Source organism: Drosophila simulans, chromosome 2L, assembly GCF_016746395.2.
Source record: "Drosophila simulans strain w501 chromosome 2L, Prin_Dsim_3.1, whole genome shotgun sequence".
In the NCBI taxonomy this organism is placed as follows: domain Eukaryota; kingdom Metazoa; phylum Arthropoda; class Insecta; order Diptera; family Drosophilidae; genus Drosophila; species Drosophila simulans.
The window spans coordinates 23,449,289-23,737,646 of NC_052520.2; the positions used below are offsets into that span (position 1 = coordinate 23,449,289).

The following is a 288,358-nucleotide window of genomic DNA, read 5'->3' on the forward strand; positions in this document are numbered from 1 at the left end:
GCCCAAAATCTTTAGATAGCGCCCTTTTGTTGCATTCTTATTACAAAAACTTAAACAACTCCGAATAGAACATTACTTCTTATATATATTATTTTATACTATTAGTTCTTAATATTTGATTACTTTTTTTCTTTATAAATGTATAATTTTTATTTTTAAAATATTAAAAAAAGAAACAAGAAAACAATTAAGTACACGTATTATTTAATAATATATAAGATTGTTATTTGTTAAGACATTAGATGCAAAGGTTGCAAAATCCTAAAAATGTGAGAAAAAGTAAGTTTATTTGTAATGCGTTTAAAAATATTTAATATACTTTTTAAGCCCACTTTGTTTTTATTATATAGATTAAGACATTAAAAAACCTAAAAAATCAACAAATGCCGTTTTTAATTTCAAATACTTTTTGTGCTCGAAATGGGTGGCACCCATTAAGTACATCAAAAAGCAAAAACATCTGCCAGACTTTTTTTTTGGGTGTTCCCTTTCACCCTTTATTTTTATGCGTACAAAAAATGACCTCCGGCGGATCGTTGCTTGTCACCCACCCAAAAACGTTATTGCGCAGCAGGACCCGAGTGTTTTTTTACTTGTACCAAAAAAACCACGTAGGCAAAACACTCGGATTTTTTATTGCCGCAAGTACAGGAACAGCGTTCCTTCGTCGACTGTTTCAACCTTTGCATCTTTAAGATAATACTCGACCAAGGTCTCAACCCACCTATTTGCCAAGGTACCGGCTTCATGAGCGATTTCCTCTATTAGTTGTCGCATTTTTCCGCGGACAACGACGTGAACCATTTTGAAGACTCCATTGATCCTCCAGATATCGCTGTGCTGAAGCGGGAATATGGGTCCTTCGTACTTGTAGATATGGACGGCTCCCACTAGGCAAGTGAGAACGAAGACTAAAAAAAAAATAAGGTTTTCCAAATCATTGCTATGCTATTGTAGTTGCTTATATCTAATGACAACTGTACTCCAATATGCCTTTACAGAATAGCAGCCAAAACATTGTAAAACTTTGTTGCAAACGCTGGACTTTAATCCAAGTGTTATATGATCCTCGATTTCTGAATGGTCTGCATTCTTACGCTGCCTAGCTAAAGCCACATACATTAATACATAAGCATATGTACGTTAACACAAGCCAACGGACTACACTAGTTGGCTCAGTGTATGAAACACAATATCAAAGTGCTGACCCAGCATTGGGCCGGAAACCCGTGCGCAGCCGGCAAACACAGCATATTTGCGTGGCCGCTGCGAGTCTTTGTTAGCTTGAAGAATCATTTTAAGTTCAGTTTGTATTGGCATTTACCAGAATAAAGAGCGGCAGCTCGTGAACTCCGACTAAGCGTCGTAAAATATATTTTTATTAATTACTCTGCCAGACCACACGCCTTGTGGCGGTTAAAAGAGGAAAGTTCCTCTCAACGTAAATAATAATCTCCTGCTCCCCGGACTCCCCGGAGTAGTCAGCGAAGGAAGCCCTTCACCTCTGGAGGAGGCATCGCAAGGCGGTGCGATCAATCTTTAAATAATTTGTACACACAACATGCCTTCCTTAGCATATTCAAAAACCATATATATAAGTAATAATAATAATAATATCGCAGACGCTCTGGTGCTGCCCTCAGCAGAAGCGCAGCTCTTTTATTTAAGTCTTTGCTTTGACAAAATTCATTCAAAAGAATCCAGGGCAGTGACCAGTAGAGTCATTATGTACAAAAAAAGGCATAGTTGTAACTTAAAGGCGGATCTACTCTCGTGGGCACCAGTTAAGGCAGTTAATAATACTGCATTGAAATAACTCCCTGCATTCTATAAGTTTTCGATTGTTCGGTTCGGTTTTTTTTGCTCTTGGATTGCTCTTTGCTCTTGTAACGGGTATCTGATAGTCGGGGAACTAGAACATTCTCTCTTATTTTTAATTCACTTTTTAATTCAACTTAAACCTAACAAAAAGAATGTCGCGAGGCCGCACAGTGGGGAACTTTGCCAACTCTAACGCTTACAAACCGACCAAAACTACCACACCCACACTTTTGAAACATGAAACATTGAATTCATGTTGAATTCATTCTCTTCGTTTTGCCAACTTCTATCGGTACTCCAAAACCACCTCTTCGTACACCTACAATTCGCCTGAAACGGTCACATCCACAGCTATAGACAATTTTTAAATTATTCCCTATTATAATTTTATATAATTCCCTATTATCACTGATACCCAGAAAAATCATTCTTCTTAGATTCGTTTTAGATTTGTTTCGACGCAAGAACTCTCTACCGTTTCTTAATACATTCATGTATACTATACTGTACAACTACTTGAATATATGCAAAAAATATTATGGATAATTAGATTGACATGAATTTTATTTATCTGAAATCTGAACGTCCAATTAAGTCGAGTATAACACGGCAACTGTTAAAAGATGGTTAATAGAATCCTTCTCTAATGAACGATTTCGTCGACGACAAAATGGACGTAGAAACCGATTTGTATTTCGTACAGAACCAACCATTCATTTCCAAACAAAATTGCACTATTTGCAAGCCTTGTTCAGGGCCTGTTTATGATGAAGTGCCAAACCAAACTGAGAATATATCACTTGACAGCTGTTAAATCGGTGGACATGTTGAAAAGTAATGCCAACTTAAAGTTCTGAAACACCCTTTATATATACGGTAATAAAAAATAAACTGGCACTTTTCGGGGAATAATATAGTTGTATTCATTCTTTTATTGAAAACAGAAAAAATTTTTCACCCAGAAATGGGCCATATTTCTAAAGTTCAAACTTTTAAAACTAGATTTATTTAAATTATGTATGAATCCTCAAAAATATCTTTTTTTTTGGTTTGACAATTCTATAAAATTAATTGCGATTAGAATCTGCACGTCCAATTATAATTTTTATTTATAATACTAATTATTAACAATTTTCTTTTATTTCACGATAATCTTTGAGATCTCAACGTATGTACACATACAGGCAGATTGGTATGCAATTTTTCAAAATTTTAATAAATTTAAATCAATTTTTCAAGTTTAAATGTATTGGAAAGTCTTAATCTACCCAAAATCTAGAAGACAACAGCCGTATCTGTTTTGAAATTAGTTTCTACTTAACTTACATGTCTAAAGTTACTAGTCCTAATCACATTCCACAACCACGTGGTGGTAACTATTATAGCTCTTATAAACCAAAATCATCACTGTATACTTGCTCCAACCCCTATCCGTAAAATAAGCCAATGGAAGATTTTCATACACTCTCCCAAGGCGAGGCGGCGCATCAGAGCATCGTGTTTACAAATTGCAGTGCACGAGGCCCACCCTTTTTTAAGACTTTCAACGACGACTTACAGTATCTGTGTAACATCGTTTCAGTCGCAATCAAAGCTTTAAACGTGACGGTCGAATTAAACAAGGAAGATAAATAAACGGAATCACATTCACCCCTGTAAAATTACCACAAGTTGATTCGTAATATTAAGTTGTTTCGGATAAAACCCATATAATTAAACGCAAATGCATAAAGTCATGCTTTACGGTTAATGAATACTATCTTAAGCCGGTTAGTTTTTTTTTAAACAAAATGAAATCAATCAAATATAATCGTATATTGTTAAGTAATCAATGTTTTTTAAATTATATTTTTTACCAATATTATTTTCTATTTTAATTATAATCAAACCGATTTATATTTTTTTGGTAAAAAATTTGTTTTATTTAAAATAAGTGGTGTCATATAAACAATAATTAAGTTTATAGAAAAATCTAGTTTTAATACTAGTTTTATTTGAATAATATCTTTTATGTTGTTGATTAACTTTTTGGGCGATATTAAGAATGAAGAAAGGTTATGAATTATATTTCAAAGGATAGGCCCGGATTTGACATCAGCGAAAACTTAGTATCTTGAGGATAGCGTGAGGATAATGTAGGAGAACTTGTAGAGGTAAGCAAATAATAAAATTACTGGTGGAGTTTGTGGGGAGAGACTCCACCCAAAAAAGAAATGCATAAATCCGATTTATGATATGCTCTTATTGTAAATTAAAAATGTCACCTTGCTTGTCTGCAATTAAACGACTTAGTGTCATAATGATCCTAGATCATAAAGATCACGTAGATCCAGAGCTCCTGAAGCCACACACAATATACTACATGTCGTCGGAAGCTTAATGAATTTAAGTTGTCAAATTACCACAGATTATCAACTATCAGATACGTGTTATTTCGCTAAGAGTGCAAACAAGAAATTTCAAATTTTTTTTATTAATAAAATAATATAAAATGTTTACACAAATATAAAATATTTAAAAAGTTTGGGCGTGAGTTTTGGACGTCTTGTGGGAGATAAAGTGGTATATCTTTAGAAATTGGTAAGTCGAATAATAACAAAAGAAAACATTTCTAAAAAAATAAGGGCGTCGCAGTTTTAATCAGTTTGTGAGTATTTGAGTGGGCGTGGTAAAAACTTTTTTAGCATATGGATAAAAGTGGGCAATACAAATAATACATGTGAAAAAAGTTAAAGCTATTTTTAATAATGGGCATTGTATCCACCTAATATAAATTAGCTCAGTGCAGAGTTACTTGAATCTGCTCGCTTCATCTGAACTCTGTATAGTTATAGTTCCCAAAATCAGACAGATAGACGGACTGACCCGGCCAGATCGACTTGGCTGCAGAAACTGATTAAAATTATATATAAGCTATATGTAAATAGCTTTTATTTTTAATGTGCTCGAAACTTAAATTTAGAGTTATAATCAGTTTTCAAACCATTTCGATATGGACATTGTTGCAAGATAGTCCTGCAAAGCATTTTCAACATTTATTTTCTTTTTAATTTTGCGAAATATATAACATTTTGGCGCGCAAATAAATAAATGCAAGCAATGCGGAATCGTTTGCTCTGCGTTCAAAACCAATTCAGCTATTTGTGTTCTGCACGGTTTTGACAGCACCCCTGATACACCACTCAATGATATCTAGTCATTGATAACTAGTGATGATCTGTGCTTCATGAAAAGTTGTTTTATAAAAGTATGTAACAGGCAAGAAAAAGTCCTTCCGACTATATAAAGTATATATATTCTCGATCATGATCAATAGCCGAGTCGTTCTGGCCATGTCCGTCTGTCCGTATGAAAGTCGAGATCTCAGGAACTATGCCAGCTAGAAGGTTAAGATTTAGCAGACCGATTTAGAGACATATACGCTAGACATAGAAGCTTGTTGACCCATGTTGCCACGCCCACAAGCCGCACAAAACTGTCACGCCCATACTTTAGTAGAAAGTGTGTTGATATTTTTCACATTTTTTTTAGACTTGTAAATTTCTATCGATTTGCAAAAAAACGTTTTGCACCGCCCACTCTAACGCCCTAAAGCCGCCCAAAACTGCCACACCCAATCTTTTCAAAATGTTTTGATATATTTTTATAATTTTATTAGTCGTGTATATTCCGATCGATTGCCAAAAAAATTTTGGCCACGCCCACTTCAACGACCTAAAGCCGCCAAGCCGGTCACGCCCACACATTGGAACAATTTTTAAACTTTTTCTCATTTAATCCCCAATATCTATGGATATCCCAGAAAAATTATGAAATTTTATAATAATATAATAGAAATCAGAATCGGCTTTAATCTGGTCGAAGCCGGATGACTATCCCTCTTTAATTTTTTGGTTGTGTTTCGTTTGCTTTCGTAGCACAATGCTTAACTGAAATATTGCTCACAAATTTGCTAAGAACCGAAGTTTTTTGAAAATTGTCACAATAGATGACCACTCCTTTTTCTAGATGAGTTTCTTGCAGGCATATCATTAAATTTTCATGTTTATATTTGTTTTAATTAAATGTGTCTTTCTCGTACAGTTTATTGATGGGTTTTATAACTTTTATGCTGCCATAGATTAGGTGAGGGTGAAGCTGTGAAGAAAGAGTCGGTTTCGGGGACTTCTAAGCATTAGAGGCATTCCCCTCACAATGCGTCTCGCCACAATGCGGTTTTTGTCTTCGTCTGCCTAACTAAAGATCCCTGCCAGATGGGTTTTGGTGTTCGAAAATGTACACCAGGCAATCGAACCGTGGGTATGAATCCTGTGGGCGATTCTATCTCTGTGTCAGTCCGGAGTCAGCAAATGTAGAATGCAACGTGGGTGAATTCATTTTAGATAACATGTATGTCATCACTAGTAAGTCCCTGGCCATGTTTGCGCGTTTAGTTGACTGTGGAAAATAGGTAGGATTCTCAGCTTAAAAATTGCCGAAATATTTCAATATTAACAACAATAACAATTTTGAATCCCGGGTGTCAGAGATGGGACTCAAGCGCTCTGAGCTCAGCCAGCAACTCCAAATGGTATTTTTCGAGTCAAGTCAAAAAGAATGCTTAAAAAAAGTTTTAATATTTTTAAAGGTCAGTATTTAAATGGTAGTCGTCTGCGGTAGCTTTCTGTTTTCTATGTTTGCTTTTTGGAAAATAATAAATTGGTCTACGGACAGGGGGACCACTACGTGATTTCCTTGTGAATTATGACTTTTAATTGTTTGGAGTCCGACTTTATCGAATGCTTCTTTATCAGATACACCCGGCAAATCGAAAAAAAACATATAACATATACAAAAATAAAAAAATAATTTTTTTAACATTTTCAGAAGTGTATAAACGGACATGGCAAGATCGACTCGGCGTGATCTATTGTTGATGGGTGATAGATTTTTTTAGTTTTACCGAATAATAATTTTATATTCTTTTATATTTTTTGAAGTTGTATATTTTATATTTCTTATTTTCAAAGTGCATTTGCCTATTTTTTTTCTTTTTATTATTTTGAAATCTTATTTAAATGTATTTTATAGATACATTTTCTGTTAGCATTTCCGTTGTTGATTGCTAGGGATTTAAGAAAGACATTGAACAAGGATTAAAAATTATTGGTCTATTATGTTTGCTAATGAATTTAGACAACTTGATTATCAACAATCTAAACGGCGCCACTTTCTCAACATATCTTTATATAACGTTTGCGAGTGACGTATTAAGCCAAAACATAACGGAACCACGCATAGCAGTGCTACTTAACATGGCTGTTCCGATGCATTTCCTAACCTTAATGCAATGCAGTTGGTTTTAATGGTCCTAGCAGAAGAACCAAACACTATTTTCTTCAACTCCTCTGATCACCGAATGACTTAAGAAATCAATTTAAACAGAATCTCCGAAAATTTGAGTATTTTGCGACAAGCCTACACAATCAATAAATTTTTTGAAGAATATTCCAGAATTTATTGCAGTATCCTTGAAAAACAAGATGAGAAATTTACAATATTCAACGCAGGCTTCGACGCAAGCACCATCATTGCACTAGCGCCCACCTCAAACATTAAAACTCTCATTAACTCAAACTCTCCATTAACTCTCAGGCGTGTTATCAACTTAGCTTACGTCTGCTTTAGCGACTTAAGCCATTGCAGCAGCTTTCGCCGTTCTCCTAGCCTAAGGCATTCAGACCGTAGTTGACTTAGGGTGGCACTCCACCAATACACAGGTGGTTTGCGCTGTACCTTTTTCTTCCTTGGCATAGTTGCCTCGCAAATTCTACAAAGCATATTTCGGAGAGAGGCTGAAGGAAATCAGAGCGTGGTTACTCAGCCGTACGACGTCATGGTCCCTCTAGTTAGTGCTATCCACTATCCCTCTGCTAATACAGGCAACGTCAATAAATTATTGACGTTATTACCCCTATCGTTGATAAAGGTCGGCTTCCGTCCGTCGTTCAGCAGTATCAGGTCCTGCATTCCCACGGCTCGGCATGAGGTATTGCCATGAGGTGGCTTTCAAGTTAGGCTGTTGCTTAGTTTAGATTCGAATGGGTTGGGCCAACCTCCTTTGAGGTTGCAAAACGGCGGTTTTTGTCGCTTGAGCGAAGGTGGTTTCGAGATTCTAACATGACGATCATGTGCCGTGTGTCATGTGTTGCCTACAGACTAAAAAACCCCTTACACTCCATATTGTGTCACTCCCCATCAATTCGTGTTAACTGGTTCTGCTTGCGTTGATGAGCTAAAAAAAATTAAGTCTGAAGTCTGAGGTTCTTCAAATAGCAGGCTTTGAATTGACTAAATGGTTTTTAAACTCACCTGAGGTCACAGCATCTGAGAGCAGAGATAAGTCGATACTCATCTCGGATTCATCTAAGGCGTTAGAAGTACCGTGGTTGTGGATGCCTTCAACTTCAAAATTGACACTTCTGTCATAGGTCTCCGATCGACAAAACGAAAAATTCTATCAGTGAAATCGAACCTGTTTGCCCCGTCAACTTATTAAGTCTCATCGTGATTGAAGGAAAGATCATATTGCAGGAACTTTGGCTTAATAAGTTAGATTGGGATGAGTTGACTCCGATGCATTTGGGAGCCGCTTGGAATATGGTAAAAAGCACGCTTTCGTGCATACGGACCCGATGTCACCGGTACAGTTACATGCCTTTGCCGACGCACCCATGAGAGCTTATGAAGCTTGCGTATATATTCGTAGACAAACGATAAAAATTATATTAAAGTTTTTTAGGGGTAGACAAACTACAAAAACTAATAATAATGGTTCGGCAAACGTTTTTTATTGATAATATTTAGTTATAAGAGATGGTCAAAGATGAGTAGACTGAGATTAACTTGAATGTCTTATATTGTCTAAAGTATAGATTATTTCAAAACTCTAAAGGGTAATAACATTGAGATTTAAAATTTTGAAAACAGTAAACTTTTTGATTTTCGAAAATTTAAGAACTTTTTCGAAAATTCAGATCTCAAAACCATGACGAAACCTGCCGAAGGCTATAAATTATTGTTGTTGACTTCAAGTAGTGACGAAACTAGCGCCGCTCAAGACCAAAACGCTCCCAAGGCGATCGCCAAAATCTCTGCCATAGCCTGAGTACAAGTCTCTATCGAACGAATTGTATACCGTTCGGATTCTGAAAATACTCTGCACTGGATTTGATCTCATCCATCTTTGATTTCGACATTTGTATCGTACTGGGTAAGGGAGATTCAAGAAAGATTTGGAGAAGCTACATAGTGGGATGTTTGCACAAAGCCTATTCCAACAGAAATCGGTTCTTAGGGTTATGACGTCGTTGAAGTAGGACAGTCAACCTGGTTCACTGGAGAAAATGCTACCACAGTTAGATGTTGCTTGTCGTAAGAGGCGACTAATACGATAATAGGTTCCTCTAACCATTCTTGTCGGAGGCCAACCGAGGCTCTTATTTTGCTGCCACGGGTTAAGCAGCTTTCCAAGACTGCTCATTGTGGTAGGCCAGATGGTGGGAGTAACGTGGTGGCTGTGGTTGACACTCATATCACGGGTAGACCCTTCGTGTTCAACGTTTAAGTTACGGTGCTGGTTGCGCAAAACTCGGGTGCTGTGACCCAGAGATCAGCAGAGATTTTAGGTCAGATTTTGCGTTTGTTAGTAAGGAAGATTGCTTTGATTGATTGAAGTCCGCTGCTGGGCAAGCTTCCAATTTCCTGGAGGGATTCCAATTTGTCATCAAGGGATTCTAGTCACACCTCAAACTGCTTAAAATTTTCGCTTATTTGTTCCGTTTTATAAGAAAGACAAGAGTATAGTTTTTAAAGAAACTCTGTCACTGACTGAATATGAATGAGCTTTTCATAAAATTATCAAAATAGTTCAATACCACGAGTATCAAATAGAAATTGAAAAGGTTCGTAAGGTTCCAAGTTTTCCCACGTCTCCAAAGATTGAACCCATTCATTCATATTTAGACGCTGGTACTTCCGTTACAACGCGTTGTTGCGAGTTGGCGGGCTACTTACTAGCTAACGCTCCTGTATCATACGATGCCAAGTTATATAGACCAAGACCATCCTCCGACAACGTATTTAGATCGTACAGGCGCCGGAACTGTGCAGCCAGACACTTCGATCATGTGTGCCCACGCCCACTCGAACGCCCTACAACCGCCCAAAACTGCAACGCCCACATTTGTTAACCATTTTTCGATATTTTTCATATTTTTATTAGTCTATATTTTTATGGAACATTTTTATCGATTTGTCAAACACTTTTTTCCACGCCCACTCTAATGCCCTAAGTCCGCCAAACCGGTCACGCTGAGAAACGGGAATCTAAAAGTCGGGGAATTTGACTATAACATTCTCTCTTGTTTTATCCAAAAAAAAAGCTTAAATACATCCTGAGTAAAGGGATTCTGGTAGTTGAGGAAATTCTCTTTAATTTTAGTACTGATTTTATTCTAAGAAAGATCATTTATTACAGTTGCTGAAAAATTGCTTGGCCGAATTACTAATAATACTTTTTGATCTTAGACTCTATTTTAGGATGCCAGAAACAAAAATGAAATCCTGGGATCACATTTAATTTCTATGACCTTTTTTGAAGTTGAAGCTTGGTACCTGAATATTTTGAATCTATCGATATTCATATGTTGACAAAAAAGACTGCTGGGATAAAAATGTGCAACGGAGTTATAGCTTGCAGCATAGCATTAATTCTAATCAAGGCGATAACTATTACTAAATGCCACGCTGTGGCTCATATGCATGGTAAATATATACATGTATATTTATATAATTTCAAAACATATATTATCTTGCTGTTTTAACCTACAATATTTAGAATAAAAGGGTATTCTAGATTACATGAAGAGTGTGTAACAGCTACACGGATGCGTTTTCGACTCTATTAAGTAGTCGATCTGGCCAAAGACACTAGAATAACGTAACGCCATACGATACTGCTGATAGTACCCTGTTGAAGTTTTGCATCGAAATTGGCCAAAACTCCAAAATGTAAATTCGTTTCTTAGACGAAATTGATTTTGGACCGAAAATCGTCGGCACACATATACACGTTCACGTTTCTTGCTTTTACTCACACAAGCAAGCCAATTCTATTTTTAGATTAATTACGCTCTCAATTTCACGCGAGCGAAGAAAGGGCAATTCTGGCCGTCACCAAAAAAGTGGCTGCATAGTGCAAAACCAATGTATGACATCTTGTAATTTTTATTTCCTAAGCCCATTAAAATATTTTCTAAGTCTGTGTTTAGCATTCCATTTTTTGCCAGAATAATTTCTAAAGGATGGGTATTGAAATTTGATATTTAGTTCCCTTTATTCTTCTTCGGTTCTTATTAACTATTCGTTATTTCATTTTATTTGATCCCAATCGTTGAAGTCAGTGGTACCGGCGTTATTTAGCGCTGCCGCGATTAACTTAATATGTACTCCTAGCAGCCCTATTGTGGAACTCTAAGGTTGCTACCAATTTGCGAATATGAGTAATGTCCGTCTTTATAATCGGTGTCCTGTGATCGTCCGTAAATGTCTTCGTCATTGTTTCCGTCTGGTTAGCGTAGTCCTCGTAAGTCGTCATGTTCGTAGAGTACTGTAGGTATCCGTACGACTCCCAGATGACCATTTCGTTGTCTTCTATCGTAATGTAGTACGCGTACGCATTTACTAACAGCCGTAAGCATAAGAACTAGGATGTTAATTCGTAACCTAGGAAAATATAAAAAGATATAGAACGGGGTCAGGAATCTCGCGAAGATGGCAAGCGTAGATTGTCATTGTGGACCACCCTCACCTTTATTAAAACCGTGATCCCCAGGTCTGTTTCAATGGTTGCTTTCGAACATAATGGAGAAAGAAAAGAGTCATCCCAGCAACGGTGAAAGCCTTGAGATATATGCTAGTCGCATGGTGACGTCACTAGTTAGCTAATCTTTGTGGTAAGATCGGGCACTGGTGTGCCGGGGCACGTTCAAAGAGGAAGCCAATCATTTCAACAACATATTAAGGGCAGTATGACACCTGGTGGAGCTGGACTGCGTAAAGAAAAGAGGGCTGAGACAAGTTCGCCGTTCCGAGGTGGGAAGATTCCAATTATTTTCGATTCTGGAGCGAATGAATATAGTGTAAGTGTAATATTTCATGTAGTACCAGATGATAGTATGTCAAATAATACTAGGACGAGAAAGGTTAGCTGAGGGATACGCTGCAGTGGTGTCTTGTGAGGGAGTTGAAATGATTAAATCGATCAACTGTAAAACAAAAACTGTAAATACGTTCTCTACACTTATAAATAACTAATTTGATACAATTTAAAGCGATGTTTATGGTAATGATGAAAATGAAGTAATAACATTGTTAGAATTCTACACTGTTTTATTGGTAAAGAAGAAAAATGGATCAGCCGGGATTTGTGTGAACTACAGAGAATTAAATTCAAATACAGTTGCCGACAAGTTTCCGTTACCGATAAGAGCTGAACAGATAGCCAGGTTGCGAGGCGTAAAGTTCTTTTCCTGTTAGAACATGGCAAGCGGGTATTACCAGGTCCCTATGCATCAACTTTGTTGAATATACGGCTTTCGTCACACCTGACGGACAGTACAAGTTTCTATCTCAAGAATGCACAGTCAGTCTTCCAAGGAGCAGTCATTAAACTTATTCGCTTATTCGTATGTCATTGTGTACATGGATGACAAAATAATTGCAGCTCCACCCAAGGTATCTGCACTTCAAAGGTTACATTGTTTTATATATTCTACGAAAGGCTGGGTTTTCATTCAATGCTGAAAAATGTTTCTTCTTAAGGTCTTTTATAGAATATTTAGAATTTGCTGTGCGAGCGGGTGAGATAAGCCCAAATCCGCGTAAAATAGAATCATTGAATGCTTTGCCTAGATCCTTAACAACATTAATACAGCTTATAGGCTTAGCATCGTACTTCCTAAAGTTCGCTCCTGGATTTTCACAGCTAATGAAGTCCCTATATTTTCTCACTTCAGAGTAAAATAAGTTCAAGTCGGAATATAAAACATGAGGAGATACGAAAGAAAATTATTCACATTCTTACAAATAGGACGGTATTGATTATCTTCGACCCGCAGCATCCGATTGAATTTGACGCCGATGCAAGTGCCACGAGTTGCAGCGGCTAGCTCACAGAGTTTGTATGTTCGTCCCACCAAATTTATGATTTGTGTGATTGCCTGACCAAGGAGAAGACAGAGTTTCAGATTAAAGTCGCTTTATTGTAGTATTTCACAGCTGACTCCTCCGGTGATCGCCGTATGCTGCGCGTCGTTTCTCCAGCGACGCCTGGCCTTCTATGTCCTGTGTGTCCTTGACAACGGACCACGTGTCGGCTCGAATGGGATTAGGATGTCATGGGGGCCGGGTGTATAGTCCGCGGGTTAACGCAATGGTCGGCCTGAACCCACCATTGCCGACCGCTGCAGTGCACTGACCCACTGTCGCTTTCAAACACGCCAAGTCCTTGTCGTCTCCTCCGAAGGACCACCTGCCGGCTGGAATGGGTTTAGGATGCTATGGGGCAATGCTCGGCCTGTGACCACTGGTATTGCTCGTCCTTCCTTCTGCGACCTGCGCCTTTCTCACAGCTTGTCACTTTCACAGTTCGTTCTTCACTGACATCTCCGCGCGTTCGAACTCACTGTCTCCTTCGGTCATTCTGAATCCGCCGTCAGACTCCGTTCCGACTGTCCGACTGTGCGGCCGCGTCCTGACCGTGCGACTTGAGCCTGCACTATCCTTGACTATCATCGCGTACGTATGGTTCCTTGCTTGTTGTGACTGACTGTCCCGAGCTGCACTTGCACCGATCCCTTTATAGGCCGCGGGGATCCCGTTATTTCCCCTTTTGCGCACGGCGGGTACAAAGTCCAACTAATTTACCGTTAGTTTACGGTGCGTCCTCTTTGGGCGTGTTCAAAGTCCGCACCGTGACCGTTTGACCTCTGTGCCCTCGAGTCCAAGGTCCAGCGCGGTACCATTAGTTCACAGTCTCCAAATTTGTGGGGAGTTTTACGACTCCTCACAACGGTTGTCGATTGCTACGTGGCTGCACATGAGTGCTAGAGTGGTATTTTGACAATGTTGTTATTTGATAAAAAAAGATAATTTATACAAGAGAGATATAAAATAATGATTTGTTGTGAATATGATAATGAGAATGATTATTTGTTAAGATTATAGGAAAAACGATGGGCTATGAACATTTTGCTTTAAGATGCTTTTACGAAAACTAAAATGGTTATTTGCAGAAGTTTAAAGTTGAAGAATAAATGTACTTAAATTTGCAGAAGTTTAAAGTTGAAGAATAAATGTACTTAAATTAAAAAAAAAAACTTATAAAAGAGTTTTGAGAATGATTTATGTTGAAATTAGATAAATTGTATTAAGATGAATATGAATGAATAAGCAATTTCTAAGATGATTGTTACATCAAATTTAGTACTAGTGGTTAAATGTGGAGTGTAGCACATACACGAGGTCGTGAATTCGAAGAATGCTATGTTGTTTTAAAATGGGCGCCTTATGCAATTGTTAGTTAGACTTATAGATGGGAGAGCCTGGGTTGTGTTTGATTGAGTGTAGCCCAGTTCCCACAGTTTTTGCGTCGGGCGAGTGTAAAGAGAGACGAGAATAACACGCCAAAAGAATAAGAAAAAGTCAAAAAGGGTGGATTCACTACACAAATCTAAAGACAATATAAAGTTTAAAAAAAGAAGAGAATAACAAGTCTCCGTCGTATATATAGTGACATATCCATAAGTCCCTAAGACTTAAGCACATGCCTACACAGCATTCCCAAATACCCCCTACACTACTCCGGATGTACCTAATGGATTCCAGATAAGAATAATATGATCCTCAAGATTGGGTTGAGTGGAAAATTCCCAACTCCAAATAAGTCACCCACTGGTAGACTAAACATCCGTCCCATAATTTAAACATTCCTTGCCTAAGCCCTCACCCCATCGTCATGTCCCCACGTTCAAAGCTCGGACTCGCAATCCCGAAAACAAAAGTATTCGATTTCAATAAACAAAACTTTAAGAATCTAAGAGCACTTGTATCCAAGAGCGAATGCACTTGAATCCAAGAGAAATCCAAAGACAATTAAAGTCAGCAACTCCAAAGCTCTTTCTCTTCACTTGATCAGATCCCTTAAGTCCAAAGTCCATATCAGAAAAGCTCGATACTGAGGCTTGAACGTCAATCAAATCAGAATAATTAGATGAGTTCAGTTTGAGACCTAATTGTAATCGGTCGGTGTTCTTCAACAAAAATAAAAAGTTGTAATCATTCAGTGAAATAAAAAATAAATATTTTTTTAAAAAAGGGTATTGCAAGCATTTAATTATATATATATTCTTGATAGTTCTATGTTTTTCTCTGAAGTCAAATTGATGGGATGGGATAATGTTGTGTGGTATTATGCGCGGTAGAGGGAAATTTTCGATAAATTTAGACAGGCATGATAATAAACTTATTGGTTAGTAAGATGACGGAATCGTGTGATCTTAATGCTTCGGTGCCATTATGATAATAGTTTTTTTCTATTCACTTGGGTTTATGCCGAGACTTTCGAATTCCCTTGAAGAGTTTGCAGATTACCTCAATAGCGCAGTACGGAAGTTCCATTATCACTTTGTAGTGTTTTTTCACCGCCTGCTAATAGTTTTGATTACTGGCACTCGCGTTCTTTGCCTCCCTCTTGTCCAAAGGTCTCCTGGATGAAGCCTCTTCACTCTAAGCTTGGTCGTCGGGTTAGTCAGTTAGTTAGTCAGTGAAGGCACTAGGTGGTTGGTGTGGGCGTGAAGCCGATTGTTGTAGTGACTTCAATGATGATTGATTTGCTATCTAACTATGGGGATGTTTAGGTCGTTTGCGATGTCAGCATTTCTCGCGTACCAAGGCGCGTTAGTAATTGTGCGCAACGCTCGATTTTGGAAAAAATTTTGGGTTTTCCTAGACGCTTCAAATTAACCCCGAAAGTTCGAGATAAAGGCTGTGCCGTCAGCATACGTTGCCAGGAGGGTACCCGGTTCTTTGAGATTTGGCAGGTAAGGGGTGTATAATACGGAACCCAACACACTACCCTGAGGAACGCGAGCTCGACTGCATCTGATGGCTGATCATTCCCATGTCACGTCGAACATGAATTTTCGCTCTAGCAGATAAGACTTTAAGAGAACAAATTGCGTAGCTGGAAACCCCTCCTTTAGCTTAAAAAGCAGACCGTCGTGCCACACTCGATCACAGGCTTCTTTTACGTCTAGAAAGATTGGTGAGCTTTATTGACCATTTTCTTAGGCATCTAGGATATGCTGTGCTACTCGATGAACTTGTTCTGAACTTGTTTCCACATTTTCGTTCGGCCTCTTCTAAAAATTGTTAAATGTTACCTCGATATAGTTTTTTCTTTAAAAGTTGGCCGTTTGGTACCAAGGGTTTCTAGGTAAGTACCATGCCAAAATAAAGTCGCGGGTGACGAAAGTATACAATGGGCTGGAATACAATGGGTGGAATAATAATACAATATATTTCAAGTGAAAAGTGAATAGTTACAAATAAATTACGACAAAAAAATTTGCGAAAATACGCTCTATGCGATGTAAAATCGCTTATTAAAATAGGTGTACATTTCTACTTCAAAGCAAACTAACACAACGACATATAATTACATTTGCACTTAGGGACAACGAGAGCAGGACGAGTGTCGTCTCTCTTCGATATTAAACAACGCGTATATCTCATTTTTAATAAAATAAAATAAATGTATAAGTCGGTAGGTAACAGTCAACCACGCCCAACCCGATACAATAAAACCAATTCAATAAAATCTTTTGTCTGATAAATTTCCACTCCCTAGAATTGATAATATTTTGGATCACCTAGACCGAGCTAATGACTTTTCATGTCTAAGCTTGATGTCAGTTTATAACCAAATTGAACTAAAGGAGAGTTCAAGAAATATAACTTTGTTTTCAACAACGGTTCATATCGTTTTAAACGATTACAATTCGGTTTAAAAATAGCGCCCAATTATTTTCAAAGAATAATGACTATTGCATTTTCTGGTTTTGAGAATTCGTCTATTTGGATGATCTGATAGTTACACGTTGTTTCGAAAAGCATTTGATTAAGAACTTATCAGAGGTTTTTGACAAATGCAGGAATTACAATCTAAAATTACATTCTTATAAATGTTCATTTTTCATGAATGCGTGAAGTCACGTTTCTGGTTTTAGTATATGTGGCTCAGTACAGTTGCCATCGCAAGAACCTCGTCCTGTCTTTTGTTTTCGACGAGGAAAAAGCGTGGAAAGGCAATCCGATATCAGACGTTCATCATCAGACACTCTGTGAGTGCCCTAACGAAGCTAAGTGCTTCTTGTGCGCAAGCAGTGGAAGCCAAGAGACCAACCACGAAATAGGCACCCGAAAGTGCCCATTGGCGGGCAAAGGAGCACCAAAGGCACTGCGATGATGCGTCTGATTCAGCTAAACCTGAAACCTGAAGCTGCTAGTGCAGACGGTGCGTGAACGCAGAGTGGAGCTTGCGTTACTCAGCGAGCCCTACCGGACGGCGGCTAGCCCAGACTGGGATTTGGACCGCACCAAGAAAGCTGCGATCTGGAGGTGCAGCAGATGAGCCCAGCAATTAACCGATGTTCTTTCGGACATCGGATTTGTTAGGGCTAGGGTAGGCAGATGGTTGGTGTACAGCGTATACCTAGCTCCCAGCCTGACCTTAATCGCATTCAGCCGGGCACTGGTTAGACTGGCAGCGGATGCTAGAGGCCATAGCCTCTAGTTCTCATAGCGGGCGACTTCGACGCATGGTTAGAGAGCTGGGGCAGCTCAACCACCAACGCGAGAGGCAGAATGGTGCTGGAGGCATTCGCGACGTTGGACCTGGCTCTTCTTAACCATGGAAACCGGCACACGTTCAGGCGCGCCGGACTGTGCTCTGTGGTGGACCTTACCTTCACTAGCGGCTCGTCGTACAGGCTAACGAGGTGGAGACTCAGCGATGATCACTTGGCCATCATCTGCGACTGGGATGCCCTCCCTCGTCCCAAGCCCAGATAACAGCCCAAGCCAAGCCAAGCCCAAGATACAATACAAGACGGACACTCTGGACACGCAGGTATTTCGAGAGCAGTTCCTACCCACGGCGATCAGACAAGGAGCCGAGCTGACGGCAGTGGAGCTGATGAGGCGGCTGAACGCCGCGTGGACGCCAGCATGCAAACGAGCAGGACGCCGACAAAGAGCCCCTGTCTACTGGTGGAACCAGGAGATAGAGACGGCTCGTCGAGAGTGCCTCTCCGCCAGACGTCGCTATCAACGCGCTAGAGGTGCGGAGTCCTTTGCCGAACGCCAATCCGAGTACAGAGCCCGCAGAAAAGTTCTCAAGATAGCCATAAGGGAGAGCAAGCGGAAATGCTTCCTCGACCTATGCGATTTTGCCGACAGCGACACATGGGGTAGTGCCTACAAGGTGGTGGTCAAGAAGGCGTACACAAGGACTCCGAAGCTACTGGACCCAGCGATGCTCCGCAGTGTAGCGGAACATCTGTTCCCTCTAATGGATGGGTTACACCCCGCCGACCCAGCTACAGGGGACCACGTCGAAACCGACGCCACGATCAGCAGTGAAGAGATCCTGGAGCTGGCAAAACTGCTGAAGGACGGCAAGGCCCCCGGGTCCGACGGCATTCCGATCAGGGCGCTTCGGCTTGCTCTCTACCTCCAGCCAGACTCGTTTGCGAAGGCATTCACCAAGTGCCTGACGAAGGAAGGAGTCTTCCCGAGTTGCTGGAAAATACAAAAGCTGTTGCTCCTCTCAAAACCAGGGAAGCCACCCGAGGAGCCTTCATCGTTCCGGCCAATATGCCTCATCGATGGAACTGGCAAGCTCCTGGAGAAACTGGTGTGCATTCGGCTAGACAGGGCTATCGCCGACGCGGGTGACCTCTCACGGTCCCAGTTTGGATTCAGGAAAGCACGGTCCACCGTCGACGCTGTCAACAGAGTGGTCAAAGTAGCGGCCCAAGCAATCGAGGGCACCAGATGGAAGGGGGGTAGCAAAGTGTAGCATATTGGACTAATCTACCCTAAAAATACAATAAATGATTGGGTATAACTTAGCGTCAATACATTGTGACACTTTGTCATAATAAAAATAAATTTCAAATATACAAAAAGACCACCAAAAACTACGTAAGCTCTCCAGCGCCCCAGTAATACGATCTAACGCTTATACATAAGCCGATCGCGGAGCGTGGGAATGCTGAGCATGCACTTTGCAGCTCAAGTGGTCAATGCCTTCTGCATACATGTGTATATGTATAAATGTAAGTAAGAATACATAGATATAAGCAATGTATGTGCGGGTTAGCTGAACCCAACTTCAGCACACTTTGATTATTCAAATAAAGAACCTCGAACAGAGCAGAAGCCAAGCTCTTCTTTTATTGAACATCAAAATAGCACCTTTTAAAAGAGCACCTTCCATAAAAGAGTACTGCCTCATGGTCACACTAGACATCAGGAACGCATTCAACACAGCAAGGTGGGACCGGATCCTAGAAGCACTTTTTTTTATTTATTTTTTATGCTATAAGCACTAATTGGCTTCAGCGTCCCAGCCTACCTAGTCAGGATCATCCGCAGCTATTTTTCTGATCGGGTCCTGTGCGAGTCGTCGGAAGGAGTCTTCAGGCACCAGGACACCGGTGGAGTCTCGCAAGGCTCGGGCCTCGGCCCGCTTCTGTGGAACACCATGTACGACGGGATACTTCGCCTACCGCTGGTCGGGAGGAGCGAGAACGTAGGCTTCGCGGACGACGTGGCCTTGCTCGTTGTTGATAAGCATCCCGGCAAGGCCGAGGAGAAGTGTAACCAAAACATCAGGGCCATTGAACATTGGCTCAGTTCAATGGGGCTAGAGCTGGCGCCGGAGAAGACTGAGGCTGTTCTGATTAGCTCAAGGAAGGCAGTGGAGAAGGCCACTGTCGAAGTAGGCAGTACTACGGTGTCCTCCTCTCAGGCAATTAAGTACCTGGGAGTCATGATAGACACCAGGATATCGTTCCGGGAACACCTAGACTACGCTAGCTCGAAAGAAGCAGGAGTAAATCGGGTGCTATCAACCATAATGTTGAGCACCCGAGGCCCAAAACAGGCGAGTAGAAGGTTGCAGACGAGCGTCACATGAGCGACCATGCTATATGCCGCCCCGGTGTGGGCAAAAGCGCTTGGAACCGAAAGCTACGTCCAGGGCCTAAATGCTACCCACAGACTATCGGCCCTACGTATTTGCTGCGCCGTCAGAACAGTGATCGCAGGAATACCGCCTCTAGACCTGTTAACGCAGGAAAACAAAGTGGTCTTCAACCAAACCCACGGTCGAAGCCTCTCCCCCTGCGTCAAGAGTGCAATACGAGCAGAAGCAGCACAGGAGACATGGCAGCAACCCGTGGCTAGAACGGAAGCATGGCGAAATAACGTTCCACTTAACGCAGCTGATCAGCGGGCACGGTTGCTTTCGCAGCTATCTGAAGCGCTTTGGACATGAGGAGGCGGATGATTGCCCATGGTGCGGAAGTAGACGGAGCGAAACAGCTGAGCACGTTCCCTTCCCGTGCGATAAATACGCTAGGCAACGGAGCTCTCTGGAAACCGTACTTGGCAGCAGACTGAATGCGGATAACCTAGTCCCATTCATGCTGCAGGGGGAGGCGGAATGGCAAGCGGTCAACAGCTTTGCCGCAGCGATAACCACCGAGCTCAGAAGAGCCGAGAGAGCTAGGAGGGTCCACGAGTGAGCAAATCCTGATCGTCCTCGCGAAGCAATACTACACGCGGGGAGTCCTGGATTTGCCCTCCTTAATGTTATATTGTAAATAGTTAAATAGTGAGATCCACACGGTGAGTGTGCTATAGGATAAGACGATAAAGCTCTGGCATGAATAGAAAGGGATTGTAGAGTCTGTTGGGTCATGCAGCCGCCAAAACTGTGCAGTAGACTAATTTCATACTTGTTAATATTTAAGCCAAATTATCAGTAGCATGCCCATAGTGCAAACCGCTGCTCTCGCGTGCATTTATCTGTACGGCGCTCATTCCTTTGTTGTTGTTAGCTACCTACGCTAAGCTTGGGCGCAGCGTTGTCGGCTGCCTGCCCGCCAGTTGCAATTTCTTCGCGTTTCGGAAAAGACCAACCTTACCATTGTCGCTATCGTAAATTATCGCTATTTCGCAAAATAAAACTGTCGTAATAAAACAAACTTTCTTCGATTTTATTATTCGCAACAGCTATTGAAAAAGCTCAATAGCTAAACATTTGGTGACCCCGACGTGATTGTGTTAATTTGCATGCATTAATTAATGCACTTATCCCGTTAATAAATAAATATAAATACTATATATTAAATCGCAATCGGTTGGACAAGTGAGCGGAGATTTCGGTGATAGTGGCTGTGTTTAAGCGAGCTAGCATTGCATATATACATACATTGCTACATATATCGTTGCGTGCATTGACCCCGCTTGCATTTTCGGCATCTATTTTGTGCTCATCTTCCCGCTGAACCGAATCAAAGGCGATTTGTTGCTATGCCCGCTGAAGGTGAAAAAAACAGGGTGACCTTTTTAAAGCGCAAAACCAATGCGCTGTTCAGCAGGTTGCAGAGGCTACAAACGTCGCTGTCTATAGAGACGCTAAGCGGATACGACGAATTCACTCTTACGGTGAGGCTGGAGCAGATTGATGAGCTGCAAAGTGCCTTCAATGTTCTGCATACAGAACTGGAGGAATTGGACTTCGACGAAATTGGCAGTGAAATGAGCGAGTCTTTCTATGAATTCATCGTTGAATTCAAGGCTAGGGTGCGCGCGGAAATAGCCAAACGCAATGTGCATTTCGCGCCGCACTCAACGCTTGCGGAAGGTATTGTGCCCCACCAGTGTAGTGGTCCTCAAACGCAGCCGCGGCCGAGGCCGATGCCGTTGCCGCCTGTGCAGCTGCCAACGTTTGGCGGCGGCTACGCAAACTGGGCGGATTTTCACTCCGTGTTCACGAGCATAATCGACAGCCATCCGGACCTCTCCAACGTTGAGAAATTCCAACATCTGCGGTTGGTGCAGCGCGCGCATTTATGGGAGGACCTGCAGTCCCTAAAAACGCTGGGAAGAGTTTCCTCGTCTAGTCCCATATCATCGCTCTCGTCGTTCCTGGATCAATTCGGACTTCTTAGAGTTGGCGGTCGCCTCCGGAATTCGTCGTTGGACTTTGATGGCCGCCACCCGAATAACTGCCACATCTCGGCAGTTATTAACTCCAGACCTTTAGTTCCCATTTCAGAGAACCCTGCCGATCTAGATGTCCTCACTCCGGCGCATTTTCTCAATGGTGGTCCGCCTTCGTCGTTTGACGAGCCAGATATAACGGGCCTAAACTATAATCGGCTTGACTCTTGGCAGCGCATCTCCTTTCTTCAGCATATATTTTGGTCGCGATGGAAGGAAGAGTACTTGACGTTGCTCCAGCAGCGTTCCAAGTGGCGCACCCCAAAGCCTGGCGCAGCCGTGGACAACGTCGTTCTTGTTAAGGACGAGAATCTACCCCCAATGAGATGGCCTTTGGCGAGAGCCATGCAGTTGATTCCTGGCAGAGACGGCGTCGCTCGAGTTGCAGAATTGAGGACCGCGTCTGGAGTAATAAGACGGGCAGTGAACAAGCTGTGTCTGCTCCCCCTTGAGGACTCTGTTGGAACACAAGCTTCCAACGGGGGGAGGATGTTGGGTCATGCAGCCGCCAAAACTGTGCAGTAGACTAATTTCATACTTGTTAATATTTAAGCCAAATTATCAGTAGCATGCCCATAGTGCAAACCGCTGCTCTCGCGTGCATTTATCTGTACGGCGCTCATTCCTTTGTTGTTGTTAGCTACCTACGCTAAGCTTGGGCGCAGCATTGTCGGCTGCCTGCCCGCCAGTTGCAATTTCTTCGCGTTTCGGAAAAGACCAACCTTACCATTGTCGCTATCGTAAATTATCGCTATTTCGCAAAATAAAACTGTCGTAATAAAACAAACTTTCTTCGATTTTATTATTCGCAACAGCTATTGAAAAAGCTCAATAGCTAAACAGAGTCCTTAGCTTATGTCCTGTGAAGGCTAATAGGGTAATAGGTTAATATCATGCGTCAGTAGATCTCTGTATAGGTCGACAAAGATTTGTTCTTCAACAGAGAAGGAGTCTTAAGCAATCTCTGGAAATTAAGATCATTATTCTTTTAGACTTCCAAGCGAACGTGAATAACTGATCTGTCTCTCCTTCTAAGGTCGACAACTTTGACCATGCCGTCCTTTGCGATAACTTTTCCCAGTGAATTCGAGGCGGCGAAATTGGTTGGATCCTGGGTCCACTTGGTTTGATCCTGGGTCGCTGTGGCGAAGTTGTATGGTCGGTGGCTGTTGTTTTTCTGCTAGAAATCCGGAAAAAAAGAAGACGGCTGGGTACTTTCACTTCACTTCACTTTTGTTTCACTTTATCGGCGCTCGGGGGGATCAAGACTAACTTAAACCTAACAAAAAGAATGCCGCGGGACTGAGCAGGGGTGAACTTGCCGGATGGAAGGAGGAAGAGCCAGAAGGCGAATAGAGCAGAGCGAAAGCTCGTTCAATGCTGCTCACCAGCATGCATGGGTCGATCATGGCGCCAGCCTCGAAGGTACTCGAGACCGTGTCCAGCACGACGTTTGTGAAGTTCTTTAAGACACTTCTCTTCCCACCGTGCACCAAACTGCTGATGTTGAGCCTTGAGATGTTGCCATCGATTTAAAGCAACAGTCCTCCCATAAGGATATGGTGTGAGGGCCAGCAAATGTGAGTGATATTCTGACATCGAAGAGAGGGGTCTGGAATTGAGGCAAGACTCGATATTAGCGAGAAGTGTCGCCAGCTCCTCAAACGTGTACTTGCAGGCGGACGTAGATTGCTTTGAAACTTTTCACTCCCGCTACCCACAGACCCCTAATATATGGAGCCCGGGGTGGGAAGAACCGCCACACGAGCCCCTGATGGCTATATGCAACTGTCACAGACTCTATCTGTCGGAAAATCGCCATCAGCTGGGGTTGAGAGTTGCTATCGAACACTCACGTGCCTGCGGATCGACAGCAAAGTCAAATTTCAAGTCCCGTTACTCGGGTAACGGTGCGTAACGGTTGTAAGCACAAATACCTGCGCACAGCCGAGTGTACGTGTACGTCAAAATAGCAGTACTACAGCGAAGCAGCAGCCTCATGCTGCACTTGGCACACCTATCGGTGCCCAGCTTCCCCCCGCCCCTCCTTACTCCTTGTTACCCTGGAGAATGGCAACAACGTTCGCGACATGATGCCGGACAAGGAGTCCTACACAGCACTGCGTCTCCAGCTCGTGGCCGAAAACAAAAGGCATCGGACTTTCCAACCGAAGGACTGTGGGCTCTTTACCATAGAATAGTTATCAAAGGACTCCACCACTCCACTGACCTTTAAAAATTACTGATAATCCCCTTGGCAGAAGAACAAAGGAACCTCTCTCGCCAACCTTGAGCCCTCCAGCAACAACAAGGATGTCTATCAGGCAAGCAGATTTACAGGTCGGTGCACACCATCGAACCGCCACAAATGCTTAGCGATGTGCCACAATGCTACAGATGCCAAGGATTCGGTCATACACAGCGGAACTGTTTCATGTTATACCGTTGTGAAAAATGTGGAGGCCCTCACGACTCTAGGCAATGTGAGAAGAAGGAGGAAGACAAACCGTGCTGTTTCCACTGCCAAGCTGACCACCCCGCGTCCTTTAAGGGATGCGCTGCTATAAAAAGGCCAAGGCACTAGCAGCTCCCAAAGCTAGGGAAGGCACTCTTTAAGTACCTGCAGCGTAACAGCCTGGACCGCCACTTCACTGGCGAGCATACCAAACCGATCCCCTCAATACTCCAGATCTGCTAGATTTTGCCGTGTCGAAAGGCATAGGACATGCCAAGGACATACTTCCGCCCTCAACCCGAATGAGATCGCCCTACTCAAAAACAGCAAATCCCCAGGCCTGGATCTCTAAGAGAAGGAAGCCCTGAAAATTTTACCTCTCCGCTGCTCTCAAATGCTGACCAGCATTTACAATGGCTGCTTTCGTCTAGGGTACTTTCCGAAGGAGTAGAAACGAGCAGAGGTTATAGTCCTCCTCAAGGTAAGCCTGAAGCCAATCTAGCCTCCTATCGTCCGATTAGTTTACTGGAAATCCTCATCTTAGAACGATTGCCACCTCTGATTCATTTCGTTGGTAAGCTTATTGTCGCAGCCTAAGTCCCATCATTATGGATGGTAAAATGTCAGCCCCGATCTATATATTTTAATTTAATAGCTCTTAAAAAAGGTAGGATCTGCCCAGCGGAGAACGGGCAGGTCGGGTGTTGTCCATAGTACAGGACAGTGTTTTTTAGGTCAGTTGCATCTGTGCAACTATTTACAAATTTGGACATAACATCATCCAGAGTGTTGAATTTGCCAGCCTCCATAATAAGTTTAACGAAAGACACTCGAATAACAAGATGCTTAACGGCCATACCAAAGACACTTGAATTATTCTAGAAGAAGAAATTTTCCACCCCGGCAATAATAATAGCAATAACCTACTAGTAACGTTACTACTAGAAGAAGATTTTCGGACCGAAATCAATTCTAATCTAAGAAACGAAGTTACATATTTGGAGTTTTGACCAATTTCGTAGCAATATGGTGAAATAAAATAATAATTAAAAATTCACGCCGTGCCTATTATCATTTTAAAGTTTTTTTTACTACCGTTTACATATTTATATTTATGTTGATTATTAATTATATGTAATATATGTAATAATCGGTACCAAGAGTACACCACGTGAAGGCCATTACAATTGTAACAGGGTCCTATATTTATATGACCTTCGAGTCGACTTGAAATATTTTAATGTTGCATGTTCTCCAGTTAAGTTCTTTTTCTAACTATTGCTATTTATTATATTATGCCTCGATTTGAATAATTATTTTCAGTCGCTAATTATTTAAATATCACTAATTTTCTCTGAATCTTATTGGAATTTTATGGATCATTTGCATACATTTTTATTAAGTTAAATGACTTAATAAACATATAAATTATTAAAGCAAATACAAAGGAAATTATTATAACTACTGTAATTTAAAAAATAAATTTTCCAAAAGGATGTCATTACATTGAGAAAAAAATATTTCATAAAAATAATACGTACTAGAAAATAAAAATGTATAAAATAAATTGTTGAATATATAATGAACATATATGTATAAAAACAACGATGTATGTGTATAAGAAACTTGTGTACTCAAACACTCAAGTTGCCTGCGAGCAACGGTTAATTCCTTTTTGAGTGTTTTCGCCACTAATCGGCGATCACTCTTTGTTCGCATATTTTGACGCTGCCTGTGTGCAGCAAGTATACATAATTTGAATTCAGTTACCAATAAACCTCTGCCCTGTAAACACGTTTAATAGGTTATGGGCCCAGACACAAGTTTGGTGCGGTAACTCGAGTGGATTTGTCTTTACGAAAAAGAAGATTCGGAAAGTGACTATTAAAAGTGAATTTGTCTTTACGAAAAAAGAAAATTTAAAATGAGTATTACGGTTAACATTGATAAGCTCGATGAGAGCAATTATGACATTTGGTCAATGTCCATGCGTAGTGTTCTGATAGCTTCAGATTTATGGGACGCGGTATGTGGTAGTGTGAAGGAACCCGATGATGCGCCAGAGCCTACGAAATGGAACACTAAAGACGCGAAAGATCTGTCGAGCATTATTTTGCATCTAAAACCGTCCCAAATGATGCACATTAAGTCGTGTGTGACTGCAAAGGAAGCGTGGAACATTTTAGAAAAAATACATAAGCCGGTCGGACCGTTAATTCAAATGCAGCTCTATCAAAAACTCATTCGCTTAAAAATGAAGCAAGGTGATAATGTGACAGACTATGTGAATTCATTTGTAGAAATTTGTGGAAAATTGGAAGAACTCGATATTTTACTAGGTGATAACCTAAAAGTGATTATGCTGCTAACTGGACTTCCAAAAAGTTTTGAAAATTTCGTAGTTGCTATGCAAACACGCGATAATTCGCCCCCGTTTTCAACTGTAAAATTGAAGCTTCTCGAAGAAGCTGAACGACTTAGGGTGAACGAAGAGTGCGAAGAAGTTTTCGAGAAAAGGGCATACGTGACTCGGGTTGAACAGTCTACCTCGAAGAGCAATACGAAAAATAACGGTTCCTACGAACGACGTCAAAAGCAAAGTGTAAAATCGTTTGAGTGCTGGTCGTGTGGGCAGCGCGGCCACAAAGCTGTTAATTGTAGAGAAAGAAAAACTGAAAATAATAAAAAGCAGAGATCATATTCTGCAGTGTGTTATGGCTCAAGTGTGAGTGAAATGTCGCGAGGTACATGGTGTCTCGATAGTGGAGCCACTGCTCATTTGTGTTGTAAGCGAGACATTTTTTCGGAATTTAAAGAACATAAAGAGCGTATTCTATTGGCGGGAAATAACTGTATTGAGTCCGTTGGCCGTGGCACAGTGATTGTGAAATGGCGCGAATTCGAAATAAAGCTGGTTGATGTTCTTTATGTACAGGAACTTCAATATAATTTTATGTCAGTGTCGAAGGCGATCGAAAAAGGTTTTTGCGTGAAATTCTCAGAAAAAGGCGCGAGTGTAATTGAGAATGACGGAACTGTAATACTAAAGGCAGAGAAACGTGAAAATTTGTTTCTGCTTGAGAATGCCAAGAATAAATGTTACAATGCGCAAAACAAAAATTCATCGCAATTATGGCATAATAGATTCGGACATCTAAATTTCAGAAGCCTTAATAAAATGATAAAAGAAAATATGGTGAAAGGCATGAAGTTAAATTTTAACGAAAACATTGCCTGTGAGTCGTGTGCAAAAGGCAAAATTAGTGTAAAGCATTTTCCAAAGGCCAGTGAAAATCGCGCAAAAGAAATTCTGGGTCTAGTGCATACCGATATTTGTGGCCCGATTAATAAAAAATCAAATGGTGGTGCACGTTACTTTGTGACCTTTATTGATGACAAATCCAGATACGTAACGGTGTATTTTATGAAAACGCGAGATGAAGTTTTTGAAAAATTTAAGGAATACAAATCATTTGTTGAAAATCAAACGGGTAAAAAATTGAAAATCTTGAGAAATGACAATGGTCGTGAATATTTAAGTGGCTTGTTTGAACAGTTTCTTATTAATCATGGCATTAAAAGGCAGCTAACAGTGCCGCACACCCCCCAACAAAATGGTGTAGCGGAGAGAGCAAACAGAACATTAGTGGAAATGGCCCGTACTATGTTACTGTGTGCTGGCCTTGATGAAAGTTTTTGGGCTGAAGCGATCAAGACAGCATCCTACTTGAGGAACCGTGCAGAAACAACCGCGTTGCCTGGTTTAACTCCTTTTGAGGTATGGACAGGAAGAAAGCCATACGTTGGGCACCTCCGTGTCTTTGGTGCCAAAGCCATCGTGTTGAACAAGACACATAAGACGAAGTTTGCTCCGAAGGGTGAGGAGCATATGCTGGTTGGCTACTCCGAAACGGCAAAGGCGTATCGACTGTATAGCCATGAGAAGAGGAAGATGATCGAAGCGCGGGACGTCATGTTTTTCGAAGATGACTTGGGCAGAAGTGGTTTGCCTGGTGAAACGGAGTTAAAATTGGTTGAACTCCAAGGCAAATCTACGCTTGTGGTTGGTGAGTTGTCTAATAATCCTCCTAATGTGGAGCCTGAGGTAGGCGATGACGAACTAGCAAGTATTGAAGAAGAGCCAGAAGACATGGATCCGAAAAACGAGCAGCTTGAAGAAAAAGAAGCAGAAAGAGCTCCGGGACGACCGAAGCTAGTGCGATCTGGTCTCCCAGGACGACCTCGCAAAGAATACCAGATGCTGAATGTCCTGACGACTGAGGACATTGCTGTACCTGGAAGTTTTGAAGAAGCTATGAACGGTGATCACAGCGATAAATGGAAAGCTTCTGTTCAGAAGGAGATGGATGGCCTGCGAGCAAACAAAACTTGGTCACTGGTTGACCTACCGGAAGGCGAGAAGACTATTGGTTGCAGATGGGTCTTTGCGTTAAAACGAGACAAGGATGGCCACATCGAACGCTTCAAATCGAGACTGGTGGCCAAAGGGTGCGCACAGCGCCAGGGTATTAATTATTTCGAAACTTTTTCTCCCGTTGCCAGGTACTCCACAATAAGATTGGTCATCGCATCGGCAGTTGAACATGGCATGTTCATGCACCAGATGGACGTTTCTTCAGCGTACCTAAATAGCGAATTACATGATGTGGTGTACATGAGGCAACCTGAAGGTTTTATAGATGAGCAGTTTCCGAGACGCGTTCTGAGACTCCACAAATCACTGTACGGCCTTAAACAGAGTGGACGCGAATGGAACGAGAGACTGAATGCCGTGCTATTGGAGATTGGTTTCACTCCTTGTCCTAGTGAACCTTGTTTGTACGTGCGCAAAGTTGATGACAATCTGGCTCTAATTGTGGTGTACGTGGATGACTTGATCATAGCGAGCTCCAACAAAGATGACCTAAACGAGATCAAGTTGCTTATCTCCAAGAAGTTTGACGTGGTCGACGGTGGCGATCTTAAACATTTCCTTGGCATGGAAATTGAGAGAGAGAGGGAAACTGGAAGTATCAAAATTGGGCACAAGCAGTATGTGGAGACACTCCTTAACGATTACGGAATGCAAAATTGTAAGCCAAGCAGTATTCCATTGGAGGCTGGCCATCAGATAAAATGCGACGACGAGGGATGTGATCGTGTGAATAAGGAATCTTATCAGTCATTGATTGGGTCCCTTCTGTATCTGGCGATGACGACTCGACCAGACATATTGCATTCTACTGTGAAGTTGGCACAGCGAAATGCAGATCCTCATAAGGAGCACGAGGCGGCTGCCAAGCGTATCTTACGCTACCTGAGGGGCACTTCCGAGAAGAAACTACACTACAGAAGAACTGGGCAGAGCATTCACTGCTACGTGGATGCAGACTGGGCTGGCGATTCTTCAGATCGCAAATCATATACTGGATGGGCGTTTTTTGCTGCTGGTGCTGCCTTTAGTTGGGAATCCAAGAAGCAAAGTATTGTAGCTCTGAGCAGCACAGAGGCCGAATATATAGCTCTCTCCTCGGCTGCCAAAGAGGCGGTCTATATCAGGAAGCTGGTTGCCGAAATGGGTTTCGGAGATGTCAAGATGGTGCAGATCTATAGCGATAACCAAAGTTCGCAATGCTTAGTTAAAAATCCTAGGTTCCATGCAAGAAGCAAACACATTGACATTAAGTATCATCATGTTAGAGATATATATAAGGATAAAATTGTAAGTATTAGTTATGTTCCCACTGAAGACATGATAGCGGATGTGTTAACAAAGAACTTAAGTAGAATTAAGCATAATAGATTTATTAAGCTAATGGGAATGTTTTGAGTGAATATGTAAACATACAACGTTGAGAAGGAGTGTTGAATATATAATGAACATATATGTATAAAAACAACGATGTATGTGTATAAGAAACTTGTGTACTCAAACACTCAAGTTGCCTGCGAGCAACGGTTAATTCCTTTTTGAGTGTTTTCGCCACTAATCGGCGATCACTCTTTGTTCGCATATTTTGACGCTGCCTGTGTGCAGCAAGTATACATAATTTGAATTCAGTTACCAATAAACCTCTGCCCTGTAAACACGTTTAATATAAATAAAAAAAATATTTTTTTTAGCGAGTATTTACGTATGTACAAATTAACCAGTTTCCTGGCATGTTATGTTTATATTATTTAAAGTCTACTTCTGCAAGCCGGTGGCTTCACAATAAATACACGACGGAGTAACTTTTAAAAAACTCTTTATTGAGCACAACAAGTGCTGCTGATTATGAGGGTATAAAAGAACTGAATACACAAATGCAAGAATTAAATTTAAGAGCTAAAATAAAAACGAAACACATTGTTGCGGTTTTATATTCGTAGCGGCCGCGTAAATAAGCAGTGTTTGGAGGCTACGTTACGTGCTCTATTTTGGACCCCGTTCTGATTGACTTAACCATACCATGCGTACCATGCACCCAGATTTCAGAGCCGTTGTCTACTTGCACCTTGGCGGCCCTGTCGTTGATGATGACGATCCCTTCATCTATATAGGTGATGTGATCCAGGCTGTTGGGTTGTATTTTGCAGTGCGCCGCGCCGCCTGTATGAAGTTCTCTCGCGCATGAGCTGCCTGGTGATGGCTGGCAGAAGGTGGTGCTGGTTGATGTGGTGCAAGCTTTGACGGTGTAGATCTTATTGTTGCACTTTGCGATAACGCCTTCATCTAAACGTAGCATGGCTCCTTCGTGACTGACGGGGAAAATAGTAATTTTCTTACAGGCGAACTTAATTACCGGAAATTCGATGATAAAGTGTAATTCGTTATTGGATTGCAGAACCTTTACGGAAGATACGGACATTAGGTCCCCTATGGGGGTTTTGGTGGGCTCCTCCAGCCAAACTGATCTTAAATCTGAGTGATCAAGAATATTTTGGCTAACAATGTTCATTTTTGCAAGTGTCACAGCCAACATTAAATTTTGAAGCTCCATCATGACCATTCTATTTCTCGCGAGCAATGAGGTTTCATACAAATGACCGGTGTCAATTTGATACTCCATTGCTCTCTTGAGGATCTAGTTGACGGGGGCACTTAGTTTATTGATTAGAATCTGGATTTTCGTATTGATTTCTATTTACATATTGTTCGCGTCAATCAACTGCTCCTCTAAAACCCTACCATTCTCCAAATCACCGGAAGGATAAGATTGGTCCTGTGCGTGAAACTTTAAATGGTTGATTTTTCTGTTATCTAGTCAAGGGGGAACCCAACACCAATAATAAGAAATATGCTTAAGAATATGATATGGCGCGGACAACACCTTTTGGCCAACCTCGAATACCTTATTCTGCCGCGAGGCGTTTTCTCTGGCCCTTAGCGCGGCTTGAGCTTTCTGGATCCTATTGTGGATCTCTACCTGTGCCTCATCAGGGTGCGTTAGGACGATGTCAGCCGGTCTCCTGTAGATGTCCGAGTGAAGCGGGTAGTGGCCAACATTACTATTTCGATTTCACTTATTCACTTATTTCGTATAACTTATGCTTTTGTCTATCTTTATGCACTTGGCTAACTCCAGCAACGTCCTTTGGAAACGATCCACCTGTCCGTTGGAGGTACTGTGCAGTGGTGGTGCGTTTGTAATGCTTACACCAAAGTTGTTACAAAGCATGGACACGATCGTGTGCGACTTCAACGACGGTTCATTGTCGCAATAAATGGTCGTTGCCCTTGGAAAAAAGTTCATGTGTTGAAGCAGCGCTGGCTTCAGGTCTTCAATAGTTCTCGAGGAGATCGAGGAGGTTGATGGCAAATTTAAAGAACTGGTCGACGCAAGTAAGGAAAAACTTTTTGTCAGTAAAGAATATGTCTATGTGCAACATTTCCCCTGTGTGTGACGGTATTGGCGTTTCACATATTTTTTGCTTTTTTGGGTGCCTGTCATACTTGGTCCTCGCACAAGTCCTGCAGTTCTGCACGATCTCATTGGCCATTTTGGAAAAATATTATTCCGACATTACCTGATTTACATTTGTTTGCGATGCTCTGTGCGCCCTTTTGTGTTCAGCAGTTAGGATTTCCCTTCTTTCTTCAAATCTGATTAAGTCCACAACGCGGTTCCTGCAAGGCCAGAACTGTGTGGCAGGGAACCTCCGGATTACCTCGTCTTGTATCATTGCGAGCGTGTGCAAATCGCAATGGATAGCGTTTACACTCCTTGGGACGATTATGTCTACCAGTTCGTCTAATAAAGACTCCCTGCAGAAGAAGTTAACCGTGTGGCGCCTTTTATTCTCGAATAGAATAAAGGTATCTGTAGATGAGAAACGTGCTTCCTCCAGTATTATCTGTTTCTGGAAGCAGTTCAACAGCTTGTCTGTCGACTCGATTGTGAGGGTGAGAGACATCTCTCTGTGAATCGTTGCTGCACAAGATTCGGGCTCTTCTTGTTCCAGCACAATAAGCTGTCTGGACAAGGCGTTCGCTACCAGGTTCTCTTTACCGGGCTTGTAAAATAGTCGAGCATTAAACTCGTCTATGCGGCCCTTCCACCTATTAATATTAGCGTTCGGCCATGATTCCGACACAGAAAATGTTAAAGGCTGATGGTCAGTGAAGATATTTACATCTTTCACTCCATACAAGTAGTGCCGCAGTTTAGCCAGGGCCGAAATGATGGCCAATAACTCCCGCTCGTTAGTCGCATAGTTGGCTTCACTGTGCCCTTATGGGGCGGCCCTCTTGGGACAACACCGCACCTATACCGTAGGCCGAAGCATCTGTTGTTAGATCAAATGGCTTCTTATAGTCCGGGTAGCTGAGCATGACGTCTTCTGACGCCAATATATTTCGAAGCTTTTGGAACGCCTCTCGCTGGAACTCAGAGAAACGCACCTGAATGTTCCTCGATCTATGCCTATTAACTGTTCCATTTTCGCACTTTAATATGTTCGAAATTGGCCTTGCCATAGCAGCGAAGTCTTTGATGAAACATTTATGGTAGCTCGCGAGGCGCAGAAACGACCTGACCTCGAATACCGTCCTGGGCTCTGGGAATTCTTTTATGGCCTTGACTTTTTCTGGGTCCGTTGTTGCACCGTTACTGGTGACTATGAACCCAGGAAAGCTCACTCTTTTCTTAAGAAAACGCGGCTCTTTAACACCCATCGGTGCCCGTTTTATCTACTACCCATATGGAGTTGTTGTAGGGGGATGCCGATTTTTGAATAATGTTGTTACTTAGATCTTGGATCTCCTTATGGACGAAGTCGGCTACGCCCATGGAATCTGGGTAGAGCTTGGCATAGATGGGCTCTTTGCTCACTTTTCTGGAGGTGTCAGCCACCGAAGTATTATATGGCAGGGCCTCGTTTGGGTCTGCATAGGCCTTTTTTCTGGTCTTTAGTTATTTTCGGTACAAAGCCTCCAGCACTGCAGCGGGCACTTCTGAGCAATCCACATTGGTGAAGTCGACATCAGCGCATTTGTGGAAAGAGATTTTCTCTACTTCCGTACCCCATTTTAACTGACTGAAGGTCAAAAAGAGTGACGCCCCAGCCTGAGCTAACAAATCAAGGCCGATTATCCCATGAAAGGTTGACAAGTCTGGTAGAATGAAAAATGTTGCTTTTACGTTGAACAACGCAAGAAAGCATTTTTGTGTGACGGTGGTTGAGCCATGGATCGAACGCAATTTGAATTGCGAGTTAACCGGACGGACGTCCCGTGCGTTGCGTGGCGCAACTCCTTGTGTGGTCTGATGTAATTTTTCAACGTACCGGTATCGAAAAGATACGGGGTAGCAGGGATTTTCACCTAAAAAATTGAGGGCGTCAGAATCGCTTTCAGCGTCGTCTTCGATCTGTGCCACAGCGCCGTTGGCGGCTTTCGCGTACGAGTTCTGTTTGAGCGATCGGACATGGCCGACCGCCTGTTGACGCCAACGGAGGCCTGATTTGGCTGTCCAAACTTGGACAGCGAAGGGTCCACCTCCATTGGTTCTGGAGCACTGGCGCGAGTTTGCTGCTCGGCATTTCGTTGGCCGGATTGGCCCTGCTGCTTGTGCTGCCTACTAAAGTTTGGGTTCTTTGACCCGTTGCTGGGCACTTGCCTTGTATTCTTTTTCCTCCACGCTCCTCGCGAAGCTGGCAGCGAACGCATATCTTTCATGGTTCGATTCTACCTCTATCTGCTTGGCATATCTGTAGGGTGAATGCGCTGGAGCCTCCTTCTCGCCCTAAGTCCCATTACACGTCTTCTCGTCAGGAGTTTTCGAGTCAACTGGTTCAGGTATTTTCGCAATTTACTTACTTACGCGGTTGCTTGTTTGTTTATGACATCGCCAGTCCTGGGTACTTTCAGCTCTTGTTCAATGTCTTTGTTGTGGATGTACCAAGCCGCGCCAGATAGTTTACGCAAGATTTGCGACAGCGCCACACGAATTTTGTTGAGGTAAGACCTTGCGGGGAAGCCATACACTTGGATGCCATATTTCCATATAGGAGCCAAGACAACCTTATAAATTTTGGCCTTGTTGGATGTTGAAAGCTTGTTTCAGGCCTAAGGAGGCAAGCCATGCTGTTCGCCTTTGTTTTGAGCCGCAGAATTCCATCTGTTACATGGCGTTGAAACGTTAGTCGCTTATCCAGAGTGACACCGAGGTATTCGTGGGCGTTTGATTATGGGAGGAACATTTTTCTCAGGGTGTACGTCACGGAAACACACTTTTCCGGATTGACTGCGATGTTCCAGCGACAGGCCAAGTTCTCAAATTTTTTTAAATAAAGCTGAAGCGTATGAGTGGCTATATAGACGCAAGTATCTCTGGCCAGGACTGCAGTGTCATCAGTAAGGGCGGCAACTAGCAGGTCATTGGGATCTGTAAGCGACATGTTGTAAAACTAAACTGAAACTTTGGGATAGCTCTACCTCTCGGTACTCGAGCAATTTTCTCAGGATGCACCTCTCAAGTAATTTGCCAAATGCTGGAAGCAGGCTTATTGGGCGATAGGAGTCTTATTCCTTTTTCTATCTTTTTCCAGGCGCTAGGGAAGTGTCCCAGTCGAAGAGCAGAGTTGAAAATTAGTACTAGGAATAACAAAGCTCTGTGGGGCATCAGCTTAATAGAGCGGTTGTCGATGTGATCCTCATCGGGAGCCTTGTTGTTGCGAAGGGATTTGATATCGTCTTTCGGTTCCGGGAATTTAATAGGCTTTACAGGAAGAGCCATCTGTAATGGGGTTTCTAGGTATTCAGCAACCAGTTGTACTCGTCTTGGATGCTGTCTCGAACGGCCGGAATGCTGTCTCGAACGGCCGGAATCTTTTCTCAAGGTTTCTGGCAAACGCTTTAGCTCTGTCCTGAGGTGATTTTGCGCAAGGGCCATCTGGGCTACGAACTGGAAACCTAGGAGCAACTTGCCTCTTGAATCTCTTCGTGAACTTTCAGAGCACAAATTTTGAGTTTTCATCGGCACCAGCTTTCCCCAGGAACGCGTCAGTTGCTAATATCTTCGTGTGAAGGTGATCAGCCTGTTGGAATATGCAAACGTTGGAGCCCAAAAGAAAGAGCTTACATTGATATTTCCAGGCCAGCTATTGTTGCTTCATACAATAAAGGTATGGGTGGAGTAGATTTGGCAGATATGCTAATGGAGCTCTACAAAATTAACCACCGATCAAAAAAGTGGTACATAAGAATTTTTTATTAGTGCCTGGGAACATCCGTTACAAATGCTTGGCTACTGTATAGGAAACAATTGAACTTGGTAAACCCAAACCAAAAACATATTCTCCTTATAAAATTTCAATCGAAAATTGCCCATGAACTTTTACATTCCACTGACGCTACTTCATTCCAAAAAAGGAGAGGTCGACCAACAAATGCAGAAAGAGAAAGCTTAGTGGTATCATTGGGATCCCCAAGCAGTGTTTCTTCGCATCAATCAAAGAAGTAAAAATTTCAGACAAATCCTTCAGTGTCACAACGTTATGATAATGTTGAACATTGGGTAGTTTTTGGAGAAAGAGGACGTTGCAGACTGCAAAACTGCAACACCGATGACCAAATGCATTAAAAGCAAAGTCCATCTGTGCTGCAATAACAATAAAAACTGTTTTTGTCATACCACACGTAAATTGTCATTATAAACAAAAATATTTCATATTCTGTGAATTAAAAAAAAAAAAATACTTACACACCACTACTGCCCACGTTGCTCACAAGCAACTTTCGCTACCGCCAAAACTAATGGGCTCCCTGGCATACTAAAATTTGTTGCTAAATTTTTCTAAAAATAAATGTAAAAACATTATTGATAAAAAAAAATTTTAATTTCTCGGGGAAAAAGTTGGGCGCGAAAGCGTTAGCATTTGGGATAATGCTACTAGCGTTCCAGGTTCTGAGGAGCAGTATACAAGCCCTTACTTTCAATTAACGCACTCCAGGTCGTCATAGGCCTTTGCCTGGCATTGACTGGAACCAGTCCAATGAGGCAAACTGCATCTACCATATCTGGGCTCCTTGGTGCAATAATAAAAATAAGAAAACTGTTTACTGAAAAGTCATATCTTGAGGTACGAAGTGCGGACACAAGCACTCAACAATCATTGCCTTATTAATTTTTCACACTTCGCAAGCTGAATACTCTAATGACAAATATTCTAATATAAAGTCATTTTTTAAATTTAGTTTGTGAAATGATGTACATATATTCGGCTAGTACTATTTTTTAGCTATATATAAATAATAATAACGGTAAGGCAATTGAAAAAAAATATTATAGATTTAAAGTCAAAAAACTTCTAAGGTGAAGGGCATATTTTGTCAAATTTACTATGCATGAGAATGCGTGTGCACACATACAGTTGTCGGCTATCACTTTTTCCGTAGAACAGAGCTGTTCGCTATAAAGCTCTCCGCTCTGTCGCGTTTTGAACAAAAATTCGTGAGAGCCTCGAAAAAATCGTGTGCAAAAAATTCATATGGCGTTACTCATCTTGTTATTCCAGTGTCTTTGGTTTAACCTTATCGATTGTACAGTTCTTCGTCATTACTTTGATGGAAAGCGGCCAAGTCAGAGAACAATCCATCATATATAAATTAATTATTTTCCAATGCTGTAAGGTGGGGGAAATCTCTCGCCGCCGTCACTGGTAATTTGCCGGTTGGCCGATGATCTTCTGATGCCTTCGTCCGAAGGCGGGGGTGGTGGTTTCCACTTGAAGATTTATGACGATTATGTTGGGAAGATGACTGTCTTCCTTTTGGCTACTGGCCTAGGGACTCAGATAGCTATGGTAGGTTAAAATGATAACGACAGATTGCCGGAGTTAGTTTTATGAGCTAGTGCTCTTTATTCATTGAATGTCCAAAACGAACTGCTACTTAAAAGCTAACAAAGAAGAGCTTCATAGCGGCCTCCGCCAATGTGCAGAGCTTTTGCCGGCTATGCATGGGCTTCCGGCCAAATACTTGGTCAGCAATTTGACCGGAGCTGGGGTGCGGACGATCGGTCCGGTTAACTTAGTTAACGATTCCCCCCTCAAGATTAAGGCCGCCCTCGGCCGACCCTATTTGGGTGAGGATTTCTTTAAGTTGGGCTGCGGATCTTCTAGCCCTTGTGGCACGCAGGCAGTATAAACCAAAGCAGATAAGAGCGCATAAAATTGCTCCTGCAATTAGCGCTATCTGACTTAGTCGGAATCCGTCGACTTTTTCCTCGAATCTTATGATTTGCTCCAAATTCCTTTCACTCAAGCGGTGAAGATATGGGAGGCTCAGGATGTCATGTTTCATTGATATATTCAGGACAGGGGAGTTAGCTACTCCCGGTGCCCGTTTCTGGACCGTGTCGTGGTTTATGAAGACGGTCTCATTGACCATAGCACTCTCAATGAATGTTATTAAGTACGTGCCTTTAATGTGGATGTTGGTTCCATTGTCCACGCGCACTAGTGCTGGTCTATCGTTGATGACAATCATCCCTTCGTCGACGTAAGTGATCGGATGCAGGTCGCTCTGCTGCGCAGTGCAATGCGCCATGACTCCAGCGTGGAGTTCTTGGGCACACGAGCTCACCATGGATAACTGGCAGAACATCGCCCCAGGTGATATGGAGCAGTTCTTCACGGTGCGGACTTCTCCATTGCATTCTGCCACCACATTATCCTCTAACCTCAACACCGTATCGCGGTGTGCCACCGGAAGGATGGTGATCTTGTTGCAGGCCATCTTAATCTTGGGGAACTTAATAATGAAGTGTAATATGTTAGGAGATTGTAAAATTTTAACGGACGCAACGGACAAAATTTCCCTTATGGGGGTGTCGGTGGGCTCCTCGATCCAAACTTGTTCCAGATCTGCATGATCCAAAATGCTTGGGTTGACTACGTTAATTTTGGCGAGTGTGACAGTTAGCATCAAATTCTGCAATTCCATAACAATCATCCTATTACGAGTTAATAACATCTCGAATAGGTGACCTGAATCAATTTGCGCATTTTTAGAGAAATCCAAGATTTTATTGACGGTGGTCGTGAGTTCATTAATGCGAACTTGTGTTTTAGTGTTAATTTCAATTTGGCTATTGTGCGCATCGACTAAACGTGCTTCTGTGAACTTTATTTTTTCAAAATCTTCGGCGTCAGGTGTCCCAGCGACAACCTTTAACGCAGTTCCCAAGAAGTCCAGGCTCCTGGCAACTCTGTGATGGATGCTCAACGAATTAAGCATATCACGGAGATGAGCGATATCAATGCTCAGAAGCTTTCTCATGTGAGACTGGGGGAACATATCGAGCATGTTTCCAGTGTCATCAACTACCCGCCTATACTCAGAGATGTTAGCTGAGTGTTTAACGTAGGCATATTCTTCCCAGACCAAGACTTGACCGTCGACGACGGGAATATAATTAGCCTGGGAATAGTCTGTTATATGGGCAGATGTCACGGCCAGGAAACAGAGTAAAAGCGTTGGAAACGACCTGTAAAATGTGTGGTTGATTAATACATGTCCGAATTAGGGTTGCCCACCGCCAATAGATATAAAAAAAACGTATGCCGAGCGGCTATGAATAATAAAAAATAATGAAAACTTATGCCAAGTGGCTACGAATGAAAAAATGAAAACCTCGAGTGACTCGCTTCTAGGTCTTGCTCGTTTTACCTGAGGTTGTCCTTGTGAACCACCCTCCCTTTAATTAGGACTGTGGTCCCCAAGTCCGCCTCGATGGTCCTCTCCTCACATAAGGGAGTGAGTTTGTTGCCTAGACGTCTGTTTGACTTTACTAGGACTTTGTCACCGACCTGGAATACTTTGTTCTGCCGAGAAACGTTTTCTCGGCTTCTGGTCGCATTTTGGGCGTTCCTAATTTTTTCTTGGACATCCTTTTGCGTTTCGTCCGGACTTGCCCGCATAACCTCGGCCGGTTTCTTGTCAATGACAGAATGGATGGACTTGTTGTATCTGGTAGTTGCCAGCAAGATCAGCTCCACCGTGTCATCTATGCCTTTGTCGATTTTTAGGCATCTAGCGATCTCAATCAACGTGCTGTGGAAGCGTTCCACCTGTCCGTTGGAGACACTATGGAGGGGCGGTGCATTCGAGATGCTGACGCCGAAATGGTTTTCCAACATGGCCATTATTGTGTGCGATTTCAATGAGGGTTCATTGTCGCAGTATACGGCTTTGGCTTTAGGGAAAACATTCATAAGTTGTAACAGGGGTGGTTTTAGGTCCTCAATTGTTCTAGATTGTATCGGTTGAACCATGGCGAATTTCGAAAACTTGTCCACGCAGGTGAGGAAGTATTTCTTATCCGTTGAGAAAATATCAATGTGTAAGGTAATGTAAGGCCGGGATTGGTGTTTCACCGAGCTCCTGTTTTTTCGGATGTCTATCATATTTCGCCTTGGCGCAAGTTTTGCAATTGGCTGCTATTTCGCTAGCCAATTTGGCCATTTTCGGGAAGTAGTACTCGGAGAGTACCTGCTTCACGTTTTCTTGTGCCGACCTGTGAGCTCTGTTTTGCTCGGCGGTAAGGATTTCTTTTCTCTCTTGAACCGCGAAAATGTCGGTGACCCTATTTTTGCAGTACCAGAATTTTGTGGCCGGAAATTGTCGAACCACTTCATTCTGGATTTGTGCCAGCGTGTGGAGATCACAGTGGAAGGCGTTCACACCATTAGGGATAATGGTGTTGGAAAGTTCCTCTAGCAAGGCTTGTTTGCAGGAGAAATTTATCGAGTGACGCTTCTTATTCCCAAATAATATAAAAGTGCGTTTCCAAGGGGAGCGCGCCTCTTCTAAAATTATCGGGTTCTGGAAGCAATTTACGGGTTTGTCCGTTGACTCGATAGTGTGGGTGAGCGAAAGTTCGCTGTGAACCGTGGCTGCGCACGACTGTGGTCGTCAAAAACGTTGAGTTGTTGTCTGGAGAGTGCATCTGCAACGAGGTTACTTTTTCCGGGCTTGTAAAACATTCGAGCGCCGGATTCGTCGATGCGTGCTTTCCACCTCTTGATCTTGGCGTTAGGATTGGATTCCGATACCGCAAACGTCAAGGGTTGGTGGTCGGTAAAGATGTTTATTTCTTTGACCGCATAAAGGTAGTGTCGCAATTTGGCTAGTGCCCAGACTATGGCTAACAGCTCCCTTTCGTTGGTAGCATAGTTAACCTCTCTGTCGCTCAATGTCCTAGAGATCATTGTAATTGGACGTCCCTCTTGGGACAGCACTGCGCCAATGCCGTAGGCAGAAGCATCTGTCGTTAGATCAAATGCTTTCTTGTAATCAGGGTATCTAAGGATGACGTCCTCAGATGCCAGGATCTTGCGTAGCTTTTCGAAGGCACGTCGCTGCGCTTCGGAAAATTCCACCTGGATACTCCTGGACCTGTGTCGGCTAACACTCCCGTTCTCACCCTTCAGTATGTCTGAAATGGGCCTCGCTATTGATGCGAAGTCTTTAATGAAGCAACGATAATAGCTGGTCAGGCCCAAGAATGACCTTACCTCAAATACGTTTTTGGGTTCTGGAAATTCCTTTATGGCCTTAACTTTTTCTGGGTCAGTCGCCGCGCCATTGTTGGTGACGATGAACCCCAGGAAGCTCACGCTTTTCTTAAAAAAACGCGACTTTTCTGCCGATATTCTCATGTTAGCATCGTACAGGCTCTTCAGAACCCAATCTACGTGTTTGACATGGGCGTTTTCATCTTCTGAAAAGATGATGACGTCATCGACGTAAACGTAGCAGAACTTTCCGATCTGTTCTCGCAGAATATCGTCAATTGTTCTCTGGAAGATGCTTGCAGCATTCCTGAGTCCGAACGGTAATCTTCGGAACTCATACTTCCCTCCGTTCACTGAGAATGACGTCTTTTCACGGTCGCGTTCAGCGAGCGTGATTTGGTGGTAGCCAGACTTCAGGTCGAGTGTCGTGAAGTACTTGGCCTTTCCAAGATTCCCCAATATCATTGAGATATTTGGCATGGGGTATCTGTCTGGTACTGTTCTTTCCTTCAGTTTGCGAAAGTCCAGTACCAAACGCATTTTTCTCCTGCCCGTCTCGTCGGTGCCCTTCTTGTCTACGACCCATATTGGGTTATTGTAGGGGGACTTCGACCTCTGGATAATGCCATTTTTAAGTGGTTCCTGGATTTCGCCGTTGACGAAATCAGCTGCTCCCATGAGATATGGGTACAATTTGGCATAAATGGGCTCTTCATCAATCGTCCGGATGGTGGCTACCACCGACGTATTGTAAGGAAGAGCCTCATTAGGATTAGCAAAAGCTTTTTTCCTATTCGTGAGCATTTTTAAAAAAGCACCCTTAATTAAGGGCGGTGCGTCCGAGCAATCTACGTTGGTAAAATTGACATCGGGGCAGGTGTGAAAATCAATTTGCTCCGCTTCGGAGCCCCATTTGAGCTGTCCGGAAGCTAGGCAAAGCGACGCGCCGGCTTGCTTTAAGAGGTCTAGGCCAACGATCGCGTCGAAGGAGGTCAAATCCGGTAGTAGAAAGAAGGTAGCTTTAAGGTTAAAAATGGACACAAAACATTTTTTTGTGATTGTAGTCACACCATGAATCGAATGGATTGCAAATGGGGACTCCACTGGGCGGATGCCTTTCAACCCCTTAAATGGTCGGATGAAATTTTTTGACGCACCCGTGTCAACCAAGAGTTTCATGTCGATCCCTGCTACTCTTCGTCTGATGACGGGTAGCAGGGATTTTCCCCTAAAAAATTAACGGTATCCGAGTCGTACTCTAAGATGGCATTGCCATCGATCTTATCCGCTGCACTGGAGGATGCGGTGGCGTAAGCCGTGTTGGAATTATCTAAGGCCGGAGCAACATGGTTGACCCTTTGCCTTTTAGGGGGGGCCGAGCGGCCGGACGCGGCCGGCTTGAATTTTGGGAAAGCCGGGGCGTGGGATGGTTGTACTCTGGACGATGAGGGATCCACGTCCATAGGCTCTGGTGTGCCTTCTCGGGCCGTTCTGCCGCTTCGCGGAGCAGAGTGCACTTGTGTTCTGTGTTGCCTGGTAAAGTGCGGGTTCTTCCCGGCACTTCCCTGCGCGTTGGACTGTGGAGGGGCTTGTTGGCGCTCCTGCACTTTGGGGTACTGCCTGTGGTCCCTATCTTCCTGGCTTCTTGCAAACGAAGTTGCGAAGGTGTATCTCTCATGATTGGATTCCACCTCTTGCGCCAGAGCAAGCGCTGATGGCATGTCCTTCGGCTTTGCCGCAAATAGCACATCTGTGAGGTTGCGCCTGAGTCCTGAGACGAAAACTCGCAAGGCGTCATCTCGGAATTTTTCACACAGAACTGCCGCTGCCGGCGGTTCATATGACATATTCGCCTTGTTAGTAAGTAAGGTAAGTTTTTTCTCTACCTCATCATAGTATTGGAGTAGCGTGAGGCTACCCTGTCTAAGGGTGCCCAGCTCTTGTTCGATCACATGAATCGGCCGTTTGTCACTGTACGTGAAATCGAGCCGGTTTATAATCGCATCGAAGTTCAAGACAGTTCCGAAGGATGATATCACTGCGTCAGCAGGGCCTTTGATCTTGCTCCTAATAATAACAACCGCTTGATAGTGGCATGAACTATCTTCATATTTCCTGAACATGTGGTAAGCGGCATTTGCCGCTTGCCGCCAGGAGACGTATGTCTCCTGTGCCCCCAAAAATTCTGGAAGAAATTTAACGGCATCTAATGATTCGTTGCAAGGGACCAGTCCGGAGATATCCACTGGCTTATAAACTTTAATCAGTGGGGTCTCTTTTTGTACGGGGGCAACCCGTAGAGCTGCGACTTGTCCGGCAAGTTCCTGAATTGTTGTACGCAACTCAGCCTCCTTGCGCTGACTCTCTAAGGCCTGTTCCTCAAACGCCCTTATGAGAGCTTTAATTTGTTCCGCTTCGAGAGACATTTCACTTGAAGAAAATGTACTCGCTCGGATATTTTTTCGTGCAGAGTTTCCTGTAGAATCGTCGCTTTCGGACTCTGAGTCGCTAGCGTATTTTTTAGAAGTTCTATACCGCCGAAACGGCTCGCACATGGGGAGCTGTGTATGGGAAACTCAAGCCGTTGGGCCCATGGGGCCAAACCGTACTGCGAGGGGGACGCGGGGGCTGAGTCGCCGCTTTGAAGGCCCTGGCCGAAGACTCAGTGAGCAGAGCCGCTGCCCAGCTAAGTAACAACAAGGAGAAGGGCCTGTAGGGGGCGGGTTTCCATCAAGAGAAACAAATATACAAAGATAAAATTTGCCACCGCGAAGACAAAGAGAAAAAAATACAAAATTGCCACAGCAATGCATGCGCCGGTGTCGGTTGGCGAAGTGGAGTGGGGTAACAACAACAAAGCTCGAGAGGGCTGCAGAGCTAGTGTAGCGAATTCACATAAAAAACCAAGTGTAACGAAATGCACACAATAGAATAAAAATTGCAAAGTCAATAATCTTTGCGACTAGTGTGGAATAAAATAACCCGCACAGTCAATCAAAATTTAAAATTCAACATTTAATTTAATGCACGACGTTTACAATGTTATGGAAGTGCAGACTTTGTTATTCTAACTTCGTTAGTCGCACAAATGTTTTTTTTAAATATTAAAAATTCTAAGTGCAGTTTGGATCAGGAGCTCACTTACATAATTTGTGTGTAGTTTTGTGGGTTCGATTTCCTGTAGTTGGGTGCCAATTAATTATTTTCCAATGCTGTAAGGTGGGGGGAATCTCTCGCCGCCGTCACTGGTAATTTGCCGGTTGGCCGATGATCTTCTGATGCCTTCGTCCGAAGGCGGGGGTGGTGGTTTCCACTTGAAGATTTATGACGATTATGTTGGGAAGATGACTGTCTTCCTTTTGGCTACTGGCCTAGGGACTCAGATAGCTATGGTAGGTTAAAATGATAACGACAGATTGCCGGAGTTAGTTTTATGAGCTAGTGCTCTTTATTCATTGAATGTCCAAAACGAACTGCTACTTAAAAGCTAACAAAGAAGAGCTTCATAGCGGCCTCCGCCAATGTGCAGAGCTTTTGCCGGCTATGCATGGGCTTCCGGCCAAATGCTTGGTCAGCAATTTGACCGGAGCTGGGGTGCGGACGATCGGTCCGATTAACTTAGTTAACTTATATATCCCCCTTCTAGGACCTCAGCCAAATTGTTCTACTTCTTTAATGTACTGTTTGGCTGTTTTCGTCTTTGTTTAAGATTTAGAAGTTTGGCTCAACTTAGATCTATTTATTCTCCCTTGATTTTAATTTTAGTTTGAGTACTATTTCGTGGACTGAATTCTCGTTTTCCGTTAGATTCTTGGCATTACCGGGTTGATGCTTATCTCGTATATATATTTTGTTGTGTTAGATATAATTTTTTCTTATTTTGGGTATATTTATTCATTTATTTATTCACTCTTCTTGTGGTCAGTCGTATCATAGTTTTCTAAGCAAACCTAAATTAAACAATCTACCCATGCCAACAAAAATTCTCAATATCTACCGTTACAACCAGCGCTAGTGAATTGTAACATCCGAGAATTACCATAAGCGACATATAACCAGCAACACCAAGATGGGAGATCCGCGCGATCGAGGCCCGCGAATTCCTACCAACAATATCCGTTCTTCTAAATTCCCTGGGACCCAAATACATTATTATATCAAGTTTCGACCCAGTTCTCGACCTTGCTAACGTTTTTCATTTCTAATGGGAGCCGCGATCCAAAGAATAAGCGTAAAAGCTTCTGGTCAACAAAATAGTTGCGCGAGTCGGGGACGAAAATTTCCATGTTGTTCCTCAGTATCTGCCAGGAGTATGGACACACCAAGACATACTGCACACTTCGGTCACTCTGCGTAGTGTGCGCAGATTTCCACAACTTCTTTAATTGCCCCCGCGACGAGCGTCATCTACGCGCCAACAAAATACGGAAATACGAAGTACGGAATTGGCAAAGCAGCCAGATTTTCATTTGGTCTGGTATGCTTCTCATACTCCGAAGCTTTACGAACAGGCATGGAAAAACTCGAGTGCTCACACATTAAAAATGCTCAGAATGTCCCAGGGCCACCACAAAGCAATTTAAAAACTATGATATTTACCATGCAACAAAATATGATGGAAATCATGTCATTTATGCAAACCCTTGTTCAGAACCAGAATATGGTGATTCGGTTGATTGTAGCACAACAGTCCAAATAATAACTAAATAACCTACATATATCCTAGTGGAATGCTTACGCATTTCCCGGCATAAACTTAAAATTCCTAAATGCCAACCTCACAGGGAGGTATAACTTCCACATAAGGGGTTATACCTTTTACCGCACAGATCACCCGGATGGCAAAGCCCACGGCAGAACCGGCATCTTATTCAGCGAACGCATGAAACACCACTTTTACACCATTTTAATCACTCTTGTGATTATCACGCTTATTAAATACTCCAAACCATATTCTGTTAATTCCAATCAGAGTAGTTTTTTCGTTACGTCAGTCGAGACAAGTCTTCTGTAAGAGACGCCGGAAAATTCCTAATCTAGTTTTAACAACTCACTCTTCAATTTTCTTTTATCCAACAACGAAGATCGATCTTCCGATGGCATAATCTGAAAGAAAAAAGAGATCATGCTAGCCATTTGCTCGGCACGAAAAGGTATTTTAAAGGAATTTTCCGATCGACTCTCTTATTAGCCATAGCTTGGGAGCTCTTGCCTTGACCTCCGCAATTAATTGAATTACTTAGACAAAATAGCTTAAATGGTAGTAACTAGAACGTAAGCTTATCAAATTTTAAATTAATATATACATGAATTTAAGTAACGACAGGCTTTACGTGGGCAATAGTGGCGACCTGGCGACCGAATTGATCGGGTCTGAACTGGGCACGTAAATCAGCAAATCATTGAAGAAGAATAAGAATTAAGATAGGATAAGAATTACTGTATTTCAGCTGGATGAAGACATTTAATGGCTGCCGAGGCTCCTGATCTAGTGAGGACCAGCGAACCAAACTGAGGCAAACAGGTATCTCCTGGCCAAACATTGTAGGCATGCGCACAGTTCTATGGTGGTGACATGGGGTGCTCCCCGATGGCTTGCAGCGAGAAGACACAGCGAGGTTAAAACCGGCTCTGAAGCTGAAGAAAACAAGTGCAAACGAAAGACAAAGCAAAACCGAAAATCGAATTGGCGGACAGAATACAAGCAAATGAGTGCAAAAGAAAAAGAAAAAGATTCCAACATGACCGAATCAGCATCTCTTCAAAAATTCTGCCAAATGATCCGCATTCCTGAATTCAATCCAGAAAGTGAACCATTTTCGATATGGAAAGAAAAATTTTATATCCATTTGTGCGAATTAAATATCAGTGAAGAAAACAATCAAAAGGCATCGTTACTAAAATCTATTGGATCAGTGCCGTAGCTTGTGCAGTCCACACTCACCGTTATCTAAAACATACAAAGAACTTTGTGAAATATTGATTATGCAAGTTAAAGTAAACGTTTGTTTATTTTTACAAGAAGGTAGTTCGGACCGGTGGTTCGTCTTTATTTTGACTAAAATCGGAACTAAATTTAAAGTACAAAATTGAATGGTATATATACCCCCCAGCACCGTCACTGCTTTTGCTAGCGTCAGTGCCATCTCCGTTGCTGTCTCTGACATCGTCGCTCCCACGGATGCATTGAGAAAAGCAATGATAAGGGTGGCGAAGATTACCGCTAAGAGAGCTGAAGAGAACGTGAACTATATACATAGAAGCAACAACGATAACATCGAGGGCAAATCTAAGGCGAAACACAACGAAGGCAAAGGCAAACGCAAACGCAACGAGACGGAAGGCAAAGGTAAAGGCATGCAGAAAAAGGCATGTACGCATTGTGGCTGGCGAAACCATAACTCTAATGAAAGCAAAAACAAAGGCTATGACTGTCGTAATTGTGGCAAAAGAAGGCATCTGGCAATTGTTTGTAAATTTAAATCTGTAGACCATGTATCAAAGTTAAATAATTTTAATGTTAATATATGTACGTTACCTGAAATTATTGATGGATGTCACATGAATGTTGTTTGCGACAATGGTGAACCTTGCACATTGATTCCAAAAGCAACGTATGAAAAAGCAATTATGAAGCGGACACTAAAAAAAAAAGGAAAACAACGAGTCCAGATTTGCTTGGTAGGGCATTTTTAAGAGCCTTTTACTTTGATTTAATACTCGTAAACAGCATAAATGTGAACGAACAATACTATTCACACTATAAACTTGTGCGTACACTTAATGAGTTCAATTCGGGTGTTTGAATCTAACTGACTCGCTGCTGCGAGGGCTTCGCCTTTTATTCATTCTTATATAGGTCCTTATCATCTAATTAAATCATGCAGCGCTTGTAAGACGCCGCAGTCTGCGTTTGTAAATGCAGCTGAGTTTTATACTTAAATCTATGTTTGAGGCCTATGACCGCGCTAATTATCTCCCGCGTGGTCATATCTCTTGACACTCCGGCAATGGGCCGCTGCAATCGTACTTGTCTGTAGTTGCCACTTATACTGTCCCGTGACATGTTTATTGCAGCCCATAAATAGAACATATTTATAGTTTGCCTACTAATCATGTCTAAACACATATTTTGACAATACTCTTTAGTTACAGAATAAATTAAAAATGAATTTTGGAAAGTATTTAAAACCGATTTAGGTTTATTCAACGCAAGTAAAGTAACAGCATTTAAACCAATATTTTTCAAGCCAAGGCAGCTACCACTAGCCTGGAAAGATACAATTGAACAAAAGCTAAGAGATTTAATTGACTTAGGTGTTTTAGGACACGTTGACATATCTGATTGGGGAACTCCATTGGTTCCAATTTTAAAACCCGGTGGTGATATTAGAATATGTGGTGATTAGAAAGTTACTTTAAAAAAATGTTTAATTGATGTTAGATACCCATTACCGAGAATAGACGACATATTTGCAGCACTTCAAGGAGGCACATTATATACAAAGCTTGATTTAAGCAACGCATGTAATCAACTACACTTAGATGAAGAATCTCAACTAATATGTGGAGCATCATAAATTGGTATTTTAAAAGTAAAGCAATTACATTTGGTATAAAGACAGCAGCAACTATTTTCCAAAAGACAATGGAATGTTTGTTTCAAGGCATGCAAAGAATAGTAGTTTATCAAGATGACTGACTGACTGGTGCTAGTTTGCAGGAACATATAATAAATTTAAAAAATGTGCCTAGAAGGTTGAAGTCAGTAGAACGTAAATTAAATGTCAATAAATGTGAATTTTTCATGTCCAAAATCCGTTATTTGGGATTTTTAATCGCTCGGTCTGAGCAAAAACAAAGACAGGGTATCCTGTGTGTTATCAGCACCTACACCTAAAAATATTTCACAGCTTCGACTTTCGTAGGAATGGCTAATTACTATTCAAATTTTGTAAATAATTTTTCACAGAAAATGAGTCCGTTGTATAAATTATTGCAAAAAGTCGTAAAGTTTCAATGGTCAGATAGTTGTGAAAACTCGTAAAACGAAATAAAAGTACAGATAACTTCTGATCACGTGTTAGTTCACTATAATCCTGATTTACCAATTTTACTTACGACAGATGCTAGTTCTTATTCTGTTTCAGGTATTTTAGCACATCAATTCTCAGATGGTCTTAAACCAGTTGCATTCATTTCAAGTGAAATCAATCATAGCACACTTGATAAAGAAGCTCTTGCTATTGTATATAGCGTAATGAAATTGAAACAATATCATTTTGAAAACTGATCACAAACATGTGTTAGTTATATTTGGAGATAAGAAAGGATTGCCACTTATGGCATCTGCACGATTGCCAAAATGGGCATTAATCTTTTCAGATTTTCAATTCACAATTGAACACATTAAAGGTTAATCGAATGAAGCAGATAGCTTGTCAAGAATTCCGCAAATCGGAGTGATTAATAAGAATGATGATTTTAATTATGTCAACTTTATACAATCAAACAGTCCAGCATATTGAATTTCGTGAGTATTGCTCGTGAAACACGACATGTTTCGATCTTGTCAAAAGCTTGTGAATCTTTAAAATTTGGATCACTACAAAAATTTAATAAAAATATATTTTGTAGCTTCATCAACAAGGCCAATGAATTGTCTGTAGAATATGACTCTATAATGTGGGGTCATCGTGTCATTATCCCAACTTAACTTAGGCAACAAATTCTACAAGAATTTCATAAGTCACATCTTGGTATGGTGAAAACCAAAATGTTAGCTCGCTCATACGTATGGTGGCCAAATATAGATTTAAAAAATTAAAAAGTTGATTAGAAAATGTATTCCGTGCCAGGAGCAACAACCAAGAATTTCGACAAAAACTGTGATTTTGACATCACATTAAATAGATTTCTTATGGATTATAGGAACCCAATTCATTGTACAACTGGGGAATCACCTGCTAAATTATTTCTAGGTCGAATGTTGAAAACACGATTTTCGTTGTTGAAACCACCTCTGGTGACAGAACACATAAAACAACAACAAGACAAAAGTATTCGAAATTATAAAGGTAATAGAAATGTTCGTTTTTCGAAAGGTCAACAACAAGTTATGGTCAGGGACTATAAACATCCTAACAAGGCAGTTGTAAGGGAAAGACTTGGATCTCTATCATATTATTGCATCTTAAGGCACAACAACCGAGAAATAAAACGCCATCTAAATAAAATAAGAAATCAAGAAAATGTAAAATGAAATGAAACTGAAAAGCAAAACATCGGTGTCGATAGTAACATTCATGGAAACATATCAAATGAAAACTGTAATAAAAACATTAAACAATCGTCACCAGTAAGAAAGTTGAGACCACGTCAGGAGGGAAAGGTAGTGAAGTCTATTGACAATGTCTAATTAGAAAATTTAATTTAAATATATAAATGAAATGAAAATGTAAAACAAAATGAACAGAAAAACTATTGAAATTTAAATTAAAATTAAAAAAATGTGTATAAAGCGTATTTTATTAATAACTTAAGTTACGATACTTGTTTTATACAAATATGAATATGTTATATAGATTACTAATAAGCAAAACTAAGAAGGGGCATGTTAGGTATTTAAAGGTTATCATAAGACGGTCACACATAGGCCCGTTCATGTCGTGTAAATACTTATTAATAAAACAGTTGGAACTAAAGCTTATACAGATACACAACACAATAATAAAACTCGAGGAGGAGACTCCGAATGTAAAGAAACTGGTCACAATTTATTCGTCTATGCTGATCCTCCTGGGACTCCTTAGAGGGGTTCTACACTTTCAACATTAACCTCCCTTCAGACTCTTGCCAAGTAATTTTGTTACTTTAGTAGTCAAAGCTAGCACAAAATCTGCGCTGGAAACGCCGGGCTGGTGGAGCTAGTATTTTCGCAGTAGTCCACGCGACGCTATCAATTCCTGTCCCTTCAGTTCCGGGATTTCGGAGATGACACGTCTGGATTTCGCCAAGAAAAGAATAGGCCGAGATCGGCAAATGGCCGCCGGAACTTCGTGGTAACTTAGACGGTGGCAGAAGCCATGTTTAGCAACACTGATTACCGAATATCGATAGCTCTATCGATACATATATATCTCTATTAATATTTCTATACCGGTAACAATATTAGATGACAACGCCATTTCCGGTTGAAAGTTGCCTAGGATACGACCTTGCATGTCTTCTAACTCGTAGTATGAAATACCGATCTTCTTCCTCACTTGAGCTTTCACAAACATCGGTCCAAGTATAGCATTTAAGCCCGAATAGAACCAGCTTTGATTGCTTTGATCCCTTCGCAAATGTGACTTCTCGAGTGCGTAAGTTATACCTCTTCTCGTGACATCGTGAGCCTTTTACTCTGGTAGCCTTCTCTCGCACTATGTCAAAAAAATCTCGCCTGTCCTACAATAAAAAACGATCATCTAGCATGTTCCACTTTATCAATAAGGAATATGTAGACCCAGACGTTATCATATGCTTCCCAAAAGCAATGTAGTATGGACTGGTTCCTATGCTAGAATGATGCGAAGCTCGCAACCCACAACATCATCCCAATTCTTCTGATCAGGACGTAAATGCGCTTGAATCCCAGCTATTACGGAGCGATTCCGACGTATTAGCTTGCGGAGAATATAGAGCGTCAAAGTGTGTGAAATTCTTACGTCTCCTTCAACTTTCGGAACATCTTCTTCCCCAAAGGTGGTCGTAAAGCGTGATTTGGTGCCCTCGTCGTTTTTCAGGTCTTAAATGCATTGACATGAGCTTTTACGTCAGACTCTACCATTTTATGGATTACTCCATGACAAGCCAAAGGGCTGTTGTGAGCCTGGAAAAGAGTTTCCGGGATCATCTCAGTTGGTAACCATCTAAGCATACTCGTCATGTACCGCTAAGTGTTCGGATTTCGATACACGTGTCCGTCCCCGATTTCCAATCAGGAAAACTCGTCTTCATTCACACGAGACAACGCGTGTGCTACCAAGAATTAAGATACTGATTCGACATGAGCCAACGCAAAGAGGAGTGATCCGTAACAATTGTAAATTCGCGACCCTCCTCATAAGCTCAAAAGTTCTTTACTGCAACTAAAGCTGCCAAAAAATCTTTTTCGGTTACCGTGTAATTACGCTGAGCATGATTCAGTTTCTTCGAAATAAGTGCTATCGGACGTTCGTCTCATTTCTTTGATACCTATGAAGTCCTGAAGTCTGGACTACACAAGATGGGAATTTTACAGAGACAACCTTTTATCGACTCGAAAGCCTTTAACGCCCCAGGAGTTTCGCGAAGCGAAATTAGACAGGCATTTCCGATACCACACTCACAATCCCATAAAACTATGTAAAGTTTGTTGCATCATGGGTACTGAAATGGCTGTGACGTCCCTCACCTTATCGGGAGTAGTTCTGATTCAACCATTACCGATTAGGCCTAAAAGCCTAAAGACTTCACTCGTTTCATTCACTCGAGACTTAACGTGTAGCGGCAACTGCCAACAATCGTCTTTTAGATCGATACTGCTTATAGATTTCGCCTTTGGCAGTCGGCTGCTAGTTTGAGGCAAGGGGTAAGCGTCCTTTTCGGTAAAGCTATTGACTTTCCGACAATCTAGACAAATCCCTAACATCCGAGGCTTAGTCACGAGAACTATGGGAAATAAGATGAGATCCACTCTCTGACTCTTCAACGACTCCTTACTGCAACTTTCTATCTATCTCTGCATATATTACAGCGGGGGAAATAGGAAAATGGCGGTGTTTGATTGATTTGACCATTCCTACTTCGATTGAATGCGAAATTAGGTTTGCTTTCCCGAGCCCTTCTTCCGACGGAAAACGATTGACTACATTGGTCAACTTCGCTTTCTCTTCAACGGACAAGTCATGTCGGTTAACATCAATATCGGTGCTGTCTTGACTCAGTCCATGAAGCTCTAGTTCAGGAACTTCCAAAATCTATGCCTAAGTATAGATTCTGCTTCTGTCGTTTTCATCACGCTATCGTATTATTCCTACACCTTTATCTGTAGGTAAAGTCCATATTCAGGAACTTTTTGGCTAATTTTCCTCCCAAGCAACTTATTAAAGATCCCGAGTCCACCAATCCTTACACTAATCGATACAATACTCTAATAGGCAAAAAATTAGGATCCTTAGTTCCAACAGGGATCGTACCTTTGTATTGGAACCCTAGCCTGCAGTTCTTAACTTTTTGCCAAAACGACTTAATTCTTTTCGAATTTCGAGAATTTTTTCCCTGATTCAGGCCCATATTTCCATATGTTTTCAGGATTTGACATCCCTAAGACCTTTTTACTTTTGCTATGTAATAGGGGGATTAAAATTGAGGCGGATGATGTTTCTCCCCTCTTAGTCGGTCATTGTAGACTGGTGACTTCGGGATGCAGAATTTCATGCTCTACGTTCAAATAATACACTAGCATATCCCCATAAAAGTACAAAATTTTCTTCTAGCGTTAAATGAGTTAAAGATTCGACCCTATAAAAGAAATCGTCTATTGGCACTCCAGTTCCGGTGTACTTGATCTTCCACCCGTTCAGGATGTGCACGACCTTTTCTGGTCTTTCTCCGCTGTCTCTCGCTGTGCATCTATGTGAAAGAGGCGAACCTACATTCGTCCGGTTTAGGGGTACCCTTAAAAATTCTTCGACATCCAGACGCCGTACATCCCTTTCTTTTCCTTACGGTGGAGAAGTAGACCTTTCCTTAAAATTGTTGTTAATATTTAAAAGAGTTCACGTTCTTTGATGCACACTTTCACTGACAAAGCGGTGAATTTCCTAGGTGAATAGGGATGACATCTGTATAGATATTACTATCAGTCTGACGACTTTTCAATTTCGACCGAGTTGTAGCACCTTTTACTCTGCCCCTGTTCTGCTTTACACACCGGGCAGAAATCGCTCTTTCTAAACTGCACCCCTTTCTAAAAACCTCTTGGTTTTCACACGGCTTCAAGCTTTTCTTCTAATTCCTCGATTTCAAGTTTGCATATTGCACAAAGAATCTTCCACTTTCTGTGAAGCTCTGTCTGGCGATCGGTCTTACCCCATCTTGCCGATTAAGAAAGAATTAAAATATACGATATGAAATATCTAAACGAAATAATTCACGAACTGAATTCGTAATTCATTTTGCGTAATTGGTGTTTGAACTGAACTCTATGCTGGATGTTTCCGAACGGACGACGGCTGTTCGAAAAATTGTGAAAATTATCGCCCTGAAATGAAAAGATAGTGCAGTCTTTTTGGTTGACTTGAATCTCTATATTCCTACGCTTCAGTAAGCATAGAATGTTTTAATTTCGGCAGTGAAGTTAAGGCAAAAAGGTGATAGTTCACAAAAAAGGCCAGAAATTCCTCCTGAGATGGGTGCTTCATGTATTTTTCCTCCAAATGATAAACGGGGACCCAAGAGGCAAGCTAAAGTCATGTCTTCTCGGTTTCCAACCGATTAGAGAATTTTTGAAACGAAATTGAAATTTGAAGAATGGTACAGAAAATATGTTTGAATTTATCTATCGATGAGACTTATCTTGGGCGACACTTACTATTTAATTGATAAAAAAATTATTATTTTAACGTGTAAGGACAGGTGCTGTGCTGAGACGCCGAGAATCGGTCCTTGCGAGGGCACGCTTTACGATCCGAGCCTATTCAAGCACGGCCTACCTATTATATTATTTAATAGTTTGAAAATTGAACTTGCTTCGGCAATAGAAAGGGAATACATTACTGGTAAAGAGAATAAACATTTTGCGTAAGCAAATTAAGAATTAGGGACGATGACGAAATATTCAAAAATGCGAACCCACAGCTGTTATTAGGATCGCGTTGTGCCCTCCCATCCATATGAGCACCCGCCTTAAAGCTATGCTCTGATGACCCCTTTGAATCCACCTACTCACACGTATACACCAGCTGGGCAATTTGTCTGCCTGTCTGGCAAATGTTGCCACGCCCACTTTGAAAAATCTTTTGCTATCTTTTGATTTTTGTATTAGTTTTGTAAGTTTTGTAAAACTGCCACGCCCGCATTTTTGGAAATTTTTTAGATATTTTTTCATAATTTTATTAGTCTTGTAAAATTTTATCGATTTGCCAACATAAAAGATTGCCACGCCCACTCTAACACAGACAAGCCGGCCAATAACAAGCCAGCTCAGGTACAAATGAGCGATGATCATGCAACGAAATGACCGTATAGTGGCACAAGCTGGTTTACAGGGCCAAAGCGGCAAAAAGTTAACCATCTAGATCATGAGGTGGATCCAGCTGAGACAGTCGGATATGATTATGAAGAAGAAGCAGAAGCAGCATTTGAGGATGCAGAATACGAACGTACAGATTATGATCATATAAATTTTTTAGCCAAAGGTCCCTACTACCGTTCATAAAAAGAAAGATAGCAGGAAGAACCATAAAACTTTTGATCGTTACCGGGTCTTCAAAAAACTACATACAGCTTCTTTTAGAAATAATGTACATAACGCCGGTACAAAAAGAATTTGCAGTAAAATCGCTTTAGGGCTATAAGACAGTGAAATATAAATGCTTGCTTAAGTTGTTAAACAAGGACGTGCCGGTCTTTATTCTCCCAGACCTCTGAAGCTTTGACGCCATAATAGGACTCGACACACTGACACAGACAAACGCGATATTGGACTTAAAAAAAAAATGTTAAGGGTTGATAATACAGTTTACGTGATACGCGATACAACTCTTGAACAGGGAATCTTTAGTCGACAGTAAGGGAAATAGTAACAATCGAACATAACAGAGAGCATAACAGAGGGCATCACAAGAGAATGTTAAACAAATTTTCCAAGATTACTTTTTCCCTAAAATGTGGTAGTGTTGTGGGTAACTGCTCGGTCTGTAAAAAAGCCAAATATGATCGTCACCCGCAAAAACAAATCCTTGGGATAAATGAACGTTTACCCACATTCGAAGACAATATATTGCGACATTGAGCCATCTATAAACTCCGAGTCAATTAGGTCTCCATAGTATTTCGAACGGGCAGGTGGAACCTATCCCGATAATTTGAATTTAAAAAAAAAACCGGATTTAACCAATTAGCGTTCTACGTAAGCCACAGTAACGAATCAAATTTTATCACGACTTATAAATTTCGTTATTCTAGCTTATATTTTTGTACTTTATATACAAGCCAATACTATTATCACTGTATACATAAATTTATCAGAGGTAAATATTTTATAATTAAATAAGCAAATAATCAGCATAGAAGAAAGATCTTAAATCTCGCTTGGCATTACGGCGTATCCTATTATTGCAACTAATTTTAATTCATCAACAACTGCACAATCAAACTATCACCTAATACCCCCCACTAGCTGCTTTATTCATCGTTCATCGTGAGGACCAAGACTACACCACTGGCGTGAATTGTCCGATAACTTTAAAGCCTTATGAAGTCTGGGGACAGCCTTCGTCTTAGTAAGGGAAGAGTTAAGATGCGTGGTAGTCTTAACTCTTCCCTTACTAAGATCTGCGAGATAAATGTATGCGCCCAAAGCTTTCAAGATAAAAGTAAAGCTTTGACTAAAATGTAGGGATAGCTTAAGAGATAATGATTGTATTAGTCTGTTGATTCCTGGATATTAAACACGTTGACCATCGCCACGCAAATCGAAACTTGAATACTCATTTAGCGTAGACTGCGCTTGTCAACAAAATTATTGACATTAAAATCGTCACGAAAATAAATAACAATAATAGCATTTCATAAATTGTACAACTAGTTTGTTTCTGCATGATTATTTTCGTCAGTTCAAAATTCAGCAAAAACAAATGTTTTCTTTCTGTCCCAGAATGTTTGATTTTTTTCAAACAGCGTTGCATTATGACTTTTCAGCATGGCCTTAGGCGGTGCCTAAGTAGAGCGATGGAATAGTGAATGTGAGAGAAGCAAAGTGCATGTTTGACACTATTTGAGTTGGGGCATGATATGGTTAGGTCTGTTGTTACTTTCCTTCATATTCTTTGATCTTCCTACAATCAAATACACCGATAATATATTTTGTATATTTTATATTACCATGAACCGCAAGCTCATTGTGCTTTTATTAAACGTTCAAAGAGAATCTTCTATATTTTTTTTATGAGTATGATATAAAGTCAATTTATTTATTTCGACATTTTTATTATTTACTATTTAAGGAAAAGGCGAGTCCGATGAAATTGGTCCACAGTTTCTGGCGAAGTTAAGTAACACAACGGTTCCCTTAGGACGTGACATATCATTCACTTGTGTTGTTGACAATTTGGGTCATTATCGGGTAAGTAAAAAAAATTTTCACAAAAAAAAGATAAATTTTAGGAACCAACCATAAGATTTTATAATTTTCTGTTTCAAGCTTGTGGCATAGCTTAAATAGAATCCGCCCAAAAGTATGCATATAAATATGGTCATGTTAAGTATAAGATAAATATAATTTGTTTAGGTATTCAAACTTTTGGGACCGAACCCGTTATTACATTTGACTGCGCCTCTGAATCATTTGTCCAAACACAAGCAGACTAAAGTTAAGTCAGAGGAAAGCAGAAAAGTGCGAAACAACATCAATCTACTACCACATAAAATTTACTCGCAAATTAACTCTGCAGACAATATATTTTAGTTAGAAAAAAAGTTCACAAATACAGATATCAAAAGGAGGATCTGCCTATCCCCCGTTACGCAACAAATCATGGTGTAGTAAAGGCAGTGCAAAACGTAGTCTGTAGAAAGAGAGTTTGGAGAGACAGAGTCCGTAGGAAGAGAGTTTGGAGAGACGGAGTCTCTGTAAAGAGAAAGAGTGGGACAACAGGAGAACCGAGAGCCCGGCGTGCCGACTTAAGGAAAGTATCAGGCTGTACTTTAGACTGTGATAACGGCAAAGCAGTTGACCTTGGCTGTGGAGACTGGAGATATCCTGGAATAATGGTTAATTTAGGCTTATATAAGCGGGCCTTGCGCTGAAAGCGGAACAATCAATGTTAGCGAGGCTACGAGTCAACAACGCAAGGCAACGAATCTGCAAGGAAGTTGTAGTCGTGAGAGTCAATAAGGAGCAAGATCGCTACGTCGAGACGTTCTTTCGCCCGGCGATAGACTGGATGGTTCAGCCGTTGAGTCCGCGGACGACAGCAATTCCCAACAAGTCTAGTACCCAGCAGCGCAGCCCACATCGTTTTGGACAACGCAAACCGCAGGACAGCAGAAACGATGCCGTCGAGCTCACCCGTCCATGTCCGCCGCACCAGCTTGAGGAAGGTGTGGGGGTGGAACGTTCGTCTTTCACTAGACGAATCGGTACAGAGACTGCGGCGTAAGACGGGCGATGGCACGGAGCGTCTGTAGGAACTGGACATGCGTCTGGCGGGACCGGTCGGGAGAGAGCAAGGGACAGAAGGTTGCGAAGAGCAAGCCGTTCGCCTTGAGAGCCCATCACCTGGAAACCCTAGTCTGAGAACGGTGACATTAGCCCACAGTCCATCTGTTCGCCACCAAGCACCCGTTTTAGCGTCAGGACCAGGGCGAGAGTCAACGGGAACATGCCGCGAGCGAACCAGATCACTACCACATTACAAAACCAGAGACAAGAAGATTGAGAAAGTAGGAATGGTTGTGAGGAGAAGTTGTCCCCGTGGAAAGGGGAGAGTCGGTACGGACCAGCCGGGCAGTACTTTTATAATGGGCGACTGTAGTAAGAGACAGACCGAGGCAGACTGAAGAAGACGCAGAATAACGGAAAGGCCCAAAAAGGAGACTTGAAAACCAAGGTCGAGCACAGACGATCAAAAGCATTATGAGCACTCGCCAACAAGCGCGAAAACTGGCCGTCCTAGGTCAGGGTCCAGAGGTGCCTACCAAGGAGCAAGGACGGTCGGCGGATAGGCCCGAAATCCGAGGAGTGGCGCTGGAATCGAGCAAGGCGAGGACCAGGAGCCAGCTGTCACGTCCGATGGGAGCAACGTGGAGTTAGAGGAGATGGAGGCTGGACAGGGCCGGGGACCCACCCGACTGCAGACCGGATCATTCCGGGGACCGTACCAGTGTTCTAAGAGGCGAAGCAGTGCGAAACAAAGAGAACTTTGGAGAAATGGAATCTGTAGAGAATTAGGAGAAACGTAATCTGTAGAGTGAGAGTTTGTAGAAAATGAAACGGGGTCTGTACAGAGAGAGTTTAGAGAGACAGAGTCCGTAGGCAGATGTTGTTCAGGTGGGGTCTTGTCTGTTCCCATGGTTGATTTTTTTTGTTTTTGTTTTAACAGAGTTCACATTATTAACATGGTTTGACCACTGCGCTTGCAAGACGCAGCTGCGCAATGAGTTTGGTATATTGTGAGGTCATTCTTAGAATTTGACTACAACGTAGAATATGACTGGCGCCAAAGTACCGTTACGAGTGAGGCGACAGCGTTGTCGCGCTGTCGCCAAGTGTAGTGCAGCTAGGGTGTGTAAAGGATAGATCGATGCGTAGAAAATGCGAGCAGTTGCATACAGACGATCGCGCACGCCGGTTGGAATTCGCTTTTTCTTTTCACTCGAAAAGTTTATTTGCCAACATGGGAGATCAGGCGCAAGAAAATGCCAACGCTGCGACATGTATATTGATCAATAAATACTACATAGTAGTTTTTATTATCAATAGTTGAGGGCGTAATCGGACCGCATACATCCGAATGAATTACAAATAGTGGGTGTTCAATATTTTTTTTTATTTATGTGTCTTTCAAATTTTAGTCTTGATTGCTTTCCGTTAATACACGCCTCACATAATTTACTACTATTTACTTGTACGTTTTTTTATAAGTTCACTATCTTCAAACAAGCCATCTCGTTTAATTTCTAAGAATTTTCCAACACTTATATGTCCCAACCTCTCATGCCACAAGCGATACTCTGCATCATTTGATATTGCAGATGTATATACTTTACTATTTAAAGTAAATTTAACAGTCGGTACATTATACTCACATACTGCTTCAAATACCAAGTTACCGTTCTTGATTACTTTAATGCCATACTTATTAAACTCGACGGACATTCCAGCATCTATCATCTTTTTTACGGATAGCAAATTGTGCGGGATTTCCTTATAATACAACACGTTGTGTAATGTAATGTTGCTTCCAGAATTGTTAAGTTTAACTTTTCCTTTTGCAGTAGCATAAACAAATTCTCCACGCTTTGCAATCTCAATAGCTACGTTAAAATTTAAATTTTCATACTCAGAAAATAAATTAATATTAATCTTATTAATAATATTATAATAATAATAATAATATTATTATTATTAATAATATAAATAAATTTATATGAATCTAATATAAAATTTACTTCGTCTGGCTTTTCAGTGTATTTTACTAATTTCACCATAAATGCAAATACGCATTTTTGCTGCGTTTCTACCTTCTGAGCAAAGACACTAGAATAACAAGATGCGTAACGGCCATACATTCGTTTGGCACTATGCAGCCACTTTTTTGGTGAAGGCCAAATTTGCTCTCTTTCCGCTCGCTTACGGTGAGAGCATGAGAAATCTAAAAATAGAATTTGCTTGCTTGTGTGAGTAAAAACAAGAGACGAGATCGCGTATATGTGTGCGTGTTGTGCTAGAAGACGATTTTCGGGCCGAAATCAATTCTGATCGAAGAAACGAATTTACATATTTGGAGTTGTGGCCAATTTCCTAGCAATATGATGATATAAAATAATAATTAAAAATTCACGCCCTGACTTTTATAATTTTAAAGTTTTTTAAATTCGTTTGTTAAAATCGCCGCTCGAATTAGCTACCGCTTACAAATTTATATTTATTTATTTTTATTTTATTTATATTAGGTTATGTTAATTAATTATGTGTAATTTATGTAATAATCGGTACCCAGGGAACACCACGGCGAGGCCATTACAATTGTAATGGGGTCCTATATTTATTAGACCTTTTTCTTCCCACCCAAAAGTGCGCGCTTTTTTCGATAGACCAAAAAAAAAATATAAAACTGAAAAACAACTGTATATAATGCGCATTTTAAATAATAAAAATGAATAATTTACATCCATCATATTAAGTCATATGACTTAATAAATATATTAAATAATTAAAGCAAATACAAAGGAAATTATTATAGCTACTGTAATTTGAAACATAAATTTTCCAAAAAGAAGACATTACATTGATAAATAAATATTTCATAAAAATAATAATTATTTTTTAATTTCATTAAAAAATAATAATTTTATTAAAAATATAAAAAAATAATATTTCATAATAATAATTCATAAAAAATAATAATACGTAGTAGAAAATAAAAATTATTAAAATAAATAAAAATAAAATACTATTTATTGCAAAAGTCATATCTGGAGGCACGAAGTGCGGACACAAGCACTCAACAATCACTGCCTTATTAACTTTTCTCACGTCGCACGCTGAATACTCTAATAACAAATATTCTACCATAAAGTCATTTTTAAAATTTATTTTGTTATATTATGATTCTGCTATTACTATTTCTAAGCTTTATTTAAATATTAATAACGTTAAGACAATGCAAAACAAGAATTTTTCGCATGGTGCCAATTGATAAAAAATAATATAGATTTAAAGTCAACGAACTTTTAAGGTGAAGGGCATATTTTGTCAAATTTACAATACATGAGCATACGTGTGCACACATACAGTTGTCTGCTATCACTGTATGCGTAGAAAAGAGCTGTTTGCTGTAGCGCTCTCCGCTCTTTCTCTCTCGAACAAAAACTCAAGTGAGCCTGGAGCCACCTCTAGAGCCACGGCCAAAAAATCGCGTGCCAAAAATTTGTATGGCCGTTACGCATTTTGTTATTCTAGTGTCTTTGATAAAACTAACTCTTCTTCTCCGTTTGCCTTGCGTTTCTTAGAATCACTTTTCGTTGCTGTACTGCTTTACACTTATGTATATACAACCAAACGTTTTTGTGTATCGTTTTACATACATATGTATGTATTTCGTAAAGCCGATATGTATTTGTGTTCAATAAAGAAAAAAAAAATTAAATAAGAAAATTCATTTTTATTTATTTTAATTATTCTTATTTGCACAATTCAAATATTTCACCACTTGGTCGAAAATGTGACTGGGCCCATAACCTATTGAATTTAATATAATATAATACGTTTAAGTATGTACATATATTATAAGCCAGCCCATCAACCAAATAGTAAAACACTATTATTGTTCTAACTATTCAATAATAATTTTATTTAAACAACCGATAGAACTGCACTGTCTCGTTGTCTGCAAGCGAATGGGATCGATTACCCTCTAACTGCATGTGACAGGCAACAATGACAGAGTACAAAGAGAACAATAATAGAGCGCGTATGTGTAAAGTATTTTTTCAAATTTTGTGAATTGGTTTTCAGGTTCTTTTACGATTGTTATTATTCTTAATTTTTCATTAACGGTTTTATGAAATCGCTCAATGTCAGAGATTCCATTTTTACTTGTTGTTATGTTTAGAGTTACTCCTTCTGATTCTTACCAAAGTTTAAGTGCAATGCACATGAAGGCGGAGTCTTTGTCGGGTTTTTATTTCTATGGGTTTACCCATATCGTTGAATATGCGTAAAGTAGCTCTTTTAGTTTCAAGCCAATCTCTACTGTTTACTTATATCAGGGAGGCATATTTAGAATAAATGTCAATACATGATAGGAATTGTTTATTGTTTACTAAGTAAAAATCCATGACATACTTGTCTCTGGGACTAAAGGTTTCTGGGGTTGTTTCAAGGGTTAATTTTGTGTTTCTATGTTCAGTTTTAGCGATGTTACAGATTTCACATTCGTTTATGATGTTTTCGATAAGTTTTTGATAATCAAGGTAATAGTAAAGTTCTTTGAACTGAAGGGTGAGCTTTTCTATACCAGCGTGTAATAATTCTTTATGTGTTTCGAGAATGATTTCTTTGAATTGGGCGTATGTTTGAATGTCTATTAATTTACTACTAGTTTTCATAGTTTTAGTGAAACTATCGGGACTTATGATTTGAATATACGCATTTTGAAATATTTGAAAGTCGATTTTATCAGGGAAGTAAATAACACTTTTCTTAGTGCAGAAGTATTCTTTAATTGGATCCTTAGCAATGGTATCAGTCACTTCTTTATAACTGATTTTTGTTCTGGTTTTATAGAAATATTTTATTATTTGCACGCCGTCAAAATTGTCTTTTATGAATTCGAATTGTCTGTTATAATAATTAAGAGGTCTTTCTGTTATTGAAATGTGTATTTGGTTGTCTTTTTGTGCACTATGCACAGTAGCTGCTGTGGGAAGGGAAGCTGGGTCATCTTCTCCAAGGAAGTTTTCCTGAATTGGAACTCTAGATAGAGCGTCAGCTACATGATTTTCTTTACCGGGTAGATATTGAATATTATAATCGTATTCGTTAAGTTTTATCTTCCATCTCTGTAATTTCATATTGGGTCTTTTATGTTACTTAGCCATACAAGTGCAAGCCTATTCGCTTAATATGTCGAACTTTCTACCGAATAGGTAAAACCTGAAATATTTTGTTGCCCATACTATAGCTAATAGTTCTTTTTCTATTGCCGAATAGTTAAGTTCGTGTTCGTTTTAAGTTATGTTTGCATAGCAGATGAGTTTATGCTCTTGGGATAATACAGCACCTATGGCTATAGGCCATAAAATTTCTTTTCGAAGTTGGGGTTTATTAGGATTGGATCGGACGTGATGAGTACTTTTAGTTTCTCGAAGGCGGACATGTAATCATTATCTTTTATGTTAATTACTGCTCCTTTCTTTAATTTGAGGGTCATAGGTTTTGCAATTTTTGCAAAGTTGGGAATGAACTTACGGTAGAATCCGCAGAGTCCAAGGAATGATGTTATTCCTATTGTGGTTTTACGAATAGGGAATTTTTTTTTTCCATGTTTTGCTTATTTATTGAATCTTCCCTTTTACTTAAGAGACTAACAATAAGTTTTCAAATCTTATTCTAAACTAACTAAATATTATTTTATGAAATAATTCGTGCTGTGTGGCCTAACAAATTTAACGCTGGGCTGGTTGGTCGTTCCGGTGCAGTCGGCTTTGGCTGGATACTCACTTATTCGAGTTTCTTGCAAGAGGATTTGAATGTGAGGCTAGTTTTTCATTGTATTTTACATTCTTCTCTGCTATTGTCTCAATGACAAGTTTTATTTGTAAGTCTCTGTGTATATTCTCGTTCCGAAGATACCATTGAGCTCCAGTAATGATTCTCAGAATCCTAGACTGTGCTCGCTGTACTTTGTCGATGTTGCTTCTCGATGCGTTGCCTCATAGCTCGGAGCCACAGGTCCATATGGGTTTTAAAACGGAGTTATTTAAAAGAACTTTTATAAGCCAATGTAGATCCCTTGCTTTTGAGGTGGTCTGAGGTGCGTCGTCTTGTCCAGATGAATACCTAAGTATGTGACGTTATCGGCTTGTGGGATGCGCGTGAGTTAACATACCCCATCTCTCCGGCCACCCAGTACTGCAAAGAGAGACAACCCCGACCCAACAACAAGGGACTGAGAACCGACCGAAAGTTCAACGAAGATCGCCAATACGAACTCGGACGAAGACGTAATTGGGAGAAGCATACAACTTTTATAACAAAGAGATTCATTCTCATTTCATACCCCGAACTGCTCAGTTGTTTTTTTTTTTTTTGAAAGCTTTCCTCCCTCGGCCACAGGATTGTAGCTCGTGTGGTTCATTACCAAGGGCGGGCAGCTTTGTTTGTTTAGGGTAAATGTTATCTGTTTTCGCTTTTCTTCATTTACTCGTATGCGCCAATCTGCAAGCCAATGTTCTACACAAGTTATATGGCGTGTTAGTTGCATCGTAGCTTTTACTGGGCATCTGGATCGACTGGATCATCAGCGAATGTGGATATCGTTAGCTGGTAGTTTGTTAGGATGTTCGCCGTGTATAGGGTGTATAGAATTGGGCCCAGAACACTTCCTTGAGGCACTCCGGCATCTATAATACAATCGCTTAAAGTGATTGAACTGCATCTAACCGCGAACACTCTTTTATATAGGTAAGACTTTAGAAGCTTATGTATGTTTTGAGGCAGCAGTTTGATTATTTAAAACATAAGTCCATCCAGCCACACTCTATCGAATGCTTGTGCAACGTCTAAGAATAGAGCTGTGCAATTTTAACGATTATCAAGGGCAGTGCGAATTTCTGTTGTGATGCGGTTAACCTGGTCAATGGCTCCATGTTTTGCCCGAAAACCAAATTGGTGCGATGGGAGTGTGTTGTGTGTTTTGAGGTGGGGGCTGACAAGTAAGTAAGCTTATTGGCCTGTATGATGTTGGCTGTGTTTTGTCTTTCCCAGGCTTAGGGATCATAATTATAACTGATTTCTTCCACTTTTGAGGGAAGTATCCAATTTTAGTAATTGCGTTGAAGAGCAAGCAGATTCGTAGAACTGCACACATTGTGAGCTCGATTATCATTTTCGGGGTTATTAAGTCGTAGCCAGCCGATTTTCCAGTCTTCAGTTGCTCTTTGTCATTCGTTATATCGCTTGGCCGAAATTCTACAGGGTCTTGTGGTGCTAAGTCAGAAGCAGTTAAAGGCGGAAGAGTAAATGAGTTAGTGGCTGAATTTGGTTGAAATACTTTTTTAAGATGATCGGCGAAGACTCTTGCTCTGTCCGTGTCACTGCGAGACCAGTTTCCGGTAGAGTTACGGAGAGGTACAAGGTACTTAGATCTACGATGATTTAAGATAAGGGGTATATAGTTTCTAGTGAATCTACTTGGAACCGAGAAGTTAAGCCGACTAATCAAGTCGGGACTCTCAACATCCCCACGAATAAGCTTACAAATAAAGACTGTTCCAAGCATAGTTCTACGGTTAGCTAGGGACGGTAAATTAATTAAAAGTAGTCTACTGGAATAAGGAGGTAATATACGGTTTGCATCCCAATTTAGGCGCCGCAAGGCAAAAAGTAAGAAGTTTTTTTGGACCGATTCAATGCGGTTCGAGTGGACTGCGTATTGTGGACTCCAAACAGGTGATCCGTACTCAAGAATCGGACGGACTAACGAAATAAATAAGGTTTAAGTCAAGTAAGGGTCATCAAGTTCCTTAGACCACCTTTTTATAAAACCAAGCACACCCCTGGCCTTATTGACAATAGACGAAATGTGGTCAGAAAATTTTAGTTTTGGGTCCAGAAGAACACCAAGATCATCAACTCGTGATATTCTGTCCAAAGAGCACCCACTTAGAGTGTAAGTCGTGCATATTGGGTTTGCACGACAAAACATCATAACTTTACACTTGGAGCCATTTAAGTCTAATATGTTATCACGGCACCATATTTAAAATCGGTCTAGATCGGATTGTAAGTCCAAATGGCACGAAGTTTCCTTGTACTGGAGGCATAATTTAACATCGTCTGCGTACATAAGTACACGCGAAAGTTTTATTATTAAGGGGAGGTCGATAATGAATAAGGTAAAAAGAAGCGGACCAATATGGCTCCCTTGTGGGACACCGGATGTGACTCGGAGAATAGAAGATAAAGAATTTTTAAAGAGGACTTGTTGTATCCTGCCATTCAGATAGCTTGAAATCCAATTTAGAAGATCAACAGGGAAACCTATAAGATCAAGTTTTCTTATAAGAAGGAAATGATTTACAGAGTCAAATGCTTTACTAAAATCAGTGTAGATGACATCTGTTTGAAGATTATTTTTGAAACCCTGTATTACGAAAGAAGTTAGCTCCAAGAGGTTAGTGGTTTTAGATCTGCGTTTCATAAAACCGTGTTGACACGGTGATATGATTGATCTACAAAGGTGCTGCAAATGAGGAGGAAAAGTTTTGGGATAGCCGACAATTTGGAGATTCCTCTGTAATTGCTTGCATCCAGTTTGCTACCTTTTTTGTGAAGAGGAATCACAAAGGACTCCTTCCATATATGAGGGAATTGTGAAGATTCCAAAGATAAGGTAAACAGTTTCAGTAGAGGCTTGCACAAGGCTTCCGCACAGAATCTGAGCACACAGCCAGGGATTCCATCGGAACCTGGGGAATAGACCGGTTTAACACGCTGAAGATCGTTAAGCAGTGAGCTTTCGTTTATAGTGGGGCAAAATATTAGATTCGACTTAGATACCGCATAAGAGAATGGCTGTTCGGAATGAGGTAAAGTTGAATATGTTGTTTGAAAAAACTTGGCGAATAGATCGGCTATTGCCTGATCCGATGTAACCGTAGTGTTTTCAAAAAATAGCGAGGAAGGGTAAGAACTTGTTTTTCGCTTAGTGCTAACGAAATTATACAACTGTTTCGGATCCTGTGCAAAATGGAACTTACAACGGTGTAAATAATTTTTGTAGCACTGAGCATTAAGCACACTGAGCATTAACCGAGCGCTTAAATATTTACAAAAGATGGACTTTTATTTTTAAATTTTTTAAATTTTATATAGAGTCTGGACTTTACATTTCTTAGGTGTGTCAACTCTTTATTAAACCAAGGAGGTTTAGAGATTGACGGATAGTACATCGGAACACAAGAGTCAAAAAATGATTTAGTTGCGGTATAAAACATATTAATCGCATCCGCCATTATTTTGCAGGAGTAAAGATCGGACCAATTAAAGCCATCTATAAAATTGTTTAGCCTCCGAAAATTTGCCTTGCGAAAACAGTGAATTCGCTTTGTTGACTTTTCTGAATTTACTTTTAATACCGTACCTATGCCGACTGCCACCTCGAAAGTAGGATGATATGGATCTTCAGGTAGCGTAAGAGGTACTACCCTGGACAGAAACACACTTTCAGGACTTGTTACAAAACATAGATCCAAAAGTCGACCAAGAGAATTTGGAATATAATTAACTTGCGACAGCGATAAGTCGAGCAAGCCGTCAATAAAGTCATGTTGTGCTAAAGGGAGAAGGATATTCGATTGTTTTTCTGGGGACCACATTGTGCCAGGTATATTAAAATCACCTAGAACTACCAATTGGTCCCTGTCAGAAAGTTTATTCAAGATGGACTGGATAGCGGACAGATGATTCTGATATTCTGGAAATTCAGAAGATGGCGGAATATAGGAGCACGTAATATAAACTGATCTGTCGGATAAAGACAGCATACGAATTCCGAGTTACGGGAATCGTCCAAAAGTAACTCCTCCGACGCGAGGGTGGATCTAACCGCAATTAAGACTCCACCTCGCCGTCTGGAGGGACGGTCATACCTATATATAGTGTACATACCTGGGAAGACTTCGGAGTTAAGTATCTCCGGCTTTAACCAAGTCTCTATGAGCACTATAATATGGGATGCAAATGAAAGAACATTTTTATAGGAGATAGTAAGATTTGTTGTTAGTTTTTTGAAGAGCAAGAAGATGAAGAGGCGGATGGTGCAGTGGTCTGGCCACGTGAGGGAAGTTTAATTCGCACGGGCCCCTTTTTCTTATTTTTGATCTTAGCTTCGAACGCTTTTACCACCATACTATCCGGCCAAAAATCACCCGAACATATGGACGAAAAGAGCTCGTTTGGGATAGTTATCTTGAAAGATGATATGTCCCTAGCGGAAGAGAAGTTAAATTTTTCCACTTTTATATTATCGGCTTTTGTTTTGTCTTGTATATAAGACAATACATCAGATGATGTTTGATCAGGGGAAAGCCGAGAAACGAAAATTGATTTCTTTAGTGGAACCACCGCGAGGGGTTTTGGCCCTGCAGATTGTATTTCTGAAGCGCTTACTTGTGCCGGTAGTCCAGCTCCAGCTGATCAGTTGTGGAGTCCTGTTGATCATTTGCCCGTGGTTGCGGGGCCTAACCCGGGTTGGTAGGCTGCCTAACCACCAGCGGCTTTTTTGCGCTTTGGAGATTCTTCTAATAGCTTAAGGCCATTAAACTGTGAATTAAGCGCGGAAAGAAGATCATCGGCTCGACGAAAACTATCTCTAGCTACGCCAAAACTGTTGATCAGTTCTTTCAAGCCACCTTTAGTTTGGCACATAAACGATTTCATCTCGTTCGCAACCACCAGGCAAACACAATCACAACAGTAATTTAGATTTTTACCCTTTGCTAGGTCATCACTTGTACGGCCATTAAATCCAGCGCATTTAGTAGGCACCATTCTATCACATAGCCAACAAGTCATTTTTGGCTGCTCAGGTTATTTAACCTGGCAACAATTTTTATAAAAGCAGATAACATTTATGGTTTCCATGTTTAACTGAAATCAGACCACTGTGCACGAAAACACAAGACCAAAACTTTCAAGCGAGCTGTTAAAAGAACCGCACGAGAGCAGTCTGCACGCTGAGAAATTTAGATTTTGTGTGGGAGAGCGAAAGAGAGAGAGAGAGTGAGAGCGAAAAGTGCAGTTTATGTGCATGCAAAAAAACAACAACAAACACCACTGCGAACAACGCACAAAAAGGGAAAGTAAACAAAACACAAATACGAAAAATGCAAAATACTTTGTATATTTGTTTAAACTACTGCACAAATCACAAAAGAATCACTCGCGTCCTATTGCTTTAAAGCCTACACGGTCGCTCAACCTAAGCCGATCCAGTTCAGGCGACAGAACACAACCCTATGGAGGCCGCCAGTCGCTGCCCAGAGACACAACGAAATGACACCCGGAGGCAACTTGTGTCAAAACCAAACCCATGTTGCTAATCCGAAGGAAGTCTGTCGCGAGGTGCCACCTCTCCAAACTAACTGTCAAATTAATCGAAGAGGAGCAGCAGTTGTCTGCAGCGGTGACGATTGGTGGGAACACATACAAGTACACGATCGTCATCGGGGCAACAGCAAGCTTCGTAAGAGAAGAACTACTACTACTGAGAAGAAGAACTGCTACTAGCTGATGGATCGAAATCAGTACACAGCTCGAAGTAGAAGGCGAATTTGGCAACAGACATGAGCCTCGGCTACATGAGCCTCTTGATACTACCTGAAGTAGTGGATGCATTGGTGTTGGGATGAATTTCCTCATGCAAGTCGGGGCTGAAATCAGGAGCGCCGGTCACGAAACCCGAAGAAGGAGGACATACCGTCCAGAAGGAGACATAAGGCGTGGCTTGAGGAGGAGTTGTCGGTCGCAGTATTCCAAAAGGATGGCCAGGAAGACGACGAGGATAAGTTCCTGGAAACAGAGCTAGCGAAATTTAGGTCAATGACCGGAACATCAAGTATAGACGAGCACTCGATAACCATGAAGGATAATAAGCCGATTAAGCAAAGATACCATCCAAAGAATCCGAAAATCCATGGGAATATTAATGCAATGGTAGACAAACTTTTGGAAAAGGGACTTCTAGAGCACTCGAGGAACCCATAGTTATGGTGAAGAAGAAAACGGGGAAATGGAGACTGTGTATGGTCTTCGGGCAAATAAACGCGAAAACCGTAAACGACGCCTACCCAATGCTAAGAATAAATTATATCTTCGACCAACAAAGGGAGGTGCGCTTCATAAGCAGTCTGCACTTTAAGAATGGATATTAGAAAATATCTTTGCAAGAATCAAGTTGGTGTTCACGGCCCTCACAGTTCCAGGTAACGGGCTGTTCCAATAGCGACTAATGCCGTTGTGGTTACGCTTCGCGTCTTCCACATTTCAACGGGCACTGGACCATGTAATTGGACCACAAATGTCGCTACATGCCTCTACGTACCAAGATAACATTATCGTGATTCGTCGTACTCTAGACGAGCACAAAAGAAACCGCAGATAAACCCAGAAAAAATGTCAATTCTTTAAACAAGAACTTATATACCTAGGGCATCGGACCCAGAAAAGGTATCAGCCATATCCCAGTTAGAGCTATGGCAATACCTTTGAATTGTATCTTGGTAACGACGTTTCTTGCTTGACTTCGCACGCATTGTGATGCCACACAACGACCTCCTCCACAAGAGTACCAAATGGACGTGGTCACAGGATCACCAGCAAGATTTTGAGGAGGTAAAAGTTAGATTGGTCATAGACCCGTCAGGTGCCCCGACTTCGGAAAAGTGTTCATCCTGGATAGGCGGAATTCTCACTCAGGATACAGGATAAATCAGAGTGCACTTAATAAACAAGTAGAAATTAATACCAAAACACAGATCCAAATAAATTAGCTTACCAAGACCGTCAATCAACAAACTATTCTTGCAACAATTAGCAAAATTAGTTCAAGCATTTTGGACCATGGAGATTGGTTAGATCAAGTAGTCCACCGAGCCCGAGCCCAAAGTCACCATTCTTCCTGTGGCACACAATGACATGTTGTTAATATTAGAGAATAATGTGGTGGAGAATTCCGAACCGTCAAGAACTAGGGGCCACGTTCTATCAACTGTCCACGATTAGCTCGTGCGCTCAAGAGCTCCACGCTGGAGTCGTGGAGCACTGCAATACACAGCAGAGCGATTTATATTAATGACAGACCTGCAATCAAGCGTGCGGATAACGGGACAATTTTATGTTAGCTTTTAAGTTCGTTCTGAAGATTCATTGATTAAAGAGCACAAGCTCCAGTAAAATCATCTTTTTATTTGTAACTTGTCTGAGTCTCTAAGCCAGCAAAAAAGTTTATTATTGAGCAATGCATGCAGTGCAAAAATTAAAGAAGTGCTTTCTCATTATGGTTTTAAGTAAATAATGAAGGTTATATATATTACACATAATTAATTATCAACATAAATATGTAAACGGTAGCTGATTCGAGCAACGATTTTAACAAACGAATTAAAAAAAACTTTAAAATTATAATAGTCACAGCATAAATTGTTATTTATTATTTTCTTTCAATATATTGCTAGGAAATTTGCCAAAACTCCAAACATGTAAATTCGTTTCTTCGATCAGAATTTATTTCGGCCCGAAAATCGTCTTCTAGCACAAGTACGCACACATATACACGTTCTCGTCTATTGTTTTTACTCACGCAAGCAAGTAATTTCTATGTTTAGATTTCTTACGCTCTCAGCGTAAGCGAGCGGACAAAGAGCAATTTTGGCCGTCACCAAAAAAGTGACTGCATATTGCCAAACCAATGTATGGCCGTTACGCATCTTGTTATTCTAGTGTCTTTGGGTGTACTAAGTACTCCATAAAACGGCCATGCTTACATGTTACTTGAGCTTTACTCGTTTCCTAGTTAGATTTCGGAGATTGACCCAACTGACCGAGTCAACCGGGGCAAACCATACCAACCGCATATCACCAGAAAAATAACAAGCGAGAGTGCTATAGGGTAGTTTCCCGACTATCAGATACCCGTTACTTAGCTAGTGTGAATGCGAACGCAAAATTTATAAGTTTTCTGGGATATCGATAGATATTGGTAAACAAAATGAGGAAAATTTTAAATATTGTGGGCGTGGCAAAAAGATTTTTGGCAAATCGATAGAAATTTACAAGAAAAATGTGAAGAAATATCAACACCTATTTTAATGTGGTCGTGTCGGTTTGTGTGGGCGTGGCCACATGGGTCAACCAACTTGCGCTGCTTACTTTTGTCTAGAATCTGCATGCTTAATCACCACCTTCTAGCTTTTATAGTGAGACAGACGGACTCGGCTTTTGATCCTGATAAAGAATATATACTTTTTTTTATTACTTTATATAGTCGGAACCTTCTGGCTGTTACATACTTTTCAACGAATCTAGTGTACTCTTTTACTCAACGAGTAATGGAATTAATTATGGTATGGAAAACGATTCATTCCTTTTCTTTGAATAATTTCAGGTTGCATGGATAAAATCTGATTCAAAGGCCATACTTGGTATACACACTCACATGGTCTCACTAAATCCAAGATTATCTGTAACACATAACGGTCACAATACTTGGAAACTCCATATATCTCGTGTACAGATAAACGACTCCGGAAGTTATATGTGCCAAGTAAATACAGATCCTATGAAGAGCCTTGTAAGTGCATCTTAGCATACCGTTATAAAAATTAACAAAAACATTACTCAATCAAACAAACGCACTTCTGAAAGATACATTCAGCAGGTTAATTCAAATAATTAGTCTGCTAAAGTATTTAAGATTGTGATGTCATTAGGGTTTTGTGATTATGCTGACCTACGTGATTTCCTTCAAACTCTTGTTTTAAACAGATTTGATTAACAATTCACCAGCTTTTCCTTCTTACAGCTCCCATTTTATAAACTTTTGCTTTTGCATAATTTGAATTGGTCTTTTTCCAGACCCATACTATATTTTTTAAGTCGTGGTATGCTTGTTTGTATTGAAGTGTAATTAGATAACAAAAAGCCCATTTTTTTTACCGTCTACATATGGTATTCGCCATTCCACTACCTCCTGGTGCGTTTCGTCACCACGTGGACTACCGTAATATAACATTTTTTTATCTAATACTTTTCATTTTCTTTGTTTTGCAGTCGGGATATTTAGATGTTGTTGTACCTCCAGATATTTTAAACCACCCAGAACATAATCCAGAGGAAGGCGTCTGTCAAGAGGGTGGAAGTATTTCACTTTTGTGCAGTGTGACAGGCGTTCCAAGACCAAAAGTACTGTGGCGGCGTGAGGCGGGAAAGGAAATAATACTACGCACGGACGGGAGAGATAAAACAGGTTATTATGCTACGTCCAATGCTATAGTCCAATGCGTCGACTATTACACAGACGTTACATTGTTTTTCAGTTTGTTAATAAGTATTCGGGGTGCCATACTATAGAACTCGTATTTTGTGTACAGTTTATATTGAAGTACGAAGTTATTATTTTGGCAACATTAACAGAAAAACCTTGAATAAAAAATGTGTTGTACATGAAGTCATAAGTCAAGCATTCTTATATTTTCGGATCATTTATGTGGCATCTGTATATATTGTCGTCATTGATTTCAAATTTATTGCAAATATTTATTTTCTTTTAAAAGAAAAAATCTAGTTTAGACGTTGAATCTGTAGCCCCGCTTCTTTTGTGCAGTCTGTTGTCCTTATTTACACTGAAATATTTAGAAGGTAAATCATTGCATACAGGAGTTAGAAGAATGCGTTACATGAATATTTATTTGTACGTATTGATGGAAATAGCTAAGCCTAGACGAAGAAAGCTTAATAGACTATTTCGTGAAGGGAGTTCCAGACGCATAGACAAACAAGAGAGAATGCTGTAGTCGAGTTCTCCGACTATCACATACCCGTTACTCAGCAAAATTTCATAATTTTTCTGTGATATAGATAGATTTTTTGTAAGAAGGGGGTTAAAGAGTTTTTTGGTATACCGATACAATTTTACAAGACTTATAACAATATAAAACCAGATATCGTTCGTTCGTTTACCAGATTGATATCGTTCATTTTCATTTCATGAACGATATAACAGCTATTTAGATGAAGTTGAATCTTTAGCTCCCGCTCTCGATTCTCCTGTGCAGTCAGTGGTATTTATTCACATTGAAATATTTACCCGGATGCAATCATTTGAATGTAAAGCGGAGTCATTTATAACTATTGATTTATTCCAAACAAGTTAGATCAATTTGCGCAAAGGAAAGAAGAAACCCTACTGTCAACCTAAACGAAGAAAGCTTTGTAGATTATTTTGTTTCAGACGCAATGGCAAACAAAACAAGAGAGAATGCCATAGTTGAGTTCCCGACTATCAGATACCCGTTACTCAGCTAGTGTAAATGCGAAGGCGAAATTTCATCATTTTTCTGGGATATCGATAGATATTGGGAAATAAAATGAGAAAAAATTTAAAAATTGTTTCAAATTGTGGGCTAATAAAATTATAAAAATATATCGAAAAAATTTTCAAAAATGTGCGCGTGGCAGTTTTGGTCGGTTTTAGGGTGTTAGAGCGGGCGTGGCAAAAATAATTTTTTTGCAATTCGATAGAGATATACAAGACTAAAATTTTGTAAAAAACATCAGAAAATGGTTAAAAAATGTGGGCGTGTTTTTTTTTTTTTGGTTTTATTTTGCAAATCGATAGAAATTTACAAGAAAAAATATCAACACGTTTTTCAAAAGCGTAGGTGTGACAGATTTGTGCGATTTGTGGCAGTTCGAGTAGGCGTGGGAACATTGGTGCGTCTATGTGTCTAGAATCTGTATGCTGAATCTCAACCTTCTAGCTTTTATTTCCTGGGATCTCGACCATCATACGGACAGACAGACTGACGGACATGACCAGATCACTCTATATGGTCGGAAACGCCTTTTTATATCAATGGATATTTCAGATGAGCATCGGGCGAAAAACTGTATACAACTTTCTTAAGGAGGAGGACACACTTGAACATTTGAAAAAAGTAACTGGTTGTGTGTACGGTATTATGGAGACTTTGTACCGATGCACGTTTTTCTAAATCAAACTGGAAACCTGCCTTTCAAAAATGTTCCACACATGTTTTGAAAGATCTGAAACCAGTAACGCCGTGACCCAAAAAGCCTTAATCTGAACATTTTCGAAAATGAATAAATAGCTGTTATCGTCTGCGTCCAGAATACTAAATTGAGTAAGGAGTCTATCCTGTAGATCGCTTTTTTTTACCTGTTTTGGGTAACTTTAACTCTCGTAGCTTTGCGCGGAAATTGTTGCATCTCATTAACATTATTTCTTCGACCTTTACAATGGTGGCACCTCAGCTGTACCTCAGCTCCCCTCTCTCACGAGCTCTCTCTCTCTCTTGTACTCTCTCTCGTACTTGCACCTTTGGCCTAGCCTTCTGCTGTTTTCGCTCTGCAATTAAGTCACTCATTATCAATCGCTTTCGTACTTATCGTATCGATGGAGTTCTTGTTCGCTACACCAATAAAACTTATCGTACGAAATCGCTATACAAAAACCTGGTATTTTAATTGCTCAAAAACATCTAATAAAAAAGCTTATTAGCTCAACATTGCACAGAATGGCGGATTGGTGAGTGGCGGTACCCTGGCTACAGCCTGGCCACAAAGATACAAATAAATTTAAATTACTGTGAAATTTAATGTCAAGTTAGTGGATCTGTATATCGCGCCAGGCTCTGGAATTACATAGTGCTTCTTCCCAAAGCAGCGATCTCCCTTCTTGGTCACTGGCGGCAGCGTGGCCAGCAGAGGGTAAGTTATTGGTCAGAGTTTAAGGCTCAGTTAGGCTGATCAGATTTTATTGATAGTAAAGGGGCTTGGAGTGCAAAAGATGGAAAGCGCCTTATGAATTAGGCCACTGAGGGCCGCCACTATCTTCGGCACCAAAGAGAATTTAGCGCAGGAATCCGTTCCGGCATCCAATCTCTTGACGGCATTCCGGAGTTGGTACAGGTCGTGCTTGGCAAGGGCGCAAATAGCACCAACAACCACATTTATATTGTCAGCCAGCACCGGTACAGCTCGTCCCATTTTTGGCGGTACAGTTGCTTCACCGTCCTGTAAAAGGGCTGTAGGACTCAGGGGCGGCTGTTAGTTGCATAGATGGCAGGTTGGCTCAGCACTTTTTAATAGAAAACATTCTATTTCAAAAAACTTCATTAAAAGTGAGCGCAGACGATGGCAACAGACAAGACATTGTGGGAAAAGTTTGTCTAGCAGTGATCTACGACCAAAGGACGGAAGATATAGACATATACATTGTGCCCACATTAAAGCAGATATTGACTTTTGGTGTAAAATATAAGGTTAGTTAGAAAATGCATTCAGCGAGTGCAGACGTGTTTCGTGCTGATCTTCAATTAATGTATAATCAACAAATCAATAAATCACAAAATCAGTGAAATTAAAATGCAAAGCGAAATTCGTGAGCAACGTCAACGTGAAGACGAGCGTCGACTCGCTTCAATCCGCTTTCTCTTTCGTTTCTATGGAAACGCTCAAGCCCTCCCAGAGAACGCACTCTTGCTCTCCGTCGTTGTCAAGCACAGTTCCAAAATCTTGGAGCAAAGAGCGAGTTTTCCAAGGCCGCAACCAACAAAAAATTACACACTTACTCCGTTAACCATTGTAGGCAAGCCTACTCTCTTAAGCCTAGCTGCAGTAACTACCAGCAGTTGCCTCTCTCAAAACTGCAATCGCATCGACAACAACAACAACCGCAACAGTCTCTTCAACTCAAACGATTCAGTCAACGGCCTCACCGGCTTTTGCATTGCAAACAAAACAACTAACAGCTACAATTACCGATTTATGGTATGTGAGTCAAAGAGCAATATAAGTGACCGCCCGAATTCGGTCATGCAGACTGGTATGGATCGCTACGTTTTTGTAATTCGTAAACAGAGTCCGCAACGCACAACAGGTAATAGAGCCAAAATAAATTGTGGTAGCGAAAAAAAAACTACTACTACCAACAATAAAAACAAGTTTGCACTGCTAGCAGAAAACGCAATCGAGGAAGCTAATAAAACGACAGATAATGTATCTCAAAAACCAAAGCCTCCACCAATATACATCCGAGAGATTACTACGAACGCATTGGTTAATAAAATAGTTTAGCTTATCGGAAATAATAATTTTCAAGTTATACCTCTAAGAAGAGGAAAAATTCTAGATACTAAGCTTCAGGTTAAAACCTTCAGGTTTTTAAACGAAAGCGGCAAAAAAATATTACACGTCCCAACTCGGAGTCGGAGTCGGAGTTCATCTCGACAGAAGATTATCTTGGTGTAAGCACATTGAAGCCAAGAAAACGCATTTGAAGCTGGAAGTCAGTAGGTTTCACTGGCTTAGTGGCTCTCCACTAAGTTTGGACTACAAGGAGCTGTTATACAACACAGTTCTAAGACCAATATGGATGTCAACTATGGGGCATTGCTTGTGTCTAAATATGTGTTTAGACATGATTAGTAGGCAAACTATAAATATGTTCTATTTATGGGCTGCAATAAACATGTCACGGGACAGTATAAGTGGCAACTACAGACAAGTACGATTGCAGCGGCCCATTGCCGGAGTGTCAAGAGATATGACCACGCGGGAGATAATTAGCGCGGTCATAGGCCTCAAACATAGATTTAAGTATAAAACTCAGCTGCATTTACAAACGCAGACTGCGGCGTCTTACAAGCGCTGCATGATTTAATTAGATGATAAGGACCTATATAAGAATGAATAAAAGGCGAAGCCCTCGCAGCAGCGAGTCAGTTAGATTCAAACACCCGAATTGAACACATTAAGTGTACGCACAAGTTTATAGTGTGAACATTTTGGTCCTTCGAGAAATTCTGTTGTTTTCCCCCACCAGTGGTAAGAAACACAGAATAAAAGACCAAGCCTTAAAGTACTAGGACTATAAGGTGAATCATTGTGTTCTTGCTTTTCCTTGGCTGATCAATCAGCTGTGAGTCGAGGCACAGCTAGGTCAACTAGGGCGACCAATCAAAAAATCCTCCAACGGATAACGCCAAAGAATACAAGCAGAAAGCACAAAAAAGTCACAGTGATTGTTTTCCCAAAATGTTGTCGGAAAGATCTGTGAAATTGATGCAAGAACAAGGAGAGCTGCAGAACAAAATTCTGCAAGCCATCAAGGAAAAGGCATCTATATCAGCAATAGATGTATTGGTAGTCCGATTTACTACTAACAACAATGCGCTGGTAAAATTGGGAGTTGGCGATCATCAATATTTTAATGATAAAATATTTATGAAAACTATGGATGCTATCAAGGCCTACAAGGAGTCACTATTAAAGGTAGAAACACTTTAAGAAATAAATATACCAAGAGGATCAAAATTATCTGATACCGCATCAGCTCGGAGCTCCAGTCCAGTTGATAATCTGGTTCAACTGGTGGATAGAAGAGCGGACAGGGTGAGGCCACAGATGAGCCCTAGATAGTTCAAGTGAGATTGAACTAGTCAAGCAGCTGGCAATTATGAAAAGTCATTGGTCCAACGTGACGGACACACTGAAACTGCTTGAAAACAAGTATGACAGAACTGCCTTTGATCAAAATGAGGCAGACATTCTGCAATCTGAAGTTTCCGCACTAGAGATGGTACTTCAAATGAAGTTGGAACAGTTCAAAAGTTCCAACTACGACGTGCCAGAACTCCCAAAAGTGGACCTTCCAACGTTCAATGGAAATGCGAAGGAATGGCCAACATTTAACGAGCTGTTCTCTGAGCTAATAGACAACAGGAAGGATCTCAGCAACACAAGGAAGCTGGCATATTTAAGAGCCTACTTAAAAGGAGAAGCTCAAATGGTGGTTAGCCATTTGATAACGGGATCAGCGGCTAGCTATACAGCAGCGTGGGAGCTTATCTGCAAACGCTATGAGAATAGCAGAAAAATATTCTCCCAACACTTCAACATATTAATGGAACTGGAGTGCTGCCCCATGATGAGAAAAGCTTAAGGAAGTTTTTGGATACTGCGACTGAGAGCATATTCATCATAAAGGAAAAAGGAAAAATAGAAAGCTCTGCTGACGTAATTTTAGCAGAAATTCTACTGCGGAAATTTTCGCCAGAAGCCTTACAGCTCTATGAACAGCACGTAAAAAAGGCAAGAGCTATACAGTCCTTGCAAGACGTACTGGAGTTTATTGAGCAACAAAACAACTCAGTAAATGCCATTACGAAAAATACCGCTCAGCTTGCTACAAGAAAAGTGCAAGCTAGATCGTGTGCCTTTTGCTCTAAGGATGGCCACGATATGATAAAGTGTCTCATATTCAGAGCACAATCAATCGAAAAAAGAAAAGAATTCGTTCAAAAGAACAGCATGTGCTTTAGATGCTTTGGAAAGCATAATGCTACCGACTGCAGAAAGGAAATTACATGCAATCGATGCTCCAAAGGACACAACAGCCTTCTTCACGAAGACACAAAACGCAGTATCAACAGGAATAGCCTCAAGCAAGGCCAAGACACACTATTGGCTACAGCTGTTGTTTTAGTGAAAAACAAAGCTGGAGGTTACAACGAGTTGGGGGTGCTTATTGACGGTGGATCCCAGAAGACGCTGATTTCAGAGGAAGCAGCACAAATATTAAGGATTCCCAGAATAAGGAGTCAATTATCCAAAAATAGCGTCCACCTGACGATCAAACCAAAAATTCCCAGCAGCTTTAAAACATCAACGAAAGCACCAACACTCCATAGAACCTTCCCAGCAAAAAGTTTGATATTAATATCAACAAAGAGTGGAAGGGCTACAGGCTAGCAGATCCACAATTCAACGAGCCAAGCTGAATTGACATGGTGATAGGTGTGGATCTATTTCCCTTGAGTATAATGGAGAAAATAAAAACCAGATTTGGATGGATTGTGTCCGGAAATATAACTCGAGCTGCAAAGCAAAAAATAATAAGTGCCACTACAACAATAAATCTAAAGGACCTGGAACGCTTTTGGAAATTGGAAGATGAAGCCGAGGATACGATTACAGACAATGCAGAATGCGAAAGAAAATTCAAAGAAACAACTGTCACCAACGAGGAAGGCAGATTTGTGGTTTCAATTCCATTCCACAAAGAGGCAAAGCTGGGAGACTCTTGCGAACAGGCAATGGCAAGGCTTATGGAAATGGAAAATAAGTTTCAAAGAAACCCAAAGAACTGGGCTGCATACAACGAATTCATGAAAGAATACCTTAAGATGGGACATATGGAATCTGTAAAGACAACGGGCAAAGGTAAATACTATTTACCCCATCAAGCAATCATCAGGCCTGGAAGCTTAACTACGAAGCTACGAGTAGTTTTTGACGCATCCGCAAAGGCGACAAATGGACTAAGCATAAATGACGTTATTATAGCTGGTCCTAAGATTCAAAAGGATATATTCGATATTCTAATTAAATGGCGCAAGTGGCAATATGTTATGGTAGCTGACATTGAAAAAATGTGTCGCCAAATAAAGGTTGCTGAGAAAGACCAAGAATACCAATATATCCTATGGAGAGATGATCCAAAATTGCCGATCAGTGAGTTTAAGCTAACAACCGTAACTTATGGCACATCGGCAGCACCTTTCTTAGCAGTCCGATGTCTACGAGAGTTGGCAGATCGCTTTTGCCAAGAGGATAGCGTCTTAGCATAAACAATTAGAGACGACTTTTATATGGATGACTTCATAACTGGAGCAGACACAGTCAACGAGTGCTAGGAAGGAAATTGAGACAAGTGATGGTGAAGGCCGGCATTCATCTGCGAAAATGGGTTGCAAATGACGAACGTATTTTAGCCGACATTCAGAACGACGGTGCTACGGAGAAAATCTGCATTGAGGAGAATGAAACTTCAATGGGATACGAAGAAGGATACATTTACGTTTTCGGCAGAAAACCCAATGCTAACACGCATAACAAAGCGGTTAGTGTTATCACAGCTGTTCAGAATATTCGACCCACTAGGATGGTTGGCACCTGTAACGATTCAATGCAAATGTTTCATTCAGGAACTGTGGAAGTTACCGATGACTTGGGACGTTTAATTGGAATCCAACTTAGCTAACTGGTGGATGGAATATGCTAAAGGTCTATCATGTTTAGAAGAGCTACATGGACTCCGCGATGCATCAGAGAAAGCATATGCAGCGGCTGTATATACAAAAGTAGGCGGCAGAGTTACTTTGCTAGCAGCAAAAGGCTAAGTAAATCCTATAAAAAACAGGAAAACAATTCCAAAGTTGGAATTATGTGCTGCGCATTTATTAGCAAAGTTATTAGCGAAGGTGCTGGCTATATGGAGCAACAAGATCACAACGCATGCATGGAGTGATTCGCAAATTACTGTTGCTTGGATACAGAACAAGCGCAGCAAGGATAAGTTCGTCAGAACTAGAGTAGAAGAAATCAAGAAACTAATTCCCAATGTCAAATGGAACTACGTTAAATCGGAAGACAATCCAGCAGACGTGGCTTCAAGAGGGATATCACCGCAAGCTCTTAAAATCTGTGAAATTTGGTGGTGAGGGCCGAATGGGCTAGCTATAGATGCACAACACTGGCCCATTCAAATGGAATCGGAAATTGTTGTGGTATCCGCATTGATAAAATCCGATTATCTTCAAAATAATCTTTTATCGAAGTATTCATCGATCGGCAAACTTCTTAGAGTAGTGGCGTATGTATTACGCTTCATAACAAAGCTGAGAGGAAAATCGCAGCAGCCGTCACATCTTACGGTGGAGGAATTAAAGCTAGCAAAGATTGCCGTGGTAAAGATACAACAACAGCTGGATTTTGGACACGAAGTCAGACTACTCAAAAACAAAAGACCATTAGACCCAAAGAGCTAAATCCGTTTTTGGATAGTTATGGCGTACTTCGAGTTGGTGGACGATTGCAAAACGCAATGATACCCTATAATGTAAAACATCCAATTATACTGGATAAGTCACATTTGACTTGGTTAATTGCAAAGGATGCTCATAAAGAAACTCTGCATGGCGGAATTAACATTATGAGAACTTATATTCAGAGGGAGTTCTAGATATTTGGCATACAAAATTCCTTAAAGAAATATTTAAGGGAATGTATTGTATGCAAGTTATCCAACCCATGAACATAGATCCCTTCCACAGTTTATAAACAAATTTCAATTTTCAATCTCGTCGGCATTTCCTTTGTCTTTGTTTTTGTCATTGCCTTTGCCAGCACTCAGCTACCCGCTAATATAAGCAACCCAAACTTAACGTAAACACAGCTTCCGCTTGGAGACCAAACCACTGCCAACTTATTGCGCATAAATCAAAAACTGCATCGACCAGCATAATTGAATTTCACAATGCAGTGAAATAATTTCAGCATAAAGCTTTTATCGAAAGTTCGGTAATTTTCCAAAAGAAAAGCTTCTGGCCGAGGTTGATTGGATTAGGACTTGGAATTTGAAGATCAGTCTGAATCGGGACGAGATCGTCAACAGCTTGAAGCTAAAGATAAGCTACCAACAAAGTGTCTCGTAATAGTATAAGTGAAAAAGTTTATCACCGAATAAAAGTTAAATAATAAAAAATAAAATTTATTTTTTTAAATAAATAAAGAGTAACAATTTTAATTTGCATACGATACAAGCAAGAGATGTCCAGTCAACTGATGGGAAGTTTACCAGTTTATCGAGAAACGGCTGATTACTCGTTTCAAAATACTGGAATCGACTACGCCGGACCGTTCCAGATTCGCTGCTCAAAGGGAAGAGGTCAAAAAACGTATAAAGGATTCATTTGTGTATTTGTTTGTATGGCAACAAAAGCGATACATCTGGAAGCTGTTAGCGACCTTTCCTCAGACAAATTCCTGGAGACTCTTCGACGGTTCTTTGCAAGACAAGGCAAGAGTGAGAACCTATACTCAGATAATGGATCAAACTTCGTGGGAGCTTCAAGAGTGTTGGACAAAGAATTTGTAGCTGCCATTAAAAACAATAATGAGTTAGCACCTACACTAGAAAATGAAGGCATCAAGTGGCACTTTATTCCCCCGGGAAGCCCCCACATGGGAGGTTTATGGGAAGCCGGTGTAAGATCAGTGAAGCATCACCTTAAGCGAGTTATTGGTGAAAACAGCTTTACATATGAAGAATTCGCATCGCTGCTATGTCAAATCGAAGCAGTTCAAGTCTTCAATACCTTTACACCTATGCCCTAATTATGTGTGCAAGGGGCATAGTTTGAAGTAATGAAAGTCGACTTACTGCAGATATTGTCGCATGAAGCACCGCTCAAAAAAGCACCACAAAAAATAGTATTTCCGATCTATTACTTGTTCAACTGCTTAATTTACGTAAGAAACAGAATTGGAGCACTTGTGCCTTACCGAGCAATTTTAGATTCAGCCTCTCAGCTAAACTTTATAGTTTCTTGCTTAGCTAGTCAACTGGAATCATAGAAGATTTCAAACCTCTTTCTGGCATCGGAGAATATTCCATTATTTCTGAAAAGGCAGTCGATATTCTTGCGCAATCACGGGATTCAAGCTATCGTGCATCGAATCTGTGATTCTGTGAATGTGATTCCCCTGGGACCCAGCTTCATATAAACTTCTATTTAATTTTTTTCAAATACCGACCGTACATCAACCCATCGTCGACAATATCCAAGTTCTATGATCCACTTATAATAATAATCTCTATGGAATGCTAACGAGGTTGAGGTCCATAAGGTAAGGTTTGTACACATTCAGGCGACAAGGATCTCAGGAATAAGCTGTTAAGGAAGCTCAGGCGGTGCATATTAGATATGAAGTACGAATTATGAGCATGACATCTATTAATAATATGTTCTCAAAATAAGTTGGTTAGTTTTTAAGAACTCATCAGAGGAGAAGATGAAAATATAACTCAGAAATATCAAATGTTAAATTCTATATAAAATATACATTATATATATTTCCGATCTGTTATTTATTTTTTATTCCACTTTGCCTATTAAGTACTATTAAGTAAAAGTTCCAAAGTTTCGACACAAAACGGTGGTTATTTTCGTGAGATATAAAAAAAAATACTTTTTTTAAACTCATTGGCTGTAGAGTAAAGGGGTATACTAGTTTCGAAAGAAAGTATATAACAGGCTGAAGGTAGCGTTATATATATAAGGTAAATATATTCTTGATCAGGATCAATAGCCGAGTCGATCTGGCCATGTGCGTCTGCCTGTCCGTCCGTCGAGATCTCAGGAATTTTAAAAGCTAGAGAGTTGAGATTAAGCATACAGTTTTCAGAGACATAGACACAGCGCAAGTTTGTTGACCCATGCTGCCACGGCCACTCTTTCGCCCACAAGCGGCACAAAACTGCCACGCCCACACTTTATCAAAACGTGATATTTTATCATATTTTTATTAGTCTTGTCAATTTCTATCGAAATTATTATGAATCGCCCAACCCTGCCTCGCCCACACTTTTGAACAATTTTAAAGTTTTTTTTTTTCGTTATGTTTACCAATATCTATTGATATCTCAGAAAGATTATGAAATTTCCCGTTCGCATTTTCACTAGCTAAGTAACGGGTATCTGTTAGTCGGGGATGTTGACTTTAGCATTCCCTCTTTATATTTATTGTTATAAGTGTTGTTAAAAACTACGTAATTAATTTAAAAAAAATTAAAATAATTTGAACCTTGCAGGTCTTAAGTCGGTGGAAGGAGAAAGGCTGGTCTTAACAAATGTGCACCGTTCCGATATGGGAGAATACAATTGCATCGCATCTAATGGAATACCTCCTTCAGTTAGCAAGCGTTTTAACGTTTACGTTAATTGTAAGTATTATTAAAACAGAAGCCACTGTGAAACAAGAGAGAATGAGATGGGCGTGATGTCGGGCTAACAAAATAATTCGTTCCCGAGGAAGACTGAGGAGTAATTGATATAATAATTGCAGGACCTTCTTATACAGGTCTGTAGGTGTGTATGTATAGACAAGGGTAGGTACATTTACGACCTCCTCTATGTGGCTACTACTAGAAATCTATTGTAAGGAAATCCTCTTCAAGTGCCCATCTTTTTGTTTTGTGCACAACTCCTACTCTTCGCAGAATCGGAGGTCTATCAAGTATCGAGTTCTTTGCTAGGCATTTTAAATGACGACCTGAGAAAGGTCTGTGGTCCGCTTTATATAGCGGTTTGGCGAGGTGTGGTGTCACCGTATATCTCGACTAATTTTTTTTTTTGTGTCCGATCCACTTTTTAGCCAGTGTGGCCCTCACTTGCAGCGTGTTTGAATTCAAATGTTGTATGTTATTATTTTTCTTTACTTCATGATTTGTCTTTTATTTTTTATATTTATTTTATGTTTCTTTAATTCTGTTTACTTCATCGTTTGATCTTTATTTTCTTAATGAATTTTATGTTTCTTCATTTCTGTTTAATTAATTATTTTCTCTTACATCTATATTTTTTCTATGTGATTATTCTATAAAAATGTGCGCATTCTACGTCCCTATAACCTCCTTTAACTTTGCAATTCCTTCTTCTATGTCCTGATTAAGTATTATTACGTCGTCCATGTACACAACGACAAAGTTGGTGGCAATGAGCTCCATTAGAACTGCCATGAACATGCCAAACAGAACATACAGGAAATTAAACTGTCCAGATTGGGCCCAAATGATGTATTCTCTCGAGAGCCCGGTTCAATCGGAACGTGGAAGAATCCGTTTGTTAGATCCAAAGTAGTGAATGATCTCTTGTGAGCTATCGGAAAGTTGTCCTGATAATCTTTACGTTTAACTTTCGGTAGTCGCAGCATAGTATCTTCTTTCCACTTTTCTTCGATAACAAAACTACTGGCGACACTTACTCAGAGGTACTCGGCTGAATGATCTTCTCAGCAAGCCACTCTTTAACTTAATCGTCAACTGTTTTATGATCTCATATTGGTAAGCGGCGTGGATGCTGATAAACTGATACAACATAATTTTGTTTCCCTTTGCGTCTGGAACTCCCTAATAAATGTATTTTTTAAATTTGTAGAATACAACCTGCAATGGTAATAGTGATCTTGCCACAAGAGCTGATATGGTGTGTATTCAAGGATAGTCCCAGGTTCTGGTACTCGTTAGAAGGTGGGTTCCTTAACCTCGTTTGGAACTCGTTTGGAAGTTTATTAATCTTAAATAAAAAAAAACACGCGCGGAAGGAACCACTAAGCAGATATTGAATTTCAGTTGTTGCTCACCCGACCATACATAATCTCCCCATTCCAAATCAAGATGTGTTGGCGATCCAAAAAAAAAAACATCAGACAAATGCTTAATTTCTCTTCTCCCATTCGATGCATGACTTTCGACTATCTAGCTTCAGTGTTGCTTTTTTCCATATCAGACAATTTATTCAGCTTCAATTCGTATATCCATAACGACAGGCGAGGGTATTTTATAACTATAGTAAATAGGTAGGTATAATGTGAAAAAGATAATTATAATTTTCAAAAGTTACATATTTATTCTCCATATGAAAAACTTAAGCCGATCTTTTGAAAAGCCACTCCACTCTTCAGAAGACTCATAGTCAAGACACAAACCCTAAAATAATGGAAAGCTTTGTTATCGCTAACAAAAATGTAAATGTAAATGTATTGCTATAACATGATATAAATTATACCCCTACTCGTAGAGTAAAAGCGTATAATAGATTCCTTGAAAAGTATGAAACAGGCAGAAGGAGCGTTTCCGACTATATAAAGTATATATATTATTCATCAGGCTCAAAAGCCGAGTCGATCTAGCCATGTCCGTCTGTCCTTATGAACTTCGAGATCTCAGGAACTGTAAAAGCTAGAAGGTTGAGATTCAGTATACATATTTTAGTGACAAAAACACTGCGCAAGTTTGTTGACCCAAGTTGCAACTCCTACTCTATTAGATATATTTTCACACTTGTATTAATCTTGTAAATTTCTATTGATTTGAAAAAAGACATTTTGGCACGCCCACCCTAACTCTCGAAACCGCCCAAAACAGCCACCTCAAATTTTTGAAAAATTTTTGTTCTGTCAATTTCTATCGATTTGCCAAAAAACTTTTTGCCACGCCCTCTCTAACGCCCTAAAACCGCCTAAAACTACCACGCCCACATTTTTAATAAAATATTGGATATTTTTTCATTATTTTTGTTTAGCTATTGAGCTTTTTCAATAGCTGTTGCGAATAATAAAAAGCCGAAGAAAGTTTGTTTATTTTACGACACTGTTTATTTTGCGAATTGTTTACGGCAGCTAGGGCCGACAAAGAGCTATATCGAATGCACAAGCTTAGTCTTTTCCGAAACACGAAGAAAAGGCAATTGGCGGGACAGACAGCCGAAATGCAGCGCCCAAGCTTAACGTAGGTGGCTAACAACAACAAACAAGGAATGAGCGCCGTACAGATAAATGCGTGCGAGAACAGCGGTTTGCACTATGCAACTGCTACCACTGACCAATTCGGCTTACAATATTAAAGAGTATGAGATTAGTCTACTGCACAGTTTTGGCGGCTGCATGACTCAAAAATTTTATTAGCAAAAAAAAAAACTTTTTGCCACGCCCACTCTAACGCCCTAAAGCCGCCCAAACGGTCACGCCCACACTTTGGATCAAGTTTTAATTTTTTTGCTCATTTTATTTCCCAATATCTATCGATATCCCAGAAAAATTATGGAATTTCGCCTTCGCATTCACACTAGCTGAGTAAAGGGTATCTGATAGTCGGGGAACTCGACTATAGCATTCTTTCTTGTTTTTATAATCAGCGCTTGAAGTAATAAAATGTACATTTTTTTATGACATTAAATACCTAAATATTCCATATGTGCGGCCGGTAGGATACCGAAAAGAAAGTCCAAGTAAATTCGTAGTCCTTTGAAACCCAAGCGAAAAGGTTACCTGAATGACCTAGTTATCATTGATTGTGCTTGCGAACAAAGTATGTCGGTATTTTTTGCAATAAAAGTGACTCAATCGGTATCCTCCCCAAGAACCTGTGTGTACTTATTATATACCTTAATTAATCGTCCGCTTCGCAAAGTGAAAACGCGACTAAGGTAGAAAATAAAATATCAAAGTGCACAGTTTGACATAAGACATAACCTTCGACATACTGTCGACAAATATCAGTAACCCGCTTAAAAAAAATACAAGACTGACCGTTATATATCTAAAAACGTTTTACAATCAAATAAAACTAAGATGGCATTATCCCAACTTCTTCGACAAATACGCCAAGTGCTGCAGTCCTCTAGAGCCGTGCAGCCTTAGTTCGTTTATCAGACGAATTGAATATCTGCTCAGCCTAGCCCCACAAGCGATACTCTGCAGATAGCAGTAAATTTTGGATCCATAGAACTGAAAGTCATTGGAGATGCCGAGAAGGTCTGCCAACTATGATTTCACAACGAGTGGTCCACTTTAACCCCCCTGGACGAACTTTTGCGACTTTTGTATTGTACAATTTTGTAAAGAATTAGAAGATAAGTCAACTATTATTATTGATAAGTTAGACTTAGAAAGCAACTAAATAGTTAAAATTACACACAAGCACAATAAAAAATAATATTCAACGCTCACCCCCTGACAAACACGTATGCAGACAAATGAAAGTCACCATCAACACGAGTTTGATTATCATAACATAGCTGACCAAGACATAACGAGATAACAATAACAGTATAAACAAAAAGAGACGTAAGCAATGTTTGCTACTCCGAAAGAGATCATGTTCAACAATCACAGATACCAATGTATACTCGAGACTGGATTATCAATAAGCATGATGAACTCAAATTTTTTTAATCTTCAAGTTCACGATAAACAAATTGTCGGGCCACAGAGTCGGCAGCATTATATAAAGCCAATTGTAATAGTTAAGATTAACGTACAACAATTATTGTTTTCCTCTTGCACTTTTATTTTGTCATTTATCTAAATAAACGTTTGCATACAGTATTATCTTTATGCTCGTCGCTCTACAGAGCGATCGGAGAGACGAACTCTCTCGATCTCAACTCTGCTGGAACAAATCGATGCGCTTCGAGAAGCTTTCAAAACGCTTCACACTTAACACAAGTTAAGTGAAACGACGAATTTATCGTGCAATTCCAGGCGATAGTTCGATCGGAAATAGGCAAGCGTAATGACAATTTCACGCCGAACAATTCCAGTATCAGCCGCGATATAGTCGTCTGCGTTGCCGCCTTTGCAGCTTCCAAAATTCAACGGAGTCTATGCAAACTGGACAGACTTTCTGGTTTAAAGGATTCTGCGTTGGATACCATCCGATCCTTGGTTGAATTTATTGCAACCTCCTACTTGTGTGTGAGTGCTATGCACCAATTGGCGATGGAGCAGAAATTCTTCGTCGCATTTTCTACGTGAATTATCTCATATCAGGTGCCAATTCCGTTGGCATTCTCACATTTTGGGCTGGACTCAGATTTAGATTTGGAAATTCATGGGTTTTGTGATGCTAGCCTTGAAGTTTACGGAGCATTTGTTTACATTGAATCCAAAGGAGGCGTTCCAGACGATTACATTTCTCAAGTTATGGTGTTGCTTTTGTTTGTTTTCCCTTTTTTATGATATACTATTAGGAAGAACGGTATTAAAGGAATGTAACGGTTGTGTTGATTTGAAAATTTTGAAGAAATTATACAGGAAAACCAATTTACAGCAGAATTAAACTACGCATTGAACAATGACATTAACTCAGACCCAAATACCGACTAGACTCTTTAAACAAAGAAGAAAAATATAAACTGACACATTTATTAAAAGAATTTAAAGATATTCAGTATTCTGATGAAGAAGACCTAACTTTTACAAGCTTTAATACGTCACAAAACAAACACAGTCCATGAAAACCCAGTATACAAAAGACCCTACTCATATTGAGTATGAGGAAATTGAGGAAATGCTATTGGACTATTGCATTTCACTATAGATTGTTCCCAAAAAAAAGGGTCTGATCTGGAAAACCAAAATTCAGGTTGGTTGTAGACTATCGAAATTTAAATTAAGTAACTTTAAACGATAAATTCCCGAAATTTTAGGCAAGTTAGGGAAATGCCAATACTTTACAACAATTGATTTAGGGAAAGGCGTTTCCAAATCGAAATGAATTTTGCAATTATGTTTAGAATAAAAGCTCTTTATGCTGAAATTATTTCACTGCATGGTGGAATTGAAATTTACTGACTGATGCAGTTTGATTGAAGCGCAATAAGTTGATCATGGCTTTAAGGGTTTAAGGGTTGGATAACTTGCACATAAACTGCACTGTGCACCCTATGTCTCGTCCCGCTCTCACACAAAATATATAGTTCTAAGCGTGCAGACTGCTCTCTTGCGGCTCGCTTGCAAGCTTTGATTTTGTGTTGTTGTACAGGGGCCCGATTTAAAAAAATATGGGTACTAATGCTGTCTGCTTTTAAAATAATGGCCGCCTTCTTATAAAACCTGAGAGGCCAAAAATTACTTGTTGGCTAAGTCCGCTGGTTTTAGCGGCAGAACAAGTGATGACCAAGCTAAGGGCCCAAATGTAAAATACTGTTGTGATACTTGCCTAGGGGATGCGAACGAGATGAAATCCTTTATGCGCCAAACAAAAGCTGGCTTGAAAGGACTGATCAACAGTTTCCAGAGACATAGACGCAAAAAACTTTTTGTGACGGACACTACCATCCGCCCAAAAATGCCACGCCCACATTTTTGGAAAATGTTGTGACATTTTTACATATAAGACATATATGTCTTATAAATTTTTATTGATTGCCCAAAAACTTGTTGCAACTTTTGAATAGAATTTTTGGGCGGCTTGAGCGCGTTAGAGTTGAAGTGGCAGAAAGATTTTTGGCAAATCGATAAAAATAAACACGACTTATAGATTTTATAGTTTCTAAGATCACGATGTTCATACGGACGGATAGACAGATGGGCAGACGGACAGGGGCAGATCGACCATGCTAAAAGATAAAAGATCTATTATATGGTCGAAAACGTTTCCTTCCACGACACAAAAAAAAAAATGTTGTGGGCTGATCAAGTCTAAGACAACTTCAAATCACACAGGGAGTATATATATACAACTTTTATCCCCAAAATCTAAACATATAAAATTTTCAATAAATTATTATCAGCCGTCTCTAAATAAAAGCTTTCAGACGCAAAGTACCCGTTTATTAATGTAAACATAACATTCTGCCGAATTAAAATATTAAATATTCGGCCTCTCAATAACTTGTGCTTAGTGTTAATCAATTCATGGCCTTATGAGTCTTCCAGGCCCATATAGGGAAACCATATCGCAAAGTGATTGTGAAGAAGAACTCGTCCCAGGGAACCTGAACTCGTCCTGAATGAACGAACTATCGCCGATCGGTACCCTATGCCAAGTATTCCTATGATTTTAGCGAAATTAGGAAAGGCAACACTTACCCTAGACTTAAAATCGGGGTACCACCAGATTTATCTGGCCGAAAAGACCAAAAAAACGGTCTTCTCCATAAACGGAGGAAAGTATGAATTCTGCCGTCTATCCCTTGGAAGAATGCAGGAAGCATCTTAAAAACGGCGATTGATGCGAACAAATCGGGAAAATTTGTTACGCCTACGTAGACGACGTAATAATTTTCTCCGAAAATGCTGCTGACTACGTCATACACATTGACAGTACTTAAATGTCTGTGCCACCTGAAATAACCAAACTCTTCAAAGAACGTGTTGAAGTTTTGGGTTTTATTGCTACATCAAACGAAACCAAAGCAGACCCAGAAAAGATATGGGTTGCCCAAAAAGTAATTGCGGATTTTTTAAAAGAAATTAAATGCATTTTTAATAAAACTTAGAATTAACTTCAATCAAATATATAATTGCCATTTTGTTCGATAACCTTTTGGCATCTTCTTGGCAAATATAGAACTTCTGGCCTTTATCTGCAAAAAACTGAACCAAGTGCGATTTTATAGCCTCATCATTGCCGAAAGTTTTACCATTTAAGGAGTTCTGCAAAGATCGAAATAAATGGTAGTCTGATGGTGCAAGGTCAGGGCGATATGGTGGATGCATCCAAAGTTCCCTGAGTTCCCAAGCTCACTCAGTTTTTGGCGAGTGACCAAAGATGTGTGCGGTCTAGCGTTGTCCTGGTGGAATATGACACCTTTACGATTGACCAATTCTGGTCGCTTCTCCTTGATGGCTGTATTCAATTTGTCTAATTGTTGACAGTAAACATCCGAATTGTTTGGTTCCTTGGAAGTAACTCAAAATATACGACACCCTTCCAATCCCACCAAACAGACAGCATAACCTTCTTTTGGGGGATATAAGCTTTTGAAATGGTTTGAGCTGGTTCACCATGCTTGGACCATGATCATTTTGACTAACGTTGTTGTAAACAATCCATTTTTCATCTCCAGTTATGATTCGTTTTAAAAACGGATCGAATTCATTGCGTTTAAGGTGCATATCACAAGCGTTGATTCGGTTTTTGAAATGAACTTCTTTCAATATATATGGTACCCAAATATCAAGCTTTTTCACCAGTCCAAGACTTTTTATGTGATAATGAACGGTTGATTTTGGTATATTTCACTTCTCTCTTATCTCACGCTCAAATACATGACGATCCAATTCGATTAATGATTTGATTTGGTCATCATCAACTTCATTTGGCCGACCTGAACGTGGCTCATCTTTAAGTGAAAAATCTCCAGAACGCAGTTTGCGAAACCAATTATGACACTGTCTTGCTTTTAAGGCTTCATCACCATACACATTTCGTAACTTTTTAGCAACCTGCTCCGCGTTTTTTTATTTACGGAAATAATAAAGTAAAATATGACGAAAATGCTCCCTTGTGGGCTCCATATTAAAATTGACGCCAAACAAACAAATGTAAACAAAATTTCGCCCACTATTTTTCTAAAGCAAGCTAAAAGTAACAGCTGATAACTGACAGAAGGAAGAATGCAATTACAGAGTCACAAGCCGTTGAAAAAATTTGTCAACGCCAACCACCATTAAAGCATACACCGAACCAAAAAATTTGTTCAGCCTCAGGTTCTTTCTTGGACTGGCCAGTTATTACAGAAGTTTTGTTAAAGACTTCTCTTCCATAGCTAGACCACTTACCTCAATACTTAAGGGTGAGAATGGTCGCTGTTGAATTTAATGAAACCAACACAGAGCGTTCTAGCGCCTGCGAGACATTCTATCATCGGAAGATGTAATTCTAACATATCCAGACTTTAAGCACCTTTTTGACTTGACTACCGATGCTTTATCAAGCGGTATCGGCGCGATACTATCAGAAAAGGGACGACCAATCACTATGATACCTGGCACATTAAAAGACTGCGAGGTTAATTCGCAACAAACAAAATGAAGTATTAGCAATCGTCTGGGCTATTGGAAAATTCCAAAATTACTTACACCAAATTACACCAGAGAGATCCAGATTTTTAAGGACCATTAGCCTCTCACCTTCGCTGTATCCTAGAGGAATACAAATGCTAAAATAAAACGACGGAAAGCATTCATCGAAGAACGCAACGCCAAAGTGTTCTATAAGCTGGAAAGGAAAATTTTGTAGACGACGCTTTGTTACGACAGAAAATTAATGCTTTGGAAAACGAACTCCATTCTGAGGCAGCAACTGTGCACAGTTAACTGTGGTTGACCTACACGGTCGAAACACCGATAAACCCTTGACCTGCTACAGAAATCAAATAATCCTGGAAGAAGCAAGCCAGCCTTCACGACGACGTTTTATAGTTTTCGGTACCAAAAACCGACACATTCTCCAATTTAATAATAAAGACTCCCTGTTCGGACTTATTAAAGAGTTTGTAAACATAGATGTTGTTAACGCTATTTATTGCAACCTCGCCACACTAGCATACATCCAGCATGCCTTAGTGACTGAATTCCCAGCAAAAATATTTTGGCATTGCGAAGACTTCGTGAATATCACAGATGCTAATGAACAGAGAAAAATTATTTCGTGCGAGCACAACCGCGCTAACTGGACTGCCAGGAAATTGTTAAACAATATCCGCCAATATTACTATTTCCCAAATATGTCTAAACTCGCCAACGAAGTAGTTTTAAAATGCAAGACATGCACCAAGCCTAAGTACAACGGCACCCCATGAAGCAGGAATTGTGTGTCACACCAATACCCCATATGCGGGCGAAATGTTGCATATAAACTCTACTTCAAGGATAAGAAATTATTTTTAAACTGTCTGGACAAGTTTTCAAAGTTCGCCGTGATACAGCCATTAACTTCTAGGGCCATTTTTTTCCAAATACCAAAACAATATTCTGCGATAATGAGGCATCCTTCAATTCGGAGACCCTAGCTTCGTTATTGAAAAATCAATATGACATTGACATTGTAAATGCACCCCCTTTACATAGTAGATTCAATGGGTAAATGGAATGATTCCACAGCACCCTAACGGAAATAGCTATGTGCATTAAATTTGACATGAAGGTTGACGACACCGTCGAGGTCATCATGAGAGCCACGGTAGAGTATAATAAGACACTACACTCATTCACAAATTTACAATCAAAATATGCCTTACACTCAGCCATCGACGGTCAGAGACTGGCAGAGACTGGCAATTAGAAACAGCATCGAAAAAGCGCAACTGGCTAATCTAGATAGGTGCAACCCTACTAGACAAAATCCAATTTTTGAGGTAGGAGAAAAGGTATATCTAAAAACCACAAAAGGTTAGGGAATAAACAAACCGCACTCTATACAGAAGAGCGTGTAGAGGGAACACCATTAGAGGGAGGGTGTTCCATAAGGACAACCTCAGATAAAAGACCTCTCGCTTTTACACCACAACATTTATACCCTTGTTTATACACAAGCAGACGCACAATAGATATAACCCCCCGCTTTCTTACAGGAGAGCCGGAATTATACTGATTACGTTAACTATAGTTAACGCTAGAGTGACACTCCCAGTATATGTCGATACCGACTATATAAAAAGTTTATTGTCGCCAGGAGCCTAAACTTTCTGGGCACCGCACTTAAGCCAAAAGCGGGCGCATCTGATGCCTCCGATTTTGAAATGTTAAAAATGTCGGAATCCAGGTTAATAGAGTTCAATAATAGGCAGGTAGTCATTAATACAGAAACGCAAAATAAAATTAATGAATTAACGAAAAAATTCATTAACAAAATCATTCAAGCAAAAAAAAATAATATGGTTGACACTCCTCACTTGAGATAGTGTTGGCTAGAAAAAGAATGTTAATAACCGAAATTCAAAATTTAATGCTTACCGTCACACTGGCTTAAGTCAATATCATTAGCCATGCCATTTTTAACCATTATGATTTGAAGTTTGTACTAATTGATCACAAATCCTCGTTATAAGCCTAATAGAAGCATCTAATATTAGAGTCTTCCAGTTCGATAGTATTATCCATTTGATAATTGCATATCCCAATATTAAAGCCGCTTGTAGAAAGGTCACAATTTTGCCTGTATCACACCAACACATCGTGCTGCAACTAACGGGGAACATATTAGCGGAATACAACAACGACGTCCTGGCAGTCACCGATTGTGTACTAACACCACGCAGGCTGCATCCCCATTATTAAAGATCATCGACCATGATCCAAGACTAAGCATGCCACTTATCTAAAGGAGTGATAACGAGAACTTGGAGGTTATCCAAGGACTTAAGGAGGAGGTGAAAGCGGCTGGAACTACCGACATCTGGTTCGCGGTCGGAGTGGGATCCATCGTCCTCATTAGCTGCTCTATCCTACTCGTATTGGTACTGAGGAGGAGACGAGATGCACGAGAGATTGACACGTTCCAGATGACCGAGGACGGTCATACTTCTAGGGGGGGAGTATTTAAGACAATTAATGAGTAAACTTTAATCGGAACAAGTCTTGGGTGATTATTGGATCACCATAGAGTCTTTATATGCAGATTCAGCATAAACGAAATTAGGGGTTAGATTTTAGATTTATTAGATACCCATTGGTTGCCGGTATAGTGAGATATGATGTTTTTTCCAATTTCAGCACTTAGCTCTAGTACAGTTGGATAAGTTTTTAGTTTTCTTTGACCACTGTTTCAATTTAGAGCACAAGCTCATAAATCGAAACTCCAGCGATTCGCCGTTATCTTCTTATTATCACGCTATCTGAGTCTCTAGACCAGAAGCCTTCGTAATCATCCTAGTTCTACGCTAGGATTCACGGAGCACTTCACTAGCATTCACGGACTGCTTGGGATTACATAATCTCTCAGTGATTACATTATTTATATTCCCAACCAGGAATAATTAATAAAATTTTGTTGGTGTTTTTTTTTTTTATTTATTATTATTCTTACCGTTTTCTATCGAAATACTAAAAACATTTTAAGCACGACCGTTCTAGTGCCTACAAGTCGTTTAAAGCTGTCACGAACACACTTTTGAATGTAATTTGTATGCTATAGTTTTTTCTTGCCACTTTCTACCAACTTGCTGCGTAACGGGTATCTGGTAGCAAAGAAATTATAATTTGATAATGTGATTTTATCAAATCACTTGTCGCGGGTTGTGAACTTAACGAATGCTAACGCCATTTCTCGCAGGTTACAAGTTTTCTGCGGCATAGCTTGTTAATTGGTCCAAATCGTATTGCATAGTAGCTCTGTTATTGTAAGTATCACAACAGCCTGTGCTGAGCTTTTTAAATCCAGCGGTTAATACTTGTCTCGGATGTAAAGACCATTATTTTCGAAGCATTTAAAAGCCTCATATCACGGAGTGCTGCTAACTCTTGACTGATCTTTTATTATAGGTCTAATGCCTCTTGGACTGCTTTCTCCTCTTTTATATAAACTAATTCCTAGAGCTTGCTATACCAGCAGGATACGCTCGTATTCGCAACCGAAACTTGTCAAAAATGTTTATGGATTTTCAAACATTTTTCTGTACTGTACAGTACAGTACAGTAGTTGCTGCTGGTTTCAGCAATATATATTTGGTAATTTTTCGATGTCTGAAAACATCAGATGTGCCAAAACCCACATGGTAATGAAAACAATCGCTTATATCCTCCAAAGGTTTGCTTGGTTGACAGCTTTTAAATAGGGTGTTTATGATGGTTTCCCACTCGGTACCGAAACTTTTTTGTTACCGAAATTATTGATTATTATAATTGATTATTATTACTAAATAAAATGCATTCAATCGAAAATCGCTACATTATCAGTCGTCGACTAGATTGCATAATTGCAAACTATTATCCGTTAAAGGTTCGCTAGTGCAGTAAGCTGTCGAGCAATGAAAAATCTAGTCCGGATATTCGATTGAGCTCATCTCTTTCTAACAAAATTACATTAATTTCTTCTTTGACTGATTTAATGCTGTCTAACATAATAAACACCGAGTTCCAACGCATACGCATTTCTTGCTTTAACGTCTTAGACAGTTTGTTATTCAAATGCGAATGTTTAAAATATTTTACAAGAATCTTGCAACATTCTATTAAAGACCTAATTGGAGGAAGAGGATTTTTTTCAAATATGTTATCCATAGCCAGGTTTAAATTGTGTCATGCACACGATAATCTTTTTTTACTTTTAAACTTTTATCGATATTAGAATCCAAACTGTACTCTTCCATAATTTCCTTAACGTTATAGAGGATGTTCTCGCCTGTCTTCTTATCATCTGTGAACTCCTTTATTCCTAGCAAAGGCACTTGCCGCTTAAATGACTTATCCGCGTAGTGAGCCGTCAGCGAAATGAAGTTTCTTTGCGTGTAGTCGTCCGTCCACATATCTGTTGTAAATGCCAACTGTTGACCTTCGATTTTGGACCGCACTTCACTTTTTAGGCTTTCTCTCTCTCTCGGCTCATAATTATACATGACAACGCTGTGCGCGATGTGACTAAATCAGCGAATTCCTGTTTGCCATACTGTGATCCAATATCCAAAAGCGCTTGTCCATACTCGCGAAAGTCATTGCTTGCCAATTAAAAAAATGAATCATTCACAACATCTGAATAGTTTTGTTGTACTAACCTTCGGTTACGGAAAACAAATGTAGATTTGCAACCAATGCGAGCTGTTTTCTCTTCAGATTTTTCATCACACGATTAGGCAACGTTTTTTTGTCAAAAAATGAAAGCGAATCAATTTTAGGTTGGTTGGCATTTTCATTTGCCGCCAAAACACATCTATGTCGGGCGAGCGTGCCTGTTCCCTGTTCCCCATACAAAATCAACTATTTCTTTGATGAATTCGATTAAGTCGAATGTTTGCCACACATTGCTGCGACCTTAGTTGTTTGGAATTAATTTCCAAATTTTTTATTTCTTGTCGCGACATTGTATGCATTGCTTTCACTTCACAGATATCTTTTATAAGTAATGTGCAATTCGGTAGCAAAAGTGATGGGCAAAATGCGATAAACATCTAAAAAACTGAAAACTATCGATTGTGACAAATTCGTTTTAACAAGTTAGATTGTGACAAACAGGTTCAACATTGGTTCTGTTTTTGGGCATTCGGGCCTGATTTCGGGCGTGCGGGCTTTTTTCTTAGGCCAGGGCCCGAACGAAGCCCGCACGAAACACGAATTTGAGGCCCGAGCACGATTTTTTTGGCAAAGGCCCGAGTTATGATTAAGGATGCGAAGTCCTTAAGGTAGTTTTGCTGGTGTTGAGGGTTTGGTGTTAGTTGCCCGAAGTTCCGAGTTTTTTTTTAGAGAGAAGACGTTGATTCTTGTTCGATGACAAAACTGATCTGATTTTTATTTCAGCGGCGGTCACAATGAGACCTCCGCTGAGAAGAGAAAATAGGAAATACATAGCGCCTTAAATACTACATGTGTAAGTGTAATCCATAAATGCGGCGTCGCAGACTCTTGAGTGGGTGAGTCGGGTGGCCGAAAATGTGAAGTGCTGTGTTGCCTATTCTTGAGTGGGTTAGTTCTTTGCTGATGTCGTGCTCCTATTACCGTTCGCTGGACGGTCGTTGGGTGGCCTAATTCAACCCAGTGTTTACATTTTGGTTGCTTTGTACCAATTCCAGGGTGAGCCGGGGTGGCTTTTCTGGAGGGTCTGTGTGCCGGTTGGAACCGGTAACTCCCGCGGGCCACAAAAAAAAGCTCGGCCCGCGCCCACCTCCAGTAGAGAGGTTAGATTAAGCATACAGTTTCCAGAGTCATAGATGAAGCGCAAGTTTGTTGAGCCATGTTGCCACGTTGACGAATAAAACTTAGTAAGTACAACTATAAAATAAATTATTTGTTAAAATCGCTACTCGAATTAGCAATAACGTAGAACGCCTTTTATCTCGCGTTAAAATTGAAGAAAATATGGAAGATAATGAAGAAAATATTTCAAAAGAAGCAGCAATACACCAAAGACACTAGATGCACACACAAGACGCGTAACGGCCATACATTGGTTATCACATGTAGCCACTCTTTTGGTGCAAAATAGAAAAAAAAATAAAATTTGCTTGCTTGTATGATTAAAAACAATAGACGAGAACGTGTATATGTGTGCGTACTTGTGCTAGAAGACGAATTTCGTGACGAAATCAATTCTGATCCAAGTTACGAATTTTCATATTTGGAGTTTTGGTCAATTTCGTAGCAATATGATGAAATAAAATAATAATTAAAAAGTCACGCCCTGACTGTTATAATTTTAAAGTTTTTTAAATTCGTTTGTTTAAATCGCCGCTCGAATTAGCTACCGTTTACATATTTATATTTATGTTGATAATTAAATATGTGTAGTATATATAAACTGGCCGCCCTAGGTCAGGGTCCAGAGGTGCCCTCCAAGGAGCAATGACAGTCGGGGAATATGCAGTCGCCTATTCGCCGGTCCACCCAAATCTAGGAGCCAGCTGTCACGCCCGATGGGAGCGACGTGGAGTTAGAGCAGGAACCGGTCGAGAAAAGGGGGAGATGGAGGCTGGACAGGACCAGGGACCCGACTGCAGACCGGATCATACCGGAGACCGTCCCTGTAGAGTGAGAGTTTGTGGAAAATGAGAATATGGAGAGGGAGAGCGTAGCAACGGCAGTGCGAAACGGGGTCTGTAAAAAGAGAGTTTGGAGAGACAGAGTCCGTAGGAAGAGAGTTTGGAGAGACGGTCTCTGTAGATAAAAGTTTGGAGAGAAATAGTGAGAAGGCACATATAAGAGCGGGACAACAGGAGAACCGAGAGAGTCGGCGTGCCGATATAAGGAAAGTAACGGTATCAGGCCATGGTATAACAGGGCCTTGCGCTGAAAGCGGAGCAGTCGATGCTAGCGAGGCTACGAGTCAACAACGCAGGGCATCAAAGCAGCAAGGGAAAATATTGAGTTAAAGATAACATAAAAAACAGGACAGAGAAAACCATTTTAATAACAATTGATTTACAGCAGTTACTGCTCTAGACCTATTATCTTTTTCTCCAGAAATCGCAAGGTGACTTTTTTTTAAGCCTGGGTTAGCCAAGAGGCTTCCAGGTGGTTGATGTGAGCTATGATGCGTTCGTTGTATCGATGTCGGTTGATTTATCTCTGACAATGCGTGGGTCATCCTGTCGAAAGAACCTGGAAATTCGAACTCAGCAATTATGAACTTTTTTCCTAGGTCGGCAAAGAGTTTTTTTTAACTTTGGGGACAATTGAATTTATAGCTATTTCACCAAGGACTTCGACTGCAACACATTGATAATTTGACTTTGCAGACTGTTTTAAGACCATCGACGCCATTATTTGGAATAGCTTCTCAATCGGATCAACTAGGACCGAGAATGTTTCGTTAGATTACAAAAACATTTCCTCCTGGTCAATTAACAATTGGTGCGAGTATCTGCTGATATCTGCTGGTGGTGATCTGTCTGCTGTTGCTGTTGAGGTCTTTGTTATTGCGATAGGTGCTGTTGAGGAGGGGGAAATGGTTTACGCTGCAAAAAAGTTTTTCTTAGTTATTAGCTGCCGGTTCCAATTAAACAACGACTAAGTTGACGAACTTGGGTTTGTCGAAGCGGCTTTTAGGTCTATTCATCAATTGATTTTTGTGGCAGTCGAGATAAGACTTTTCCCTATGTTTTCATCCGGAATGGAATACTGGACACCACGCTTATATGCTTAAATAGCAGAAGCCAACACGTCTTGAGCTGGTCGAGATACTAGTTTCTTAGGGGTTGCTTTGGCTGATTGGGGAGCATCACCCCGATCAATGTCTGTGTCTACATCTGACAGTTCTAAGAATCGGTTAGGTAAATAAATTCGGATTGACTTCGGTTAAACAGTCCTTATCTTTGGCATTTTTGGCTGCTAGTTCCGAAAATTTCTAGTTAACATGTTTTTGAAACTTTTCTACTTAAAAAACAAAGGACTATGCTTTTTATTAAAAAAAAAACCGATCATAAAGTCATACCTCCTTTGTGGGACATTTATGCGTGTACTCTGTCGCAGATTTACAACAATAAAAATAATAGGTAATGATTAAAACGTATTTGTGGCCCAAGGTGCAAAAAAAAAAAAAAAGAAATACCCAAATATTTTGTCAATTAGCGATTTTTAAAGAGCTAACAATTAATATAAATTAAGAGTTGGCGAATTAATTAGAGTTATGGGAGCAGAGGTCTTCAGGTAATGTTTTATACAATATTTGGTGTTTCCTTGTTTATATCTAGATTGTTGTAATATAATTAAAACACTTATTGTTTATTATTTGGAAGCAGAAAAGGTTATGATTCCTTTCGAAGACAAGAGTGGCATCTTTTAATATTTAATTTAATTTAACTGCGCTGCGAGAGTTTCCGGTTCCTACCGACACACAGACCCTCCAACTAAGCCACCTCTGCTTACCTTAGAAGTTGTACCAATTAACTAAAATATAAACAACGGAGTTTATTAGGCCACACAACGACCGTTCACTGAACGGCCGTTGCCACCAGCGCACAGTGGTTTTTTATGTGTTTTTTTTTTTTTGGCAGAAATCGAAATGATGACCTATCTTCACCAAATTTGGTTTGTGTTACTCTTTACTTCCCCCAAGATGATTCACAAAGTTTCAAGTGATTTGGTCAACTTTCATATAGCTGCCATATAAACGATCTGGCCGATATGCCATAAAAATATTTACCTTATCAAAAAAAAAAATATTGTATCTATATTTAATTACATATTTTATGATATTATATACAGAAAATCAAATAAAATAAAATCATATTAAGATGTATATGATGGTCCAAATCATTTTGTCCCGAAATTAAAAAATAAATTTATCATATGTCATTTTTATGCTATTACACTTACAAAAAAATTAAACTTATTATTTATTCATTTAAAAAAACTCTTCGTCTGAAGCTATTACATCAAGTTCATGATCTTTCTGTGAAGTTCTCTTTCATCGTCCTCCTCGCCCTCGTCGATGTCCTGGCAATCACCATGATCATCATCATCGCTTCCAACGCATGGTGAATTAAAATCATCTGAATTAAAATCATTCACATTCATTAAATGCGTTGGCTTTGCTCAAATCGGTCAACATTGGCAAGAGTTACATCCTGTTAATATGTAATAAGACTTTACCGTCTATTAGTGTCATTTGACCGACATATTTTACAAATGTAGGGGTACTATAAGTCCTCTTATTTAAATAAAACACAAACGCAGGAGTTGGCCTCTTTGGTTTATTTGGTACTTCACGTGTTCAGCATTCGACTGACTCTCTCTCCGTTTGCGATCTGCCTCTATGCTTATTGCTACAGAGCCGATGTTGCGAAACAGAGAGAATGCCACCCGAAAGCGAACAATGACTTAATGTTTATATACTTAATGTTTATATACTATGTTGCTATACTGAACTTATGTATGTGTACCTCTAGCCTACTACACAAATATAATAATGTTGTTTATTTTATGCAAATATATGTGCAGATTACGGGTCTGGGTATCCAAATTTTCTTTTTCTGCTAATATAAGCTCTCGAGTTTCCTTAATAAATTGAATTTTTAAAGGACGACAAAACCGTATAGATTGTGGCGATCTGTTGATCCAAATTATTTTTTGTTCATTGTCTACTAATTTAAATGGCACAATTGTAGTAACAAACAGCGATCCATCATATACAGCACCGATTTCCTCATAACGTTGCTTATACTCTGACCAGTTGATCCATCATATCCATAGCTAAATATTAATTGGCATTCTATGGAGTTGGTATTTGCTTTGAAAGTTTCATACTGCATTTCAAGAATCCGCGAAGTTGTGTGGTTTAAGAGTTGTTGTAACTCAACTTGCGCTTTATTCTCAAAATACTCGATGCCATTTGGTCGAACATCAGGATATGATGGGTAAATATCAAAGCCGTTTACTTTTGTATTCCGTTTTAAATTGATGTATTGGCTTTTTGTAAATCCGTTTTCAAATAAAAAGGCTAATGCATTGTCGACGGACATTTGTGTGGGCTCAGAAGAGAACATTTTTCTTTTTATATTATAGATATTATCGTTACCAGCTGCTTTTAACTGCCATGTGCTTTTCATTTCCTTTTTTAGCCGAAACTTAAGCAGCATGCAAGAGTAATGGTACAGAATTATTATTTTCATCCGCAAGGTCCGAAGCTAATTTTCTTTTAAGTCGGTCACTAGCCTTTTCATAAACTAGTTTTGGACGACCAACTTTGTTTGGAGTTTTCCAATAAGCGATTATACTAATACTAGATGCCAGCCATTTGAAGTGTTTTTTCTTCAATCTGTCCAACGATCTATTTCAACCTGGCAAATGTTTCCTTATGTAATCAAAGAAGGACTTAACTTTTTTATTTACCAATGAAATACAACATTCATTTAAATTATTCTGACCAATTTTTTTAAATATAAGCTGCCTAACTGCATCCTCAGAGCGACTATTGTTGCTCCAAATGTCTAGCAGCTCTGCATGCCCAAACAAGTATTCATCTACAAAAACGTAATTTTTTCAAAAAGGAACAAAAAGGTGCATATGAAACTAGTTGTATAATATTATGCACATGTAGTTAATAACTTGCCGTTAAAATTATTTTGAAGTGGTTTGCCATACAAAAGTTATATTCCACAAAACACAGCTACATTTGTTAAGTTGACTGTAAAAAGGCACATAAACAAAACACAAAACACAAAAATATATAACATACACAAAAATGTTAGTAAACTACAAATCTACAAACCTGTGCTACTGTTTTCCATGACACTTTAAACTTTTTAATTCTCTGAGGAAATATTAACCACAAATGTTGCAAAATGATTTGCCGCCAATTTTGTCTTACGCATGTTATCGACAATCAGCTGTCGTTGAGAGGTGGGCGATAAGCCAGTGTTGCATAAAAAAGTAAAAATCGAATTTTTTTATCTAATTATACTATCCTAAATATAAACAAACCATACATTTTTTTATTCCGTTAAAATTTTTTTTGGCTTTCTGCCAAAAAAATACATAAAAAAACATTGTGCAGGGTAGAAATGGTTATGACACTTGGACAGGAAACCCCTACCCATCCGGACTGAGCACAACTCAGCAAGGAACTGACCCACTCAAGAGTAGGCAAGACAGCACTTCGGAATTTCGACCCATAAGTTCACCCACTCAAGAGTTTGCGACGCAGCACTTATGGATTAACACTTACACTTGTAGTATTTAAGACACTATGTATTTCCTATTTACTTATCGCAGCAGAGGTCTAATTGTGACCCGAGCTAGAATATAGAATCAGATCAGTTTTAATGACCGAACAAACCACACAATAATTACAGTCAATTGATTATATTTTAAAGATCGCAAGCGACCGTTTATTGATCATTTGAAACTAAAACTAGCATACAAAATGTTTCCGTAAGTACCTAGCAATCATGTGAAGTCGTCGGCAGCGTCGCAGCGGAAAAGTGTTGATGTCGCGCTTAACCGTTGGTTGGCGTTGATGGCAGAGGAGACTATGCAGACCTCTGGTCAGCTTTTTGGGCACTTGTGTTTACCCAGAACAATGTAGAAACACAAGATGTGAGAGAATCGATTGCAGGGCAATAACTTCTTCCCTGTTAATTGACGCTTCAATGTGGAGATTTTAATGACATAAAAATTGTAGTTCTGTTCTGTAAAGCGAGAACGTCTGAAAATTTTATTATTTATTCGACCGTCAAGGCAGAAATCGGCATATTACTGTTTTCCAGTAGGCTACAGATCTCATTCAATTTAAACTCGCTCAGCAGAAACGCATTCACAACGCTATCTCCTCTATATTGTCTATATTGTCCAGTCTAGCTTGTTCGTATTTTTCTGGAGTTACGGTAGCTATCCTGCCGAAGAACACCTCTAGAGGTCGTTTTTTTGTGACAGAATGGACAGTGTAGTTATATTCATAGATGGCTCTATCGAGAAGTTCCTCGAAGCCCCTATGTGTTCCATCTCCTTTCAAACATCTCATTATTTCAGAGAGTGTGGAGTGAGATCTTTGTATCTGTCCATTTACTGTACTCTTATACGGAGGTGCTTTATAGAGCTCAATGCCCAGCTGGTCTGTCAACATTTGATAGAGGCTGAGTTGAGGGACTTTTCATTGTCCATTACTATTAATTTGGGCACTCTTTCTTCTTTTATTTCTTTCTTTTATTTGTGGATGCGTGGGATGTCTGTCATATTTAGCAGTCTTACACACCAAACACTGACTCACGGTAGCCGAAACTTTTTTCCTAATTTTAGGAAAGTATACTCTTTCGGTCAACTGAGCTTTATTTTCCACAGCATTTCTGTGTTCTCTGTTATGTGTCCTAAGTATTTCTTCCTCATGTTCGGCTTCGTTAACAAGGTCTTTGACTTTGGTTTGACAGAATCTAATCTTGAAACCCTGAAAATGGATGGGGTAGAGAAAATAGAAAATCTCGTAGTCATATTTCTCAAGGTATGCTTTCCATCTTTTAACCCTCGCATTCCCATTCCAAGTACTGAGAGAATGTGTCAAAGGCTGATGGTCACTAAAAATTTTCACATTTGCTTTACCGTAAAGGTAAATCTTTAGCTTTTTTACAGCCCAGATAATGGCTAACATTTCCTTCTCATTCGTGGCATAATTTTCTTCTGCCTTCGAGTGTTCTCGATAAAAATGAGATGGGTCTGTTCTCTTGTGAAAGAACAGCGCCTACTGCGAAATTGGAAGCGTCCGTTGTTAGGTGAAATTCTTTTTTAAAGTCGGGTAGTGGAGTATTACGTCTGAAGAAACCAAGCTGCTCTTCAAATTCATGAAGGCTTCTATTGCTTCGCTATTAAGGGAGACGGATTTTTTTGACGATAATGTCTTGGAAATTCGACCATACTCCCCTCTCAAAAGCGAGCTAAGTGGTTTTGCTAACTTAGCGTAGTTAGGAATAAATCTTCTGTAATATCCGGATAATCCCAAGAATGATCTCAGTTCTTTGAGTGTTCTTGGAATTGGAAAGTCTGAGATTGCCTGTACCTTGGTTGGGCTGGTTTCAATGCCCTTGTCGGATACTATGAAGCCTAGGAATTCCACTTTTCTCTTCATGAACTTGCATTTATCCAACTGACATTTCATGTTGGCTTGCTGAAGAGAAAGAAATGGTGTCAAGGTTCTGGTAGTGTGTTTCATCATCTTTACTAAAGATGATGATGTTGTCTAAGTATGTGTTTAGACATGATAAGTAGGGAAACTATAAATATGTTCTATTTATGGGCCGCAATAAACATGTCACTGGACAGCATAAGTGGCAATTACAGGTAAGTACGATTGCAGCGGCCTATTGCCGAAGTGTTAAGAGATATGACCACGCGGGAGGTGATTAGCGCGGTCATAGGCCTCAGACATAAATTTAAGAATAAAACTCAGCTGCATTTACCAACGCAGACTGTGCCGTCTTACTGCATTATATAATTAGATGATAAGAACCTATGTAAGAACGAATAAAAGGCGAAGCTCTCGCAGCAGCGAGTCAGTTAGATTCAATCACCCGAATTGAACTCATTAAGTGTACGCACAAGTTTATAGTGTGAAAATGTTGGTCCTTCGAGAAATTCTGTTGTTTTCCCCCACCAGTGGTAAGAAACACAGAAGAAAAAACCAGCGCTTCAAAGTAAAAAGAGCAAGGATATTCGAGTGATTCTGTTGTTTCCCCCACCCGTGGTAAGAAACACAGAATAAAAGACCAAGCCTTAAAGTACTAGGACTATAAGGTGAAACATTGTGTTCTTGCTTTTCCTTGGCTGATCAATCAGCTGTGAGTCGAGGCACAGCTAGGTCAACTAGGGCGACCAATCAAAAAATCCTCCAACGGATAACGCCAAAGAATACAAGCAGAAAGCACAAAAAAGTCACAGTGATTGTTTTCCCAAGATGTTGTCGGAAAGATCTGTGAAATTGATGCAAGAACAAGGAGAGCTGCAGAACAAAATTCTGCAAGCCATCAAGGAAAAGGCATCTATATCAGCAATAGATGTATTGGTAGTCCGATTTACTACTAACAACAATGCGCTGGTAAAATTGGGAGTTGGCGATCATCAATATTTTAATGATAAAATATTTATGAAAACTATGGATGCTATCAAGGCCTACAAGGAGTCACTATTAAAGGTAGAAACACTTTAAGAAATAAATATACCAAGAGGATCAAAATTATCTGATACCGCATCAGCTCGGAGCTCCAGTCCAGTTGATAATCTGGTTCAACTGGTGGATAGAAGAGCGGACAGGGTGAGGCCACAGATGAGCCCTAGATAGTTCAAGTGAGATTGAACTAGTCAAGCAGCTGGCAATTATGAAAAGTCATTGGTCCAACGTGACGGACACACTGAAACTGCTTGAAAACAAGTATGACAGAACTGCCTTTGATCAAAATGAGGCAGACATTCTGCAATCTGAAGTTTCCGCACTAGAGATGGTACTTCAAATGAAGTTGGAACAGTTCAAAAGTTCCAACTACGACGTGCCAGAACTCCCAAAAGTGGACCTTCCAACGTTCAATGGAAATGCGAAGGAATGGCCAACATTTAACGAGCTGTTCTCTGAGCTAATAGACAACAGGAAGGATCTCAGCAACACAAGGAAGCTGGCATATTTAAGAGCCTACTTAAAAGGAGAAGCTCAAATGGTGGTTAGCCATTTGATAACGGGATCAGCGGCTAGCTATACAGCAGCGTGGGAGCTTATCTGCAAACGCTATGAGAATAGCAGAAAAATATTCTCCCAACACTTCAACATATTAATGGAACTGGAGTGCTGCCCCATGATGAGAAAAGCTTAAGGAAGTTTTTGGATACTGCGACTGAGAGCATATTCATCATAAAGGAAAAAGGAAAAATAGAAAGCTCTGCTGACGTAATTTTAGCAGAAATTCTACTGCGGAAATTTTCGCCAGAAGCCTTACAGCTCTATGAACAGCACGTAAAAAAGGCAAGAGCTATACAGTCCTTGCAAGACGTACTGGAGTTTATTGAGCAACAAAACAACTCAGTAAATGCCATTACGAAAAATACCGCTCAGCTTGCTACAAGAAAAGTGCAAGCTAGATCGTGTGCCTTTTGCTCTAAGGATGGCCACGATATGATAAAGTGTCTCATATTCAGAGCACAATCAATCGAAAAAAGAAAAGAATTCGTTCAAAAGAACAGCATGTGCTTTAGATGCTTTGGAAAGCATAATGCTACCGACTGCAGAAAGGAAATTACATGCAATCGATGCTCCAAAGGACACAACAGCCTTCTTCACGAAGACACAAAACGCAGTATCAACAGGAATAGCCTCAAGCAAGGCCAAGACACACTATTGGCTACAGCTGTTGTTTTAGTGAAAAACAAAGCTGGAGGTTACAACGAGTTGGGGGTGCTTATTGACGGTGGATCCCAGAAGACGCTGATTTCAGAGGAAGCAGCACAAATATTAAGGATTCCCAGAATAAGGAGTCAATTATCCAAAAATAGCGTCCACCTGACGATCAAACCAAAAATTCCCAGCAGCTTTAAAACATCAACGAAAGCACCAACACTCCATAGAACCTTCCCAGCAAAAAGTTTGATATTGATATCAACAAAGAGTGGAAGGGCTACAGGCTAGCAGATCCACAATTCAACGAGCCAAGCTGAATTGACATGGTGATAGGTGTGGATCTATTTCCCCTGGGTATAATGGAGAAAATAAAAACCAGATTTGGATGGATTGTGTCCGGAAATATAACTCGAGCTGCAAAGCAAAAAATAATAAGTGCCACTACAACAATAAATCTAAAGGACCTGGAACGCTTTTGGAAATTGGAAGATGAAGCCGAGGATACGATTACAGACAATGCAGAATGCGAAAGAAAATTCAAAGAAACAACTGTCACCAACGAGGAAGGCAGATTTGTGGTTTCAATTCCATTCCACAAAGAGGCAAAGCTGGGAGACTCTTGCGAACAGGCAATGGCAAGGCTTATGGAAATGGAAAATAAGTTTCAAAGAAACCCAAAGAACTGGGCTGCATACAACGAATTCATGAAAGAATACCTTAAGATGGGACATATGGAATCTGTAAAGACAACGGGCAAAGGTAAATACTATTTACCCCATCAAGCAATCATCAGGCCTGGAAGCTTAACTACGAAGCTACGAGTAGTTTTTGACGCATCCGCAAAGGCGACAAATGGACTAAGCCTAAATGACGTTATTATAGCTGGTCCTAAGATTCAAAAGGATATATTCGATATTCTAATTAAATGGCGCAAGTGGCAATATGTTATGGTAGCTGACATTGAAAAAATGTGTCGCCAAATAAAGGTTGCTGAGAAAGACCAAGAATACCAATATATCCTATGGAGAGATGATCCAAAATTGCCGATCAGTGAGTTTAAGCTAACAACCGTAACTTATGGCACATCGGCAGCACCTTTCTTAGCAGTCCGATGTCTACGAGAGTTGGCAGATCGCTTTTGCCAAGAGGATAGCGTCTTAGCATAAACAATTAGAGACGACTTTTATATGGATGACTTCATAACTGGAGCAGACACAGTCAACGAGTGCTAGGAAGGAAATTGAGACAAGTGATGGTGAAGGCCGGCATTCATCTGCGAAAATGGGTTGCAAATGACGAACGTATTTTAGCCGACATTCAAACGACGGTGCTACGGAGAAAATCTGCATTGAGGAGAATGAAACTTCAATGGGATACGAAGAAGGATACGTTTACGTTTTCGGCAGAAAACCCAATGCTAACACGCATAACAAAGCGGTTAGTGTTATCACAGCTGTTCAGAATATTCGACCCACTAGGATGGTTGGCACCTGTAACGATTCAAGGCAAATGTTTCATTCAGGAACTGTGGAAGTTACCGATGACTTGGGACGTTGAATTGGAATCCAACTTAGCTAACTGGTGGATGGAATATGCTAAAGGTCTATCATGTTTAGAAGAGCTACATGGACTCCGCGATGCATCAGAGAAAGCATATGCAGCGGCTGTATATACAAAAGTAGGCGGCAGAGTTACTTTGCTAGCAGCAAAAGGCTAAGTAAATCCTATAAAAAACAGGAAAACAATTCCAAAGTTGGAATTATGTGCTGCGCATTTATTGAAATTAAAAAATAAAGTTATTAGCGAAGGTGCTGGCTATATGGAGCAACAAGATCACAACGCATGCATGGAGTGATTCGCAAATTACTGTTGCTTGGATACAGAACAAGCGCAGCAAGGATAAGTTCGTCAGAACTAGAGTAGAAGAAATCAAGAAACTAATTCCCAATGTCAAATGGAATTACGTTAAATCGGAAGACAATCCAGCAGACGTGGCTTCAAGAGGGATATCACCGCAAGCTCTTAAAATCTGTGAAATTTGGTGGTGAGGGCCGAATGGGCTAGCTATAGATGCACAACACTGGCCCATTCAAATGGAATCGGAAATTGTTGTGGTATCCGCATTGATAAAATCCGATTATCTTCAAAATCATCTTTTATCGAAGTATTCATCGATCGGCAAACTTCTTAGAGTAGTGGCGTATGTATTACGCTTCATAACAAAGCTGAGAGGAAAATCGCAGCAGCCGTCACATCTTACGGTGGAGGAATTAAAGCTAGCAAAGATTGCCGTGGTAAAGATACAACAACAGCTGGATTTTGGACACGAAGTCAGACTACTCAAAAACAAAAGACCATTAGACCCAAAGAGCTAAATCCGTTTTTGGATAGTTATGGCGTACTTCGAGTTGGTGGACGATTGCAAAACGCAATGATACCCTATATTGTAAAACATCCAATTATACTGGATAAGTCACATTTGACTTGGTTAATTGCAAAGGATGCTCATAAAGAAACTCTGCATGGCGGAATTAACATTATGAGAACTTATATTCAGAGGGAGTTCTAGATATTTGGCATACAAAATTCCTTAAAGAAATATTTAAGGGAATGTATTGTATGCAAGTTATCCAACCCATGAACATAGATCCCTTCCACAGTTTATAAACAAATTTCAATTTTCAATCTCGTCGGCATTTCCTTTGTCTTTGTTTTTGTCATTGCCTTTGCCAGCACTCAGCTACCCGCTAATATAAGCAACCCAAACTTAACGTAAACACAGCTTCCGCTTGGAGACACGGACACGCTTGGTAGTCACGGGTAGTCACGGTTAAAACAAACGATGGGGAAGTAAAAAGATCGCTAAACAAGATCTGTCAACTTCCTGTTAGCGAAGCAAAACCATCTGGAGCTGCAACGCCATCTATAACGCAGTCAACGCATAAATGAGAGACGACTACTGGCCGTACACTTTTCCACCCCCCCGGAGAATGTCTAAATATGTGTTTAGACATGATAAGTAGGGAAACTATAAATATGTTCTATTTATGGGCCGCAATAAACATGTCACTGGACAGCATAAGTGGCAATTACAGGTAAGTACGATTGCAGCGGCCTATTGCCGAAGTGTTAAGAGATATGACCACGCGGGAGGTGATTAGCGCGGTCATAGGCCTCAGACATAAATTTAAGAATAAAACTCAGCTGCATTTACCAACGCAGACTGTGCCGTCTTACAAGCGCTGCATTATATAATTAGATGATAAGAACCTATGTAAGAATGAATAAAAGGCGAAGCCCTTGCAGCGAGTCAGTTAGATTCAAACACCCGAATTGAACTCATTAAGTGTACGCACAATTTTATATTGTGATGATGACGTCAATATAAATAAAACATATCTTACCGATATGTTCGTGAAGGATATCGTCAAGTGCGCGCTGGAAAATTGACGGTGCATTTTTCAGACCGAATGGGAGTCGTGTAAACTCTTTTTTTCCATTATTGATGGAGAAGGCGGTCTTTTCAATATCAAAATCCTTTAAAAGAATCTGATGAAACCCACTTTTCAGATCGAGCACTGAGAAAATCTTGTTGTCTTCCAATTGGGCCAACACTTCATTAATGTCAGGAATAGTGTATCTGTCCGCTACCGTTACCATATTAAGTTTCCGGTAGTCAATTACCACCCTGTATTTTTTTTCCAGAGGAGTCGAGTTTTTTTGGTACTATCCACACTGGTGAATTGTATGGTGACCTTGAGGGTCGAATGATGCCATCGTGTAAAAGTTCTGATATTTGTTTGTGTACCTCGTCTTTAAGAGACTGATAGAATTTTGAGTACACCGGTGTAGGACTAATTGTGCTAACAGCCTCGAACTGTTTTTCTTTGAGAACGACTCTCTTCCCGTTTTCCAGTGTCATGGTTAGGTTCTTTAAGTCAATTTGCGCTCCTATTCCTTTCATTGTATCTTTTCCAAGTATGGCGTCAAAAGTCTTCAGCGATGGTAAAAAAAGAATTTTATATCGAAATCGAAAAGGTTTGCTCTTTTGTAATGCGATATTCTTACATCGCCGCCTGGAATATCAGCTATGTAAGGTTTGTTATTTGGTATCGCGTTCGACACCAAATTGGGCTGGATGAAACTTTTGTTAGAGCCCGTAACACTCTTAAAACCTTTCCACTCCCCACTCTACATTCAAAGTATGGTAGTGAGGAGCCTTCAACTCTAAAAAATGCAACACGTGGTCTCGTTGTTCGCTGACCAAATTGTCTATTTGCCCATCACAGTATTCATTTAGGGTGCCGTTTATATCGTTCTGGGTTTCATAATCTTGCATCGACCGTTGATAGCCTGTCATGCTTGAACTGGACCCAGTAACTTCAATACTTGGCTGTCCCATGTTCATTATTTGGATGTTGTAGTTCATTTGTCGTTTGTTTATGTTTCGCGTCTGTACACGGCTGTCCACGTCCATTGGTTTTAGTCTTGGTTGTGGTCATTGCTGTTGACAGTTTTATCGGGCTGCGATGAACGGTGCATTATCGAAGTTAGACACATGTTGCCTTGGCGCCGGGAATGGCTGGCCTAAATATTGTGGAGGTCTCCTCATGGGATTTCGTGGAGGGACCGGTGGAGGCTGTCGATGGCCAAAGGCATTCGACGGCTGAAAATTGCGGGGTGCCGGTATGTGTTTTTCGTTTCCTCTGAAACTCGACTGTTGACTGTTTTTTACCGCATGGTTTGACCTGAAAGTTTGATTTTCAAGTTTAAGGCAATAATGTAAAGCTGAGGGGAGATCAGCTGGCTCTTTTATTGCCAAAATGCGAGGTAAATCTCCTCGAAGGCCTCTAATAAAAGTATCCAGAGCTTTTTCTCTGTACATTTTTTTAACAAAGTGCTCGGATTCTCGGCTTATTTGCATGCAGCCAACCTTATTTAGAATAAGAGAAAGATTTTTGTAGACGTCCTAGTGGAAGTCTTCCACCGACTGCTTGTGGCCTTGAACCAAAGTTGACATTTGGTATTCCAAGGTAGTTATGTCTCGTTTATCTGCGTAATGCAGACATATCGACATGGCCTTCCAGTCCAGCGGAATGCTGTAGGACTCGAGTGCCACATCAGCACTTCCAACAATTTTATTTCTTATGGTATGAATTACACCATAATATTTTGGAGTACCTACCCCATTTGTAGGTAAGTCTCCATGTCTCCATAAGTCTCCATGATTCTATCAACGCTCTTTTTCCAAGACCCAAATTCTTCTGGATTTCCAGAGAATTCCCTGATCGATTTTACGATATCAGGCACCCTGTCAAAGTCCACTAAATTATTTCTGTATTCGGGCTCGACGACCTGATCGCTCACGTCAGTAAAGTCAAGAGTATCGTTATTCATTTGTTTTATCAGTCCAGGTAAAACTTGGGCCACCGTTTGGCCAACTAATGCTCTCAACTGTTTGACACTCATGTCTACGCGATGCTGTTCAGGCAGGTCGGGTCTTTCTGAAGGTACCGGTCTCTCATTTGAACTGAAAACTGATGGTCTTTGTTGGGTTTTCCATGTTGGCTTTTAATTCGGACAACACCTGCACAAGACAAGCCTAAACCTAAACCAATTTTAACTTAACAAAAGTTGTGGGCAGAAAATATGGAATGCGTATGTATGTGCTTGCTTAGTTCTCTTTCGTTTCTTTTTTTTTCAATTTTGCATGCAATAAAAATTTAGCTCGCTGCGGTTATTTTGCTTTGAGAACAGTGTACAATAAAAGGGAACAGTAAATAAAAATAAAATTTTCTTTCAGAAGATCTCTAGGAACTGTGTTGAAAATGTAATATAAATAATAATAGCAATAATAATAATATCAATAATAATAATATAATAATAATAATATAAATACATTAATATAATAATAATAATAATATAATAATAATATAATGATAATAATACAATAATTTTTTTTTTTGCATGTTTTCCTTATTTATTGAATGTTCCCTTTTACTTAAGATACTAACAATTAGTTTTCAAATCTTATTCTAAACTAAATATCATCCGTTTTAAAACGGAGTTATTTTAGAGGACTTTGTACTCCAAGCTTAGGGAAGAGCGAACGTTTATAAGTGAAGTGGAGTGGGCGGAAATGTTTGTTGTTGTTGTTGCTGCGGCTGCTGCGGATTCCTCCAGAAATTAAAAACGCGCGGGGTTGACTTCAACTTTTCATTCTTTATTCACGCACTTGTAAATTAAGACTACCTTAACACTAACAGTGGAAATACCGCGGGACCGCGGAGAGGTGAATACCTTGCGGAAAGGGAGGAGAGCAAAAGGAGAGAAGGAGAGCGCGAGCAGCGGTGCTTGCGAGCCGTGGAGGAGCTTTGAGTGCAAGCATTGGCCGCTTACACTGCCGCTCAACTGTTTGCGCCCTTCCGGCGTGAACATTCTCCCCCCCCCCCCTTGCGTAGGCAAAGGTATCCCTGGCCGGCTAGACAGCAGGATCGGCCTCTTAATTTCGTGCACGTTCCAGAAACGGTCCATCCGAACACCGTGTTCTGCGCGACGGGCAACCCATCCTCAATTTTTAGGAACCCCGGTTGGATCAAATTGGCATATACATCTGATCCCAACACGAGGGAGATGGAGGCCGGCCGGTGGAAGCGCTCGTCCGCGAGACGAACACCGTCAAACTTGGCCCTGGCGGCGTCGCTCAGAGCTCGGATGGGTGTCCGGATCCTTAGGCTGGGTTCGATCTTCAGGACGACGTTGAGTCGGAAGGTGCTTGTTCGGGACCGGAGTGTCACCGAGCAGACCTCGTTGCCTCCCAGCCGAGTGATGGGCAGCCGGAACGCAGCCGCTAACGACCGGTCGATGCTGCTCACCGGCATGCATGGGTCGATCATGGCCCCGGTCTCGAAGGTCTTCGAGCCCGTGTCCAGCACGACGATGGCTGTAGGCAGTATGGGGACAGCCTTCTGCTGCTGCTGACGAGGGCGATTGTTGGCGACTGGGGCTGGTGGCGGAGTGCGGGAAATCCGGACCGGACGAGGTGCAGCGGGATGGCGCTCTCTGCGCGTCGGAGCTGGTAGCGGTGCCGGGTTCGGAGCGGGGAGGACCTCGTGCATGTGGAGTAGGGTGTGGTGGTCTCCTCCACACTTCTTGCATCCCTCTTGGCTGCGACAGTCTCCTCCTGAGTGCTGATGGGCGAGGCAGTTCGAGCAGTACTTATTAATAAGAACTGCCCGAAGGCGCTTTTCAGCGCTCAGTTTGTGGAACCTCGTGCACTTTCGAAGAGGATGGATTCCAGAGCAGACTCGGCAGCGGTGGGATTTAATACCTCGAGTACGTCTGCTCTCCAACGACTGGGGACGAGGACGAGGAGCCATTATTGGAGGAAGTGATTAAGTCTGCCAATAAAGAAATGAAAAAGCTTAGTGTGAGCCGACTACTATATGGGCCCCGGAATGGGGGAAGTGCCCTAATCCCTATGAACGGGGGACTCTTTGTCCTCCATCGGTAGCAGAATAACTTTGTGGACAGGGCGTTTTATGGTGCCGCGAGACGTACGGATCTCAACGACTCGAATGCGATCGTCGTGGAAAGGCAGAAACAATTCTGCCGAGCCGCCATTCGTTCGGTGGTAGATTGTCCTCCTTGACAACTACCATATCGTCGGCTTGTAGGTTCCTGGTCGGAAATTGCCATTTGCTTCGTTTATGGAGTTCTTTGAGATACTCCTCTTTCCACCGTGCACTAAACTGCTGATGTTGTGCCTTGAGGTGTTGCCATCGATTTATTATCGACTTGGCTTCGCCCTTTATCTCGGGTTCCGCCGTGGAAAGCAACGGCCCTCCAATAAGGAAATGGCCTGGTGTGAGGGCCAGCAAATCTGAGGGATCTTCGGACATAGGGGAGAGGGGTCTAGAGTTGAGGCAAGCCTCAATCTTAGCGAGAAGCGTCGCCAGCTCCTCAAATGTATATTTGCGGACTGACGTCGATTTAAGGAACAGGGTTTTGAAGCTTTTCACCCCTGCTTCCCACAAACCCCCCATATGTGGAGCCCCTGGTGGGATGAACCGCCATACGAGTCCCTGATGGCTATATGCATCAGTCACGGACTCTTTGATGGCTTGGAGAAAGTCCCTGGAAATCAAAGTTGCCGCCCCCACAAAGGTTTTACCATTATCCGAATGGACCCGCTGAGGACAACCGCGTCTCGCTACGAAACGAGCAAAGGCCGCTAGAAATTTCTCGGTTGTTAGATCGGAAGTGGGTTCCAAATGGATAGCCTTCGTGGAAAAGCACACAAACACACAGACATATCCCTTCGTTATGAGACACGCTCTCCCTGTATAATTTTTTATTTCGAAAGGGCCGGCATAGTCGATACCCGTGTAGGTGAACGCCCTCGAGAAGGAGACTCTATCTGTCGGGAAGTCGCCCATCAGCTGTGTTTGGAGTCTCTTCTTGTAAATCGTGCAAATCTTACACGGATTGACCACAGCCTTCACCAGATTCTTGATTTTAGGAATCCAATACTTGGTTCGGATCAGGCGTACGATCAATTGACTACCGCCATGAAGAGTAATCTGGTGAGTAAATTGGACGATGAGGCGCGACAGTCTACAGTCATAGGGGAGAAGAATCGGATGACGTTCATCATATTGCAGGGTTTTGGATGCAGTGAGACGGCCGCACGCTCTTAAAAGGCCGTGTTGGTCAATGAACGGGAACAAATTCACCAAAGGACTTGACACTGGAAGAGGCCTTTTCTCGGTCAGATGCTGAAGCTCTTGGCCATATGCTCTGCGCTGCGCAATGGAGGTCAGAGTTCGTTCTGCCTCTCGGATCTCTTCACTTGTAGGTCGTGAACTGGGCAAGAACGAACCTTTGCGGCAGCGTTTAAGGAAGCGTTGAACATAGACCAGAACTCGCAGGGCCTTGTCCAATTTGGAGAAACGTTCGAGAAAGTCGATGGACGGGCCCTTGACAAAATGCACTTTGACCGCGCCCTGCTCTAGCTCTGTCACTGGAAGAGTGTCGCTTTGTGCTGGCCATAGCTCTCGTGGCCCTTGCAGCCACTCTGGTCCGTGCCACCAGAGATGGTTTTCTGCCAATTCATGTAGGGATACGCCTCGACTGGCTAGATCGGCGGAGTTTTGTTCTGAGCGAACGTGTGCCCAACAGTCGACTGGCGTCGCCTGCGTGATCTTGGCAACTCTGTTGGCCACAAATGTGGTCCAGTTGCACGCAGGCTTTCGTAGCCAGGCTAAGACGATTGTGGAATCTGTCCAGCAGCGGATATCTGAACTGGCGGAGGGCATGTGCGGAAGGATTGCTGTCACCATTTCGGTTAACAGCACGGCACCACAGAGCTCTAGCCGAGGAAGGGAGACGGTTTTTACCGGGGCCACTCGTGTTTTGGCTGTAAGCAGGCGAGTCAGGATCTTTTGCCCCATCTCGACGCGGATGTATATAGCCGCTCCATAGGCTCTCTGAGACGCGTCACAGAAACTGTGGTGCTCTATGATTACCTCAGGCTGGTACCAGATCCATCTCGGAACCCGGATCTGGTTGAGGTCGGAATACTCATCTAAAAACGATTGCCACCGCTGACTCATTTCAGTGGGAAGCTTATCGTCCCAGCCTAAGTTTTGCAACCAAATCTCCTGCATGAACATTTTTGAACGGATTATGAACGGCGCGAGCCACCCGGCAGGATCGAACAACCTAGCGATTTGGGACAAAACTTCTCGCTTTGTACAGGACGGTTCCACGACTATGTCGGGGGGAACGAAATAGAATTCGTCGGACTTTGCCCTCCACCGAATACCGAGCGTCTTGGCCGTGCTTTCGGCATCGATGTCGAGGAACTCGCTATGAAGGAGGTGTTCGGCCGGGACGTCTTTAAGGACGCTTTTGTTGTTTGAGGTCCACTTTCTTAGCGGAAACCCGGAGGCACTTAGGGCTGCTTGCAACTCTCGAATTGAACTTTGGGCTTCGTTTACGGAATTCGCCCCTGCCAGAACGTCGTCGACGTACATGTGCTGCTGGATGATGCGGCTGGCATTTGGAAATGGCACTTGGATATCCTCTGCCAGCTGTTGCAAGACTCGAATGGCGAGGAAGGGGGCGCAGTTGACCCCGAAGGTAACTGTTTTTAGTTCAAAGTCTAGGATATCTCCTTCCTTGTTTCGGAACAGAATTCTTTGAAACGGGGTATGTTTTGGATCGACCCAGATCTGACGATACATTTTCGTAATGTCTGCACTGAAGACGTATTGAAAATAACGCCATTTCAGGACCTGGATCGTTAGATCGGATTGTAGGACTGGACCAGCATGAAGGATATCATTTAAGCTGGTCCCATTTGCCGACGGACTTGAAGCGTTGAATACAACGCGAAGCTTTGTAGTGGTGCTTTCGGGCTTAACTACCGCGTGATGAGGAAGATGATACGAGGGAGAATTGTGAGTCGGCGGAACTTCTTTCATATGAGCCAGATCCAGGTACTCCTGGATCACGCTGTCATATTGCTCTTTTAAGGGAAAGTCTCTTTTTAAACGATTTTCGTTTCTAAGAAACTGAGATAACGCAATGGACCTTGAATATCCTAAATCGGATCCGGTATTCTCAGGGTCCCGGAACGGGAGCGTCACCACGTACCTCCCGCTTGCGTCTTTTGTTGTTGTTTGGAGGAAGTTCCTTTCACAATAGGAGTCCGACTCTTTTACCATCTTTACTGGTGGATCCTCCACCTCCCAGAACTTACTGAGAAGCGTATCGAGCGAATCAGGGTCGCCTGTTTGGTGCACCTGGGTCGTGAAGGATGCAACCCGTTTCGGCTTACCCTTTGAAATCGGCCCCGTTAGCACCCACCCGAAAATAGTTTCTTGGCCCAGGAGCGAGCCGCAAATATTTTGTCGGGTGCCATCCATCATTATGGATGGTAGAATGTCAGCCCCGATCAGTACATCAATTTGAGAGCTCTCAAAAAAGGTAGGATCTGCCCAGCGGAGTGCGGGTAGGTCCTTCAAAGAATTCCGAGGGATCGGATAGGAGGGCAGTTTGCCTGAGAGCTCCGGAAGGACGTACGCTTCAGTGTCTAACTGTAGACCTGGCTAAGTAGGAGCGCGAATCCCGAAGTGACACAGCTTCGAGGATTTCGCGGAGACCGAATGATTTAACCCGGAGACTTGGGTCTGGGTGTTGCGGAATGGCAACTTGATGAGGTTGAACAGGCGTTCTGAAATGAACGTCGCCTCGGATCCCGAGTCGATTAAGGCTCGGGCTCGGTAGTTCGTCCCCAAATGGCACACGTCAATCATAGCTGTGCTCAGTAGGACGGCTGAAGTGCCGGACGCGAAGAAGGTTTGCACCGCTGAGGTGCCTGCCGATGCATTTCTGCTAGAGGGTCTCGGAAGTTGCTGTGTAGGGGGCGAGGTTGAGGAACTCGCATTTTCGGAATTTGGGGGGCTGCGATGCAGCAGCGTATGGTGCCTGCCCTTACATGTAAAACAGCTGTGTGTGCTTGTGCAGTCACGTAGCTGGTGACCTCTGGCAAAACAATTCAGACATAGCTGCTTCTTTTTTATATATCCGGAGCGCGAGTCAACAGACATTTGAAGAAAACGCGGGCACAATCGTACCGGATGGTTCTCCTTAGAACATAAGTCACACCCTTTCTGTTTGGTGCTGACCTTTGTCTCGAAGGATTGAAGCCTTTTTGGAACTGCCTGAGTCGGTTTCATATCTTCGATGGCTTCCAATGTCCGATACCTTTCGCTCAGGAAGGCATTCATTTCTTCCCAAGCTGGGATCTCGGATTTGGTAGTTAGCGACTGTTCCCATAAGGACAGGGTCTGCTTGGGCAGTTTGCTCGCGCAAAGGAAAACCAAGAGACAATCCCAGTTTTCTGTGGATACCTGGGAATGCGCTAGTGCTGTTAAACACCCCTGAATCGTGGATTGTAGCTCTTTTAAAGCATGACCAGATTCTTGCGAAATTGAACTCAAGTTAAAAAGAAGCTTGAGCTGGCTGTTGACTAAAAGTCGCTTATTTTGGAACCGATCTCGCAGCGCCTCCCACGCCGAAGCAAAACCATCATTCGTGAGAGGAGATTTCGCCACGATGGCTTTTGCTTCGCCACTTGTTTTCGTGAGGAGATGGAATAGCTTCTCGACCGGAGTCAGCCTGGGGTTGTTTACGTAAATTGCCGTGAATAGGTCCCGGAAAGTGGGCCATCGGAGGTAGTCGCCATCGAAGACTTCCGTGTCGCATGGAGGTAAGCGGCAGCCGGACGAAATTAGCGGCTGAGAGGGTGCTTGCGCGACTTGAGGCGTTGCTCTGTCGATTGTTTCGCCAATTTGTGCTGCACATGACTCGTATACTGAGTAGCAGTAGTCATATTTGGCCTGGAGAATAGGCACTGTGTCGAGCGATCCTTCTTGGGCCATTAGGTCAGAGCATGTTTCGTACTCTCTTTCCACTTTCTCCCATAAGGCTCGCACCTGTTGCAGACGGACTTGTAACGTGTGTAGGGACGGAGAGGCTTGATCTGGAGTGTTGATCTTCGCTTCGAAAAGGCTTACGCGATCGCTGACGGCGATGAATTTATACAACGCTGCGTTTGCGGGCGTCGGCTGCTCAGAGGATGCCATTCTCTTTGTGGTAGAGCGTGTGACGCGGAGGAAATCAATCCCGACAGCGGATGGACTCTCGGATTTTCTCGATAGAGAAGACTCACTAGACGCTCGCGTCACTGGTCGGGAAATGACCAACCTAGGAGTTGTCTTCGAACTGGTCGATGGCACAACCTTTGGTTTCGGAGTGGGAGTCGCGGTTTTGACCCTGGGACTAACGGACTTGGGTGCTGGCCTACCGCGAGTGGATAGCGGAGATTGCGGGTTGAACTTTTGTTCTTTTCCAGGTGCGGGTGTCTTTTTCTTGTCTCCCTCTAGGGGCATGCTCAGCTATGCCCTAGGAGAAGGAAGTCAAGAAGGCCTGCACGCCGCAAAAAATGTGGAATTGAAAAGGAACCAGACCCAGAGGGCATCCAAATCTGGATAGACAAAGGATCCCGTCGGAATTCGGGAGAAAGTTGCAATTGGGATCTGGAGATTGGAGCACGAAGGAAAAAAATCCCAATTTTTGTGAAATAAGGCCCCAATAGATCTTAAATCAACTGGAAAAAAAGCTTAAATGAAGTACAATATAGCTAAAATTCAGTTTATTGCAATTTCTAAAAAAAATAGCTAAAAAAATAGCTACCAGCTGGAGTCTGGATAATAGCCAAGGATTTATAAAAAATCGTTACCGACTGGAAATCCCGAAAAAGAATAGCTAATATAGAAAATAGCTATAAACTTGAATTTATAAAAAATAGCTACCGGATTTCATATAGCTAAAACTCAGTGTGAAAAAATAGCTAGGAGGATTCACAAAAAGCAACAGCTAGAGTGAAGTCCACAAGAAGATATAGCTTAATTGGAGTCTAGAAAAAAACAGTAGCTCAAATTTATAAAAAAGACTATAAATTGCAATTTCTGGAAAAATAGCTAAAAAATAGCTACCAGCTGGAGTCTGGATAATAGCCAAGGATTTATAAAAAATTGCTACCGACTGGAAATCCCGAAAAAGAATAGCTAATATATAGAAAATAGCTATAAACTTGAATTTATAAAAATAGCTACCGGATTTAGGACCACAGCGAAAAAATTGCGACAATTTTATTATTTTAATTTAGGAACCAGAAATAGGAGCCAGAAATAGCTTGTAAAAAATTATTATTTGGCTTAAATAATTATTAAATAATCGGGTCAGTTTTTTTTTTTTTTTAAATTTTGTATTTTATATTTCGATTGTAGGGTATTCTCTCGTCGCTATGCGCCGGTTTTTGTCAGGGCAATAAAGAACAAAGAGGAGACGAAAGAACTTGCACTTGGCAAGTCTATGTATGTCGCGACTGTGTGTATGTGAATATGTATGTATTATTTGGAGTTTAGACATAAAATTTGTTCTTAATATTATTTATTATATGATATAATATATTTATTTATTAATATAATATTATTAAAAACATTGATGGAAAATAAAACGCCTTTTCCGCGTCGGCACTTGGAATAATTTTATTTGTGGTATGGATTTGCCGACGGGAAACAATCAAAACTTAGGTAAACTTTGGTTATACGCCTTTTCCGCGTCGGCACTTGGGAAACAGGCAATGTAAACTTTGGTACACTTTGGTTAAAGGGAATGGAGATAATCTGCGCAATGTATGTCGCTAATATGTGTGATGTATATGGAGATGTATGCGTATATTTATGTGTATGTGAAATTTTGAATTAATTATTTACATTTTTTTATTTATTTTTTTTTTTATTTATATTTATATATATTTATATTTTTTTTATATTTATATTTTTTATTTATTTATAATTAATTGAATTTTGGACAGTGTATATATATATATATATGTATATGCGCTTGGATACCAGCGGATCACCGTGAGACGAATTAGGGGGCCGGTATTGGCAAAGTGCTTGTTTATGCACTTAGAAAAAAGAAGTAATCACGGTGGCTGGGCGCATGTACTTATATATTTTCACTTTTCACTTGTACGGATGGACGGAAAGAATGAACGCCGTTGGAAAAACGAAAATGGCGACCACGGACGGAATAGGATTTAAAGCCGTACTTATCTTGATTTTTTCCGAAAGGAGCACTGGCAGGATCAGGATTTATCCGGCTCGAAGGACCATGAAGTGGAGTGGGCGGAAATGTTTGTTGTTGTTGTTGCTGCGGCTGCTGCGGATTCCTCCAGAAATTAAAAACGCGCGGGGTTGACTTCAACTTTTCGTTCTTTATTCACGCACTTGTAAATTAAGACTACCTTAACACTAACAGTGGAAATACCGCGGGACCGCGGAGAGGTGAATACCTTGCGGAAAGGGAGGAGAGCGAGAGGAGAGAAGGAGAGCGCGAGCAGCGGTGCTTGCGAGCCGTGGAGGAGCTTTGAGTGCAAGCATTGGCCGCTTACACTGCCGCTCAACTGTTTGCGCCCTTCCGGCGTGAACACCAATGTAGATCCCTTGCTTTTAGTCTGAGGTGCGTCGTCATGGCCTCTATGTGTTTCCGCCAGGTGAGCCGCTTGTCCAGATGAATACCTAAGTATGTTACGTTACCGACTTGTGGGATGCGCGTGTGGTTCATTACCAAGGGTCGGCAGGTTTGTTTGTTTAGGGTAAATGTTACCTGTTTGCACTTTCCTTCGTTTACTCGTATGCGTTTGTTGTGATGTCCGCCATGTATAGGGTGTATAGAATAATTATAATTGATTTCTTCCACTTTTGAGGGAAGTATCCAATTTTAGTAATTGCGTTGAAAAGCAAGCAAATTCGTAGAACTCCACACATTGGGAGCTCGATGATCATTTTCGAGGTTATTAAGTCGTAGCCAGTCGATTTTCCAGTCTTCAGTTGCTCTTTAATGACTTTCGTTATCTCGCTTGGCCGAAATTCTACAGGATCTTGTTGTGCTAAGTCAAAAGCAGTTAAAGGCGGAAGAGTAAATGAGTTAGTGGCTGAATTTGGTTGAAATACTTTTTTAAGATGATCGGCGAAGACTCTTGCTCTGTCCGTGTCACTGCGAGACCAGTTTCCGGTAGAGTTACGAAGAGGTACAACCGTTTCTCTTGGTGGTCTTTCAACAACGAGTTCTTTGTGCCTGTGGGGGTGAGATTCTCGATCTACCTTTGTTGTGCGTTCGCTTCTTCTTTCTTCAACGCTGTGGTAAGTCTGCGAGAATCTGCTTTTAATTTACTCTTTGCGTTAGGTGATCTGTGCTCCTGCCACTACCTTCGATGTCGTCGTTTTTCAAGCACAAGCAGTTCAATATCTCTACTTGTCTTGTTAAACTTTATACTACATACTGTCTTGTGGAGTTGGCGCTTTTGCTGCTGCGACAAGTATTGATTCTATATCACCAGCAAACTGATCAATGTCTTGCTCGATTTCCAGGGGACTAGAAAAGCCGGTATGGGAACAAACATATTTTTTGTACTATTGCTTGTAAGCCTACACGGTCGCTCGATGTGTTGTAGCTGGTACAAAAGATGAAAGAATACCGGGCAGTGATACGATGAGAGTTCGGGAAGTGTCTCAGCTGTAATCATTGATTGGGATATCCTTTTTGTGATGGCAAAGTCAATCAAATCTGGAAGCTTTATGGGATCTGCTGGCCAGTATGTAGGCGCTCCCGGGGAAACATAGTTAAGTTTGTGCTGCGGTTTGATGATTGCGTTGTACAGTTATTTTCCTTTAGGGTTCGCTATCCGAGATCCCCAGTACATGTGCTTGGCATTCCAATCGCCAGCTGCAACAAACCTTTCACCAAACGAGTCAAAAAGTGTTGTGATTTTTTCCTCAGAGATTGTGAAGCGGGGTGGGCAATAGACAGCAGCCAGATTGAGAGCACCGTTATGGCATTGGAGGTTTATAGAGGTACATTGTAAGCAGTCTTCTTGCCAATTACCAAGAAATTGGTGCTTAATTCGCAATCGTATTAGTATCCCAGTGCCTCCATGGGCCTTGCCATCCGAGTGATTCGTAAAGTAAAATTTATATCCTGGTATTTAAGTATTAAGTTGTACTTTTCGGTAAGGTGAGTCTCTGAGAGTAGCATAACGTCAATGTTTCTGTCGGCTAAGAACTGAGCAAGTTCTAGCTTGTGCCGCGAAACGCCATTAGCGTTCCAGGTAGCTATTGTTAAGGGAGTCATTATCCTGTTTTAGAAGAAACGAGCATTTGAATAAGCTCTTGCATAGTTCCTTGCATGAAGGTCATGAAGTCTTTCATGGCTTGCTGCGTCGAGAGCATAATCGCTTCAACGCCAATAGGCTGCTGTTGCATGTTCTGTGTGTTTATTTGCTTACTTGTGTTTATTTGGTGAATTTTATGCTGGACGCTGGAGGTGACTGCTGTCGGTTCTTGGATCCCTCATTTTAGTACACTGGCAAAGGAAGAATTTGGCATTGTTCGGTGGCTGGCAGACGAAGGGCTGTTAGTTGTAGTCGGTTCCATTACTTTGTGAGCTGTTGGTGTGATACGATCTCGAGCTCAATCCACTCGTTTGTTTAGGCGTCTCTTGAGTTCCCTGTAAACAATGCTTCCTCGCCAGTTGGCTGTGTGTTTTTCGCCACAGTTGCTGCATAACTTAATTGAACTGTCGTTTTTATCCTTAGGACAGTTTACAGTACTGGCATCGCTGCAAACGACGCAGATGGATTTTAGGGTGCAGTACGCTTTGGTGTGGCCATATTCTTTTATTTTTATTCACAGGTTGCCTGCGCTTGTGTGGCTCTTCTACGGTTATTCTTCGGTGCAGTAAAGAATGTAGCTTATATATAGGATGTACTTCATTTTTGTTGTTTTTCTGACTCGATGGCTCCAGTTCGACTTTAAAGAGTGGCTGCGGCTCTTTGTTCCTGTTGGGAATGTTGATCACCGTTTTGGCGTTTAAGTTCTTCTCCTTTAGTGTCGCGATAATAACGGACGCTGTCACTGATGACTCTATTCCTTTAATGACAACCTACAATCCTTTGGCACTTTTCAGCTGGTAGGTGTAGTAACTTTTCCCAGCTTCGTCCAGGTACTTGGTCACTGATCGGTGGCTAGACTCATCCTGAGTCTGCACTTTTGTTTCTTGTATGTTACCCTTACTAAGAGGTATAACATGGAACTTGTTTTCTCCGATAATTGCAGCTAGTTTGTTAACCAGCGCACTTGATGTTTTCTCACGTATATCTATTGGTGGCGGCTTTATCTTCTTCTGCCCCAGCTCCTGCACTTCGCAGTCATCCAATAGTGCAAACCTATTTGATCTTGAGTCATTGGAGGCGTTGGCTCGATTTAATTTCGGCTGGTTACCAGCCTGCTTATGTTGTGGGCTTAGCTTTCGTTTTATTTGGATGTAGCGATCCAGCCCTGTTTGACAAAGTTTTTTGTTTTGTTTTGGTTCTTGTCCGCTTCCGCTTTCAAGAGTCGGTGTGAGTGCTCTCGCATTCATTGTTGTTGGTACAGCGGAATTGTACACCGCTGTCGGTTTTGAGCATAGAGTTGATGTTGGTGCTATTGCAGTTGTTGTTACTAAAGGTGCAGTTGCACTAGATATCGTGATTGCTGTATTGGTAGTTAAAGAACTTGACACCGTTTGGAATGGGGAAAGCTTGAGAGATACGCTCTCAGTGCGTTCGGGTTCATTTTCTGCAGTCATAAGCATTGGTGAGCAAGACCGCGATCGTTTGCATTCTGCAGTTGCTAGGTTATTGACCGGGTGGATGATTTGGCACTCGCGGGCGAAGTATGCATTGTTCCGGTGCAAAGAGAGTCGGCGCTCGTCTTGCTCTTTTTGCCGCTGAGCGCGCAATTCGCGTTGGCTCATTTAATAACTATCGTTTTGTTCGTTGTCTATTGTTTTTTAGTTTTACTTTGTATTGATTTTAATATAATATAATACGTTTAAGTATGTATAGTATAAGCCAGCCCATCAACCAAATAGTGAAACACTTTTATTGTTTTAACTATTCAATAATAATTTTATTTAAGCAACCGATAGAACTGCACTGTCTCGTTGTCTGCAAGCGAATGGGATCGATTACCCTCTAACTGCATGTGAGAGGCAACAATGACAGAGTACAAAGAGAACAATAATAGAGCGCGTTCTCTCTTACATGATCCTCTTCATTTAATCACTCTCCACATACACGCAACTTTGTATAAGTGTGACTTTTGTATTTTCAAGCAATTTAACATTGCCAATAGCGTCTCTTTCGCTTTCGATTTGTTTATATATTTTATGTTATTAACTATTTACTTCACTAAATCAAGTTATTTTATACGGAGCTCGATGAAAACACGTCTGTTCAATCTGGAGGTTCCGCACGAGTATAATAATTCCGATAATATAATAATACTACTATTATGATAATAATATAATAATAATAATATAATAATAATAATATAATAATAATAATATAATAATAATAATATACTTTATTTATTTGTTATACTTATGTTTTATTATGGGTGTAGGCCTAAATTTTAAATTCCTGGTGTTATTTCCCGTGTACTTTTCCAGGTTCTTGTCGTCTCTCTGTCTCCTCTTCGGTTGTTTCAGCTTCAGCTTCTTCGTCGTCAACGTGTTCTTATTCCTCTTCCTTTTGGCGAGCTGCTGCTGCTACTGCTGTGCTGTTGTTGTTCTCTTTTTTTTCCTTATTGCCTGCGCTTTGCGCTCACGCAGCCGTTCTCCGCCGTTCGTCGTCTTTACTTTTGCCGTTACTTTTCCTTTTTTTTCTGATTTTACTTTACGTGTGTCGTCACTTCGTCGTTTGCACTGTTAACTGTTATCGGTGTTGCTCTTCTGTATTTCCGTTAGTTCTCGGCGTTCTACTTCTACTTTTCCTTCTTCTTTAAAATTGTTGCGGCCACTCCTCCTGGCTGGATGAATGTTATCCTTTTTGCCTGGGCTACTAGGGAATCCACGTCAGCACTCCAAAGAAGGTTTTCTGCGGGCTGGCCTGACAGAAAATGTGATCCACCAATGCGCAATGCTATTGCCGATGAGTATTTTTCTCTTCCCAAAAATCTGTTTTTTTTCAAACAGTTTTATTTTATAGCCGACCGTGAATTTTGATTTTTAATAACTCACGGGAGTTTCTTTTTGGTCCGCGACATAAAATTTTTGTCTTTCGTTCGCGTTAATCGCTGGTTCCTGTTCGGGCGCCAGTTAATTGATTTTATTTTGAAGGTTGCAAGCGACCGTTTATTGATCATTTGAAACTAAAACTAGCATACAAAAGTTTCCGTAAGTCCCTAGCAATCATGTGAAGTCGTCGGCAGCGTCGCAGCGGAAAAGTGTTGATGTCGCGCTTAACCGTTCGTTGGCGTTGATGGCAGCGGAGACTAGACTATGCAGACCTCTGGTCAGCTTTTTGGGCACTTGTGTTTACCCAGAACAATGTAGAAACGCAAGATGTGAGAGAATCGATTGCAGGGCATTAACTTATATAAGGTATCATAACTAAGGTTAATGATACTGAACTCAATGCTAAGTCAGTACCCGGTCCGAATCTATTGCGATAAATCAGCGGAATTTCCGGTTACTGTAAGCGGACCCCCACAGGCGCAGCGTTAGCATTCTGGACGTGGTGGTGTGAGAATTCACTAGGCGCAACGTTGACAGAAATACCGGCAGAAGTGCCGCTATAAATATTTGAAATTTAAATACTTTTGTTTTAGACAGAGCTCAAAAGGGATCAGTCGTATTCTGATGCACTTAATAAAGAAGAATAATTATTATTTGAAATAACTTAATAATTGTTTAATTTATACATGCATACATGCTAACACTTACACTTCACATACATTTTGTGATCCCGTCAGCTTTATAGCCAAGGTTTTATGTTTACAAAAATACAAATAACAAATGGTTACAGTTTGTACAGCGATATATGCATTTTAAATCTCCCACCTTTTGAAAAATAACATAATATAGTGTTATAATATATAATATAAGTTATTATATAAACATTTTTTTTTTATTTATGTCCTTATTAATATTTATATTTCTAGATAATTATGGTTATCATATGATTTGTTTATTATTATGCGTGAATAAATGTTAATTAGTAATTATACCCTTACTCGTAGAGTAAAAGGGTAAACTGATACGTTGAAAAGTATGTAACAGGCAGAAGGAATCGTTTCCGACTATAAAAAGTATTCTTGATCAGGATCAATAGCCTATTCGATCTGGTCATGTCCGTATGAACATCGAGATCTCATGAACTATAAACCCTAGAAGGTTGATATTCACCATACAGATTCTAGAGACAAGGACGCAGCGCAAGTTTAGTGACCCATGTTGCATAACTGCCACGCCCACACTTTTGAAAAATGTGTTGACATTTTTTTAGTCTGTTAAGTTTCTATCGATTTGAAAAACAATGTTTGCAACGCCCTAATGACGCCAAAAACTGCCACGCCCACATTTTGAACCATCAAAATGTTTTCATAATATTATATGGCTGGTCAATTTCTATCTATTTGCGAAAAAAAACTTTTTGCCATGCCCACTCTAGCGCCCTAAAACCGCACAAAACAGCTACGCCCATGTTGAACAAATTATTGATATATTTTCAGAGTTTTATTACTCTTGTAAATTTCTATCGATTTGCCAAAACATTTATGCCCCGCGGAAACCGTTTACGCCTTCAATTTTGAACAATTTTTAAATTTTTTCTCATTTTATTTCCAAATATCTATCGATATAACAGAATTATGAAATTTCCCGTCTCATTCACGTTAGCTGAGTAACGGGTATCTAATAGTCGGAAACTAGACTAGAGCATTCTGTCGTGTTTTGTCTAGCTTATTTAGCATAGCATATTTAATTCTGTCTAGTCCAGGTGTGTTACCTTTTAGTGTTAAAATTCTAGATATGTTATAGCAAAAACACTAGAATAACAAGATGCGTAACGGCCATACATTGGTTTTGCACTATGCAGCCACTCTTTCGGTAACGTCCAAAATTGCTCTCTGTCCGCTCGCATACGATGAGAGCGTAAGAAATCTAAAAATAGAATTTGCTTGCTTGCGTGAATAAAAACAAGAGAAGATAAAGTATATGTGTCCGTACTTGTTCAAGAAGACATATTTCGGGCAGAAATCAATTCTGATCCAAGGAACGAATTTACATATTTGGCCAATTTCGTAGCAATATGATGTAATAAAATAATAATTAAAAATTCACGCCTTGAATATATTTCCGTACTTTACTATTAAAACAAGACGACTTTAATTGAATATAAACTCGGTTATAACACGAAACTTTCAAAAAATCGAGAAGCTGTGCGTATGCTTTTAGCAAACGGATTAAGAGAAATTAAAAGGAAAAACAAAAAAGTTGGCGCGCTTTTCAATAATTCAACTTAATCTAATTTTAATTTTAAATACCAAAAATGTATATTTTACATACATTATTATTTAGTCAAACGACTTAATAAATATACTAAATAATTAAAGCAAATACAAAGGAAATTATTATAACTACCGTAATTTAAAACATAAATTTTCCAAAAAGATATCATTGCAAAAAAAAATATTTCGTAAAAAGAATACGTAGTAGAAAATACAAATTTATAAAATAAATAAAAATAAGAAAACTGATTATTGCAAATGTCATATCTTGAGGCACGAAGTGCGGACACAAGCACTCAACAATCATTGCCTTATTTATTTTTCTCACGTCGCAAGCTGAATACTCTAATGACAAATATTCTAATATAAAGTCATTTGTGAAATTTATTTTGATATATTATGTACATAGATTCGGCTATTTCTATTTTTAAGCTATATTTGAATAATAATAACGTTAAGGCAATGCAAAACAAGAATTTTTCACCAATTGATCAAAAATAATATAGATTTAAAGTCTTAAAACTTCTAAGGTGAAGGGCATATTTTGTCAAATTTATAATGCATGAGCATACGTGTGCACACATACAGTTGACGGCTTTCACTGTATGCGTAGAAAAGAGCTGTGCGCTGTAGACCTCTCCGCTCCCTCCCTCTTGAAAAAAAATTTGAGAGAGCCTGGAGCCACCTCTAGGCCAGTCCGAAAAAATGGTGTGCAAAAAAATCGTATGGCGTTACGCATCTTGTTTTTCTAGTGTCTTTGCTGCCACCGTATTAGTGAGGAACCGTTCAGGAATCATCGTTCTTTGCCGTGCTCTTTCCGACTCTGGATGTCAACTGCACCTCAAAACATCCCAATTCGCAAATCAGCATCAACTTAAGAGGATAAAATCGGCAGTTTGTGTCACCCGAATAGGCGGTTTTAGTTATGAGACAAATGGCTCGTCAGTAAAAATTGCAATGCGATTGCTGTTACAGCCTCCAATATACAAAAAAAAATCATCCGTCCTTGAATATTGACATTTGCAGCTGGAACATACTTCAAAACCTTAAGATCGCGGACGCAGAGTTGCTGGTCAGCCAGCTGATCTCACAGTCAGTTGTGACTAAGCACGTCCTAAGCACCCCGGTCTGGCAGCGCTGGCGCGTTCATGAGTGTCCAGGCACATGTGACGCTTTCTCGGAGCGTGTACTCACTGACAAAAGCTACCAGCTACGTATATCGCCAAACGATCGGTTCACCGATCATAGCAACTACTCCTGTGCTGATGACTGGTATTCTGGGCAACATGGAAACACAGAGACAGGACCACAAACGAGCAGGAGAAGCAGAAAAAGAGTGTAAAAAGCCAAGGAGCAGACCAATACCTCCACAGATGCGTCACACTTAAAATCCGGGGCTCTGGCGACCGAGCTGGAGAGGTATACCTTCCACAGGCGCAACTCGCCCTTCACATTCACCCGCCTTAGTCCACTGCGCGTTTGACCCAAAGTGGGCTGCTAAGTGGCCTGCACTTGCTCTCGACCAGTCGGGTAGCATTACAAATGAAAAGGCAAAAACCCATTCTGCGTCTAAGCCAAGGATGCCGGCGGAATGGTCTGCGTCTGAGTCGCAACGGCACCATCACCTGGCGAAAGGTTTAAGTCCGCACACCTGGAGGCCCAACCATATATTCCCCCCAAACCCGCGGCACACTTTGCCGTCGGATCGAGCAATGCAACAAGTGCACCCAAAATGGAAGAAGAATGCTTGATGTTCGGTAAAACGAACAAGGTCCTAAGGACCCCACCCAACACGATGTCTTCCCCAAGAGGCCATTAGAAGTGACTTCCCCCCCTAACAGAGCCCAACCAGCAAAGCGGGTAAAGGCCCCTCTGCTAAAAATCGAGGAGAAGGGAGCAATTCTGGACGACCTTTTGATGAAGGTCAACCACAATAGGGTGAGGAGCATTTATCTGGAACTTGCGCTGCGTCTATGTCTCTGTCTCAACTCTCTAGCATCTATAGTTCCTGAGATGTCGGCGTTTATACGGACGTTTATACTTTATATGGACGGAAACGCTTCCTTCTGCCTGTTACAGGTTGTAACTGCAAGGAGCAACATTTTTGACCGGATAATTTAAGAGCATAGTCCAAACGAAATATCAATAGACAACAGAGTATGCTATAGTCGAGTTCCCCGACTATGAGATATCTTATATAGCTAGTTTATTTTTCTGGGATATCGATAGATAATTAAATCAGAAAATATTAAAAAATTATTCAAAAATGGGGTCGTGGAAGGTTTTAGCTCGTTACAGTGGGCGTGACAGAAAGTTTTTTGGGAAATCGATAGAAATTAACAAGAATAATTCGAATTAAGAAAAAATATCGAAAAATTCAATTCAAAAAAAGTGACAGATTTGGTCGTTTTTGGGCGTTAGAGTGGGCGTGGCAAAAAAAATTTTTGCAAATCGGCGCTTCCTGAGATCTCGACGTTCATACGGACAGACGGACTTAATATGACTTAATATGGTCGGAAACGCTTTCTTCTGCCTGTTACATACTTTACAACGAATCTAGTATACCCTTTTACTCTACGAGTAACGGGTATAAATATTGCAATTTGATGTACTGAATGAAATTAAAAGTACAATTTTATATGAATATATACATTTTTCTAGTAATAGGTAATGGTTAAAAATTAAAAAAAAGTTCTGTGTAAAACTAAATTTTTGTTTGCATTGGAATTGTATATTTAATTTCTTTCAGTTTCACCAACAGTTAAAGCCATAAGTCAATTGGTTGGAGCACCAGTAGAAAAGGAAGTAACTTTGGAATGCATTGTAGAAGTTTTCCCCAAGCCTCTTAATGGTTGGTACCGCAGTGAAGGTAAAAATGTACATTTAAATAATCAACTGAAACTAATTTGTATATTTTATAGGAAATATTAAATTGCACAACGGAAACAAATATAATATTTCTGAAGAAATGATTAACATATACACATGGCACCTCAACCTTACCATAAGACATCTGACTAAATCAGATTTTGGAACTTATAGTTGTTCCAGCGTTAATGCCCTCGGTAAAAGTGAATCACTTATTCGATTGCAAGGTAAGAAAAAGTTTATCGATTGCTGTCGCACCTAATTATTTACTAATTTGTCCAAGATAAGTGCGGAGTAGTAGTAGACAGACGGACGGACATGGCTAGATCGACTCGGCTATTGATCTTGATATTCATACTTTATATAAACGGAAACGCTTCCTTCTGCCTTTTACATACTTTTCACCGAATCTAGTATACCCTTTTATTCTACGAGTAACGGGTATAAACATGAAAAAAACTCATTTCGGCAAGTTCGATAATATTTGAAAATATAAGAATAGAAATATTCGAGTATGTGCTCTTGTTGACAGTGGTTACACTTCAGAATTTGGTTTTATGGCGTACTAAAATAATCTAACAGTGTTGTTAGTTGTGTCCGAGTATTGGGTACTTATAAACTTTAACTTTAAACGTAAACTTATAAAATTTATTATTTTAATACATTCTAAAAAATCGTGAAATTATTTTGAATCCGTTTCACAGTGGGGTTACCAACTCTTACCAAAATCTTCCAGGATTGATGTTTTGTTATCCTTTTCCGTCTATTGGTTTTCTGTCGTGTACTTCAAACGAACCTAATTCATCAATAGGAGTTTTATATAACAAACTGAATTGTTTATAATTTCAGAATATTTCCTGGCATATTTAAACATAACAGGTATAAATTGGGTTAAATTGGGTAGATGATGGATGCAGATTTTTTATTACTTTGCAAAGGCAAAACAGTAATTGAATTCATATAAATATGACCTTGTATATGCATATAAGTTATCATAAGTAAGGTCAATGATACTGGACTTAATGCTAAGTCAGTATCCGGTCCGAATCTACTATGATAAATCAGCGGAATTTGCGGTTACTGTAAATGGACACCCACGGTGGTTCCCACAGGTGCAGCGTTAGCAGTCTGGACGTTGTGGCTTGAGAAGTCCCGAGGCGCAACGTTGACAGAAATAACGGCAGGAGTGCCGCTATAAATATCTGAATGTGAAATTGTTTTTTCGTTTTAAACAGAACTCAAAAGTGATCAGTCGTATTCTGATGCACTTAATAAAGAATAATGATTATTATTTGTCCTAACTTAATAATTGTTTAATTGGCGCCCAACTTAGCAATAAAAGTGATTTGAAACCGGATCAAAAGACTTCGCGACAAAACAAAATAACGGTAAAATCGGCTTATATGTAACATATAAATCGAAAACGTACAGCAACAACAAAAATTAAAAATAAAAAATAGATCAACTCACAACTGCACTAAATAAAAAAAACAGACAAAGAAGAATACAGAAGCGGAAAATATAAGTGTTCATTGCCTTTTCTTTCAAAAACAAATTAAATAAAATTTGAATTTAAAAGTGATTATCCGACGATTGATTGGCCTAGTGAGAGTAGTAGTAAAATATTACCAAAATTTTGTTCAGTACAATAAAAGCTATATAGTAGAAAAGGCGGTCAAGGCCGTGCTTGAACACCAATCGACGGTTTTCGAAAAGAGATTAGCTGACACGACACAGAATATGCTACGACAAATAGATACTCTGCCTATAAAATCAGAAACTCCAAAGGTAGTAGTATACGAGCCCTTAGATATCGTAAAGTCCATCCCAGAATTCGATGGCTAACAGGAAATCTATGTTTCTTGGCGGCAAGTAGCAACGGTTGCTTACGAACTCATTAGACCATATAATGGGAGTTCGAAACACTATCAGGCTGTTGCAATAATACGCAACAAAGTTAGAGGAACTGCCAATTCAGCACTATCCTCATTTAGTACGGTGTTGAATTTCGACGCGATTATAGCCCGACTAGACTTCACATATGCAGATAAAACCCCACTGCGTGTTATACAACAGGAACTCGCAACACTGAGGCAGGGCGACATGCCCCTGCTAAAGTATTATGACGAGATAGAAAAGAAGCTAGCACTTCTAACCAACAAGACAATAATGTCACACGAGGAAGCAGAAGCAAAGATCCTTATTGAACAGCATAGGAATGATGCTCTACATGCCTTCATTGATGGTCTGAAAAAATCCATCAAACAGACAGTTTTTTCGGCGCGTCCAAAGGATCTGCCAACAGCCTTCGCATTGGCACATGAGGCAGAAACGAGCATTGAGAGCTCTGTATTCAAAGCCGTCTATGCTAAGCATAACGAAGAAAAATACAAGAAATCCTCGTCTCAAAAGATCCAAGGGGGGCGTAACAACGCACAGGGTCAACAAAATTCAGACAGCTCCAACTATCAGGGTAAAAACCCACATTTTAATAGGGCCAGGCCCTCGAGAAGTCCAACAACGGACCAAATAATCAAACACAGGGTCAGAAGGCTGGTAGTTTCAAACAACGCCACGCCCTCCCAAATAATCAAGGCTTTGAGCCTATGGAGGTTGATACCTCAACATGTTCTGGTCAACAGACCCAGTTTAGGGGATATAATGACCAATCCAAGCAGACAAATGCTGCATCACACGTCCCAGGAATCACAGAGACAGAAAGATTCATCAGAATACGAGTTGTTAGCACAATCAGAGGTATAAGCAGCCGATGACGATGGCGCATCCGACGACGAAAAGTGCTATTTTTTAGAAACTCCCTGCTACCGTACATTACAAGAACAGTAGCAGGGCAGAATACTAAGCTCCTGATAGATACGGGAGCATCAAAAAATTATATAAAACCACTTCCCTTCCTGAAAGCCATTGCACCAGTTGACAACCCGTTTCAAGTCAATTCTATACACGGGCATACGAAGACAGAGCAGAAATGCCTTATCTATATATTGGAGACGAGGACATACTTCTTCGTCCTAAACAGTTTAAAAAATTTTGACGGCAATATAGGCCTCGATTTATTAAAAAAAGTTGATGCAACCATCAATCTTACAAGCAATTTAATTACACACAAATTTGGCTCAGAGCCGTTACAGTTTATGAAGTGTCAAAATGTGAACTTCATCAAAATTGACGGCAGTAACATTCCACTGGCGGTCAAAGAAAATTTTAACAAAATGATCAAACAAAGATCAAAAGCATTCGCGGATCCTAACGAAAACCTACCTTTCAACATAAACACCGTAGCTACAATACGCACGGACGGAGAAATTATACCCGTATCCAATGGGCGTTGCTGATTTTGTCAACGCAGAGGTCAAACGACTTCTAGCGTATGGCATAATAAGGCCGTCAAGATCCCCATACAACAACCCAATCTGGGTTGTTGACAAAAAAGGCCGTGACGAAAATGGTCACAAGAAAAAACGTCTATAGAAAATTATAGAAAATTAAATCAAAAAACAATAGACGACAAATACCCCATACCTGCCATTTCCACCATACTGTCCAACATAGGTAAGGCTCAATATTTCACAACATTGGACCTTACTTCGGGTTTCCACCAGATTGAGCTAGCTGAAAGGGATCGAGAGAAAACAGAGATAAAAAAGAGATAACGGTAAAACAACACTCTAAATGTGTGTCACACACCAGTCGATGGTGATGGTGTGGCTGTGTGCGCTCTGTTTTCTCCGCTTGTGGGTGATGTGGGCGGTGCGCGTGGTGACTTTCCCGTTATCTTACCCCAGTGCCGTTATCACAGACGATAACATTGCGACCCTTGCTGTCCATGCTTGAAGGACTCAAAACCGGATCAGGAAAACCACTGCTTCTGCTACTCCCGTTGCTACTGCCTCTGCTGCGGCAACTGCCTTTCCACTTCCACTGATGACGCGACCAGGTTGCCTTTTTGGGTGTTGGTTGTGATTCGGTTTGAAATCACAGCTTGCAGCGCCACTGCTCGATGAAACCAAACAAAATATTGCACATCAATCGCCTTTCCCGTTGACATATAAAAGAAAAAAAAACGAGTTCTGTAGACTTCCATTCGGTTTAAAAAATGCTTCTAGCATTTTTCAAAGGGCAATCCATCGACAATCCATCGAAAGGGCAATCCGACGTTCTTAGGGAACAAATAGGAAAAACATGTTACGTGTATGTTGATGACGTCATTATTTTTTCCGAAATAAAAGAAGACCATGTCAAACACACCGATTTCGTTCTGAAAAGTTTATACGAAGCTGGCATGAGAATTTCAATGGAAAAATCCAAGTTCTTCAAAGAGAGCGTGGAGTACCGGGATTCATTGTGTCAAGTCCTTCTTAGGTCCAGTTACTACAGGTGCTTCATTAAAGGCTTTGCAGTCACTTGCAGCCAGACCTCTTACAGATATCTTAAAAGGTGATAACGGGAAAATAAGTGGCAACCAATCCAGGAAAGTTAGAGTAAACCTGAACCAAAGCCAACAACAAGCATTGGAAAGGTTGAAAAACGTCCTGGCATCAGAAGATGTGCTCCTTTGGGTATGTACCAAACTTCAACAGACCATTTGACCTCACAACTTATGCTTCGGCACATGGACTGGGGGCGGTTTTGGCCCAGGACTGAAAACCGATCACAATGATCTCCAGAACGCTACGCGACAATGAGATAAACTTCGCGACTAACGAACGAGAACTTCTTGCGATAGTTTGGGCATTAAAAAACCTAAGAAACTATCTGTACGGAGTCAAGAACCTTAACATCTACACCGACCACCAACCGCTGACATTCACGGTATCGGCCAGAAACCCAAACGCAAAAATAAAACGCTGGAAAGCTTTTATCGACGAACACAACGCCAATATCATTTATAAATCAGGAAAGGAAAATCATGTAGCTGATGCCCTGTCCCGTCAAAATGTTAACGCGCTAGACAACCAATCTGACTCGAACGAATCCGACAATGACTCCAACATTGCTACAATTCACAGCGAACAATCTCTTACATACACAATTGAGACATCCGACAAGCCAGCAAATTGCTTTAGAAACCAAATTATTATTGAACACACAGACATACCATCAGTTAAAACCTTTATAATATTCAAGGACAAGCTCCGATATATAATCCAATTTACAGACCGAGAAAGCCTGTGGCACACTGTACTGGACTTAGTAAATGCAAACATTGTGAATGCCATACGCTGCGAACTCCTACAACACAGATTAATACATTCCCCTCAACGACATTCAGGTATTGTAAATACTTGGTAACGGACATTACTGACAGGACAGAGCAAACTGAAATAATAACCGCAGAACATAACAGAGCACATCGCGCAGCCCAAGAAAACGTCAAGCAGATATTGCGCGACCCCTTCTTCCCGAAAATGAGCCGCTTAGCAGCTGAAGTGGCCGTAAATTGTAAAACTTGTTCAAAGGCAAAGTACAAACGTCACCCTGTCAAGCAACCACTAGGAAAAACCCCAATACCATCCTAAGCCGGAGAACTTTTGCACGTAGATATATTCTACATAGACAAGCAACACTTTCTAACGTGCATTGACAAGTTTTCCAAGTTCGCCATAGTTCAACCTAAAGGTTCACAAGCAATCACTGATATCAAAGGCGCACTCTTGCAGATTATAAATTTCTTCCCTGCCACAAAGACCATTTACTGCGACAACGAGAGAGAAATCCCTAAATTCAGAAACAATTCGCACAATGATACTTAATAATTTTAACATAACAATAGCAAATGCCCCTCCCTTACATAGCACACCTAACGGTCAAGTGAAAAGGTTTCATAGCATACTCGTGGAGATTTCCCGTTGCTTAAAAGTATATAAATTAATCGATGACACAACAACCTCCTTTTAGCAACAACCGCTCATAATAGAACCATCCACTCAAACAAGAAACCAGTCGATATCATACATTCAACACCAAATTTCACAAGAATAATAATTTCATCAGTTCGGGGAAATCATTGGTATGTCATCATATTGTATTATGTGTTAGAATATTCCAGAAGTACAGTAATTTCATCATTTCGGGGAAATCATTGGTATTTCGTCATATTACATTATTGCATACTGCGTTGCTATTGGTCGGCTGTATTTTTGTAGCTTTGGCATCTCCCGTTACAGCGCGGCGGCAGCGTGTGGTCGCTGTCGCCGAGTGTGGTTCGAAGGGTAGCACGGAGAAGAAGTGAGTGACACAATTTAATTGTGTGCAGATCTTCGGTGCGTTCGAAACTCGCTGCGCGAAATGGAGAATAATAATTGTGCTCCGACACCAGAAGTGGGATCTGTCTCGCTGCCTAACACCATAGATGGGCCGTGGCGCGTTTTAATGGAAATGCAAAATAAAAACTTGATCGAACTTGTTAAAGCAATAAAATCAACGGCATCCGAAACAACAAACAAAAATAATGTGGTGTTACCTAAATTCAACGCGGACCTTGATGGCGCAGACGCAACGGCATGGTGCTCTACGGCAAATATTATCTTGGCTGAATCAACTATAAAAGGCAGCGCGTTAGTTATGGCTTTAAGTGCAGCGATGGAAGGAAGCGCGTCGCAGTGGTTTGCTCAAATATGCTATCCGGAAATAACTTGGGCCGAGTTTAAGGAACTTTTTGTGCAACGTTTTGCTAGTGTGGAAACTCCAGCGGCTATGTTTTTAGCAATGCTAGCAGGTTGTCCAACTGACGGCGAATGTCCCTCCAATTATGCTAGTCGCATGATGACGTCGCTTATTACGATGTGGCGTGAGATGGATGCGGAGGAAAAAGCTGTTTCTGTGACGCTTGCTAAGTTGGCTCAAGTAGATAGCAGGCTGCAACGATTAACATTTACTTCAAATGTGCGCACAAGAAGTGAATTACAAACTGAGCTTAAAGCATTTACGTTTAATAAACGAAAGAAAACTCCGCAAGAAGAAATGCCTCCAGCTGACATAAAGCGCCAGCGACTTTCAACAATGAGATGCCATTTCTGTGGAAAACTCGGTCACAAGATGATCGAATGTAGAGCTAAACAGCAGCAGCAATTTTCGTCTAATGCCAAGGACAGCAACGACAGGAACCCTTTTGGTCACCGTCAAAAATCGGATGTGACTTGTTTTAATTGTGGCGAGCGCGGTCATATTTCAACACACTGCAGCAAGCCCAAAAAGGACAAAGGCACGCATCAAGTGAAAAGGTTGGAGCTGTGCGAGGTTGTCGAACCCAAGGGAGAGATGATTCATCAAAGCGAGACATTTTCAACAACGTTTGACTCTGGAGCGGAATGTTCTTTAATTAAACAAAAGCTAAGTAGCAAATTAGTTGGTAAAAGAATTAACAATGTAGTGATGTTGAAAGGTATTGGCAATGGTAGTATTTGTAGCACATTGCAGATACTTAGTAACGTAATAATTAACAATCATTGTATCGAAATATTGTTTCATGTCTTGAATGACATATATTTGAAAAATCACATAATTATTGGTCGTGAAGTATTGTTTCCAGAATTTAATGTTATAATATCACCTGGTAAATTTGAAATTGTCAGAGCAAAAACTGTAAACTATTGTTCTAATGATGAGAAATTTTCTGAGTTAAATACTGATCTTGTTGGTGAAGACAGAGATAAACTAAAAAGCTCATCATATAGTCATCATATTGATGATGATGCCAGCGCTTTTTTGCTGGCATACATTGCGTGAGCCTTGAACGAGAGCCTTCGGTCTATTAGAACCCCAAGGTATTTCAGCGTTTCTGCTGAGGGGATTTCGACTCCTTTGACTTCGACACGCATGCACTCAACGGACTTTCTGCTGCTCAACAGGACTACTTCGGTCTTATGCGCAGCTATTCTAAGTCCGACTTTCTCGAGCCATTCTATGACCGCCCTGATTGCCTCGTTACTTTTGTCCTGGAGCTCCGGTATTGTCTTGGCGACCGCTGTTACCGCAACGTCGTCGGCGAAGCAGTGCAGCTCTATACCTCTGGGCTTGCTAATGCTCAGTATTCCATCATACATAATGTTCCACAAGATCGGTCCTAGTACCGACCCTTGGGGAACACCTGCGGAGACTTGGTGGCTCCTTGGACCAGCTTCTGTTTCGTACCATAACACACGGTCCCTGAAGTAGTTGCCAATTACACCTCGTATATAGTCGAAATGCTCAAGTTGCGCATTGCGCCGAGGATATTGGGCCATCTCGCTGTATATAATGCGTTCTTGACGTCTAGCGTGATGATGGCACGGTACTCCTAACTGCCGCCTTACCAACGGTGACCGTCGAGTGCTTTCCTGGCAGCGTCTGTTACGGCTTTGAGAGCGTCGAACGTACTTTTCCCCTTCCGGAAGCCATACTGTTGGCTCTGAAGGCCTGTGGGACTTTCAGTGATTAGCTCAATGCGCGCGTAGAGTATGCGCTCAAAGAGCTTGCCAACAATGTCCAACAGACACAACGGTCGGTAACTGCGAGGTGTATTTACGGGCCCCTTGCCTTTCGGCAGAAGAACCAGCTTCACTTTTTCCAGCGGAGAAGACTCCGTCAAGCAGACATTGTTGAAATGTATCCCTGAAGACCTCAGGTCTTGAGGTGGCGGCTGCTTTGACGATCGCGCCCGGGATACCATCAATGCCCGGTGCTTTGTTAGATCTGATCCTCCTTGCTGCTTCGACGACTTCGCATGTCGTGATGCACGGGAAGTCAGAGGCGGGGGGTCAACAGCGGGTTGCCATAACGTATGTTGGCTTGGAAATAGTTCCGACACGATGTTAGCCAGGGCGGCTGGGTCCTGCGGAGATCCTGCACCAGCGGAATTGAGTATTTTCCTTACGATTTTGTAGGCGAGACCCCAGGAGTCGTCGTCTACGCTAGCAATCAGGTCCTTAAATGCATTCGCTTTTGCTGCTGATATGCCGTTCTTAAGCTCAGTTCGCTTCGCTTTATATAACTCAATGCACTGGGCGTGGTTCGGTTGCACTCTAGATCGCTGCGCTTGTCTCCTCGCCGTGAGGCATTCCGTCCGAAGCTGCAAAGAGTCACTCCACCAGTAGACAGGGGGCTTTCGTTTCGTGTTCACTTTCCTCGGCATCACCGCATCACACGTTGCACTGAGCCTATCCATGAGCGCTGTCACCATGGTCTCCGCGTGTCCATTTATAGACTCCATGCTCTCGATCTGGTATGCAAGCATGTCTTCATCCAGTTTCCTAATGTCCCATACCGGTCCTAGCGCCCATCTTCGCTGTTTGGGTATCGGCCTCATTGTTCGGGCACCGAACGTGATCAAGTTGTGGTCGCTCAGCGTTATGTCCTCATGAACCATCCAGTTCGAGCTAGCCACTAGAACTCTGCTAACAAAGGTGACATCAATGAAAGACGTACCTCTGTCATTATTAAACGTCGGTTTGAGTCCGTCGTTTAGCAATACGAGATCTAGCAGGTTCATGGCATCGATCACTGCTCGACCTCTTGTGTTAGAGATTCGACTGCCCCATTCTGTAGCCCAGGCATTGAGGTCACCTCCGATGACTGTTGGTCTGCGCCCACTTGCATGGTTGACCAGCTTTTCGAGCATATCCTCGAATTGTTCGGGAGTGTCGCTAGGTGGAGCATAGCAGCTGTAGAAATTGATTCCTCTAATTTTCGCGTATGCTATGCCGCGCATTGGTACGGTTTTCCACTCCTCTACCAGTAGACTGGATGTACATTTAATGGCCGCCTTGCCTGTCTCATCTAGTAGCACTCCTGAGTTGTCCACACCAGTAAGGTATGGTTCACTTAGAATCATTGCCGTCCGCATTGCGCTCCTTCGCTGTTTGAGTCAGGAGGTTCTGTGCAGCTGCGCAATGGTTGACGTTGAGCTGAATGATGTTAATTTCTTCTGGCATCATTTTGACGGCTATTAGCTCCTTTGGTGTTAGCTTTGTAGGTGGGGCATGCAAAAACACCCATCGCATGGTTCTTGTCCATGTCACTGCTGCAGATCAGGCATCTTGGTGGAGCTACGCAGCCCTTTGCCGTATGCCCATGCTCGCCGCACCGTAGGCAGCAGTCAGAGCGATCGACTGGCTTGCAATTGGGAGCCCGGTGGTCGAATTCGAGGCATCTGAAGCATCTTATTGGGCGAATGTCTTGGGTTATGCGGCAACGTGACCAGAATTATTTATTATTATTATACCTATTCCAGAAGTAGTTCTCTCTGTTGCGTTCTCCTTATTTTACGCACGTGCTTGCCGAATTCTCGGTTCTGCTTTCAACTTCCGAAGCATATCCGTAGCCTCACCTGTTTTCTTCAGGATTAGCGCCTCAGGTTTTTTGCGCAGGCGCTTGGGCTTCACCTTAGCCCATTCTTCGTCCTCGTTAGCGTCCTTGGCGACAGACGCATAACTTTCCGGTTTGGAGTCAGCCCTCGTGGGCTCAACCCCCCCCCCCCCCCCTGTTCTGACCATCTGATATAATAGGGGGGACTATGGCTTGTTGGTCACAAGCGCTCCGTGGGAATTAGAACTAGTTGCAGTTCTTGATTTAGATTTCAAAATTTGAGGCCTACTTTGCAAGTGGATGTTCGGTTATTAAAACACAGCGTGCATTTCGGATTCGCTTTATTTTATTTTTTTCCACGACTCGAAGAGTTCGGTTTGGGTGACACTTGGTCCCAACAAGATTGTGCAACAGCACACACTTCAAGAACATCGGTGGCTGTTTTGAGGGAACACTTTCTAGAGCGCCTTATCTCAATTAGAGGCGATTTGGAATGGACGGCACGCTGTCCCTATCTGTCCCCTTGTGATTTTTTTCTGTGGGGTATTTTGAAGTCCCGTGTTTATGAGAACCGTCCAAGAACTCTACAAGATTTGAAAACCTATGCTAACAAGAGTACCCTATCAGATTTAATCTTCAAAAAAATATAAATAAAAACTTTAGACATGTACCCACATTATATAAAATAAATAAATATAAATATAAAATAAACAAATAAATATTTTTCGATGCCTATCATAGTGTTCATTGAGTTCTGAAAAAAGGAAATTATGCTGCCGCATATACAAAGTCTATATATATAATAACGAATCCACGGTAATTTATTAGATAAAAAAATATAATCTTTATTCAAATAAAATTACAAGTGTGGAAGCGGAGACAATTCACGTCTTATTCGTAGAGCGAAAGAATTAAATCTAATCTTAAGTTGCGAAGCGAACGCTTAGCAAACCTTTGGCTGAGACTTATTTACTTCTTTATGTGTTGAGCTAAAAGAGGCTCTCTTATGTATTTCTAAAAATTGAGCGCTATCTTGAGTGGATCGCGCATGGATACTGGATAAGCCAAGGATTTGAGCTGCGTAAGCGGGTTTGATCCTCTGGTGGGAGTCGCGAATGCGGCTGCGGATGTTTATGTCTGTTGGATTGAGTGCCCTCTTGAGTGGATCGCTAATGGGTACTGATCAGCCGAGAACTTGAGCTGCGTAAGCGGTTTTGACCCTTTGGTGGGAATAACGGATTCGGCAGCGGATGTTAATGTTTACATTAGGGCAGGCTGGATTTGTTATTGTCACCGAAATTGGGGTTGTTATGTTATACTTGAATTTATGACTTATATCCTAAGGCATTCTATGATTTTGTGTATGGCTGTTGCTATTTTTTATTTTCTCTTTTATTTTTTTTATTATTCGACTTAAGGTAGGAAAATTAAAATCTTTTAAATATACCACCTACCGTCCGTAGGTGGCATGCACGATTCATAAGCCCTATTGGAATTATGCCTACGTACTAAAACAAAAACCTCCGCGTGCTCTTCAATCCTTGCTCGCTCACCGGGACTGCCAATCAAGGTATGACTTCGGTGAGCAGGATGTGAGGCCAGGTCGCACTCCCTCCCTTCAGTGTAGTCCATGGGGGCTCCTCCTTCCACCCTTTAGTCGCCTTTTACGACGAGCCGGGAACGCTGAGGTAGAATTCTTCGCCCGCCGTAACCCAGGACGTCAGTTTGGGCTTAAACATCTTGTCTGATCGGACAGGCTTCATCATATTAATGATAAGGCTGTGTCCCAGCTCCCAAGCCCCGCTGTTCGCCAGCATAGCCGCGAACAAGCCACTAGGTCTGAACGGGGTACCTGACAGCGTCATTAGCTGCTCCCTCTCCGCCGTGAACCTGGAGCAGTGCATTAACACATGTTCTGCTGTTCCTTCACCGTCGACGCAGAACAAGCATTGGGCTGACTCTACGTGACGGAACCGGAGGCAGCCATGGTCCGTGAGGAACTGGGTTAGGTGGTAGTCCAAGCATTTGTGTTGGCACTCTGCCCAAATCGTCATCTCTGGGATGAGCTGATAAGTCCACCTCCCCCGTTGCGACGTTTGCCTTCTGCTCTGCCATTCACCAATTAGCCACTCGTGTGCCTCTTGTCTGGAAGAGCCACTCCGCATTAGGCTGAGAGCCTTGATCTCCAGATCAGTTGGCGACAGGCCTGGCAGCGCTAGCGCCGCGGCTTCGGATATGGTCCTGAATCCTCTAATGAGCCTGAGGGCCATTGACCGTAGCACCGAACGAGCTCCTTTCAGGTATGAGCCCCTGCAAGTGGAATTGCTCCACATTGGTGCAGCGTATAGCAGCGAAGCCTTTGCTACTGACACCAGCAGTTTCCTGGCCGGGTGTCTTGGGCCTCCGAAGTTGGGCATAAGCCTAGCCAATGAAGAGGCTGTGACTGCTGCCTTCTTGCTGGCGTAGCTCGCGTGATCCTTGAACGATAGTCTGCGATCTATCAGGTACTAGGTACTTTAGGGACTCTTGAGAGGTCACCTGTGTGCCATTGACGGAGACCAGCGTGTTCTCCACCTTTTTCATGCTGCTTAGTAGGACTGCTTCGGTCTTGTGAGCCGCTATTGCTAGCCCGGCTTTCTCGTGCCAGAGGATGGCAGCACCGATCGTAGAGTTGCATTTGTCTTCCAACCCTGCTATTTTTTTTTGAGACAGCTGTGATTGCCACATCAGCAAAACAGTGCAGCTCTACTCCTACGGGCCTGTTGATGCCCAAGATCCCATCGTACATAATGTTCCATAGGATTGGTCCAAGTACCGATCCTTGGGGAACACCTGCCGAAACTCGGTATCTTTTTGGGCTATCTTCCGTATCGTACCATAGGACCCGGTCCCTAAAGTAGCTGCCAACGACTATCCTTAGGTACTCCGGGATCCCCATGCCGCTGACGCTCTCGGTGATTGCCTCTATTCTTGTATACAGGATACGTTCGAACAGTTTTCCTACTATCTCCAGTAGGCATAGAGGGCGGTGGATGTTTGCAGCATGTGCTGTTCCCTTGCCTTTCGGCAACAGGACTAGCTTTTGGCTTTTCCGCCTTGTTGGAAAGATTCCGTCCAGAAGACATTACTGGAAGGTGGCCCTGAAGATTTCAGGTCTACCCAGCGCCACTGCTTTTATAGCAGCTCAAGGAATACCATCTAGTCCAGGGGCTTTGTTGGGTTTGATGCGCTTGGATGCCTCGACGCCTTCACGTTCTGTGACGCACGGGAAATCTGGGGCAGGGGCTGCCTCTGTTGGCCTCCATAGTGTGGTCTGCTTTGAAAATAGCTCCCCTACTATTTTAGCCAGGACCCCCGGGTCAGATGGGGTTGCCGCTCTCCTCCTTAGCTTGTTGGTAACAAGCTTGTAGGCGAGGCCCCAGATATCGCTGTCTACGCCATCCTGCAGCTCTTTTAACGACCGCGCTTTGGCAGCCGCTATGCCGTGCTTGAACTCTAGGCGTTTCCTTCTGAAAGCCTCCAAGAGTTCCGCGTGGTGGGTACTGCCTCTGGCTCGTTGCGCCGTTCTCCTAGCCCTGAGGCAATCAGACCGCAGTTGGCTTAGGGAGGCACTCCACCAGTAAATGGGTGGTTTGCGCTGTGCCCTATTTTTCCTTGGCATGGTTGCGTCGCAGATTCTTCCCAGATTCTTCATAAGGCCTGCCGCCATACTCTCTGCGTCCCCATTTGGGATTTCCAGGGAATTGATCTGATAGGCCAGCATGGCCTCATCGATCTTCTTGGTGTCCCATGCTTTCCCGGCTGTTCTACTCTGCCGTCTCCTGGGCATGCCGTCCGGGGAGAGACTGAGAAGATCAGGGCGTTGTCGCTCAGCGTCATGACGTCATGGACCATCCAGTTGTTGATATCCACTAGCCCTCTGCTGACAAAGATAACGTCAATAAAGGACGTTCCCCTATCGTTGTTGAACGTCGGCTTCCCTCCGGCGTTCAGCAGTATAAGGTCCAGCATTCCCATGGCGTCAATCACAGCTCGGCCTCTGGCGTTGGATGTCCTGCTGCCCCATTCCACTGCCCAGGCATTAAAGTCGCCGGAAACGACCATCGGGCTTCGCCCTCTCGCATGGTCCACGAGCGCCTCCAGAAACTCCTCGAACTGATCGGGGGTGTCGCTCGGCGGAGCGTAGCAGCTGTACATGTGCACGTGTTTTAGCTTCGCATAAGCGATACCCCGCATAGGTAAAGCAGCCAGTTCCTGGTCGTGGAGAGAGCTGCAGCATTTGATAGCTGCTTTACCTGTCTCGTCAAGGATCATGGATGATTGTCTACTACCAGAGACGTAGGGTTCGCAGGAGCATGATGTCTACATTGCGCTCAATCGAAGTCTGGGCCAGGACGCTCTGAGCTGCTGCGTAATGATTGACATTGAGCTGTACTACGCTAATATGGGCGTGCATTAAGGTGGCTCTTGGCTTCTTTTAGGGTCGCTCTGTAGGTCGGGCACGCAAAGCTACCCGTCGGGTGGTTTCTGTCCACCTCGCTGCTGCAGATCAGGCATTTTGGTGCTGCAACGCACCCCTTTGCCTTGTGCCCACGCTCACCGCATCTAAGACAGCAGTCTGCCCTGTCGGTGTCCTTGCATGTTGCTGATCGATGACCATAGCCCAGACACCTGTAGCATCTCGTGGGTCGGACGTCCTGGGTGAAGCGACATCTTGACCATCCAACGATTAAGGTGCCCTGTTTAAGGACTGGTATCGCCACGTTCGCGTTGAGCAGCACTGAGGCTATCTGCGTGCCATCCCGCATTCTGCGAAGGCCCCTGATATCTTCAGGATTTATCTGCAGACCCTGGAATTGGGCGACCATGCAGCTGTGGAGCTCATCTGCTGTCGTAGCCTCGTCCAATCCGCTGCAAGATAGAGCTATTCTTTGCGCTCCCGTGCGCACAGAGGCCAAGTCATTGAGCGCCGCTTCCAGTTCGCTCTTAAACTTGGGAACGCTTTCCGAAGCTTTCCCCTCTACCTCAAGCAACAGCTCACCTTTCTGCGTTCTCCGGATTTTTCGTACGTGGCTGCCCAGTTTGCTAAGGCTCGGGTCCGATCTTAGCTTCCAAAGCATCTCTGCGTACGAAGCCTCTCCTGTCTTTTTTACGATGAGTGCCTCAGGTTTTTTACGCAGGCGCGTAGGCTTCACCTTGGTCCACTCTGCACCCGTGCTAGCATTCTTGGCGACAGATGCGTAGCTGCCTGGCTTGGACTTGTTAGGTCTGGATGGCGCCTTTTCTTCACCGTTACCACCCAACGTAGGGTTGCTCAGCTTGGGCGCCTGGGCGTTTGGCACTTGCACCTTGGGTACCTGCGCCTTTTGAGGAGCCTTTTTGGAAGGCTGTTGTACCTCCTTCTGGGTAGCACTGCTCTTCAAGCGGTGCTCGCTAGAAGTACCTTCGTACAGCTCTATCGCCCTGTTGTTAAGGGCTGAGAGTTCGGAAGCTATGCCCTTTGTCTCTCGTGTCACGTGCCGTTGGGTCTCGAAAGCGGATAGCAGGATGTTGATCTTGCCATTTATCCTGGTGAGAATGCCCCTCAGGTCCCCGTTCTGGAGAGCCGTGGTCAGGTCCGAAGACCGATGAGGGGAACCAGCTGGGGACTTCCCTCCCGTCTTTTGCGATGGCACGGCGATGTGGTCCATTGTCTTCTGACTTGTCGCGGTCGTAGATGCTGTAGGAGCCAAGTTCTCCACCTCTACAGCATCGCTGCAGTCGCTAGTCAACAGCGGCAGGGAGCCTGCATTCTCACCCCTCGCCACCGACGGGACTGAGATTCCGTCACCATGGGTCGGGTTACCGACTCCTCTGCTGGGGGATCTCGAAAGTCGGGAGCTCCTCCTGAACGGGTCGTTGCGATCAGGGGGACTGCCCCCCACTGAGGTGTCCATCAACTGAAGAATGGCCTAAGGTTACCTAGGCGAAGCACCAGCCTTAGAAAGGGGTTCCCACGTAGGCCACGGATTTCCCCCTGGCTTTTACGGATGGAGGTTTGTACCGCCTCGACTCGGACACCAGAGCCTCTGCTTAGGCACCAGCACGGTGAGAGGATGATATTTGGTCTGTGCGCGACCTCTGTGCCTTTTCCGCTTTCTTAACGACTTGTGCGCTCCCAGTAACCAGTAACAAAATTAAATTAAAATTAAATTTCAAGGGTTTAATTTTAAATTTAATTTTGAATTTCGCGCCCTACTTTCGCCCTACTGCGCCAAGTTGGCAGCGCTATCGGCTGTTTTATCCGCTGCAACAATCGCAAGCTAATAAATTACCTATTTACCTCAAACAGTCGCACAATTAACTCGCGTGATTGCAGCGCAAAACTATGGCGCGACTCCACCGTGTGGTTATGTCAGTTTGCCGCACGCACCGGCCGACACAACTTCTATAATTTCGAGTATTTCGCGCAGCGTTAATTTAAGACGTCCGCCTTCACAGCGATGTAGACTCGGTCCTTCTAATATTTATAAATATAATGAAAAATTATTATGACAACTAAGATTATTATAATAGTGATTGTAATTATTTGAAATGTGTTATTTGTTTTATTATGGGTTTCAAAAATATCTTTAGCTTGCATATAAGAAAGAGCTTCTAATTTAGTTATATTGTTATTGACATAAACGGTTTGAGTGTAGTCTAACATTGTGTTTGATATTGAGATGTCGTCGATTTGAATAGAACAATTAAAAGCTTTTATTATGTTATCTCCCTCTATTATTATATCTCTATTTATGCAATTTGGTTGAGCATGGTTTTTGGTAAGTTCTAGGTTAATATTATATTAGGTTCGACAAAACTGATTTCAAATTTCTTGTGAGTTTTTACATACTACCTTGATCAAAAAGTTCCCGGAATTTATTCAGAAAATTAAAAATACAAGATTATACATCAAAATCGATATTGTCCCCTTCAAAGTACTCCCCATCGACTGCAACGCACTTATGCCAGCGCTTGATCCAATCCTTGAAACATTTTTCATATTCAATTTGCGGTATGGCCATCAAAGCCATCTTCGATTTTTCCATGATTTCATCCCGGGTGCTGAAACGTGTTCCACGGAGCGGTTTCTTGAGTCGACCGAATAGGAAAAAGTCGCAGGGAGCCAAGTCAGGAGAATTCGGTGGTTGTTGAATGGTATTCGTTCCGTTTTTAGCCAAATGTTAACGGATAATGATGGCATTGTGCGATTCCATTCCATTCCAATTCCATTTTCAAAATAGTACAAAATCGAGAACACGCACAATCGTAGATGTACTCAATACGGCGTCACTTTTACAAATGTCACACTATCAAGCTGAAAATTTTATAGAATGTCAATGAGGGTTGTGCCAACCTAAAAAAAAAAAGAGAACTAAAATCGGGTGACTGAAAGCGCCACACGGTGGTGATTCCGGGAACTTTTTGATCAAGGTGGTATCTACATTCTGTATTGAATTGATTTAGTATGCCAGTTAAACATTTATTTGTTATCAAAGTTTTTGAGGGTGCTAAGTAAGTTTAATTATTTTGAACATAAAATTTATTTTGTACATTTTCTATTAAAATGTTTTGATCATTGTCTGGATATGGAATTATTAAAAAGATTGGGGTTTTACTTAATTCTTTTGGAATATGGGAAATTATAAGGATTTCATTTGTATCTGTTTTTAACCAAGTTGAAGTTTTAATATGTAAAAGTTTTTCGGAATTTATAGTCGTTAAGTAATCATGTTTTAGTAATTTAGGATTAAAAATGCCGAGTCTTGTTAACTGCATTCCAAGTTCTATATCTTCTATATATTCGGTAAACTGTTGCAAGTTGAATAATAAGATATTTAATCTTTGATCCCCTTTATTTTTCGCATTTAATGAATTGGTTAATTTTATGCCTTTATTTACTGTTTTTATGACTTCGTTGAGTTCATTAGCTTGGACGCTATTTTCGGACAAATTGTAAATTTTTAATTCTAATTCTTCTTTATCTGCTTGATATAATGTTCCAAAAAGGTATTTATACATTGTGCCCATAAAATAATAAAGGCCGCGCTTGCTGCGTTTTGCTATTCTCATGCCATTCATTTATCTTTTTAATTTTTCTACTAAATATTGAACTTGGGGTAGAATTTCATGTTCTTCTGATTGTTTTATTAAGTTATTATAAGTTTGTTCTGTTTTTGTTATATTGACAGATAAGTAATGATACTCGTAATTAGTTGGTAAGCTTATTGATCCATTCTTAAATATTAGGTAGCCTTTCTTGGCTTTAATTGGGTTTACTTCAAGGCTTTGTCCTTGGGCATATCGGGTAGAACATAGTAACAAGTAGTAAATGATCATCAAGAATGTGTGTTTATGTTTGATTATCTTGATCGTTTGGGGTTGCGCTGGAATTATTATCATATTTGGTTTCATTAATTTTCTTTTTATATTTTGATTTATAGTGAGTAATATTTCTTCCTCGGTTCTTTTCTTCAAAGTGCTATCGTCTATTTGTGTAATTTCTCCTGTTTTTTTTAATGGGTTTGTTGCCTTAGTTTTTACTAATGGTGCTTGTCTATATCTTGTATCTACTTCGAATTCGTTTCGTGATTCATTTAACTTAAGTATGTCTATTTTATTCTTCTGGATATCGTATGCAGGTGTACCTTCATACATAAAAATATCGGCTGGAGTTCTTCCAGTTGTGTTATGCTTTATTTTATGATTGTATATATAAAGTATGGTTTCGAATTTGGTTAACTTAGTTTCTGGGTTATTTTCTGTGTGAATTATCCTTAGTTTCTCATTTATTGTTTTATGAAACCTCTCAACGTCAGAAATTCCATTTTTACTGGTAGTTATGACAATTTTTCCGCCTTCTGATTGTAACCAAAGCTGTAAAGCTGCCCACATAAATGCTGAATCTTCATCTGCCTTGATTTGAACTGGTTTACCCATATTGGTAAACACTAAAAGTATAGCTCGCTTGGATTCGAGCCAATCTCTGCTATTAATTTCTATTAAAGAGGCGAATTTTGAATAAACGCCAATGCAGGATAATAATTGCTTATTGTCTATCATGTAAAAGTCCATTACGTATTTTTCTCTTGGGTTAAATGTTTCCGGAGTTATTTCAAATGCTAATTTGGTGTTTCTATGTTCTGTTTTTGCAATGTTGCATATTTCGCATTCGTTTATAATATTTTGAATTAATTTTTGATGATCATGGTAGTTTATTTTTCTTTGAAAACGCTGATTGTTTTTTCTATTCCTGGGTGCAAGAGCTCTTTATGACTTTTAAGTATGATTTCCTTGAATTGTGCATATGTAATAATATTTATTAATTTTTTTGTAGATCTCATAACTTTTGTTAAATTATTCGGACTGCCTATTTCTAAATAAGCATTTTGGAATACTGTGAAGTCTTGTTCATCACTAAAATATACTACAGATTCTTTTGTGCATATATTCTCTTTTATCCATTGTTTGCGTTATCGGGTGTCATTTCTTTATACGTAATATTTATTATTTTCTTATGAAAATATTTTATTACTTTAATGTCATCAGAATTACCCTTAATAAATTCAATTTGTCGGTTGCCATTCAGATAGCTTGAAATCCAATTTAGAAGATCAACAGGGAAACCTATAAGATCAAGTTTTCTTACAAGAAGGAAATGATTTACAGAGTCAAATGCTTTACTAAAATCAGTGTAGATGACATTTGTTTTAAGATTATTTTTGAAACCCTGTATTACGAAAGAAGTTAGCTCCAAGAGGTTAGTGGTTTTAGATCTGCGTTTCATAAAACCGTGTTGACACGGTGATATGATTGATCTACAAAGGTGCTGCAATTGAGGAGTGATAACATTTTCGAAAAGTTTTGGGATAGCCGACAATTTGGAGATTCCTCTGTAATTGCTTGCATCCAGTTTGCTACCTTTTTTGTGAAGAGGAATCACAAAGGACTCCTTCCATATATGAGGGAATTGTGAAGATTCCAAAGATAAGGTAAACAGTTTCAGTAGAGGCTTGCACAAGGCTTCCGCACAGAATCTGAGCACACAGCCAGGGATTCCATCGGAACCTTGGGAATAGACCGGTTTAACACGCTGAAGATCGTTTAGCAGTGAGCTTTCGTTTATAGTGGGGCAAAATATTAGATTCGACTTAGATACCGCATAAGAGAATGGCTGTTCGGAATGAGGTAAAGTTGAATATGTTGTTTGAAAAAACTTGGCGAATAGATCGCCTATTGCCTGATCCGATGTAACCGTAGTGTTTTCAAAAAATAGCGAGGAAGGGTAGGAACTTGTTTTTCGCTAAGTGCTAACGAAATTATAAAACTGTTTCGGATCCTGTGCAAAATGGAACTTACAACGGTGTAAATAATTTTTGTAGCACTGAGCATTAAGCACACTGAGCATTAACCGAGCGCTTAAATATTTACAAAAGATGGACTTTTATTTTTAAATTTTTTAAAATTTTTTAAATTTTATATAGAGTCTGGACTTTACATTTCTTAGGTGTATCAACTCCTTATTAAACCAAGGAGGTTTAGAGATTGACGGATAGTACATCACACAAGAGTCAAAAAATGACGATAAAACATATTAACCGCATCCGCCATTATGTTGCAGGAGTAAAGATCGGACCAATTAAAGCCAGCTATAAAATTGTTTAGCCTCCGAAAATTTGCCTTGCGAAAACAGTGAATTCGCTTTGTTGACTTCTCTGAGTAAATTCATTAATACCGTACCTATGCCGACTGCCACCTCGAAAGTAGGATGATATGGATCTTCAGGTAGCGTAAGAGGTACTACCCTGGACAGAAACACACTTTCAGGACTTGTTACAAAACATAGATCCAAAAGTCGACCAAGAGAATTTGGAATATAATTAACTTGCGACAGCGATAAGTCGAGCAAGCCGCCAATAAAGTCACGTTGTGCTAAAGGGAGGATATTCGATTGTTTTTCTGGGGACCACATTGTGCCAGGTATATTAAAATCACCTAGAACTACCAATTGGTCCCTGTCAGAAAGTTTATTCAAGATGGACTGGATAGCGGACAGATGATTCTGATATTCTGGAAATTCAGAAGATGGCGGAATATAGGAGCACGTAATATAAACTGATCTGTCGGATAAAGACAGCATACGAATTCCGAGTTACGGGAATCGTCCAAAAGTAACTCCTCCGACGCGAGGGTGGATCTAACCGCAATTAAGACTCCACCTCGCCGTCTGGAGGGACGGTCATACCTATATATAGTGTACATACCTGGGAAGACTTCGGAGTTAAGTATCTCCGGCTTTAACCAAGTCTCTATGAGCACTATAATATGGGATGCAAATGAAAGAACATTTTTATAGGAGATAGTAAGATTTGTTGTTAGTTTTTTGAAGAGCAAGAAGATGAAGAGGCGGATGGTGCAGTGGTCTGGCCACGTGAGGGAAGTTTAATTACCACGGGCCCCTTTTTCTTATTTTTGATCTTAGCTTCGAACTCTTTTACCACCATACTATCCGGCCAAAAATCACCCGAACATATGGACGAAAAGAGCTCGTTTGGGACAGTTATCTTGAAAGATGATATGTCCCTAGCGTAAGAGAAGTTAAATTTTTCCACTTTTATATTATTATAAGACAATACATCCGACGATGTTTGATCAGGGGAAAGCCGAGAAACGAAAATTTGTTTCTTTAGTGGAACCACTGCGAGGGGTTTTGGCCCTGCAGATTGTATTTCTGAAGTGCCAACTTGTGCCGGTAGTCCGGACTCAATGTTCCCTTGTGGTGGTAAACTTATTGAGACAGGTGGAATCACTGGTTGAGAAACCAGTGCAGACAATTCGGAATTTTTAGAAATCACAGGGTGGGGTCCATCCACAGCTGATTGATCGGACTGCTCCGAATATTTTTAAGCTGCCGATCTTAGCAACATATGCGGATTTGCTGCGATGGACAGCTGATCAGTTGTGGAGTCCTGTTGATCATTACTATGTATGGTAGCAGCAGAAGTGGGATATTCGCCGTAGAAGTTTTCTACTTTTACACGTGAAAGTGCGTCGGCGACATGGTTTTCTTTTCCTGGTACATATTTTATCTGGTAATCAAATTCGTTTAGTCTTATTTTCTATCTTTAGAGTTTCATATTTGGTTCTTTGATATTATCGAGCCAAACTAAAGGTTTATGATCACTAAGGATCTGAAATTTTCGACCAAAAAGATAGGACCTGAAGTATTTAGTGGCCCAGACAATAGCTAAAAGTTCTTTTTCTATTGCCGAATAGTTAAGTTCATGTTCATTGAGAGTACGGCTAGCGTAGCAAACAGGTTTATGATCCTCTGATAATACAGCACCTAAAGCAACATTGCTGTCGTCTGTGGTTAATGAGAATGTTATTTCGAAATTTGGATAAATTAATATTGGTTCGGACATGATTAAAAATTTTAATTTTTCGAATTTCTTTTTTCTTTTCTTTTCTTTTTTAATTTTTTTATTTCTTTATTAGTTTTAGGTAATGGGAATTTTTGTATTGCTTTTATCTTATTTGGGTTGCGATTTATGCCTTCGGTAGTTACAATATGACCTAAGAATTCTGTTTCTTTTTTCATAAACTCACATTTGTCGAGTTGTAACTTTAGATTAGCTTCTTGTAGTTTAGCAAATACTTTACGTAGAGATAACAAGTGTTCTACCAATGAAGTGGAAAAAACTATTATATCGTCCATGTAAACTAAACAATCTTTGTAAATTAGGACTTCTAATAGATTGTTGATGCAACGTTGAAATGTTGCAGGTGCACTTTTCAATCCGAATGGCATTCGAGTGTATTCGTAATGACCATTTTTTGTGGAAAAAGCTCTTTTCGGAATCGAGCTTTCTTCATTTGGATCTGATGAAAACCTTTTGCTAAATCTATGGTAGTAAAATATTGAGACCTACCGAGCTTATCTAGTATTTCATACATAACTCGAATTGGGTATTTGTCATCAATAGTAATTTCGTTTAGCTTGCGATAGTCGATTACTATCCTAAACTTTTTTTACCGGTACTATCCAGATGGGTGAACAATAAGGTGAGTTCGATTTCCGAACGATGCCTTGTTGAATCATTTCTTTGATTTGTAATTCGACTTCATTGTCGTAGGCTTGTGGGTATTTATTTAGATTGGTTAGGTTTTTTATAGATTGGGTCTTCATGTTTAGTTTTGAAGACATGCTTTACAGTACTTGTGAAGGTCAATTTTTCGCCTTCTCGGTTTTTTGTGTCCCTAAACTCGTGAAGAATTTTAGTAAGGGCATGTGACTCTTCCTTATTTAGATGGTCAAGCCTGAATTCATTTGATTCGTTTAGTTCGTTTCCTATTGCGTAACTTGTGGCGTCATCATTTGTGAAAAATTACGGTTCTAGACAACTCAGGCAGTCAATATTTTCTTCTAGGCTACCTTCTCGTTCTGGTGTGTACTTCATTAGAAAGTTGTTATTGTTCAACTTTACGCTTGCTTCACCAAATTTTATTTGGGCTTTTGCGTCTTGTAAGAATTCTGTACCCAATATCATATCATATTTTTCTGAAAAATTATGAATATAAAAAGCTTGTTTAGTGGGGCAAAGCTTACTTTGTTTGAAAATTATACCTTCTTTTAAAATTATTGCACCGTTGATGGTGTGAACTTGTAAATTAGTACTTTTAATTACAGAATTAAAAATGTTTGCTCTTATGATGTTTATTGTAGACCCAGTGTCTATGATACATCGGAGCTGTATATTGTTTAAAACAATATTTATGAAGGAATTGTGTCTTCTTCTTCGTCCGAGGCATGTAGATGAAAATTTTCAGACGTATCCATTTTTGAATGGCCGCTGGTTCTAGCTCTTTGTCTTTTTATTGCCTGATTCGGAGCAGTTGAAGAAACTGGTCTTTGTTAATAGTTTACAGGATTTTGTGCCTGTGCCTGGCCGAGTTTTTGTCTAAATTCTTTATATAGGTGGTTTTAAGATTGGTCATAGCTGATACTATTTTGGTTGTTATATTGGTTTTTATTTTGGCTAGTTGATGCTTGGTTATAGTTTTGACTTCTATTTTGATTCTTTGAAGCGTTGTTCTATTTTGGACTAAAGTAATTTTTATTTAGGGTATTTTGAGTGTTTTGGAATTTTGGGCGATCGGACCATATATCATCATAACAACCTTCTTGCTAGACAATTTGCTTTAATTTACTAACTGTTGTTATGTCAAACCTAGCTAATTGCACGTAGAGTCTGTCTGGGAGTTTTTTAGTAATTACATCTTTTACTGTAATGTTCATTGCGTTTATATAAAAATGATTATTTAGTTCGTTATTTTCTAGGGCTAGGATGTTATGGGGTAGGGTGTATCGTCCTTGGGCGAGGAAACGCTCGTCCTGGGACGACCTTTGCTGGCCACTGACTCCACTGAACCTTGCGATACGCCAGATCCTTCTCCTCCACTCCCAGGATCTCCACTTGCTTGTGGTGATCGTCCTTCCGCGTCCTTCGGGCTTCTTGCCGCCCGATGCTTGCACTGCTCCTTTCCTTCTGACTTGACCGCGCGTTCACACTTCCGAGATCCTTCCGTTAACACTCCCACGCTCGGCCTTCTTCCGTACGCGATCTCGCTGTCTCACTAACTGTCTCCTACTCCTCCGCCTTCAGACCCCGTTCCGACTGCGCGCTGACCGCGCGACCTGCGCCGGTACTCTCCTCGACTATCCTCGCGTACGTACTCCTCACGTGTTGAGACTGACTGCCTCGAGCTGCACTTGCGCCGTCCTTTTATAGGCCGCGGGGATCCCGTTATTTCCTCTTTTGCGCACGGCCCGCTCGGGTACAAGGTCCAACAGTTGTATCGTTAGTTCACGGTACCGGTCGACCTCGGTGCCCTTGGTCAACTCGAGTCCAAAGTCCAGAGCGGTACCGTTAGTTCACGGTGCGTCTTCTTTGTGCCTGTCCGACATCCGCACCGTTACCGTTCGACCCCTGTGCCCTTGGCCCGCTCGAGTCCAAGACCTAACGGGGTACCGTTAATTCACGGTCTCTCCGCTTTGCCCTGGCCGCATTGCATCGCGGCTGTTGCTGGACCACTCCCCTACACGAGATTTGTGGGGAGTTTTAAGACTCCTCACAATATATATATGTTATTTTTATTATATATATAATAATAATATATAAAGTAAAATTGTTGTTTTTTTTTTGAATCGAACTAATGTCCCGTCAGTTGACTAAGGACAACGCCAAGAAATAAAAAATTAGTTTTTAGGAGAAATAGTTTCACGACTTTATTCTTTGGATCTCAGCTTAAGACTAAAAATCAAATGCAAATTGGATTGAGGAGAAGCCTCAGTATTTAAACAATATTTGTATTTCGGGAGAGCCTCGCTCTTGGGTTCTTAAGATTAGGAAGTGTTGAAAGAGGGCAGTCAAATCTGCTTAGGTCAGGCTTTATTTGTTCTCCTTCAAAGTTATTATTTAAATGGTTGGTCAATTCGATTCCTTGCTTAATGACTTCTATTACGTGGTTAAGTTCGCTTATTTGTACATTATTTTTAGAGATGTCGGCTATTTTTTGTTGTAATTCTTCTTTATCTTCTTGATCTAAAGTACCGAATAAGTATTTGTAAATTGTTCCCATAAAGTTAACAAGACCGCGTTTACTACGTTTTACAATTCGTATGCCGTTCATTTCACTGTTAAGTTTTTCTACTAGATACTGTATTTGTGGTGAGTTAGTAAAATGTTGAGTTTGTTTAATAAGTTCTCCATAAGTATTTTCTGTTTTAGTTAAGTTAATAGATAAGTAATGATATTCGTGGTTTATCGATAAATCTATTGATCCGGTTTAAAAGAAAGGTAGCCGTTTTTGGCCTGGATAGGGGTTACTTCTAGGTATTGTGTGTTAATTGTCGATATAATAACATCAGTATCATGCTCGGGAGTAGGCCTGGAATTATCGTTATTATATTTACTTTTATTAATTTTATTTTTCCTTTAAAATTTAAATTTATAGTGTATTATCTTTCTCTATTCTACCTCTATTTGTTTCTTCGAAATGTTTATCATCTATTTGTCTTAAATTTCCAGTCTTTTTGAATGGGTTAGTCGTTTTTGATCTAACTAGATTCCTTGAAGTTTGTGTCTATGTTAAAGTCGTGTCTATTTTCATTGAGTTTGTAAATTTTGCTTACTTTATTTTGTTGAGTGTTATAGGCAGGGGTTCCTGCAAAAATGAAGATGTCTGCTGGGGCTCGACCAGTTGTGTTATGTTTTGTGATTGTAAATGTAAAGTATTTTTTCAAATGTTTTTGAATTGGTTTTCAGGTTTATTTTCGATTGTTATTATTCTTAATTTTTCATTAACGGTTTTATGAAATCGCTCAATGTCAGAGATTCCATTTTTACTTGTTGTTATGTTTAGAGTTACTCCTTCTGATTCTTACCAAAGTTTAAGTGCAATGCACATGAAGGCGGAGTCTTTGTCGGGTTTTTATTTCTATGGGTTTACCCATATCGTTGAATATGCGTAAAGTAGCTGTTTTAGTTTCAAGCCAATCTCTACTGTTTACTTATATCAGGGAGGCATATTTAGAATAAATGTCAATACATGATAGGAATTGTTTATTGTTTGCTAAGTAAAAATGGTGTCCATGACATACTTTTCTCTGGGACTAAAGGTTTCTGGGGTTGTTTCAAGGGTTAATTTGGTGTTTCTATGTTCAGTTTTAGCGATGTTACAGATTTCACATTCGTTTATGATGTTTTCGATAAGTTTTTGATAATCAAGGTAATAGTAAAGTTCTTTGAACTGAAGGGTGAGCTTTTCTATACCAGCGTGTAATAATTCTTTATGTGTTTCGAGAATGATTTCTTTGAATTGGGCGTATGTTTGAATGTCTATTAATTTACTAATAGTTTTCATAGTTTTAGTGAAACTATCGGGACTTATGATTTGAATATACGCATTTTGAAATATTTGAAAGTCGATTTCATCAGGGAAGTAAATAACACTTTTCTTAGTGCAGAAGTATTCTTTAATTGGATCCTTAGCAATGGTATCAGTCACTTCTTTATAACTGATTTTTGTTCTGGTTTTATAGAAATATTTTATTATTTGCACGCCGTCAAAATTGTCTTTTATGAATTCGAATTGTCTGTTATAATAATTAAGAGGTCTTTCTGTTATTGATATGTGTCGTTTTGTGCACTATGCACAGTAGCTGCTGTGGGAAGGGAAGCTGGGTCATCTTCTCCTAGGAAGTTTTCCTGAATTGACGCTCTAGATAGAGCGTCAGCTACATGATTTTCTTTACCGGGTAGATATTGAATATTATAATCGTATTCGTTAAGTTTTATCTTCCATCTCTGTAATTTCATATTGGGTCTTTTATGTTACTTAGCCATACAAGTGCAAGCCTATTCGCTTAATATGTCGAACTTTCTACCGAATAGGTAAAACCTGAAATATTTTGTTGCCCATACTATAGCTAATAGTTCTTTTTCTCTTGCCGAATAGTTAAGTTCGTGTTCGTTTAATGTTATGTTTGCATAGCAGATGAGTTTAGCACCTATGGCTATAGGCCATAAAATTTCTTTTCGAAGTTGGGGTTTATTAGGATTGGATCGGACGTGATGAGTACTTTTAGTTTCTCGAAGGCGGACATGTAACCATTATCTTTTTTGTTAATTACTGCTATTTTTGCGAAATTGGGAATGAACTTGCGGTAGAATCCGCAGAGTCCAAGGAATGATTTTATTCCTTTTGTGGTTTTAGGAATAGGAAAATTAATAATTGCATTTATTTTTTTAGCGTTTGGTTTTATACCGTCTGTTGTGATAATGTGACCGAGAAATTCTGTTTCTTTCTTCAGAAATTCACATTTATCAAGTTGCAATTTTAGATTAGCTGATCGTAGCTTATCAAATACCCTTTTTAGTGACATTATGTGTTCTTCCAATGAAGTGGAATAAATGATAATATCATCAAAATAAACTAAACATAAATCAAGTCTTCTAGAAGGTTGTTCATGCAGCGTTGAAATGTTGCTGGTGCATTTTTCAGACCAAAAGGCATACGAGTATATTCGTAATGTCCATGTTTTGTTGAAAATGCTGTTTTGGATATTGATTGCTGGTCCATTTGAATTTGATGGAAGCCTTTAGCTCGATCAATGGTTGTAAAGTATTAACAGCGTTCAAGCTTGTCTAATATTTCGTCCATTACTGGAATATCGAATTTGTCGTCAATGGTTATTTCATTGAGACTACGATAGTCTATGACTAATCGATATTTTGGTTTACCAGAAGCATCACTTTTCTTTGGCACAATTTAAATTGGAGAACAATAGGGGGATTTAGATTTCCTAATTATTTTTTGTTGTATCATTTCGTTGATTTGCCTGTTGACTTCTTGATCAAACGCTTGGGGGTATTTATATGGTTTTTTATAGATAGGGTCTTCGTGTTTTGTATGAATAGAATGTGTTTAGCTATTGAGCTTTTTCAATAGTTGTTGCGAATAATAAAATCGAAGAAAGTTTGCTTTATAACGACAGGTTTTATTTTGCGAATTGTTATTCTTCTACGAGAGCGATAATCGAAAGCGTAAGTCTAGTCTTTTCCGAAACACGAAGAATTGGCAACTGGCGGGCAGGCAGCCGAAATGCAGCGCCCAAGCTTAACGTAGGTGGCTAACAACAACAAACAAGGAATGAGCGCCGTACAGATAAATGCGTGCGAGAGCAGCGGTTTGCACTATGGGCATCGCAACTGCTACCACTGATTAATTTGACTTATAATATTAAAGAATATGATTAGTCTACTGTACAGTTTTGGCGGCTGCATGACCCAACATCCTCCCCCCATTGGAAGCTTGGCTTCCAACAGAGTCCTCAAGGGGAAGCAGACACAGCTTGTTCACTGCCTTGGTAACCGTCTTCCTCCCCCCAATAGGCCAATATTGGGATCGACTTGCATCCAGAAGAGCTCGAGGTTCGGCATGAAGATCGCTTTCATGGCAATGCGACATAATTGTTTTGTCAGGACAAACAGCTGTTGGCCAATCTCTTGCAGGCTCCGTAAGATAGGCGGGTCCATGCGCCCAGAGTGACGATTCGCTAGGCTCAGACGGCAGGAATCCTCTGGATGAGATGTCAGCCGGATTTAAAGCTGTTGGAACGTAACGCCAAGCCGTGACATCTGTCAGCTCCTGAATGGCAGCAACCCTATTTTCCACAAATATGTTTTCCTTGCTGGCTGAAGAAGGAACGCGTGACGCTATTAAGGCGCTACCGCAAGGGCGCGCGCAGCCTCCAGACACAACCCAGCCCAGACGAGTTTTTTGAAGCAGGGGCAGTCCTGGCAACAACTTTATCTGACCTACGCACAGCAGCTCATAAAACAGGCTAGCTCCTATTAACATGTCAACACGCTGAGCTTTATGAAATTCCGGGTCGGCGAGCTGCAGGTTTTCTGGAATCTTCCAGTCCCCAATGTCCACATTAGCACTTGGCTGGCGATCCGTGATATTGGGAGCGATAACTGCTGTTATTCTCGTTGAGAAGTCCGAAGTGGCAGACCGAACCGCAATTTCTACCGAGAATCCATCAGTCGCGAAATTGGAATGCCCGATTCCAGTGACGGAGCCGGACGACCTCGACCTCTTAAGTTGCAATTGATTTGCAAACCGAGCGGTGACCAAGTGCAGTTGAGAGCCAGAATCTAACAAGGCCCTGCAGGGAACGAACAGTCCCGATCGATTCTGCACTAGAACGGTTGCAGTGGCTAGCAGCACAAGGTCACTGCCGAGATCCTGGGCAATTAGAGTAGACGAAAACGAAAGCGGGGCAGAAGGCTCAGTGTGGTAGCTTGAAGACACCGGAACACGTGGCTGCGAGGAAGGCCGACCATCCAGATGGAGCAGGGTATGATGCCTGATTCCACAGGTGCGGCAGCGGCTCGAGCTGCATTGCCGTAGCTGATGACCAGCCTTTAGGCAATTAAGGCATAGTGCTAGTCTCTTTGCCTCGCGCAGACGATCTACTGGAGCTAAGTCTCTAAATTGCTGGCAATGATATATGGCATGCTCTGCACTATGGCACAGCATGCAACCAAGAGAATTTTGGGTGGTAGCAACTAGCGTCGAACGATTTCTGTCCACCTGAACGCCTGGCGCATAGGTTGCCATGGCGCAATCCACGGCCTCCAAAGTCCTACATCGCTGTTCCAGGAATGCAGCCATCGATTCCCACGACGGAATAAGGTTGGCAATGACCGGATCCTCCAAGCGCTCCTCCCACTTAGCTTGGCTCGCCGCATCCAGCTTTTGCAGCAGCACTTGCACTATGATGCATCCAGCGATTTGCTCAGTGGTGCCCAAACCCTTCAACGCGCGAATGTGAGCGTTAAATTTGTCCGACAATTCCCGAAGCGATGCCACTGAACCATTCCGTACTACCCTTAAACCCAGAATCTCGGTGATGTGCGCCTGAAAAACGAGACGCCGATTATCAAACCTTTTTTGAAGCAACTCTAAAGCCGCTTCGTAATTGCTGTTTGAAATCTCCAATGATCGGATAGTTTCCAGCGCTGAATCCCTCAAACATGACCGCAGATGTTGAAATTTCTCAATGTTGGAGAGGTCCGGATGGCTGTCGATTATGCTCGTGAACACGGAGTAAAAATCCGCCCAGTTTGCGTAGCCTCCGCTAAACGTTGGCAGCTGCACAGGCGGCAACGGCATCGGCCTCGGCCGCGGCTGCGTTTGAGGACCACTACACTGGTGGGGCACAACACCTTCCGCAAGCGTTGAGTGCGGCGCGAAATGCACATTGCGTTTGGCTATTTCCGCGCGCACACTAGCCTTGAATTCAACGATGAATTCATCAAAAGACTCGCTCATTTCACTGCCAATTTCGTCGAAATCCAATTCCTCCAGTTCTGTATGCAGAACATTGAAGGCACTTTGCAGCTCATCAATCTGTTCCAGCCTCACCGTAAGAGTGGGTTCGTCGTATCCGCTAAGCGTCTCATTAGACAGCGACGTTTGTAGCCTCTGCAACCTGCTGAACAGCGCATTGGCTTTGCGCTTTAAAAAGGTCACCCTGTTTTTTTCACCTTCAGCGGGCATAGCAACAAATCGCCTTTGATTCGGTTCAGCGGGAAGATGAGCACAAAATAGATGCCGAAAATGCAAGCGGGGTCAATGCACGCAACGATATATGTAGCAATGTATGTATATATGCAATTCTAGCTCGCTTAAACACAGCCACTATCACCGAAATCTCCACTCACTTGTCCAACCGATTACGATTTAATGTATTTATATTTATTTATAATGCAAATTAACACTATCACGTCGGGGTCACCAAATGTTTAGCTATTGAGCTTTTTCAATAGCTGTTGCGAATAATAAAATCGAAGAAAGTTTGCTTTATAACGACAGGTTTTATTTTGCGAATTGTTATTCTTCTACGAGAGCGATAATCGAAAGCGTAAGTCTAGTCTTTTCCGAAACACGAAGAATTGGCAACTGGCGGGCAGGCAGCCGAAATGCAGCGCCCAAGCTTAACGTAGGTGGCTAACAACAACAAACAAGGAATGAGCGCCGTACAGATAAATGCGTGCGAGAGCAGCGGTTTGCACTATGGGCATCGCAACTGCTACCACTGATTAATTTGACTTATAATATTAAAGAATATGATTAGTCTACTGTACAGTTTTGGCGGCTGCATGACCCAACAGAATGTTTAATCGTACTTGTGAAGGTCAAAGTTGCACCTTCTTTGTACTGAATATCACGGTATTCAAGAAAAACGTGGGAAAGTTGCTCCCTTTCTTCTGTATTTAGATGTTCTAATCTGAATACGATAGATTCTCTTAACTCGTAATCTAAGGCGTAGATAGAGGATGTTACTAGAAGGGCTTCTTCTATGTATGGGGTAATAAGAGAATTTTCCTCAGATTTAGAAGTCTTGGGACACTCATGGGTAATCTTGGACTCTTCTGGGTTAGACCTGGGGCACTCATTGGAGACCTTTGACTCATCTGATTTTAAGTGGGTGTTTATAAATAAAACCGCCAGTGTTACTGTTAATTTTAATTTATTGGTTAAGTTCAGACACTTAATATTAATTATTTCGACACCGATGCGTACGTTTCTCGCAGATCAAAATTGTGACTGAATTCAGCTTTGGCTGTAATCACGCCATACGATTAGTCTAGCATAAGACGTAAACAAGTTACAGTTAGAAGGGAGTTAGAAGTTTGGAAAAGTACTGGGCAAGCTCGCGGACAATTACAGCGGTGCGATGCTTACATTGATTCCGCTGATAAGCTCCGCTGAAGCTGCAGACAAATAAGAATGTAAATAAAGATAAAGGGTGACTTGTTCGCGTATACAGGGTGTCTCGTTCCCAAACATACCGGCCCCCCTGAACGGTTGTTCAGCAGAGAGGCAGTACAGCGATTTTGGCAATTGGGCGTTTGTATAATCCGTGAGCAGTCTTCACTGGAACGACTCGGACCTTGTTGTCGATTCCTGCGTGCACTGCTGTGATGCGGCCAAGAATCCATTTAGAGGGCGGTAGATTGGGCTCCTTGAGTACTACCAGTGTGTCGATCTTCAGATTCTCGGTTTCCAGATGCCACTTTGTCCGCTCATGAAGAGATGTCAGGTATTCCATATGCCACCTTTTCCAAAAGCCTTGAACCATGGCTTGCAGCTGATTCCACCTCTCCAATCGATTGACTTGCATATCCAGACGACAGGGTTCAGGCAATGCAGTATACGGAGATCCAGTCAAAAAATGAGCAGGCGTCAGTGGATCCAAAGAATTATCCCCAGTTGGGCACAGCGGGCGTGAATTCAGGATAGCTTCAATTTGGGTCAGGACAGTAGAGAGCTCCTCAAACGTTAAAGCCTTTGATCCAAGTATTCGTTTCATATGGAGTTTAATTGAGCGAACTCCAGCTTCCCACATCCCTCCAAAATGTGGAGCAGACGGGGGTATAAAGTGCCAAGAAATCCCTTCATTGGCAAAGAATCCTGCTAATTCCTCATCTTTGGCTTGTTGAATGGCCAGACGTCTCATGTCATCCAAAGTTTGCTTGCCTCCATGAAATGTTGTTCCATTATCCGAATACAGGTCAGTAGGCTTCGCTCGGCGGGCAATGAATCGTTGAAAGGCTGCGATGAAAGCCTGTGTAGTTAGCTCACTAACAACCTCGATGTGAAGTGCCTTTGTAGTGAGGCACACGAAAATAGAAAACCATGCCTTTCCGATGCGTGGAGTTCTTCCCTTTGATTCCTTGATTGCGATCGGTCCAGCGTAGTCCAGCCCTGTGTGTTGAAAGCAGCGGCTAGCTTGAACTCGAGGAATTGGTAGCTCTCCCATGATCTGGTTGCTTGTGCCCTTTCGTTGAAGAAAACAGGATTTGCATTGGAAGACTGCCTTTCTGACGAGATTGCGGGCTCCCAGAATCCAGTACTGCTGACGAAGATTGGTGAACGTTGCATCAACTCCAGTGTGCAGATAGGAGACATGAAAATGTCGAACCAGGAGTCCAGCTAGTGGAGTATCTTTAGGTATCAGAATCGGGTGCTTGGCGTTATAGTTGAGTGTAGATTGCTCGATTCTCCCACCGACTCGCATTACTCCATAATCATCCAGAAACGGAGAAAACCGGATAAGATGCGATTTAGCGTTAAGCTGGCGTCGATTCTCTAGCTGCTCATATTCTCTGGCAAAGGATTTTTGTTGCACATGTCGAATAAGTCGGCGCTGTGCGTCCAGCAACTCTTCAGACGTAAGGAATGGTGCCGAATTCCTATGATGGGATCGAAGAGTGTGAATAAAGCGATGACAGTAGCTAGATACCCTTATAAGACGCGTCCAGGTTGAGAATTTGTGGATGAGGAACTCGTGTATACTTTCATCAGGAAAGTTATGTAGAGTCGTGGGCTTTATGGCTCGTTCTTCGGTGTTGACATCGAAACTTGAAGATACGCTGAACTTGCTTGTAGAAGGTGGCCACTCAGAGGTGGGTGTGGCCAGCCAGGACGGACCTTTCCACCACAGTCGATGCTCCAGAAGCTTTGACGGATGAAGTCCTCGGGAAGCACAATCTGCAGGATTGTCTTCCGTGCGAACATGGTTCCAGCAGCTACGGGGAAAGTCGCTCAATATCTCAGAAGTTCGGTTGCAGACGTAGGTGTTCCACCGTCGAGGGGGAGCTGAAAGCCAATGTAGCACAATTTCTGAATCTGTCCAGCAGCTCGTGCTGAAAAGAGGAATTGTTAGTGATGTTTTGACAATAGAAAGCAATCGAGATAGAAGTAACGCAGCGTTTAGCTCCAAACGTGGAATTGATACGGGCTTGATCGGGGCCACCCGTGTTTTGGCGGCAACCAGAGTTACTTGAAAGCTGCATCCAACTGCAACTCGAGCGTAAACTACCGCACCGTAGGCGTGCGAGGATGCGTCGGCGAATCCGTGTAGTTGAACATCTCGAAATGGTGACGCAATATACCGTGGTACTTGGCATTGCGTAAGTGCTGGCAAATCCTCTACTAAGGCTCTCCAGCGCGTACGTAGACTTTCAGGTATGGGGTCGTCCCACTGCAGGACACTTGTCCAGCTTTCTTGGAAGATTAGCTTGAGTAGAACTGTGACCGGCGCTACCAGTCCAAGCGGATCATAAATTCTTGATAGCTGAGACAAGAGTTCCCTTTTCGTCGGAGAAATGGTCGCATCGCATCCCTTTAGGTTGAGATACAGGACGTCCTTCCCAGGGTTCCATTGGATACCAAGAACTTTGACAGGTGAATCCGCAGCTGATTTGTTGAGGAGCTGGATAGGTTCAAAACATCTATCTTCCTCTGGTAATGATTTCAGAAGACGCCAACTATTAGAGCTCCATTTGCGTAGCTTGAATTTTCCCTTATCCAAGAGGGCTATAAGCTCGTCCTTGAGAATCATAAGCTCCTCGAATGTGTTGGCGCCTGTAGGGATATCGTCCACATAGGCATCGTGCAGAAGAGCGTGAGCTGCTGCAGGGTATTCATGGCCATGATCGTCGGCAAGTTGCTTTAGAACTCGAACAGCCAGAAATGGTGACGGTGCCAATCCGTAGGTAACCGTCAGCAGGCGAAAATGAAGCAGAGGTTCATTCTCAGTCGTGCGCCAAACAATGCGCTGAAAATTGGTGTGTGGCTTAAAGACTTTAATGCCTCGAAACATCTTTTCGACATCTGCACATAAAACATATTGGTGCTGCCGGAAGCGTAGACAAACGCCAAAAAGATCGCGTTGAATCGGTGGACCAATATGTAGTCTGTCATTGAGCGATACTCCAGAGCTGTCCTTTCCTGATCCATCAAAAACTACACGACATTTGGTAGTCAGACTGTCCAGTTTGATGACAGCGTGGTGCGGCAAATAGAAGCAGGTGTCTGGGGACTCTTCAACCTGAGCCGAGGTCAGTTGTTCCATATGTCCACGTTGCAAGTAGTCGTCCAGGAAAGCTTCGTACTGCTGCTTCAATTCTGGATACCGACGAAATTTGCGTTCCAGCGAGAAGAAGCGATTGATGGCCTGTTGCAAGGTCGAATCAATAGGCGGTGCCTTCTCCTTGAAGGGATACTCGACGACGTACACCCCGTCCGTCGAGCGCTTGTGTGTGGCAGCAAAATGACGCTCTGTGGGATCGCTGGCGTCCTAGGTCCGCGTGATGAGTAACCGCAGAAGTAGGGTGATCATCGAATGCAGAGTAAGAGCCTGCAAGAATCCAACCAAATACAGTATTGAGAGCGATAGGAAAGTCGTTACCAAAGTGTTTCCGATCTCCTGTGTATAGAGACCAAAGTTGATCCGATCCAACAATGACATCGATTGCTCCAGGTGTGCAGAACGTTGGGTCTGCCAAAGGAAGCTCGCAGATTTGCCTCCACGTAGAGGATGAGGTGTCAATAACTTGGGCAGGAAGTGATGACGTCAGCGAGGTGAGAATGAACGAGACCAATTCGACAGTTTGGCCCGAATGACGAGAGCGCAGCTTGATATGTGCGCGTCCTCGGGTAACGCCCGCGCTGTTGGCGGCGAGACCGAGAATAGAAATCCGTGCGTGCGTTCGACGCACGCCTATTCGCTGAACAAATGATTCCGATGCCAAGGTTATTGTAGATCCAGTGTCCAGGAGCAGCCTGCAGGTTGTAGTGTTTCCCCAGGCGTCGATGACGTCAGCAAGGATGGTTGGCAACAGAGTCTGAGAACCAGCCGCCGGAATATTCTCCAGAGTATGATGCGTAAAGTTGTTTTCCGCGGGAGTCTCGCTTCCCAAGCGATGACCTTCTCGAGCTAGCGGTTGATTGTGGCCAATTGTAGATCCCGCATGTGAGACTGCTGGTCGATCGCGGCTGTCAACACTTGCTGTGTCAATGTTGTTGCCATTTTGAATTGGCTGCGACGAGCCATGAACCAAAGTATGATGCTTGCGGCGGCAGATCCGACAAGTATGCCTCGATGTACAGTTGCCCACCATATGAGCCGGGCTGAGGCAATTGAAACAGAGCTTTCTTGATTTGAGGAAGTCTCGGCGAGATGCAATGTCGAGTGCGATGAATTGAGGACACTTAAACAGTTGGTGATTCTGCTGGCACGATGTGCACTTCGGCTCTTCCCGTCTTGGATGCGTGTCTGCGTGGTGCGTGGTAGCTGCGCGTCGAGCTTGGGTTGATCGAGTTAATTCAAAAGCCTCCAACGTATCGCAGCGTGATGTGAGAAATTTCAAGAATCGGTTGATGGTCACACCTTTTTCCTCGGATTCTGCGCACTGAGCCCAGGCTTGGCGGGTATCGCTATCTAATTTTGAAAGTAAAATGAAAATTAGCCAGGGATCCCTCTCTTCGCAATTAAGAGCTCGTAGACCACGAATAACTTCGTCTGCACCATCGGCAATTTTCCGCACTGTGCCGATATTTGAATTTATAGCACTCGGAAGGCTCATGAAACTGTTTAAGAACGATCGAATAATTAGCGATTGTTTGTTATATCGCTGTTCCAGCCGCTCCCATGCTTCCCGATAGTTGTCATTAGTAACTGGAATATGTTTAACTAATGCAAGCGCGTCTCCGGCAAGGTACGATTTTAAATAATGAAATCGTTGGCAATCCGTCAGGCTCGAATTGGAAGCAATCGATCCAATAAACATGTCCGAAAAATGTTTCCAGTCCTCATAATTTCCAGAAAAAGTCGGAAGTTTAATTCTCTCGAACTGAAAATCGACATGACTTCTCTGGGATGTGCCTGCGGCTTGAACTGTGACATCAATACTGTTTGAGGTGACATCCCGTCTCAACTCCTCCAAAGTATTGCTGAGAATAGCATGTGTAGCATAATGTTTGTCCTCATATGCGTCAAAATCCTCGTCAGGGTTCTCCCAATCGGCTTCCGATTTAAATGCATACAGCTCTTCCGAGAGCCGTACGAACCGCAAATAATTTTCCTGTAGTTGCGCCAGGCGGACAACTATTGTTTGCACTGATTGAATGTCATCAACAAATTTTAAGGCATTATTATGCGCACGAGTAATTTGGCTTTTGCAGAAGCCCCGTTGTTGAATCACACTCCGCATGGTGGTCGAAAGAAGGGAACGATTCTACACGATGTAGGAATCTATAGATCATCGTTTGCCAAAAGGCCAATAATCAAAATCAAATGCCCGAAAGAAACGCACTTCCGGTTATCCGGCTCTCGAAGGACCAATTTTTATGTTTATAAATAAAACCGCCAGTGTTACTGTTAATTTTAATTTATTGGTTGAGTTCAGACACTTAATATTAATTATTTCGACACCGATGCGTACGTTTCTCGCAGATCAAAATTGTGACTGAATTCAGCTTTGGCTGTAATCACGCCATACGATTAGTCTAGCATAAGACGTAAACAAGTTACAGTTAGAAGGGAGTTAGAAGTTTGGAAAAGTACTGGGCAAGCTCGCGGACAATTACAGCGGTGCGATGCTTACATTGATTCCGCTGATAAGCTCCGCTGAAGCTGCAGACAAATAAGAATGTAAATAAAGATAAAGGGTGACTTGTTCGCGTATACAGGGTGTCTCGTTCCCAAACAGTGGGGTTTCCGCTTAATTTTCAGGAGGGTTTTCTTCTTTTTTGGTGTTTGTAGAGGGGTTTCCTCTGGGTTAAACGACCTTGGGCAATCATTGGTAGCCTAGGGCTCATCTGTTTGGATGTGGTCGTACCACAGTTTAAATGTGTAGCCATTTATGTGGGAAATGAACCAGATCAGCGAACTAAAATGATCGATAACACAGAGAGCAAGAGAGTAACGCGCAGTGGCAACGCTTATTAACGAAAAGAACAAAGAGGGGACTTGGAGTAGAATGGTGAACGAGAGCAGTCGCAAGTTTTTCAATCGCGCTATATACTTACGCAACTAGAGCCAAACAATTGTCATCAAACAATTAAAATATAATAAGCAAAAACTATTGTCATCAAACATAATAAAGTAACACAATATAATAGAAACTTACTACAATTTGGGGGCTCGTCCGAGAAGGCCCAAGTTGTGTACGCATAAGTGCGAATTTAATGAGTGCGAACGACACAGAACGTGACGCCGCATCGATTAAAAGGAAAACGACAACGACGCAAAAGGAGTCGCGGTGAAGCTGAAGCAATTGGAAGTCAATCGACGACGGCGAGCAAAAGGCGTTTGTGACGCAGTGTCCATTGGAAGACTTCAGAAGACGGAGGCCGAAAGGTGTTGGAGATTCCGTATCTAGTGCTCGAAGAAAAACGGCAGCAGCCAAAGGTGTTGGAGACGCTGTGTTTATTCAAAAGTGCAACGGCGGTGACCAATAGTTGAAGGCCACGCCGTAGAAATTGCAAGCAGGCTATTGAAGAAAACGGCAGCAGCCAAAGGTGTTGGAGACGCTGTGTTTATTCAAAGAGCAACGGCGGTGTCCAATAGTTGAAGGCCACGCCGTAGAATTTGCAAGCAGACAATAGAAGAAGAACGGCAAAACGACGGTTACGGTGTATCAGGAGAAGAAGAACGGTGAAGCAATCAGAAAAACGACGGTCGCTTCAGTGGCAGAGGAAGCAGAAGAAAAATAACGGCGCAACGAAATATGCCGCCACATATACGAAGGCGATCGAGCGGCAACAGCGACGAGAGAGACGAAGCAACAGAGAAAGAGGCGAGGCTGTAGGAACGAAAGAGGCGAGGACAACGAAGAGGAGAAAACGACGCGGCAAGTTTTGTATCGTTTGCTGTTAACATAGATTTAACAGAGTTGGTTAAGTAGTTTTGAAAACTTTAAAGAGAGGGTATGTTAAGTAGTTTTGCAGCTTGACGCAAAGAATATACAGTTGATTTTATTTCGTATTAAGAATTTTGAACTGATAAATTTTATATTATTTAGAATGGATCGGGTTGAAATTCTTGCGCTGCGCGTTGATGACCTACGAAATAAGCTGTCTGAGTTAAATTTGCAGACAAGTGGTACTAAAAGCATGCTGCAGCAGCGGCTCCTTGCTCACTACAGATTAAACAATGAAGAACAAAACATTTCGGACGATGAGTCAGTAGCAACTGCACCAATGATGACAAATGAAAATAATAGGTCATGGTTTACACTAAAAGATGTCGAAGGTAGTATTTCTGAATTCTCAGGTACTATAGGTAGTGTTGATGTTGACCAGTGGATAAATGAGGTAGAAGAATGTGGGAGTACAGTTCAGTGGAACCAATTACAAATGTTTGTCTATGCGAAGCAGCTTTTACGAGGTGCTGCTAGATCGTTTGTCAAAAGTCAACAAAACATTCGAAGTTGGGAAATATTGAAAACTGTATTGCTAGATGAGTTCGAAGTTAAAGTGTCATCAGCAGAAATACATCGAAGATTAAATAGACGCCAAAAGAAAAAAGATGAGAGTTTACATGAATTCTTGTACGCACTGATGGAAATAGCTAAGCCAGCAAAGCTTGAAGATGAGAGTATTATAGACTATTTCATTAGTGGCATTCAGGATTCCCCTGCAAACAAAGTAGTGCTGTATCAAGCAAAAACATTAAAAGAACTAAAACTTAGTTTGGATGTTTACAAAAAGGTTTGTAGTTCAAGCAAGCCATTAAACAAGCCTGGATCATTCGTTGATAAGCAGAGTTCTGAGTCCAAGAAGATTAACAGTGACAACAAGACACGTAAATGTTTTAAGTGCGGTGATGATACCCATTTGCTAAAAGATTGTAGGAAGAAAGATTTTGTTTGTTTTAAGTGTAACCAACCAGGACATCGCGCATCAGAGTGTAAAATAGATGGAAAAGTTAGGCAGGATCAAAATACAAATGTCGTACAAGATAGGAAGGAAGAGTTAAAGCCATTAAGCATTTTCACTCCTTCAGGATTAGAGTTGAAAACTGTGCAGTATAAGTCAATGATGTTCCAAGGATTAGTTGATACAGGTGCTGACCTTTGTCTTATACGCAGAAGTGTTTATACTAAGTTGGGCAGAAATAAGTTGACAGGCTTAGCGAAGTGTTTGACTGGCATAGGTGATAGCCAGGTGCTTACATTCGGTAGCTTTGTAATTTCGGTTGAAGTAGATGGTATAGACATGCAAGTTGAATTTCACGTAGTTCCTGATGAGGATATGGGTTTTGATTCGATTTTAGGAAGAACAATCTTAAACAGCGTGGATATGAAAGTAACCAAAGGTGGCACAGAGTTTATAAGTCGAGTTGTAAACCAAAAAAAGGTTGAGAGTCAGAGAATCCAGACATTGGACAAAGGATCATGTGCTGAGTTGTTTTTTGAATTCAAAAGTATGTGCATGTTGGGGGTGGAGCAGGCTGACATATTGGATGAGGTTGATTTATCACATTTGAGTAGTGTTCAAAAAGAAAAAGCTTTAAGTCTAATTGGAGATTATAAGCCAATTCGAAATTGTTCGACACCAGTGAAGATGAAAATACTGTTAACCGATGATTTACCAGTATTCCAACAACCAAGACGTTTGGCAGAGTGTGAACAAAAGATTGTGGATGATCAAGTTCAGGAATGGTTGCGAGACAAGATTATAAAGCCGAGTGTGTCGGAATACGCATCACCAGTGGTGCTTGTTTCGAAAAAGAATGGGAAAAAACGATTGTGTTGTGACTATCGGAAATTAAATGAAAAGATAATTCGTGATCACTTTCCAATGCCTCAGGTTGACGTTGTTATCGAAAAGCTTCAGAGTGCTTTGGTGTATACGACTTTGGATTTAACTAACGGTTTCTTTCATGTGCCCGTTGAGTTGGAATCCCAGAAATATACCTCCTTTGTAACACAAAAGGGACAGTACGAATTTCTGTATGTGCCCTTTTGTATTACAAACTCACCTGCAGTTTTTACTCGATTCATAATGGCAGTCTTAAGGGAACTAATCAACAGTGGAGATGTAGTAGTATACATGGACGATGTGATTGTGCCCAGTAAAAATGTGTGTGAAGGATTGGTAAAGTTGGAGAAGGTGTTGAGTGTTGCCAGTGAAAATGGATTAAAAATAAATTGGTCGAAATGTCAGGTGTTGCAAAAGAAAGTTAACTTTTTGGGGTATATAGTTGAGGGTGGTACTATTAAGCCTTCTGGAGAGAAGACAAGTGCTATCGTTAATTTTCCGTTGCCAAATGATAAAAAAGGTGTTCAAAGATTCTTAGGATTGACGTCGTATTTTCGTAGATTTGTTAAAGATTTTGCAGTGACTGCTAAGCCTTTGTCGGACCTTTTAAGGCAAAATACTAAGTTTAAATTTGATGTGCTGCAGAAGGTAGCGTTTGAACAGTTGAAAGTAGCCTTAACTTCTAATCCCGTATTGAAATTGTACAATCCCAAATTAGAAACGGAAATCCATACAGACGCTTCAAAATATGGTTTCGGTGGTGTATTGTTACAAAAAGACCCAGAAGATTGTTTGTTTCATCCGGTTCAATACATGAGTCGTAAGACTAACCAATGCGAAGAAAAGTATCATTCTTATGAGCTTGAGGTTCTTGCAGTTATCGGTGCATTAATGAAGTGGCGTGTGTATGTGTTGGGTTTGAAATTTAAGATTGTGACTGACTGCAACGCGTTCACTATGACGATGAAAAAGAAGGACGTTCCTTTGAGGGTAGCTAGGTGGGCATTATACCTTCAAGACTTTGATTATCAAATAGAACATCGCTCAGGGACGAGAATGAGACATGTTGATGCGTTGAGTAGAGTATCGTGTTTTATGCTGAGCGATACTGTTGTACATCGCTTGAAACAAGCACAATTACTCGATGAATGGACGAAAGTAGTGAGAAGCCTTGTAGAAAATAAAGGGTATGAAGATTTTTATATAGAAAATCAAATACTTTTTAAAGATCCTAATCGCGAGCTTATTGTTGTACCGTCGCAGATGGAAAATGAAATAATTACGATTGCTCATAAGCAAGGACATTTTGCTGCAAAGAAAACGCAAGATTTAGTTGAGAAATCTTACTTCATACCAAAACTTAAAGAAAAGGTTGTTCGTGTTGTGGATAGTTGTGTGGAGTGTATTATATTTAATTCGAAAGCTGGGAAGAAAGAAGGTTTCTTGACCCCGATTGAAAAGGGAGATAGACCGTTGATGACGTATCACATTGACCATGTTGGGCCAATGGAGATGACGAGCAAGCGCTACAACCACATTTTAGCTATAGTTGACGGTTTTTCGAAATTTGTATGGTTGTATCCCACCCGTAGCACAGGAGCAGAGGAAGTTATAAGGTGTCTAGAGCGTCAGGCTACTAATTTTGGAAATCCTTTACGGATTATCTCTGATAGGGGAACTGCGTTCACTGCACAGGCATTTAAGTTGTATTGTGAGGAGCAGAAAATTCAGCATCTAGTGATTACAACAGGTGTACCACGTGGAAATGGTCAGGTTGAGAGAGTGCATAAGACAGTAGTGTCGATGTTGTCGAAGCTAAGTCATGAAAGTGCAGGAGATTGGTATAAGCATGTCAGTAAGGTGCAGCAAATAATTAATAGTACACCTAGAAGCCTAGAAGCCTAGAAGCACTTTAGTGTCGCCTTTTAAAATCTTGACTGGCACTGAAATGCGTCTTCCGAATGATCTAGAGCTTAATTTGTTAATAAAGGAATCCTTAGTGATGGATTTGGATGAGGAGAGAGAGCTGGTGCGCGCAAAAGCTTCCGAAAACATAAAACAGTTGCAGACAGAAAATAAAAGGGTTTTCGACTTAAAGCGCAAAGGTGAAATAATTTATAAGATAGATGATCTAGTAGCTATTAAGCGTACTCAGTACGGAACTGGGTTAAAGTTGAAAGGAAAATTTCTAGGACCTTACAAAATTGTTAAGGTAAACAAGCACGGAAGGTATGACGTAGAAAAACTTGGAGACGGCTATGGACCTTTTAGGACATCGACAGTCGCAGAATATATGAAGCCGTGGGGAAATTCATTCGGGTCGAATGATGTATCAGGAGGGCCGATTGTGGGATCAGCGAACTAAAATGATCGATAACACAGAGAGCAAGAGAGTAACGCGCAGTGGCAACGCTTATTAACGAAAAGAACAAAGAGGGGACTTGGAGTAGAATGGTGAACGAGAGCAGTCGCAAGTTTTTCAATCGCGCTATATACTTACGCAACTAGAGCCAAACAATTGTCATCAAACAATTAATATATAATAAGCAAAAACTATTGTCATCAAACATAATAAAGTAACACAATATAATATAAACTTACTACATTTATAGTGACTGTTTGTGTTGAATAATTAATTTGAGTGTTAGTTGGTTCTAAATAGTTTCTGCCTAATAGTAAGTCATAGTTTTCTGAAAAGTTGTGAATATAGAATGTTTGTTTAATGGGACAAAGTTTGCTTCACTGCAATGAATCGCTTTGGTTCAACGTTATAATGCCATTTATAGTTTCGAATTTTACTTTAGAAGGTTTGATTGTGAAATTAAAGAAATTTTGCTTCATAATATTAATTCACGAACCAGAGTCTACTAAGCATTTGAGAGTAATATTATTCATTGTAATTATTAAGAATGGGTTTCCTCCTCCTCTGAATCACTTTCTGATTCCGAGGCTGTTTGAAGAAAATTTTCGCATCCTGTATCCATTCTGTATTGGGCTCTATCACTTTCTCTCTGCCGTTTGACGGGAGGGTTTGGGGCACTATTACTTCTTTGTTGAAAATTTAATGAATTTTGGACTCTACCTGTATTTAATTGTTGTGTGAGTTCTCTTGCTAACCTTGGATTTGGTTCGCAGGGTTTCGGAGTAGTACTTGGATTTGACTTAATTGTGTTATGCATAGCATTGTTCACGAAATTTTTATGGTTTCCCTTATTCTTAGAGGTTTGAAGTTGGATTGTGTTAAGATTGGAATTATTTTGGGGTCTTGTTCTGTCACCGAAAGATATTTCATATACACCTTTTTGTTGTGCTATTTGTTTGAGTTTAGATACTGTTGTAATGTCAGATCTAGCAAGAGTCATAAATAACCTATCGGGACATTTTCCATGATTACATCTTTGATTGTATTATTTAAAGCATTTGTGTTTAATACGGCATTATTGATATCATTTAAGTTTATTCGATATTGTGAATGATTTCATTTCTAACTCTTCGACGAACTTACGGATACTTTTACTGAAGGGTGTGTCGTAAAGACGACGGAGTAGTTCTTCACATGGTGTTTGGGTTTTATATTCGCTGATGAGCGCATTCATTAGGGTTGGCCAGGTTGTTGCTCCGGATAACTGGGATACTCGTTGAACATCTTCTGCCAGTTGCATCTCAATTGCGCTGAAGAATACATGCCTTTGCCTGGTGTCGGTTGATGGATAGAGCTGAAGTATGAACTCGATCCTTCGGATAAAGGCACTGAGTTCTTGGGTATTACCGCAGAATGTTGGTATTTGCCTAATTTGGCTTTAGGCTTGATTCAGATGGGATTCCGATAACAGTTTGACTTGCTCGTTTGCCTTGGTTGATGAATTTATTTTTATTTTTGTTTTTACACTTTTATTGACCGTATGCAGTAGGTTTGACTATTGTGTGTCAACCACCGATTATACGTAGTTCTTTTGCGGATAAAAGAGTTAATTGTATTACGATATTATGTTCACTTTAGCGCCGATTTGCGTGGTTCAATCTTAAAAGATACGCTTGGTCGTATAAGGATCTTTTGTCACTAGATTGATATTTGTAAACAATTCGCACAACTTTTTCTATTTATCCAACCGACTGCGCCATTTACGAATTCAGACCGAGAGTTTAAGAAAAAAAAGAACACAGTTTTTTATGTATTATTAAAGGTTTTTATTATTTCCAATAAAGGAAGAACTAGAGCCTTTGGATTATCACTAGGTTGGATAATGGACTTCGAAGTTGAAGTGGGCTTAGCAGGTTAGAGTAGGGTAGTAGAGTAGAGTAGTAGGTTAGAGCGAAGTTCAAGAGAATAAAGTTATCAACGTATGTTCTCCTGTAAAAAGGGGTGTCTATTCTCTCGTAAAGAGAGGAGCTCCCGAAAAATACGAGTAATAAAAGAATCCTCAGACGATTGTGTGGGCGGAGGTTTCTGGTTTTTCAGTTGGCTCGCCAAGTGATCGAATATTTATGGGACGTGGACGTTTGCTCGCCACAGAGTCTAGACTTTGGACTTCGGACTTTTGCATTTTGCTGTGCGTAAATGACAGCTAAGCTTAATCGAAGGGCTCTCGATCTTTGATTACATTTCGTACTTAGACAATAATGTGTGTGTGATTGTTTACAATAGTGTGTGTGGTTATGGTTGGGGAGCTGTGGGTGTAGATATGTATTAACACATACATATATGCAAAACTATTTTAAGTACTCAAGCTTGGTCACGATCATTCGTGTGTTTTCTGCTTCAGGTGATGCATATTTAGCGTAAAGGAAAAAACAATGTAAGCCGCTTTGTCGTTGCTGCCAATAAGACTTCTACCTCCAAAAAGTGAGATGGTCAGCAAAGTGAGGCGCTAGATATTGGCATTATTTGCCTTGAAGGCTCTTGTCCGATCGAAACGATGTGAAAAGACGACTGCTAGCGATAACGCCTTCCAGAAAGGGGAACGGAAGTAAAAAGATACAATGTGACTGTAGCTTGCCACAATCCAACTCGGGGATTCCTTGTGGTATTTTATCGAAAAATACTCTGTTTGCCAGGATCAGGCCTTTGCTACAGGAATTCCGTTGCCAAATAATTGCGATAGCATATAAAGGGTTAACTCAAATCGCACAGATCTCAGGTACTTTTAGAGCTAGAAAGTTCCGAATAAGAATGTAGAACGCCAATAAGCCACTCAAAACTTTTTTTTTCGCACGGGTCACACGGCCACACCTCCCGCCCAACCGACCGAGGGTCGCTGCCGTGTATCGTACGGCTCGATTCGCGAGAAGAAAAGAGAATGGAAACGAGGAAATGAATATAATGTAAATTAACTATAATAAATATTAGTGTTAGTAGGATCTAAATATGTACTAAAAAAGTTAGAATTGATTGCTTTAAGAGCGGCAGATAGTCAAGATTACAGATACTAGGATAAAGTCTATTATAGTCAGAACATAATACTCTGTAAGGGTCATGCAACTCATAATTAGATCTACAATGATTTAATGATTTACGCACACACGTTTAAAGAAAGTTTTTTAATATTTATACCCGTTCCTCGTGGAGTAAAATGTTATACTGGATTCCATATGAACGTGGAGATCTTAGGTACTATAAAAGCTAGAATGTTGAGATTAAGCATACAGATTCTAAAGACGCAGAACAAGTTTGTTGATATCTATCTATCGATATCCCAGAAAAATGATGAAAATTCGCGTTTGCATTCACACTAGCTGAGTAACGGGCAAAGGTAAAGGTTCTGCAAATGAGGAGTGATAACATTTTCAAAAGGCTTAGGGATAGCCGACTATTAAGAGATTCCTATGCAATGGCTTGCATCCAATTTGTTACCTTTTTTATGAAAAGGAATCAAAAAGGACTCCTTCCATATATGGGGGAACTGTGAAGATTCTAAAGATAAGATAAGGTAAAATTTCAGTAGAGGCGTGCACAAGGCTTCCGCACAGAATCTGAGCACACAGCCAGGGATTCCATCGGAACCTGGCGAGTAGACCGGTTTAACACGCTGAAGACCGTAAAGCAGTGATCTTCTGTTTAGAGTGGGACAAAATATTAGATTCAACTTTGATAGCGCGTAAGAGTATGGCTGTTCAGAATGAGGTAACGTAGAATAAGATGCTTGAAGAAACCTAGCAAATAGATCGGCTATTGGCTGATCCGATGCTATCCGATGTTTGTGAAGCGAAATTGCATGCATTGTAATTTCTGCATTCCAAAAGCAAACTTCAAAGGTAACATACTTTCAGTGAGGAGCTTCGATTTAAATAATTTAAAATGGATTTTAAAGTAGAAGGTATTATCTTTGTATACAAAAACTAATAATTAACTCGGTTGTTAAACCGGTTGGCCTTTTTATTGTCTTTTCTTATGGGTATTTTCATGTTTACTTAAACTTTTAGTTGTGTTCCTCATAAATGCAGAGCTAGACTCATTATATATTAAATTAAGCATAGTTCTAAGATAATAAAAGTGTTGAGCTTAGCTGCGGAAACTTGCGGATGTGCTTGTAATATTGAATCTACTAAACGCCTATATTTGTTATTTTTGGGTTAAGTTTGTGTCGTTTTGTCTTTTGTGTTTGTGTATAATCTTCCATGTTAATTTAACTTTTATTATATTAAACAAGTAATTATATTGATTGGTTTAAATTTATTTTTGCTTATGGAAGACGATTCAGAGCTCTGTGTGTTTCCACACCTATATATTTTAGATTTATGGTGCACAAAGAAGGGTACCCACGGAAAGAAATACAAGAAGTCATCAGTACAATGTAATATTGAAAATAGCGGACACATGCCTATAGTAACTGAATGAACTGAATGTGTTGAAAAAATTTGTCAAGTATATTTGAGCTTCAAGCCGAGGTAGTCGATTGTGTGATGATTGTGTTTTAAAAATATTTTTACTAATTGGAAAGTGGAGATTTAATGGAAGTACCGGTCATAGCGAATATAATCAAAAGTTTTCCAATAATGATTTACAGGATACAATTTTATTTGTTACATCCTACGTACCTCTCCAACTAATTTCAAAAGATAACCAACAAATAATTTGGAAAAACTACAGACCATCGTCAACACGTTACTGCAGGCCAGTACAATATCAATTTAACAAAGAGACAACCAAACTTCTGAATCCAACTGATGTATTTAAAAATGATAAAAAGATAAATGTTAAACATAGCTAATACCTAACCATGGTGGATGGGAAAATATGCAACGCCTTAAGTGAATCTTCGCCTATGAAATGTTACTTATGTGGAGCAAGTCCCACAGAAATGAATAACTTGGCAAAATGTACGAGTAAAGACGTAAAAACTAAATTTTTTTGAATTTGGTTTATCTAAACTTCATTATTAATTAATTGTTATTATACTGTTTATTATCATTACCTTAAATTAATAATAATTGCAACAATTTAATATTTCCTCACTTTGTTTATATTTGTTTCTGGTTATGTTGGAGTTTGGGGGTTCCCTGGGGGAGGTATATAACGCCAAATCATATTCATGTTTGTTCAAATGTGGTAAATTTTAAAAATATTTTTTTTAGACCATAAGTTACGATTTTATCAGTCTTCTATGATGTATGGTCATGTTATAATTGACTTAACAAAATGCTGCATACTTTTACGGAGGGAATATTTGCCGAAAAAATGGGGTTGGATGGCCCCAATCTCAAAAATCTTTTTCGCATGTTTTCATAAGCTCTATTAGATGCCTGAAACAAAATCTTAGGCTTTTAGGTATACTGGAAGTATTTATGGCCGCTGCTTTATACAAGCGCAACCACTGAGCTTGGGTCCTAAAAATTGTGTTTTCTGCATTGATAAAAAACATTTTTACATTTTACATTACTTTATGGAATTTTCTTTACGTTCTATTCGATGAAAACCCGACATTTTTGGAAATGTAAATTTTTTAAAATTTTGTTTTCAATTTGGCGGTATTCGGTTACTAAGCACCATTTTAGTTTTGTTTTTTGGTAATGACTTTTTTGGAACAAATAATGGTGGACTGTTGTATTCTGAATCTGAAGGCACTGCTATTTTCTCTCTAAGTAATTATATCTCGTTCTCGTAGAGTATACGAGATTCGTCGAAAAGTAGGTAAGACTTAAGCGCTTCCGACCATATAAAGTGTATATATTATTGTCTTTTATAAATTTCTATCGATTCACCTAAAACTGCCTCGCAGACCCTTCTAAAAAATCTCTTGATTTCGATTGTTATACCAAAAACACCTTGGCCACGCTCTTTCTTACAACTAAAAAACGCCCAAAGCTGTCACGCCCACACTTTTGAACAATTTTAAAATTTGTTCTCATTTGATATTGAATATCTATCTTTATCCAAAAAATGCTAGAATTTCGCTTTCGCATTTCCACTACCCAAGTAACGGGTATCTGATAGTCGGGGGATCTCTACTATAACTATTTTTTGGTCAAGTTTATTTGGTCATGTGCCCTTTGCTGTGCTGATGCGATTTTTTCCCTAATCCGCACTGGAGACTGCGTGAATTACGTCTCTCGTTTATCGATGAATGGATTGATCCGTTGTACTTTATGGCTGTAAGGAGAATGTTTTCGATGGTATCCTCTATCTGTGTTTCCAACTTATAAGCGCATGCTATATCCCCAAGAGTGCACTCCCCAAGAGTGCACTAACTGGCGCCCAACGTTAAAAAGTGCTTGTGCGCGGTTATGAAATCATGTTAAGCAAAGCGAAGTACGCGCAACCTGTAAGTGCACCCAATTGGCTGTCTTGGTTATTGTGATCACGTTCGAAGAAAGCTTTTCATCATATCTGTAGTGAACTGAGAAACCGGAAAAAAAAAATCCCATACGTGCACCCATTTGGCTGCCAAGGATTAAAACGAACCGCCGCTGATGAACGCAACCAATTGGCTGTTCCACCGAAGCAATCAAGTCCAAGAAGCAAGCGAACTCACTTACATCGGCCTGCAGACGTTGGTCGCAGACACACAATAGTATTAAGTGAAATCAAAATCGAAAAGAAATAGATAATCAAGTTAAACAATTAAAATTTTAAAAACAAAAGGAATTAACCTTAAAATAAAAATTAGGAAAAAAAGTCAATTTGAAATAATTAAAATCAAACATTTTTAATTAAATTAAATTTAATTTAATTAAAAACAATTTACAGAAATTACAAATTATAAAAAAATAAAAAGAAAAAGAACTTATAAAAATCATTATCATATTGCGAAGCAATCGAAACCTATAATATAATTATTTCTTCATTTTTGCCAATTCCGCTAACTTATTTTTGCTACTGCAGAACTAAAATTTAAAAAAGATAAAATGGCTAATCCAAATAACCTTGTAAGACCCCCCAACTTGATCACACCTGCAATCCAGCAGCAGAATCAAGTCCTTCCCATCAATATGGCTGGTCTGCAGGAAGAAAAACGAGTAATGGTACAGAGAATGATAGAAGATAGGTTAAACCCAGGGATCCCTCAATTAGTGGACCAACCAGTAAACATCGAGGGGAACAACATGAACGAACTGGACAGAATTCTAGATGTAGTAAAGTGCCTTAGGGAATTTTCAGGGCAAGCAGGAGAATTCAGTTCTTGGAAAAAAAGTGTAGAAAGAATCTTGCAAATTTATTCAACAACAGCCGGCTCACCTATGTACTATGGGATTCTGAACGTCATCAGGAACAAGATCGTGGGAAATGCTGATTCGGTTTTAGAATCATATCAAACCCCCTTAAACTGGACGGCTTTCTCGAAATGCTTGACGGCTCATTACACTGACAAACGAGATGTTACAACACTCGAGTACCAAATGACGTCTCTAATACAGGGCAACCAGACGGTATCAGAATTTTATCAACGCGTCTATACTCCCTTGTCGCTAATTTTGAATAAAATTACCTGTACGGAAATGAGCAGAGATTTAATAGATCTTTTTGCTAAGTCCTATAGAGACAAGGCCTTGGACACCTTTGTCAAAAGTCTCAACTGCGATTTACCAAGATTATTGGGATCCAGAGAACCAGATGACTTACCATCGGCTCTCCAGTTATGTGAGAAGTTAGAAAATCAAAAGTTCAGAATCAATTACGCCAATAATAATCACGCCAATTCAAGAAAATTCAACGGTCCTCCTGGACCAGCACCACCCTTGCCAAGAAGAAACATACCCCAATTGGCCTATATGCCGCAAACTCCTCGGTGGGTTAATAACCCACCACAGAAACAACAGCAATATTACAGAAGTAGTAACCAACCAAAGGGAAACCACTTTTCGGCACCCCCTCCACGCCCATCGGCTCCAAAGCCCCAAGCGCGGCCGGAACCAATGGATATAGATCAAAGTATGCAGACAAGACGCATAAACTACATGAACAGACTTTTTAACGACACCATAACTAAAATACCATTGGCACAGCAGACATTTGGACAGACTGACAAAAGACAAAGAAACTTCCATGTGACAACTGGGGACGAACAGCAATACCTGGAAAACGCAGAACAATATGTATCTGAAGTTGAGGAAGTATCAGCTTCCGAACATAGTGAGGCACAAGAATACAACAACGAACCATTGGAATCCGACTTCGTTGATCTTAATTTTTTAGAGTAACATCCTCCTCCTTACAGTACTTAAACTGCAGAATCTGTGAGCGAGGAATGATCAAAATGCTTATAGACACAGGCTCCAATAAAAATTACATACACCCAAAATATGCAACAAATCCAAAAAAAAATAAAAAACCTTTCCATGTAAGATCTGTTGCTGGCACCGTTTTAGTGACTCACCACGTAATAGCCAACCCGTTCGGGTTCAAAAACAGTAATCTCAAATTTTTCCTTTTGCCAGCACTCGAGTCCTTTGAGGCGCTAATAGGAAATGACACAATAAGAGAAATAGGAATAGACATATTTTCAAGGGATTCATAATGATAGCAAACAAACTAAAAATTAAATTAAATCAACAACCCACACGAGAAGTAAACAATCTCCAACTAGAACACGCCAATAACATTCAAAAAAAAATCATGAAAAAGATCTGCTCAGAATTCCAAAAACTCTTCTGCGACCCAAACGAGAAATTAACGTTTACAACAAAAGTGGTAGCAACGATTAGAGGTACTACCACCGACCCTATTTATTCAAGACACTATTCTTGTCCAGAAGCACTCAGGAAAGAAGTAGGAAAACAACTACAGGAGTTACTCGAAAATGGGGTCATAAGACCATCACGATCGTCCTACAACTCTCCGATATGGATCGTACCTAAGAAGGTAGATGCATCGGGCCAAAAAAAAATTCAGAATGGTGATTGATTATAGGAAGTTGAATATGGCCACCATTCCCGATAGGTACCAGATCCCAGACATTAATTTTGCCCTTGCACAGTTAGGAAAAAACAGGTTCTTTTCCGTTATAGATTTAAAAAGCGGTTTCCATCAGATTCCCTTAAGGAAATCCGACATAGAGAAAACTGCTTTTTCAGTGAAGCAGAGTAAATATGAGTTTACGAGATTACCATTTCGGCTCAAAAACGGAGACAACGTCGGTGTAAGATGCTTCGTCTATATAGACGACATCATCATATTTAGCAAAACAGAAGAACAGCATGCAAGCGACATTAGTAAAATTTTCCGAACTTTAGAAGAGGCAAATATGAAGGTTCAGTTGGACAAGGAGGTAGAATTCCTGGGATTTTTTATAGCAGACGGTGGAATTAAAACAAATCCAGAAAAATTAAGAGCTATCGCAGAATTCCCTACTCCCAAGACACTTAAAGACCTTCGATCCTTTTTGGGACTTTCAGGGTTTTATCGGCGTTTCATAAAAGACTACGCAAAACTGGCTAAGCCCCTTTAAGAGGGGAGGAGGGCCGAGGCCGAATCTCCAAGACTTGAAGCAGTCTCTAATAAGTATCGATAAAAATGCAATGGACGCTTTTATGAAGCTAATGAAAACTCTTGCATCTGAGGAAGTTATGTTAATTCACCCTGACTTTAAAAAGGAATTCCAACCGACAACGGAAGCCTCAGACTATGCGATAGGAGCAGTATTGTCCCAAGAAGATAAACCCATAATGTTTATTTCACAAAAAGGAGATGCTTGCCATCATATGGGCGGTACAGACACTTCGCAATTACCAATTACCACTAAAGTAAAGATTTTCACAGACCACGAATCACTCACGTATGCCACAAGTCCCAAAAGTAGGAATGACCAAATGAAGCGCTGGAAAGCAATCCTTGAAGAATAAACGTCTTCAAGAATCAAATAATACTGAAAATAGGAAACAAGGCCTCTTATAAATTTAAAATAATTTTTCCAAGCTATCATAGACATACCATAGAGAAACCCTCATTCGATTTTGGAAAACTTGTTGATATCTTAATAAAACGACTAAACCCTTCTGTTATAAATGGACTTCACTCGGACGAACGCACTTTAGGCCTCCTACAAGAAGTATACCCGCAGCATTTTAGTAAATTCAGGACCAGATTTGCATCAAAAATGGTAACTGACCTAACGAAAACAAAAGAGCTCATCGTAGTACAAAAGAAAATAAACAGCAAATATTAGAAAACTTCTATTTCCCACAAATTAGAGCTAAAATTGAGAAAATCGTAAAAGAATGCAGCGTCTGTAAAGAACACAAATACGAGAGACATCCGAATAAGCCCGAAATACAGAGAACACCTATACCCCAATATCCAGGTCATATTGTCCATATCGACCTGTACTTGACCTGTAAATAAGTTGTCCTAACCGCGATTGAAAAGTTTTCTAAATATGCGCAAGCGAAAATCGTAAAGTCCAGGGCGACCCAACATGTGAAACAACCTCTAGAGGAAGTACTAAGGAATTTTGGTATACCAAAAATCGTGGTAATAGATAACGAAAAATCGCTAAGTTCAGGTCCAATAATGAGAATGATGCAGGAGAATGATCCACCCTACCATAGCGCGGCAAACGGACAAATCGAACGTTTTCATTCACTACATAGTTCCATAAGAGATCTTATAGGCAGATCTATAATTAAATACAATTACTCCATTCTCTCCACTTCTAACAGAAAACCAGTAGATCTATTTTTTGGTAGGAAAGTAGCAAATGATCCTAACCTACAACAAGAAGAAAGACAAGAAACCATTGAAAAACTTATAAATAAACAGGAGAAAGATTTAGAATTCCACAACGAAACAAAAGACTTTGTAAAAACCTATAAGGCAGTCGACGAAATTTACGTAAAGAACAACAAAGATTGGGAACCAAGCATGGAAATGGTTAGCGGGATCTCCAGATAGCAGGGATTTCGATATAATACAGGAGAAGATTAATGGAGTATTGACAAATAATAATAACCAAGTTATTTTAAACAGAGCCATTATAGAAAAGATAAATAACATTACTCAGGCTACCAATAGCATTACCAACAGTCTAAAATATGAGGGAAATGCGCAAAGAGACATGAGTACCACCATTATGTTCCAGACCCAAATGTTGAAGGAAGAAATGCTGAATCTCAACCATGCGGTGCAATGTGCAATCGCCGAAATAACCAGTCCTCTGATATTAGGCGATGAGGAAATTAGACAGATAAAGAAGGTACTAGAAACAGATCAAATGCCATATGTCAATTTCGAAGAATCAATGCATATAGCGGAGATAAGTACAGCGAGCAATGGTCCAATGTTAATATACTTCATAAAAATTCCCATAACAAATTCCGAACTTTGCAGCGATATATTTATTAAGCCAATTAGAATCGAACAATATGTCAATAAAATAGAAAGCGAAAATATAATTAAATGTAAGGAAAAACTTTTCTCCAAAATTTTATACTGTAATAAATACAATGAAATAACCATCTGTAAACATAGAAATATAAGAGAAATAAGCAATTCGCCCTGCCTACCAAACTTACTAAAAGGGAAACCTGCCAACTGCACCAGAACAAATAACCAACACGTCCCAAAGTTGGAAGATCTGCTACCAGGGACCATCTTGCTGAACAGCTTTCCGGGCACAATTAATATTGACGGGAAGACCACCAGCCTTAACGGTACGTCCCTCGTAACCTACAACAATTCCACCATAGAAGCAAAGGGTTAAAAATTCGAAGCAAAAGATGCCGTCTACGCGAAGCCAATGCCAGCAATCTTGCAACCTGAAGTGGCCATCACTAAAGTCGAAGAGAAATTATCATTGGAGCTGATGAAAGAATTAAATGCCAAAAACATGAAGACTATAAGTTTACTGAAGAAGGTGGGAGAGTTAACACCACAAATGTTTTGATAAGAACATCTGGAGCTGCACGCGTATCCGCTTGCTCAACACTCGTCAACAGAGGTACTTGGGGTCGCACGACCGTCCGGTTGCGAAACATACGTTGCACCTGCATAACATAAAAGTGCAGACGTAGCGTCTGCCCAATTTCCGTGAGAATCAGCGAGCCAGCGAGTACAGCAAAAATCAAAGCAGCGCAGCACCGACGCCGGCAGCATAGGTGGGTAGGCGAAGTTAGGTCAAACTAAAATCAGTTCTGTTTTTGCAATCAATTAATAAAGACCTTACGGTCCTAACACAAATAAAAAAATATTTTTTTTATTTAATTGAAACTCCTTTGGAGTTAACTTATTTATTAAGTCATTTTTATTATTTAACATTCAAATTAGATTCAGTTGAATTATTTTGTTATATTCCAATTTGATATTTTTAAAAAGTGCGCAATTTTTTTATTTTGTATTACTCAATAGACTCGGAATTCGGGAACCTAAGGGCACCATCTGATCTTTTTTTTTTAATATTTGTAAAATACACATAAAAGTTTTTGAATTATATTAAAAAATAATAAAAACAAATGTGTTTTAAAAAATTTATTGTTAATGTTCACACTATAAACTTGTGCGTACACTTAATGAGTTCAATTCGGGTGTTTGAATCGAACTTACTGGCTGCTGCGAGTGCTTCGTCTTTTATTCATTCTTACATAGGTTCTTATCATCTAATTATATAATGCAGCGCTTGTAAGACGCCGCAGTCTGCGTTGGTAAATGCAGCTGAGTTTTATTCTTAAATCTATGTCTGTGGCCTATGACCGCGCTAATCACCTCCCGCGTGGTCATATCTCTTAACACTTCGGCAATAGGCCGCTGCAATCGTACTTGTCTGTAGTTGCCACTTATGCTGTCCCGTGACATGTTTATTGCAGCCCATAAATATAACATATTTATAGTTTTCCTACTTACCATGTCTAAACACATATTTAGACATTCTCCGGGTGGAAAAGTGTACGGCCAGTAGTCGTCTCTCATTTATGCGTTGACTGCGTTATAGATGGCGTTGCAGCTCCATATGGTTTTGCTTCGCTAACAGGAAGTTGACAGATCTTGTTTAGCGATCTTTTTACTTCCCCATCGTTTGTTTTAACCGTGACTACCCGTGACTACCCGGACTTTATCGTCTTGTCCTTTAGTTGTACTAATGATTCTTCCCATTGGCCATTTTGTTTGTGAGTGTTCTCATGTTTTATAAGAACCAGCTGTTCCTCTTTTAGATTCGGCTTTTCCTGGCGCCATTTAGTTCGCTGTTGCAATGACACCAGATACTCCTCTTTCCATTTCTTCCAAAAATCATCTCTGAAGCGTTGAATAAACTTCCATCTATCCAAAGAGCTGATTGTCTTACTTTCGTCAAAATGTTCAGGAGCTCCAATTAGAGGTAAATAACCCGGCGTTAATATGTCCTCACCATCGTTTTCGCTCTTTACAGTGACGTGAATGGACGCGAGTTTAGCACTGCTTCGATTTGACATAGCAGCGATGCGAATTCTTCATATGTAAAGCTGTTTTCACCAATAACTCGCTTAAGGTGATGCTTCACTGATCTTACACCGGCTTCCCATAAACCTCCCATGTGGGGGCTTCCCGGGGGAATAAAGTGCCACTTGATGCCTTCATTTTCTAGTGTAGGTGCTAACTCATTATTGTTTTTAATGGCAGCTACAAATTCTTTGTCCAACACTCTTGAAGCTCCCACGAAGTTTGATCCATTATCTGAGTATAGGTTCTCACTCTTGCCTTGTCTTGCAAAGAACCGTCGAAGAGTCTCCAAGAATTTGTCTGAGGAAAGGTCGCTAACAGCTTCCAGATGTATCGCTTTTGTTGCCATACAAACAAATACACAAATGAATCCTTTATACGTTTTTTGATCTCTTCCCTTTGAGCAGCGAATCTGGAACGGTCCGGCGTAGTCGATTCCAGTATTTTGAAACGAGTAATCAGCCGTTTCTCGATAAACTGGTAAACTTCCCATCAGTTGACTGGACATCTCTTGCTTGTATCGTATGCAAATTAAAATTGTTACTCTTTATTTATTTAAAAAAATAAATTTTATTTTTTATTATTTAACTTTTATTCGGTGATAAACTTTTTCACTTATACTATTACGAGACACTTTGTTGGTAGCTTATCTTTAGCTTCAAGCTGTTGACGATCTCGTCCCGATTCAGACTGATCTTCAAATTCTAAGTCCTAATCCAATCAACCTCGGCCAGAAGCTTTTCTTTTGGAAAATTACCAAACTTTCGATAAAAGCTTTATGCTGAAATTATTTCACTGCATTGTGAAATTCAATTATGCTGGTCGAAACAGTTTTTGATTTATGCGCAATAAGTTGGCCGTGGTTTGGTCTCCAAGCGGAAGCTGTGTTTACGTTAAGTTTGGGTTGCTTATATTAGCGGGTAGCTGAGTGCTGGCAAAGGCAATCACAAAAACAAAGACAAAGGAAATGCCGACGAGATTGAAAATTGAAATTTGTTTATAAACTGTGGAAGGGATCTATGTTCATGGGTTGGATAACTTGCATACAATACATTCCCTTAAATATTTCTTTAAGGAATTTTGTATGCCAAATATCTAGAACTCCCTCTGAATATAAGTTCTCATAATGTTAATTCCGCCATGCAGAGTTTCTTTATGAGCATCCTTTGCAATTAACCAAGTCAAATGTGACTTATCCAGTATAATTGGATGTTTTACATTATAGGGTATCATTGCGTTTTGCAATCGTCCACCAACTCGAAGTACGCCATAACTATCCAAAAACGGATTTAGCTCTTTGGGTCTAATGGTCTTTTGTTTTTGAGTAGTCTGACTTCGTGTCCAAAATCCAGCTGTTGTTGTATCTTTACCACGGCAATCTTTGCTAGCTTTAATTCCTCCACCGTAAGATGTGACGGCTGCTGCGATTTTCCTCTCAGCTTTGTTATGAAGCGTAATACATACGCCACTACTCTAAGAAGTTTGCCGATCGATGAATACTTCGATAAAAGATGATTTTGAAGATAATCGGATTTTATCAATGCGGATACCACAACAATTTCCGATTCCATTTGAATGGGCCAGTGTTGTGCATCTATAGCTAGCCCATTCGGCCCTCACCACCAAATTTCACAGATTTTAAGAGCTTGCGGTGATATCCCTCTTGAAGCCACGTCTGCTGGATTGTCTTCCGATTTAACGTAATTCCATTTGACATTGGGAATTAGTTTCTTGATTTCTTCTACTCTAGTTCTGACGAACTTATCCTTGCTGCGCTTGTTCTGTATCCAAGCAACAGTAATTTGCGAATCACTCCATGCATGCGTTGTGATCTTGTTGCTCCATATAGCCAGCACCTTCGCTAATAACTTTATTTTTTAATTTTAATAAATGCGCAGCACATAATTCCAACTTTGGAATTGTTTTCCTGTTTTTTATAGGATTTACTTAGCCTTTTGCTGCTAGCAAAGTAACTCTGCCGCCTACTTTTGTATATACAGCCGCTGCATATGCTTTCTCTGATGCATCGCGGAGTCCATGTAGCTCTTCTAAACATGATAGACCTTTAGCATATTCCATCCACCAGTTAGCTAAGTTGGATTCCAATTCAACGTCCCAAGTCATCGGTAACTTCCACAGTTCCTGAATGAAACATTTGCCTTGAATCGTTACAGGTGCCAACCATCCTAGTGGGTCGAATATTCTGAACAGCTGTGATAACACTAACCGCTTTGTTATGCGTGTTAGCATTGGGTTTTCTGCCGAAAACGTAAACGTATCCTTCTTCGTATCCCATTGAAGTTTCATTCTCCTCAATGCAGATTTTCTCCGTAGCACCGTCGTTCTGAATGTCGGCTAAAATACGTTCGTCATTTGCAACCCATTTTCGCAGATGAATGCCGGCCTTCACCATCACTTGTCTCAATTTCCTTTGAAGTTTATAGCACTCGTTGACTGTGTCTGCTCCAGTTATGAAGTCATCCATATAAAAGTCGTCTCTAATTGTTTATGCTAAGACGCTATCCTCTTGGCAAAAGCGATCTGCCAACTCTCGTAGACATCGGACTGCTAAGAAAGGTGCTGCCGATGTGCCATAAGTTACGGTTGTTAGCTTAAACTCACTGATCGGCAATTTTGGATCATCTCTCCATAGGATATATTGGTATTCTTGGTCTTTCTCAGCAACCTTTATTTGGCGACACATTTTTTCAATGTCAGCTACCATAACATATTGCCACTTGCGCCATTTAATTAGAATATCGAATATATCCTTTTGAATCTTAGGACCAGCTATAATAACGTCATTTAGGCTTAGTCCATTTGTCGCCTTTGCGGATGCGTCAAAAACTACTCGTAGCTTCGTAGTTAAGCTTCCAGGCCTGATGATTGCTTGATGGGGTAAATAGTATTTACCTTTGCCCGTTGTCTTTACAGATTCCATATGTCCCATCTTAAGGTATTCTTTCATGAATTCGTTGTATGCAGCCCAGTTCTTTGGGTTTCTTTGAAACTTATTTTCCATTTCCATAAGCCTTGCCATTGCCTGTTCGCAAGAGTCTCCCAGCTTTGCCTCTTTGTGGAATGGAATTGAAACCACAAATCTGCCTTCCTCGTTGGTGACAGTTGTTTCTTTGAATTTTCTTTCGCATTCTGCATTGTCTGTAATCGTATCCTCGGCTTCATCTTCCAATTTCCAAAAGCGTCCCAGGTCCTTTAGATTTATTGTTGTAGTGGCACTTATTATTTTTTGCTTTGCAGCTCGAGTTATATTTCCGGACACAATCCATCCAAATCTGGTTTTTATTTTCTCCATTATACTCAGGGGAATTAGATCCACACCTATCACCATGTCAATTCAGCTTGGCTCGTTGAATTGTGGATCTGCTAGCCTGTAGCCCTTCCACTCTTTGTTGATATCAATATCAAACTTTTTGCTGGGAAGGTTCTATGGAGTGTTGGTGCTTTCGTTGATGTTTTAAAGCTGCTGGGAATTTTTGGTTTGATCGTCAGGTGGACGCTATTTTTGGATAATTGACTCCTTATTCTGGGAATCCTTAATATTTGTGCTGCTTCCTCTGAAATCAGCGTCTTCTGGGATCCACCGTCAATAAGCACCCCCAACTCGTTGTAACCTCCAGCTTTGTTTTTCACTAAAACAACAGCTGTAGCCAATAGTGTGTCTTGGCCTTGCTTGAGGCTATTCCTGTTGATACTGCGTTTTGTGTCTTCGTGAAGAAGGCTGTTGTGTCCTTTGGAGCATCGATTGCATGTAATTTCCTTTCTGCAGTCGGTAGCATTATGCTTTCCAAAGCATCTAAAGCACATGCTGTTCTTTTGAACGAATTCTTTTCTTTTTTTGATTGATTGTGCTCTGAATATGAGACACTTTATCATATCGTGGCCATCCTTAGAGCAAAAGGCACACGATCTAGCTTGCACTTTTCTTGTAGCAAGCTGAGCGGTATTTTTCGTAATGGCATTTACTGAGTTGTTTTGTTGCTCAATAAACTCCAGTACGTCTTGCAAGGACTGTATAGCTCTTGCCTTTTTTACGTGCTGTTCATAGAGCTGTAAGGCTTCTGGCGAAAATTTCCGCAGTAGAATTTCTGCTAAAATTACGTCAGCAGAGCTTTCTATTTTTCCTTTTTCCTTTATGATGAATATGCTCTCAGTCGCAGTATCCAAAAACTTCCTTAAGTTTTTCTCATCATGGGGCAGCACTGCAGTTCCATTAATATGTTGAAGTGTTGGGAGAATATTTTTCTGCTATTCTCATAGCGTTTGCAGATAAGCTCCCACGCTGCTGTATAGCTAGCCGCTGATCCCGTTATCAAATGGCTAACCACCATTTGAGCTTCTCCTTTTAAGCAGGCTCTTAAATATGCCAGCTTCCTTGTGTTGCTGAGATCCTTCCTGTTGTCTATTAGCTCAGAGAACAGCTCGTTAAATGTTGGCCATTCCTTCGCATTTCCATTGAACGTTGGAAGGTCCACTTTTGGGAGTTCTGGCACGTCGTAGTTGGAACTTTTGAACTGTTCCAACTTCATTTGAAGTACCATCTCTAGTGCGGCAACTTCAGATTGCAGAATGTCTGCCTCATCTTGATCAAAGGCAGTTCTGTCATACTTGTTTTCAAGCAGTTTCAGTGTGTCCGTCACGTTGGACCAATGACTTTTCATAATTGCCAGCTGCTTGACTAGTTCAATCTCACTAGAACTATCTAGGGCTCATTTGTGGCCTCACCCTGTCCGCTCTTCTATCCACCAGTTGAACCAGATTATCAACTGGACTGGAGCTCCGAGCTGATGCGGTATCAGATCATTTTGATCCGCTTGGTATATTTATTTCTTAAAGTGTTTCTACCTTTAATAGTGACTCCTTGTAGGCCTTGATAGCATCCATAGTTTTCATAAATATTTTATCATTAAAATATTGATGATCGCCAACTCCCAATTTTACCAGCGCATTGTTGTTAGTAGTAAATCGGACTACCAATACATCTATTGCTGATATAGATGCCTTTTCCTTGATGGCTTGCAGAATTTTGTTCTGCAGCTCTCCTTGTTCTTGCATCAATTTCACAGATCTTCCCGACAACATCTTGGGAAAACAATCACTGTGACTTTTTTGTGCTTTCTGCTTGTATTCTTTGGCGTTATCCGTTGGAGGATTTTTTGATTGGTCGCCCTAGTTGACCTAGCTGTGCCTCGACTCACAGCTGATTGATCAGCCAAGGAAAAGCAAGAACACAATGTTTCACCTTATAGTCCTAGTACTTTAAGGCTTGGTCTTTTATTCTGTGTTTCTTACCACTGGTGGGGGAAACAACAGAATCACTCGAATAACCTTGCTCTTTTTACTTTGAAGCGCTGGTTTTTTCTTCTGTGTTTCTTACCACTGGTGGGGGAAAACAACAGAATTTCTTGAAGGACCAAAATTTTCACACTTTAAACTTCTGCGTACACTTAATGAGTTTAATTCGGGTGTTTGAATCTAACTGACTCGCTGCTGCGAGTGCTTCGCCTTTTATTCGTTCTTACATAGGTTCTTATCATCTAATTATATAATGCAGCGCTTGTAAGACGACACAGTCTGCGTTGGTAAATGCAGCTGAGTTTTATTCTTAAATTTATGTCTGTGGCCTATGACCGCGCTAGTCACCTCCCGCGTGGTCATATCTCTTAACACTTCGGCATAAGGCCGCTGCAATCGTACTTGTCTGTAGTTGCCACTTATGCTGTCCAGTGACATGTTTATTGCGGCCCATAAATAGAACATATTTATAGTTTGCCGACTTATCATGTCTAAACACATATTTAGACAGTTAACAATGCATTAAGTGCACAAATGAAAGTAGTGCTTTCTCATTATAGTTTTATGTAAATAATGAATGTTATATATATTACACATAATTAATTATCAACATAAATATGTAAACGGTAGCTGATTCGAGCGGCGATTTTAACAAACGAATTAAAAAAACTTTAAAATTATAATAGTCACAGCATAAATTGTTATTTATTATTTTCTTTCAATATATTGCTACGAAATTTGCCAAAACTCCAAACATGTAAATTCGTTTCTTCGATCAGAATTTATTTCGGCCCGAAAATCGTCTTCTAGCACAAGTACGCACACATATACACGCTCTGGTCCATTGTTTTTACTCACACAAGCAGGCAAATTCTATTTTTAGATTTCTTACGCTCTCAGCATAAGCAAGCGGACAAAGAGCAATTTTGACCATAACCAAAAAAGTGGCTGCATAGTGCCAAACCAATGTATGGCCGCTACGCATCTTGTTATTCTAGTGTCTTTGATCGGGCCATGTCCGTCTGTCCGTATGAATATTTTAATTATTGGATATTTTTTCTAATTATATTAGTCGTTTAAATTTCTATCGATTTGCCAAAAAACTTTTTGCTTATTTTATTCCCCAACATCTATCGGATATCCTAGAAAAGTGAGCTGAGTAAAGGGTATCTGATAGTCGGGGATCTCGACTATAGAATTCTCTCATTTCTTTTTAAGTTTTGTGGTGGTTTATTCAATTTGTTTTGTTACTGTTTTAGTCACCAAATTTTGTTTTGTTAAGTGCGTGCGTATTTTATTTGTTCACTGTTTTGTTGACTTCGTGGTAAAACTTAATTTAATGATGTTTTTTCTTGCTTTTGCTTGGTAGAAGAAATCACAAATGCATTATGTTATATCCCGTATATTGTTTTTCTTCCCCATAAACATTTGGTGACCCCACGCGGTCGCAACTTTTATCGGAGTGTTAGTGCTTAATATCGCTTGAACTGGAGTATATAGATTTAGGCCACATGTCTCTTGTAAAAAAGGAACTATCGGTAGCACAATTATCTTTTGCTACCATTGCGTACATAAGTAGAAGAGCACAAGCACAAAGCTTCTGGTCGTGTTTGATGGCTCTGTCAAAACGACTTCTGGCAGCTCTCTAAACAACTTACTTCCTGCAGGCCCACCAACCAGAAACCGCCCAAAACTACCATGCCCACACTTTTGAAAAATGTTTTGGTTTTTCTTCGATTTATTGTTTGTCTTACCAATTTCTATCAGTTTACCAAAACCAGTTTGGTCACGCCCCTCCTTTTTATTCCCCAATATCTATCGATATCACAGAAAAAATTTTGAAACTTAACGGTCGTATTTTCACCAGCTGAGTAACGGATATCTGATAGTCCTAGAAATCGAAATCGACTATATCATACTCTCTTGTATTTTATTTTGTAGACAAGCTTTTGCTTAGGTAGTCTGCATCTTGGAATAAACCATAGCATAAGTGACTTATTGGCTGTCTTTCCAGTAAACAGGTATTTTGTCATATATTATAGATCGCTTTTCAAGTGTTTTTGGGGCTTTAATATTTTGAAATTTATAATAACAGTATAATATATATGAAAATTCCAAAATATTAAAAAATTCATTTACAAAAGCCAATATGGTGAGTTAAACGGTGTATAAGATCCGAGCAGAAATAAAAAATAAAACAAAAAAATAAACGTATTACACATTGTTACGAAAAATTTAGTCAGCTATAACCAAAGAGATCCAATCCCAATATCTATGACCTTTGCTGTTTTATTGCATCCTATAATAATCATTCCATAATGTCTTGCAGAGCTACGGCTGCCCCCAAAGTTGACTACGACACCAACACCTTACATGCAAACAACAGGAAAATCGCGGCGGAAGCACCCAGCAAGTCACAAGAAGGGCCTAAACGAAGTGTTACGATTTCAGGAAACGCATTTCGCAAATCAAATTCAACAGGAGAACGAAGAACATAACGAAGGGCTTGATTTGTTAAAGTTCACTAACAGTGAAAATTCTAATATCGCTTTAGAAAGTGGACACATCAACAGCATGATAAACAGAGAGGACGGTACGTTTCAATTTACATTGTTAAAAAAGAAAATAATGAAAATGTAGGAAATTCATGCAATTGGTCAACATTGGATAAATAAGATATAAATTTCAATTATTTGGAATATTTTTTTTTTTAATCGTGTTCGACACGAAGATCAACGATATAAGACCGTTTCCCCAACGATCCCTTTATTAGACCTTTTTTATAGCCGTCACTCGTAGAGTAAAAGGGTATACTAACAAAGAGAAGGAAGCGTTTCCGACCATAAAAAGTATGTAAATTAAACCGAATACGTTTGTATTATTAAATGGTTCTTTTATTAGAGCCAACTGCTCTGACTGCCAACTGGAGTTTCATGCCCTCAACGGTCACCCAGCACGCACATGCCCGCCTCGCATTACGCTGACCCTTGCACGCCGCTTTCGCTAAAGCGAAATGCGTTACTGGGCTGGCGCAGCGTCGTCGATGTTATTGTTGGCACATCCGGTCCTGGATGGCATTTCGGCGAGATTTGCCTGTACGAACGCCCTATTCTCAGGAGCTATAACAGCTATGCATTTTAGATTAAGCATGCATCTTCCAGAGGCATCGATTCAAGTTTGTTTTCAAGTGTTGTCACGCCCACTCTACCGCCTACAAACCATACAGATTTGCATCGCTCACACCTTTGCAAATGTTGTGTTATTTTTTTTTTTTAAATTTATATAAATCTTGTCAATTTTTATCGATCTGCCAAAAAACAATTTTGCCACGCACAACACTATGCCCACAAAGCGACCAAAACTGCCACGGCCACATTTTTGACCCTTTTTTGATAGTTTTTTATATATTTCTTAGTCTTGTAAATTTCTATAGACTTGCCAATAAACTTTTTGGAACGCGCACTCTGAGTATGATTAAAAACTAACTTAAGAATTCGGTCCCGGTTCAACTCCAGGCCTCTGGTCCGCAGCAGAACTGCTGGCAGAAGGCCAGGTCAGCAGTTCTGCATCAGGGCGATCCGTGCGGGCTCCGGGCAAATGCCCCTGGAGTACGCGATCAGCAGTTTGTTTAGTGCGCGTGCAGACAACCGGATATGGCCTGCAATTCAGCAGTTTCACTCCGTGAGAACTGCATGTGTTAACTTTTCCGCCTTTTAACAGGTCGCCGTCCCGGTGAACCACTTGCTCCACATCACTGTTAGCTCCTGGCTTTGTGTGGCTCCTGGTCTTTAGGTGGTGGTAGCTCAACCAAATGGTGGAGCACAATAGGAAGGCAGCAAGTATGGCGAAGGAATTGCTGAGGAGGGACCCCGAAGTGAGTTTCTCTCTAAGAGTCCTCAGACTTAGTTCGTGGAGAAGTGGAAGGCTTAACCTATTCTGATGAGTCGTGACGTTTACAACGGCGATGACCGATACAGCAGGTTTTTTATGTGAATTTCATAGCTGATTAATGTACCAAGTCCCATTGAGGGCTACCTTTTCGATGTATGTTACCAGGTAGGTACACGAAACTTTCTGGTCTTTCCCTCGGCTGTCGGTTATGGTCACGTTGGCATCATTCACAATGAGAGTGCCGTGATACACAATGGTCACCGAATCCAGGTGGCCGGGAAGTGTAGAACAGTGTGCAAAGGCCCTGGAGATTATCTGCTGAGCGCAAGTGCCATTCTGCAGTTCTTTGCAGAAAGTGGCGCCGACCGTCGTCTTGCAGTTCCCGATGTTGATGTTCCGGGATCTGCATTCCGCCACCAGATTTCCGTCGTCGAAGTTCAAGATCTTGTTGTTGTGCTGGACCGGGAAGATTGTAATTTTCTTACATTTAATCTTAGGGTTAGGGAATTTAATTAAAAAATGTAAAATTTCTGAGTTTTGGAATACGCTTATGCTAGATACTTCTAAAGAATAGAGCTAGAAGCTCTATTAGACTAATGTCAATAGGCTGTCTGTCTCTAAATTCGCCAATATCGGTTTCGTCTAAAATTGATGTCCTTACAATGTTTAGTTTTGCTAGGGTTAAGCCCATAAGAATATTTTCTAAATCTGTAATAACAATTCTATTTTTAGCTAAAATGATCTCTAGTAAGTGTGTTTCTTTATCTGTTTCAGTTTTGGAAATTTGATTCATTGCTGTTGCAAGTTCATTCAATCGTGTTTGGAATTTGATATTTAATTCTGTTTGGCTTTCTTCTGTTCTTATTAACTGCTCTTGATTGAATTTTATTTCTTCCCAATCGTTAAAGTCGGGGGTACCGGCAATGACCTTAAGTGCCGTTCCGATCAAATTTAAACTCCTATCAGTCCTATGGTGGAATCTTAGAGTGGCTACTAATTTGCGAATGTGTGTCAAGTCCGTCATAATTACTGGTGTCCGGTGGTCGTCTGTATATGTCCTTGTCATTGTCGCTGTCTGATCGGCGTAGTCCTCGTACGTTGTTATGTTTGTCGAGTGTTGCAAGTATCCGTACGATTCCCAGATGACTATTTCATTGTCCTCTATTGGGATGTAGTCTGCGTTCGTATAGTCGTTAAGCCGTACCGTCGCGTCTGTCTTAACAGCTATTAGTATAAAAATTAGAATGGGAAACTGTAACCTAAAAAGATATAATAAAAGATTGGAAACGGGGTCAGGACTCTTGCGAAGATGTTTATCGTAGATTGTCCTTGTGGACCACCCTCCCCTTTATTAGGACCGTTGTCCCAAGGTCTGCCTCTATGGTTTCTTCTGAGCATAATGGGGAAAGCTTGATTCCTAGTCGTTTGTTGGTTTTTAAGAAAATTTTTTCGCCAACCTGGTAGTCTTTATAATCCCTATTTTTGTTTACGGTATCAAAGGTTTTCTCTTGGGCCCGTTTAATTTTTCTGCTAATTCCTCTTTCAAATTCCGCGGGTTTTAAGTGTACGATTTCTATTGGTTTTTCATTCGTTACTGGGTGGATTGAGTTGTTGTACTTGTTAGTTGCTAAAAGAATTCATTCGGTAGTGTCGTTTAAATTGGTTTCTAGTTTCAGGCATCTGGCTATTTCTGCCAGAGTACTATGAAACCTCCCTACTTGACCGTTTGAGGTGCTGTGTAGAGGGGGGGCGTTGGAAATGGTAATATTGAAGTGATTTAGCAAAATTGTCTTAATGGTTTCGAAATTAAATGATTTTTCGTTATCGCAATAAATTCTTTTTATTTTTGGAAAAAAATTTACTATGTGTAATAGAGGAGATTTTATGTCCACGATGCAATGGCCTGCACCGTGGCAAACTTCGAGAATTTGTCAATGCACGTCAGAAAAAGGGTTCCAACCGTTGAAAAAATGTCAATGTGGAGGATTTCCCCCACAAAGGAAGGTATCGGTGTTTCCGCTACTGCTTTCTTGGATGGAAAAATTGCAGGAGTCCTCTGCATCCAGCTCGTCCTGTATTTCTATGGCGCTTGCCTGGGCAACGGAGTCATAATCTTCTTCGTCGGTGTTTTCTTCCGGCATGAAGTTGCATATAGAATGTGGCCGCGAAAATACTTCTGTCGTTACTTGACTCAGCTTCTTGAGCTAACGCCAATGCTGATGGCAAGTCCCGCGGTTGTGCCGGAAAAACGGCAATTTTTAATGATTTTTTTTAAGCCAGATATGAACGCATGTAAAGCGTCATCCCTGTGGTGCTCATTAAGGACGTCCGCTGCGGCTGCGTCGTGTGTCATTACTGTTTTGTTTGTAAGAAGCGTTATCTTCCGTTCTATCTCATCATAGTATTTGAGTAGGGGTAATTCTTCCTGCCTCGACAAACATAATTCTTGTTTTATTACGTCAGCCGGAGTTTTGTCCGCATACGTAAAGTCTAATCGCGCTATTATGGCGTGAAAATTAAATACCGTCTTACTTTATTTTTAAGGATTCCGACGGCCTGATAATGTCGGCTGCTACCTTCGAAAGGCGCAAATATTTTGTAGGCTGCAGTGGCGGCCTGTCTCCAGGAAAAGTAATTTTCATGTTTACCGTCACATTCTGGAACAGACTTGACCATATCAAGAGGCTCACTACACTTAATTTTTGGATTCAATTCGATTTCCTGTTATGTCCGGATACTCGGGTTTTTATCTTTAAGTAAGCTTAACTCCCCCATAATTGTGGTTAATTATGCTTCGAATAGTTCTTCCTGCCTTTGAAGTGCGCAGTTCTATTTTTTACTGGCACTTTTCCGTGTAAAAGTTCTAGGACTTCTTCGTCTCAGGAAATGTTCCCAGTATCCCTATACATGAGACAGTTTTTATGTAAAGGCTAGAGGTACGCATACATAAGATTAGTATAGCAACATAGTATATAAACATTAAGTGTATAAACATTAAGTCATGGTTCGCTTTCGGTTGGCATTCTCTCTGTTTAGCAACATCGGCTCTGTAGCAACAAGCATAGATGCAGATCGCTAACGGAGAGGGAGTCAGTCGAATGCTAAAGCTGGAAATGTAAAGTACAGAATAAACTGAAGAGGCTAAATCCTGCGTTTATGTTTTAATTGCATAAGAGGATACAACAATTTTGCAGGTGTTATAGAATTAAATCAAGAGTTTGTAGAATATTAATTATAAGTATTTGTTGTATTTCCTAGCGAGAGTTAAATATCAAATTAATTTGTGATTTGCTAAAATTTCAACTCCACAACTTGCTGGATATCATTTATTTGGAGTATTTTTTTTTTATTTTGCATTTTCTAGCACATGAGAATTTATTCTATTTATTAAGTTTTAAGCTCACAATTTGTTAAATATTTTTTACTTATTGGCGAACTTTTGGACAAAAAGCCTACTCACATGTTAATAAATTCATTTTATTGTCGAGGTGTTTTGCGGACGGCTTTCTTTCGCCACCAGTACTGCCGCTGTCGTCGCTGCCGATGTCGCTGCTGCCTATATATGTGGTTATTTAGATTTTTCCACTTTGTTGAAAGTTGGGACTTGTGTTTTTTCCTTTCGGGTGATTTTTTTGATTCGATCTATCTTTATTTTTGTGATTTTAATTTTTTCACTTTTTTTTCTTTTCACTTCGGGTGATTTTTTTTGTCCGCGAATTCCGTCTCGCATGAGTCCGATTTCTTCGGTTAAATTTGGCCGTGCAGCTTAGTGTTACAATAACTATTTAAACCGATGCAAGTTCCAGTTCGCACAGGATCCGAATCAGTTTTATAATTTCGTTAACACTAAGCGCAAAACAATGTCCTACCCTTCCTCCCTATTTTTAGCAAATATTATTATTATCAGATCAGGGCTTTTGCCGATCCACTTGCAAAGGTATTTCAAACATATGCAACATTACCTCATTCCACTAAGTTACCACTAAGGCGTGTGTTCACCCGGTTTACGCATCAGTAGATGAATTGCTCGAAGGCTGTGTTTTCACAGTCCTGCCGCTCTCGTTGTCCTGTACGGTGAGGTGTGCGCTGTTGGGCTAGGAATATCTACCGTACGCGGACTCACGGTAGCCAACGGCTGCGTCTTTTATGTAATCGTCAGGCGAAACGACACCGCGTTAGCCTCACGACTGCTTTGACTGATCGGGCCGGAACCACGCCTGCTCGGTTCTTACGAACTCTTTAGGCAAATGCCCGATGAATCCCAACACGCATCCTGTTCCTTGCTAGAATTGGAACCGAATGTTCAAATACTAACGGATGGTGTAGCAAGGCGTCTAAACCTGACCGTGCTTTGTCCTAATGGACCTCATCTGCCTATTTCTAAATCCGGTCACTTGCCTCGACACTAACGTCTCGACGTAGCGATCTTGCTTCTTGTTGGCTTTCGCGACTTAAGCTCCCTAGCTGCTTACGTTGCTTCGAGTCGTTTACATGCATTCTTATTATCCTCAACTTTGCTTCCAGCGCTCAGACTGCTTATATAGGCTTCCCTAAACCGATATTCCTCGATGTCTTCACTATCCAAATCCAAGGTCGACTGCTTGAAGGGGTGGAGGTCTTGCTCGCTGGCCCTAACACTAACTACACTAACTAACTACTACTATGAAAATAGACTAAGATTTTAGTGTGCATTCGACAAAACTTGAGTGCTAGTTATCGTAACTGGAAGAAATCGTACATACATTCAAAGAAAGTGCATTTAAAAAATTATAGGGTGCAGAATTAAGATCAAGGAAATGGATAAGAAGAAAAGAGAACAGCGGAAAATTTTTGGAGAGCCACAAATGCTGTTTTTTTTTTTTTTTTTGTACTTTGCTTTTTTTTATTTATTGAATCTTCTTGTATAAGAACTAACAATAAGTTTAAGAATCTTAACTATAACAAGTATTTTTGAACAGTTGTATTATTTTTCCAACTGTTCTATGATTAAACGGCCCTAATAATTTATTCGCTGGGTTGGTAGGTCCTTCCGCCAGAGACGGGAACGGCTGCTGAGCTGGATTAGACCTCGCGCTAGGTGGTTGGGGTGCGTTTAAAGCTTGCTATGGTATTTTTCCTTAAGTTCCGTGATTGCGCTGGTAACTGATGGGATATTTAAGTCTCTTTGGATGTATATATACGGCCGTATATATACAGTATACGGCCGCTAGTGTAAGGAGAGTGTTGTCATCCAGCTGAATGTTGATAGATGTGGCCTGAAGATGATTTTCCGCAAATTCTTTGTAAAAGTGGTGCTTCATACGGTTCCTTATGAGTATGGCGGTGCCACCGTGTGCTTTTCCGTCGGGATGATTTGTACCGTAGAAATGGTAGTCTCTTATTTGAAAATTGTATTTGCTTGTGAGATGAGTTTCCGAAAGAAGCATTTCGTCGATATGCTTCTCATGTAGGAATTGAGCTAGCTCAAGTTTTCGCTGTGAAACGCCCTTGGCGTTCCACGTAGCTATGCGTAAGGTAGCCCGTATTTATTTGATTGTTGGGCTACAAGCATTTGTATCAAAAGGTTTTGATTACGCATCATGTCTTGAATGGTGGTCTTCATAAATGTCATAAATTCCATCATGCTCTGTTGTAAGGCTTGCATCATAGCTTCAGTTTTTGTTTATAGTTTTGTTGTGTGTCTAATTTTGTGTGCACTTCATGTGGAGTTCGGGAATTTTGGGTTGGAGGCGTCATACCTTATTTTAAAACGTTTGCAAATGTTGTCTTGTTAGTGTTGGATGTAGGCCAGGGAGCGAAACTTGCTGCTTTCGAGAAAATTACTTCAGGATTTGTCTCTGATGGTATCAGCGTAGCTGTTCCTTGGTATGCCCGCGCCGTGTTCATTCTTTTGTGAAGACGGATTTTCAGCTCTTTGTAGATTGGACAGCCTCTGTAGTTTGCTGTGTGATTGCCCCCACAGTTATTGCATTTTTTCTCGCATGCATTTTTTTTGTTAGTTTGACACTGTTTGGAGTCGTGGAGATCTCCACAGACTACGCACACCGGGCGAAGTGTACAATACGACCTCGTGTGGCCATACTCTTGGCAGTTTGTACATTGTACAGGGGCGTTACGTTTGTGCGGCTCTTCTACCGTGATCCTACGGTGCAGAAGGAGCTGGAGTTTGTAAATTGGGTGAACCTCGTTTTTTCTAGGAGGCTTGTTTTCTGGTTCAAGCTCAATCTTGAAGAGTGGTTGGGGCTGCCTGTTTCTGTTTTTGATATTGAACACGCTTTTGGCGTAAAATCCCTTTTCCTTTAGCGCCTCAGTTATCTCTTCGGGCGTAACATCAGACTCAATGCCCTTCAGTACTACTTGCAGGCCCTTGCTGCTTTTAAGCTGGTAGGTGTAGAAGCCTATTTTTTGTGCGGTAAAATAGTTTGTGACTTTTCTGTAGTTGTCGTCTGAAGTTTGATTTCATTGATAGTACCTCTTACGAGGGGAATTATATGAAAGCTATCTTTTCCAATAAGGCCAATCAAAGTATTTACAAAACCGCTTGTGCTCTTCTCGCGGATGTATATTGGCGGAGGTTTTGTTTTCTTCGGTTCGATATCAACGGATCCCAGCGGTACGTCCTCAGCGGTATCTACCAGCAAGGCAAATCTGTTGGTATTTGCAGGGGCTACATTTTTGATCAAGGTAGAGTTGTTGCGTGTATTTTTCGGCTTGTTTTCCAAATCTGAATTTTCCGGGCTGAGCTTTCGCTTTATTGTAATGTAGCGGTCCATTCCAGTCTGCCAGGTCGACCCAGCTTTTTTGTTTACGTTTTCGTTTTGTCTTGCTGGTAGTGCAGCAGTACCGTTTATTGCTTGCGGTTTTGCTTTCGCTGACTCAGTCTGAGCGTGAGCGGGTGCAGCCGATGACGAGGTAGAGCGGGCTGTCGGTCTATCTCCAGCTGTTGTTGTTGGAGGTAGCGGGGCTTCTGTCGGAGCTAAGAGAGCGGGGGAGCAGGAGCGCGCCCTTTCTTGATTTGTTGGTAGAAGAAGGTTTCTTGGGCTATGGGTTATTGACCGCTCGATGTCTGCGTTTGGGATTGTCGGTGAGACGTAGGAGAAGTACGCGTTGTTGCGTTGAATTGAGAGCCGACGTTCGTCTTGCTCGCGCTGTCGCTGAGCGCGAGTGTCGTTCTGACTCATAGTTTTATAATTTAAGATAACAAATCACTATATATTTAAGCGATCTTGCATCGCATAGAGCGTCTCTTTCGCTTTCGGATTTTTTATTTAGTTTACTTTATTTGGCGTTTACTTCACTCAAAACAACCGATTTTGTGCGGAGCTCGATAAAAACGTCTTCACACTTCGGCGGTAAAGCACACAGATGCTGTTGAGTTCGCCTATAGCCCACCCTACCTACGATCACCTGCCGATAGAGCATGGCTTCCCTTCCCTTTAAACACCCTTCGACCGCGGTAACATCAGCTAAATAATGTTATTGCTGTTTTAGAATTTTATTGTTTAATCACTTATTCGCGTTAATAGATAAATGTTTATATTGTATGCAAAAATTACAAATTTAATAAAGGGATAGTATCTGGATAAATTATATACAATAGTATACTATTATATTCAAATGTGTAAGAAAACGTTTAGTAATTTCAATTAGAACTAGGGTATAAGTTAATGTAAATTAACAGATGATTTCCTTAATATACGAATTAAAATTAAATTTAAATTTAAATTCGTTGATTTCTTTTCAAAGTAGGGTTAAAGCATTTTAATATACTATGCATAGCTGACTTACTTCATTTACATCTATTTCTTTCTTTTAGGTTTTTCGTTACTGCAATAAATTAAATAAAAAAGATAAAAAAAAAAACTGCAAAAAGACTGTTAACGAAAAAATTTGTTTGAGGCTTATTCAATACACTAAATCAAATTTTTTCAAATTTCATAAAGGGTTTTACGATTTATGTATATATATATATTTACGAATTCAGACCGAGTGTTTAATAAAAAAAGAACACAGGAGGTTATTTTATTTATTATTAAACGTTTTATTATTTTCAGTAAAGGAAGAACTAGAGCCTTTGGATTATCACTAGGTTGGATAATGGACTTCGAGGTTGAAGTGGGCTTAGCAGTGTTATCGCGATTGATAACGTACTCAGAACTGAACTGATGTATGGGGACATGATTGGGTTTATATAGGCGGATTGGGATAGCTTAAGAGCGAAGTTTAAGAGAATAAGGTTATCAACGTTTATTCTCCCGGAAAGAGAGGTGTCTATTCTCCCGTTAAGAGAGGAGCCCCGAAAAATAGGAGTAATTTGAGAATCCTGAGACGATTGTGTGGGCGGAAGTTTTTGTTATTTCAGTTGGCTCGCCAAGTGATCGAATGTTTAGGGGACGTGGACATTGGCTCGCCCCAGAGTCTAGACTTTGGACTTCGGACTTTTGCACTTTGCTGCGCGTAGATGAAAGCTAAGCATAATCGAAGGGCTCTCGATCTTTGAATACATTTCGTACTTAGACATTAATGTGTGTGTGTGATTGTTTACAATAGTGTGTGTGGTTGTGATTGGGGAGTTGTGGGTGTAGATATGTTACTTCCCCATCCTTAAGAAAAAAAGCCTGTCCTCAGGCGTTTAGAGTAGGGTACAATACAGGGGTATTGGGGGGTGCAGTATTGTCTTTTTCAGGACTTATAATATTTTCATTTTTTTGCGTTTGATTTTTAAATTTTACAATTAACTTTTGAGGTATAGTTTTATATTTATAGATAAAGTACAATATTACAATAATAACTATCATGATTAATGTTGCAAGTGTTATTATTTGAAAGATATTATTCGTCTGATTGTGTTGTTTGATTATTTCTTTTGCCTGGATGTATTCGAGTGGTTCAAGTTTTGTTACATTATTGTTTACATAGATAGTTTGAGTATAGTCTAACATTGTGTTGGTAATTAATATTTCTTCTAATTGGACCGAACAATTAAATGCTTTTATCATGTTATTGCCTTCTATTATAGTTTCCCTATTGATACAGTTTTGGTTTAGGATAGTCTTGGGAAGGTTCCAAGTTGTGATTATATTAGGTTCTACATATTTTATTTCAAAATCAGAATGTGTTTTACTGAATCTACATTGTGTTGGGACCTGGTTTAATATACCAATTATACACTTATTTACAACTAAGCTTTGAGAACTTGCCGTGTATGTTTGATTATTGTGTGAAAAATATTTGTCATGTATTGTTTCGGTTAATATGTAACTTTTTCCGTCTGGGTAGGGTATTATTTTAAAAACGGGTGTTTTGGTTATTTCTCTTGGAATGTGGGATATTATCAGGATTTCGTTCGTATCAGATTTACGCCAAGCTGAAGTTTTAATATTAAGAAGTTTTTCAGAATTGACGTGGATTAATGAGTCGTGTTTTAAAAGTTTTGGATTAAAGATACCTAAGCGTGTCAGTTGCAAACCAAGCTCTATGTCTTCAATGTATTCAGTGAATTGTTGTAAATTGAAGATTATTAGATTTATCATTTGTTCTCCTTCAAAGTTATTATTTAAATGGTTGGTCAATTCGATTCCTTGGTTAATGACTTCTATTACGTGGTTAAGTTCGCTTATTTGTACATTATTTTTAGAGATGTCGGCTATTTTTTGTTGTAATTCTTCTTTATCTTCTTGATCTAAAGTACCGAATAAGTATTTGTAAATTGTTCCCATAAAGTTAACAAGACCGCGTTTACTACGTTTTACAATTCGTATGCCGTTCATTTCACTGTTAAGTTTTTCTACTAGATACTGTATTTGTGGTGAGTTAGTAAAATGTTGAGTTTGTTTAATAAGTTCTCCATAAGTATTTTCTGTTTTACTTAAGTTAATAGATAAGTGATGATATTCGTGGTTTATCGGTAAATCTATTGATCCGGTTTGAAAGATTAGGTAACCGTTTTTGGCCTGGATAGGGGTTACTTCTAGGTATTGTGTGTTAATTGTCGATAGGAGGCATAACATGAATATCATGCTCGGGAGTAAGCCTGGAATTATCGTTATTATATTTACTTTTATTAATTTTCTTTTTCTTTTTAAACTTAGACTTATAATGTGTTATATTTCTACCTCTATTTGTTTCTTCGAAATGTTTATCATCTATTTGTCTTACGTTTCCTGTCTTTTTGAATGGGTTAGTCGTTTTTGATCTAACTAGAGGGGATTCTTTGAAGTTTGTGTCTATGTTAAAGTCGTGTCTATTTTCATTGAGTTTGTCAATTTTGTTTACTTTATTTTGTTGAGTGTTATAGGCCGGGGTTCCTGCAAAAATGAAGATGTCTGCTGGGGTTCGACCAGTTGTGTTGTGTTTTGTTTTGTGATTGTAAATGTAAAGTATTTTTTCAAATTTTGTGAATTGGTTTTCAGGTTCATTTTCGCTTGTTATTATTCTTAATTTTTCATTAACGGTTTTATGAAATCGCTCAACGTCAGAGATTCCATTTTTACTTGTTGTTATACTTAAAGTTACTCCTTCTGATTCTAACCAAATTTTAAGTGCAATGCACATGAAGGCGGAGTCTTTGTCGGCTTTTATTTCTATTGGTTTACCCATATCGTTGAATATGCGTAAAATAGCTCTTTTAGTTTCAAGCCAATCTCTACTATTTACTTCTATCAGGGAGGCGTATTTAGAATAAATGTCAATGCATGATAGGAATTGTTTATTGTTTACTAAGTAAAAATCCATGACGTTCTTTTCTCTGGGACTAAAAGATTCTGGGGTTGTTTCAAGGATTAATTTTGTGTTTCTATGTTCAGTTTTAGCGATGTTACAAATTTCACATTCGTTTATGATGTTTTGGATAAGTTTTTGGTAATCAGGGTAATAGTAAAGTTCTTTGAACTGAAGTGTGAGTTTTTCTATACCGGGGTGTAATAATTCTTTATGTGTTTTGAGAATGATTTCCTTGAATTGGGCGTATGTTTGAATGTCTATTAGTTTTATGCTGGTTTTCATAGTTTTAGTGAAACTGTCGGGACTTATGATTTGAATATACGCATTTTGAAATATTTGAAAGTCGATCTCATCAGGAAAGTAAATAACACTTTTCTTAGTGCAAATGTATTCTTTAATGATATTTTTAGCAAGGGTATCAGTCATTTCTTTATAACTGATTTTAATTCTGGTTTTATGGAAATATTTTATTATTTGGACGTCGTCAAAATTGTCTTTTATGAATTCGAATTGTCTGTTATAATAATTAAGAGGTCTTTCTGTTATTGAAATGTGATTTTGGTTGTCTTCTTGTGCACTATGCACAGTAGCTGTTGTGAGCAGGGAAGCTGGGTCATCTTCTCCTAGGAAGTTTTCCTTAATTTGAACTCTAGATAGAGCGTCAGCTACATGATTTTCTTTACCGGGTAGATATTGAATATTATAATCGTATTCGTTAAGTTTTATCTTCCATCTCTGTAATTTCATATTGGGTCTTTTATGTTACTTAGCCATACAAGTGCAAGCCTATTCGCTTAATATGTCGAACTTTCTACCGAATAGGTAAAACCTGAAATATTTTGTTGCCCATACTATAGCTAATAGTTCTTTTTCTATAGCCGAATAGTTAAGTTCGTGTTCGTTTAGAGTTCTGCTTGCATAGCAGATGGGTTTATGTTCTTGGGATAATACAGCACCTATGGCTATATTACTAGCGTCTGTTGTCAGTGAAAATTTCTTTTCGAAGTTGGGGTATATTAGAATTGGGTCGGATGTGATGAGTACTTTTAGTTTCTCGAAGGCGGACATGTAATCATTATCTTTTGTGTTAATTACTGTTCCTTTCTTTAATTTGGACGTCATAGGTTTTGCTATTTTTGCAAAATTGGGAATGAACTTACGGTAGAATCCGCAGAGTCCAAGGAATGATTTTATTCCTTTTGTGGTTTTAGGAATAGGAAAATTAATAACTGCATTTATTTTGTTAGGGTTTGGTTTTATACCGTCTGTTGTGATAATGTGACCGAGAAATTCTGTTTCTTTCTTCAGAAATTCACATTTGTCAAGTTGCAATTTTAGATTAGCTAATCTTAGCTTATCAAATACCCTTTTTAGAGACATTATGTGTTCTTCCAATGAAGTGGAATAAATGATAATATCATCTAAATAAACTAAACAATCTTTATAAATTAAGTCTTCAAGAAGATTGTTCATGCAGCGTTGAAATGTTGCTGGTGCATTTTTCAGACCAAAAGGCATACGAGTATATTCGTAATGTCCATGTTTTGTTGAAAATGCTGTTTTGGATATTGATTGCTTGTCCATTTGAATTTGATGGAAACCTTTAGCTAAATCAATGGTTGTGAAGTATTGACAGCGTCCAAGCTTGTCTAATATTTCGTCCATTACTGGTATAGGGAATTTGTCGTCGATGGTTATTTCATTGAGACTACGATAGTCTATGACTAATCGAAATTTTGGTTTACCAGAAGCATCACTTTTCTTTGGCACAATCCAAATTGGAGAACAATAGGGGGAATTAGATTTCCTAATTATTTTTTGTTCTATCATTTCGTTGATTTGCCTGTTGACTTCTTGATCAAACGCTTGAGGGTATTTATACGGTTTTTTATAGATAGGGTCTTCGTGTTTTGTATGAATGGAATGTTTAATCGTACTCGTGAAGGTCAAAGTTTCACCTTCTTTGTACTGAATATCACGGTATTCAAGCAAAACGTGGGAAAGTTGCTCCCTTTCTTCTGTATTTAGATGTTCTAATCTAAATACGTTAGATTCTCTTAACTCGTCATCTAGGGCGTAGTTAGAGGATGTTACTAGAAGGGCTTCTTCTAGGTATGGGGTAATAAGAGGGTTTTCCTCAGATTTAGAAGTCTTGGGACGCTCATAGGTAGTCTTGGACTCTTCTGGGTTAGATGATCTGGGGCACTGATTGGATGCTGACTCATCTGTTTTTAAGTGGTGTTTCCGCTTAATTTTCCGGAGGGTTTTCTCCTTTTTTGGGGTATGTAGAGGGGTTTCCTCTGAGTTAGATGACTTGGGGCACTCATTGATGGCCTTGGATTCATCTGTTTGGATGTGGTCGTACCACATTTTAAATATGTAGCCATTTATAGTGACTGTTTGTGTTGAATAATTAATCTGAGTGTTAGTTGGTTCTAAATAGTTTCTGCCTAATAGTAAGTCATATTTTTCTGAAAAGTTTTGAATATAGAATGTTTGTTTAATGGGACAAAGTTTGCTTGACTGCAATGAAACGCTTTGATTCAACATTATAATGCCATTAATAGTGTGGACTTTAACTTTAGAAGGTTTGATTGGAAAATTAAAGAAATTTTGTTTCATAATATTAATTGACGAACCGGTGTCTACTAAGCATTTGAGAGTAATATTATTCATTGTGATTTTTAAGAATGGGTTTCCTCCTCCTCTAAATCGCTTTCTGATTCCGAGGCTGGTTGAAGAAAATTTTCGCATCCTGTATCCATTCTGTATTGGGCACTATCACTTTCTCTCTGTCGTTTGACGGGAGGGTTTGGGGCACTATTATTTCTTTGTTGAAAATTTAATGGATTCTGGACTCTTCCTGTATTTAATTTTTGTGTGAGTTCTCTTGCAAACTTTGGATTTGGTTCGCAGGGTTTCGGAGTAGTGCTTGGATTTGACTTAATTGTGTTATGCATAGCATTGCTCACGAAATTTTGATAGTTTCCCTTATTCTTAGAGGTTTGGGGTTGGGTTTTGTTATGATCGGAATAATTTTGGGATCTTGTTCTGTCATTGAAAGTTATTTCGTATACGCCTTCTTGTTGCGCTATTTGTTTGAGATTAGATACTGTCGTAATGTCAAATCTAGCAAGAGTCATAAATAACCTATCGGGCAATTTTCTCATGATTACATCTTTGATTGTCTTATTTAATGCATTTGTGTATAATACAGTATTATTGATATCATTTTCTAGCATAAGTTTATTCGATATCGTGAATGATTTTATTTCTAATTCTTCGACGAACTTACGGATACTTCCGTTGAAGGGTGTGTTGTAAATGTGACGAAGTAGTTCTTCACATGGTGTTTGGGTTTTATACTCGCTGATGAGCGCATTCATAAGGGTTGGCCAGGTTGTTGCTCCGGATAACTGGGATACACGTTGAGCATCTCCTGCAAGTTGCATTTCAATTGCGCTGAAGAATACATGCTTTTGCCTGATGTCCGTTGATGGATAAAGCTGAAGTATGAACTCGATCCTTCGGATAAAGGCACTGAGTTCTTGGGTATTACCGCTGAATATTGGTATTTGCCTTATTTGGCTTAAGGCTTGATTAAGGTGGGATTCCGATAACAATTTTACTTGCTCGGTTGCCATGGTTGTTGTTTTTTTTTTTTTTTTTTTTTTTTTACACTTTCGTTAACCGTATGCAGTAGGTTTGACTATTATGTGTCAACCTCCGATTATACGTAGTTCTTTTGCGGATAAAAAGAGTTAATTGTATTACGATATTATGTTCACTTTAGCGCCGATTCGCGTGGTTCAATCTTAAAAGATACGCTTGGTCGTACAAGGATCTTTTGTCACTAGATTGATATTTGTAAACAACTCGTACAACTTTTTCTATTTATCCTACCGACTGCGCCATTTACGAATTCAGACCGAGTGTTTAATAAAAAAAGAACACAGGAGGTTATTTTATTTATTATTAAACGTTTTATTATTTTCAGTAAAGGAAGAACTAGAGCCTTTGGATTATCACTAGGTTGGATAATGGACTTCGAGGTTGAAGTGGGCTTAGCAGTGTTATCGCGATTGATAACGTACTCAGAACTGAACTGATGTATGGGGACATGATTGGGTTTATATAGGCGGATTGGGATAGCTTAAGAGCGAAGTTTAAGAGAATAAGGTTATCAACGTTTATTCTCCCGGAAAGAGAGGTGTCTATTCTCCCGTTAAGAGAGGAGCCCCGAAAAATAGGAGTAATTTGAGAATCCTGAGACGATTGTGTGGGCGGAAGTTTTTGTTATTTCAGTTGGCTCGCCAAGTGATCGAATGTTTAGGGGACGTGGACATTGGCTCGCCCCAGAGTCTAGACTTTGGACTTCGGACTTTTGCACTTTGCTGCGCGTAGATGAAAGCTAAGCATAATCGAAGGGCTCTCGATCTTTGAATACATTTCGTACTTAGACATTAATGTGTGTGTGTGATTGTTTACAATAGTGTGTGTGGTTGTGATTGGGGAGTTGTGGGTGTAGATATGTTACTATACATATATACATTTTTAGATATGTATGGGTGTGAAAACTACTCATGGCAACTTATCCATCGGAGAAAGATCGATCTTCCTGACACCGCAAGGCTTAAAATTACACATATCCACACATAGTCGTTGTACCAAATCGGTTTTAAAGTAATTTAGGTTATCCGGATACATAAAATTTGTAAATTGCCGGTGACTGTTGTCCTAGTATTTATTTCTCATGATGTTCCCACATTTTAGTTGGGGTTAGCCGATGAAAGACGATTGCAGTGGTTATGAGTGCATTGTACCTACTGACGCACCTGATCGATGTTATATAATTGGGTGAGCGCTCCTTCCATTAATATTGATGGAAAACTTGCGGGTGTGCTTAATTTTCTTTTCATGTTTAGATTAAACACACATCATAATTGATTGCTGGGATTAATGGCAGCCTGACTAAACGATTTGGAGCATTTAAGTTGCTCTCCCCAATATTTCGCAGGCGTATTTAGCTGCAGATTAGGTTTTCTTGCTCTATAAGGAGGTGCTCTACCTGGCCCTACTTTAATTGGTGCTGGCTGTGCACAATCTGGAGACTTGGAATGGCCACAATAAATACCGTATTGCTGCATTGTCTTCTGGAAAACGTGTGAACGAAATTGTGAGCCATTGCACAGTGGTTTTTTATGCGTTCTTTTGGCAGAAATTCGAAATGATGACCTATCTTCACCAAATTTGGTTTGTGTTACTCTTTACTTCCCCCAAGATGATTCACAAAGTTTCAAGTGATTTGGTCAACTTTCATATAGCTGCCATATAAACGATCTGGCCGATATGCCATAAAAATATTTACATTACCAAAAAAAAAAAAAATTGTATCTATTTTTAATTATATTATATTATGATATTATATACAGAAAATCAAATAAAATAAAATCATATTAAGATGTATATGAATGTCCAAAACCGTTTGTCATGAAATTTAAAAATAAATTTATCATATGTCATTGTTATGCTATTATACTTACAACCTATAATCTATTGCAACCTGGCAAATGTTTCCTTATGTATTCAAAGAAGGACTTAACTTTTTTATTTATCAGTGAAATACAACATTAATTTAAATTATTCTGACCAATTTTTTTAAATATAAGCTGCCTAACTGCATCCTCAGAGCGACTATTGTTGCTCCAAATGTCAAGCAGCTCTGCATGCCCAAACAAGTATTCATCTACAAAAACGTAATTTTTTCAAAAAGGAACAAAAAGGTGCATATGAAACTAGTTGTATAATATTATGCACATGTAGTTAATAACTTGCCGTTAAAATTATTTTGAAGTGGTTTGCCATACAAAAGTTATATTCCACAAAACACAGCTACATTTGTTAAGTTGACTGTAAAAAGGCACATAAACAAAACACAAAACACAAAAATATATAACATACACAAAAATGTTAGTAAACTACAAATCTACAAACCTGTGCTACTGTTTTCCATGACAGCACTTTAAACTTTTTAATTCTCTGACGAAATATTAACCACAAATGTTGCACAATGATTTGCCGCCAATTTTGTCTTACGCATGTTATCGACAATCAGCTGTCTTTGAGAGGTGGGCAATAAGCCAGTGTTGCATAAAAAAGTAAAAATCGACTTTTTTTTTTATCTAATTAGACTATCCTAAATATAAAGAAACTAAAAATTTTTTTATTCCGTTAAAAAATTTTTTTGACTTTCTGCCAAAAAAAACACATAAAAAACCAATGTGCATTGTCGGACACCTCGATTTCAGGTACTCCATAGGCCAACAACAATTTACCATCTAGATATTTTACAACCGCACTGGAATCTATTTTCCTAACGCGTTTAAGAAATATGTATTTGGAGTAATGTTCGATATCAATGAATAACCTGTATTTCCGCTTCGGGACCTCGGATAAGGTAAGAGGAAAGGTACGAATAACCGCTGAAAAATCGCTGTCTTCCAGGCGCTTTGCCTAATGTACGTCATAACACATAATTCGGAGCTTTAGTGGTTTTGCAAACTTCGCATGCATTGATATAAGCCCTTACATCTGGTACCAGTCCAGGCTAAAACTAGTAACGCCTTACTGTCTCCATCGTCTCTTAATTGCCAGAGTGTGACGATAAGGGACTATCGTGAGCTCGCAAATGATCTCAGCTTCCTGGCGTATTCGTCATGCATTACTTCACCCATTAAATGTTCGGATTTCCGATAGACGTAACCTCTATCGGATTTAAGGTCAGGAAGGTTTAGCTGATTCACCGTAACTTTTTCAACTGTACTCTGCTGATTTGAAATGAATTCATGTCACCCAACAATTCCTCGAGAAAGAGAGTTAGAAACAATATTTAAGGAGCCTTTACGATGTTGGATCTCGAAATCGTACATCTGTAGTGCCAAAACCCATCGGGTGAGTCGAACTGAGATAGTTGTTTGACATTATCCATTTTAGTGAAGCATAATAAGTTACGATTTTAAACTTATGTCCTTCTAAGCTCCGTCACTGCCGCAAGGCATTCTTCCTCAGGGAAATTAACGCAATAGGCCGTTCGCCTCCTTCTTTGGACCCCTGCATTAATACAGCGCCTATGCCAGTTTTGCTGGCAACACAATGTATCGAAAAACGATTTGAAAAGCCTGTCTTGCATAAGACGGGAGCCTTACTCAGAGGATATTTTAATGTTTCAAAAGCTTTAAAGTCTTCATCGGCTTGGCAGAATCTACGTTTTGTAGTCATCAGATCCGCCAAAGGAACTGCGAGCAAACCGAAATTTGGAACAAACTTACGATAACACCAACATAGGCCCATGAAACCTTTCAGGTTCCCCAAACTTTTTGGCAAGGGGAAAATTGGTAATCGCTGTCCCCTTTTTTGGGTCAGTATGTATTCCCCCGTAGCGGTTTATATGCCCAAAACATTGCTCATGCTGCATGCAGAAGTGACTTTTGCCTTCTGACTTTTGTTGCTCGAAGTGGATAGAGACTTAATTATCCACTTCGGCGCATATTGACTTTTCTACTGCTTGTGACACATGTAAATGGAGTTGGTGAATTGGCTTAACCATACCAACATCAATAGAATGCGTGCGTGATCAAGTTAGTCTTGCCGTGACCTTTTTGATGAAAAGAGGGAAAATAATTTTTAACATTTGCAATCTTGGCTTTTTACAACTTCTGAAAACAGATTGTAAAGTCTCAAAAAATCTGTTCCTAGATATACATGTAATATTAGTGTAATATTTACTATTATTACTGCTCTCCTGATCCTATCGATAGTTTCCTGCAGTGCTGCCACCTGTGCTATCGCGCTGCCATCACAATCATTGTTTACACTCGGTCATTCTGGTCTTTTGCTGCAACAGCCTCTCCTTGCCCTCATTTTCCAGCTGCTCTTCTAGCTTGGCGATCTTGGCCTCTAGCGTGGCGATTGTAGCATTTACTTTAGTGCGCTGTGCTGTCTCGATATCGGCAAGCTTAGCCTTATGCTCCTTGTTTTAGCGTTCGAGCAGAGCGCGCCCGTTTTCGTTCTTCTGAGAGTTCGGTTTTTCGTTCGCCAACTCAGTAATCAGCTGCTCAATGTGCAGCTGCGCCTTGCGGCTGCGATCCAGCAGCACCTCAGAGTTGGACTGTTCCTCCTCCAACTCCTCCTCAAGAGTGGCAATGCGGGCTTCCAATCGGCGCTTCTCGTCGATCATTAAGGAGCCCTTGTTGGCATTGTTGTGTGAGGAGTCTTAAAACTCCCCACAAATCTCGTGTAGGGGAGTGGCCCAGCAACAGCCGCGATGCAAGGCGGCCAGTGCAAAGCGGAGAGACTCGAGCGGGCCAAGGGCACAGGGGTCGAACGGTAACGGTGCGGATTTCGGACAGGCACAAAGAAGACGCACCGTGAACTAACGGTACAACTGTTGGGCCTTGTACCCGAGCGGGCCGTGCTCAAAAGGGGAAATAACGGGATCCCCGCGGCCTATAAGGGGACGGCGCAAGTGCATCTCGAGGCAGTCAGTCTCAACACGCGAGGAGTACGTACGCGAGGATAGTCGAGGAGAGTACCGGCGCGAGTCGAGCGGTCCGCGCGCAGTCGGAACGGAGTCTAAAGGCGGAGGAATAGGAGGCAGTTAGTGAGACAGAGTGTTAACGGAAGAAGTTCGGGTGTGAGAACGAGGTGTCAAGTCAGAAAATAAGAAACAGTGGAAGCATCGGGCGGCAAGAAGCCCGAAGGACGATCACCACAAGCGAGTAGAGATCCTGGGAGTGGAGGAGAAGGATCTGGCCTGTCGAAAGGGTCAGTGCGCTGCCTCGTCCGAGGACGATAAACACTGCCCATAACATCCTAATCCCGGCCGGGCCAACTTTTCGTCCGTGTCAAGGAGCAAGGACCACTGAGGCAAGGCGTTGCAGGAGAAACGCCGCAGGAGTAGCGAGATCGCCGAAGGAGTTATCTATAAGACAGTGGAATAAACGGCTATAATAAGAACCCATTGCTTTTCCTTGGTCGGGCAATCACACAAATCATACATATAATGGACGAACGCACAAACTCTCTGAGCTAGCCGCTGCAATCCGTAGCGAGCGAAAATAAGGAAATCAGTTCATTACAGTTGGTAGTTACAATTTCTTCGGCCAATTCGTCACGCTCCGTTTCAGCAGCACGTCGCACCCTCTCCTCTGAGCTGGCCAGATATTCAGCTGTAATACTTCTGCCTCCAGGGGCTTGACCTTGCGCTCGGCCTCCTTGCTCAACGCCTGTAGTTCCTCTTTGGCGGCATTTGCTTCCTCGGCGTCGCTCAGCGCGTCCTTCACTTGTGCTTGTACAAGTTTCATACCGCTCTTTAAGTTCCTCATATGTATTACAGGTATGCCTTATACATTTGTATTCGGTTTTGATGCTCAGTCCATTTACAACATAACGTATTACAGACTTGGTTTCAACTTGGCCCAGCGCGGCAATTTTCTTCATCTGCAAGACGAATTCATGAAAACTCTCCGTTTGCAATTTTTTCCTATTTGCCAGTTTCTCGTGTACTTCTGCACTTCCAAATTTTCGTTTGAACTCAGTTAAAAGCGCTCAATCCAATTTTCGACAGGCACCGACACGCCGTCAAAATCTGCCACAACTTTACCGAAGCCCTCTAATGAGACTTTTGGAGTATTTTCAAACTCAGCAGCTGAAGTATTTGTTGTAATTGTACTTGATTTTCCATCACCGCTTCTTCTTTTTTCTCTTGTGGTTGTCTTCGTGTATTTATTTGTCGCGCCGTTTTTGGTGTTTCACCGTAATTTTTTGCTGTTTCTTTCGTACCTCTCCTTCTTGTAGCTGCTTCCGATCTTGACGCACTTCGCATTTGTCTCTATGTTTTACCGTTACTTTTCTTCGTAGCCAAACATACACATGTCGGCAATAGAGGAGTCTCATCCATATCGTTTATTCACTTTGGTCTCCAAGTGGAGGTGGTGTTTACTTTAATTTTGGTTATTTATCGGGTGGCTAAGTGTTGGCGACAATAACAAGGGCAAAGGCAGGCAAATTGCTAGCGACAAAGACAAGAGTAAAGGAAATTCTACTGAGATTGAAGTTTGAAATTTGTTTATCACCTGGGGCAGATTGCTATATTTATGGGTTGGATAACTGGCACTACTTTATCTGTTCGGTTCATCAAGTCAGATGAGACACTTCTATGACAGACCGGTGGACCTTAATGTATCGTTTGATTTGGAATGTCTCCAACATAATTTATATCATCGAATCCAAAACGTCGCCACGTATACTATCTGATCTACCTCCTTGAGCTGCAATAGCTCTGGGTATACATTCAGCGATTGAACTTTGAATCAATTCTGTAATTCTATCGGAAAGTAGAGTAACAGCAAGTAAAGTAACAGCATTGGTTGTAACAAAATTTACCCCTTGAGATTGAAGGACCATCTTTTGTCGTTGGTTTATCGGAAAAAAAATTACTTGATCACCACAAAAAAAAAAAAAAAAACAAGAGAGAATGCTGTCGAGTTCCCCGACTATCAGATAATCTTCACTCATTGAGTGAAAATGCAAACGCGAAATTTCATTATTTTTTTGGGATATCGATAGATATGGGTAAATGAAATGAGAAAAAATTTAACATTTGTTTCACTCTAACGCCCTAAGACCGCTCAAAACTGCCCCGCCCAAACTGTTGAACATTTTTGGGATATTTTTTCATAATTTAATTAGTCTCGTATATTTCTATCGATTTGCCAAAAACCATTTGCCACGCCCACTCTAAAGCACTAAATCCGACAAAACTGCCACGCCAACACTTTTGAAAAATGTTTCGATTTTCTTTCGTTTTATTGTTTTTCTTGCAAATTTGTATCGGTAACCAAAAACAATGTGGCCAAGCCCCTGCATTTACCTAAAAAACGCCAAAAAACGGTCGCTCCCACACTTTTCAACCATTTTTAAATTTTTTCTTATTCCCCAAAAATCTATCGATATACCAGAAAAAAGAATGCAATTTCGCATTCACATTCCCACTAGCTGAGGAACGGGTATCTGATAGTCGGGAAACTCGACTGTAGAATTCTCACTTGTTTTTAATTTGGTCCACTGTGCGCGCTTCCTCCATCAGGTCTTTCATCTTGAAAGGGATCCTATAAAAAGCTCTTATACCATGACCTTTTGGAACAGTAACGCTCGGCATTCCCAGCAACCAGCTACATGATCGCCTTTGGTTACCCCGGTGACTTGGCGCTGCGTCAGGAATACGGATTTGAGATAGCAGCATAACATTGGCAGTACTAAAAGATGTGGCTTTTAGCAATGCCCCGCCACAAATGTTTACTTTTAAAAAATTTATTTATTTTCCAATTACGACGAAGTGGTTTTGCACAGATCACATTTGTACTAGCTACCATAAAAAACCTTCTGAACCGTCAAAAACTATAAAATAAGTAAAATAAATAAGTTTTATTTTTGTATAGGCCCCTAGTTCTTCACTTACTATATCAGCAACTTGCGCTTGTGGTTTTTCAATATGTTTTCATAAAAAACAACCTCACTTCAATCATAAGATTATTGCTGAATTTTTTGCAAAATAATTGAGAAACAATTGAAAAACACCTCAAAGCTTGCCACAGATTTAAAGTTAACAGAAGATGGTATTTTGTAAATTTTGCTATATTCGTCTCCATTAATCACATATAGACGACTACAGACCATTTGCATGATTAACAATTTATAACTATACTTAATGTTACGTTCTGACTTTTTATAGTGATAATCCATCCTTGTATTATTATTCAGGATTAATAAACTAGTCGATTTGCCTATGTCTAACCGTCCGTCCGTACGTACTTCGCGATAATAGAAACTATTAGAGCTAGACATAGACGTATCACAACTTTGTTGTTTAATGATGTTCGCATGACCACAAAACGCCCAAAACTGCGAAAATTGTGTCGATAAAATGTTGACCTTTCTCTGTTGCGCTCCCAATAGCACTAATGATAGGAATGGGTATCTCACAGTCGAGAAACTTAACTACAGCGTTCTCTCTTGTGTCTACATATATAATTTATGTATGTTTTCTCAAATGCACTATTTTCAGTAAACATTCATCATCCAAAGCAATACAGCCAAGAAAAGACTAACAAGCCATCGGGGACCATACCATCAACACGTACACCCTGGATACTCACAAATGCAGGATCTCAACGGCTTGCGCAGACTTCGTATGCAACAGTTGCGTTGATTACATCTTTTTGGTTGTTTTTCTGGTGTGTGTTTCACTCTATAGACTGGGATGCAATAAGAGTTTCTTATGTTGTTCACCATGTTGTTGTTTTTAAAAGAAGATCATTTTTTGAAGCGGTATGTATATACAAATATCAGTGTATTATAAATAGGGTAATTAGCATGTAGTATGTTTAATACTTATAGATTTTTGTTATTGCTTTTATTTATAATATATAATTTATATTTTGCAGATATAATACAAGTTAAAGTAAACGTTTGTTTATTTTCACAAGAAGGTAATTAGGACCGGTGGTCCGTCTTTATTTTGACAAAAATCGGAACTAAATTTAAAGTACAAAATTGGGTGGTATTTATACCCCCCAGCACCGTCGCTGCTAGAGTCAGTGCCAACTCCGTTGCTGGCTCTGCCATCGTCGCTCCCACGGAAGCGCTCCAGACGCTGATCTTTCATTTATTGGCTACTGCAGGTGCACGGCCGGATGCGCGTGTAAGCCTTCGCAGATTGTTGTTGCGAATTCTTTTGGTGCTAACTTACATAATCAATACTATGTCCAAAAGTAGTTTGCATAAATTTACCATCAGCATATAAAACTTCTTAAGAATATATTCTGGAAGGTGGCTTTAAAAAATTTCTTTAAAAAATATACAGAATTGCCAATTAAAAAATTTGCCTTAATGAAAGTAATCTAAACTATAGAGTTTTGTAGGTGCGACAAAGGTTTTTTTATCAAATCGATAGACATTTAATGGTCTAATAAAAACAAAAGAGAGAATGCTATAGTCGAGTTCCCCGACTATCATATACCCGTTACTCAGCTAGTCAACGCGAAATTGAATCATTTTCCTTGGAGATATCGATGGATATTGGGGATTAAAATGAGAAAATATTTTAAAATTGTTTAAAGGTGTGGACGTGTCCGTTTGGGCGTTTTGTAGGTTAAAGAAGTGGCGTGGCCACAGTGTTTTTGGTATATAGATACAAATTCGCAAGACAAACAATAAGACGTAGGAAAATCTAAACATTTTTCAAAAGTGTGGTCGTGTCAGTTTTTGGGAGTTAGAGTGGCCGTGGCAACATTTGGAAACAAACTTCCGCTACGTCTATGTCTCTGGAATCTGTATGCTTAATCTCAACATTCTAGCTTCTGTAGTTCCTGAGATCCACGCTAATATTCCCTACACCTCTGGCTTAGCGTCGTGATGTTCGCTCATTATCATTCGCTTTTGAAACCTTTGCATATATGCACCGATGCAGAATCTCGTTAGCGTAAGCCAATAAAATCTTTTCTTATGCTCGAAATTGCTACTTAAACTCTTATTTTCATAGCTCAAAAATAGGTAATAAAAAAACTGATTTGTGCATAAACAAAATATGTGCAAATCATACAATGCTGTTTAAGCTTTAACTTTGATTAATTCGCTATTGTTGCTAAATGCGTTGTTGAACAACAAGTTGTGTCAATAATATTCAGACAAATTAAAAGCAGTGAACATTAAAAGTATCTCTGTTAATTACGCAAAATTGCATATACAGAAAGAGTTATATTTGTGTGCGTACAAAGGCAAGCAACGAAATCTGCTGCTAATTCTTCTTTGCGCTCATCCTCCCACTTGAACCGAAATTCGAGTCGCTGTTTTTAGCCTTTCTCGTAACGCTTAATTCCTTTATTTGGAGGTAAGCGGTGGACCGGAGCATATGTCGATGGACAACGGAATAAGATTCTCGGGACCAGGCCAGCAGAATAGGATGCCCGGCATGCTAGACCAGCAGCAGCAATCGCAACAACAAGAAGGAGTTCAGCAACCACCGCCGTAACATGCATCTCACTGCAGCGTTTCGTCTCCAGAATTGCGACAAGAAGTACCAGGTTAAGTGTTAAGCCACCTTACTCCATGCCACCTCCACCTTCACAGGGTATGGATCAACAAGTGGGCCAGGGGCAATTCAGCGGCTAGATGTTCGAAAAGTCACCACCGATCCCAGGGTAGGCCATGTAGAAACAGCCGTTGCACCTGCAACATCGCCATCATCCACACCCACATCAGCATCCGCTGCACCACCATCCGCACCAGATGCCGGCCAACCAACCTGCCCCCGATGGATATGGTGCTCCAGGAATGCCCGGAGGTGGAGCAGGAGCTGATCCTTTTGCATGACATTGGCACCTGCGATCTGGTCTGCTAAATTCTACGGTCCAGTTCTTTCGCATATCAAACCTTCCTGGCCTGTTGACTTTGTTACTGGAACACATTCTCGGCGAGATGATCGAAAAGCGGGCCAACAAGGAACAGTCCGCTCCGCTGGCGGAAGCTGCTGATGACTACAGCATTACCAAGTACAACCACAGCCGGCATTATGAAGAGATGGAGTCGAGTTGCTGTGCTGAGGACACCAACAAGATTGACAAAGCTTGCAGTGAGTAAGCTGTGTCTGCTACCCCTTAGGAATTCTGTTCAAAGTCGGGCCACGTAGCCGCCAGCAAGTTTTAAACTCATTTGTATAATTTGCTGCCAACTTCGGAGACATTTTAGGCGGTACCTCAGCTGTGCAGCAATATCTTAGTTATCTAAGCTCCGCCGCGCTCTCTCCCTTCTACTCACGAATCTATCTAGCTTAGCGTTCTCCTGTTCGATCTGCAATTAAGTCGCACATTACCATTCGCATTCGTTAACTTGTACATATCGCATCTATGCAGAATCTCGGTCGCTAAAACCAATAAAAGCATATCGTTTAAAATCTCGTCTTTTCATTGCTTTAAAATAGCTAATGAAAAAGGTTATTCCCTAGACTGGGGAGGTGGCGAACGGGGTGGTGGTGTTGGCGTGCGTGGTTGCGGTGTCGGTGGTGTTGCTGGAGGTTGCGGCTGTGATGGCGGTGGCCCACAGCTTCACCTCCTCCTCTTGCAGCCGTGCTAAACGCTTGATGTTTTCGAGAACCTCTGAATACTGCCCATTAGTGGGAAACACCCATATTCCGAGGGGTAGTGTTCGGTAGGTGCTGAATTTCAAGGAAATGTGCTCTTACCCACAAAAAGGACCGTGAGAATTCAGCTGCTGATACTTCCCAACATCGTCGCAAGGCGAATCTGGCGGTGGTTGGAACACGCACGAGGGCTTCGACAGGTGCATTTAAATAAGTGAAACAAGCAGATCCAGGAGGAAAGGAAGAAGACGTGCGCACGATTGAGATAGGAGGCAGGCGGTGACTCCAGCAGTCGGGGACATGGACGTTGCCCGTACCGGTCGAGGAGCTTCCTCCGGGAGTAAGTAGTTGCCGTCTCGGGTCCAATCAGTCAGAGTACGTACTAATTAAAATTGTTACTATTTAATTATATAAAATATAATGTTTACTTTAATTTTATATAATATTTATTCACTGATACTATTACAAGAGACTTTATTAATAAGTTATCTTTGATTTGAAGCTGTTCACGATCTCGTTGGAATTCAGACTGATCTTCTAATTTTTAATCCTGATCCAATCAACTTCGGCCAGAAGCTTTTCATTCGAAACTTTTTGAACTTTCAATTATGTTGAAAGCTGAAATTATGCTGAAATTAATTCTCTGTATTGTGAAATTGAAATTTGCTGACTGATGCAGTTTGATTGAAGCGCAATAAGTTAATCATGGCTTGGTCTACAAGTGGAGGTTGTGTTAACTTTAATTTTGGTTATTTATCGGGTGGCTAAGTGTTGGCGACAATATCAAGGGCAAAGGAAATGCTGCTGAGATTGAAGTTTGAAATTTGTCTATCAACTGGGGCAGATTGCTATATTTATGGGTTGGATAACTCTCCCCTTTCTAAAATGACGCGCCCCACTTCATTATGAATTTCGCTTAAACGCTCTCTCAATTCTGTTAAAAATTCTTACTTAGTATTTGAATATTTTCTGGCCGTTTTTGTTTGGTTACAATTAAAATATTTCTGAATTTTATTATTAATGTATTATCAAATACAAAATTATTAAAATTAATAATATAAATTAAATTGATATTTTCCAATTGTAAATTTCAATAAATGGGCTTAAAATATTAATGTTGTCAAGAGTAAGTTCTGAGTTGTTGGATTTTATGTAATCTGATATTTGCAGATTCTTAAAGTGGTTGGTGTATGAAATATTATTTATTGTGGTTGTGCCGTTGTACGTTATTCTATAAATCAATTCTCTACATCAATTTCTCTAAATGAGAATTGCTTACAATATTATTTCCATTTATTAGAATTGCACCTTCTTGAATCTTTCTTGATATCTTTCTTCTTATTTTTTCTCGTATTTTAGTGAAAATAGATTTCTGTCCATTTAGTAAGAGGGTAAAACATGTTTTATTATAAAATACCATAGTTATTAAAAAGTTTATTCTTAAAATTAGATATTGCATAAAAAGTATTTTCGCATTTTGCGACCTGATTACTTATTTGTAATTTTCCATCATGAAATCGATCTGGCATAATAAATTTCGCATCTATTTGTTATTATCAAATTTCATTTGATATAAATAATTAATTGCAATTTAATTGCAAATGCAATTTTGAATACAGAGATATCCATGGAATCTGCAATAATAACAGGCTCTTGTTGCGGATTTAATATTTCTTTAATGTCCTCATTATTTAACATTTTTGTGTTAAATACGTCAATTTTTGCCAGTGCAATAGTATCAATTATGTTTTCAAGTCGAATGCTAACAATCGTAAACGATGTTTTTGTAACGGCAATTCTTGATCAATAAAAATGTTTTTAAAATGAACAGAAAGTGATTTTATCTCGCTAAACAATTTGGAATTGATAATAAATTGTTGGTTATTGTTTTCGATTAAATCATTTATTTTATTCTGTATTTTAATGAAGTCATCGCGATACGGAGTTCCAGCTAACCATTTCCAAACAGTGCCTAACTCATTATTATTATTCCCCTTTTTGATCTAGTTGATAACAGCTGTGACAAAATAATTCGATTAATTGTAGTTTGTAAGTTATTTCCCATTGTGACCTTTTGTTTGTATCCTTTTTAATGTATCCTGATTTTAGATCGATTATTTATTTAAAAACTGTTAAATATATATAATGAACAACGATGTATGTAAGAATCACTCAACTACTTTTTATCTACTATCTACTATGTTACTACTATGTAAGTTATCATAAGTAAGGTCAATTATACTGAACTGAATGCTAAGTCAGTATCCGGTCCGAATCTATTGCGATAAATCAGCGGAATTTCCGGTTACTGTAAACGGACCCCCACAGGCGCAGCGTTAGCATTCTGGACGTGGTGGAAATAGCGGCGGAAGTGCCGCTATAAATATTTGAATATGAAATTGTACTTTAGTTTTAGACAGAGCTCAAAAGTGATCAGTCGTATTCTGATGCACTTAATAAAGAAGAAGAATTATTATTTGAATTAACATAATAATTGTTTAATTTGTACTCAAACACTCAAGTTGCCTGCGAGCAACGGTTAATTCCTTTTTGAGTGTTTTCGGTACTGATCGGCGATAACTCTTTGTTCGCATATTCTAACGCTGCCTGCGTGCAGCAAGCTTATATAATTTGAGTTTAGTTACTAATAAACTTCTGCGCTGTAAACACGCATAATAAAATTTTAAAATAGTTACGTGAAATAAGTCGGCACATGATTCATAAGAAAGAACATTTTTTTTTTCCTATGAAAAAAACATTTCCTGTTCAATAACAGGAAAAATTCGTGATTGGAGTATTCAATTATTTCTGAAGTGCCTATCACTACGAATGGTGTTAAAAGTAATAAGAAATGCATTTTCTGTAATTTTAAAAGAAATATAATATTTGTTAAATCTTAATATTGTCTATGTGAATAATTCTGTTTCTACTATTGATTATTATTTTGTTAGGTATGTTTTCCTTAACAACCTGTTTCTTATATCTAGTTTTTAGTTTATTTCTTTCTCCATGTTTCTTTTCATAAACTTCACTGACATGACCTCTTATGACCTTTTAACATAGTTTCTTAAATGTTCTTTAGAATTTTTGAAATGTTTTTGTGTTGAATTTTATTATATAGAATATCAATAGGTTTTAGATTTGGTGTAGAATGAATGCTCTGATTGAATTATTTTGCGGCTCTACTAATTATTTCTGAATAGTCAATGAGATTTAATTCTTCTTTTATGCAACGAGCCAATTCTGTTAATGTTGAATGTGCCCTTTCAACTTGTCCGTTCGAGGTACTGTGTCTGGGGTCTGCGAAATGTAAAGTTAAACCACATCTTCATCTTTTTCCAAAGGATTTAAATTGAGCAGAGGTGAAGCTTGGTTCTTTGTCAGTCATACTTACTTTGGCGTGGGGAAATGGTTGGAGTAATTCCATTACTTTATTCTCGATGTTTAGTTTATTTTGAATTTCCTTTACAACCAGGAATTTTGAATATGCGTCAATACGAGTTAAGAAAATAAGATTTTGTGCGTAATAAATTTTCGCCTTCTTTAGTTGGAATAGGAGCATCCCCAATAGGGATTTTAATTGGATGCCTATTATATTTATATTCGTTGCCAATAGTTCAATTTTTTATGTATTCCTTTAATTTGATAAATAGATTTGGCCAATAATATAATCTATTAATTTTTTTGTAATTTTTTAGCCCTCTATGAGCTCGACTATGTGTTTCTGCTATTATGATAGCCTTATCTTTATATTCTCTACGTCTTGCAGAAATATTTTGGTAAAAAGAAATTTGTTATCAAAATTATTTTCTAAAGGTAATTTAATATGATAAAGACCTTCTAATGTGCAATGAATTCCTACTGTTGTTTGGTGGTAGATAATCCTTAAATATTCCTACTAAATTTTCTGGTGTGTCATATTCGATTATATGTCGTGTTTTATCAATAACACTCAATGACTCATTTATTGTATACCTCCCCGTTGTTGAAACTGATTTAACGGTTTACGGGTCTCTTGTATTACATTTTTAAAACTACTTTCAGCAGAATGCTGTGTATTTTGATCTGAGCTTGATTGTTCTATATCGCTATTTGCAATATTATTTATTTTTATTCGAGAAAACGCCTTAGCTTCGACATTTGTTCTTCCGGGTTTATATATTATATTATTATTTTTGTAGACATTTTCCTAGAAATTTTACCATTATCTCCTCCTAAATATTTAGTATTTAGGTAGTAGTTCGAAGTTCTCCAATGCTTTGTGGAATCATTTTTTTAATGTAATTGTGGAATTTTTTTTCAGGATCTGTTTGTAAATGTAATTAACATTGTGAGAAACAATATAACCAAGAAATGCTGTTTCTAATTTAAAGAATTTAGATTTTTCTAGAGACATTTTCATATTTGCTTTTTGTAAAATATTAAATATTTGAATTAGATTGGTATATTGTTGTTCAGTTGTATTTGAAAAGATTATTAAATCATCGATATAAAGTTTTTCGGACTTGTTCTTTGAAATATTCTGGGTGCTCTTCTTAACCATAATGGCATAAAAAAAAATTTAAATTTCCCAGTCTTAATATATTTTTCAATATCTGACTCTTTCATAAAAATTTGAAATCCTGATTCCAAATCAATTGTTGAGAGATATTTTGACTTTCCTATATGAGATAATATTACTGACATGTCTGTCCGGTATTGTTTTTAGAGTTTTATCTTCGTTTTGACCCTTTTTGGGTACTACTAAGCCTGGTGAATTATAAGGGCTTTTACTTGTTCTTTTAATTTGTTCATTTAGCCTTCTATCGAATTCATTATTAACGAAATCTGAGACTGACATAGCAAAAGGATATTGTTAGCTATAAATTGCCTTATTATTGTCAGTATTTACTTGTCCTCGAATATCTGTTCGAAAAGGAAGTTGCATATTTATTTTAGAATACTCCATTTTAATTTTATTCACAATCTTATTTTCGGAAATTTAACGACGGTATGTACAGTTTTTTGTTGACGGAGGCCTTCGGTTGGAGGCAGCGGACTCAGCAGAGCGCCTAGTCAGCGCCTCGTGCCAACTGGAGTTTCATGCCCTCAACGGTCACCCAGCACGCTCATGCCCGCCTCGCATTACGCTGTCGTTGCTCCCCTCTGACTTGCTTGTGTAAACTCCTCCTTGTCTTAAGATGAAGTCGTCCCTGGATTTAATGGTCTTAGACGGTTGTTGACGTTTGACTTTCAGACGGTAGATAAGAAAGATGATGACCAGGGTTATTGAGGCTGTGGAGGAGACAGAGCAAAAGATCCAGGTGTTGCCTGATGGCAGTCGGGATTGAAGGTGTTTGATGTGCTGCAGATTTTTAACGCTCATTCCGCGAATTGATGACAGACTAAGGCGCTATAGATGTCTCAGAACGTTTACTTGAGCCATGGCTGAAACTGCGGCTTTCTTCTTTGATGTTCCGATATTGTTGACATAAAGGGTGCCGTTTTTTTTTAATTTTTTCGGTATATGATACCAGGTAAGTTCCTGATATTTTTCGGCTTATTCCCTTTTCGTTGGTGATATTTATCGTTACATCGTTGGTGATGAGCATTCCCTCGTCGATCATGGTGACTGGGTCCAAGTGTCCAAGCTGGGTGTTGCAATGGGCGACCATGCCAGATATGAGTTGTTTTGCGCAGGTTGGCGCTTTCGATCTCCTGCAGAAGGTGGTGCCCGCTGATACATTGCAGTCCTTGACGGCGAAGGTTTCCGTCCCGCAAATCAAACGTGCTACCGACCTCGAAAACTAAGATTCTATTTTCATGCTGTACCGGGAATATTCTTATTTTTCTACAAGTTAACAAAGGCTTCGGAAATTTTATTAAAAAGTACAATAGGTCCCGATTTTGAAAAGTTTTTATGCTGCCTACCTCTAAAATATCTGGCAAGCTAACGTTTGTGGGATGTTTACTTTCAATCTCCTTTACGTCAACGTCATTCAAGATTATTGGACTTATTACGTTTAATTTGGAAAGGGTGATTGCAAGTATTAAATTTTCAAGTTCTTGAATTACAACACGGTTTTTTGCCAAAGTCGTCTCGTACAAATGTTCTGTGTCTAAGTTGTCCGACTTTAAAATAGAATTGTCATTGTATTTTGTCGTTTATTTCTATCTGTCCGTTTACCGAGTCCGTTAGCTGTCCCTGTCTAAACCTCACCTGGTCCCAGTCGTCAGAGTCAGGTGTCCCCGCTATTGCTTTCAAAGCAGTCCCTATAAAATTAAGATTACGTGACGTACCTGTGTGAGTATTCGTTTAGTTTTATGGTCCAGGAGGGAGTTGTCAATAGGTCTAACGGGAGTAGAAAGTTTCCTAACCTAAGTGTGAAAAATATGGAGACAACAACAAACAAACGTCACCAAAGTACAAAAAGGTGATAATATAAAAATTTTTTTGAAAAATATAAAATTAAATTGGGCATCCTCTTACCGAAGATTGTCCTTATGGACCACCCTCCCTTTAATAAGCACTGTCGTGCCCAGATCAGCCTCGATGACCTCTTTTGAGCAGAGTTAATTTGGTACCCAGGCGTCTGTTGGTTTTTAACCAGACTTTTTCGCCTTCTTGGTACTGCTTATTGCCTTTGTATGCATTTGAATACCTACGTGTTTTCTCTTGAGCTTCTTTGATTTTGTCTCTTATTGTGCCCGCAAGATCTAGTGGAATAGCGTAAACTATTTCATGAGGCTTTTTATTTATAACCGAGTGGACAGTTCTGTTATATTCTATTGTTGCGAATAGAATAAGGTCGGTCGCTTCGGTTATGTTTTGATCTATCTTGATGCACCGTGCGATTTCCGCTAGGGTTCTATGAAATCTCTCAACTTGGCTATTAGATGTGCTGTGCAACGGGGGGCGCATTTGAGACCTGTATACCATACCTATTTTCTAGGATGGTTCGTATGGTTTGTGAGTTGAGAGACCTTTCATTGTCGCAGTAAACTGTTTTTATTTTGGGGAACAGGTTTATTAGTGGTAGTATCGGAGTTTTTATATCTACGATTGCTCTTGAATCGATTGGTTGGACTATAGCGAATTTAGTTAGAAAATGCTTTTGATCAGTTGAAAATATATCTATGTGGATAATTTCCCCAGTATAACCGGGAATTGGTGTTTCCGCTATGGTTTGTTGCACTGGGTGACGATTGTATTTTGCTTTGTTTCTGCAATTTGCTGTAATTTCTGCCGCTAGCTGGGCAATTTTGGGAAAAAAGTAGTCACGAAGGACCTATTTTACGTTTTCCTGTCCTGCTCTATTGTGTTCCGTGGTCATAATTTCCCATAATTTCGCAGTGGATTGCATTGACGACATCTATTTTTACTAAATATTTTAGTGAGAGAAGCAATGTTGTGCGGTCTGTAAATCGCACAATATGACGCGTTTTTGATTTAAAAAGGATTATAAGCTTTACAGACGGGAAATCCGCCTGTTCGATTACTATTTGGTTCCTGGAACAGTTTACAGGTTTTCTGTTGACTCTACAGTGCACAGTGGTTTTTTATGCGTTTTTTTTTGGCAGAAATTCGAAATGATGACTTATCTTCACCAAATTTGGTTTGTTTTACTCTTTACTTCCCCCAAGATGATTCACAAAGTTTCAAGTGATTTGGTCAACTTTCATATAGCTGCCATATAAACGATCTGGCCGATATTCCATAAAAATATTTACCTTACCAAAGAAAAAAAATTTTGTATCTATATTTATTTTTTTTTTTTTAACTTATTGCGTTATTTATTGGATCTTCTCTTTTTGTGAGACTAACAATAATTATTCAAATCTTATTATATAACTTATATTAATTACAATGTGAAGTAATTGTATTAGTTAGAGGCGGCCCTAGGATTTCTTTGCTGGGCTGGAGAATCTTTGCGCTTCAGTCGGCTCTGACTGTAGACTCGCGTAAGCGACTTCGCGAGAGGATTTTCGTGTGCGGCGAGCTTTGCTTGATGTTTACTTTTTTTCATCTGAATTTCCTCATTGACAAGGTTTATGTGGAGGTCTCTATGGATGCTTTCGCTGCGTAGGTACCATGATGCCCCAGTGATAGTTCGCAGAATCGTGGACTGAGCTCGCTGTATGATTTCAATGTTGGTTTTTGAAGCGTTTCCCCATAGTTCACAGCCGTATGTCCAGATGGGTTTCAGCACGGTATTGTAGAGGAGTACTTTGTATTCCAGACTAAGGGGAGAGTTGTAGTTAATAAGCCAGTGAAGATTGGCTGCTTTAAGCTTCATATGAGTCCTCTTAGATTCTATATGTCGCCGCCAGGTGAGGCGTCTATCTAGGTGAACGCCAAGATATGTTACAACGTCTGCTTGTGGGATAAATGTATTGTTCAGGGTACAGGGTGGACAGGTTTGTCTGTTCAGTGTAAAGGTTACATGTCTGCTTTTGGTCTCGTTTATCTTAATGCGCCAGTCCGCAAACCATCTTTCCACTATTTTAAGATGGCAGGCAAGTTGCTCTGTTGCCTTTGCTGGGCATCTAGATCGGCTAAGTATTGCGGTATCGTCAGCAAACGTAGAGGTTGTGAGCTGATAGTTTGTAGGCATGTCTGCTGTGAATAGGGTGTAAAGAACGGGGCCTAGTACACTCCAGCATTGATAACGCGGTCGTGTGAAGTCGAACTGTTACACCTGGTTGAGAACACTCTTTTGAAGAGATAAGATTCGAACACTTTGTGCGTGTTCTGGGGAAGCAGTTTTGTTATCTTGTACATTAGTCCTTCCAGCCAGACTCGGTCAAATGCTTGTGCAACATCTAAGAATATAGCTGAACAGTATTCCCGGTGCTCAAAAGCGGTACGAATTTCGTTTGTGATGCGATTGACCTGTTCGATCGTTCCGTGATTTTTGCGAAAGCCAAACTGATGCGATGGTATTGTATTTCGCCTTCTTAAGTAGGGAGTTAGTTGTTTTAAAAATGCCTTTTCAAGCAGTTTCGAGAGACACGTTAGGAGACTGATTGGTCTGTAGGATGAGGGTTGCGTTTTGTCTTTGCCTGGCTTGGGAATCATTACTATAACCGCCTTTTTCCACCTTTGGGGATAGTATCCATGTTTCGTAATAGCGTTGCATATTGGTCATGGCATAAGGTCAGAACCGCACACGGTGGGAGTTCTATGATCATTTTTGGTGCCACCAAGTCATGTCCAGGTGATTTTTTGGGATTAAGATCTTTTATGATAGATGCTATCTCACTTTGGCTGAATGTTACTGGATTTATAGGGGGCAAGCTTTTAGTTACTACAGGGAGGACAAATGAGTTGCTAGCAGGATTTGGTTGGAATACTTTCTGAAGGTGATCGGCGAACGCATTAGCTCTATCTTCGTCGCTGCGTATCCAGCTTCCAGAGGGACCTCGCAGTGGAACGACTGTTTCTGCCGGTGGCTGTATTCTTTTGTGTGCTTTCCACAAAGGGTTCCTTTTGCTGGTGGGCGATATTTGTTTGATATATAGATGCTGGGCGTTGGCTTCCTCAAGCTTAAGTGCCCTGGTTAGTTAACGTGTTGCTATTTTTAGATGTTCTTTAGCCGTTGGGGATCTATGATTCTGCCATTCTCTTCTTAGTCTTCGTTTTTCAAGTACTAGCTGTTCGATTTCACGATTTGTCTTGCTATGATTTGTCATTTTGTGTGTGTCTGGAGGTGTAGAGGCCTTGGCTGCAGCAACAAGTGTTTCCTCTATCGATTTGACCAGGCGATCAACATCCTCGTCGGTGAATACTTTTTGAGTTGGTTCCATGTGAGTACAAACATATTTCGCGTACCTTGCCCAGTTGGTCCTGTTGCCTGTCAGCCTGTAGGGCCGCTCAGTTATATGTGGTCGGTGCCAGAGAGTAAGTAGAACTGGAGAGTGATCAGATGATAGTTCTGCAAGTGACTCGGCCGCAATATTATTTCTTGGAATCTTTCTTGTTATTGCGAAGTCAATGAGATCCGGTAGCTTATTTGGATCTGCTGGCCAGTATGTAGGCCTACCCGGAGTCACATGAACGAGCTTGTTTCGCGGCTTAATGAGCGCGTTGTAAAGTTGTTTGCCCTTTGGGGTCAGAAGACGTGATCCCCAGTGCGTATGCTTGGCATTGTAGTCACCGGCCGCTATGAATCGCTCACCGAGTGAGTTGAAAAATTCCGTGAATTGGTCCTCAGAAACTACAAAACGAGGTGGGCAGTAGACTGCGGCCAGAGTGACGGGGCCGCTGCTGGATTGCATGCTTATGGAAGTGGATTGCAGGTAGTCCATTTCAGTTCTGTTATAAAGGTGGTGTTTGATGCGACTTCTGATAAGTATACCAGTGCCCCCATGGGCTTTGCCGTCCGGATGGTTTGTGGCGTAGAATAAGTATCCTGGGATATGGAAGTTGTGCTTGTCTGTTAGATGTGTCTCGGAGAGGAGCATGACGTCAATATTTTTTTCGAATAAGAACTGGGCAAGTTCGTTTTTATGCCGTGAAACGCCATTCGCGTTCCACATAGATATTTGAAGTGGAGACATTATATTGATTTGGGTGACAGAAGATGCTGTATCAGCATATTTTGGTTTCGCATAAGCTCTTGCATTGTGGTTTGCATGAATGTCATAAACTCTTTTAGGGTTTGCTGATGTGAGATCATCATCGTTTCAATACCAGTTGATATATGCTGCGTTTGTTCGTTCGAGGTAGTTATTTTCTGTTCTTCCCGAGTAGAAGTCGACTTTTGTGTTAGCGGATTCACGGATTTAATTCCCGATTTTAAGGCACTAGCGAAGGAAATGCTAGGACTGGTACGATGTGTAGGGGGGGGGGGGTGCAGTGTAGGACGGGCCCGATTGTGGCGGGGTGTGAGCGATGTGGGTGGTCTGAGCGCGTGTTGATTCTCCGCGTTTGTTAAGGCGGTTCTTTAGTTCCTTGTATACTACACAGCCACGCCAGTTCGCTGTGTGACTTTCACCGCAGTTGCTGCACGCTTTAACAGAGATGTCTTCCTTGTTCTTATGGCAGTTCGCTGTGCTATGAGCTTCACTACAGACTACGCAAATAGATATCAGCGTACAGTACGCCTTAGTGTGGCCATATTCTTGGCAGTTAGTGCACTGCACTGGGCGATTGCGCTTGTGTGGCTCTTCCACTGTGATACGCCGATGCAGTAGGAGCTGTAACTTGTAGATTGGATGAACTTCATTTTTTTTCAGTGTCGCTCTGTCTCCAACTCGATTTTGAACATTGGTTGTGGTTCCTTATTTTTATTTAATATGTTCATGACCATTTTCGCACTATAGTTCTTTTCCTTGAGCGCTTCTACGATTTCAGTGGTCGAAACAGTTGCCTCAATCCCTTTGAGAACAACCTGTAGGCCCCTTGCGCTTTTTAGTTGGTATGTATAAAAGTTTTTTCCTGCTTCATCCAAGAATTTGGTTAGTAGACGATGGCTATCCTCGGTTTCAGTTTGAACCTTTGTTTCATTTATGTTCCCTTTTCTTAAGGGTATTACGTAAAATGAGTTTTCTCCTATAAGTGTGGCTATTTTGTTCACTAGTGCACTTGAGCTTTTTTCGCGAATGTATATTGGAGGAGGCTTGACCTACTTAGGTGACTTTGCCGGTTGTATACTTTCATCAGTAGAATTTGCCAGCAGCTCAAATCTGTTGGTGTTTTCTGGCGTTTTGTTAGTAAGCATGTTAGCATTGTCGCGTGAAATTTTTGGTTTGTTTTCTGTTTGTTGACTTTTGTAATTTTGAGGGCTAAGTAAGTATTATATATAATTATATTTAATTATATTATATTATGATATTATATACAGAAAATCAAATAAAATATAATCATATTAAGATGTATATGATGGTCCAAATCAGTTTGTCATGAAATTAAAAAATAAATTTATCATATGTCATTGATATGCTATTACAATTACAAAAAAATTAAACTTATTATTTATTCATTTAAAAAAACTCTTCGTCTGAAGCTATTACATCAAGTTCATGATCTTTCTGTGAAGTTCTCTTTCATCGTCCTCCTCGCCCTCGTCGATGTCCTGGCAATCACCATGATCATCATCATCGCTTCCAACGCATGGTGAATTAAAATCATCTGAATTAAAATCATTCACATTCATTAAATGCGTTGGCTTTGCTCAAATCGGTCAACATTGGCAAGAGTTACATCCTGTTAATATGTAATAAGACTTTACCGTCTATTAGTGTCATTTGACCGACATATTTTACAAATGTAGGGGTACTATAAGTCCTCTTATTTAAATAAAACACAAACGCAGGAGTTGGCCTCTTTGGTTTATTTGGTACTTCACGTGTTCAGCATTCGACTGACTCTCTCTCCGTTTGCGATCTGCCTCTATGCTTATTGCTACAGAGCCGATGTTGCGAAACAGAGAGAATGCCACCCGAAAGCGAACAATGACTTAATGTTTATATACTTAATGTTTATATACTATGTTGCTATACTGAACTTATGTATGTGTACCTCTAGCCTACTACACAAATATAATAATGTTGTTTATTTTATGCAAATATATGTGCAGATTACGGGTCTGGGTATCCAAATTTTCTTTTTCTGCTAATATAAGCTCTCGAGTTTCCTTAATAAATTGAATTTTTAAAGGACGACAAAACTGTATAGATTGTGGCGATCTGTTGATCCAAATTATTTTTTAATTGTAGTAACATCCATCATATACAGCACCGATTTCCTCATACGTTGCTTATACTCTGACCAGTTGATTCATCATATCCATAGCTAAATATTAATTGGTATCTATGGAGTTGGTATTTGCTTTGAAAGTTTCATACTGCATTTCAAGAATCCGCGAAGTTGTGTGGTTTAAGAGTTGTTGTAACTCAACTTTAGCGTTAAGAACATCAGGATATGATGGGTAAATATCAAAGCCGTTTACTTTTGTATTCCGTTTTAAATTGATGTATTGGCGCTGTCGGAGTGTGCAAAATTATCTAAAGCGTTTACGTTTTGCCGCAGCAAGGCGTCGGCTACGTGGTTTTCTTTCCCGGCTTGTAGAACACTTGTGCGTTATGTTCATCAACAAACGCTTTCCACCTTTTGAGCCTGGGATCCGGATTTTTATCCGACATTGAAGATGTTTAACTTCTTTACGCCATATAGATAGTTTCTGAGATTTTGAAGTGCCCACTACTATTACTATTGCTAGTAGTTCACGTTCATTTGTTGCCATTGAAATCTCGGTTCCGCGTAACGTGCGAGAAATCATGGTTATCGGGCGACTTTACTGTGAAGGAACAGCCCCTAGGCTGCTTCCAGAGGCATCAGTGGTCAAGTCAAATGGCTGAGTGAAATCTGGGTACGCCAACATGACATCCTTAGACTCCAGGGTGTTTCTTAGTTTTTCAAATTAATTTTTTCTGCTCGTTGGTCAGTGCCAGTTTGACTTTCTTTGAGTGGATTGCACCAATTTTTCCGTTGTCACCTTTTAGAATATTAGTCAGAGGTCTTGCGATGCTAGCAAACCCCTTTATGAACCTTCTATAATAACTGGACAATCCCAGAAATGACCTGAGACTGAACAATGTGGATGGAGGTTGAAATTCTTTTATAGCCTTAACCTTTTCAGGTGAAGTTTTAATTCCCCCTCGGGACACTATGAATCCAAAATATTCTACGTTCTCTTTAAAGAACTTAGATTTTTCTACAGACACTCTCATACCTGCATCGCAAAAAGTTTTTAGAACCGTGTTTATATCGTTGACATGACTCTCCATTGTTTGGGAGAAAATAATTACGAACATCATCTATGGCCGTGGGAAAATACTAAGGGCATTTTTTAAACCAAAGGGAAGTCTGCAGAATTCGTACTTCCCGTTGTTGACCAAAAAATCTGTCTTTTCTCGATCGAGCTCCGCGAGCTCAATTTGATGGAAGCCCGACTTCAGATCAAGAGTCGTGAAGTACTGAGCTTTTCCAATGCTCGATATGGATGGTATAGGATACTTGTCATCAATTGTTTTCTGATTCAGTATCCTGAAGTCATTAACGAGACGTTTCTTCCTATGACCTTCTTCGTCAAAACCCTTCTTATCAACAACCCAAATTGGGTTATTGTAAGGCGACCGGGATGGCCTTATTATTTCGTCTGCTAGAAGTTGTTTAACCTCCGTATGGACACAATCGGCTACACCCATCGGATATGGGTAATGTTTTGAATATACGGGTTCCCCGTCAGTGCGGATCGTGGCGACAGTATTTATATTAAAGGGAGGGACTCGTTTGGGTCCGCAAAGGCTTTTGATCTGTTTTCGATCATCTTTTTGAAATCTTCGTTGACGGCGTTTGGCACGTCCCAGTCATCTATGTTAATTTACATTTCTGCATTTTGAGTAAAAAATTTGCTCCGTACCATGACCATGCTCGATGATTGTTTTTTGTTAGATCAATTTTTGCATTGACCCTTTTTTGCACATCCAGTCCAACAATTCCGTCATATCCGTTCAGGTTGTTTAACAAGAAGAAATATGACTTAACATTGAATAGATGGATCTGCCTCGATTTCCGCTGCTTCGTAGGATGACTTTACCCTATACTCCTGGCCATTTGACTGCTCTTGAGTCGGATGGTTTAACCGTTGACGACTGCGAGCTGTCTGAACGCCCCTGAATTCAGAACGTGATGTGGGATCGACGTCCATTGCACAGTGCACTGTGCACTGTGCACACACAACCACTGCAGTGGTTCCGTCAAAGGCCAAAAATAAAAAAATCTAAATATATTTACGCATAAAGTAACCAAATTGTCTCCAAATATTTCCAGCCAAAACGAGTTTTTGCTTCAAACCTAACGATACTTTCTTAAAATATAGAAACGGTCGTGTTTTTTTTTTTGCTCCCCGGTTTTTACTTTGTGTTTGTCAAACCAGCCGCGGTTTTTTAAAAAATTTTCGTTAATTATCATATATTTAAACATAATTATTAAAGATCCGTTCGCTTCGCGAGTGATTCTTTTGTGATTTGTGCAGTAGTTTAAACAAATATACAAAGTAGTTTGCATTTTTCGTCTCTTTGTTTTGTTTACTCTCCCTTTTTGTGCGTTGTTCGCAGTGGTGTTTGGTGTTGTTTTTTTGCATGCACATAAACTGCACTTTTCGCTCTCACTCTCTCTCTCTCTCTCCTTCGCTCTCCCACACAAAATCTAAATTTCTCAGCGTGCAGACTGCTCTCGTGCGGTTCTTTTAACAGCTGGCTTGAAAGTTTTGGTTTTGTGTTTTCGTGCACGCACAGTGGTCTGATTTCAGTTAAACATGGAAACCGTAAATGTTGTCTGCTTTTATAAAAATTGTTGCCAGGTTATAAAACCTGAGCAGCCAAAAATGACTTGTTGGCTATGTGATAGAATGGTGCATACTAAGTGCGCTGGTTTTAATGGCCGTACAAGTGATGACCTAGCAAAGGGTAAAAATCTAAATTACTGTTGTGATGCTTGCCTTGTGGTTGCGAACGAGATGAAATCGTTTATGCGCCAAACTAAAGGTGGCTTGAAAGAACTGATCAACAGTTTTGGCGTAGCTAGAGATAGTTTTCGTCGAGCCGATGATCTTCTTTCCGCGCTTAATTCACAGTTTAATGGCCTTAAGCTATTAGATGAATCTCCAAAGCGCAAAAAAGCCGCTGGTGGTAGGCTGCCTAAGGCCCCGCAACCACGGGCAAATGATCAACAGGACTCCACAACTGATCAGCTGTCAATCGCAGCAAATCCACATATGCTGCTAAGATCGGCAGCTAAAAAAGATTCGGAGCAACCCGATCAATCAGCTGTGGATGGACCCCACCCTGTGATTGCTAAAAATTCCGAATTGTCCGCATTGGTTTCTCAACCAGTGATTCCACCTGTCTCGATTAGTTTACCACCACAAGGGAACATTGAGTCCGGACTACCGGCACAAGTTGGCGCTTCAGAAACACAATCTGCAGCGCCAAAACCCCTCGCGGTGGTTCCACTAAAGAAACAAATTTTTGTTTCTCGGCTTCCCCTGATCAAACATCGTCGGATGTATTGTCTTATATACAAGACAAAACAAAAGCCGATAATATAAAAGTGGAAAAATTTAACTTCTCTTCCGCTAGGGACATATCATCTTTCAAGATAACTGTCCCAAACGAGCTCTTTTCGACCATATGTTCGGGTGATTTTTGGCCGGATAGTATGGTGGTAAAAGAGTTTGAAGCTAAGATCAAAAATAAGAAAAAGGTGCCCGTGGGAATTAAACTTCCCTCACGTGGCCAGACCACTGCACCATCCGCCTCTTCATCTTCTACCTCTTCAAAAAACTAACTACTAAACTTACTATCTCCTATCAAAATGTTAGAGGCTTGCGTAGCAAATTAACTAAATTGTATTGTGATAGTCTTTCATTTGCATCCCATATTATAGTGCTCACAGAGACTTGGTTAAAGCCGGAGATACTTAACTCCGAAGTCTTCCCAGGTATGTACACTATATATAGGTTTGACCGTCCCTCCAGACGGGGAGGTGGAGTCTTAATTGCGGTTAGATCTACCCTCGCGTCGGAGGAGTTACTTTTGGACGATTCCCGTAACTCGGAATTCGTATGTGTAAAGCTGTCTTTTTCCGACAGATCAGTTTATATTACGTGCTCCTATATTCCGCCATCTTCTGAATTCCCAGAATATCAGAATCATCTGTCCGCTATCCAGTCCATCTTGAATAAACTTTCTGACAGGGACCAATTGGTAGTTCTAGGTGATTTTAATATACCTGGCACAATGTGGTCCCCAGAAGAACAATCGAATATCCTTCTCCCTTAGCACAACATGACTTTATTGACGGCTTGCTCGACTTATCCCTGTCGCAAGTTAATTATATTCCAAATTCTCTTGGTCGACTTTTGGATCTATGTTTTGTAACAAGTCCTGAAAGTGTGTTTCTGTCCAGGGTAGTACCTCTTACTCAACCTGAAGATCAATATCATCCTACTTTCGAGGTGGAAGTCGACTTAGGTACGGTATTAAAAGTAAATTCAGAGAAGTCAACAAATCGAATTCCCTGTTTTCGCAAGGCAAATTTTCGGAGGCTAAACAATTTTATAGCTGGCTTTAATTGGTCCGATCTTTACTCCTGCAACATAATGGCGGATGCGATTAATATGTTTTATACCGCAATTAAATCATTTTTTTACTCTTGTGTTCCGATGTACTATCCGTCAATCTCTAAACCTCCTTGGTTTAATAAAGAGTTGACACACCTAAGAAATGTAAAGTCCAGACTCTATATGAAATTAAAAAATACCGGTTCTCAGTCCATCCTTTGTAAATATTTAAGCGCTCGGTTAAACTTTAACGTGCTTAATGCTTAGTGCTACAAAAATTATTTAAACCGTTGTAAGTTCCAGTTTGCACAGGATCGGAAACAGTTTTATAATTTCGTTAGCACTAAGCGAAAAACAAGTTCTTACCCTTCCTCGCTATTTTTTGAAAACACTACGGTTACATCGGATCAGGCAATAGCCGATCTATTCGCCAAGTTTTTTCAAACAACATATTCAACTTTACCTCATTCCGAACAGCCATACTCTTATGCGGTATCTAAGTCGAACCTAATATTTTGCCCCACTATAAACGAAAGATCTTCAGCGTGTTAAACCGGTCTATTCGGCAGGTCCCGATGGAATCCCTGGCTGTGTGCTCAGATTCTGTGCGGAAGCCCTGTGCAAGCCTCTACTGAAACTGTTTACCTCATCTTTGGAATCTTCACAATGTTTTTGTGTTGAATTTTATTATATAGAATATCAATAGGTTTTAGAGTTGGTGTAGAATGAATGCTCTGATTGAATTATTTTGCGGCTCTACTAATTATTTCTGAATAGTCAATGAGATTTAATTCTTCTTTTATGCAACGAGCCAATTCTGTTAATGTTGAATGTGCCCTTTCAACTTGTCCGTTCGAGGTACTGTGTCTGGGGTCTGCGAAATGTAAAGTTTAAACCACATCTTCATCTTTTTCCAAAGGATTTAAATTGAGCAGAGGTGAAGCTTGGTTCTTTGTCAGTCATACTTACTTTGGCGTGGGGAAATGGTTGGAGTAATTCCATTACTTTATTCTCGATGTTTAGTTTATTTTGAATTTCCTTTACAACCAGGAATTTTGAATATGCGTCAATACGAGTTAAGAAAATAAGATTTTGTGCGTAATAAATTTTCGCCTTCTTTAGTTGGAATAGGAGCATCCCCAATAGGGATTTTAATTGGATGCCTATTATATTTATATTCGTTGCCAATAGTTCAATTTTTTATGTATTCCTTTAATTTGATAAATAGATTTGGCCAATAATATAATCTATTAATTTTTTTGTAATTTTTTAGCCCTCTATGAGCTCGACTATGTGTTTCTGCTATTATGATAGCCTTATCTTTATATTCTCTACGTCTTGCAGAAATATTTTGGTAAAAAGAAATTTGTTATCAAAATTATTTTCTAAAGGTAATTTAATATGATAAAGACCTTCTAATGTGCAATGAATTCCTACTGTTGTTTGGTGGTAGATAATCCTTAAATATTCCTACTAAATTTTCTAGTGTGTCATATTCGATTATATGTCGTGTTTTATCAATAACTCTCAATGACTCATTTATTGTATACCTCCCCGTTGTTGAAACTGATTTAACGGTTTACGGGTCTCTTGTATTACATTTTTAAAACTACTTTCAGCAGAATGCTGTGTATTTTGATCTGAGCTTGATTGTTCTATATCGCTATTTGCAATATTATTTATTTTTATTCGAGAAAACGCCTTAGCTTCGACATTTGTTCTTCCGGGTTTATATATTATATTATTATTTTTGTAGACATTTTCCTAGAAATTTTACCATTATCTCCTCCTAAATATTTAGTATTTAGGTAGTAGTTCGAAGTTCTCCAATGCTTTGTGGAATCATTTTTTTAATGTAATTGTGGAATTTTTTTTCAGGATCTGTTTGTAAATGTAATTAACATTGTGAGAAACAATATAACCAAGAAATGCTGTTTCTAATTTAAAGAATTTAGATTTTTCTAGAGACATTTTCATATTTGCTTTTTGTAAAATATTAAATATTTGAATTAGATTGGTATATTGTTGTTCAGTTGTATTTGAAAAGATTATTAAATCATCGATATAAAGTTTTTCGGACTTGTTCTTTGAAATATTCTGGGTGCTCTTCTTAACCAAAATGGCATAAAAAAAAATTTAAATTTCCCAGTCTTAATATATTTTTCAATATCTGACTCTTTCATAAAAATTTGAAATCCTGATTCCAAATCAATTGTTGAGAGATATTTTGACTTTCCTATATGAGATAATATTACTGACATGTCTGTCCGGTATTGTTTTTAGAGTTTTATCTTCGTTTTGACCCTTTTTGGGTACTACTAAGCCTGGTGAATTATAAGGGCTTTTACTTGTTCTTTTAATTTGTTCATTTAGCCTTCTATCGAATTCATTATTAACGAAATCTGAGACTGACATAGCAAAAGGATATTGTTAGCTATAAATTGCCTTATTATTGTCAGTATTTACTTGTCCTCGAATATCTGTTCGAAAAGGAAGTTGCATATTTATTTTAGAATGCTCCATTTTAATTTTATTCACAATCTTATTTTCGGAAATTTAACGACGGTATGTACAGTTTTTTGTTGACGGAGGCCTTCGGTTGGAGGCAGCGGACTCAGCAGAGCGCCTAGTCAGCGCCTCGTGCCAACTGGAGTTTCATGCCCTCAACGGTCACCCAGCACGCTCATGCCCGCCTCGCATTACGCTGTCGTTGCTCCCCTCTGACCTCCTTGTCTTAAGATGAAGTCGTCCCTGGATTTAATGGTCTTAGACGGTTGTTGACGTTTGACTTTCAGACGGTAGATAAGAAAGATGATGACCAGGGTTATTGAGGCTGTGGAGGAGACAGAGCAAAAGATCCAGGTGTTGCCTGATGGCAGTCGGGATTGAAGGTGTTTGATGTGCTGCAGATTTTTAACGCTCATTCCGCGAATTGATGACAGACTAAGGCGCTATAGATGTCTCAGAACGTTTACTTGAGCCATGGCTGAAACTGCGGCTTTCTTCTTTGATGTTCCGATATTGTTGACATAAAGGGTGCCGTTTTTTTTTAATTTTTTCGGTATATGATACCAAGTAAGTTCCTGATATTTTTCGGCTTATTCCCTTTTCGTTGGTGATATTTATCGTTACATCGTTGGTGATGAGCATTCCCTCGTCGATCATGGTGACTGGGTCCAAGTGTCCAAGCTGGGTGTTGCAATGGGCGACCATGCCAGATATGAGTTGTTTTGCGCAGGTTGGCGCTTTCGATCTCCTGCAGAAGGTGGTGCCCGCTGATACATTGCAGTCCTTGACGGCGAAGGTTTCCGTCCCGCAAATCAAACGTGCTACCGACCTCGAAAACTAAGATTCTATTTTCATGCTGTACCGGGAATATTCTTATTTTTCTACAAGTTAACAAAGGCTTCGGAAATTTTATTAAAAAGTACAATAGGTCCCGATTTTGAAAAGTTTTTATGCTGCCTACCTCTAAAATATCTGGCAAGCTAACGTTTGTGGGATGTTTACTTTCAATCTCCTTTACGTCAACGTCATTCAAGATTATTGGACTTATTACATTTAATTTGGAAAGGGTGATTGCAAGTATTAAATTTTCAAGTTCTTGAATTACAACACGGTTTTTTGCCAAAGTCGTCTCGTACAAATGTTCTGTGTCTAAGTTGTCCGACTTTAAAATAGAATTGTCATTGTATTTTGTCGTTTATTTCTATCTGTCCGTTTACCGAGTCCGTTAGCTGTCCCTGTCTAAACCTCACCTGGTCCCAGTCGTCAGAGTCAGGTGTCCCCGCTATTGCTTTCAAAGCAGTCCCTATAAAATTAAGATTACGTGACGTACCTGTGTGAGTATTCGTTTAGTTTTATGGTCCAGGAGGGAGTTGTCAATAGGTCTAACGGGAGTAGAAAGTTTCCTAACCTAAGTGTGAAAAATATAGAGAGTAACAAACGTCACCAAAGTACAAAAAAGGTGATAATATAAAAATTTTTTTGAAAAATATAAATTAAATTGGGCATCCTCTTACCGAAGATTGTCCTTATGGACCACCCTCCCTTTAATAAGCACTGTCGTGCCCAGATCAGCCTCGATGACCTCTTTTGAGCAGAGTTAATTTGGTACCCAGGCGTCTGTTGGTTTTTAACCAGACTTTTTCGCCTTCTTGGTACTGCTTATTGCCTTTGTATGCATTTGAATACCTACGTGTTTTCTCTTGAGCTTCTTTGATTTTGTCTCTTATTGTGCCCGCAAGATCTAGTGGAATAGCGTAAACTATTTCATGAGGCTTTTTATTTATAACCGAGTGGACAGTTCTGTTATATTCTATTGTTGCGAATAGAATAAGGTCGGTCGCTTCGGTTATGTTTTGATCTATCTTGATGCACCGTGCGATTTCCGCTAGGGTTCTATGAAATCTCTCAACTTGGCTATTAGATGTGCTGTGCAAGGGGGGGCGCATTTGAGACCTGTATACCATACCTATTTTCTAGGATGGTTCGTATGGTTTGTGAGTTGAGAGACCTTTCATTGTCGCAGTAAACTGTTTTTATTTTGGGGAACAGGTTTATTAGTGGTAGTATCGGAGTTTTTATATCTACGATTGCTCTTGAATCGATTGGTTGGACTATAGCGAATTTAGTTAGAAAATGCTTTTGATCAGTTGAAAATATATCTATGTGGATAATTTCCCCAGTATAACCGGGAATTGGTGTTTCCGCTATGGTTTGTTGCACTGGGTGACGATTGTATTTTGCTTTGTTTCTGCAATTTGCTGTAATTTCTGCCGCTAGCTGGGCAATTTTGGGAAAAAAGTAGTCACGAAGGACCTATTTTACGTTTTCCTGTCCTGCTCTATTGTGTTCCGTGGTCATAATTTCCCATAATTTCGCAGTGGATTGCATTGACGACATCTATTTTTACTAAATATTTTAGTGAGAGAAGCAATGTTGTGCGGTCTGTAAATCGCACAATATGACGCGTTTTTGATTTAAAAAGGATTATAAGCTTTACAGACGGGAAATCCGCCTGTTCGATTACTATTTGGTTCCTGGAACAGTTTACAGGTTTTCTGTTGACTCTACAGTGCACAGTGGTTTTTTATGCGTTTTTTTTTGGCAGAAATTCGAAATGATGACTTATCTTCACCAAATTTGGTTTTGTTTTACTCTTTACTTCCCCCAAGATGATTCACAAAGTTTCAAGTGATTTGGTCAACTTTCATATAGCTGCCATATAAACGATCTGGCCGATATTCCATAAAAATATTTACCTTACCAAAGAAAAAAAATTTTGTATCTATATTTATTTTTTTTTTTTTTAACTTATTGCGTTATTTATTGGATCTTCTCTTTTGTGAGACTAACAATAATTATTCAAATCTTATTATATAACTTATATTAATTACAATGTGAAGTAATTGTATTAGTTAGAGGCGGCCCTAGGATTTCTTAGCTGGGCTGGAGAATCTTTGCGCTTTAGTCTGCTGTGACTACATACACGCGTGAGCGACTTCGCGAGAGGATTTTCGTGTGCGGCGAGCTTTGCTTGATGTTTACTCTTTCTCATCTGAATTTCCTCATGACAAGGTTTATGTGGAGGTCTCTATGGATGCTTTCGCTGCGTAGGTACCATGATGCCCCAGTGATAGTTCGCAGAATCGTGGACTGAGCTCGCTGTATGATTTCAATGTTGGTTTTGAAGCGTTTCCCCATAGTTCACAGCCGTATGTCCAGATGGGTTTCAGCACGGTATTGTAGAGGAGTACTTTGTATTCCAGACTAAGGGGAGAGTTGTAGTTAATAAGCCAGTGAAGATTGGCTGCTTTAAGCTTCATATGAGTCCTCTTAGATTCTATATGTCGCCGCCAGGTGAGGCGTCTATCTAGGTGAACGCCGAGATATGTTACAACGTCTGCTTGTGGGATAAATGTATTGTTCAGGGTACAGGGTGGACAGGTTTGTCTGTTCAGTGTAAAGGTTACATGTCTGCTTTTGGTCTCGTTTATCTTAATGCGCCAGTCCGCAAACCATCTTTCCACTATTTTAAGATGGCAGGCAAGTTGCTCTGTTGCCTTTGCTGGGCATCTAGATCGGCTAAGTATTGCGGTATCGTCAGCAAACGTAGAGGTTGTGAGCTGATAGTTTGTAGGCATGTCTGCTGTGAATAGGGTGTAAAGAACGGGGCCTAGTACACTCCAGCATTGATAACGCGGTCGTGTGAAGTCGAACTGTTACACCTGGTTGAGAACACTCTTTTGAAGAGATAAGATTCGAACACTTTGTGCGTGTTCTGGGGAAGCAGTTTTGTTATCTTGTACATTAGTCCTTCCAGCCAGACTCGGTCAAATGCTTGTGCAACATCTAAGAATATAGCTGAACAGTATTCCCGGTGCTCAAAAGCGGTACGAATTTCGTTTGTGATGCGATTGACCTGTTCGATCGTTCCGTGATTTTTGCGAAAGCCAAACTGATGCGATGGTATTGTATTTCGCCTTCTTAAGTAGGGAGTTAGTTGTTTTAAAAATGCCTTTTCAAGCAGTTTCGAGAGACACGTTAGGAGACTGATTGGTCTGTAGGATGAGGGTTGCGTTTTGTCTTTGCCTGGCTTGGGAATCATTACTATAACCGCCTTTTTCCACCTTTGGGGATAGTATCCATGTTTCGTAATAGCGTTGCATATTGGTCATGGCATAAGGTCAGAACCGCACACGGTGGGAGTTCTATGATCATTTTTGGTGCCACCAAGTCATGTCCAGGTGATTTTTTGGGATTAAGATCTTTTATGATAGATGCTATCTCACTTTGGCTGAATGTTACTGGATTTATAGGGGGCAAGCTTTTAGTTACTACAGGGAGGACAAATGAGTTGCTAGCAGGATTTGGTTGGAATACTTTCTGAAGGTGATCGGCGAACGCATTAGCTCTATCTTCGTCGCTGCGTATCCAGCTTCCAGAGGGACCTCGCAGTGGAACGACTGTTTCTGCCGGTGGCTGTATTCTTTTGTGTGCTTTCCACAAAGGGTTCCTTTTGCTGGTGGGCGATAGTTGTTTGATATATAGATGCTGGGCGTTGGCTTCCTCAAGCTTAAGTGCCCTGGTTAGTTAACGTGTTGCTATTTTTAGATGTTCTTTAGCCGTTGGGGGATCTATGATTCTGCCATTCTCTTCTTAGTCTTCGTTTTTCAAGTACTAGCTGTTCGATTTCACGATTTGTCTTGCTATGATTTGTCATTTTGTGTGTGTCTGGAGGTGTAGAGGCCTTGGCTGCAGCAACAAGTGTTTCCTCTATCGATTTGACCAGGCGATCAACATCCTCGTCGGTGAATACTTTTTGAGTTGGTTCCATGTAAGTACAAACATATTTCGCGTACCTTGCCCAGTTGGTCCTGTTGCCTGTCAGCCTGTAGGGCCGCTCAGTTATATGTGGTCGGTGCCAGAGAGTAAGTAGGACTGGAGAGTGATCAGATGATAGTTCTGCAAGTGACTCGGCCGCAATATTATTTCTTGGAATCTTTCTTGTTATTGCGAAGTCAATGGGATCCGGTAGCTTATTTGGATCTGCTGGCCAGTATGTAGGCCTACCCGGAGTCACATGATCGAGCTTGTTTCGCGGCTTAATGAGCGCGTTGTAAAGTTGTTTGCCCTTTGGGGTCAGAAGACGTGATCCCCAGTGCGTATGCTTGGCATTGTAGTCACCGGCCGCTATGAATCGCTCACCGAGTGAGTTTAAAAATTCCGTGAATTGGTTCTCAGAAACTACAAAACGAGGTGGGCAGTAGACTGCGGCCAGAGTGACGGGGCCGCTGCTGGATTGCATGCTTATGGAAGTGGATTGCAGGTAGTCCATTTCAGTTCTGTTATAAAGGTGGTGTTTGATGCGACTTCTGATAAGTATACCAGTGCCCCCATGGGCTTTTCCGTCCGGATGTTTTGTGGCGTAGAATAAGTATCCTGGGATATGGAAGTTGTGCTTGTCTGTTAGATGTGTCTCGGAGAGGAGCATGACGTCAATATTTTTTTCGAATAAGAACTGGGCAAGTTCGTTTTTATGCCGTGAAACGCCATTCGCGTTCCACATAGATATTTGAAGTGGAGACATTATATTGATTTGGGTGACAGAAGATGCTGTATCAGCATCTTTTGGTTTCGCATAAGCTCTTGCATTGTGGTTTGCATGAATGTCATAAACTCTTTTAGGGTTTGCTGATGTGAGATCATCATCGTTTCAATACCGTTGATATATGCTGCGTTTGTTCGTTCGAGGTAGTTATTTTCTGTTCTTCCCGAGTAGAAGTCGACTTTTGTGTTAGCGGATTCACGGATTTAATTCCCGATTTTAAGGCACTAGCGAAGGAAATGCTAGGACTGGTACGATGTGTAGGGGGGGGGGGGGCAGTGTAGGACGGGCCCGATTGTGGCGGGGTGTGAGCGATGTGGGTGGTCTGAGCGCGTGTTGATTCTCCGCGTTTGTTAAGGCGGTTCTTTAGTTCCTTGTATACTACACAGCCACGCCAGTTCGCTGTGTGACTTTCACCGCAGTTGCTGCACGCTTTAACAGAGATGTCTTCCTTGTTCTTATGGCAGTTCGCTGTGCTATGAGCTTCACTACAGACTACGCAAATAGATATCAGCGTACAGTACGCCTTAGTGTGGCCATATTCTTGGCAGTTAGTGCACTGCACTGGGCGATTGCGCTTGTGTGGCTCTTCCACTGTGATACGCCGATGCAGTAGGAGCTGTAACTTGTAGATTGGATGAACTTCATTTTTTTTCAGTGTCGCTCTGTCTCCAACTCGATTTTGAACATTGGTTGTGGTTCCTTATTTTTATTTAATATGTTCATGACCATTTTCGCACTATAGTTCTTTTCCTTGAGCGCTTCTACGATTTCAGTGGTCGAAACAGTTGCCTCAATCCCTTTGAGAACAACCTGTAGGCCCCTTGCGCTTTTTAGTTGGTATGTATAAAAGTTTTTTCCTGCTTCATCCAAGAATTTGGTTAGTAGACGATGGCTATCCTCGGTTTCAGTTTGAACCTTTGTTTCATTTATGTTCCCTTTTCTTAAGGGTATTACGTAAAATGAGTTTTCTCCTATAAGTGTGGCTATTTTGTTCACTAGTGCACTTGAGCTTTTTTCGCGAATGTATATTGGAGGAGGCTTGACCTACTTAGGTGACTTTGCCGGTTGTATACTTTCATCAGTAGAATTTGCCAGCAGCTCAAATCTGTTGGTGTTTTCTGGCGTTTTGTTAGTAAGCATGTTAGCATTGTCGCGTGAAATTTTTGGTTTGTTTTCTGTTTGTTGACTTTTGTAATTTTGAGGGCTAAGTAAGTATTATATATAATTATATTTAATTATATTATATTATGATATTATATACAGAAATCAAATAAAATATAATCATATTAAGATGTATATGATGGTCCAAATCAGTTTGTCATGAAATTAAAAATAAATTTATCATATGTCATTGATATGCTATTACAATTACAAAAAATTAAACTTATTATTTATTCATTTAAAAAAACTCTTCGTCTGAAGCTATTACATCAAGTTCATGATCTTTCTGTGAAGTTCTCTTTCATCGTCCTCCTCGCCCTCGTCGATGTCCTGGCAATCACCATGATCATCATCATCGCTTCCAACGCATGGTGAATTAAAATCATCTGAATTAAAATCATTCACATTCATTAAATGCGTTGGCTTTGCTCAAATCGGTCAACATTGGCAAGAGTTACATCCTGTTAATATGTAATAAGACTTTACCGTCTATTAGTGTCATTTGACCGACATATTTTACAAATGTAGGGGTACTATAAGTCCTCTTATTTAAATAAAACACAAACGCAGGAGTTGGCCTCTTTGGTTTATTTGGTACTTCACGTGTTCAGCATTCGACTGACTCTCTCTCCGTTTGCGATCTGCCTCTATGCTTATTGCTACAGAGCCGATGTTGCGAAACAGAGAGAATGCCACCCGAAAGCGAACAATGACTTAATGTTTATATACTTAATGTTTATATACTATGTTGCTATACTGAACTTATGTATGTGTACCTCTAGCCTACTACACAAATATAATAATGTTGTTTATTTTATGCAAATATATGTGCAGATTACGGGTCTGGGTATCCAAATTTTCTTTTTCTGCTAATATAAGCTCTCGAGTTTCCTTAATAAATTGAATTTTTAAAGGACGACAAAACTGTATAGATTGTGGCGATCTGTTGATCCAAATTATTTTTTAATTGTAGTAACATCCATCATATACAGCACCGATTTCCTCATACGTGCTTATACTCTGACCAGTTGATTCATCATATCCATAGCTAAATATTAATTGGTATCTATGGAGTTGGTATTTGCTTTGAAAGTTTCATACTGCATTTCAAGAATCCGCGAAGTTGTGTGGTTTAAGAGTTGTTGTAACTCAACTTTAGCGTTAAGAACATCAGGATATGATGGGTAAATATCAAAGCCGTTTACTTTTGTATTCCGTTTTAAATTGATGTATTGGCGCTGTCGGAGTGTGCAAAATTATCTAAAGCGTTTACGTTTTGCCGCAGCAAGGCGTCGGCTACGTGGTTTCTTTCCCGGCTTGTAGAACACTTGTGCGTTATGTTCATCAACAAACGCTTTCCACCTTTTGAGCCTGGGATCCGGATTTTTATCCGACATTGAAGATGTTTAACTTCTTTACGCCATATAGATAGTTTCTGAGATTTTGAAGTGCCCACTACTATTACTATTGCTAGTAGTTCACGTTCATTTGTTGCCATTGAAATCTCGGTTCCGCGTAACGTGCGAGAAATCATGGTTATCGGGCGACTTTACTGTGAAGGAACAGCCCCTAGGCTGCTTCCAGAGGCATCAGTGGTCAAGTCAAATGGCTGAGTGAAATCTGGGTACGCCAACATGACATCCTTAGACTCCAGGGTGTTTCTTAGTTTTTCAAATTAATTTTTTCTGCTCGTTGGTCAGTGCCAGTTTGACTTTCTTTGAGTGGATTGCACCAATTTTTCCGTTGTCACCTTTTAGAATATTAGTCAGAGGTCTTGCGATGCTAGCAAACCCCTTTATGAACCTTCTATAATAACTGGACAATCCCAGAAATGACCTGAGACTGAACAATGTGGATGGAGGTTGAAATTCTTTTATAGCCTTAACCTTTTCAGGTGAAGTTTTAATTCCCCCTCGGGACACTATGAATCCAAAATATTCTACGTTCTCTTTAAAGAACTTAGATTTTTCTACAGACACTCTCATACCTGCATCGCAAAAAGTTTTTAGAACCGTGTTTATATCGTTGACATGACTCTCCATTGTTTGGGAGAAAATAATTACGAACATCATCTATGGCCGTGGGAAAATACTAAGGGCATTTTTTAAACCAAAGGGAAGTCTGCAGAATTCGTACTTCCCGTTGTTGACCAAAAAATCTGTCTTTTCTCGATCGAGCTCCGCGAGCTCAATTTGATGGAAGCCCGACTTCAGATCAAGAGTCGTGAAGTACTGAGCTTTTCCAATGCTCGATATGGATGGTATAGGATACTTGTCATCAATTGTTTTCTGATTCAGTATCCTGAAGTCATTAACGAGACGTTTCTTCCTATGACCTTCTTCGTCAAAACCCTTCTTATCAACAACCCAAATTGGGTTATTGTAAGGCGACCGGGATGGCCTTATTATTTCGTCTGCTAGAAGTTGTTTAACCTCCGTATGGACACAATCGGCTACACCCATCGGATATGGGTAATGTTTTGAATATACGGGTTCCCCGTCAGTGCGGATCGTGGCGACAGTATTTATATTAAAGGGAGGGACTCGTTTGGGTCCGCAAAGGCTTTTGATCTGTTTTCGATCATCTTTTTGAAATCTTCGTTGACGGCGTTTGGCACGTCCCAGTCATCTATGTTAATTTACATTTCTGCATTTTGAGTAAAAAATTTGCTCCGTACCATGACCATGCTCGATGATTGTTTTTTGTTAGATCAATTTTTGCATTGACCCTTTTTTGCACATCCAGTCCAACAATTCCGTCATATCCGTTCAGGTTGTTTAACAAGAAGAAATATGACTTAACATTGAATAGATGGATCTGCCTCGATTTCCGCTGCTTCGTAGGATGACTTTACCCTATACTCCTGGCCATTTGACTGCTCTTGAGTCGGATGGTTTAACCGTTGACGACTGCGAGCTGTCTGAACGCCCCTGAATTCAGAACGTGATGTGGGATCGACGTCCATTGCACAGTGCACTGTGCACTGTGCACACACAACCACTGCAGTGGTTCCGTCAAAGGCCAAAAATAAAAAAAATCTAAATATATTTACGCATAAAGTAACCAAATTGTCTCCAAATATTTCCAGCCAAAACGAGTTTTTGCTTCAAACCTAACGGTACTTTCTTAAAATATAGAAACGGTCGTGTTTTTTTTTGCTCCCCGGTTTTTACTTTGTGTTTGTCAAACCAGCCGCGGTTTTTAAAAAATTTTCTTTATTATCATATATTAAACATAATTATTAAAGATCCGTTCGCTTCGCGAGTGATTCTTTTGTGATTTGTGCAGTAGTTTAAACAAATATACAAAGTAGTTTGCATTTTTCGTCTCTTTGTTTTGTTTACTCTCCCTTTTTGTGCGTTCGCAGTGGTGTTTGGTGTTGTTTTTTTGCATGCACATAAACTGCACTTTTCGCTCTCACTCTCTCTCTCTCTCTCCTTCGCTCTCCCACACAAAATCTAAATTTCTCAGCGTGCAGACTGCTCTCGTGCGGTTCTTTTAACAGCTGGCTTGAAAGTTTTGGTTTTGTGTTTTCGTGCACGCACAGTGGTCTGATTTCAGTTAAACATGGAAACCGTAAATGTTGTCTGCTTTTATAAAAATTGTTGCCAGGTTATAAAACCTGAGCAGCCAAAAATGACTTGTTGGCTATGTGATAGAATGGTGCATACTAAGTGCGCTGGTTTTAATGGCCGTACAAGTGATGACCTAGCAAAGGGTAAAAATCTAAATTACTGTTGTGATGCTTGCCTTGTGGTTGCGAACGAGATGAAATCGTTTATGCGCCAAACTAAAGGTGGCTTGAAAGAACTGATCAACAGTTTTGGCGTAGCTAGAGATAGTTTTCGTCGAGCCGATGATCTTCTTTCCGCGCTTAATTCACAGTTTAATGGCCTTAAGCTATTAGATGAATCTCCAAAGCGCAAAAAAGCCGCTGGTGGTAGGCTGCCTAAGGCCCCGCAACCACGGGCAAATGATCAACAGGACTCCACAACTGATCAGCTGTCAATCGCAGCAAATCCACATATGCTGCTAAGATCGGCAGCTAAAAAAGATTCGGAGCAACCCGATCAATCAGCTGTGGATGGACCCCACCCTGTGATTGCTAAAAATTCCGAATTGTCCGCATTGGTTTCTCAACCAGTGATTCCACCTGTCTCGATTAGTTTACCACCACAAGGGAACATTGAGTCCGGACTACCGGCACAAGTTGGCGCTTCAGAAACACAATCTGCAGCGCCAAAACCCCTCGCGGTGGTTCCACTAAAGAAACAAATTTTTGTTTCTCGGCTTCCCCTGATCAAACATCGTCGGATGTATTGTCTTATATACAAGACAAAACAAAAGCCGATAATATAAAAGTGGAAAAATTTAACTTCTCTTCCGCTAGGGACATATCATCTTTCAAGATAACTGTCCCAAACGAGCTCTTTTCGACCATATGTTCGGGTGATTTTTGGCCGGATAGTATGGTGGTAAAAGAGTTTGAAGCTAAGATCAAAAATAAGAAAAAGGTGCCCGTGGGAATTAAACTACCCTCACGTGGCCAGACCACTGCACCATCCGCCTCTTCATCTTCTTCCTCTTCAAAAAACTAACTACAAAACTTACTATCTCCTATCAAAATGTTAGAGGCTTGCGTAGCAAATTAATCAAATTGTATTGTGATAGTCTTTCATTTGCATCCCATATTATAGTGCTCACAGAGACTTGGTTAAGGCCGGAGATACTTAACTCCGAAGTCTTCCCAGGTATGTACACTATATATAGGTTGGACCGTCCCTCCAGACGGGGAGGTGGAGTCTTAATTGCGGTTAGATCTACCCTCGCGTCGGAGGAGTTACTTTTGGACGATTCCCGTAACTCGGAATTCGTATGTGTAAAGCTGTCTTTTTCCGAAAGATCAGTTTATATTACGTGCTCCTATATTCCGCCATCTTCTGAATTCCCAGAATATCAGAATCATCTGTCCGCTATCCAGTCCATCTTGAATAAACTGTCTGACAGGGACCAATTAGTAGTTCTAGGTGATTTTAATATACCTGGCACAATGTGGTCCCCAGAAAAACAATCGAATATCCTTCTCGCTTTAGCACAACATGACTTTATTGACGGCTTGCTCGACTTATCGCTGTCGCAAGTTAATTATATTCCAAATTCTCTTGGTCGACTTTTGGATCTATGTTTTGTAAAAAGTCCTGAAAGTGTGTTTCTGTCCAGGGTAGTACCTCTTACTCAACCTGAAGATCAATATCATCCTACTTTCGAGGTGGAAGTCGACTTAGGTACGGTATTAAAAGTAAATTCAGAGAAGTCAACAAAGCGAATTCCCTGTTTTCGCAAGGCAAATTTTCGGAGGCTAAACAATTTTATTGCTGGCTTTAATTGGTTCGATCTTTACTCCTGCAACATAATGGCTGATGCCATTAATATGTTTTTACTCTTGTGTTCCGATGTACTATCCGTCAATCTCTAAACCTCCTTGGTTTAATAAAGAGTTGACACACCTAAGAAATGTAAAGTCCAGACTCTATATGAAATTTAAAAATACCGGTTCTCAGTCCATCCTTTCTAAATATTTAAGCGCTCGGTTAAACTTTACCGTGCTTAATGCTTAGTGCTACAAAAATTATTTAAACCGTTGTAAGTTCCAGTTTGCACAGGATCGGAAACAGTTTTATAATTTCGTTAGCACTAAGCGAAAAACAAGTTCTTACCCTTCCTCGCTATTTTTTGAAAACACTACGGTTACATCGGATCAGGCAATAGCCGATCTATTCCCAAGTTTTTTCAAACAACATATTCAACTTTACCTCATTCCGAACAGCCATACTCTTATGCGGTATCTAAGTCGAACCTAATATTTTGCCCCACTAAAACGAAAGCTCACTGCTTAACGATCTTCAGCGTGTTAAACCGGTCTATTCGCCAGGTCCCGATGGAATCCCTGGCTGTGTGCTCAGATTCTGTGCGGAAGCCTGTGCAAGCCTCTACTGAAACTGTTTACCTTATCTTTGGAATCTTCACAATTCCCTCATATATGGAAGGAGTCCTTTGTGATTCCTCTTCACAAAAAAGGTAGCAAACTGGATGCAAGCAATTACAGAGGAATCTCTAAATTGTCGGCTATCGCAAAACTTTTCGAAAATGTTATCACTCCTCATTTGCAGCACCTTTGTAGATCAATCATATCACCGTGTCAACACGGTTTTATGAAACGCAGATCTACAACCACTAACCTCTTGGAGCTAACTTCTTTCGTAATACAGGGTTTCAAAAATAATCTTCAAACAGATGTCATCTACACTGATTTTAGTAAAGCATTTGACTCTGTTAATCATTTCCTTCTAATAAGAAAACTTGACCTTATAGGTTTCCCTGTTGATCTTCTAAATTGGATTTCAAGCTATCTGAATGGCAGGACACAACAAGTCCTCTTTAAAAATTCGTTATCTTCTATTCTCCGAGTCACATCCGGTGTCCCACAAGGGAGCCATCTTGGTCCGCTTCTTTTTACCTTATTCATTAACGACCTCCCCTTAATAATAAAACATTCGCGTGTACTTATGTACGCAGACGATGTTAAATTATGCCTCCAGTACAAGGACACTTCTTGCCATTTGGACTTACAATCCGATCTAGACCGATTTCAAATATGGTGCCGTGATAACATATTAGACTTAAATAGCTCCAAGTGTAAACGTTATGACCTTTTGTCGTGCCAACCCAATACGCACGACTTACACTCTAAGTGGGTGCTCTCTGGACAGAATAACACGAGTTGATGATCTTGGTGTTCTTCTGGACCCAAAACTAAAATTTTCTGACCATATTTCGTCTATTGTCAATAAGGCCAGGGGTGTGCTTGGTTTTATAAAAAGGTGGTCAAGGAATTTGATGACCCTTACTTGACTAAAACCTTATTTATTTCGTTAGTCCGTCCGATTCTCGAGTACGGATCACCTGTTTGGAGTCCACAATACGCAGTCCACTCGGACCGCATTGAATCGGTCCAAAAAAACTTCTTACTTTTTGCCTTGCGGCGCCTAAATTGGGATGCAAACCATATATTACCTCCTTATTCCAGTAGACTACTTTTAATTAATTTACCATCCCTAGCTAACCGTAGAACTATGCTTGGAACAGTCTTTATTTGTAAGCTTATTCGTGGGATGTTGAGAGTCCCGACTTGATTAGTCGGCTTAACTTCTCGGTTCCAAGTAGAGTCACTAGAAACTATATACCCCTTATCTTAAATCATCGTAGATCTAATTATGAGTTGCATGACCCTTACAGAGTTTTATGTTCTGACTATAATAGACTTTATCCTATTATCTGTAATCTTGACTCTCTGCCGCTATTAAAGCAATCCATTTTATCTTTTCTATTACATAATTAGATCCTACTAACACTAATATTTAACATAGTTATTAATTTCCTCGTTCCTATTCTATTTTTATATCGCGTCTATATCTTCTCGCGAATCGAGCCGTACGATACACGGCAGCGCCCCTCGGTCGGTTGGGCGGGAGGTGTGGCCGTGAGACCCGTGCAAAAAAAAAAAAAAAAAAAAAAAATAATTAAAGTTATTGAAACGTGTTCATTTGTGAAGCGAAATTGCATGCATTGTAATTTCTGCATTCCAAAAGCAAACTTCAAAGGTAACATACTTTCAGTGAGGAGCTTCGATTTAAATAATTTAAAATGTATTTTAAAGTAGAAGGTATTATCTTTGTATACAAAAACTAATAATTAACTAATTGGTTGGCCTTTTTATTGTCTTTTCTTATGGGTATTTTCATGTTTACTTAAACTTTTAGTTGTGTTCCTCATAAATGCAGAGCTAGACTCATTATATATTAAATTAAGCATAGTTCTAAGATAATAAAAGTGTTGAGCTTAGCTGCGGAAACTTGCGGATGTGCTTGTAATATTGAATCTACTAAACGCCTATATTTGTTATTTTTGGGTTAAGTTTGTGTCGTTTTGTCTTTTGTGTTTGTGTATAATCTTCCATGTTAATTTAACTTTATTATATTAAACAAGTAATTATATTGATTGGTTTAAATTTATTTTTGCTTATGGAAGACGATTCAGAGCTCTGTGTGTTTCCACACCTATATATTTTAGATTTATGGATATATGGATATATATGGATATATGCACAAAGAAGGGTACCCACGGAAAGAAATACAAGAAGTCATCAGTACAATGTAATATTGAAAATAGCGGACACATGCCTATAGTAACTGAATGAACTAAATGTGTTGAAAAAATTTGTCAAGTATATTTGAGCTTCAAGCCGAGGTAGTCGATTGTGTGATGATTGTGTTTTAAAAATATTTTTACTAATTGGAAAGTGGAGATTTAATGGAAGTACCGGTCATAGCGAATATAATCAAAAGTTTTCCAATAATGATTTACAGGATACAATTTTATTTGTTACATCCTACGTACCTCTCCAACTAATTTCAAAAGATAACCAACAAATAATTTGGAAAAACTACAGACCATCGTCAACACGTTACTGCAGGCCAGTACAATATCAATTTAACAAAGAGACAACCAAACTTCTGAATCCAACTGATGTATTTAAAAATGATAAAAAGATAAATGTTAAACATAGCTAATACCTAACCATGGTGGATGGGAAAATATGCAACGCCTTAAGTGAATCTTCGCCTATGAAATGTTACTTATGTGGAGCAAGTCCCACAGAAATGAATAACTTGGCAAAATGTATGAGGAAAGACGTAAAAACTAAATTTTTTTGAATTTGGTTTATCTAAACTTCATTATTAATTAATTGTTATCATACTGTTTATTATCATTACCTTAAATTAATAATAATTGCAACAATTTAATATTTCCTCACCTTGTTTATATTTGTTTCTGGTTATGTTGGAGTTTGGGGGTTCCCTGGGGGAGGTATATAACGCCAAATCAAAGACACTAGAATAACAAGATGCGTAACGCCATACAAATTTTTGGCACGCGATTTTTCGGCCGTGGCTCTAGAGGTGGCTCCAGGCTCTCTCGAGTTTTTGTTCGAGAGAGAAAGAGCGGAGAGCGCTACAGCAAACAGCTCTTTTCTACGCATACAGTGATAGCAGACAACTGTATGTGTGTACACGTATGCTCATGCATTGTAAATTTGACAAAATATGCCCTTCACCTTAGAAGTTCGTTGACTTTAAATATATATATTATTTTATATCAATTGGCACCATGAAAATTATTGTTTTGCATTGCCTTAACGTTATTATTATTTAAATAAAGCTTAGAAATAGTAATAGCCGAATCTATGTACATCACAAAATGAATTTCGAAAATGTCTTTATATTAGAATACTTGTCATTAGGGTATTCAGCGTGCGGCGTGAGAAAAATTAATAAGGCAATGATTGTTGAGTGCTTGTGTCCGCACTTCGTGCCTCCAGATATGACTTTTGCAATAATCAGTTTTCATATTTTTATTTATTTTATTAATTTTTATTACTTAAATTTTTAAAATTTCGGAAAACTAATTGCACCATCTGATCTTTTTATTAATATTTGTAAAATGCACATTAAAGTTTTTGAAATACTTTTTAAAATAATAAAAAACAAATGTGAATAAAAAAATTTTTTGTTGAGCATTAGTGCACAAATAAAAGTAGTGTATATATATTACACATAATTAATTATCAACATAAATATAAATATGTAGCTAATTCGAGCGGCGATCTTAACAAACGAATTTAAAAAATTTTTAAATTATAATAGTCTGGGTGTGAATTTTTATTTTATTTCATCATATTGCTACGAAATTGGCCAAAACTTCAAATATGTAAATTCGTTTCTTCGATCAGAATTGATTTCGGCCCGAAAATCGTCTTCTAGCAGAACACGCGCACATATACGCGTTATCGTCTCAAGCAAGCAAATTCTATTTTTAGATTGCTTACGCTCTCGTGAGCGAGCGGAAAGAGAGCAAATTTGGCCTTCACCAAAAAAGTGGCTGCATAGTGCCAAAAGAATGTATGGCCGTTACGCATCTTGTTATTCTAGTGTCTTTGGCCAAATCATATTTATGTTTGTTCAAATGTGGTAAATTTTAAAAATATTTTTTTAGACCATAAGTTACGATTTTATCAGTCTTCTATGATGTATGGTCATGTTATAATTGACTTAACAAAATGCTGCATACTTTTACGGAGGGAATAATATTTTGTTTGCCGAAAAAATGGGGTTGGATGGCCCCAATCTCAAAAATCTTTTTTTTTCGCATGTTTTCATAAGCTCTATTAGATGCCTGAAACAAAATCTTAGGCTTTTAGGTATACTGGAAGTATTTATGGCCGCTGCTCCATACAAGCGAAACCACTGTTTTTGGGTTTTGCGTTTTGCGTATAGCCTTTTCGAGGATTATTTGATTCATTGTTCTGATGCGTTTGGCCTTCATATCTTTGGTTTTTAGAAAATTGAGAGCCATTAGCTTGATTACTAGTGCCCGGTGCATTATTGTTTTGGGTTCTCTGGAAAGCACCTTGGGAGTTGTTGTGGTTATTACCTTGTGGGGTCTTATGAAAACGTTTACCCTGGCGACGGTTTTCTGAATTGTAAGATTTTTCTTTTGAATTTTTATTAAAGCTTGCAACGAACCTAGCTCGTTCATTGCAAGACCCTGCCCGTTGAGCCACGGCCAATGCTGATGGCAAATCTTTCGGCGCAGCTGAGAGAACTACATGTCGTCAAAGCGTCCTGCCGTGATCTTTTATTAAAGATAGCCGCAGTATTTGTGTCATCGAGCTCCGTGTTTTCATCCGTAAAAAATCATTTGATTTAGTGAAGTAAATAGTTAATAACATAAAATATATAAACAAATCGAAAGCGAAAGAGACGCTATTGGCAATGTTAAATTGCTATACTATAAAATTTTCAGTGTGTGGAATAACAAAGTGTTGAAAATACAAAAGTCACACTTATACAAAGTTGCGTGTATGTGGAGAGTGATGTAATGAAGAGGATCATGTAAGAGAGAACGCGCTCTATTATTGTTCTCTTTGTACTCTGTCATTGTTGCCTCTCACATGCAGTTAGAGGGTAATCGATCCCATTCGCTTGCAGACAACGAGACAGTGCAGTTCTATCGGTTGCTTAAATAAAATTATTATTGAATAGTTAAAACAATAAAAGTGTTTCACTATTTGGTTGATGGGCTGGCTTATACTATACATACTTAAACGTATTATATTATATTAAAATCAATACAAAGTAAAACTAAAAAACAATAGACAACGAACAAAACGATAGTTATTAAATGAGCCAACGCGAATTGCGCGCTCAGCGGCAAAAAGAGCAAGACGAGCGCCGACTCTCTTTGCACCGGAACAATGCATACTTCACCGTCGTATCTGACGCCCGCGAGTGCCAAATCATCCACCCGGTCAATAACCTAGCAACTGCAGAATGCAAACGATCGCGGTCTTGCTCACCAATGCTTATGACTGCAGAAAATGAACCCGAACGCACTGAGAGCGTATCTCTCAAGCTTTCCCCATTCCAAACGGTGTCAAGTTCTTTAACTACCAATACAGCAATCACGATATCTAGTGCAACTGCACCTTTAGTAACAACAACTGCAATAGCACCAACATCAACTCTATGCTCAAAACCGACAGCGGTGTACAATTCCGATGTACCAACAACAACGAAAGCGAGAGCACTCACACCGACTCTTGAAAGCGGAAGCGGACAAGAACCAAAACAAAACAAAAAACTTTGTCAAACAGGGCTGGATCGCTACATCCAAATAAAGCGAAAGCTAAGCCCACAACATAGGCAGGCTGGTAACCAGCCGAAAATATATCGAGCCAACGCCTCCAATGACTCAAGATAAAATAGGTTTGCACTATTGGATGACTGCGAAGTGCAGGAGCAGGGGCGGAAGAAGATAAAGCCGCCACCAATATATGTGAGAAATCATCAAATGCGCTGGTTAACAAACTAGCTGCAATTATCGGAGAAAACAAGTTCCATGTTATACCTCTTAGTAAGGGTAACATACAAGAAACAAAAGTGCAGACTCAGGATGAGTCTAGCCACCGATCAGTGACCAAGTACCTGGACGAAGCTGGGAAAAGTTACTACACCTACCAGCTGAAAAGTGCCAAAGGATTGCAGGTTGTCATTAAAGGAATAGAGTCATCAGTGACAGCGTCCGTTATTATCGCGACACTAAAGGAGAAGAACTTAAACGCCAAAACGGTGATCAACATTCCCAACAGGAACAAAGAGCCGCAGCCACTCTTTAAAGTCGAACTGGAGCCATCGAGTCAGAAAAACAACAAAAATGAAGTACATCCTATATATAAGCTACATTCCTTACTGAACCGAAGAATAACCGTAGAAGAGCCACACAAGCGCAGGCAACCTGTGAATAAAAAGAAAAGAATATGGCCACACCAAAGCGTACTGCACCCTAAAATCCATCTGCGTCGTTTGCAGCGATGCCAGTACTGTAAACTGTCCTAAGGATAAAAACGACAGTTCAATTAAGTTATGCAGCAACTGTGGCGAAAAACACACAGCCAACTGGCGAGGAAGCATTGTTTACAGGGAACTCAAAAGACGCCTAAACAAACGAGTGGATTGAGCTCGAGATCGTATCACCCCAACAGCTCACAAAGTAATGGAACCGACTACAACTAACAGCCCTTCGTCTGCCAGCCACCAAACAATGCCAAATTCTTCCTTTGCCAGTGTACTAAAATGAGGGATCCAAGAACCGACAGCAGTCACCTCCAGCGTCCAGCATAAAATTCACCAAATAAACACAAGTAAGCAAATAAACACACAGAACATGCAACAGCAGCCTATTGGCGTTGAAGCGATTATGCTCTCGACGCAGCAAGCCATGAAAGACTTCATGACCTTCATGCAAGGATCTATGCAAGAGCTTATTCAAATGCTCGTTTCTTCTAAACCAGGATAATGACTCCCTTAACAATAGCTACCTGGAACGCTAATGGCGTTTCGCGGCACAAGCTAGAACTTGCTCAGTTCTTAGCCGACAGAAACATTGACGTTATGCTACTCTCAGAGACTCACCTTACCGAAAAGTACAACTTGCAAATACCAGGATATAAATTTTACTTTTCGAATAACCCTAATGGCAAGGCCCATGGAGGCACTGGGATACTAATACGATTGCGAATTAAGCACCAATTTCTTGGTAATGGGCAAGAAGACTGCTTACAATGTACCTCTATAAACCTCCAATGCCATAACGGTGCTCTCAATCTGGCTGCTGTCTATTGCCCACCCCGCTTCACAATCTCTGAGGAAAAAATCACAAGGCTTTTTGACTCGTTTGGTGAAAGGTTTGTTGCAGCTGGCGATTGGAATGCCAAGCACATGTACTGGGGATCTCGGATAGCGAACCCTAAAGGAAAATAGCTGTACAACGCAATCATCAAACCGCAACACAAACTTAACTATGTTTCCCCGGGAGCGCCTACATACTGGCCAGCAGATCCCATAAAGCTTCCAGATTTGATTGACTTTGCCATCACAAAAAGGATATCCCAATCAATGATTACAGCTGAAACACTTCCCGAACTCTCATCGTATCACTGCCCGGTACTCTTTCATCTTTTGTACCAGCTACAACACATCGAGCGACCGTGTAGGCTTACAAGCAATAGTACAAAAAATATGTTTGTTCCCATACCGGCTTTTCTAGTCCCCTGGAAACCGAGCAAGACATTGATCAGTTTGCTGGTGATATAGAATCAATACTTGTCGCAGCAGCAAAAGCGCCAACTCCACAAGACAGTATGTAGTATAAAGTTTAACAAGACAAGTAAAGATATTGAACTGCTTGTGCTTGAAAAACGACGACATCGAAGGGAGTGGCAGGAGCACAGATCACCTAACGCAAAGAGTAAATTAAAAGCAGCTTCTCGCAGACTTACCAAAGCGCTTAAGAAAGAAGAAGCGGACGCATAACTAAGGTACATCGAGAATCTCACTCCCACACTGTGGGGGTGAGATTCTCGATCTACTTTGTTGTGCGTTCGCTTCTTCTTTCTTCAACGCTGTGGTAAGTCTGCGAGAATCTGCTTTTAATTTACTCTTTGCGTTAGGTGATCTGTGCTCCTGCCACTACCTTCGATGTCGTCGTTTTCAAGCAAGCAGTTCAATATCTACTTGTCTTGTTAAACTTTATACTACATACTGTCTTGTGGAGTTGGCGCTTTTGCTGCTGCGACAAGTATTGATTTATATCACCAGCAAACTGATCAATGTCTTGCTCGATTTCCAGGGGACTAGAAAAGCGGGTATGGGAACAAACATATTTTTGTACTATTGCTTGTAAGCCTACACGGTCGCTCGATGTGTTGTAGCTGGTACAAAAGATGAAAGAATACCGGGCAGTGATACGATGAGAGTTCGGGAAGTGTTTCAGCTGTAATCATTGATTGGGATATCCTTTTTGTGATGGCAAAGTCAATCAAATCTGGAAGCTTTATGGGATCTGCTGGCCAGTATGTAGGCGCTCCGGGGAAACATAGTTAAGTTTGTGCTGCGGTTTGATGATTGCGTTGTACAGTTATTTTCCTTTAGGGTTCGCTATCCGAGATCCCCAGTACATGTGCTTGGCATTCCAATCGCCAGCTGCAACAAACCTTTCACCAAACGAGTCAAAAAGTGTTGTGATTTTTTCCTCAGAGATTGTGAAGCGGGGTGGGCAATAGACAGCAGCCAGATTGAGAGCACCGTTATGGCATTGGAGGTTTATAGAGGTACATTGTAAGCAGTCTTCTTGCCATTACCAAGAAATTGGTGCTTAATTCGCAATCGTATTAGTATCCCAGTGCCTCCATGGGCCTTGCCATTAGTTATTCGAAAGTAAAATTTATATCCTGGTATTTGCAAGTTGTACTTTTCGGTAAGGTGAGTCTCTGAGAGTAGCATAACGTCAATGTTTCTGTCGGCTAAGAACTGAGCAAGTTCTAGCTTGTGCCGCGAAACGCCATTAGCGTTCCAGGTAGCTATTGTTAAGGGAGTCATTATCCTGTTTAGAAGAAACGAGCATTTGAATAAGCTCTTGCATAGTTCCTTGCATGAAGGTCATGAAGTCTTTCATGGCTTGCTGCGTCGAGAGCATAATCGCTTCAACGCCAATAGGCTGCTGTTGCATGTTCTGTGTGTTTATTTGCTTACTTGTGTTTATTTGGTGAATTTTATGCTGGACGCTGGAGGTGACTGCTGTCGGTTCTTGGATCCCTCATTTTAGTACACTGGCAAAGGAAGAATTTGGCATTGTTTGGTGCTGGCAGACGAAGGGCTGTTAGTTGTAGTCGGTTCATTACTTTGTGAGCTGTTGGGGTGATACGATCTCGAGCTCAATCCACTCGTTTGTTTAGGCGTCTTTTGAGTTCCTGTAAACAATGCTTCCTCGCCAGTTGCTGTGTTTTTCGCACAGTTGCTGCTAACTTAATTGAACTGTCGTTTTTATCTTAGGACAGTTTACAGTATGGCATCGCTGCAAACGACGCAGATGGATTTAGGGTGCAGTACGCTTTGGTGTGGCCATATTCTTTTCTTTTTATTCACAGGTTGCCTGCGCTTGTGTGGCTCTTCTACGGTTATTCTTCGGTTCAGTAAGGAATGTAGCTTAATATATAGGATGTACTTCATTTTTGTTGTTTTTCTGACTCGATGGCTCCAGTTCGACTTTAAAGAGTGGCTGCGGCTCTTGTTCCTGTTGGGAATGTTGATCACCGTTTTGGCGTTTAAGTTCTTCTCCTTTAGTGTCGCGATAATAACGGACGCTGTCACTGATGACTCTATTCCTTTAATGACAACCTGCAATCGTTTGCACTTTCAGTGGTAGGTGTAGTAACTTTTCCCAGCTTCTCCAGTACTTGGTCACTGATCGGTGGCTAGACTCATCCTGAGTCTGCACTTTTGTTTCTTGTATGTTACCCTTACTAAGAGGTATTAACATGGAACTTGTTTTCTCCGATAATTGCAGCTAGTTTGTTAACCAGCGCATTTGATGATTTCTCACATATATTGGTGGCGGCTTTATCTTCTTCCGCCCCTGCTCCTGCACTTCGCAGTCATCCAATAGTGCAACCTATTTTATCTTGAGTCATTGGAGGCGTTGGCTCGATATATTTTCGGCTGGTTACCAGCCTGCCTATGTTGTGGGCTTAGCTTTCGCTTTATTTGGATGTAGCGATCAGCCCTGTTTGACAAAGTTTTTTGTTTTGTTTTGGTTCTTGTCCGCTTCCGCTTTCAAGAGTCGGTGTGAGTGCTCTCGCTTTCGTTGTTGTTGGTACATCGGAATTGTACACCGCTGTCGGTTTTGAGCATAGAGTTGATGTTGGTGCTATTGCAGTTGTGTTACTAAAGGTGCAGTTGCACTAGATATCGTGATTGCTGTATTGGTAGTTAAAGAACTTGACACCGTTTGGAATGGGGAAAGCTTGAGAGATACGCTCTCAGTGCGTTCGGGTTCATTTTCTGCAGTCATAAGCATTGGTGAGCAAGACCGCGATCGTTTGCATTCTGCAGTTGCTAGGTTATTGACCGGGTGGATGATTTGGCACTCGCGGGCGTCAGATACGACGGTGAAGTATGCATTGTTCCGGTGCAAAGAGAGTCGGCGCTCGTCTTGCTCTTTTTGCCGCTGAGCGCGCAATTCGCGTTGGCTCATTTAATAACTATCGTTTTGTTCGTTGTCTATTGTTTTTAGTTTTACTTTGTATTGATTTTAATATAATATAATACGTTTAAGTATGTATAGTATAAGCCAGCCCATCAACCAAATAGTGAAACACTTTTATTGTTTTAACTATTCAATAATAATTTTATTTAAGCAACCGATAGAACTGCACTGTCTCGTTGTCTGCAAGCGAATGGGATCGATTACCCTCTAACTGCATGTGAGAGGCAACAATGACAGAGTACAAAGAGAACAATAATAGAGCGCGTTCTCTCTTACATGATCCTCTTCATTACATCACTCTCCACATACACGCAACTTTGTATAAGTGTGACTTTTGTATTTTCAACACTTTGTTATTCCACACACTGAAAATTTTATAGTATAGCAATTTAACATTGCCAATAGCGTCTCTTTCGCTTTCGATTTGTTTATATATTTTATGTTATTAACTATTTACTTCACTAAATCAAATGATTTTTTACGGATGAAAACACGGAGCTCGATGACACAAATACTGCGGCTATCTTTAATAAAAGATCACGGCAGGACGCTTTGACGACATGTAGTTCTCTCAGCTGCGCCGAAAGATTTGCCATCAGCATTGGCCGTGGCTCAACGGGCAGGGTCTTGCAATGAACGAGCTAGGTTCGTTGCAAGCTTTAATAAAAATTCAAAAGAAAAATCTTACAATTCAGAAAACCGTCGCCAGGGTAAACGTTTCATAAGACCCCACAAGGTAATAACCACAACAACTCCCAAGGTGCTTTCCAGAGAACCCAAAACAATAATGCACCGGGCACTAGTAATCAAGCTAATGGCTCTCAATTTTCTAAAAACCAAAGATATGAAGGCCAAACGCATCAGAACAATGAATCAAATAATCCTCGAAAGGCTATACGCAAAACGCAAAACCCAAAAACAGTGGTTTCGCTTGTATGGAGCAGCGGCCATAAATACTTCCAGTATACCTAAAAGCCTAAGATTTTGTTTCAGGCATCTAATAGAGCTTATGAAAACATGCGAAAAAAAAAGATTTTTGAGATTGGGGCCATCCAACCCCATTTTTTCGGCAAACAAAATATTATTCCCTCCGTAAAAGTATGCAGCATTTTGTTAAGTCAATTATAACATGACCATACATCATAGAAGACTGATAAAATCGTAACTTATGGTCTAAAAAAATATTTTTAAAATTTACCACATTTGAACAAACATAAATATGATTTGGCCAAAGACACTAGAATAACAAGATGCGTAACGGCCATACATTCTTTTGGCACTATGCAGCCACTTTTTTGGTGAAGGCCAAATTTGCTCTCTTTCCGCTCGCTCACGAGAGCGTAAGCAATCTAAAAATAGAATTTGCTTGCTTGAGACGATAACGCGTATATGTGCGCGTGTTCTGCTAGAAGACGATTTTCGGGCCGAAATCAATTCTGATCGAAGAAACGAATTTACATATTTGAAGTTTTGGCCAATTTCGTAGCAATATGATGAAATAAAATAAAAATTCACACCCAGACTATTATAATTTAAAAATTTTTTAAATTCGTTTGTTAAGATCGCCGCTCGAATTAGCTACATATTTATATTTATGTTGATAATTAATTATGTGTAATATATATACACTACTTTTATTTGTGCACTAATGCTCAACAAAAAATTTTTTTTATTCACATTTGTTTTTTATTATTTTAAAAAGTATTTCAAAAACTTTAATGTGCATTTTACAAATATTAATAAAAAGATCAGATGGTGCAATTAGTTTTCCGAAATTTTAAAAATTTAAGTAATAAAAATTAATAAAATAAATAAAAATATGAAAACTGATTATTGCAAAAGTCATATCTGGAGGCACGAAGTGCGGACACAAGCACTCAACAATCATTGCCTTATTAATTTTTCTCACGCCGCACGCTGAATACCCTAATGACAAGTATTCTAATATAAAGACATTTTCGAAATTCATTTTGTGATGTACATAGATTCGGCTATTACTATTCTAAGCTTTATTTAAATAATAATAACGTTAAGGCAATGCAAAACAATAATTTCATGGTGCCAATTGATATAAAATAATATATATATTTAAAGTCAACGAACTTCTAAGGTGAAGGGCATATTTTGTCAAATTTACAATGCATGAGCATACGTGTACACACATACAGTTGTCTGCTATCACTGTATGCGTAGAAAAGAGCTGTTTGCTGTAGCGCTCTCCGCTCTTTCTCTCTCGAACAAAAACTCGAGAGAGCCTGAGCCACCTCTAGAGCCACGGCCGAAAAATCGCGTGCCAAAAATTTGTATGGCGTTACGCATCTTGTTATTCTAGTGTCTTTGATTTGGCGTTATATACCTCCCCCAGGGAACCCCCAAACTCCAACATAACCAGAAACAAATATAAACAAGGTGAGGAAATATTAAATTGTTGCAATTATTATTAATTTAAGGTAATGATAATAAACAGTATGATAACAATTAATTAATAATGAAGTTTAGATAAACCAAATTCAAAAAAATTTAGTTTTACGTCTTCCTCATACATTTTGCCAAGTTATTCATTTCTGTGGGACTTGCTCCACATAAGTAACATTTCATAGGCGAAGATTCACTTAAGGCGTTGCATATTTTCCCATCCACCATGGTTAGGTATTAGCTATGTTTAACATTTATCTTTTTATCATTTTTAAATACATCAGTTGGATTCAGAAGTTTGGTTGTCTCTTTGTTAAATTGATATTGTACTGGCCTGCAGTAACGTGTTGACGATGGTCTGTAGTTTTTCCAAATTATTTGTTGGTTATCTTTTGAAATTAGTTGGAGAGGTACGTAGGATGTAACAAATAAAATTGTATCCTGTAAATCATTATTGGAAAACTTTTGATTATATTCGCTATGACCGGTACTTCCATTAAATCTCCACTTTCCAATTAGTAAAAATATTTTTAAAACACAATCATCACACAATCGACTACCTCGGCTTGAAGCTCAAATATACTTGACAAATTTTTTCAACACATTTAGTTCATTCAGTTACTATAGGCATGTGTCCGCTATTTTCAATATTACATTGTACTGATGACTTCTTGTATTTCTTTCCGTGGGTACCCTTCTTTGTGCATATATCCATATATATCCATATATCCATAAATCTAAAATATATAGGTGTGGAAACACACAGAGCTCTGAATCGTCTTCCATAAGCAAAAATAAATTTAAACCAATCAATATAATTACTTGTTTAATATAATAAAAGTTAAATTAACATGGAAGATTATACACAAACACAAAAGACAAAACGACACAAACTTAACCCAAAAATAACAAATATAGGCGTTTAGTAGATTCAATATTACAAGCACATCCGCAAGTTTCCGCAGCTAAGCTCAACACTTTTATTATCTTAGAACTATGCTTAATTTAATATATAATGAGTCTAGCTCTGCATTTATGAGGAACACAACTAAAAGTTTAAGTAAACATGAAAATACCCATAAGAAAAGACAATAAAAAGGCCAACCAATTAGTTAATTATTAGTTTTTGTATACAAAGATAATACCTTCTACTTTAAAATACATTTTAAATTATTTAAATCGAAGCTCCTCACTGAAAGTATGTTACCTTTGAAGTTTGCTTTTGGAATGCAGAAATTACAATGCATGCAATTTCGCTTCACAAATGAACACGTTTCAATAACTTTAATTATTTTTTTTTTTTTTTTTTTTTTTTTTTGCACGGGTCTCACGGCCACACCTCCCGCCCAACCGACCGAGGGGCGCTGCCGTGTATCGTACGGCTCGATTCGCGAGAAGATATAGACGCGATATAAAAAATAGAATAGGAACGAGGAAATTAATAACTATGTTAAATATTAGTGTTAGTAGGATCTAATTATGTAATAGAAAAGATAAAATGGATTGCTTTAATAGCGGCAGAGAGTCAAGATTACAGATAATAGGATAAAGTCTATTATAGTCAGAACATAAAACTCTGTAAGGGTCATGCAACTCATAATTAGATCTACGATGATTTAAGATTAGGGGTATATAGTTTCTAGTGACTCTACTTGGAACCGAGAAGTTAAGCCGACTAATCAAGTCGGGACTCTCAACATACCCACGAATAAGCTTACAAATAAAGACTGTTCCAAGCATAGTTCTACGGTTAGCTAGGGATGGTCAATTAATTATTCTACTGGAATAAGGAGGTAATATATGGTTTGCATACCAATTTAGGCGCCGCAAGGCAAAAAGTAAGAAGTTTTTTTGGACCGATTCAATGCGGTCCGAGTGGACTGCGTATTGTGGACTCCAAACAGGTGATTCGTACTCGAGAATCGGACGGACTAACGAAATAAATAAGGTTTTAGTCAAGTAAGGGTAATCAAATTCATTAGACCACCTTTTTACAAAACCAAGCACACCCCTGGCCTTATTGACAATAGACGAAATATGGTCAGAAAATTTTAGTTTTGGGTCCAGAAGAACACCAAGATCATCAACTCGTGTTATTCTGTCCAGAGAGCATCCACTTAGAGTGTAAGTCGTGCGTATTGGGTTGGCACGACAAAAGGTCATAACGTTACACTTGGAGCTATTTAAGTCTAATATGTTATCACGGCACCATATTTGAAATCGGTCTAGATCGGATTGTAAGTCCAAATGGCAAGAAGTGTCCTTGTACTGGAGGCATAATTTAACATCGTCTGCGTACATAAGTACACGCGAATGTTTTATTATTAAGGGGAGGTCGTTAATGAATAAGGTAAAAAGAAGCGGACCAAGATGGCTCCCTTGTGGGACACCGGATGTGACTCGGAGAATAGAAGATAACGAATTTTTAAAGAGGACTTGTTGTGTCCTGCCATTCAGATAGCTTGAAATCCAATTTAGAAGATCAACAGGGAAACCTATAAGGTCAAGTTTTCTTATAAGAAGGAAATGATTTACAGAGTCAAATGCTTTACTAAAATCAGTGTAGATGACATCTGTTTGAAGATTATTTTTGAAACCCTGTATTACGAAAGAAGTTAGCTCCAAGAGGTTAGTGGTTGTAGATCTGCGTTTCATAAAACCGTGTTGACACGGTGATATGATTGATCTACAAAGGTGCTGCAAATGAGGAGTGATAACATTTTCGAAAAGTTTTGCGATAGCCGACAATTTAGAGATTCCTCTGTAATTGCTTGCATCCAGTTTGCTACCTTTTTTGTGAAGAGGAATCACAAAGGACTCCTTCCATATATGAGGGAATTGTGAAGATTCCAAAGATAAGGTAAACAGTTTCAGTAGAGGCTTGCACAGGGCTTCCGCACAGAATCTGAGCACACAGCCAGGGATTCCATCGGGACCTGGCGAATAGACCGGTTTAACACGCTGAAGATCGTTAAGCAGTGAGCTTTCGTTTGTAGTGGGGCAAAATATTAGGTTCGACTTAGATACCGCATAAGAGTATGGCTGTTCGGAATGAGGTAAAGTTGAATATGTTGTTTGAAAAAACTTGGTGAATAGATCGGCTATTGCCTGATCCGATGTAACCGTAGTGTTTTCAAAAAATAGCGAGGAAGGGTAAGAACTTGTTTTTCGCTTAGTGCTAACGAAATTATAAAACTGTTTCGGATCCTGTGCAAACTGGAACTTACAACGGTTTAAATAATTTTTGTAGCACTGAGCATTAAGCCCGGTAAAGTTTAACCGAGCGCTTAAATATTTACAAAGGATGGACTGAGAACCGGTATTTTTAAATTTCATATAGAGTCTGGACTTTACATTTCTTAGGTGTGTCAACTCTTTATTAAACCAAGGAGGTTTAGAGATTGACGGATAGTACATCGGAACACAAGAGTAAAAAAATGATTTAATTGCGGTATAAAACATATTAATCGCATCCGCCATTATGTTGCAGGAGTAAAGATCGGACCAATTAAAGCCAGCTATAAAATTGTTTAGCCTCCGAAAATTTGCCTTGCGAAAACAGGGAATTCGATTTGTTGACTTCTCTGAATTTACTTTTAATACCGTACCTAAGTCGACTTCCACCTCGAAAGTAGGATGATATTGATCTTCAGGTTGAGTAAGAGGTACTACCCTGGACAGAAACACACTTTCAGGACTTGTTACAAAACATAGATCCAAAAGTCGACCAAGAGAATTTGGAATATAATTAACTTGCGACAGGGATAAGTCGAGCAAGCCGTCAATAAAGTCATGTTGTGCTAAAGGGAGAAGGATATTCGATTGTTTTTCTGGGGACCACATTGTGCCAGGTATATTAAAATCACCTAGAACTACCAATTGGTCCCTGTCAGAAAGTTTATTCAAGATGGACTGGATAGCGGACAGATGATTCTGATATTCTGGGAATTCAGAAGATGGCGGAATATAGGAGCACGTAATATAAACTGATCTTTCGGAAAAAGACAGCTTTACACATACGAATTCCGAGTTACGGGAATCGTCCAAAAGTAACTCCTCCGACGCGAGGGTAGATCTAACCGCAATTAAGACTCCACCTCCCCGTCTGGAGGGACGGTCCAACCTATATATAGTGTACATACCTGGGAAGACTTCGGAGTTAAGTATCTCCGGCCTTAACCAAGTCTCTGTGAGCACTATAATATGGGATGCAAATGAAAGACTATCACAATACAATTTGATTAATTTGCTACGCAAGCCTCTAACATTTTGATAGGAGATAGTAAGTTTTGTAGTTAGTTTTTTGAAGAGGAAGAAGATGAAGAGGCGGATGGTGCAGTGGTCTGGCCACGTGAGGGTAGTTTAATTCCCACGGGCACCTTTTTCTTATTTTTGATCTTAGCTTCAAACTCTTTTACCACCATACTATCCGGCCAAAAATCACCCGAACATATGGTCGAAAAGAGCTCGTTTGGGACAGTTATCTTGAAAGATGATATGTCCCTAGCGGAAGAGAAGTTAAATTTTTCCACTTTTATATTATCGGCTTTTGTTTTGTCTTGTATATAAGACAATACATCCGCGATGTTTGATCAGGGGAAGCCGAGAAACAAAAATTTGTTTCTTTAGTGGAACCACCGCGAGGGGTTTTGGCGCTGCAGATTGTGTTTCTGAAGCGCCAACTTGTGCCGGTAGTCCGGACTCAATGTTCCCTTGTGGTGGTAAACTAATCGAGACAGGTGGAATCACTGGTTGAGAAACCAATGCGGACAATTCGGAATTTTTAGCAATCACAGGGTGGGGTCCATCCACAGCTGATTGATCGGGTTGCTCCGAATCTTTTTTAGCTGCCGATCTTAGCAGCATATGTGGATTTGCTGCGATTGACAGCTGATCAGTTGTGGAGTCCTGTTGATCATTTGCCCGTGGTTGCGGGGCCTTAGGCAGCCTACCACCAGCGGCTTTTTTGCGCTTTGGAGATTCATCTAATAGCTTAAGGCCATTAAACTGTGAATTAAGCGCGGAAAGAAGATCATCGGCTCGACGAAAACTATCTCTAGCTACGCCAAAACTGTTGATCAGTTCTTTCAAGCCACCTTTAGTTTGGCGCATAAACGATTTCATCTCGTTCGCAACCACAAGGCAAGCATCACAACAGTAATTTAGATTTTTACCCTTTGCTAGGTCATCACTTGTACGGCCATTAAAACCAGCGCACTTAGTATGCACCATTCTATCACATAGCCAACAAGTCATTTTTGGCTGCTCAGGTTTTATAACCTGGCAACAATTTTTATAAAAGCAGACCACATTTACGGTTTCCATGTTTAACTGAAATCAGACCACTGTGCGTGCACGAAAACACAAAACCAAAACTTTCAAGCCAGCTGTTAAAAGAACCGCACGAGAGCAGTCTGCACGCTGAGAAATTTAGATTTTGTGTGGGAGAGCGAAGGAGAGAGAGAGAGAGAGTGAGAGCGAAAAGTGCAGTTTATGTGCATGCAAAAAAACAACACCAAACACCACTGCGAACAACGCACAAAAAGGGAGAGTAAACAAAACAAAGAGACGAAAAATGCAAACTACTTTGTATATTTGTTTAAACTACTGCACAAATCACAAAAGAATCACTCGCGAAGCGAACGGATCTTTAATAATTATGTTTAAATATATGATAATTAACGAAAATTTTTTAAAAACCGCGGCTGGTTTGACAAACACAAAGTAAAAACCGGGGAGCAAAAAAAAAACACGACCGTTTCTATATTTTAAGAAAGTACCGTTAGGTTTGAAGCAAAAACTCGTTTTGGCTGGAAATATTTGGAGACAATTTGGTTACTTTATGCGTAAATATATTTAGATTTTTTTTTATTTTTGGCCTCTGACGGAACCACTGCAGTGGTTGTGTGTGCACAGTGCACAGTGCACTGTGCAATGGACGTCGATCCCACATCACGTTCTGAATTCAGGGGCGTTCAGACAGCTCGCAGTCGTCAACGGTTAAACCATCCGACTCAAGAGCAGTCAAATGGCCAGGAGTATAGGGTAAAGTCATCCTACGAAGCAGCGGAAATCGAGGCAGATCCATCTATTCAATGTTAAGTCATATTTCTTCTTGTTAAACAACCTGAACGGATATGACGGAATTGTTGGACTGGATGTGCAAAAAAGGGTCAATGCAAAAATTGATCTAACAAAAAACAATCATCGAGCATGGTCATGGTACGGAGCAAATTTTTTACTCAAAATGCAGAAATGTAAATTAACATAGATGACTGGGACGTGCCAAACGCCGTCAACGAAGATTCAAAAAGATGATCGAAAACAGATCAAAAGCCTTTGCGGACCCAAACGAGTCCCTCCCTTTAATATAATACTGTCGCCACGATCCGCACTGACGGGGAACCCGTATATTCAAAACATTACCCATATCCGATGGGTGTAGCCGATTGTGTCCATACGGAGGTTAAACAACTTCTAGCAGACGAAATAATAAGGCCATCCCGGTCGCCTTACAATAACCCAATTTGGGTTGTTGATAAGAAGGGTTTTGACGAAGAAGGTCATAGGAAGAAACGTCTCGTTAATGACTTCAGGATACTGAATCAGAAAACAATTGATGACAAGTATCCTATACCATCCATATCGAGCATTGGAAAAGCTCAGTACTTCACGACTCTTGATCTGAAGTCGGGCTTCCATCAAATTGAGCTCGCGGAGCTCGATCGAGAAAAGACAGATTTTTTGGTCAACAACGGGAAGTACGAATTCTGCAGACTTCCCTTTGGTTTAAAAAATGCCCTTAGTATTTTCCCACGGCCATAGATGATGTTCGTAATTATTTTCTCCCAAACAATGGAGAGTCATGTCAACGATATAAACACGGTTCTAAAAACTTTTTGCGATGCAGGTATGAGAGTGTCTGTAGAAAAATCTAAGTTCTTTAAAGAGAACGTAGAATATTTTGGATTCATAGTGTCCCGAGGGGAATTAAAACTTCACCTGAAAGGTTAAGGCTATAAAAGAATTTCAACCTCCATCCACATTGTTCAGTCTCAGGTCATTTCTGGGATTGTCCAGTTATTATAGAAGGTTCATAAAGGGGTTTGCTAGCATCGCAAGACCTCTGACTAATATTCTAAAAGGTGACAACGGAAAAATTGGTGCAATCCACTCAAAGAAAGTCAAACTGGCACTGACCAACGAGCAGAAAAATTAATTTGAAAAACTAAGAAACACCCTGGAGTCTAAGGATGTCATGTTGGCGTACCCAGATTTCACTCAGCCATTTGACTTGACCACTGATGCCTCTGGAAGCAGCCTAGGGGCTGTTCCTTCACAGTAAAGTCGCCCGATAACCATGATTTCTCGCACGTTACGCGGAACCGAGATTTCAATGGCAACAAATGAACGTGAACTACTAGCAATAGTAATAGTAGTGGGCACTTCAAAATCTCAGAAACTATCTATATGGCGTAAAGAAGTTAAACATCTTCAATGTCGGATAAAAATCCGGATCCCAGGCTCAAAGGTGGAAAGCGTTTGTTGATGAACATAACGCACAAGTGTTCTACAAGCCGGGAAAGAAAACCACGTAGCCGACGCCTTGCTGCGGCAAAACGTAAACGCTTTAGATAATTTTGCACACTCCGACAGCGCCAATACATCAATTTAAAACGGAATACAAAAGTAAACGGCTTTGATATTTACCATCATATCCTGATGTTCTTAACGCTAAAGTTGAGTTACAACAACTCTTAAACCACACAACTTCGCGGATTCTTGAAATGCAGTATGAAACTTTCAAAGCAAATACCAACTCCATAGATACCAATTAATATTTAGCTATGGATATGATGAATCAACTGTCAGAGTATAAGCAACGTATGAGGAAATCGGTGCTGTATATGATGGATGTTACTACAATTTAAAAAATAATTTGGATCAACAGATCGCCACAATCTATACAGTTTTGTCGTCCTTTAAAAATTCAATTTATTAAGGAAACTCGAGAGCTTATATTAGCAGAAAAAGAAAATTTGGATACCCAGACCCGTAATCTGCACATATATTTGCATAAAATAAACAACATTATTATATTTGTGTAGTAGGCTAGAGGTACACATACATAAGTTCAGTATAGCAACATAGTATATAAACATTAAGTATATAAACATTAAGTCATTGTTCGCTTTCGGGTGGCATTCTCTCTGTTTCGCAACATCGGCTCTGTAGCAATAAGCATAGAGGCAGATCGCAAACGGAGAGAGAGTCAGTCGAATGCTGAACACGTGAAGTACCAAATAAACCAAAGAGGCCAACTCCTGCGTTTGTGTTTTATTTAAATAAGAGGACTTATAGTACCCCTACATTTGTAAATATGTCGGTCAAATGACACTAATAGACGGTAAAGTCTTATTACATATTAACAGGATGTAACTCTTGCCAATGTTGACCGATTTGAGCAAAGCCAACGCATTTAATGAATGTGAATGATTTTAATTCAGATGATTTTAATTCACCATGCGTTGGAAGCGATGATGATGATCATGGTGATTGCCAGGACATCGACGAGGGCGAGGAGGACGATGAAAGAGAACTTCACAGAAAGATCATGAACTTGATGTAATAGCTTCAGACGAAGAGTTTTTTTAAATGATAAATAATAAGTTTAATTTTTTGTAATTGTAATAGCATATCAATGACATATGATAAATTTATTTTTTAATTTCATGACAAACTGATTTGGACCATCATATACATCTTAATATGATTATATTTTATTTGATTTTCTGTATATAATATCATAATATAATATAATTAAATATAATTATATATAATACTTACTTAGCCCTCAAAATTACAAAAGTCAACAAACAGAAAACAAACCAAAAATTTCACGCGACAATGCTAACATGCTTACTAACAAAACGCCAGAAAACACCAACAGATTTGAGCTGCTGGCAAATTCTACTGATGAAAGTATACAACCGGCAAAGTCACCTAAGTAGGTCAAGCCTCCTCCAATATACATTCGCGAAAAAGCTCAAGTGCACTAGTGAACAAAATAGCCACACTTATAGGAGAAACTCATTTTACGTAATACCCTTAAGAAAAGGGAACATAAATGAAACAAGGTTCAAACTGAAACCGAGGATAGCCATCGTCTACTAACCAAATTCTTGGATGAAGCAGGAAAAAACTTTTATACATACCAACTAAAAAGCGCAAGGGGCCTACAGGTTGTTCTCAAAGGGATTGAGGCAACTGTTTCGACCACTGAAATCGTAGAAGCGCTCAAGGAAAAGAACTATAGTGCGAAAATGGTCATGAACATATTAAATAAAAATAAGGAACCACAACCAATGTTCAAAATCGAGTTGGAGACAGAGCGACACTGAAAAAAAATGAAGTTCATCCAATCTACAAGTTACAGCTCCTACTGCATCGGCGTATCACAGTGGAAGAGCCACACAAGCGCAATCGCCCAGTGCAGTGCACTAACTGCCAAGAATATGGCACACTAAGGCGTACTGTACGCTGATATCTATTTGCGTAGTCTGTAGTGAAGCTCATAGCACAGCGAACTGCCATAAGAACAAGGAAGACATCTCTGTTAAAGCGTGCAGCAACTGCGGTGAAAGTCACACAGCGAACTGGCGTGGCTGTGTAGTATACAAGGAACTAAAGAACCGCCTTAACAAACGCGGAGAATCAACACGCGCTCAGACCACCCACATCGCTCACACCCCGCCACAATCGGGCCCGTCCTACACTGCACCCCCCCCCCCTACACATCGTACCAGTCCTAGCATTTCCTTCGCTAGTGCCTTAAAATCGGGAATTAAATCCGTGAATCCGCTAACACAAAAGTCGACTTCTACTCGGGAAGAACAGAAAATAACTACCTCGAACGAACAAACGCAGCATATATCAACTGGTATTGAACGATGATGATCTCACATCAGCAAACCCTAAAAGAGTTTATGACATTCATGCAAACCACAATGCAAGAGCTTATGCGAAACCAAAATATGCTGATACAGCATCTTCTGTCACCCAAATCAATATAATGTCTCCACTTCAAATATCTATGTGGAACGCGAATGGCGTTTCACGGCATAAAAACGAACTTGCCCAGTTCTTATTCGAAAAAAAATATTGACGTCATGCTCCTCTCCGAGACACATCTAACAGACAAGCACAACTTCCATATCCCAGGATACTTATTCTACGCCACAAAACATCCGGACGGAAAAGCCCATGGGGCACTGGTATACTTATCAGAAGTCGCATCAAACACCACCTTTATAACAGAACTGAAATGGACTACCTGCAATCCACTTCCATAAGCATGCAATCCAGCAGCGGCCCCCGTCACTCTGCCGCAGTCTACTGCCCACCTCGTTTTGTAGTTCTGAGAACCAATTCACGGAATTTTTAAACTCACTCGGTGAGCGATTCATAGCGGCCGTGACTACAATGCCAAGCATACGCACTGGGGATCACGTCTTCTGACCCCAAAGGGCAAACAACTTTACAAACGCGCTCATTAAGCCGCGAACAAGCTCGATCATGTGACTCCGGGTAGGCCTACATACTGGCCAGCAGATCCAAATAAGCTACCGGATCCCATTGACTTCGCAATAACAAGAAAGATTCCAAGAAATAATATTGCGGCCGAGTCACTTGCAGAACTATCATCTGATCACTCTCCAGTCCTACTTACTCTCTGGCACCGACCACATATAACTGAGCGGCCCTACAGGCTGACAGGCAACAGGACCAACTGGGCAAGGTACGCGAAATATGTTTGTACTTACATGAACCAACTCAAAAGTATTCACCGACGAGGATGTTGATCGCCTGGTCAAATCGATAGAGGAAACACTTGTTGCTGCAGCCAAGGCCTCTACACCTCCAGACACACACAAAATGACAAATCATAGCAAGACAAATCGTGAAATCGAACAGCTAGTACTTGAAAAACGAAGACTAAGAAGAGAATGGCAGAATCATAGATCCCCAACGGCTAAAGAACATCTAAAAATAGCAACACGTAAACTAACCAGGGCACTTAAGCTTGAGGAAGCCAACGCCCAGCATCTATATATCAAACAACTATCGCCCACCAGCAAAAGGAACCCTTTGTGGAAAGCCACACAAAAGAATACAGCCACCGGCAGAAAACAGTCGTTCCACTGCGAGGTCCCTCTGGAAGCTGGATACGCAGCGACGAAGATAGAGCTAATGCGTTCGCCGATCACCTTCAGAAAGTATTCCAACCAAATCCTGCTAGCAACTCATTTGTCCTCCCTGTAGTAACTAAAAGCTTGCCCCCTATAAATCCAGTAACATTCAGCCAAAGTGAGATAGCATCTATCATAAAAGATCTTAATCCAAAAAATCACCTGGACATGACTTGGTGGCACCAAAAATGATCATAGAACTCCCACCGTGTGCGGTCTGACCTTATGCCATGACCAATATGCAACGCTATTACGAAACATGGATACTATCCCCAAAGGTGGAAAAGGCGGTTATAGTAATGATTCCCAAGCCAGGCAAAGACAAAACGCAACCCTCATCCTACAGACCATCAGTCTCCTAACGTGTCTCTCGAAACTGCTTGAAAAGGCATTTTTAAAACAACTAACTCCCTACTTAAGAAGGCGAAATACAATACCATCGCATCAGTTTGGCTTTCGCAAAAATCACGGAACGATCGAACAGGTCAATCGCATCACAAACGAAATTCGTACCGCTTTTGAGCACCGGGAATACTGTTCAGCTATATTCTTAGATGTTGCACAAGCATTTGACCGAGTCTGGCTGGAAGGACTAATGTACAAGATAACAAAACTGCTTCCCCAGAACACGCACAAAGTGTTCGAATCTTATCTCTTCAAAAGAGTGTTCTCAACCAGGTGTAACAGTTCGACTTCACACGACCGCGTTATCAATGCTGGGTGTACAGGCCCCGTTCTTACACCCTATTCACAGCAGACATGCCTACAAACTATCAGCTCACAACCTCTACGTTTGCTGACGATACCGCAATACTTAGCCGATCTAGATGCCCAGCAAAGGCAACAGAGCAACTTGCCTGCCATCTTAAAATAGTGGAAAGATGGTTTGCGGACTGGCGCATTAAGATAAACGAGACCAAAAGCAGACATGTAACCTTTACACTGAACAGACAAACCTGTCCACCCTGTACCCTGAACAATACATTTATCCACAAGCAGACGTTGTAACATATCTCGGCGTTCACCTAGATAGACGCCTCACCTGGCGGCGACATATAGAATCTAAGGACTCATATGAAGCTTAAAGCAGCCAATCTTCACTGGCTTATTAACTACAATCTCCCCTTAGTCTGGAATACAAAGTACTCCTCTACAATACCGTGCTGAAACCCATCTGACATACGGCTGTGAACTATGGGGAAACGCTTCAAAAACCAACATTGAAATCATACAGCGAGCTCAGTCCACGATTCTGCGAACTATCACTGGGGGCATCATGGTACCTACGCAGCGAAAGCATCCATAGAGACCTCCACATAAACCTTGTCAATGAGGAATTCAGATGAAAAAAAGTAAACATCAAGCAAAGCTCGCCGCACAACGAAAATCCTCTCGCGAAGTCGCTTACGCGAGTCTACAGTCAGAGCCGACTAAAGCGCAAAGATTCTCCAGCCCAGCAAAGAAATCCTAGGGCCGCCTCTAACTAATACAATTACTTCACATTGTAATTAATATAAGTTATATAATAAGATTTGAATAATTATTGTTAGTCTCACAAAAAGAGAAGATCCAATAAATAACGCAATAAGTTAAAAAAAAAAAAAAATAAATATAGATACAAAATTTTTTTTCTTTGGTAAGGTAAATATTTTTATGGAATATCGCCAGATCGTTTATATGGCAGCTATATGAAAGTTGACCAAATCACTTGAACTTTGTGAATCATCTTGGGGAAGTAAAGAGTAAAACAAACCAAATTTGGTGAAGATAAGTCATCATTTCGAATTCTGCCAAAAAAAAACGCATAAAAAACCACTGTGCACTGTAGAGTCAACAGAAAACCTGTAAACTGTTCCAGGAACCAAATAGTAATCGAACAGGCGGATTTCCCGTCTGTAAAGCTTATAATCCTTTTTAAAATCAAAAACGCGTCATATTGTGCGATTTAACAGACCGCACAACATTGCTTCTCTCACTAAAATATTTAGTAAAAATAGATGTCGTCAATGCAATCCACTGCGAAATTATGGGAAATTATGACCACGGAACACAATAGAGCAGGACAGGAAAACGTAAAATAGGTCCTTCGTGACTACTTTTTTCCCAAAATTGCCCCAGCTAGCGGCAGAAATTACAGCAAATTGCAGAAACAAAGCAAAATACCAATCGTCACCAGTGCAACAAACCATAGCGGAAACACCAATTCCCGGTTATACTGGGGAAATTATCCACATAGATATATTTTCAACTGATCAAAAGCATTTTCTAACTAAATTCGCTATAGTCCAACCAATCGATTCAAGAGCAATCGTAGATATAAAAACTCCGATACTACCACTAATAAACCTGTTCCCCAAAATAAAAACAGTTTACTGCGACAATGAAAGGTCTCTCAACTCACAAACCATACGAACCATCCTAGAAAATAGGTATGGGTATACAGGTCTCAAATGCGCCCCCCTTGCACAGCACATCTAATAGCCAAGTTGAGAGATTTCATAGAACCCTAGCGGAAATCGCACGGTGCATCAAGATAGATCAAAACATAACCGAAGCGACCGACCTTATTCTATTCGCAACAATAGAATATAACAGAACTGTCCACTCGGTTATAAATAAAAAGCCTCATGAAATAGTTTACGCTATTCCACTAGATCTTGCGGGCACAATAAGAGACAAATCAAAGAAGCTCAAGAGAAAACACGTAGGTATTCAAATGCATACAAAGGCAATAAGCAGTACCAAGAAGGCGAAAAGTCTGGTTAAAAACCAACAGACGCCTGGGTACCAAATTAACTCTGCTCAAAAGAGGTCATCGAGGCTGATCTGGGCACGACAGTGCTTATTAAAGGGAGGGTGGTCCATAAGGACAATCTTCGGTAAGAGGATGCCCAATTTAATTTTATATTTTTCAAAAAAAATTTTTATATTATCACCTTTTTGTACTTTGGTGACGTTTGTTACTCTCTATATTTTTCACACTTAGGTTAGGAAACTTTCTACTCCCGTTAGACCTATTGACAACTCCCTCCTGGACCATAAAACTAAACGAATACTCACACAGGTACGTCACGTAATCTTAATTTTATAGGGACTGCTTTGAAAGCAATAGCGGGGACACCTGACTCTGACGACTGGGACCAGGTGAGGTTTAGACAGGGACAGCTAACGGACTCGGTAAACGGACAGATAGAAATAAACGACAAAATACAATGACAATTCTATTTTAAAGTCGGACAACTTAGACACAGAACATTTGTACGAGACGACTTTGGCAAAAAACCGTGTTGTAATTCAAGAACTTGAAAATTTAATACTTGCAATCACCCTTTCCAAATTAAACGTAATAAGTCCAATAATCTTGAATGACGTTGACGTAAAGGAGATTGAAAGTAAACATCCCACAAACGTTAGCTTGCCAGATATTTTAGAGGTAGGCAGCATAAAAACTTTTCAAAATCGGGACCTATTGTACTTTTTAATAAAATTTCCGAAGCCTTTGTTAACTTGTAGAAAAATAAGAATATTCCCGGTACAGCATGAAAATAGAATCTTAGTTTTCGAGGTCGGTAGCACGTTTGATTTGCGGGACGGAAACCTTCGCCGTCAAGGACTGCAATGTATCAGCGGGCACCACCTTCTGCAGGAGATCGAAAGCGCCAACCTGCGCAAAACAACTCATATCTGGCATGGTCGCCCATTGCAACACCCAGCTTGGACACTTGGACCCAGTCACCATGATCGACGAGGGAATGCTCATCACCAACGATGTAACGATAAATATCACCAACGAAAAGGGAATAAGCCGAAAAATATCAGGAACTTACTTGGTATCATATACCGAAAAAATTAAAAAAAAACGGCACCCTTTATGTCAACAATATCGGAACATCAAAGAAGAAAGCCGCAGTTTCAGCCATGGCTCAAGTAAACGTTCTGAGACATCTATAGCGCCTTAGTCTGTCATCAATTCGCGGAATGAGCGTTAAAAATCTGCAGCACATCAAACACCTTCAATCCCGACTGCCATCAGGCAACACCTGGATCTTTTGCTCTGTCTCCTCCACAGCCTCAATAACCCTGGTCATCATCTTTCTTATCTACCGTCTGAAAGTCAAACGTCAACAACCGTCTAAGACCATTAAATCCAGGGACGACTTCATCTTAAGACAAGAGAGGTCACAAGGGGAGCAACGACAGCGTAATGCGAGGCGGGCATGAGCGTGCTGGGTGACCGTTGAGGGCATGAAACTCCAGTTGGCACGAGGCGCTGACTAGGCGCTCTGCTGAGTCCGCTGCC

At 40.4% G+C, this 288,358-nt stretch overlaps 1 protein-coding gene across 5 annotated transcripts; it reads left to right on the forward strand.

Moving 5' to 3' along the window:
• Nucleotides 1-3,373: 3,373 nt before the first annotated feature.
• LOC27206899 (lachesin) lies at nt 3,374-224,618 on the forward strand. 5 transcript variants are annotated; one of them, XM_039298586.2, is made up of 12 exons: nt 3,374-3,590; nt 3,897-3,974; nt 10,390-10,626; nt 57,928-58,046; nt 73,534-73,719; nt 74,199-74,394; nt 85,825-85,956; nt 134,695-134,814; nt 134,867-135,040; nt 199,811-200,074; nt 224,219-224,481; nt 224,598-224,618. In XM_039298586.2, the coding sequence occupies exons 3-12, from the start codon at nt 10,506-10,508 to the stop codon at nt 224,601-224,603; spliced, it is 1,581 nt and encodes a 526-aa protein (XP_039154520.1). In that variant the 5' UTR covers nt 3,374-3,590; nt 3,897-3,974; nt 10,390-10,505; the 3' UTR covers nt 224,604-224,618. The 5 variants fall into 5 exon arrangements, with proteins under 5 accessions (XP_039154520.1, XP_039154521.1, XP_039154522.1 ...); XM_039298587.2 differs by having other exon boundaries at nt 3,902-3,974; XM_039298588.2 differs by lacking the exon at nt 3,897-3,974.
• The last annotated feature ends 63,740 nt before the right edge of the window (nt 224,619-288,358 follow it).

Excerpts from the sequence above, each read along its gene's own strand:
- LOC27206899 (XM_039298586.2), top strand. The coding sequence starts at position 10,506 with ATGTTGACAAAAAAGACTGCTGGGATAAAAATGTGCAACGGAGTTATA. Across the intron at positions 134,815-134,866 it reads TGGTTGGTACCGCAGTGAAG|GAAATATTAAATTGCACAAC; the intron begins GTAAAAATGTAC and ends TATATTTTATAG. Across the intron at positions 135,041-199,810 it reads ATCACTTATTCGATTGCAAG|AGCTACGGCTGCCCCCAAAG; the intron begins GTAAGAAAAAGT and ends AATGTCTTGCAG.